The sequence below is a fragment of the Nothobranchius furzeri genome, chromosome 7, assembly GCF_043380555.1.
Source record: "Nothobranchius furzeri strain GRZ-AD chromosome 7, NfurGRZ-RIMD1, whole genome shotgun sequence".
Classification (NCBI taxonomy): Eukaryota; Metazoa; Chordata; class Actinopteri; order Cyprinodontiformes; family Nothobranchiidae; genus Nothobranchius; species Nothobranchius furzeri.
This window is the reverse complement of record NC_091747.1, coordinates 47,994,691-48,230,377: the sequence shown is the minus strand read 5'-3', so window position 1 is coordinate 48,230,377 and position 235,687 is coordinate 47,994,691. Positions and strand designations below refer to the sequence as shown.

Here is a 235,687-nt window from a genome sequence, read left to right as displayed (position 1 = left end):
CTCTTGAAATCAAGTGTTTCTGTATGACTGACAAAAATTAAGGATTCACAGCTCACAAGGTGACTTCTTAAGTCTCCATGGCTTCATCATAAACACAAAATGAATAAGCACACAGTTCAAACCGGAGTCAGTTGGGTTACATAAAATTTGAAAGTTGGACAACTTTGCATGAATACGTAAATAAGTCTCTAGAAACCCATTTTTCTCAACAACAAAAAAACAGCTAAAAATATTTTTAGCCTTGATTGTACACAGCAAGATTTATTATTTACAGTGATATAATTAATAATGCTCCTGAGTGACATGCTTAGTGACGGACTAAATAACAATGCTTCAACTTGCCCAGCATCAAAAACAATCTAACGTAAATCCTCTAATAATAGCCTGTATTTAATTAACTGCCTGGTATCATATTTTGGACGGTGTCGGAGTCGGTGGAGGTGAATAATGGCCGGTTTTTTATTGTGGCCGGGTGGAATGTGGTAACAAGCAAGTACAGGGGGCGGTTGTGTCATCCGTCTCACTTTTGATTTGCCAGTGATAGACCGCGAGGGTAACTTTAACCGTGCGGAGACGAAGAGGAGGCGAAAATTTGATATCAAGTTCAAAGAGAACGTGCTGATTATGCCGCAGAACACTGGGGAGCAGTAGCAGGGGTTGTATGAACTAGTCACTAATCGACTTCACCGCTCTATAGTGACTTTTTATGCCTGTCATCGACTAGTCGCTGTCACGTGATAATGACCGGCAAGATGCAGTCCACGGAAAAGACAGCAGCCTGCTGTCAGCAGGTGACAAGCTCCTGCGAGTCGGGAGGCAACGCGCTGTGCCAGAGCGTCGGTACTGACACCCGCCGTAAAACGGACATTTAACCAAATTGTGACGTTTACCCTCTTGCAATTTAACATTCCCCTAACCCCCATCCTAACCTTAACCAGCTTGCGCATGCAAAGCTCTGATTGTTGACACGCTCCAGACATCTGCATCCTGAGCACGGCCACAGTAACATTATCAAATCAGGTGTCGCCACCTCAAAAACTAATTTAACACGCGATCGTTCATGTCGGCTCAATTCCTTTTATGTTTTCTGTCTTTTATTCTTTTATTTGTGCCTGATGCTTTTCGCTGCTGTGGATCGGGGGCATCACCTGTTTTGTCCTCGGTGACGCACCTAACTGATGTGGCCGGCGAGCACCCCGCTGTTTTTGCCGTCGGTAGATCTTTTAGCAGTTTTTCTTTAGGATTGAGAGGAGATGCAGGAAGATAATAAACAGGCAGGACAGAAAAATTGTCAAATAAAAACAAGTTAGTTTTTGTACCTGGTGGTTGCAACAAACAAGACACCATTGAAGGTAATCAGAAGTGAGGAACAGAAAATGAAATAATTATTTTAATGTTTAGAGCAGCAGGAACTCTGAGAGGCTGCAGGAGCATCAGTGAGTTTGCGGCCGCTGCACAGGGGGAGGGGGGAGAGGGATGAAGCAGAAACTACCGTTGTCAAAAGAAATGTGTTTAACTTTGAAAATGTGGGCGCAATTTTAATTGTCAAAAACTCCAGCGAACCATTAGTTCATTTTGCTCACATAGAAATTGAGGCCTGCCTCTAATTCTGGTCCTCCTTCCAATAAAGGCCTGGAGCTTGATGGGCTTGAGTCAAATACAGGCCCGGGCCTGTATTAGAGGATTTACGGCAAACCTGGGCATTTTACGGCCCGCGGGCCACATACAGCCCTTTGGTTGACTTTGACCGGCCCGCGTAAGGTTAACTGGAATTTACGAAATAAATGTATTTTCTCATTTTACCTCATGCATGGACTAAGGCTGCATTGCTTTTATTTTGAAGTTGTTTTTTACGTACACAATGACGCAATACGTATAGATAGCAACAAGTGCCCGCGGTTGACATGGTGATTGTAGCCCCCAGAAATGTCCGCTGATGCAAAAAAAAAAAAAAAAAGAAAGATAGATAGATGCCGAATGCAGGATTTTCAACAAAAATTGGACTGCTAAGTTTTTTTTTTTTACTGAAGTCGGAGGTTAAGCCGTGTGTTTGGTTTGCGGGGAGGAGATTGCCGTGTTTAAGGACTACAATTTGAGTCGGCATCACGACAAGAAACATTCGGAAAAATACAAGAACTTGTCTGATGCTGAGAGGGTACGGACATCCGAAGCTTTGCTAGCAAAGTTGCAAAAGCAGCAAGGCTTTTTTACTAAGCTCCACACATCCAGGGATGCAGCAACAAGGACCAGCTTTGTGATTTCCCACAAAATAGCTAAAAACAGCAAGCCGTTTTCAGAGGGAGAGTTTGTCAAAGAGTGCATGGTGGACTCTGCCGCACTAATATGCCCTGGAAAAAAAAGGCGCTCTTGAGCAAATCCCGCTGTCCAGGCGAACCGTGACCAGGAGGATCGAGGACATTGCGGGGAACCTGGAGCTTCAGCTGCAACGTGAAGTGGCAAGTTTTGACTTTTTCTCATTGGCCTTAGACGAGAGCTGTGATGTCCGTGACACAGCCCAGCTGCTCGTATTTGTCCGGGGGATAGCGGACTTCAAGCTCACAGAGGAGCTGGCAGCAATGCGGTCGATGAAAGGGACAACGACAGGGAGTGATCTTTTTACAGAGGTAAATACGTGCATGGACACTGGGATTGAAATGGGAGAGACTGTCAGGTGTCACAACAGACGGTTGTCCAAATCTTACAGGGAAAAATGTCGGATGTTTGAAACGCAAGATAAAGTGACAGAAATCGATGCAGATCAAAAATGGGTGTTTTTGCATTGTATTATACACCAACATGTGTTGTGCAAGTCAGTGCTAAAAATCAACCATGTTACTGATGTTGTTACTAAAATAATAAACTTCATCAGGGCGCGGGCAATGAATCACAGACAGTTTGTCACTCTTTTGGAGGACTCCACACAGCTGTCAGATGGCTCAGCCTGGGGAAAGTGCTGAAGAGGGTTTGGGACTTGAAAACAGAGATTCGAGAGTTTTGCGAGAGGAAAGGCAAAGACATTCCAGAGCTCTGAGATGAGGATTGGATGGCAGATTTTGCATTTGCTGTTGATGTGACTGCACTGATGAATGAACTGAACACCAAACTGCAAGGCAAGGGCCTTTTTGTCCATGAAATGCACAGCCTCGTGAAGGCCTTCATGAGAAAGCTGCAGTTTCTTTCAAGTCAACTGGAGAGCAACACTCTCACTCACATGCAAACCCTGAACAAAGTCACACCATCAGCTGATCACCTCAGCAGGTACTCTTCCATGTTAGGAGTATTACATGGTGAGTTTTCAAGGCGTTTTGAAGATCTCAGAACAATCGAGGATGAAATGCACATGATTTCCTCTCCCTTTACCTGCAGTGTGGATAATGCACCCAGTGATGTGCAGCTGGAACTCATTGACCTGCAGTCTGATGCAGTACTCAGGATCTCTGCTGGATTTCTACTCTTCTCTTAAGGAGGAGAACTTTCCAAACCTGAGGAGACATGCTCAGAAGATGTTGGTTCTCTTCGGCTCTACCTACATTTGTGAACAAACATTTTCAATGATGAAGTTTACAAAATCCAGGTATAGATCCTCTCTCACTGATGATCATGTCAGCTGTGCTTCGCATCTCCACCTCAGACATTCAACCTGACTTTGATGCACTCGTTAAAGCCCAGCAGAGACTAGATTTCTCTCACTGAATAAGAAAAAAATCGCTTAAAAACACGAAATAAGGTGTTTGGACCACAAATGAAGGCAAATAGCAGTGAACTGGGACACTTTTTTTTAAACCTCTTTCTCAAGATCACAGTTCAGTGATTTTATTTTACAGACAATACTGTGTGTCTGTAGAATGCTAAGAACCTATTTCCAACAATATTTGAAACTCAAAATGTGTTTTGGAGTGAATGTGACTAAAACTGTTAGCTAATATAAGTCACAAATGTTTAACAAATACCAAATTCGCGCACTTTGTTTACCATTGCCTTGGGAAATTTGAATAAATCACATTTTTGTAAGCCAACCTCACTTTTTCCTTTTTGCTCATTTATAACATGTAGTCTACTCTTACCAGCTTGAAAACACAATGGTATTTACTGCTTTTTATAAAGAAATACCATTAATATTATGCATAATTGACTTCAGCCTTTTGGCCTGGCCCTCCACAATATTTTCTGTTTCTCATGTGGCCCCATGGAAAAAATAATTGCCCACCCCTGATTTACGGTATCAAAAGTCAGTCTGACAGTGTGATAAAATGCAACAAGATTTGTTACAAGTTCACATTTGACATTTTTCATGTTCTTTTATGAAAGACTGAAACAAGTTTGTTGCAAAACAAGAAAAGATGTTTATTATAACGATGAGTTTACATTTTCTTTAAAAAAAGTCCTCAAGATCTGGCTGTAAACTTAAAACCACTGCAGTGAGGGAAAACTGTTTCCTCTTACATGAAATTGCCAATCGTAGGAGAGCCCTTCATAACCAATCAGAAACCAATCAGAGGTGAGAAAGGCGGGACCTTTCTCGGACATCCTAGAATTCCAAATGACGCCCACTGGAGCTGTGGCTACGTACTAGCTTACCACCACAGGTAGTATGTGAATGTGTGTGTGTGAATAATCAAAGGTGCTTTGAGTGCCTCGAAAAGTGCTCTATAAATCTAATCCACTATTATTATTATTCATTATTATTATTATTATTGTTCATCCTTTTAAAACAGTTTAGTTTTTCAAGGACAATTTATTAAATAATGAATTTAGCGCGTGGATTTACTTCATCATAATTATTTTCAAAGTTGTTTTAAATCTCCTAATCTGTATAATCTGTCTACAGATGCAAGACAGGTGAGGTTGGCCAAACATGTAAATATTACGACTGATCCTCACTGACATCGCATCTATCCCTCTCTCTCAGCTGCACACTCAGCAGATCTTGTGTAGAGATTGGATTTGAGCTGACACACAATATACGCTGAAGGTAAACATGGGACGTAGTAACATCCCTGTGCAATGTCAGTTAAATGTCAGATGAATCAAAACTCAACCGGTTCTCAGAAGTTACAACATGAATATTAGAAGTTAGAAAATGGCTCTGTAAAGGATCTCAATCAGAAAATTTCAGATCAATTAAGACATTGTGTCTACGAGTTCTGGTTGTTGATATTGCACACATATTCTTATGATATGAACAGTGCAAGTAAGTATGACAAATTATGGTTCTGAGGCCTGCATTATCTCTAAATATTAAATAATGTAGCATACAGGTGAATTCATTTATCATCAAACAATTTAAGCTTGTTTAATTGAGTTTGGGTCTTAGATGCACAATATCTTGTTACTGGTGCAGTTTCTGTGTAATAAGCTAATATACCAGACCGGCAATGTAATTGGTCCCACTCTAGTGAAGATGTATAAAAATGGTTGGAAGAGAGAGACTGAAATATAGTATGTATATTTAGCAGTAAATGAGCAAATCCATGTCAATACACAACGGGAAGTCCTTTATCAGAGCACAAAGACCCATGCACATGCATGGCCACACAAACACATGAGGCTTTAGTCAGCAGGAGCAGTCAGATCTGCTGAACCAACAATAAGGTCTGGGCTGGACGAACACCGGATGGAGATAAGCATCACGCTTAACGGAGAAACAAAAGTTAAAGACACATCAGCAGACTAAGCAGAGCTTTTAAAAGGTGGACCATGTTAATGACAGGCCTGCAAAGAATGAGAGATTCAGATTTGAAGCGATGAAGGTCAAGGGTTGAGGGAGCAGTCATGTGAGATGTCAACATGCTTTAAGGGTCATGTTTCAAGCTAAAAGAAACAGATTCTTTGACTCCACTTCTCTTCATTACAACGTGCTACGGTTGAAATCCTACAGGAATAATGGCCATCTAGTTTTATGGGTACCCTCTATAGCAATAATGTGGATTAACAGGCCATTCACTGGGCTAGAAATGCCATTGACTTGAGGCTAATTGTAATAAATTACATTACAAGTGGCTCTAGGCAACTGTTGACAACACAAGCTGTTGGACACCCAGAATCAGCAATAAATGTACCGCCAAAGAAGTCTCTCTAATGCTGGAGAGAAATCCAAGTTTGATGGTTTGTTATGTCTTGCTAACAGGAGGACAAGGAGTCACTCTTTTTAGGCTGTATGAGTTCTCAACATGACTCCAAAGTGTAAGGACACAACAAACAGAGGGTCTTTGTTTGCTGGATCAAATGTGTTGCCTCAGCGTGAAAGGAAACATAACCAGAGGACTGGCACACATGTTTCTGATTGGCCTTCGCTTTCAGAGCCCAGGTCACAAGTCAGGGTCTGCCCTGGCCCCATGGCTGGCTGCTGGGTTTCACTCACACACACATACACACACACACACACACACACACACGCACGCACGCACACACACACAATCTGGTGTTTGTGAGTGGTTGACAGTGAGCCAATCTACCTTGAGTAGTTTTAGACTATCTGAATGCATGTGTGCAGACTTTAGATTGACCTGGGCCAAGGGTGGTTTCATGACTATTATGTGACCCTAACATTTAATTTAAGAAAACAGTGGAGACAGAAAAGGAAGACCTGTAAAGAAAAAGACGCAGGAATAATCATCTACTTTTAAGGAAGTCCTGTTCCTGAATCTTGCTGCCCCCATTTCTCTGAGTGAGACAGGGAGGGGAGTGTTGGGGGGGGGCTTGGCCAGAAAACCCAAGAGTCTGATCCTCATTAAGGAGCCCAATGAACATCAAAGACTAACCCCAAACCTTTATCTGTGAGGAGCAGCCACAATCCATCCCATGATATTAAAACTGGGCGCCATTCAGTGTCAAGTTCTGAGGCAGGGAAGAAGCTCGGCTGACTCAGAGGCTGGAGGACATAAAGGTCCTGAAGGTCAATAGAGAGTTTAAGCTAACTTGTGCTCTCCTTGGTCATTTCCTTCTCAGCTGTGGGTTAATAATAGTAACTATCAGTGTTGAGTACACTTTAAATATATTTTAAAACAAATACACAAGTGCTCCAGTTGTCTTAAATTAGGAGCTGAATAAATGATGCAGAACAAAAGTTCATTCAGAGTGCATTCATTACTTGTTGGGTTGTACAACTTCAGCTCGACAGCTTGTGTTATTTAGTCAATTAAACAAGGTGTCAGTTTAAAGATGGAGTTTTAATCCCGATGGTATTTTTCTGAGTCCACTAGTTCAAAAAGATCCCAAACACCCTTGAATGAAATGTAACATCAAACCATGACAGAGCCTCCTCCGTGTTTAATTGTTACCTTGACCTATAACTGCTGTCCTTCATGCTTCTATGAAACTAGGACTACATCAGACTTTTCTAATTTTTTGCTTTTATTATTAAAATCTTTTTAATTGCCATCCTTCCTTTATTATATTTCAATGAGGCCCCATCAATCAGTAGACCTTAAAGCCTCATTTACACAAAGCACGGAATGGATGAGGCATTGGCGGTTCTAGGGGCGGGGCCACAGGGGCACTGGCCCCTGCTGAAATATGATTGGCCCCTGTAGTGCCCCTGTCCTGTCACTCATCTGTCCTTTGTGCGGTGATGAGATTATAGGTGGATGCAATTCCGAGTCCAAACACTAGTGGCCGTGTGGCGCTAAGGAGCAAAATAGTGTGTGAAATCCAACAGAAGAAGATTTGAAAGATTCCAAGAAGGGAGAACTTTTCAACCGACATCGGATCTGATGAGAGTCCACGTTATGAGGAGTTTGTTGGTAAGTCACGAATCACTGTTTACTCACAGTTGCCATGTAAGTCAAGTCTGACAATAAGTCCAATGGAAAGCAATGCCGACATTAGTTAAAGGTAATGTTAAAAAGGGCTTGTGAAAAAACGTTAGCCCTTGCTAATCCATGTACTTCTTTTGTAATCTGCATTTCGTGTGTTAATAGTTGGCACTGTCTGATAGAGAACATGAAAAGAAAGGGTCAGATACAGGCGGGAATTCTGCAGTTTTTTCCCAAGAGAGTGAGTGTGTCAGCTGGTGAGAACGAGCATGGAGAAATCAGAGAGAGAGCAGCAGGAGGCAGTAGACCAGAGGCTGGAACAGGGCAAGGGACCTCCATTCCCCCTTTATCAGGTCAGAAAGAATATAATCTTTATTGTGCAACAGTCATGTCAGATAAACACGAGAGACAGCCTCTTGTAGGACATACCATGCTGGGAAATCACATAGACTGTACATATACAGCGTACGTGTAATATAAACGCGCCGTGGCGGCATGGTGTTGCGGGAATTTTGTGGCATTCGTGCTGCCACGGTTGATACTAATATCACCGCAACGCCGGACTTGTGAATGCATATTACAACTTGGCGCAACAGAAGGGGGTATCATGATCACGTGGGCAGTTACTGCCGAGCTCCGGCCGGCAACTATATTGAAAATGAAAGTAAACATGGGCCGTAAGTTTGGCTTTTCTAAACAGAATCAGCTGAGATGATGGCCGGGGAGCCTCTCCGTAAGAGTTGAAGCTCAGATCACCAGAGACTGCACGGGGACAGACACCTTCTGGAGCGGCTTGTTAAAAAAGTTTAATGAGTGTGGCTTTGATCGCAATAAAAAGCAAGTTATGTCCAAGATAAACTGAAGTCCGTGGCAGCGCAGAGACAGCCCCCAAGCTCCCTTTTCACCGCCATCGCATAATCTTTTGTAAAAAGATCATGATTGCACCACATTATCCAGCAGGACGGACTGACCACTTATAAACGACCTAATGCTGCCCAGTGTGTTCTGCTTATAATTGAGGATAACCTTTTCCCATTTTATCTTGGAGCTGATCCAGTTAATGTGGAGTCATTTTCTTGCACAGAAAATTTGCATTGAGCTTTTTATATTTATCAGTAATAATTGGGTCAGTTATTCCAAGCACCAAAAATAAAGGATTATTGTTTAAATTGATAGAAGTTGTTAATCGTGACAAATCATTAGTGGCAAAGTTGCTTCCCTTTAGTAAATGATTTTACGTTTCTCAAAGCATCTTTCCATTCATCATCAGTAATGTTGCAGTTAAGTTTCCTTTCCCACAATTCCTTCAAGGTTTCCCTAAATTGTGACATTTTGATGTATTGTAAAATGTGTGGGAAAAGTCCTTGTTTGAAACACTGAATTTTCTAATTGGTTGATTAAGTAAGGTCAAGGTTAAGTTTTCCAAAGAGATTTTGTGTTTTGGATATTCCTTTGTTAGTCCAACTTTTCCTGCCATTATTCTAGGTAAAAATAAAAAAAATCACCATTATCTCAAATTTGTTAAATGATGTTATCTTGTACTAATGGCACATATGTTTACTGAATTCTTCCGCTTCATGGTGATGTGGTTTACTATAACATTAACATAATGGATTTAAATTGTATTGGTTTCTTTGTCTACATCTACCACATCTCATCTTTATAGTCCAATCTTTGAAGTCTTCAATTTCAAATAAATAAAAATGTGGTCTCATAGAAAACAAAGTTTTGGCTGGATTTAGCTGGAGTTTGACATATATTTGTATTTTAGCTGCAAACTGGGACAAGACTCTCTCCAATTCAGACAACCAGAGTGAAGTTAATGACTCAACCTTCCATCCTGCTGGGCCACCAGAGTCACCAATCAATACGAATCCTGCAGGATCAAATGGTAAACATTGATCTTTGAAAGTAATAAATGCTTGTGTATGTATTTGGCTTATGTTAGATAATTTCTCATTTGCTGTTTTCAGACATCTTCCAGTGTGATGCACAGAATCCTGCGCAGACATCAGAACGGTGTTCTGTTCCAGTAGGACCTGGTGGTGTGCTTCTCATTTTGTAAAGGCTCTTTAAATTTAATTGAATTTTGCAGTCAGTCACTTGCAGATTCTGAATGCCATGAATGTTAAAGGTTGAGAGATATAAGCAACTGACTCAGACTTATTTAATTGACTTCCCACCAGACATTTCCCAGTCAAGAGCAGAGGGTCCTGTGATATTCTTCTGGTGTTTTTTCCACACACAAACATATTTTAACCTGATATTTGTGGCTTTGCAAAATAAATTGAATGCTAAAATTTCTCAAATGCTGTGTGTGGTTGTATTTTGTCAATGTACAGTAAAAATTGATGTCCAATTGCATTGATGTTTTTCAACATGGTGTTGGGATAAACTGTATCTACCATACAAAACTGGGAATAGTATGCAAGTATGTTGGACTGTACGTGGCCCCTCTATAAATATTGTGGCCCCTTGATGGCCCCACCCTCAGAAAAATCCTAGATCCGCCACTGGGATGAGGATCAGGATCTGGCCAAAAATCATCTAGACCAATCAGAGCATTTACACTGGCTTTGGTACGGAGCAGATGCAGAGCTGTGGAATCTTCCTGCACGGTTTCTTTTTATTCGGGCTGCGTATGGGGATTGTCATGAAGTTGAAGAAATTACGAGCCAGACAGGAAGTGAGACGTGTGGCAGCGAGGTGCGTCCGGGTTCATACGAGGCAAGGTGCATCCAGATAATTTTTTGGGTCTCCTCTCAGGTCTTTGTTGATTTTTGTGTTTGATACTATATATCCTTTCGAGGTAGCTTGTTTTGGGTTTCTCAACTGTCAGTCCACAGTGTTTCTTGCATTTTATTTATTTATTTATTACATCAAAATTGATGCTGCCTTTGAGGATAATCTCTCTTTGAGAATCATCTTACTGGTGCCACTGTGCCCATCACATCATCACTGTAAGGGTCTTAATTTTCTTAAATCAATTTGTTAACTTTTTATAATTTTCGAGACCCTGCAGATCCCCAGTATCAATGCTAAAACTGGGTCTCTACTAATGGATGGAAACAAAACTGGACTGAAAACATGTGAAAACGCAGCTGTTGTACAAAAAAGATGCAGATAAAAACAAAAGGGAAAAACTAATTAATGCAGATAAAACAGGAACTTGCAACACAAAACAGCCAACACCATTTACTCAGACACATATTAAAGATAAGATAAGTACAAAGTCCACTTTGGTGGTCCAAATCCTGCAGCTGGGCAGACTCAGATCACAGCCACAAAGAAAGACTGGTTTCTGTTGTTGATACTCTTTAAACAAGGTTTATAAAAATAAATAAAGCAAAACAAAGATTTTGTGATTCACCTTATAGAAATAAAACAGGATCCCTAGAGGGACTTTTTAAAGCACCAAATAAATCAATAAACTTTGATCTACACACATGTATAACCTGAAGATATCAAAACAACTACCGTATTTTCACGACCATAGGGCGCACCGTGTTATAGGACGCGGGCACGGTAAAACGTACCGGTAAAACATCTGTGCGGGCTCGGGACTCGGAACATATCAGTGCAAATCAGACATTGTGAAAATTATAAACAGCCAAAAGCATGCTTCACTTTACTGGTCTAGTCCTGGTTCAGACCTGGTTTAGAGCGCACGTGCACTTCCTCATTGCGTGCGCTGACGGCTCGTGCTCTTCTAATGGGCTCGACACACGGGAGGCAACTTTGCCTCTCCTCCATTCATTTTCAATGAGACATGCGCGACAAAGCGATAATCGCGGGTCTCCCTCCTACTAAAGCTAGGCGTACACCGGGAGTGCTGCAGGAGGACACACACGGATTTATGGGGGTTGGATGAGAAAAACAAAATAAAGAAAGTAAATCTGTGTTTTGTGATCAGTTTAATTTGACATGAACATGACAAGCACGCTTTCTTGACAATCTTTGTGAGTAAAAAAACGTGTAGAAATAAAAACGAACAGCATGTGTTATTAGGGAAATAGCGGGCGAGCAGTGTTGATGCGTGATTGCGCATGCGCCGTGATCGGTTCTGGTACTTTTTGGGTCGCAGCTGCTCGCAACGCCGCTTCAAGCGCTGATGCGCTGTGTTGAAGTTCAGAATGTGTTTACCGGTAGTTGTTGGATTTAAGCACATAAACTTTCCACATGAACAAAATCATATGTGTGTTATTAATAGGCCTAAGAAAATAGTGATTTGAATTGTGTTTTATTAACCCTCTGCGGTCCATGGACGCGTATCCGCGCCTTTTGAACTGGTCTGATTTGGGACCCTGTAGCAGCAAGACGCCGCCTCCCTGAGTTTCGGTTTCAATTCAGCTTTAAAAAGGAGATTGTAAACTACACCCCAGTTTTTAAATTTTGTTAATAGGCAACGTAAAAGCGGAGTTGTGGGCTCGACACACGGTAGGCGACAAACGACCGCGATCAGCGAAATTTGTCGCTGTGGCTTTTATTACCTGACACACGGGAGGCAATCCATGGCAGCGTGCATGTCTCATTGAAAATGAATGGAGGAGAGGCAATGTCGCCTCCCGTGTGTCGAGCCCATTATACTAAACTAAAAAAACAACCTATTTTTAGACAATCTGACAACTTGTCAAAACAGCATTTTACTAATCCGTGAGAGGGAATGTGCTTGTGAACATAAAAAAACCCCACAAAAACATGAGATCCTTTTGCTGTTGGTGGAAGTCTCACATATTCAATTGATAAAAAGTATCATTATGTTGCTGAGGGAGAGAGAAGAAGGCTGCACAAGTAACGAGATGTGCGCAAAAAGGAGCCGCTTCGCGGGGAAAGGAGTGGCGCGAACGGAGTAACAACAAACAGTTACACAGATATTGACGGTAAACTTCATATTTTGGAGCGATCCGGACAGATATATTGTCTCTGCAGTTTAGTAGGCTTTTATTAGGCTTTAATAAAGGATGATGAGAAGGATAAATGTTCACCAGGCAGTTCAGATAGTACGGCTGTTTTTTTAATTGGAAGCAGAGGAAGTGGACGGAGACTCACAGCTGGAGTCTGAGGCAAATAGCGAGGATACTGATGACGATGTGGCAAATCCACAAGTCTGTCTTCTCTCACGTCCGCACGTTCACACCACGCTCCTTGTCTTCTACTACGTTCGCGTCTCACAACAACACAATAGGCGCACCGCACCATAAGGCGCGGCGTACATTTTGGAGAAAATTTAAGACTTTTAGGTGCGCCTTATGGTCGTGAAAATACGGTAATCAGAAAGACATTTTGTTTTTTAAAAGCTCTGTCAACAACTTCAGATTGGATGTCTGTTTGACCTGCTATAGTGGAACCCATTTTTAAGACTTTCCAAATAATATTTTACAGAAAATATACATCACCAGTGACAAATAGCATAATATTTGACAAAACAGTAAAAATTTGAATTCACTTTAGTGAGGGGTACGCATTGGTAAGAATCTGATGATGCGATATACATCACAATCAGTGGAGGCTGAATATTTTCTATAGGGTGCATTTTTGCAAGTCAGTTTTCAGATGTGTTCTAAACACATATCACCACTAGGGAATGCCAAAGTACCATCCTTATTAGCTACAGTTTAAATCTGTAGTACCTGTCTGAATCCAGGCTTAATCTGTGCCAGGCAGTTCAAAGACAAAGCAGAAAAAACGGTGTTAGCTAGCCTGGCAAGCCAGAATAAATATGTACTATTTAGTCTGGCAAGGCTCCATTGATGGCTCTCAGTCATGGGGAGAGTTTTACCATTGTCTTTCAAACGGTCTCCACATGCTTCTGGACAATGAAAAACATAAGGTACTCACCGCAACAGATGTCGGTAAACGAGGCGGTTTGCTGTTGAAGGCAAGAGTACATACTTTTTTCTAAATAAAGAACTTAAATACATCTATCTGCTCCTGATTCTAATAAAGCCCAAGTGCAAATAGTCCAAAATTGATGTAAAAGCTGTTTCAAATGAGCTGTCGCCATCTTGTTCAACTCTATTGCTTCCTCCTCGTCATCGTCATCTTCCTCCGCTTATCCGGGTTCGGGTCGCGGGGGCAGCATCCCAACTAGGGAGCTCCAGACCGTCCTCTCCCCAGCCACCTCCACCAGCTTCTCCGGCAGGACCCCAAGGCGTTCCCGGACCAGATTGGAGATGTAACCTCTCCAACGTGTCCTGGGTCGCCCCGGGGGCCTCCTGCCGGCAGGACATGCCCGAAACACCTCCCCAGGGAGGCGTCCAAGGACCTCCTGACCAGATGCCCAAACCACCTCAACTGATTCCTTTCTATCCGGAGGAGCAGCAGTTCTACTCCAAGTCCCTCCCAAATGTCCAAGCTCCTCACCCTATCTCTAAGGCTGAGCCCGGCCACCCTACGGAGGAAACTCATTTTGGCCGCTTGTGTCCGCGGTCTTGTTCTTTCTGTCATTACCCAAAGCTCATGACCATAGGTGAGGATTGGGACGTAGATCGACCGGTAAATCGAGATCCTGGCTTTCTGGCTCAGCTCCCTCTTTACCACGACAGATCGGCTCAGCGTCCGCATCACTGCAGATGCTGAACCAATCCGCCTGTCGATCTCCCGATCCCTCCTACCCTCACTCGTGAACAAGAACCCGAGATACTTAAACTCCTCCACTTGAGGTAGGACCTCTCTCCCGACCCGGAGTTGGCAAGCCACCCTTTTCCAGTCGAGAACCATGGTCTCAGATTTGGAGGTGCTGATCCTCATCCCAGCCGCTTCACACTCGGCCGCGAACCTACCCAGCAAGAGCTGAAGGTCAGAGCTGGTTGAAGCTAGGAGGACCACATCATCTGCAAAAAGCAGAGAGGAGATTCTCCTGCCACAAAACTCGACACACTCCACACCACGGCTGCACCTAGAAATTCTGTCCGTAAAGATTATGAACAGAACCGGTGACAAAGGGCAGCCCTGGCGGAGTCCAACCCTCACCGGGAACAGGTCCGACTTACTACCGGCTATGCGGACCAAACTCACGATCCTCTGGTAAAGGGACTGAATGGCCCTTAACAGAAAGCCACCCACCCCATACTCCTGGAGCGTCCCCCACAGGGTGCCCCCGGGGACACGGTCATAAGCCTTCGCCAAATCCACAAAACACATGTGGATTGGTTGGGCAAATTCCCATGACCCCTCCATCGCCCTTGCAAGTTGTAACACACTCTCAGGTCACCCTTCTTAAAGATGGGGACCACCACCCTGGTCTGCCACTCCACAGGAACTGCCCCCGATAACCACGCAATGTTGCAGAGACGTGTCAACCAAAACAGCCCTACAACATCCATAGCCTTGAGATACCCAGGACAAATCTCATCCGCCCCCGGGGCTCCACCGCTGTGTAGTTGTTTGACTACCTCAGCAACTTCTGCCCCCGAGATTGGACAGTCCATCCCCAGGTCTCCTGGCTCTGGTTCCTCCTCGGAATGCAAGTAGGTGGGATTGACGAACTACTCAAAGTATTCCTTCCACCGTCCGACTATAGCCCCAGTTGACGTCAGCAGCTCCACATTCCCACTGTAAACAGCTCTGTGATCACGTGGGTCGGCTGCTCATTAATTATACAGAATTTTAGGCTTCTAAAAGAGTGAGAAAAAATTCACCCCCCTCAGAGTTGTCATGAGTGTAAACTAGATAATTTAAACAAAAAACATGTTTTGGTACCAGGCTGTAAACATGTTTATTTCTGCTGTGAAATTGGTATTTTTAACATGGGAGTCAATGAGGATTTGTTCGCTTCTGACACCAGCCCCCAGCGGATGAGGGTGGAACTGCAATTTTTGGTACTTCTGGGTTGAGACCAATTTTAGAGCCACATTGTGGGGGCTTGTGTAAAACCCAGTGCATTTAACATAACGCTGCATTTTTGAAAATGAGTTGAAACATAACATGTTGGTGGAGTTGGGTTCCAACTATCGGTATGGTCCCTTCCCCTCAGCGGCAGCTCGGCGCATCTCTGACTGCAGCGGCGCCTGTCTGCTGCGCGGGCTGACGGCTTGTGGAGCTCTTGGATGGAAACCGATGTTTTCCACCCAGTTCTCTCATGCGGCAGCTCGACGCATCTCTGATTGAGGCGGTGCCTGTCTGTTGCGCGGCTGCCGGCTAGTGGAGTTCCCGGGAGACCTCTGTGTTCTACCCGGTTTTACCCAGCGGTCAGCCCGGCGTATCTCTGACTCAGAAGCTCCAGTGTTGTGCACAGTTAACTCCGGTTGTAGCTAGGTAGCTACCTCTGTTAGCTTAGCTCCCACCTCCATGTTAGCTTTGGGTTAGCTTGTAGCTACATCGCTTCAGTTCGATGGGAGTCGTCATTTGATCCCAGCCTTACAGCCCCACCCTCAGCTCCACCTCTTTTCCCTTTTATGGAATTGTCTGGGCTTGATGGAACCTGTGACACGGTCAAAATGGCGGTGGTGGGAACCTCCCATTTTGGCACAAAAATGTATAATTGGAGCCTATGGACATGAATTGTCCAGTATATATGTTGATGGAAGAAAGCAGCACGATACTGACAATTTGTAAAACTGCATTTATTTGGAAAAAAGGTCAGCTATTTCCACAACACATCCAGTGTTATCGCAATATCTCATTCCATCAGAATAAAGGTGGTAAAAACTGCTGCCACCTACCAGTCGCGGTTTGAATTGGACACAAAAAAAAAGCAGCAAAAATGAAACATTGCAATGTTACAGGGTATCGATATTTTCTTACACTTCTATTTTTAGTTATTTGATCTGGGAAAAACATGAAAATTGCTAAAAAGATTTCTTTGACAGATCATATGATCGAGTGTTAGGAAGGAGGAGAGCCAAATTATTATTTAGGCTGACAAACTCAAAGTGATTTATTGAAAGTTGGAGAGTAAAAACCTTGGGTAAGCTTGCCAAAAGGATGTGATGATTACTGCCCTTCCCCTTAAAACTCCCAACCTTAAATCTCTTCCACGACTGCTGGCCTTTGCAGAGCTCCTGACAGCCAAGTCTACATCATCATCATCTTCACTGAGAAGCAGCTGATATTTACTCCTTTTGCTTGTCAAGACCGCCTGAGAGAACCGAAGCTAAATCGGTCCTCAAAAAATTCTCTGGGGAGATTTAAGCTCAGTTTTCAATTCTAATTAGTTAAATTTCCGTAAATCTTAAGAGCTCCATTCACTCTTAAAAGTACAGCGGAGAACATAATGATAGATTTAAGTGTAAAGAGTACTTCTACACAAAAGAAAAGGCTCTTAATTAAAGAAATCCTTTGTCTGTAGATTAGAAGTGGGATCAAAGGAACAGCAGTAATTTGCTGATGTAAGCAGCACACTTGTCGGTGAGCTGGGGCTTCGTAGACCTTCCAGGCACTAAAGTGGATTAGACCAACTTCATCTGAAAATTCACAGGAACTGAAAGAAAACCAAATAAATTACTGCACATTGTTTTTTCATGTCTTTACACAGAGAATATGCTGATTAATTTATGTATAGTGTTTGCTCATAAGGCAGTAGATCTGCACTTATTTTGCCGATCATTAATCTCCGTTACCAGACAACCTGCTCTGTGAGAAGATGAAACTGTGTTTTTCATCCCGTCTAGAATTTTAAAAAGTAGTCACTGCTGAACTTCTCAGCACTTTCTAAACGTATTCCTCCCACAGCAGCCCCCCTCACCATCACCGCACCCAATCACTGGCGTCCCGTCCACTTACACACACACAGCCACTTCTGTCCTCCATCTGAAACCTCCCATTTGTCACGCTGACGGGAGCGGTCTGTGGTTATTGACTGGGAGTGGATCCTTTTCAAATTCACAAGCTCGGTTATCAAATTAGATACAAAAGCTAAATGTTTGGAATGTTAAATGAGCAGTGTCAGACGACTTGTTTTTAGCCAAGGGATGTAAATTACATGCTATCAGGAAGAGACTTAAATTCAAGACGTTACCAAGGCATTTTTTCAGGCATGTGTTCAAGTTTTGGGTTTTTCTGTAGAAACAGACACCCATCCTGTCTGAGCTTTGTGTGTTATGTTGTTATGAACAATTCATATCTTATCTTTCACTGAACTTTGTTGAAACAGTGACTACTTTTGACTAGATTGATGAGCTAACGGATAGTTCAAAGGAAGCCAAGACCTAAGTGGTATCTTACAACAAGTTCGGTCTAATTGTAGTTTGTGCAAAAAACAGTTTAAAAACATTCACGCTGAGATAAATTATTCATTACATGTTCATTTCCATAAACTTTTACAGTTATTTGCAGGAGAAATTAGCACTGAGCTCTAGCTGGACTGCAGCTAGTATGGCATCTTGCTAGCTCTCCCAAAAGTGTTGCAATATCATGTTTCTGACAAAATAATCATGATGTAAAATTGACCACAGCGACAAAGTTTATAAAATAATAATATTAGCAGAGATCTTTTTTAAGTTGTCTTGCTTTGACTAGCCATTAGCTCATTAATCAGGTCAAATTCTGATCTCTTTTTTTCCAAACTGAGTTTATTCAAATGCTGCTTTACAATATAAAAAAAATCATAAATATATTTAGCTAGCATTAAAATTGCATCTTTTTTGCCAGTATTAATTACTGAGTTGTGAAATATAAGCTAGAGTTCACATTTAAAAGAGAAATAATGTACATCAGCAGGTGGCTAAAACTATAAAGGTAAACTAAAACACACACACTCATAGACACACATGTATATATTTTTTTAAAATCACACTAGAATCAAAACAGACTACTGTAAAAATGCACAAGCCTGTTTATAAATAAAACATATTTAGACTTTAGTTTAAAATACCCGGAGACCCACACTATTATTTTTTTCAGCAAATTTGACACTTAAAAATTAGAGTATGTTGTAAATGTTTTTTTTCAGTAATTCAACTTAACAGGTCAAACAAATTTATCAGATAGACTCTTCAAAACTGCCCAGCCAAAAAAAGTCACCACGTGGTGTCACGTTGTGGGGATGTTTAGGACCCAAATATGCAGATACCCAGGATGACTCGAGGCAGAAGTTGGTAAAGGTAAAAATCCTTTTATTTAGGAAGAAACAAAAAAATAAATCCAAAATGGCAGCGAGCCAAAAGTCCTGGAGCGCAGGACACCCAAAACTCACTTAGAGCACAAAAGACTGAGACACAAAGCTCAACTAGAGCACAAACAAATGTTGACAACAATACAACAGACCGACAAAACACTGAGACAAGACAGGGCTTAAATACACAGGGAGGAGTAATTAGGGAAATTGGCAGCAGGTGTGTGGAGTGAGGGCTGGAGGGAAGACAGGTCAATATAATAATCTACCTGGGAAAACAGAAACAGAGGAGGGCAAATACCTAAACAGAAAACTAAACAACAATATATAAAGACAGAGGGAAGGGCTCACACAAACTAGCTGGAGGAGGACATAACACACACACACACATACACTGAGTTGGGGAGGACACGCACACACACACTTACACTGAGTTGGGGAGGACACACACACACACACACACTTACACTGAGTTGGGGAGGACACACAAACACACACACACAAACACTGAGCTGGGGACAAATAGGCTGGAGCTGACCTGGGAGGAATGATTAAAAAGGGTAACAACACACTTAACTGAGATGCAGACAAAATACACATGAGGGCGCTATGAGACACAGAAGGGAATCTAGAGAGGGATGGAGAAACATCAGGAGACACATGAAGGAAGCCACAGACGCAGACCATGACAGTACCCCCCCCCCCTCTCTCTCTCTCTAAGGGGCGGATACCAGATGCCCAAGACGAGAACAAGACAAACCACAAACAAAAGACAAAAAACAAAACAGGCCACAAAAAACACAGGGAGGGAGAGGAGGGACCAAACAAAAACAACCCACAAGGGTGGGCGAGGAGGGAACAGGAGACTCAGAGGGACCGGCGACAAGGGACCAGGAGGCGGGACCAGGGAATTCTTGGGGGCCGGCGACAGGGACCAGGAGGGGGGACCAGGGAAGTCTCGGGGGCCGGCGACGGGGAACCAGGAGGCGGGACCAAGGAAGTCTCGGGGGCCGGCGACGGGGAACCAGGAGGCGGGACCAGGGAAGTCTCGGGGGCCGGCGACGGGGAACCAGGAGGCGGGACCAGGGAAGTCTCGGGGGCCGGCGACGGGGAACCAGAAGGCAGGACCAGAGGAGTCTAGGGGGCCGGCGACGGGGAATCAGGAGGCGGGAACAGGAAACCCTGGGGATCAGGGGCTTTGGAGGAGGAGGACGAGGAAGGGACTTCAGAGGATGAGGAAGGGTCTCTGGAGACAGGGACTGAGACTGGAACACTTGGGACTCTTGAGACTGGAACACAGGGGACTGGAACACAGGGGACTCCTGAGACTGGGACACTTGAGGCTGGAACACTTGAGGCTGGAACACTTGAGGCTGGAACACTTGAGGCTGGAACACTTGCGACTGGAACGCTTGAGACTGGAACGCTTGAGACTGGAACGCTTGAGACTGGAACAAATGAGACTGGAATGCTTGAGGCTGGAACAAATGAGACTGGAACGCTTGAGACTGGAACCCTTGTGGGGACTCTGGAGACTGGAACTCTTGTGGCTGGGACGTCGAGGCTTGAGACAGGGCCGTCAAGGCTTGAGACGGGGCCGTCGAGGCTTGAGACGGGGCCGTCGAGGCTTGAGACGGGGCAGTCGAGGCTTGAGACGGGGCTGTCGAGGCTTGAGACGGGGAGACATCGACCTCAGAGCTGGGGCTGGAGATGTTGACCTCAGAGCTGGGGCTGGAGATGTCGACCTCAGAGCTGGGGCTGGAGACGTCTACTTCAGAGCTGGAGCTGGAGATGTCTACTTCAGAGCTGGAGCTGGAGACGTCTACTTCAGAGCTGGAGCTGGAGACGTCTACTTCAGAGCTGGAGCTGGAGACGTCTACTTCAGAGCTGGAGCTGGAGACGTCTACTTCAGAGCTGGAGCTGCAGACGTCTACTTCAGAGCTGGAGCTGGAGACGTCTACTTCAGAGCTGGAGCTAGAGCTGGAGACGTCTACTTCAGAGCTGGAGCTAGAGCTGGAGACGTCTACTTCGGAGCTAGAGCTGGAGACGTCTACTTCGGAGCTGGAGCTGGAGACGTCTACTTCGGAGCTGGAGCTGGAGACGTCTACTTCGGAGCTGGAGCTGGAGACGTCTACTTCGGAGCTGGAGCTGGAGACGTCTACTTCGGAGCTGGAGCTGGAGACGTCTACTTCGGAGCTGGAGCTGGAGACGTCTACTTCGGAGCTGGAGCTGGAGACGTCTACTTCGGAGCTGGAGCTGGAGAAGTCTACTTCAGAGCTGGAGACGTCTACTTCTGTCGACTTCGAGACAGGAGGCGTCGACTTCAAGACAGGAGGCGTCGATTTCTGGCCTGGGGAAGTCGACTTCTGGCCTGGGGGTGTCAACCCTTGGCCTGGGGGCGTCGACCCTTGGACTGGAGGCGTCGACCCTTGGCCTGGAGGCGTCAACTTCTGGCCTGGAGGCGTCAACTTCTGGCCCGGAGGCGTCGACCCTTGGCCTGGAGGCGTCGACCCTTGGGCTGGAGGCGTCGACCCTTGGACAGGAGGCGTCGACCCTTGGACAGGAGGCGTCGGACTGGGCGAAGCCTCTCGGACGGGCTGGACCGGAGCCTCGTGGACGGGCTGGACCGGAACATCGTGGACAGGCTGGACCAGATGCGGTGCGTCCACCAGGACCACCGCCGAAGCAGGATGCGATGCGACCTCCGGGACCACCGCTGAAGCTGGATGTGGTGATGGCAGATGGAACTCAGATGTGGGTTGCAGAGCAGGGGGCCTCTTGGACAGGCGGTACAGCTCTGGCTTCAGGAGACTGCTGGTGATGATGACGTTTGTGACAAGTGCGTCTCCTCTGAGGTGCGGGGATGACGTTGGCAGAAACGGAGGGAGAAGAGGAGGTTTCTGGGACATCTGCTGACCAAGAGCGCAGACCTTGAGGTGAGGATTCAGCTCCCTTAGCTACCTGACCCACCAGAAGACTGGAGTTGGCGTCAGGAGGAACCGTGTCTCGCCAGCAACGCTGATCAGGAGATGAAACCCGGGCTCTTTGCTGCTGTGACGTGGAGGTTGGACTCGTCTGAGGTGGTGAGACTGCATCAACCTGTACAGTTGGGATGGAGATGAAACTGGATCTGATTGTCTGAGACGACGTAGGGCGGGACTGGAGAACAGGAGCAGATGGAGGAGGACCATGGCCAAAAGCGTGGAGCAGCACTGAGGCAAATTCCCAGAACGACACCGTCTTGAGGGATTCGACGTCGTAATGGTCTGCGACCCACCGCAAGCCTTCGCCTCTCAAACAGCAAACCATGGAGGTGATCTTGCTGAGCTCCGGGGATTCCAGGTCCAAGAATGGGCACAGTCCCGAACGAAATCCCAACAGGTATCCGGGTCACCATAGTAAAAGTTCATCGTTGGTGTATCCAGAGGTTCTGCTGGGTCCTGGTGTGGTCGGTCCATTCTGTCACGTTGTGGGGATGTTTAGGACCCAAATATGCAGATACCCAGGATGACTCGAGGCAGAAGTTGGTAAAAGTAAAAATCCTTTTATTTAGGAAGAAACAAAAAAATAGATCCAAAATGGCAGCGAGCCAAAAGTCCAAAAGTCCTGGAGCGCAGGACACCCAAAACTCACCTAGAGCACAAAAAACGGAGACACAAAGCTCAACTAGAGCAAGAACAAACGCTGACAACAATACAACAGGCCGACAAAACACTGAGACAAGACAGGGCTTAAATACACAGGGAGGAGTAATTAGGGAAATTGGCAGCAGGTGTGTGGAGTGAGGGCTGGAGGGAAGACAGGTCAATATAATAATCTACCTGGGAAAACAGAAACAGAGGAGGGCAAATACCTAAACACAAAAATAAACAACAATATCTAAAGACAGAGGGAAGGGCTCACACAAACTAGCTGGAGGAGGACATAACACACACACACACATATACACTGAGTTGGGGAGGACACGCACACACGCACACACACACACACACACACACACACACACACACACACACACACATTCACTGAGCTGGAGACAAAGAGACTGGAGCTGACCTGGGAGGAATGATTAAAAAGGGTAACAACATAAGACACTTAACTGAGATGCAGACAAAAGACACATGAGGGCGCTATGAGACACAGAAGGGAATCTAGAGAGGGATGGAGAAACATCAGGAGACACATGAAGGAAGACACAGACACAGACCATGGCACCTGGATTCAAATAAGCAAACAGGTACGAGCCTCCTATTGGATAATTACTGCATGGGTGATTATCTTTCACCTGCACCCATCATGCCTAGTGCCTGTGGGGGCAGTATTATGATCTGGGGTTGCTGCTGCAGTTGGTCAGGTTTGTGCTCAGCAACAGCATGTGCTACAAGAATGAGGTCAGCTGACTACCTGAATACACTGAATGACCAGGTTATTCCATCTTCCCTGATGGCACGGGCGTATTCCAAGATGACAATGTCAAGATTCATGGGGCTCGAATAGTGAAAGAGTAGTTCAGGGAGCATGAGACATCATTTTCACACATGGATTGGCCATCAGAGAGTCCAGACCTTTACCCCATTGAGAATCATTGGGATGTGCTGAAGGCTTTGTGCAGCGGTCAGACTCTACCATCATCAGTGCATCTTGGTGACAAATTAACTGGATGGAAATAAATCTTGTGACACTGCAGAAGCTTATCAAAACAATTCCGCTGTGAATGTGTGCCGTAATTAAAGCTAAAGGTGGTCCAATAAAATATTAGAATGTGTGACCTTTTTTCTTTTCATGGCGACATTTTTTGGGGGCCAAGCAGTGTGTTTCAAGCCTTTTTTTTGTTTTGTTATAATCATGACAATTACGGCTTATAGCTTATGGAAACCCCAAATTCAAAATCTCAGACAATTAGAATATTGTGAAAAGGTTCAATATTCTACTCAAATTCACCCAAAGCACCTACAAAGGGTTCCTGAGCCTGTAGATGTCAGTCTAAGCTGGATTACAGACATAAATGGAATTTTGCACCATATTATATTTTTTCCAGTTTCACCTGTAATGGAGGCATATTTTTTTACATGCACCATATGCTTCCAGTGTGTTTTGTCCTCATTCTGCCATCTTCACTTGCGTGAAGAACTTTAATGATAGTTAAAATCTGAAATTGCACAGACCTAGGGCATCAAAAGATTTATCTAAACTAGTTAAGAATTCAAATGTTCTTTTTGTTATATTTGCTGAAGCGTGTTTTTCTAAGATCAGACATTTTGGTTTTCATGTTAAAGCTGTGTGTAGGAGTAACTGACCTCTGTGAATGTGACTTGAATCGTCTGATCAGTTTGCAAAGTCATTAAAATATCATTTAGACAGTTAAATTCTTTAGGTAATGAGCATGAAGTGTAGCAATAACCCTGAGATGCCATGAGCGTCACAGGGTTCAAATTGAGCGACAACTGCTTTATTTTCGCTATTTTTATATTTCCCTTAAACATGACCAGGCTGCAACATTAAAGAAAAGGCAATTTCACTTCTCATCTGTGACTAAATCCTTTTTGTGCTTCTGTTGCTGCTTTGAGAAAAATCATAAGGCAGGCATCATGCATCGTTAATGGTTGGGATCTGTGTTATGTTACGAGATCATGAGTCCAAACACTGAGGCAGGTTGTCTCAGTCCACCAATAATTAAGTGCAGACATTTCACTTCCTGTGTAGAGAGCTGTGCAAACCGTCTGAGTGACATCATTCTAACAGTTTTCTTCAGTATATCATTTTATCGCTTAGGAGACATTTGTTTACCCCTCAGCTTTTCCTACAAGCATGAAAGAGGGATGAATCCATGAGTAACTTGTTGCAGCAAAGCAGATGAACTTTTCTAATTCTTTTCATCTTGAAATTTTGCACTTATGTCACATGCTTAACTGCTTCTTAAAGGGGAATTTGAGATACTTCAGAACGGCATTTTGTAGATAAAACTCATGACAGGCAGGAACACATTCTTTCTTTTTTAAAGAAGGAAAACATCTGCTCGTTCTCCATGTAGCATTAGTGTCTCACTGCTGGAGATGGTGGAGGAAGGCAGACGAGGACAGATGATTCATGCAGATTTTTATGATGCACTAAGACAATGACTCAACAAAGACTTCTAGCAACTAGAGACTCCTCTTGTGCACATTTGTCATGATTCTTCTCTATTTCTGTGGGTTTTTATTTTTTTAAACAAAAAACATCTCTCTTTAACTTTCTTTGTCCAAAGTGAACCTTTTCACAGACTCACTCACTTGATGATGGAACAAAATGTCACGAGTTGTTCATTTTTTCTACAGTAACAAAGGAGCTGGATATAGTGAATAAAATCACAGAGAATACAGTTAGTTAAGAAATTAAATCACTTTAAATTTAAAGTTTTAAACATCTTGAAATATTAAAAAAGTAAACATTTAGTCCTTATAACAACCTCAGACGGACTACTGCTCAACATTTATTTCACAATGCAAAGACAGACTAAATACGCCCTATGACCTAATTTATTTATCATTTAAACTGTAAAAAATTAAACCACAATAAGCTAAAACACCCCCTGGTGGCTGGCTCCAGTACAAGTGTTAAGCCTCGCCCCTTTTTTGTAACTAAATACAAATTTGAAATACAACTCAGAAAATATTTTCCTGGTGTTGATGTTCTATTGGTTCAAATATTATTTATGTATTTATGTAGTACATTGAGTTTTTCTACTATAACTTGCACAACAAATAAAATAAAGTTAAACTTTGAATAAATTAAACCAATCATGACATGTTGCAACTAAATTGCAACAAAAAACTGCTTAATTTTTATTGCAGTTAACTTGCCATTATACCATGTCTAAAAGTGTCTTAAGTAACAATCTATTCTAACTTCAAAAGCGATTGTTTAAAAGGGGTACTTTGCAACCTTTTTATATTTTAAATCACTTTCTTGAGACACAATGTGTTAAAATGAGCCTTTACAGGGTTAATGAAAGGCCACCAAGCCCATATCGCCCCCTGGCCAGAATATTCCACTAGCAGCGCAGAATGGCGGTCTGCTGTGCTGGGACTTATAGAAAATTTAACTGACATACCTGGTGCTGCAGTCTGCTTCCAGCACGTTTCCTGCATGTTTTAGATCATAAACACCACTGATTTGTTAAATTTAGTGATGAATCACTCCTGTAGACACAAGGGAAGGCTAGGAGACATTTCAGCTGATAGATTAAGGTGTTAAAAAGAAGAATGCACAGCGAGGAGATAGGTTTTGCTTTCGGTTCTACAAACGGACACTAGGGGGTGTTAAAGCAAGCCCAAACTACCTAATTCACCTTTAATAATCTCACAATTTTGTGTCTCTGACTAGATGGTAACACTAACTACCCAAAACGACACATTGATCTCCATTTACAGTCCTCCGTTGACTGTTTAAAAAGAGTACAGCTTATTTGAAACAGCTGTCAGGGTAACGTCATAAGTAGATGTATCAAACAGAACACAGTGTCTGGACTCTTCCTTAGAAATAGGATGAGAAGCTCAGTAATCCGGGAGGGGCTCGGAGTAGATCCGCCGCTCCTCCACATCGAGAGGGGCCAGTTGAAGTGGCTCGGGCATCTATAGGATGCCTCCAAGACGCCTCCCTGGTGAGGTTATCTAGGTACATCAAACCAGGAGGAGACCCAAAGGAAGACCAGGACACGCTGCTGGGACTATGTCTCTAATCTGGCCAGGGGACACCTTGTGATTGCCCTGGAGGAGCTGGCCCAAGTGGCTGGGGAGAGGGAAGTCTAGGCCTCTCTGCTTAGGCTGCTGCCCCTGCAACCCGACCCCGGAAAAGTGGAAGAGAATAGATGGATGAATGGATGAGTGTCAAACAGAAATAAACCTTTAAGAAGAAATAAACCCAGCAACAATTGTTCACAAGAGCACACGCCATGTCCACTTTCATCTCTTCAAGTATGATGTCATATCTGGGAAGCGGCCAATCAGCTTGCTGTGGAGTTTGCTGTGGCTTAGAAAGGCAACAGCTGCTGAGTCCCGTCGTTTGAACCCGGTCACTTCACAAAATATGTTTCCATCCTCCCTAATGTGCATTAAATCTTCTTAGAATGAGACAAAAAAAAAACAATCTTCTTCCATTTCCTGTTTCTTGTTCACATTTTCTAAACGAGAATCAAACAGCTTTTTTAAATCACTTTGAAATAAGCAACAGTGCACTATAAATCTGTAATTTGCAATAAGAGAAATGAAGAGGACTTCAGGGACATGGATTTCTATCCTAGGGAAACACAGATGTTTAGCCTCTCTGGGTATTTGCACCTTCCAAAAGTGGCTATCAAATGCCATCAGCCTACCACCAGACGTTGGCATTTCACACCTTATGAGTCGACAGCAGCTCAGTGAAACATGAGACTAATAATGGCGATCCATAAAAAACACCTAACAGCTTCATCCTTACCTTCACATTTCTATTTGATTTGTTATCACATAGAATTATAAGCAGCGGTGCCAGCATCCCTTCGTTTAGATTGATGCTGGCACAGATACCATCTGTTTTCCCGAGCTGGAAAAGAAGCATCTGTGTTTAGAATTCCAGCACAGCGCTCAACATATTCCACAAACTATCACACAGGGACAGAGGGGATGACAACAGGAGGCTGGGATTATCATTTGTTATGTGGATTTTGACAAAGAAACACTAACAAGTGGCTAGAACTCGGGAGTTCAATGAGATAAAAACAAATAATCAAAAGCAGCCTTTCCTTCATATGGATTGTGACTACAACTATACATCTATGTCCCCGGTCTCTACCGCTTTGTCTACAAGCTGTTGGACATGAGGTAGCTCAGATAGCAGCTGTCCAGAAGTCAACAAAAGAAAATGAACGACACTTTCTAAAGTCATGTTCTTCACAAGAAAATCAAAATAAAGACCAACGACCTATCACTGTAACGATGAGATCTAGAGGCTGAGACATCGAGGATAGTTAACCGCATACTGTCTGCAAAACGGAGAACATCTGCAACTGGTTCTCAAGTGGTAATGCTGAGAAACAGCTGTACTGAGGCTTTGCTTGGAAACTCTGACTCAAGCTCCCACTGCAACGATGGGGAAGGACATTCTAAGTCAAGAGAGAACAAAAAAGAAATGCTAAATTAGAAGATAGGGCTGCAACAAATGATTATTTGGATCATCGATGAATCAGAATGAGTCTCGACTCGATTAATCGGATTAAACGGGAACATTTAAAAACTGCTAGGGAAACATTTTTTCTCTCCTTCCTTTATTTAACAACAAAACCTAATGAAAAAACAGTTCAATAGCATGCAAAATAACATTCTATCACCTAAAAATACCCATAATTAAACTATGATCAGTAAAATTTGATGTATTTCATTAACATGTTCAGTAGTAAGCTACTGGGAATGCTAATAACATTTAATTTTAATATCTACTGCATAACATGTAATGGTGACATATTTATTACGAACAGGTTAGCAATGATCCAGTTTAAATTATGTTCACAGATAGATGTGTTTGTGAATTACATGCTACAGTGGCTTGCCATATTCCCGCAGCGGTGTTTAGCCAAGCAGACTCGAACCTGACTGCAGCGGTTCTGCTCCACTCGCTGCAGACATTGAAGAATAAACAGGATGGTGAGGACTTTTCTTCTGCTTGTAGAGTTTAGATGTTCTTAGTTTCACGACCATCGTGTTTTTTCGGAACTAGGGACGTCCCGATACAACTTTTTCCACTTCCGATATGATACAGAAATTGCAGCCTTCAGTACTGACCGATACCGATATCAATCCGATATGATATCAGCACAAATCATACATACTTTTACCTATTTCGTAGTGTGGAATGCAGAAAAGGCTTGATCAAGTGACTTTTTAATAACCTTTGGTTGCATAAATGTGAACAGCTGAGGGAAGAGACATAAGGAAAAAAACAATATTGTTCACTGACCAACTGCTACAAGTTGTGTCTAAAGCAGGGGTGTGCAATTCTGGGCCTGGAGATCCGGTATCCAGCACGTTTTAGTTTTAACTGTTTCAACACACCCGATTTTAAACAGCAGGTGATTAACAGGCTTCTTCAGAGCCTGATGAGCTGCTGCACAAATGAATCAAGTGTGTTGAATCAGAGAAACCACTAAAACATGCTGGATACCGGACCTCCAGGCCCAGAATTGCATACCCCTGGTCTGAAGTTTCAATTTCACACACTGCGAAAATCCTCATGTAATGTTTTGTGATCCTGCTTCAAATGCACATTGAGGGTGGATGTATAAAACTTCCCCGGTTCTGTTCAATCTTTGGAAGCTTGTGCATGACAAGTGTTGCACTGAGCCAAACTGTCTTTTTTGGACTTTAACAAAAAATACTGCCACATGGCCGACATTGCTCCTTGCTAGCAAACACTGTTCTGATCACGTGGACTTTGCACACTGGATCTGGGTGCTGCTGGATAGAATTTCTGCAATGGAATTTAAAGCAGAACGGACTGCTTATATCGGAGATTTTTCATGCTGTCCAATAGTAGGGATGCACCGATCAGGTTTTTTGCTGCCGATCACCGATACCGATATCAAAGAATGCTGATCACCGATACCGATCACGTGGATTGGCCAGAAATTTTCTACAACATTATAATGAGTGCTACAAACTACATAATCTGGGAATAAAGGAAATGTAACCTAATCTAAAATGGTCTGTGTTAGGGTTGTCACGGTGTGAAAATTTAACCTCACGGTTATTGTGACCAAAATTACCACGGTTTTCGGTATTATCGCTGTATTTTTTTTAAACGTGCTACATTTTCACATAACTAAATAAACCCTGTATATCAGGAAATGTTGTCCTCAGTTTGTGTCTAAATTTTGCCTAAAATGTGTTATTTTGTAATTATGTTGTTTATGTGTTTACATTTTTCCCTTTAGTCTTTAAAATACCAATATTTGCCCATAACTTCTTATTTTATGTCTGTTTGATGTCATCATTTTAAAAATATTAGAACAGATGATACTCAGTACTCAAGTAGCCTTCTAATCAGATACTTTTTTACCCTTACTTGAGTAATAAACCCTATAGGGAAATAGGAAATAGGAAATATTGTCCTCGGTTTGTGTCCTTCCAGTGAGCTTTGCAGATGTGGGAAAATGTCATCAGGCAGTAATCTTTGTTAAATTCATAATTATTCTCAGAGAGAGACCAACTCTTATCTGCCCCTGGGAGCCCCGTAATGCATAGCGTCATTTCAACATGGGGGTGTCCGCAACACGGTTTATATGCAGGTAGTGGTGCTGCGGCTGCTTTATATAGCGACTCGTTGCATTCTCCCTCCATCCAAATCCTCGGATCACGCATTTTAGCTAAAACGCTAACGTTAGCTTGCCTTGCGTTGACTGTAGAGTTGTGGGTGATGGTCACGCAGATGTGTCATGAGATTTGAAGCGTTGCTGCCTTTCACAGACACTTTTTCTGCACGTGCTGCAAACAGGATAGCCGTCTTCTATCAACTGTCCCTCGGCATTCTTCAAATATCCAAAAGATGCCCGTACTTCCGACTTTGTCTTCTTTGAGGGTTAATAAATGTCCTGCGCGCTGCCGTCTTCTCCTTTGGCCATTATTTCAGCTTTAGCTTCAAGAAAGTTTTGGTTGTAAACAACAAAGTGCGCATGTGCCGCCGGCAACTTCAGCAGATGATACGGTGGCTGGTAAGGGTCACTGCGCCTACACCGCAGCCACGGTAATCCACCGAGATAATATAGTTTTTTTAAAAACAAGATGGTTATTATTATTGTCAACTTTTTTACCGGGGTTTACCGCTACGCCAGTTACCGTGACAACCCTACTGCCAACTAGCAGTCGGCGTTTGAATTGCACCTAAAGAAAAGAAAATACACAAATGTTTGCATGTAAATACTTTTTAAAAAATCGATACACGGTTTTTGAATATCAATATAATATTGCAGGAAAAAAATATCACAATATTTGCCATATCGATAGTTTCTTACATCCCTAGCGTCTAATATGGTGTCTCCCAATGACACTAAACCTGCACCCTGTGTACTTTAGACCTGATTTTTATGCTCATATGGTATGAAGCTGCTAATATTTTTCAACAACTAGACATCCTTTTATTAATTTTCAACAAAGTTTCAATGTATAATGCACATTGTCTCTTTAACTCTACTAAAGATGGGAAATAACAGTTCAGCCTTTTGGCAAACTCTTTTTATTGTTGTTTAGTTAACAAGAGATGCAACAGGCTCTGCAGCAAAGTAAAGCCAAAATACAGATGGAGAAATGTGACATGTGCTGCACATTAATGAATTTTCAGAAATGTTGCAACATATTCTGTTTTGACCCATAAACTGTACAGCAGAAAACAAAGCTTGTAGCCTGTGATGCAAGTTGACAAATTTGCAGTTGTGTTTTTTTCTAAGACATAGGAACTAGCATCAGCTGAAGCAGCTTGGGAATAGATAAAGTAGATGACTAAGCTTTGCACTGCTGTCACAAACTTGCTATTTTTCATATTAAGTTAAGAGTAAAAGACTAACACGGATTGCTGATGTACACGGGAGACTCTAGAAGACTTCAGATCAAGTGCCTTTTCGTGTTTCTTGAGCCGTCGTGTGTCGTATAAACACATGCATTAGAAGCACACAGGGATAAGACACTGAAACTCAACCTCTCTGTCACCTGCAGCTGAGCAGCAGGGGAAAATGGATTGGCTGAGTCAGAATGTGCAGTTTGCTGCTGAAGCTGCTGTTGTGCCCTTCTACACATCAACCCCACATGCACTGCATACAATCTGAGCTTAACCTGCATACAACATCAGCACTTCTACCTCTGCAGCCCACGTGTATGTTCTCAATTCAAACATGAAAAACAGCTAGAAAGACCAATCTAAAGCCACTTCTTGATGATTTTGCAAGTAACTAATTCCCCATTGCATCCTGCTCACGTGCTGTGTCACTCAACCTGTCACCATGGAGAATGGCTCCGTTTTTCCATGCATACACACACTGCAGCACAAAAAATAACCTTAAAACTTTAAAAGACACCTTTAACATAACAAACTGAACTGTTATTATTCCTCCCTGTCCGGTGGTGAAGTGGTCTCTTGATGCTACTTTCTTAGGGTTTAATGGGAGTAAAAAAGATAAATTAAAATGTTTAATCTGAGAAATTTCAGATAAGCAAATGCAACTAATGACTGGTTGAACTCATCAGCCACACATAAAATCACTAGTACTCCAAGTATTGTCATGCTTGTAATTAAGTAATTTTTATAGAAAATTGGCCATTTTTTCTTTTAAAATTGTTTTCATCCAATCTGCTTAAACTTTATTGTATTTTATTAGCAAATATTATTTATTTAGAGTTTAGCTCTAATATTAACTACTGGCTGAGTATATTTGCTTCGTTCGAAGATAATTAGAACTTTAGAAAGTTATAAATCTCTAAAATAAAAAACTCCAGTCTTGTTAAGGTGGGATAAGTCGAATTCCTTACTTGGACATTTTGGGCTTCCTTTGCGGTTGCTCGGAGGAAGGTCCACGAACTGCACCCGATGTCCGGACATGTTCAGTCCCTTTCCCCGTGCTGCTTTTCAGCGGCTCGTCTTTGAAGTATCCGGTAACTTCCGAGCGCGAAGCGACCGTCCGTTCGGCGCGTGGAAGAGACTGGTCCCAGCACGCGCTGATTCTGAGCCAGAATACTGCGGTAGGAGAAGGATCCTCACCTGCCCTCCTCCTGCTCCGCCAGCTTCTTTACGGTCCCCGTTAAAAACGACGAAAACAGGGGAACCGTTTTCTTCTTCTCCCGTATTAAAAATAAAAGACGAAAACTTTCAGTCTCGTGCCGCTGACTGCAGCGTTACGTCATCTCTGTAAAGCGTTCAGATGAAACATCAATAACGACGCCATGATGAGGATTAATGAGGCATGTTCGCACGAAATTATCTTTATATAAGTTTAGGTCTTGCAAGAGGCTGATGACGTCACACACACACACGTAACTTAATAAATTAAGTGGTGCTATTTTTCATTACCTCAAAACTTTCAAAAACCATCCCCAACATTTTATCACTTTTGGAACGTCCTTAAACTTTTTTGGGAGTAACTCGGAGGAAATTCCTGAAAGAATTTCGTTTTCAGCTCTGAAAAACAAGAAAGAACATGAAAAAGAAATAAAAACGCTAATGGCAACAATAAAACAATGGTGGGGAAATATGGAGCCTACATCGCCATCTGGTGGAAACAAAACGCATTTTAGGAAAGGGCCTCCCATCGGGGGTCAATGAGCTGCCTGGAAGTCTGAAGATATGTAATTATTTAACTATGAATTAGATTTGTGTCTTCTTCCTAAAGTGGGGTGACTTATTTAGGATTTAATGTTTCAGAAGCAAAAATTCCCCTTTCCATGCATCAGGACCCCCCCCAAGTGTTCCACTTCCTGCTGAGGTGGAGATGGTTGAGCAGTGTTGGTGGTTATTCCTTGGGGTCCACGTGACAGGTGGTGAAAATCTAAAAAAAAAACAGATGGGGCCCATCAGACCCCATTAGGAATGCTTTTTCATCTTGTTTGTCATGATTTCTTCTACGTCTTTCAAATGTCCACTTGTATGAGCGTGTGTATTAACTTTAAAATTTGTATTTCACACATTTAAAATGAAATATTATTTTCAATAAAACTATTACTCCATACAGTGAACGGCAGTATGAGTTACTAACCACGTGTTGGCGTACGTGAAAGTCTACAATCAGTACTTGTCAAGAAACTTTCCTTTCAAATGGCTGCTCTCTATAGACCACTTCCTAAAATCTTTGTAGGATCAGATAAAATAGCAAAAGATCTTCTGTGTGTTCTTTAAGATGATTTTGCTTTGTTATGGCCACCAGCCTGGCCACTTTGGATGCAGGAGCCAGGATCACCCAGCCCTGCTGATCAGCCTGACACCGCCCCTCCTCCTCCTCTCTTCCAGGCTGCTGAGGAGCACAGCTGAGATGAATCCCTCTGACGACCCACACCTGGGATAAAGGCTGTGCCTTCCGCAGTGCAGGGGTTTCTGCTGTCCTCCAGGCCTCATTTTGTTTTCACCCCCTTTGTTTTGTGAGTTTAAAACAGAAATGTTGAAGCTCTATTAGACAATCCAGAGGGATCTGTTGATATTGAAAGGTTAACTTAGTTTGATGCAATTTTATTGACTCTGATTTCAAACACCTTCTGTTCGGTAAAGTTGCAACCAGGTGTTTTATGTCAATAGATTGTTTTAGAACTTTTATCAACATGGATTTTGAAACACCTTCTGTTTTGGTAAAACTTTTAGAATAAGTTTTAACCAGGTGTTTTTAAATGTTGGTAATTGGTCTTTTAATGTTAACCTTTTTGAGTTTTTTTTTTTTGTTTGGCATTATTTTAGTAATGCTTACCATCTGTTTGCACGCTTGTTTTCAAACCTTTTTGACAATCAAACCCATTTTAACCCACTATCATGTTTCTTGTGTTACCCCCTCCTTCACATTTTAACACCTCCTGTCGGGAACGTAACACGCTTCTTCTTCAAACTAAATGTTTCCAAACTTACTTGGCAGGTAAGGTTCAACTTTCAGTCCTATTTAGTTTTAAAAATCCTATTTCAGCAAAAACAGATCTAGATGCGGAGTCACTTCTAAGAATATTTTACATGTTTAAAATGTTATTTTAATTTCTCGCTTTGTAAATTTGCATAAAAATCAAACTCTCCAACATAACAGTCAAAACCAGATTAGCTGTCAGAGATCGGCCTCTGGACCTTGGTGTGAAAGAATGTGTAGGAGTAGCAGTTTGAGTCACCATGTACATGTAATAGTGTAAACAAATGAGTAACGCTGAACCAGGAGTTAAAAGTCCGATTTTTTTTCCACTTTGAGAGACCCAAATAGTAGCGAATCAGATCTTATCCGACCCACATTAGCATGCCAAACACTATCACCAGATAAGCAGTTGTAAAAAATTAAATGTAAACAAACAGCAATTCAGTTTTCCCCCAAATTGTATTTTTAAGAATCATTTTATGGATAACTCGAAGAGAACTGGAATCATTAACACGCTGAGCAATTCAAACAAGCCTTTTGTGCAAAGAGAGAAAAAAACAGATAAAACAAGATAAAATAGGAAAACTATCCTGTAAAAATATTTGGCAGCTGCCAACAAAGCAAGTCCAAAAAACAAAGGCAAATAAATACTGTACACTCCAAAAGCACGCAGACAAAAACTGTAACTTGTCAACGTAACCAAAACAAATCTGGAGAAACGGGTGTACTTTTTCAAATCATCTGGGAATCCTGGTTCATACAAAAGCCTGTGCACTGCACCTTCTCAGTAGGAATCTTATAAAAATAATGTAAAGCAGGTAGAAACTAAGCAGGACAAATAATCTCATTCTGTATAAAACAAAACACAACAGTCGACTTCAGTCACACAGATCCATTTTGTTCCAAGTACATCTTGGATAATGAGGCTGCCATGGACTTGGCTAGTTCCTCATCTCGTTTCCGTTGCAACTGCGACTGTCGACACCAGTCCTCGTACTCCGGGTTAGGGAGACACTTGTCCAAAATGACGTCATAGTGACCGTTGCTGAGCCAACTCAGCCAGATAGCCTGTTTGGACACGTCCTCTTCCCCCAGGTAGTGGACCATGGTTGAGACCGTGGGGCTCTCCAGACTCCCCCCTGTTGTCAGGTGGATGTTGATGTTCAGCATCTGGCTCATGGCGAGAAGCTCTGGATAACCAGCCCAGGCGCCATCCTGCGCCGCGTTGATCAGGAACTCCCCCACATCCCCTTCGATGATTGGGATGAAATCGTCCAGATGGTCTGCGATATGGTGGACGGTCTGCTCCCTCAGCTCTCCGTGTCCCGCCTGGTCCCCGGACGTGGCCTTGCACACAGCTCTGTACAGACAGTTGCCATCTGGAATGATGTGGTACCTGTATTTGCACCTCTCCTGGAAGTACATGTTCTGTTTCTCCACCTCAGCCAGGTGCCGAGACACCTTGGCGTTTACATTCACCTTCTCCTGGCCTCTTGGTGGAGCAGATTCCTGGAGAACGCTGAGCTCGAAGGCCTGTTTCTCATCTGGTGCAACGATAACTTCTTTCTTATCACTAAAATGTTGGTTTTCAATGTCTTTGAGGTGGGCTGAAGTGGGTGGAGCGGGCTCTGATGGTGGGGCCCATCCACTGATCTGAAAGGGGGCAGTAGAGGCGTTATCCTCACATGAACCCTCAGCTTTAATTGCATCAACCAGCGACTCGCTGCTCTTGAAAACATTCCCAACTAGTGACAAGTCTGGAAAAACCTCCTCTGTCCCGTTTGCCACGTGATCCACGAGCTCTTGAAAAACATCAGAGTCACTGCAGATATGCGAGGGCGGTTTGTTCCTCTCCACTCCGCCGGGTTTGCGGATTAATATCTCCGCGGTCGATGTGAAGTAAATCGGGCTCAATGGCGAACCTTCGTAAGACGAAAACGCAGGCATGTTTGCGGAAGAAGAAGGCGCAGTCTCGCCGCAGTTGGCTGCTGGAAGTTGTGGAAGTCCCGCTCCGCCGAGCTCGGAGGAACTTTGCGTCGTCTCGTTCCCGGGTGACAAAGTGATTGTAACTCTACGAGACGACTTCGGGTAGTGTGTCAGCACACTGTTGTACAGCTGCATTTTACAAGCGGGGGCTTTATATTGAACGCCTACTGCAGCGGGCCGTCACGAAAGATGACAACAATGGCTAAAATTACCCCCCGAGTCATCCACATCGGCCAAGTTGTAGCGAGGGTCTCCATGACCCCAGGTCCTGGTATCATTCACTCACAGAGACGACGACGGCGTCCACTTTAGGCTCCTTGCGTCACTTGCAGTTGGGGGTGCCTCCCTAATTTTAGATTTAGGACTAGAAATGTACGTTTCCGTCAATTAGAATGCAATCTTAACAGCTTCCGGTAAACATTGTTTCAAAACAAAACCCAATGCGAAATTAAAACCGTTCACTGTTTATGGAGCCGTCTTTTTAAAAACTGATTATCGTTTGTTTATTAACATAAATTAAGATGTAAAAATATAAAAACCTTGTAAAGACTAAACACAAACAAACAAGCATGTTGTTACTCCTTTATTTTGAACGTAAATAATCCCATTTCCGGTTTGGTTTTAGGGAACAGGGAAGTTGACGCAACTCCCGCTCTGTCCTCGCTGCGGTTTGTTTACTTTTTATTTATGGCCTGTGAGCATAACTGAAGCAGTGCATCACGGTCCAGAAAGAGGAGTGACAACGCGTAAAGCAATGCATGACAGTTTTACTAATCTGAATCATGTTCTCACCCTTGCTCGGCAGAGCTGTGTCGCCCCATTGGTCAAGTTCAGAGCTCGAAAAACGTTAAGCTTAGTTTAGTGAACTAGACCAAATTCTTGCTTCGCAAATATAGTCTGGCTTGGCAGGTTTAGTTAAGCTACCAATCAAATCAAAGTGGATTGACCATTTTCGATTTACACGTCAATAACAATCTAACTTCTCAACTATTAATATAACCTCCTTTCACAATCCATGTTCGCATAAACAAGTGTTTTATATGGACAACATGCAAAGGGAAAATGGTTTAAAAGTATTTTATTATACATTTCCTGATTGATAGCTGACAGACACTAAGCTATCAGACTTTGTAACAACACACTTGTTTATGAGGCTATATTTACCTCAGACTGTTGGAAGCTTCTGGAGTTTGCCAGGCATCTTGGTGCTAAAAGTCACCTCACTGCTGTTTTATATCACTCTACAACCGTCTTTAAATCCAAAGTAATAACTAGTATTGTATTTGTTAACATAAATCTATAGAACTGTAGTTTTAAAGCACCTTTGATTTATTTAAGTTTACTTCAAATGAGCCAAATTTTCTTGTAATCTTTTAATCCCAATATTTTATTTATTTAAATTTAAGATCACTCATGTAATGTGCACGGCTCTTGTATATATTGATCATGTTTGAAAGAAAAAAATAGGTCTATGATTTTTACATGTTTCACGTTACCTTTTTTATTTCTAATTTATTATATTACTCCTGATTGAACTGGTATGTGCTAATATGTGATTTTTAAAATTAAATGTCTTTAGGTTGAGTTTTTTTCTGGTTTAAATACATGACTATGATGGCAGATTGTGTGGTGTGTGCTTGAAAACGTTTTTAAAAATATTTCTAAAAGCCTCGTCTTTAAGAAAAATGGCCAAAATCGTTTTCATGTTTAAATGTTACTTCTATAAAAAGGAGAACAAATTGGGTTTTATGCTTAATTTTTATTTTGACAAGCCAGATTTCTGAAAGCTCTGGCTGCACTGTAGCATAACAACCACCAGGGGGAGCCCGGTATGCTCCATGAGCTTTATTTAATTTAAACGCAGGACTAGCTCTGACCACGAGATGACGACATTTCGCACCAAATATGGGGAAAGGGTACTTGTTTGGATCAAAATCATGCAGACTCGAAGCCACAGCAGCTGTCGCAAGGTTGTGCACGGCATACAAATTAAGGCATTAGTTTTTTTTTTTTTTTTGCTCTTGCAGGGTTGTTTTTGGTTTTAGTAGCATGGACTGCCGCGAAACTGAACGTTTATACCACCACTACGGCCAATTAGGAGGTGTTTACATGACACAGATATGCAAAAAAAAATAAAAATAATAAAAACAATTTGATTTTCAGAAGGGAATCAACAAAAAAATAATTCTTAATTTTAATCACATAAAGCTGCAACAAGATCGGTTTTGCCATCATCAAAATGTGATTTCTCACAGGATCCGCAGTGCTCCAACAGCCTGTTGTTTTGTCTTGGATAATAAATAAAACTCTTGATTTTTTTTGTTGTTAAAAACATTATTATGTATATTAGAGATCATGGAGCGGTTAAAGCTTACAAAACTGTATTTTCATCATGTCAGTGGAACAAGCCACGCTGATGTCAGAGATTTTCTCCCCTGCTCAACATGGTGGGAGGATCTTTGTGCGTTGAGTCACGCAGCTGTCAAAGATAGCTGTCACCCAGTTTCAGGATCAAACACACACACAGTCAATGAGGAAAGGGCTCGGAGCCGAAGGGACGCGCAGAGATCTCAGGTAACCCCCTCTTCCTCTTCATCCTCACCGCCGAGACTCCTAACAAGGACAAGAAGGGGAGAAATACAAAAAAACACACTAATCCAAAACGGAGGGCTTTTGATGAATAAGGATTTTCGGGAAGACGCTGGAGAAAAGAAAACACTAAAGAGATTTATCTGCTTCTACGCTCGACGAGGAATTTGTGGGCATTTTTTCGGACGGAGATGAAGACAAAAAAGGGTAAGTGGGATGTTCCTGTTGGAGATGTGATTTAAAAATACGACTTGTGTTGTTAAAGCGAACAGTTCCCCCCTCATGCGAAAACCATGCAGCCTATTGTTTCCTTTCCAGACATGACAGGGGGATTTTTGCGACCATGTGCTGGCGCGTTGTCAACCCTCGATCTGGCTCTTTTTCACCTTTCGCTTCAAAACCACCTCATTTATTATACATTTCATTCGTCTGGTAAACGCACACAGATGATTTTCATCTTTTTTCTCGGTCAAGTTGCAATTTAGCGAACTTTAAAGCGAATAAAATCGCTTCAGTGAGCAAAATATGCTCGTTTTACTTTGAAAATCCCGATTAAGGGGCACTGAATTCGTGACAAACTGACACATTTTTGCTTTACTTCAAAAGGTGGGCGACACGTTCAAGAGTTTGTGCGTTTTTTACATTTTAATGCGTCAAACGAGACTTTTCTGCATCTTTTTGGTGTTTAATACGAACGCAAACAAGCTCGGGTCGTTTAAATGCGACAGAAACCTAAAAGTAGGCTAATATTCACCCTGACCTCATTGTGTTAAGTTGCTGTTGTTCATGGACCTCGTGGTGCAGCGCGTTTACGCACACACAATAGAAACCCGCTCACAAGTTCTTTTAAACTTTCAAAGCCAGCTCCTTCGTGCTGTTCGGACACTTTTTTGCGCTTTCCGCTCACTTCCAATGTTTCAGTTGACGCAAAATTCGCTTTTTTGCGCTTGGAAACTTTTTGAAGAGCATACAAAGAAGCACGCAGCCCTGGGTTCTTTTGTTTAGTCTGGAGACGCTGATTTGCAACAGGTCTCCCCTCCCCCTTCCCCTGCCCCATACGTAATTACCTCATCCTGTTGGGAACTTTCATACTCCTTTCCCACTACATTGTTCAAGTGCACACTTCTTTTATCTGCACATAAATGTCATTTTTAGTGATTATTTTGACGCATTTAAACCGGGATGGATGATTTTTGGTCTTAAACTATAAATAACGACCAAAAAGTTGGGCCAAAGTCTCATTAAATCCAGATTTCTTAGATCACAGGGTCAAATGTTTCTGTTTTTGTATTGTTTTGGGACCAGTTTGAGCTTTTTGGTTGCCGTCATGGCAACTTGTTTGGCTATTGCTCCAAAAGAATGACTTGGAAGTTTCATTGAGCAGCCAAAAGTCTCCTAACGATCCAGATTTCTTATTAATATTTCGGATCGTGCAGCGCACATGTCCGATGACAGGAAAAAGTAGGATTAAAACAGGGTGTGTGAGCCTGTGGGGTGTCATTAGAGTTACTCTGTTTAAACCAATGCAAAGGCCTTGTTTGATCACTTTGATTAAATCCAAACCAGTTGAAGCTGCTCTTTAATCTGTTGTTCCTAAACAAAATCTCATCGGTTTTCAGTCTGGCTGAGGCAGGCTTTATAACTGACACGGCCTCAGACGAGCCTTTGTGACGTACGCCTTCCTTTCCCTCCGTTCCTTCCTCCTCCTCAGCTCCGTATATGAATCACATGGCTGAACCTGACAGCTTGCTTCTGACACCTCAGCTGCCTCCCAGACGGCCTGCGTGAGACTTTGACAACACCAAGAAGATCTTCTTAACGCGCTTTCCCCTTTACCATGCAGGTTTGACTATGCTGTCAGGGAGCGAGACCGACGACGAGGACAGCGTGGATGCCCCTCTGGATCTGTCTTCAAGTGGCGGGAGCAATGGGAAGAGGAAACGGAGAGGGAACCTGCCCAAAGAGTCGGTCCAGATCCTCCGAGACTGGCTGTACGAGCACCGCTACAACGCTTACCCCTCCGAGCAGGAGAAAGCTCTCCTCTCCAAGCAGACTCAGCTCTCCACGTTGCAGGTATGACGTTTGACACAAACATCGTGATTGCCTGAGCTTTAATCGCCAGCAAACCACAAGAATAAAAACAAACCTCTGTAAAGAAAAGAAAAACTCAAAGGGAAACAAGTGTGAGCTTGACTGAGTCATTTCCTGTCAAGACGGCAAGCAAAACACGTCAACAGTGAATTGAAGGTCATCTGAGCCAGCTCGGGTGTTGCAACGCACACAAAAGTGTATGAGACGACGTGAGTAAACTCACTCCCTGAGAGCTGTGGGTTTGGCTGAAACACTTGGACAGGAATTTCCCTCCCTCCAGCCCCGTTCCATCCCAGCTGTCTGGGAACAATGCAGAGTCATTTACATAGTTAGAGTTACAGGCCTCCCTGAGCCAGTTACGACTAGCCTGGAGGAGCAAGGAAAGAAAGATGGGAGACGACCGTCATTAGTGCTGCAACAAAGGAGATTGCTTCTTGCTCAGAGCTTTTTATTTACAGGAATGAAAGCAAAGGCTTTAAAATGCGTTCTTTTATTTTGGTGATGTGTCTGCCAACAGATTTGATGGTGTTTTAACAGCATGGGTTTTCTTTTTCCCAGGTGTGCAACTGGTTCATTAATGCCCGGCGGCGACTTCTCCCGGAGATGTTAAGAAAAGACGGCAAAGACCCCAACCAGTTCACCATCTCCAGGAAAGGTAGCAAGAGCGGGGACAGCTTCTCCGACAGCTCCCAGTCCCCGAAGCACAGCGGTGCCGCATCGGGCTCGGAGGAGAGCTGCGACAAACGGATCCTCCACCCTTCGAGTTTCGACCCCACCATGCCCGGTGTCCTGAGGAAGTCCCCCTCCCTGCCCTCTTCGACGTCCTCTTCCCCCGCTGCTGGTGTCATTCCGAATCGGCCGTCTGTCATCTGTCACACTACTGTCACCACGGCGATGCACGCCAACCCGATGGCCCCGCATGCATCGGTGCCCGGGATGAACTGTGACAGGGCAGCCGAGCTGTTGCTGTCCGTGCAGGCTCAGGCACTTCTCAGGTGCCGGGATGAAGGGCACGGCAACCAGCCGCTCACAACCACCACCATCCTCAGCAGCACCAGCATGGAGGGCAACCTGAGCCCCCGCAGTGGGCTGTTTAACACCCCTCCCCCAACTCCTCCAGACCTCACACAGGACTTCAGCGGCTTCCAGCTCCTGGTGGATGTGGCCCTGAAACGGGCTGCGGAGATGGAGCTGCAGGCCAAGCAGCTGGTCTCCTAAACAGAGGGGAGGGGTGAGACTATGGGACTTCAGTGACTCGTCTGCACGAACCAGAGAATAAATCCACACGAACGCCTGATCATTTCTATTTTTGGTATACCAGTCACTATGACGAGGATGTTTTTTAAAGAAAAAAACTGTATCGAGGTGCCTTGGCTGTAAGTTTAGTCATTTCATATACATGCGTATGTATCTACATGTGTATTTTATTTGCACACAGGGACCAAAAATGTTATCAAAGAAATGCTGCCTGTCTGTATGTTTTTCACTTTAGAAAGTTAGAGCAGTAGTGCAGACGGGTCGCGGCACCAACTTGTTTACGGTTTAACATTTCAGAGATCTGATTAGTCTGCCTCGTTCGTTTGCACAGTAAAGGCAGAGGAAGGTCATCTCAGTGTCTTAAACATACTTCAGTATCAGAAGAAATACATACTCACTACTGTAGTTAAAGTGTCTTCATGAGTTTAGCTTTGGGTTTTGTAATTAGCTGTTTTAAAAAGAAAAAGCGTTTGTTTTTACTACTTTTGTTTTTATACCAAGGGATATTTCAGATGTAGCAAGTTCGTCCCATCACTCAGTGAGAAACCCAATGGCCAGTGGACTGGAAAGCAACACTACAGATGTTCTTTGTTTTATATTTGATGTTTTGCGACCTTACAAAGATAGCCTTTTTTGAAATCACCAAAAAAAAGAAAACAAGCATTTTTATGTTTAATAGGATTTCGTGTATAGTCGATGACACGATGCCCAATGATGTGATTTCTTTTCATACTGTGCAATGTTTGTGGCAAGTAGGGGTCACATGGGATTCAAATAAAGTTTTGTTTTTTCTACATCTCATCGTGAATCACCTTTTCTATACTCCGATTACCTAAAGCAGGAATCCAGAGTTTTTTCTCAGAGGGCACCATCTAGAGACGGGAAAAATGTACTGCACCAAAAGCCCCTCTGCCAACTTGCGTGATTACAGGTGGAAACACCTTTTGTTTGCCAAAAAACTAAAACACATGGTTTTACAATTATCCTACATCATTTTTTTCATTAAATATGTCTCCTGCAAGTACGCATGCATGCCCTGTGAGTGACATCTGTACGTAAGTGAATGTTTAACGCTATTGGCTAATGCCAAGCTAGCTCGATTTATATTGCACGAGACCACGGGACGGGAAGCGGACTTGGCAAAAAAAAATTACGTATTGCCTACATTAGGGCTGGGTGATGTGGCCTCAAATCAATATCACAATATATTAATCAGTTCACCTCTAATAAAAATGGACAATAACTACCTGTACAGCGGCAGTTGGAGGGAGTGGTGGTGGTCGTAGATTTGGTCAAGAAGACGCCTGTTCCCACCGAAATCTTAACAACCCTTTGGCAACATTTTGGATTCGGTCCCTGCAACCGGCAATTTTTATCTCCAAATACCTAATATAGACATATATTTCAGAATCGTAAATTTTCGATAGGGTAAGACATTCACGGATTTCTAAAGAATCCTATGTACTTCCGGAAAGGGCGATTACTCCGTAATTGCTGTTTATAAATTTACACTTGCAGTATTTATTGCAAATCCCACAAAATTTTGAAGATTTCACACATCGGTCAGAGTGTGAATGGGTATTAATGGATGCATGATTCACTGTAGTGCAAAGAGCTTTGGAGTCTTCTGACTCTGAAAGCTGCTATACAAGTGCAGGTCATTTGTCATTTATTCTCTCAGGACTTCGAACATTTGGTAAATAAAAGAATAACCGGAATACGACAACTCTTTCAGCAAGGCATTTACACGAGGCCTTCCTGGGTGTGAGAGGTTTCTACTGCAGCTTCTGATAAATTAGCATAATCCTGCATAAATTAACACGGGCAAACAGCAGACGTCAACAGTTTTACGCTGGCAGGGGGTGATGCATCTCAATGGCTCACAGCAGAGGTTGAAGACAAAGCAGACAGATGTTTCATTCTGCTCCTGTTGCTGTTCTAAAGGTTTCCTCACCGACCACAGCAGGACCCGAGGCTTCATTTGCAAATTGTTTTTCTCGTTTTTCTCCCAAATTTAATATTTTTTTTCTTAACTAACAACAAAGTTAGTCAATAAATTATTTTGTATTATTTGAATAAATAAGCAACAATACGTTTGGGCCAGATGTGAAATTTATTACTTTTTTCTTATTCTTTTGTGTCCTAATTTTATGTTTTTTCTATTTCCTCAATTGTTAAGATTTTTTAAAAATGAGTTATATACTTTAAAATAAATGATTTTGTTCTTTTGAGTTTTTATCTTAAGTGCTATATAAAAAATGCTTCTTCTGAAAACAGCTGAAATACTCTTTTTTTATACATACAGTAGAAACTGGTATTTGTGTTGTATAACTAAGAATAAAAGAAATGAAATACCACTAGGCCAAACTATAGTGGCATAAATAGCCAACACAAATGAATATTTTAGTATTATTGTTCAAAGTAAAGAGCTGACTGATGCTTTTATTTTGAAATGTTTATTAAAAAACTTGAAGGCAAAGAAGTTGAAGTAAGAGCTCTTATGTTTTTTTGTCCAGATTTCTTTCCTAAACGTCAGTCCCTGTCAGGCATTAGCAAATGGTCACAAAAGCTTTTCACTGTCCTAATTTTCCTCCTTCCTGTCAAAAGTGACAGCTTGTGGTTTGAGGCTGAGTGATGTAATCAGTAAAAAAACAAAAAAACAGGAAGGGGTTTTAAACAGACCTTCCAGGCACACAGTAGGTAGTTGGCAGCCCACCATGGTAGACCATAAAACGAGCAGACTGACTCAGGATGAGGTTGTGCACAAACGCAACATCCATTGCATCGCCACCGCACACCCCTTTAAAACCATAATTCGACGTGCCTTCTCTCAGCATGACTCGATGTGTGAATGACAAATCACCACCAGAAGCTGTGTGTGCAGGAGAGTAGGGACTGAGCCAGGGCCAAAAAAGAGCCGTCTAATTACGGGGGACCTGCCCCTGCGGAAGGGGGACCGCCTTAAAACAGCCTACTAATCTTTTTAATTAAATTCCAATTGAAAACACATGTGAAGACAGGAAAGAAATTAACACAACAAATAAATGGCAATTTTCCTTTTTTTAATGCTGATAAGAGCTCATACACGTGCCGTAACATCAACTGTGTAATAACGTTAATTACAAAATGTATATCTGCTTAATATGCCGTCTGTGTTTCAGTTTACATTTACATAGGGAAACATTCATTTATGTACAAATATTTGAGTGTTTTTCCTCTTTAAGTGTAACTACATCACAAGCATCAGAATTCCACATTCTGGCTTCTAACTCCCTGCTATATTAGGAGTATCATATTGATATGTTAATATAATAAACATAAATAAGGAATCAATACAGACAATTGAGTGAAGTTTCAAAGTAAAAATGCACACCATCGACATAGAATGGCATCAAGTTACATAGCTTTTTATATAAATCTTCTAAAATTTCAATAAAATACAAAACGTACATCATAACTTCCCTCTTAAGCTCTTGGAAAATGTCAGTTAGCTATTTAAGGAGGACAAACAGCAGGACAATCACATCTTTGCCCATCGCATGGCACAAACTTTATCGGATTTTAACCGAGAACACAACTACGCACCAAAATTCCTGCTACTTTGTTATCGACAACTAACGTGGGCATAAATAAGATTAAATCAGGATTGTCTCCACATTCAAGCAGCTGACAGAAATACCTTGTTACACTGAAGAAAGTTAGAAAGGTGGTTTTTATCATTAATAATCATGGCCTATCCTGATGCCAGGGATTATATACAACAAGACACAAAGCTGTGGGTCTCACACACACACACACAAACACATGAAATCACACATTCTCACATAAACACACACTCAACATGCCTCTTCCCCTGAGACTGCTGTTGTGCTCGACTATCTCATTTGAAATTAAGGCTGATCACTGAAACAGACAAGATAAATCAAAGGTTGCCTGTCATGCAGAGGAACCCATAAATAAAAACACAGACACAGTTTAAGGGCCTTATTATCAGTGCATAATAATAATAATAATTATATCATAATAATAATCACAATGTCAATAAACAGTCATTTCTCTCCCAAATCAAAAATAAATAAAAATACAAAATATTAGAAAGAGGACTTTCTTTTCTGGATGACCTTCAGTAATTGCTTGATTTGGAGGCAGAAATAGTGCACACACAGTGAGGAGGAGAAATAGTTCCTTTTCTTGGTTTTGTAGTCTCAGTACTACCAAGAAACCCTTCTTGGCTAAAAAAGACATAATAAAATAGAATACAACTACGTTATTGTACCAAATATCAGTATTTTAGCTTAGTCTGTTACAGATGAATGTGAACACAACACTGGTTAGGTGTTAAAAAGCACAAAAATAAGTGTCAGCATGGGAGTCGTGTCTCTACTCTATGTCCTTTATACAAACATGTTTAAAATGAGTCGGGATGGCTGGTTTGTTTACAGTTTGTGTATACTGCTACTTTTAATGGTCAGTTACCTCCAAGACCCTTGGAGTCTCTAGAAAAATAGGAAGCACTTTTGAAATCTGGATGAAGACACACACTCTGTTCACGCTCACACACACACACACGGATTAAGTTTGTGGCTCCTTCAAACAGGGATCTGTTCAGCGATTTTCGTTCTTGGCAGAGGCCAACGTTTTCCTCTCTGCCTCACAAGAAAACCCTTCCCTGTAGGGTCGGACTCCTGAAGTTGCAACAGACAAGACTGAAACAGCAGTTTTAACCCCTTTGCTGTAACGTTTGACCTAATTTTTTATTTCGTTTAGGACTAAATCCTGATTTCCTTACATTAAGTCACTTACACCATGGTTTGTTAGCTATACTTTTAGGAGTGAAGAACCGGCGGATGTACAAAGAGAATCAGGGTTTGCTACATTAATGCTGAGAGAAGGAAATTGGGATATAAATAACTAAATAAATACTGTAGGGTACATTACTTTTTCAGACAGCATCAAGGGTGGATTATCCCACAGTGATGAGCAAAAAAGACGATTCTGTTAGCACCCTAGCCTCATAGATCAGTGCTATTACTGTGTTTATGGAGAACACGTGTTTATGTTCAGAGTCTGGTCTGTGCCTCGGGAATATAGATCTCGATACTGTCTGCATTTTCGGTAGCAGAGCTCTGCCGCACTGACGCGGCCCGTTTGGCAGCTAGCAGGCGTTTGCGAGCCTCCAGACGCTGGCGCTCAGAGCTCTCCAGAGAGCGGTCCCTAGCCAGAAGTGGGTGGCCCTTCAGGGGCTTCTTTGGGACAGGAGGGGGCATCCTTCTCTCCTGGATAGGGATGATAAATAGTCTTAAAGATGGACCACTGACTCCTCCAGCTAAACACAATGACGAGCGGCGGTGCTAATCCAGTTTGAATGGATGTTAGAGATAGCGGTTGGCGGCTAACGTGAGAGCATGCAATTTCATGAAGTTATGGTTCACAGTGGCAGCCACCTATGTGGGTAAGAGAGCACGATGGTGGCCATTGCGTGAGGTAAAAGACCATTGGAGATGGACAGGCCCCAACGGTGCATGGCAGTAGAGTAGCTTCTTTAAAGCAGCTCACTGTCAACAAGACAGAACAAAAACACACAACACAAGTAGCGGCGTCAGGCAGGCAACATGGCATATGCAACACATGTCTGCATGCTACAACGAAGCTCAGCTATGGACTTCATGGTTCAAGCTAAACCGTAATGACAGCAGAATGCATGCAGGTTATCAAAGCATTCCAAGTTAATACTAAGTAAAATTTGACATTTGAAATGAGTTTTGTGAAGTTCATTTTTGCCATGAGTGTCTGCACCTGAATCTCTGGGGGAGTCAGAGGTTTCCAGTTGTTGGCTTTGAGTTGGTGGAGTTCATCAAACTTCAGGCTAATGTTCTCGATGGACAGCTGGAGCATGTCCCAGAAACCAGCCAGGTCCTGGGAGATGGGCCGTGGGTGCGCATTTGGGTTCTGATATATGAACACAAGCATACAAACACATGTTGTTTATATGCTTAATAAATCACTTTGGGACATTTTTGATTGGTGGATTGTCTGAATTTTATGTGACACAGGGTTTAGATTTTCAAACATTAGCATTTGTTTGTTTCGTAAAGCAGCCCTCGGTCCTGCTGGTATTGATGGAAACCAACATCTCACTGGGTCGTGACTGTTCAGCCCTGTTTCCACTTTAGTTCTGAGTGAACGGGAGATACGACTGCTTGGTCCTCTCAGCTGCTGCGTCTCCATGCAAAATCGGTCTTTTCAGGACATTGATAAAACTTCAGCATATCAGCACCAAAAAGCTTCTACAAACATTAAAGCTACAATGGCAAATTTGTTGTGGACACTAAAAATAAATGGAAAAATGAATAAATTGGTTCTCTCACATTTGTCTAAAAGCCGCTGTCAATAACCTTTTTCGGACCATTTCAAAAGCAACTATTGGACCACAGGATTGTCGGTCTCGCCAAACCGCCGCACTTCCCTGAGTCCTCCACTCATTACACACTCACATATTTAGCAACCAAACACCACTGGTGTGAGAGGTTCTCCACTGAATAATACCACAGAAGGACAAACAGCCGGCTGCCACCAATGTTAGGACAAACTACCAGAGTCCCAGATGAAAAACAGCATTTGAAGTCATGGACAACAAAAGATGTTTGGACCTAGAAAATGGCGATTGGGGATTAGCACTATCTTGTTTACTCCAACATCGTAGGTTTCCGGTTCTGGTAGAAGCTTCTCAGGTAAGATATCCCAGGGGAGGAGTGAGTGTTCTGTGACCATGTTTGCATTCAAACCCTAGCTTGTTGGCAGATTCGTTGTAACAACTTTAATAACATTACCAGTTTTATTCTTTCAAAGTATGCCGTAATGGGGCTGGTAAGAGCAGCTGTTTGACGTAAAACGCAGTGTTTGATTCTCAAAAGAAGCGCCATGGTGTGTGAGAACAGAAAGTGGCGTCGTGGAGGGATTTCTGTCATATTTGTTTGGTGTTGAGAGTTTAAAGCAGTGTCAATACTGCTTATTTTCTTTCCCTTCCATTCTAGTTTACCAGCAACTCTTCCAATTTTACAAACACAGGTTGTTTGCTGATGTCATTTCCTACTGAGTTACAACCAATCAGAATAGGTTAATCCACAAGTCTGGCTCAGCAAATCTACCGGGTCATTGCCGAGTGAATACCCGAGTTTAGGTACTCCTTTGGTTCCTGAAGTGGCTTAAAAAAAGGTCCTTTCAGGCCCGCCCCAGTGAAATAGAGACATTCGCTTACCTCTAAGTTCCGGTAAAACGACTGGAACAGCCGATAGTGGAAACGGGCTGTAAGTTAAACAAAACTAGGAGAAAATATGCAAACATTCAGTCAGGATCAGTACAACACTTCTACGAAAGGTTTCGTCTATGGCCAGATCGTATGGCTCATGTTTAGCATTTAACGCTTCTTTCCAAAGAAGACACTAATATGCAAAGGATTCCAGAAGTGCACAAACACTCTGCTATTTACGAGACGATCTGTTGTTTTCAAACATGTTCACAATCCTAGTGACACAAGAGAAAAGCGAGAACCCTGATGGAGGCTGATCACATTTTGTTGCCAACAGTTGCAGCCCAGTGAGATAATGGCTTTAGCTTACTATATGGTCCATTTTCCAATAAATGTCTCAGAAAGCCTTTATTGTTATGGAACATGACTAGAATGTTGTATTTACATTTATTTATATTAGTATCTGAATTTCAAGGTCTGTAGACCACCTGCTTTCACTCAATGTGATTATTTTTGAAAGATGGCAAAAAATATGATGTCTACACTAGATGCACAGTAGATGACTGCGAGCCTGGCCTGTCAGCATGATTTGTGCAGGATGATGTCAGCGTTACGAAGGGGGGAGGGGAGGGTTGGGGGGGCGCATGCAGAGGATGAGGTGACACATACCAGATTCTCCTCACACAGCTCTCGGAACTGCTGGAACTTCTGGGACATCAGCAGCTGGGCGCTCCCCACTGCACTGCGGATCTTCCCCAGGACTGCAGAAAGACACAGACGCACATGCGTGTGCACACACACATACACACACACGCGCAAGTTCAACAATGCAATTACTCACAGAGCTGCATAATGCAGCCTTGCTGCGCCAGAGGGAGGTGCATTAGCGATGTAGCAAAAAAAAGGGGAGGCATTTCAGTTTGTTTTTAAGCAACAGAAATCACTCAAGGAAGAAGAATATTCACTGAATTTTTATTCTTTCTCTTCAAAACAGGAAATTATTGATCATGCAAAATAAAACGCCAGATTTACAGCATTTGTTTATGTGTGGCTTTTGTGAGAATGTTGCATAATTACTTCTATGGGCTGACGTTTTAGACAGGGGATGACGGAGGGTGTTACCTGATTCTACTGGTAGGAATGACTGATTTGTGTATCCCTACGGAAAACAACTGCAGACATGTGCAACACACCATGTGAAGCCTGTGGAATCAGAAACTGCGAGGGGGAGTCATGAATCTGCAGCAAGTCTTCAGCCCCCTCAGGATGTGTGTGCGTGTGTGTATGTGTCTGCGGCTGGTGGCATGGGATCTGAGAAAACATAACCTTGAGACACTCTCCTTCCTTCTCTGTGTTTTGTGTGATAATCTTTTGCCTGGAACCAAAACACTAACTGCACAAGCATGCAATCAGCTGCACAGTTGAGGACAGGTAGAAAGACATTAATCAGAAAGGACTGCTGGGGGCTTGCTTAACGTGTGGCAGATGAAAAACGCTTGTTTCAAGATCATATTGACCCTTTGTACGTGACGCCACGCCACTCATGTGACCGCCCCCTTCGCCATGATGGACGGCAAAAAGACTGTTTACATCCGTAGAAACTCCAGTGAAGGTAGTCAAAACAAGCCAGTTCGTAGCCTTTTATCGCTTTTATTTAGTTGATTTGACAGTAAAATGGTTTTAGCTTGCTGCGTGGTCGGCTGCACTAAGAGACGAGGACGTAAACTCAACTCGTTTTTTCTTTTTAATAACTTTGATGGAGACTGAGGACGAAGATGAACTGCAGCGATCAATCAATCAATCAAGCGGACTATCAGCCCTCAGATTTGCAGCGAACATGTTTAACCGGGTAAGATTAACGTTCATTTATTTCACGAGGAAGACAGGGACAGGGATAAATGTGATGTGTTTATACTAGTTATTGATAATCCTGATGGATGGGTATTTCACCACGGAGGCTGCGCTCCGTCCACTGTACTGTAAAGCGAGATAATTATTAACAATATTAAAGCTCTGATGTATGATTACGTGTGTTAAAATTACGTTATTTATTTATATGAGCGTCGGCGTTCAGAGATCTTCTAATTCCGGTGTGAGAGCAGCAGCTGAACCCGGTAACACCACCAGCAACAGAAGCTGGTAGGGATCCGGACTTTTTAACAATCAGCTTTGGTGTAAAGTGAAACGCTGTTTACAACATAAAGTTATAAATCCAGAGGGGTGAATTCAGGCAAAGCCAGCAACATGTTTACATCGGTGAACAGCTGCAGAGAGAATGTAAGCTAACGTTGGTAAGCTAGTTAACATACCGCTGTCTATGAGCCCCCGCTAGATGCGCTACTTCTTCTGATAACTGAACTGGGCATGAACTAGCTGAAGGAATGCTGGAGTTGTTTGTTTTTGTTTTGATCGCAAAAACAATTTCGAGCTCTACTTTTCCCTTTGTTTAGAACTCGTGTCGCTCACTGTTTACATGCTTTTGCCGTCCACCATGGTGGACCCGCGTGATTAGGTGACGTCGGTGCAAAGGGTCAATAGATGCTTTGAAGAAGCCCGGAGAGACGCTCGTTTCTGTGAGAGATCATTACAGACACTAGGAGACACTTGTGCGGCTGCAGCCAGCAGTGGCCTATTGATAAGTATGCACGGTATGTCTGTGGAGGCCAGAGGGCCTGAGACAGGAACAAGCAGCTATTGTGGTCCAATACCATAAATACCAGTGCTCTCTAAATTAGGAGAGGATGGACGGAGGATAAAAGTTATCTAATAATGTTGTGCAACTGTAACTTACTCTCATCAGGCAGCTCATTCTCCATCTCATCCTGCTCCATCTGTCTGCACCAGCCGTCCATGCGTTCAGTTTCAGCTTGCAGCAGCTTGAGGAACCAGCGTCCGTCACGAGGGCACACGGATCGGCTGACGGCTTCCAGAGCGTCCAACTCTGGCTCAGGTGCGCTGTCCATCCATGGGTCCGGAGGTGGTAGGATGGACGGGTCAAAGCCCACCTCTCCGAATTCGTCTCCAGCACAGGCGTGGTAGTGGTTCCCTGATCCCTGGATGCTGACCGTGGAGGTGGCGGCGTCGCGGGAGTGCTGGCGTGGCATGGTGGCATATTGGCGCGGCGGCAGCTCCGGGATGTTCGCGGGGTCGTCCAGGTCTGCCTGTACAGCTGTGGTGACACTATTGGACCGGGTCATCCTGCGGTAACTAGAGGAGGATGAAAAGAGCAAAGCTGAGTATCAATCCTTCCCTTCAGTCGGTAGAAAACACAACATGAACACAGGATTCCTGAAGGTGCTCCCTGGAGGGAAAAATAGAAATCGTGATCACAGCGATCTCTTCGCTGATAGTGATGAATGGCTTTGTAGAGTGGAAGGTCTTTTCTGTGGGTGGGTGTTTTGTCACCTGTCTCATTCAGAGGCAACAGAGTGTGCAAACATCTGTCTCACCACAAAGCCTGCTGTGGGCCTGATGTACACAATCACACAGTACAGGCATAAAGCACACACACCTTCACACACCTGGGATGCTGCCACATAGTATTTGGCTCTGGGTTGCTGTGCCATTGCCTGCCAGGCATTATTGAGTCCTCCACACTTTGCGCAACAGCAAACGCATGTGCAAAGATTAAATAAACACACAGTCAGCTGTGCTCCATGCCTCTCACCAGAGTGGTAAACGGGACGCTAGAGGGATAAAGTTATTGGTTTGAAAGGTGAAAGGTGATTGGAGGAGCTTGATTTGCAACTTTATATGTTTAATATAATTGCAGTGGAATAGTAGAAACGAAAGAATGAAAAAGAAAAAGCTCCAGTGCACCTGTTTGAGGACGTAAAGGTCAGCCAGGAGAGAAAGTGGAAGCAGACGGCAGGATTTTGAGTTTTATTTCCTGATATTGGATGTTTCATATCCGATTGGGTGACAGCAACACGACTCTACCACTGACTCGGTTTGTTTTGCAACGTGGATGTTTTATCTCCACCAATAACACAAGCCTGGAAGAGTTCTGCTGTGTGGTGGTGTTGCTAATGGTTAGCTTCTACTAGCTGAGACGTTCTCTGTGTAATGTTGAGAATGTTTGTTACTGACCTTCACACACACACCTTCACACACACTCAAGCACAAACATTCACACACATCCACACACACCTGCTCACAGTAAACTCCAGACACATTTGATGACGCACGTTTGCTTTGAGAAGAGAAAGGTTTTTGGTAAGTTTCAGTTTTTTGATTGAGTTCGTGTTGGACAACGAGAGAGAACAGACCTGAAAACCAAAGGGGGGGCAGAGCCGGCTGGCTCGTTCTTTCCCCCCTTTCACGCTGTTTCTGCCAAGCCAGGCAGAATAGCTGAATCGCAACTTCTAACGCAGACTCATTACTGAGTCTTTTGATTTCTGAGTGAATTAACTTAAGAAAGCGCGTCGACAAAACGCTTTACCATCAACGTGTACCGAGGGCAACTCTGGACCGGGTCCGCTCGACACCTCGTCTCCTGTCAGCCGTCGGTGTCATCCGGATGAACCACAACATCCTCCACGGCCCGGATCCGAAAGAGGGTCCACAAGAATTCGGTGAGACAGAACACGGTGTTTAGCGTTTTGATGCATCTTTTCCAACTAAAAGCCTAAGTTTATTCAAACCATCACTTTTCACTCAGACACCTGTTTCTTCCTGAAGCAAAATCAGATGCACGCATCCATCCCATCTCATATCACTCTCACCATCACAACATTCCCAATCTTCATAAATTCATCAGAAGGTCTATTTGAGCCAGAACAGCATATCAACTGTTAAAGAGATTGTCCCACAAAGTTACCAATGTTGATTGCATTTCCTGTTTGTCAATTTCGAAATCATTAGTTTAATTTGAAGAATTAAAACTTTTAAACGTCAAACTGGTTTCCTCATTGAACTGAAACACAGACACTCAGATATTATCTGCAGTTTATGGATGAAAACAACCTTTGAGTCTTCTGAACAATATAAAATTTGGTTATTGATTTATTAAAATTAATATTCCGAATTAATACGTAGCATGGTTTCTCTTTAATAAAAGAGCATAAATCCATAACGCTACATCTGCTAAATCAACAACAGCCTAGACGTAGATCTGCCAGGCTTTTCTGAAGCAAGCATTTTTCCGGCTATTTTCTATCAGAAGCTAATGCAGGACATAGGTGAAGAAGACTATTTTCACGTTCAGTCAGCACGTTAAACTCAGAGTGACAGATCAATTAAAAAAATAATAAGTTAAAAAACATTTTTTCAATTAACTTGCTCTTTAAATTGCAAAGATTTTGCACATAAGTACGCAGCTCTTCATTAGGTAGTTACACACATTAATCAACAGATTAAAGAGCAAATAAATGTGAGTCTCAACCAATTAGGCATCAAAAACCTGCCTTTCTCTGCAGTTAAAAACTGAATACCAGCACGCTGGATGCACTCTGACCCAAACACAACTTTCCACATGAAAACAGCCAGCTTGACCTGACTGCAGCGTGACACACTCAAACGATCACACCCCCATCACGCCCGTCTCAGCCCATCTCCGGACGCACACTTCACCTGAACCATTCATCTTCACTTCCTCTTTTCTCCCATTCATCCCTCCTCTGCTGTGAACAAGAGACCAGCACCGAGGGAGTGGCATTGGATAGATCAAACGGCATGTGTGTGTGGTTTATTGTGTGCATACCAACAGCCCCGTGTGTGTGTGTGTGTGTGCGTGGGTGCGTGTGTGTGTGAGAGTATGTGTGAAGAGCAGTTAAAGAATAACTCCTGCGAGCAGGTGTTCAGTTCTAATGACCTCAACTTGCTTTCTATCAGCCAGCTAACAACTTCCTGCAGAAATAGTGAGCAGGCAAGGCCAAACACAGCCCAGACAGACAGGCAGACATATCAAAAGGCAGGATTCAGAAAACACGAGGAAGACGACATTTAAAGAAGAAAAATAACTTTTTTGAGACAGAGGAGAAACTAAAATGAGAACGGTATGCACGGGCAAGTAAAAACAGAAATAAGTCATGTTCTGCTTTCATCCAAGCAGGAAATCATCCTTATTCTGTCACTTTTGGCATCTAGTTCAATTCTCTGGCATCTGTTTCGGAGTTGGTTTAAGTCCGAAACGAGGAAAAACTCAACATGAAAAAGTGAAAGAAAATGTGCACAGGGAAGGATAAAAGGATGACAAAATGAGTTCAAATAAACCTACTATTTCATTTTTTAAGAGCTTGTTTTAATGCCATAAGTTTTACAAAATTATTTCAGGTTTTTCAACAATAAACGCATTGTCTAAAAGAAAAAAGTAAAGAGGAGAATAAAAAAAAAAGAATGTTCATATCCTTAACGTCTTGGTTTCAATGCATCTGTTGGTACCGATAGCAAGGAGAGATTATGTCATGCAGCTGCTCTGTATTAACAGAAGGAAGTAAGGCTGGAGGGCATCGTCACAGTCTGGAAATCTAACGTAGGGAGCAGCACATCCAAAAGTCCCAGAAGCATACAAATACACATTCATGACTGAAGCACGCCAACAGGTAAACGATCAAGAACGCACCAACAAAAATACAGTCCAGCTTACTGTAAACATTAACCAGAAAGAAACACACTGGCTGTGGTGCTGTATTAATACCCACAGCCCCAGCAGACTAGAAGGTGTCTGGATGAGTTAATATTTGGCTTGGCGACTCATGAAAATCTGAGCTTGGTCAATCAGTTGAGACCTCCTCTTTGAGAAATCCCCTTCACATTCTCGGACACTGTTCAAGTGTGTGTTCTAAAGTGCTGGACTCAGCCCTCCCTGTGACCTTTGATTAAAGCTGATCTTCCTTTGAATTCCAGAAACAAACAGCACCTTGACTACAGAACAAAAAGAAACAAACTTGTTCTGCGGTGTTAAAGTTGTCAGCTTTTCTCACCGAACAGAAGGACGCTGCATTCAAAGAGTGAATGAAAAGTGGACAAAGAAGTCATAAACGCCTCTGTGTCTCATCAGAGGGTTTGCTTTATGAAACGCTGTCTAAACTAGGCTGCTTCTTCCGAAACTGTGAGCAAGTAGTTGACAGATCTCTGAGCCAAACAAGCCCAATAAAACCCACTCCTTCTCAGTCTCCCTCCTCCCTCCTAAACATACACAAACACAGCCTCAAAAGTCTGAATCACAATACGTAGAGCAACAGATGGCTGTCAACTTGCCCCCTCTCCACCTTCCTAACTATACCACATCCTCTGGCCCAGCTGTCGCTTGGGGCCCCTGGTTGAGGGGGAATCAGACGCCAACCTTTCTTGATCCGGGGACAGCTGCTAGAGGAGTCCCCAATGTGGTAAGGGGAGAGAACAGCTTCTATTGCACATTACAAACCTTTCTCTGACTCTTCCATCCCTTTAGACCTATCCAGTTTCTCTTTTTGTTTCTACTCACCTTCTCTCATCTTCCACCTGAATTCCTACGGACTGGAATTTAGACGCTTCCTCTGTTGGCTCTCCTTCCTCTGGGTCCACCTAATCCGAGGAAAGGAACTGTCAAACTCAAACCAGAGTCTAATTTAGGATTTTGATCTATCCACACACCTGAATCCCGATGGAGAGGCACTTGCGGAGCACTTCACTCTCTGCCTTGCTCTCAGGGGTGACTTGTGCGACGGTAGAGGTGGTGGCGGTGGCAGTGAAGGTGATGGTGCTGTTGGTGACATGCTGGCTGGCGGGGCCATGCACCTGAGCGTTAGCCGCCTCTATGGCCGCCGTCAGAGCCTTCATGCTGTCGATGCTTTCTGTGGAGTTGGATAGTCCTGGTTGGGAGCTGATGCCTGTTCGCTGGCCGGAGCCACCGTCCATGTAGGCATCCTGGGCGGACTCGGTACTACTTTGGGCCGTTATGGATATGAACGGTTTGGAAGGGGTGGTCCTTGGTGGGATTGGGGGTGGTGTCTTTTTGTATGTGGTGATGCATGAGGACACTGTGCAGAAAAAGCATAAAGTTTTAAAATATTTTCTTTAGGAGGCTGAAAAACATCAATGACAATCAACAAAGCATCATCAGCATACGTGATGACTAACTTCTCCAGACAATAACAACTGCTGCATGTGTGTAAATCAAATTTTCAAATGAGAGGGCACAGTTAAGCAGAAGTTTGGCTTAATTTACACAGATTTTTATAAATTTGCTATCTCCTCTAACATCTGGTGTGGCGACTATCCTCTTCGGATGTCAAAGGAGTGGTTTACTCGTTTAATAAATACATTTGCTGTGGTCTCTAGTAGAAACGAATGCCTTGAAAGTTGTTCTTAGGGGGAAAACATATACAGACGCAGGGTTTCCCCCAGAAAATGAGTTAAGCCTGGAGGCACAGGCCATCGGGGAGAGGGGGGTCATGCACTCCGTCCCGCAGCGCTCCTCTGTGAGAGCGGGGGTGGGGTGTTTGCACACGTTCCGCTGCTTTTTCTCACCAGTATCAGCTGATGGAGGGCTCTAGTTTTGTTGCGCCGTTCGTGTCAGCGGACACGGTAGGGTCTGGGAGGGGGGCGGGGCATGAAGCTTAGCCTGGCGGGTGGGCAAGCAAAGCCTGGCAGGCCGCCAGGCTTATAAAGCGCTGGGGAAACCCTGCAGACGCAACATTTCTGGGACCTAAATTTTGCCCACATCACAACTGGGCTTCAGACAGCAAGATAGGGAGTCTTGTTTCCTGATAGTTGGACATTTTGCCCCAGACTGGATAACAGCAATGTGACTCTACCACCAACTTACAACGCTGATGTTTTATCTTCATAAATAACACAAGCATGGAGGAGCTTTTGCTGTGTGGTGGTGTTGCTATTGCTAACAGTTAGCGATGGGTACCAAATTCGATACTTTTTAAGGTACTGACCGAATTCTACAGTACCGAGTGAGCACCGATTCACGTCATTTGAAACGGTGCCTCTTTTCGGTACCCGTCCTTCATAACGAGAACTTGCCTAGACAGCTGCGCATGCGCAAAAGCGTTATGTCGTCAGTCGCTGCGAGCGTGTTGTAAACAGAGCAGCATGGTAGAAAGAACGCACGCTAAAGCTTGGGTCCACTTCACTGAATGTGATGGGTAACTGGGTGATGATGAAACCAGCGACAACGATCTAAGTGAGACATCCTCATCTTAATCTGCTCCGGTAGGTAAATAAAATGTTTAAGATAACTTTAGCTTGATATGTTAGCTTCCGTTTCGCTAATGGTGCGTTAGCTTTCTCCTTGGAACTCCGAATTTCTGACTAGAAGAACATGAACGCGCTCTAAAGTTTGGCTTCACTTTACTAAATGCGACGGCTGATTGGGTGAAGATGAAACCAGTGACAATGATCTAAGTGTGAGGCATCATCGTTTTAATCTGCTCCAGCAGCTAAACTGTTTAAGATAATGCTAGCTTGATATGCTAGCTTGCCACCATTGTTATCAGCTAATGGTGCGTTTGCTTTCTCCTCGGAAATTCTAACTTCCCAGTAGGAAAAATCAATTGAAAAAGGACGGCAAAAGGAATGAAGATACACAGTAAATTTAGTTCACAGTAAAGATGTTTGCTTCAGTTTAATTATCAGCTTATAAAACTACAAGGACGATGTTAAAATACAAACAGTTGTATGTTATTTATTGTGATATTTATCAAATATTGTTATATATTGAGAAAAATATATATTTAATTATAAACGAAAATTAAAATAATAAACACTCAAAAGTATTGAAAATTGGTACCGTTAAGTACCGGTATCGATTCCTAGGTACCGGGAATTAGTACAGAATCGATTCAAATGTCAAAGGTACCCATCCCTACTAACAGTTAGTTTAAACTAGCTGACTTCCTCTGCTGATTCCCGGACGTTAAAACAACAGTCTTCCCCGTCGTGAGTCAAGATTGGAAATTTTCACCATCCATTTTCTATCAGCAGCTAATGCAGGAGATAGGTGTAGGAGACTATTTTCAGTCTGCATGAAAAACTCAGTGACCGAAAAAACAATAAACATTTTTTTCAGTCAAGCACGCCTTTAAAGCAGGGATTTACACCATGTACTGTATATGGAGGGCTCGACTCACTTCTGATGTATTTACCCAAATGGTCAACTGCATTCAACTTTATGCAATTGTTTATTATAGAGGGGAGTGTCCAGTATTATCTACCGATACTGGCATCAAAATGGATTATCAGAAATTATCTGTATCGATTTTTACTCTATTAATGACGCAAATTTTACATAGCGTCCACATATTGTTCATCAAACTCTTCAGTTACTTCTACCCTCACTCAAAATGTCAAAATATAACCGAACCAAGGTTATTTTTGTTTGTTTGGTACAACTAGCTTAACTTAAATTGAAGTACTTGTCACGTCTTTGTACAGAAAACAAATAATGTTAAAAGGTGCATGATAGGCGATATGTGATGCATGTTACCTAAAAGGATTTTTTATGAAGGGGGTACACATATTTTGATAATGGTTTATATTGGTATCAGACTATATTGGCGTATCGGATGCGGGTAAGAAAAGAACACACCTAATTAGACGGGTGTATTCACCCAGAAATGTAAAGTCCAGGCGTTAGCGTCAAATGGACAGTAGATTAGGGCCAACTTTGCCAAATCAGAGCTGCATAATAGGATTAGGATGTTAACTACTTTACATACTGATCTACATGGTTAAGAAGATCCCCGTGCACGGTGTCTAAAACAATTTGATAGTCCTGATTATGTTCATGCCCGCTTATGAGTTTTGCTTTTGTTTGCACGGGTAATTACCAGAGAAGGAAAATGATCCTATGGAAATCAGTTGAAGAGCTTAACACATTCTGAGTAAATAACCACTGAAAACAAATATCACCAGAGCTGCACTCAGGAACACACTCAAACTTTCTGTCAGCATTCTCTCCTTCTCAAGTTTCAGCCACAGGTCCTGCACAGACAATGGAGGCTCTCACACACCCCGAGTCAGGAGCCTGTCAATAGAAACACGCTAACAGACAAAAAAAACACAGCATGTCTTCAGAGAGACAAAAAAAACATCTCCTAACAACATTATGGCTTGGAATCTCCTTCCCGGGACTGGTGCTGTCATCAAAACTAGGTCACGGTCTCTAAAGCAGAACTAGGACAGCGAGCTTCCTGAACCTCTTTAATCCCTACAAAAGATAAACACCCTACAGTAGATCGTGGCAGACAACTGCTGCCAGCCACACCCAGCACCCGAGCCAAGTCTAAAACTATTAGAGCGGGAACTCGTTGGCGTTGCCACCTCACTGACAGCTACAGAGAGGCCTTAACGGTACTGGAGGTGAACAGAGGGCTGACTTCATGCTTCAGACTTGTCATCCAACCACCCTCCCACTTCCGCTCTTGATTGGATGATCCCAGAGAAGTCTTCAGTCAGGTTTTGACAAGCTGGAAAGTATTTAGAGTGGCTGCATTGAAATGAGATCACAAGATTGTTCATGTGGTACAACAAGCCACAAGAAAGGCTTACTGTATTTGCTTTAAAAAATGAATCTCATATGTTGTACCTAGAGACATAACGTGAGCAGGAAACACTGCCAAAAAGAGAAACTCAATTAAGCATGCCAATATGCACCAGGGCCTCGATTTCTCGCAGGCAACGATTGAGAGAACTTATCCCGAAGGTCAAAAAGTACAAAAACAACGAAAAGGGTGAGAAACACACATGCATCCACACAAAGGCTGAGCTACTGTCTCTTTTAACGATGGAGGATGAAATGTCAGCCACTTTCAGACGATCCATCCCCTGAAGTCATCTGAAAGTCACGTGAGCATTTCTGTGCATGTGTGTGTGTGTGTGTGTGTGTGTGTGTGTGTGCGTGTGCAACGGATGCCCACATGTGTGTGTTGATGCTCCTCTCAGGCCCAGAGAAGAGTTAAAAAGGGTTTTCATCCGCTCGATAAAGCACTATATGAAACCGGAGACGCGACGCAGTGTCCCACCTAGCTGTCAGAGCGAGAGCCGGAGACTCTAGAGAATGACAGGGGTTTCAAATGCCAGGTTAAGTAAACACACCCAAGAGTCAGAACATGCCCAAGCACACACACACACACACACACACACACACACACACACACACACACACACACACACACACACACACACACACACACACACACACACACACACACACACACACACACACACACACACACACACACACAAAACCAAGCTTAATGTTTCAACCTCCCCACATCAAAAGGACCACAGACTTACTGTCGATGATGTGCTCCCCATCTGTCAGGAGCTGCTGTCAGTGAGCCGGCCTTTGCCAGGGACACCGTGGAGTTTTATGTGAGAAACACTTCCAGTGATAAAAACAAACAGATCCTCAAATTTGTTCCTGCCTGGCTAAAGTGAGATGGAAACAACGGTTCTGATAAGACAGAGGTCAAGTGTTCAGTTTCCACACAAACGATAAGGAAACGATTTGATCCTCCTGCAGCCATGAAAGACGGCCGCACGGCCCTACACTCCCACACATCCGGTCAAGGACACAGGGAAGGAGGAATCTGATACATGAGTCCATCAAACCCTTCAGAGGGAATGTGGGAAAACGCTCTAATGTAGCCTGTGTTGCAGAATCATCTAGTACACAGCACAAAAAGATGGATGACTTCCTAAGTTAATGAAAATGTGGCTGGGGGGAGTTTTATCTGTCTCCCCGGTGGATGTAGGAGCAACCTGCTGTGAGGATTGTCATTCCAAAGAGGAGAGGAGTTTGTGAATGACAAAATCCTAGTGGCCCTCCGCCAAATCCCCTCCTTGACAAATGCTTCAAGAGTCCCATGCCGACAAGTTGGTGTGAAAAGGAGCTCTTTCTTGGCGGAGCACTCTTCCCCACCCCTGGCTTTGATAACATCAAAGAAAGCCCGCTTCCCTCCCCCGAGACGAAGCGGCCTCCATTCATTTTTCCAGTCCTCAGAACAAAAACCAGACTTGCTGCCCACCTCTTGTTTTGACAATACCGACCACTGCGTTCCACGTGTGTGTCTGTAAACGGTGCTTCCTTTATTTTGATCACCGTGTTTGTGTCGCAGTGACACGGGTTGAAAACAGACAGCTGCCTTGTAGCCTCCAATCTGTAGATCTGTGATGGGCCACTTCAAAGAGCAGATGGTTCGGTTTAAGAGGCGAGCGAACAGGAGCGAGCTCCCCCGTGCGGCGGCCGAGAGCAAAACCACTGCCATCCAAACAGGCACAAAGGCCAGGGGGGGGATCCATGAAACGCTGACAGCTGAGCCCAGCTGCACCATGTTTGGGTCCGCTCTAAGGGTGGTGGTGGGGGGGGAGCTAACAGAGAGGAAAAAGCTGAACGAGACTGAAGAAGAAAAGGAGGAGGGACGGGGATAAGTCCATTTGTCCATCAGTGTCTCTTTCTGTCACGCTCACGCACGCTCCTACGGAGAGCGCCAGCTGGAGTCCTTTGTGATAGTGTCACCATGGCGACACAGAGCAACATGAAGTTTTATCGAGAGGCCTGGCATTCTTCCAAAGCTTCCATTTGCTGTTTGTTTACCCCAACAAGTTAAACTAACGTTTGTCCAGCCAATGGGAATGCCCGGCAGGAGAGTGGGTGAAGACTCGCAGAAACACCAGGAGGAAAACAGCTGAAAAATAAATATCTAATCGTGTTTGGAGCCCTGAAGCTCTGGCTTTGTGCAGCTGACTCTACCAACCAGCTTTATGCTAGTACTATAGTATTCTGGTATTATTGTGTTGCTAGGCCAGCTCTGTGGAAAAAGGTAATTTCAAAGGCGTGACATTACTCTACTGTTGTGTACACTAACAAAACACCACAAAACAGGTTCTTCTCCAGTCAAAAAGGCTGCAATATGCAGAAAAATGTTTATCTTGAAGCAATGGTACGTCTGTTAATATTCTCCAGGAACAAAAAGCCATCCATAACTTTTACTCTAGTTCTTTAAAAGTCCTCCACACCACCTGAAAAGCCCCTCTGAGTTTCATGTCAGTCTGCAACTCCCAGCATTCTGAGGTCAGAGGTCGCCCAAGAGGGTTTCTGCTCTCCAGATGCCAGAGATCTCAGACACAATAGCTCACTGTGTGCAAGCACGAGCAGAAGAGGAAGGTGGCAGTCTGAGTGCCTTTAAAGGAGTGTATTTAGCATTGTGAGACCTTGTTGGGGAGGGGGCTGGCAGAGTGGTAAACACTCTTCATTAACTTTTACATTTTAATTGACTTCTATTTTCTTTTTAAAATAAACTCACACATGCATATCAGCACTTAGCGGTTGAGTCCTCTGACCGAGGGTGCTATCAAACAAAGCCGTGTGCTCAGGGGCTGCAGGAATCCGTGTCAACAAAAGGTAACTGCTTTAGCAAGCGCGCGTCTCCCCAATCGCTAGATAAGAGTGTGTTTACAACTGTCAGCCGCCGGGAAATCTGGCAGCCAGCTGTCTTCGGTTAAGCAATCGAGTCATTTCACTTAACCTACTTTCTTATGATCCAAGTTCAAACCGGAGGACTGATTACCTGCATTCTTCTGTTATTGCTTGATGTTGTGCACACCCTGTCAGTCGGTCAGGAAACAGCAACAGATAGGAGACAAATTTCAAACTGGGATGTGGGCGAAAACAAAACATCAAGGGATTTTTGAAAAAAAAAAAAGCTAAAAATCTACTATGCAGATAAGTATTTAATGTTCACTGAAAATGATTTCATTTGAGTGTTTCTGTGAACTTGTTTCCATTTGCTGCTTGCTGCATAGCTTCACTCGAAGGCTTTCCTTGCACGTCTGTCAAGGCCGTCTCCACTTTCTCCCTAGTAACAGCTTTACCCCAACAATCCCTGAATTTCAAAGAGACACATTAAGTTTTCTGTTTCTGCCAAAAGACCTGCCTGCAGGGGACTCGGGGAGAGCCAAGTCACTCAAAGTAGAGACGAAAAGGGGATAGGACAGAGGAGTTAGTTTGCCACGCCGTTTCCTTCACTTCCTGTACATTCCAGCTGCCTTGTGGGGCGCAAACTTGAGGATTAGCCAAAAACGCTAAAGCTAACACACCCACACATCTCACGCATGCTTTCACTGCACTCATTTAACAGAGCGTTGCTCACAGACCGACTTGATACCGTAAGAGCAGACTGGCTCACGGCGCGGAGTGACACATCAGATGTGTCGGCAGTGACGCTGAAGGCAGCTGCAGCAGGTCCAGCATAGCTCAGGACAGAGTCATGAAGCTGGGTGAGACCAGTAAGTCATTAAAAGAAACTTTATTTGTTAGAGGACTGTTTCTGGGCCGGCTTCAGTTTCTGAATATGTAACTTGTTCAATTTTGAAAAAAGGGGCGGGACTTTGATGCTGAGATTAGGGGTTTCAGAGAGTACCAGGCACAGCTGTGTGGCTAAAACACGACCAGATCTGTAGCCTGTTGCAGCTAAGTTCAGAAAAACATTACCACAAACCTCAGGAACAGGGGTAAAAATAGAAGAAGAAAAAAAGACAAGAGTCCACACATATAAACTGAGCCTGGAGGGCTGAAACACAACTCCGATGTCATGTCATTACATGAAAGATCACTGCCTGCTGCAGCTGCTATTTACATATAAATGTGGTCAAAAGTTCACTTCTTTTATCTGCTTGCAGAAAAGGAGAGAAAAACGTTTGCATGCAGCCATCTCTCCAGGAAAAGAGAGAAAAAGTAATAGTTTGATTAAAAAAAACGAACAGGCACTAAAACCCAGTCGGAAAGCTGGCTGGAAGTTTTTACAAGCGTGTGAGTTTACTCTTGGAGGAATGCAGTGAAACATCAGTGCCGGGTGTTGTTTCACAGTCCTGAGTTTTCTTTCATTCCCCCCTCTCACATTCCTTCCTGCTTTCCCCCGTTTGACGTTCTTTGTCCTGACCGCTCGCACACGGAGGGGGAAAGGAGACACTGGCTGCCTAATCCGCTGCCAGAGGCACACTTAAGCCATCTGGGCCCAAAACCAAACGTCAGGCCTTCCGCGTCTAACCCATCGACATATATACCCCAACCCGAGAGAGGAGGGATAAGAAGCAGACGGGGGAGGAGATGGAAAGTACGGAAAAAGAGGGGAGGAGGAAAATGGAAGTAAAGTGAGGGGGAGAAGGAGAAGCTTGGAGGCAGATTTGAAACAGAACCAGGCAATGGTGGTGCACGTAGTTTTTCGTGGTTTCCAGTCCTGACCCTCTGACCTTACACATCCTGTTAAAGGAGGGGGGGGGGGGGGGAGATCAGACGGCAGCTATAGGCTCGGACTGTGTGCATGTGCGAAGGAATGTGCAGCGAGGAAAACTCAAACTGGGAGAAATATGGATTTGTGTTAAGATGGTCAAGCTCAAACCGTCTCTCAGGTGTGACTTTTCTTACCCTTCTCTCCCCCCTCGGTCTCCCTGTGTGTTTACATCCCTGCAGAACCGTGCAGGGGGAGGGGGGGAGGGACAATGGCTCCATCCGATATTCCCACTCTCCTGCCGAGAGCCCTCGTTTGTCTCCTGCATTCCTTTCCCCATTCATTTCTTTCTGTCTCCGCACTCCTGAGCAACTCTTTACACGGGGGAGGGGTGACTTAAAAAAAAACCCTAGTCCTCTTGAACCAAACCTCACCCCCCTCACCCTCTTTGCCCTTCCATCCTCTCGGTTTTACTTGGTTAGTGAAGCAGCAAAGCGTTAAGAAGGGGAGGAGAAAGAGCAGATGCATTCTTTTGCTTGTTTTCTATCTCAGAGCGTATCACGGGGCGAGTTTGCGGCTTATTTTTAATGACTGGTTTATGAAAAAAATGAAAAAAGGGAACGGGGAGGACCGGGTCTCTTCCCCGCCAGCCGCTCGCTACACAGACTTTGCTCCAGTCACACACATTTACTGTAGCTGAGTCTGGGACTTTCACAGAGAAGTCTTTAATTTGCGCCGGGGCCTGGCCTCCCACACCGCACGGCCCAAACCACCCACTTACAGCCGCCCACCATTCCTCCCAGCTCCTCCAACATAATCTCTCCCCTCAAGATCAGCGAAAGCAACGTCAGCTCCCAACCACACCATTTTAACTGTCAACATTCAATATGTGTAAAGAGAGAGAGGGGGAAAACAGGGTAGCGTGGAATAGAAACACGTTTTCTCTCCTTTCTTCCTCCTTTAGGAGGTTTAACTTTATATTCCCTCTCTTTATGTTTTTCATTCCCCGGGGCTTTTGAGTTTGCAGGCCCTGCCCTGCCCGGCTTTAGCATGCAGGAGCCACGAGGATCATCCACAGTCGACACCGAGGAAATCCTTTCAGGGCTTTGCTTTTCCTTTGCTCTCTCTGATGCCAAAACACCGGCAGGAAGCGAGGAAGCACAGGAACGGGAGGAGAGGGGGAGCCCCTACCTGATGCACCAGTCGGCCTGCTCACCACTCTGAAAGTAAACCACCAACCTCCATATTTTAACAGGAAGCTGCAGTGTGTTTTTGTACTTGCAGGATCCAGCTCCTCCCTGTGCCCCCCTTCTCTATCTCTCTCTCCTAACTTTTCCTTCAGAAACAGAGAGCAGGACGAGATGAATTAATGACGCTCTTCATTGCACTTCCTGTGTCAAAAGATATCCAAACGCCGCTCTTCCTCCCTGAATGGCCATAATCAAAGCATTCCAGGCCCTAACAAGCAGGGGCCAATTAAGTCGTAAGCAAACAAACACCCAGCAGCCACTAAAAGACGAAGGGGAAAACGGGGGGGTTCTTTACTTTGTTTCTGTTTGTGAGCGTGCACAGGCAGGACGTTACTCCAAGTCATGGAAAAATAAAATATTTACACATGACTGATGGCGTGCTCTCTGCAGAAGCATGAAGCAAGTGCCTGCATGTAAAAGTCGACCTTTGTAGGGTTTTGATGGAGGTGTGGTTCTGGTGACATCTAGTGAAACGAGTCATACTGCAAGTCAGCAAACGACAAATGTGCTTCAAAAATGTTTCAGCAGATATGAGCAGGAGATGGGCTTTGTCCTGGTTCTACTTATCTGGTGACGAACATCCTACGCTGAGCAGCATCAGAAGAGATGCCGAGTGTTTTCCCCCCCCTTCTCTCTCTTGTGTCAATGAGAGAGCGACAGTGCAAGTTCCCACTGGCTCACATTCTCAGACAGTCGTGACAGGACGGAGTAATTACTGACACACCAGCATGGCGAGGATTTATCTCCTGCAGGAAGAGAGATAGCCAAATCACAGTTTACCCACATCGAACTCCCAGTTCGGGCTTGATCCCGCAGCTGCAAATGGAGACGCCACACACAAACGCTTTGACACCATCCCATGAGCATTCACACACCCTAAAAAAAGAAGCAAGAACAGAAGCAAACCACAACTGAGACTGCCGTCTTCGTTTATTTTATTCCACATGTGAGCATGCAGCCGATGTGTCACCACATGCCATGACCCGACCCCTTGTTTCCTGTCAAACGCACCTCTGCTTGCACCTTCAAAGCACCAGGAATGACAGCATTACACAGGTGTGTGTGTGAAAGAGAATCCCAGAAGCAGATGACACGAGAGCGGTGTTTAATTTATATCCCTTAGATGATGGCAGCTTTGATCCACTGACACACAGGTGTAGTTCACATGCAGAGGCAGATGCAGCTAACACCGAGCTTTAGCTGCCCCTGTAATTAACACTGCAGCAGGAAGGAGAGTGCTTTAGGTGTGTCTGAGTGTAACCATGGAGCAGACGCGGCAGGAGGGATCGATGGATTCCTCTGCAACATCCTCACCGACTGAATGCTGCTCAATCTTCAGGTCTCCGAGGCAAACTCACATCAGATAAAGCACGGCTGTCAGTCCTGACTCATGGCTTTAATATCTAACAATCTCCCCCTCCATCTTTATCTGTTGCACACACGGATGCAGCTGATAAACGGTAATAATATCTGTCAGAGATTAAAGTTGTGAGTTGCTTTATTTTCAGGGATCCACGGATTAGTACAAACGTAGCTCCCTCTAGTGGTAACGACCGAGAACTGCAACACAAGATCTGCTTCATTGTGAAAATTAAGTTTGATATTGGCAACATTTAATATTCTTAATTATATCAATTAATAATAAAAAAATAATGTTTAATTATTTCATAAAATATACATTTAATACTACAGTGTTTATGAATAGAGGTTGACCGATAGAGATTTTTCTGTTGCTGATACCGATACGTAGGAGACGTGGTGTGTTGATGGCCGATATAAGTAATGCCGATTTTTATAAGCTGTTTTTCATGGCTGATCGTGACATTTTTCACCTTATTTTCATGGTAAGACATTACTAATAACATCAGTTGATGCACAAAATTTCTGAAGCTGAATCAGTTTTTAAACTCTGAATTTAAGTAACTGTTAAATCTTTACTTTGTGCACTGCTCAGTGTTAAATATAAATAAAGTTTATTTAGAGTATTTATTATTCTGATGTTATTAGTGAACGTAAAAATGCATTTAAATTAAATTCTGCAACAACATCGGGCTGCCTGAGGATGTGCCCGACTTTAAATCGCATTACCGAGGATAAATATCGGCCGATATATCGTCTATGAATAAACTAAATTTGGAAGAAAAAAATAGTTTGAGTGAGCGCTAATAAAAGAGGACTTTTGTTAGTCTTGTTAAAATATGAAGTTAAATTCTCTAAACATCTAAAAATAAATTCCAAAGAATAATTTGAAATCTCGCAAATAAACATACAACTGAGCCCACCAAGATTGTCTGCATCACAGCGTTTCAGCTAAGATCATTTAAGTTTTTTTAGAAAATAGATATTTTCCCTTTCTCTGCTCTAAAACATTTTACAACGCATATTTTTTTGCATTTGGAGGGTTTATTTTTGTGTTTATTCTTGTCAAGCTAGCTCTCTGTCGTTAGATTAATTTATTTATTGGTGACAAAGTTGCTTTAAAAATAAACAGTATAAAGCGGCTTTCTGGAATTATTTTCACAAATTTTATGAGAGATTTATTACTAAATAGTTAAAACTAAACTTGATGGAATAGTAAGAAGAAAATGATCTCATTTATGCTACTCTGACAGTAATTATCCAGCATTTTTTTTTTGTCTTTTGGTATATAAACTCTTCTGAATCCAGTAAACCTTATCTTGAAATTCTGAAATTCATAAGTCTAAATTTTTCCACCCAGAAAACAAATTTAAGACCAAATACGAGCTGAATTAAGTCAAACTAATGATCCTTTAGGTGAATAAATAAAAGTGTAAATGCACAAAGCTTAAATTTTTTTTAAGTTTGACTACATTTTAAACACTTTGAGTTTAATTTTGACAGCTAAATCTGCAGATTATTATTATTTTTATAAAAGGCCGTCAAACTCCCTGATAAACCTTTTCTGTTTTTATCTATGAGCTGATTAAGTTTCACCATTATAATTCCAACATGTGAGGCACTGAATTTCCATTCATTTTCAGGATGCTCAGTCTTTCACATGGCAGAAAAATAATACCACATGGCTGTGGCCTAGTTGGATCATAAGGGCTGTGTGTGTGTGTGTGTGTGTGTGTGTGTGTGTGTGTGTGTGTGTGTGTGTGTGCGCGCGCGCCTGCAAGACAGTCCATGGCATGCTGTGCTCAGCTATGGTTCCTGAGCCTCTTCTTAAAATAGAGGGCAGAGATGATAGTTGAGCGAGCAAACGCCATCGCTGGCAAGCTTACTCATCATGACTCAGTCAAAGGCAGATGGTTGAATGGAAACTAGGACTGCTCATCTGTCAGGCTGCAGGGTTAAAGCATCTCTGCGTTGACCCTCTCAAGTCTTGGACTGGTAAGTGGCACCACTTATCTTTTCCTTGGAGCTTTTACATTGTGCATTTTCTCTAAAAGGCACAAAAGTGTGAGATGAACCCCTGAAGCCACATTCCAGAGGGACATTTGGTGTATCCTAAATATCTAGAAGATGCCAAGGCTTATGGGTGCACTTCTGTCACCCCCCCAACAGAAATGTTCCAAAATAAACCTGGAGCTGGAAGGTGATCAACAATTCCTGACAACCAGGAGAGGGAGCAGAAATCATGAAGCTAATCCAGTCAGAAACTTATAGCATAAACCAGATAGAAAGCTCTTAATTTAAAAGGCTTATTACAAAAAGTAAAATAAAAATATATTCCACTTAGGTCAACACGTTTGCTGCCAAACCAAAAGCTTTAAGCATGAATTTGTGAATAGTTAAAATCCAAACATTAATACTGAACTCTACATAATCTATAAATTGTATTTTATTAATTCTGATGATTTCCTGTTATTGATTTTTATTAATATTAATTTGGTTTTAAAACATAATTTTAGTATTTTAAAGCACGAATAAGAAAAAGACATGGGATCAAGATGATCAAACTTAATGACAACTTCCGCTTCATCCTTTCAAAATGCAACTAAACAACTTGTTAAAGCCGTGTCTTTAGTAGAAACGCGGCTTTTCTTCAATTTCCAACACCAAAACGAGCCTTTAATAATACTATCACGAATAAAATATAAAACTTTAAAATTCTGCAAAGTTTTTGCTTTTACTGAAGTTGTTTAACATTTTAAGTAAAATGCGCCTTTATTTTGAAAGGGGGGATACCCAAACATCCGGCCTGTGCCCCCCCATGGCGCAGCTCGAAATTTCTCGCGCTTCACTTACAAACAGATTAAAACAGCAGCTTTTACTCACGCAGACAGATCCAGTAGTCATACATGTTGACCAGCGCGCTGTAAAAACGCTGAAGTAACGACATGAAACCGGTGAAACTTCCACTTCCGTTCTGAGCTCAAAGAACGACTCCTCTCGATTCACGTTCACGAGCTTGTGTCAGGATGTGGCACGCGCTAGACCCCCACCTCCTCCAGGGTGGGGCATTCGCAAAAAATTCCTTATAATACAAGATTTTCCCTTCAACTCAAAGAAAACAAATTATCTTAAATGAAGGTGTAAAAAACACGTTCACAATAATAATAATAATAATAATTATAATAATAATAATAATAATAACTTTCAGATATCCAGTTTTTATGAAAACTTATGTTCTATATATTCAGACATTAAAAATGAACGACAGATAAAAATTCCAGAGAACAGCTTTTCCTCACAAAATATCAGTTTCTTGATCTTGAGAAGATAAAATGCGGTAATTTGATCAATTACAGTTATAAAATATATGTTTTTACATATGACTCATTCAAGTTATAGAGTGTAATTGATTGAAAGTTCTCTGAAAACAAATAAGTAACTCCTGAAACATGCAAATGTCTATATATCAGGCAATATTTATCATTTTTTATATATCGGCATCACAGGTATGCCTCTTTAGTACAGTTCATTTAAAGTCAGGCACAAATGCAGCCCAGTGCTGCTGCAGAATTTTACTTAAATGTAAATTTAAATTCATGAAAAATAGTTGCTTAGCAAATATGCTGTAAAACATTATTGTCATTTGATATTTCTTTTTATTTACCTGTTTTGTTAGTTCATTGATTTAAAAAACTATTTAAATGTTTGATTTTAATACTGAGCAGAGCAGAAAATTAACATTTAAGAGGTTTTTGAACTCAAAGTTCAACAACTGATTCAGGTCAATAAATGTTGTGTGCCTCCTGTTGTTATCAGTGACATTAAAGCGTGCAAATAAAGCATAAAATGTCAATATCAGTCAAAAAAATTAGCATTGGTATAAGCAATAGAATAAACCCAAATCAGTTGATCTCTCCTTATAAATAATAAAATCTTTTTATGGAAATACTATTCTGGTCAGTGAATTAACAGGATCATGCACCCATCCAAACAAGTATCATGTAACAAAACAAGTCCACCTCATGCGTTGAATTTTAGGAACGGATTTGAATTAAACCATATTATTTGCATGATTTGATAACTTGCTCTGGAACTGACACTATTATCAGATATTCGTTTCATATTTTTACTTGTGAATTTTTTGAATGGATGCGGAAACTTCAGTGATTTTTAAAGGGGAGCTAGGCAGATTTAGCTAGCTTTTTGCAACCCCTAGTGTCCGTTAAATGTCTGTAACCAAAGCAAAAGTGAAACTAAAGCCTGAGTCATGCTTCTGCGTCAGTGCGGAGACACGCAACGCCATTATCTGTCCTTGCGGGCCTGCTGGAGAGCCCCGCAAGGATGGACGGAGTCGAGCTCTCTTTTCTAGACATCCGTCCGTCAAGACGGAGAACACAAGCGTGTGATTGGTCAGGGCACCACTGCCGTATACACCGCCACCATTGCGCCCTCAAAAACATAAAGAGAGCCGAGGATAACTAGAGGCAGACACGGAGAAGCTTGAAGAATACCTCGCGAAAAAACGTAATTCCCCCGTGACTGGAGGAGTAAAAAGATGCGCAGCAAGTGTTTCATTTGTGGACGGAAATCACAGGAAACGTGGGTTCAGAGGTGGCGAGCGCATGAAGAGGTGGAGGAGAATGAGAGACAAATGTGTCAGTTAAAAAGTCTCTTATATACAAAAAAACCCGCAATATAAACACACTATCTTGGACCGGATACATGACAGGATACCACAGAACAACACTACGCCCTCTGTTGTCTTGGCGGGGAATTGCTTTGCAACACTTCCCAGGAGACTAAGTATGAGGGCAAAATGTCTCCGTCTGTGCGTGCGTGTCTCTTCCTTTTGGAGCTGACGGAGAAGCATGACTCAGGCTTAACTCCTCGCTGTGCGCTCATCTCTTTAACACCTTAATCCACATGTGTCAGATACAAGGCGCGAGACGCGAGAGATTCAAGTGTCTTAAAATAAGGATGCCGCTTCAAAGCGCACATTGGCTAGAAACTACATTATGCATGGCGATTGCGCTCCCAGTGCAGTGACTCGCCTCTAGGTCGTGTTTAATTAATGCAATAAGTGAAAATAACTGTCCACACATTATCCTAAAATGTCCAGGTAGAGAAAGTTTGATGCAGAAGGAAGGGTGTTTCAACAGATGGAACATGTTGATGCTTATTTTTTCTCTAAGTGTTTTTCTCCACAGAAGAAGCTACAGTGATGTTCTGCTGAGCTGTGGTAGCCTCATGGAGGGGGCATCGTCTTGAACACTGTTGCTAACCATTTAATCATTCTCCCTCTCCTGATGATAACACTTTACTTTCCTTGACATTGAATGTGCTACTGCTAGTTTACCTGTTTAATTATAGATTCACTAGGATAAATACAATAAAGTTTATCTCTCACCAAATAGAATATTTACTAAGAAATCACAATGTAACCATAGAAACATTGGTGTGTGTGTGTGTGTGTGTTCTGTCTTCTCGATCCCCAGTGAGTCGTGGAGGATGGCTGCTTATACTGAGCCAGAATTCTCTGGAGGTTTCTTCCTGTTAAAAGGGAGTTTTCCTCTCCACTGTCGCTGCATGCTTGCTTAGTATGAGGACTGTTGTAAAGTCACTGACACTAGTCAGTGACTTGATGCAATTTGCTGGGTTCCTTATACAGGAAACTTTTTTCTGATTGGCTTAATGAATTGACCTGGATTGGAAAGTTTATTATGTGAAGTGCCTTGAGACGACTCTTGTCGTGATTTGGCGCAATATAAATAAACTTGAATTGAAGGAGAAAAACGGTATGTCTTTACAGTCTTTAGCGTCCATGCTACTAGCATCAGCATCTGCAGCGTTACCTCCTCTGTCTCGGATAAACTAAAAACACTTATCCTGCTCAGTGCCGAGTTTACTAAGCAATTAGCTGACTTTGAAGTCCAGAAATGGATTTTAACAGCTCAGTAATCTGTTTGCTGCTGACATAGAAAGCACACCGACCAACTTCCTGACCGAGATGATTTAACTCCAGTTTAGCAAGGTCAGTTTGACTCTGTGGCTGCTGCACCTTTTATCCCCCTCCCCGACACAACCGCGTGGTCCAGATGCTTTCCATGTCCAGCAGCACAAACCTGTGTGAGCAACTGTTTCTCAATGATGAACTCCTTCCTCAGCTCAGAGACAAACCCCACAGATGCAGGTCTGGCTGGAACAGGTGAGCATCACAGGAAATCAGAGTGGAGAAAACTGGTATTGAATTATTTTGGTTTTATTAACCTTTTCTGCTCCAAAGCATGAAAGTTAATAGGTGAGAAATATTTCACCTACTTTAAAACAGAAAAGATTACAGATAGAAGAATAGAAATAGAAATAAAATAGAAAATCCCTTTATTGTCCGTCAGTAGGGAAAGCTTGGTGTCACACATTCATTACAGGAGCAACAAAGACGAGTAAAAATTAAAGAATAAACAAGAAAACACAAAATAGAAACACTTAAAAGATTAAAAAGATAAAAAATAAGAAATGCTGAATATATGCAGATTTTAAGGAATAAAATATTTAAACACTGATGTGTGCTTTATTTAAAATGGACTAGCTCATGTGTGATTTGGTTATTCCACATTCAGTGTTACTGCAAAAATAAGTTTGTTTCCAAATGAAAAGGTTCAACCATTCAGATCTGTACATAAAGGAAAATGTGCATATTTAGCCTCACTTTAAAAAAAATATTGAGTTTGGCCCGCAACTTCGTCCCAGTTTTTCATTTTGGCCCAGTGTGAATTTGAGTTCGACACCCCTGATCTAACACATGCAGGAAACGTCCAGGAACCAGACTGCAGCAACAGGCTCAACTATCCCAACAGAGCGACCAGTCTGAAGTTGCAAGTGGAATACTCAGGCCACAGGGTGCGAGAGGTGTTGGGTGGCCTTTCATCAATCAGGATTACATTTTGCTTGGTTGATGATCTAATGTAGCTTAGTGAAGAGCAGTGCAGTTTTGTAATATGCAAGTACTCATAAAACTATATTTTATGTCATTTTTATGGTGTATAAACAATGACTTCCAGAACCAACTCGCAGCCAGATTTCATGGCAGCAGCTCGGTGATAACTTAGTTTCACTTTTGTCAAACAAACCTTGAGGTTACATGTTTACATTTAGTCTGATCTTTGCCCTGCACACATCCCTTCATGCCAAAAGACATGACAGGGAGATGGTTTCTTCTCAGTGATCCTAACACTTACTGACACCAGCAGCATGGTGCAGAGAAACACTACTCACAGGTCAGATTTTCACAACACTTAAAGCTGTGCTAAACCCTCTGTCAAGAGAGTTTTTCACCTGTAATCCTGCTCTGAATCCACCTTGGACGTCTTTCTTCATCTTTACAGCATTTGAACCCCCCGACACATGACAAACAGATTTCCCATGCCATGTCACAACTGGCTCTTGGATATTTGCGTGGGACGGTGGTGACACGAGGTGGAAAAAAGGGGAAGAGAGATTTGGTTGAATGCTCCGCTTGATCCTGATTCCATCAGACTTTATCGGTCTGTATCCCTGCCACTTATATTTAGCACGCTGGGAAATCCGATGATGCTAATTCTCACAGGCTCTCTCTGAGAGAAAAGGACTCATGGAAAAGTGCCAGCGATGGCAGCGATTGCTGTTAATTGGGTCAAGCTGTCTGGTAGCGTCTCCATCCACCCACTCATGCTGCTACTGTAGGAAAGGGCAGAGGTGCAGCGCTGTGTTATACTCAGCCCCTGGGGGCAGTGTTGTACAGTTTTTCGTTCAGCTTTTTGCACAGGCCTGTAAAAATAGAGTGGGGGAATACAGACCAGTGCAGGGTTATTTCAGTACAGAAATGCCTGAAGACCTTGCAGGAAGATCGTTCTTGTAAGGTTAATGTTGCATTTTATACACGCCATCTTTCTAAACCACAATATACTGACTTTGGGAGAACACTAAATAGATACAAATATGCTAAATCTGTCTAAAAATGTATGTTTTAAATGATTAAACCTTCACTATTCTAAGTAATGGTTAAATATGTTCAATGTGAAACATTTTTACAGTTAGATGAATACACTCTGATGTTTAACACCATCAGCAGCATCGTCTCTCCTGCCTCTCCTACAGCCTCCATCCACTCTGTTGCAGACTGTGAGAACTTTCTGTCTTTCTTTGTGGACAAAGTCAGTAAGGTTAGATCTAGCATCTCTCCTTCAGCCTCATCGTGCCTCTCCCGACTCCAACCAGGCCCATCATCCTAGATAGCTTTGCTCCTGTTTCTTTGCCTGAGTTAACCAAACTAGTTAACTCTATGAAGACCTCTGCATGCCCCCTCGACATCTTACCCTCACCTTTGTTTAAAAGTGCTTTTCAGTCCATCGGTCCAAGTGTGCTCTCTATAATTAATGCTTCTCTGGTTTCTGGTCAGGTCCCTGCTTACTTTAAGAACGCTGTAATCCACCCGCTTCTTAAAAAACCGAGTCTTGGTGCCTTTCTTCATAGCAGCTTCAGACCCATCTCTAAACTTCAGTTCATCTCCAAGATCTTGGAAAAGGTTGTGGCTAAACAACTCACAGCTGCTCTTGACATCTATGATAGCTTCCAGTCAGGTTTTCGCAGAGCTCATTCTACTGAAACAGCTCTTTTTAGGGTCTCTAATGACCTTCAAACCCAGTGATGCAGGGGACTGTTCTGTTCTGGTCCTCTGGACCTGACTGCAGCCTTGGACACTGTTGACCATCACCTGCTACTGGAGAGGCTGAGAGACTGGGTAGGCCTATCAGGATCTGCTCTGGAGTGGTTCTCCTCTTATCTCTCTGAGCACTCCTTTTCTGTGGCCGTCTCCAAGTTTAGGTCCTCAACCACCTCCCTTACCCATGGTGTCCCACAAGGTTCTGTGCTGGGGTCTCTGCTCTTCCCCCTCTATCTGCTTCCTCTTCAGCACATCCTGAGCTCCTTCAAAGGAATCTCCTACCATCTTTATGCAGATGACATCCAACTGTACATCTCCTTTAATCCCCATGAGATGTCTAAGCTGCAGCTGTTACACACCTGCTTAGACTCTATCAAAACCTGGATGGTTGGGAGCTTTCTACAGCTGAATGAAGATAAGACTGAGATCCTCATCTGTGCCCCAGACAAGCTGGTTCCCAAAGTCAGAGACTCTCTTGGTCAGCTTGCTTCTCACACCAAAGCCTCAGTCAGGAATCTTGGTGTGACCTTTGACTCAGCTCTCACCCTGGATTCTCATGTCAGTTCTCTTGTTCACTCTTCCTTCTTCCATCTCAGGAACATTGCAAAGCTGAGTCTCATTCTGTCCTGCTCTGAACTTGAGACAGTTATCCACACCTTCATCTCCTCACGCTTAGACTACTGTAACTCTCTTTTCACGTGTCTGAGCAGAACCTCCCTGACCCGTCTGCAGGTGGTTCAGAATGCCTGTGCTCGGCTTCTGACCAAGTCCTCCAAACACACCCACATCACCCCGCTTCTCCTCCAGCTTCACTGGCTGCCAGTCAACTTCAGGGTTCATTTCAAGATCCTGGTTCTGGTCTATAGGGCCTTACATGGACAAGCACCATCTTACATTGGTGATCTTCTTAGTCCCTACACCCCCAGAAGGTCCCTGAGGTCCAGTGATCAAAGCCTACTGGTTGTGCAGCGCACCAGGCTTAAGACCAAAGGTGACAGATATTTTGCTGCTGTGGCCCCCAGACTCTGGAACTCTCTCCTCCTGAGCCTGAGATCAGTGGACTCAGTGATCTCCTTTAAAAAGCAGCTGAAGACTCACTTGTTCAAGCTGGCTTTTGTATGACCTTCTTCACCACTCTCTATTCTGCTCTCCCCACCTATTCCACCTTCCTCAGGATCCACTGATTTCCCTCTCATCTATTCACTCTCTCTATTTCTTTAAATTTTTTAATCACAATTGTCTATTTTTTTTGCCAATTTTAAATATAATTTAACCATATTCTAAATTCTTTTTGATATTTTTACATTTTTTGTTTTTGTGAAGCGCCTCGTGATTTTCATCTTGAGAGGCGCTATAGAAAAGATATTTTCTTCTTCTTCTCTAATTACAAAATGAGTTGTTTTTTCTCATATTAAGTTTTTTCAATCCTTAAATCTGGGAAATTCAGTCGAATCTTAAGAATTTCTCGTATATATATATGTTTTTTGTTTAAATTCTTTGTTTTTCATTCTTTTTTACTGCCGTGACACCAACTTTTCCCTAGTGTGGGACAATAAAGGCATTTTCTATTCTATTCTATTTTTTAAGAGTTGCAGAAGGTCTGTTTAATGATCTGCTGATTTTTAGCACTTTAGAACGCAGTAAGTCAAAAACTTCCAGTGGATTCTTCTTCGTTGGTACTCAGCGGCTTGTTTTTTCTTCTGGTCGGCAGACTGGGTATCGAAACCAAGAATTGGAACTAAAACATTTGAACGATTCAGGGAAAAAATGAAAATTAGTTCCAGTTCCAATTGATGTTTGATGCTGAACTCTAACACCAAATCTTTATATAAAGAGGGTTGAGCTTTTTAAAGTAAAAATAGATAGTTTTTTAAGTTAGAACTTTAACATTGAGTGACTGTTGAGTTAGAAACTTGACCAGTTTCATATTTGACACCACTCTGCAGCCCTCTGTTAACTAAACATTGCACTTAATAGCTTTGTGGAGTGGGTAGGCGTCCTAAGGGGGCACCCTTTATGTGCTTTACGGCTGTTGCTTACATTAGTTGTAACGCTAGCAGTTAGCATTTTCAATTAGCCATTTGTCAATAAAAAACACAAAAAGAAGAAAAAATTAGTTTTCTTCTGTTGGCATCATGGTGGAGCCTGGAAGTAAAAGTAAGAGAGTAATGTCTTTGGAGGTGAAGCAAAGAGCTAAAACCAGAGTGAGCATTGATGTGAGGGAGCTAACGGAGGCTACAGAATCACGGACTGATGGTGATCTGGATTTGTTGCTACTGGACTTTTAAGTAAAATCATTTTTTGTCCAACAGTGTGAATCTTTTTACATTGTGGTTATTTTAGTATTGGTTGGCTAATGTTAGCTCGTTGTTAGCACTAGCTATAGCAGGCTGCAGCAGGGTCGTTTACTGTTGTAATGTCACTTTCAACCAGTAGGGCAGAGGAGCAGGAAACTGCTTAATGTTACTTTGTTAAAAAAAACACATCTGGTACACAAAGTAAATTCTTGATGTTAATATTTTCTCTTGGGTGTTCTGTTCTCTTAATTTAGATTTTTAAAAATAATTTATTAACTTTATTTTTATTTATTTAGACAGCAGGCAATTAGTCTTTATTTAGCTGCTCTAAAAGAAGAAATGCAAGCAGATAAAGTACACCCAGACCTGAATGGGCAAACTAAATGAAGAGGTTGTACTCCACCGAGTGTTTGACAAGACCGTCAGCAATTTGAATCATGAGCATGCTTCAAATGCTTAACCATTAAGAAATGCTTTACTCAGCACAACACCTCTCTGCCGAGGGGAAAAACATCATAGCCATTTAACTAAACACAATAGAGACGAGATGGAGGGGCAAAAAGCCACACTTTTCAGTTAGCACCTGTGATCGGACGATGAATAAAAGCTATTTATGAGCAGAGGGTCGGTCGATGAGGGTTGGGGAGTGTGAGAGAAATTACAAGGTTTTTTTTTCCAGATCTCTTTGTGTGCTTCTTCTTATTGAAAGTCAAGCAAATAACTGTGGAAAAGCAGCTAGGATGAAGAAGTTTCCTTAGCTGTAGCAGGGTGAAAAGGTGATTAATACGTTAAATGAAGACGATATGAGGTGGAGGAGCCGCGGCTTAGTGGCAGTAAAGTCGTCGCGTTAACTGATTACTATGGATTTTCTCCAGCATTACAAAGAGGATCTGCAGCAGATTTTGTTAAACCGATCCAATGGAGCTGACGTCTCAGCCGAACCTGTCTGTATGGTGCTGCAGTAACGTGTGTGTGACTGAGCAGGAGTGGGTGTGCCAGTTTGAGCAAGCAACAGTAGCCACTTCGTGTTCAAAGAGAAGAGATCAAAGAACTTTGGTCCCCTTCCTTTGGATTAAACAGATCATCAATAATAATGGGCAGGAGTGGCATGGCAGCGAGGAGTGTGAGCGGATGCTGATGGGTTTCTCATGCTGTGTGTGTGTGTGTGTGTGTGTGTATATAATATTTTGGCAGTTTGCCACGGGGACAAATGGTAGCAGACACCATAAGTGTTCTTTTTTTTCGTTTTCTGGAACTGGTGCTTGAAAACAGCCCTCAGAAGTGTTATGCAATATTTACCACAACAACATCTTCCCTTCTCACTCCGCGCTCCCAGCTGATTTGGAGAATTCTGTGTGTTTAGAGGTGCGACCTGCCTCTCCTGAAACGTGGAACAACAGCAATCAGCAGAACCGTAAAAGCTGTGAAGGAGTTTCTGTGAAGAAATTAATTATGGCGCTTCCAGTTAATGTAATGTTATGACATTTTTGGGACTCTGGTAATTTGTCCTAAAGTTGAAGTGGTAGCAGCCGGCTATTTCTCCTTCTCTGACGTTACTGAGTGCGTTTACATGCAGCCAGTAACCCTTTTAAAACCCGAATATTCACAATAACCCGGTTCCGCAGGTCCATGTAAACACCACCAATAACCCGGATATGCTCATAACCGGGATTTAAAAAACCCGGTTACTACACCTGGGGTAACCCTTTTCTAACCCGAATGTTTGGTCGTGTAAACGCATACCGGGATATCCCCATCAAAGCGTGTGTTCTGCGCATGCTCTGTTTGCAAGGAATCTTGGTCTTTTGAGTAGCGAGACGTCTTGTATGCGCCAGAACACCGGAAGTAAACAACAAGTTGGGAGCAACATGGCGAGTCGCGGCACAGCACCACACTTTTGGAGTGACGAGGAAACTAAAGCACAAACAAAAGTGGTCGCTATCTCTTCCGAACTGGGAAACATGTTGTTGTTTTCACGGATACCGGAACAAGAAGAGCCGGAAATGACGCGTAGTCCATACGTCCTGACGCTACCCCAACATTTAAATCGGGTTATGCAAGTTAGGGGTAACTCTTTCTATTTCTGCTTGTAAACGGGTTATTCTGATCAACTAAGAAACCCGAATACCGACCTTAACCCGATCATAACCCGGATATTGGCTGCATGTAAATGTAGTCATTGAGAGGAGAACCTCTCACACCAGTGGTGCTCCATTGCTAAATATGTGAGCGCATAATGAATGGAGGACCCAGGAAAGTGAGGAAGTGTGGTGATTCAGCAAGACCGACAACCGGGTGGTCCAATGGTAGCTTTCGGTCTGGAAGGTGCTATTGGCTGAGGTATTTAGACAAATGCAAGAACTACTTTATTATTATTTTTGTTTGCTTTTTTAAAATCTCCACAATACATTTAGAATAGAATAGAATAGAATAAAATAGAATAGACTTCTATTGTCATTGCACGGGGTACAATGAAATTGAGGGCTGCTCCCATCGAGCCATAAACACATTCAACATCAATAAAAGTAAAAAAAAAGGAAGTTTAACTATATTATATATGTTAGAATGCTGTTAAGAAGCATGAAAAATGTTTTAAGCAAATGTAATATCCAAACTTGCCACTGTAGCTTTAAAAGGCAAGACAAGTGCCAGGAATACCAGATATCAGACGCATTGTCGCTCCAGCAGATGACAGCCGTGAAGAAGGCTTCAGGCAAGAAGGTGAAACTGTTGCAGGTAGAAGAAACATCTTTTTACCAAAGTCTCTTGCCTAAGAAGAACTATGTTTGTATGTAATCGGTAGTTCACTGGTTTGATCCCCTATTAGGAATAAAGCTCCAGTTTTCAACACTTGTCATTACACTGCAGTATATATTGTAATAAAACATAAAGCGGACAAACACTTTAAACAAACTGATATTCTAGCTCAGGGGTAGGGTACCCTGGTTCTGGAGAGCCACTATCCAGCATGTCTTAGTTGTTTCCCTGCTTAACACATTCTCACACCCGAAGCATTGAAAGATGACGGTGGGTGACCAAGCGTTTGTTTCCGATGCGTTGGGTGCCCCAGCGCGTCGTTTTCCGACACCCGCGGTAAAACGCACATTTAACCGACATTTAACCTCTAACCTCTTGCTATTTAACCTTCCCCTAACGCACATCCTAACATTAACCCAGTTTCTCGTTCTAAACTTCTCGTTCACCGTATTTGAGATGTACGTTACAACTAGAAACAAAGTTTTGCATGCGCAAGAGGGTTAAGGTTAGAATGGGAGTGAGGGAAAGGTTAAATAGCAAGAGAGTAAAGGTCATAATTCGGTGAAATCGCCGTTTTACCACAGCAGTCAGAAAACGACGGTCGGGCACAGCATGTCGCCTCCCGACGCGCTGGGGCTCCCAACGCATCAGAAACAAATGCCATTTTGGACGCTTTGGGTGTGAGAATGTGTTGTGTTTAAACACAGGTCAGCAGCTCATCAGAGTCTGTTGAAGCCTTTTAATCACCTGCTGATTAAAATCAGGTGTGTTGGAGCAGGGAAATCTCTAAAACGTGCTGGAAAGCAGCTCTCTAGGACTGGAGTGTCCTACCTGCCCTAGATGCAGCATTAATTGGACCCTTGTAGATGTAAAATGACCAATTTTTTAAAGATAGCTCTGTTCGTCCAGTGATACAAGTTTTCGAACTGCGAGTTGAACATTATTTTGCTTTTTCAAACGATTTTACATCGATAAGATTGTCAACAAGACGCAGGAGTGCTGCAAAACCTAAAGAGCCATTCAGGTCATCTGTTGAAAATTCCTGTATTTACACTCACTCACTTTCACAAGCTCAGTTACTGCGCTATGCAGCAGACCACAAGCAAAGCACGTTAAGGACGGTTACTGTCCACCACCTAGTTATTGCACGTCCAAAAAAACGTTTTTTTGGAACACTGCCGCCTTCCAGTTTGGCATGTCTTGGCGGGAAGTTCATTAATTACAGTGACTGATGACTCTGACGTGAAGTTTTAAGGAAGTGATGAATTGGGCAGCAGTACAACTATGACAGTAATATGAAGCAGAGCTCTATCTCCAGAGTGGTGAACTGCTCCAGACATCACCCTGTGAAGCATCGCTCAGCCAAATCCCCGACGTCTCGTTTGGTTGTGTTTTGGTTCCAACTGATTAGAAGTCTCGGTTTCAATTTAAAAACCCTGCAGGAATTCAATGGTAAATCTCTTTTAGCGCTAAAAACCAGGAGACCGTCTTCAATTGCAAGAAACAGCAGTGTAATGACACCCAGCACACTAGCAGCATGTCTTAATCTGTCCATCATGTAACAAATTAAGGCATCTGAAATGGACGCTCACTTAGGTACTCTGCAGCTGACAGCGGCACTTTTTATCTGACATGTTTTGAAAATGTCGTCTTCATGCTACGGTAGACAAAATATATATTTAAAGGGAACAAGAGGCAATAAAGAGAGTATTCCAGTGTTGTGTAGCTTGAAAACCTGCTTTTATTTCTCACACTTCCCCTGATAGATGGTCTTCATTAACTCTTGCTTCCCCCGAGGTGGAGCTACGAAGGTCTGGGATCTTTATTTTATCAGTCTCCAATAGATCAATATCTACCTCCACTCAGCGGAACAATCAACCAAATTATCTGTTAGCTTTAATTGCATTGTGAACCCACACTGCTAATTATATGTGATGATAAAAATACAGATTTTGTTCAGTTTCTTCAAGTGAAATAAGGAAAATATAAGTAATGAAAGAGATCATTTCGATTAAATAAAAACAGCAAAGGAAGCAATTTTTAAAAGTGAAAAAAGTATGGCACAAACTGCAGTGAATGCATTCAACTGGAAGTCCTCTAGGTTTGGGCAAACGCTGTCGCCTAATTGGTATAATTAAACGAGAGCTGAAGGGAAAGCCGGAGTGCACGAGGCAGTGGAGGCTCAACACGCGTGGTGTAACGGAACGACGCTTGGATTTTGCAGCGTAGCACTCAGTCCTGTTTGCCAGCACCACTCAGCATCAATACTGCATGGAGTCGGTGCAAAGTCAAGCTCTCCAGACCATGAGACCCACGAGGGGGCTAAAATAAGATCCAGCCATCACTAAGCTTTAGAATTCAGATAAGCTCTCTGTGTGGGAAAAAAGTGGTTTTGGATTCATCTAATAAATGAGGAAACTGGGTCATACGAATAATAAGAGTTATGGAAGTTATAACATGTAAAACAGTTTCAGCACTCACTGACAATCAATAGGAACAGCTTCCTAAATGCAGCTTGGTTTCCATTCTATACATTTGATGCATAATTAAAAAAATCACAACACACCTTCTGCACACAGATGAATTCCTAACGAGATATAGAATATGTTTGTTCATGCACAGTCACGAGCACATCAGCCTGCATGTGTTGAGCACGTTTCCACCAACCTGTGTTGCTCTGGATGGTTCGGACGGTGGTGGCAGTGCGCGGGGGAGAGTCGCTCCTCCTGATGCCCGCTGTGACGCCACCCTCCTCCTCTTCCTGTGAGCAGCCTTTCTCTATAGCACGTACGTAGCTGTGGCTGCGCATGCGGAAGCAGCCCGACATGGGCAGGTCCAGGGCATCCACCACCTGGGACTCCATCTCACTGAAGACAGACTCGCACACCGCCTCAATCTGTCCATTTACCTCCACCTCGCTCACCTGCAAAAACAAAACATCCACACAAGCATTTTCACAAACAAATACATATTTACAAAGATTAAAATATATATGATTTTTTTAAATACACTTTAAAAATGTGTTTTCATTTAATCAGTTTTTTCCTTTTAATAGCAGCAATTATTTCTGTTTTATGTTGTTGAAAATCATTACAACTTAAACACACAGAGCTAAACTTGTGGGTTGCAGTCCAAAAAAAAAGGTGAATTTCACACCAAGAGTTAATTTAATCTGGTTAAATTCAGTCCACATACAGAGATGCAAACGTTTGAGCAGCCTTGTTAGTCTTCAAGATTTTCCTGTATAAATTGTTGGTTGTTACGATAAAAATGTCAGTCAAATATGTGTTATAGGAGACACACACAGTGATGTTTGAGAAGTAAAGCAAAGTTTATAGGATTTACAGAAAGTGTGCAATAATTGTTTAAGCTAAATTAGGCAGGTGCATAAATTTAGACACTGTTGTCATTTTATTTATTCCAAAACCTTTAGAACTAATTATTGGAACTCAAAAGGGGTTTGGTAAGCTCAGTGACCCTTGACCTCCGTACGCAGGTGAATCCATCATGAGAAAGAGTATTTAAGTGGGCCAATTGTATTTTTCCCTCCTCTTTGAATATTCTCTGAAGAGCAGCAACATGGGGTCTCAAAACAACTCTCACATGAGCTGAAAACAAAGATTGTTCCCCATCATGGTTTAGGGAAAGAATACAGAAAGCTATGACAGAGATTTCAGCTGTTTCCACAGTTAGGAACATGTTGAGGAGATGGACGGCCACAGGAACAGTTCAAGTTAAGGCTTAAAGCGGCAGACCAAAAAAAATCTCAGATAAATGGAAGCGAAGAATGGTGAGAAGAGTCAGAGTCCGCCCACAGACCAGCGCCAGAGACCTACAACATCATCTTCTACAGATGGAGTCACTGTGCATCGTTCAACCATTAGACGCACTTTACACAAGGAGATGCTGCACGCTAGAGTGATACAGAGGAAGCCTTTACACCGCCCACAGCACAAACAGAGCTGCTTGAGCTATGCTAAAGCACATGTGGACAAGCCAGCTTCATTTTAGAATAAGGTGTTGGACAGACCAATCTATAATTGAGATACTTGGGCATAACAAGGGGCGCTATGCATGGAGGAAAAAGAACACATCATTCCAAGAACAACACCTGCTACCTACAGTAAAACATGGCGGTGGTTCTATCATGCTGCGGGCTGTGTGGCCAGTGCAAGGACTGGGAATCGTGTTAAATTTGAGGGACACATGGAGTCCACTCTATATCAGCAGATTCTGGAGACCATTGTCCAGCAATCAGTGACAAAGCTGAAGCTGTGCCGGGACTGGATCATCTTTGCATGGTATTGCACACTTGGGAAAAATAATTGAATGAATGAATGAAAATAAAAAGCATTAGAAGGGTGTAGATTATTGTTTGATAAAACTTCAAAGAGCTCTTTTTTTCACAGATGACAAAAGAAAGTGTAAAAAAAAGAACTACTGGGATTAGCATTATAGCCCGAGGATATCCAGCTACATCATTAGCACACGTGGTTTTGGTTTGACTAAAAGTTTTTATATGTAAAGAAAAACCCTCTGGAAGCTTGCCACAGATTTGTGGGATTTAAGGAACGGGGTTATGTGAGGCTAGACGAGCTCCATACATGTACTTGAAGAGCTTAAGCGGAGCAATAAGACTTTGGGTTTGTGTGTTTGTTGTGGAGGGGGACTATAATCAGAGAAATCAGTGGAAAAGTTGAGATTTTTCCATTTTCTGTGACAACACACATGTAAATGAGCGCGAGTTAAAAAACAGCAACACCTCTGTTCTTTTAATAAATGCCAGCTCCACGGTGACATTCTCCTGTAAGGACCGGCCTCCGACAGAACTTGAAGGGGTGTCCCAAGGGTCCGTCACTCAGATGGTGAAGCAAAGTGTTGCCTCTGGGCTTTGGATTGAAGTACACATCCAAATTACCCCAGGCAAAAGCTTCCCTGTCACTGCAAACAGTGCAAAGAATGATCCAAATCCCAAGTGTCTACCTTATTTTACAGCAACCATGACAGAAGCAGGCTGCTGCTAGCTCACTTTCTCTATTTATGATTGAACAGTTTCACTGAATCAGAAAATAATCCCATCTCTCAGATTGAGGTGACACTTTCATTTTTGCTTTATAAACTATGCTGAGGCAGAAAAAGCAAACCAGCAGGAGGGGAATTTGCACGTGCTCCTGTTTAATTAGCCAATCTAAATATCAATGTCTCCGCTGCAGAAAACCACAAACATATACACTAATTAGGAGACAAGGGGTTTGCGTAGTATTCTGTCTTCACAAAAATGGTGACCTAGTTGATGATTTGAGCCCAAGAATAACCACAGATCTCGTTTTCACCGCTGCAAGACAACACTCAATACAATCTTTCAGTTTATGGTGAGGAACACTCATTTTTGCCGATACAATTGCAGTGGTCTCTAAATGGTAAACAGCCTGTATTTGTATAGCGCCTTCTTAGGGTTCTACAACCCCCCAAGGCACTTCACATCACAATCAGTCATTCACCCATTCGCACACTGGTGGTGATGAGCTACGATGTAGCCACAGCTGCCCTGGGGTGCACTGACAGAGGCGAGGCCTGCCAAACACAGGCGCCACCGGTCCCTCTGACCACCACCAGCAGGCAAGGCAGGTAAGTGTCTTGCCTAAGGACACAACAGCAGCATTCTCTGGCGGGAGCCGGGATTGAACCTACAACCTTCTGAATGCTAGACAACCCGATCTACCTCCTGAGCTACTGCTGTCCCTAGTAGGAAAGAATGCCTTGAAGTTTGTACTTGGGAAGGGGGGAAATTCCACGAACTAGAAGGGAGCCACATCAGAGCTGAGCTTCAGACGGCAGGGTTTGGAGTCTTATTTCCTGACATTTGCACATCTCACCCCAAATTGAATAACATCAACAAATTCTACCACTGAATATCAACATAGATTTTTTTATCTCCACAAATAATAAAAGCCTGGAGGAGTTCTGCTGTGTGGTGAAGTTGCTTATGCTATTTGTTAGCTTAAACTAGCCGAGATGCCCTTTGCTGAGTCCCGGACGTTAAAATAACAACAGCCTTCCCCGTCATCACTCAAGATCGGTGAGTCCATGAACGCTAATTCACGGTGTGACACAACTGTGAGGATTTTCAAATCCTAGCATTTCAATGTCTATTTTCTATCAGACACTAATGCAGGAGATAGGTGTAGGAGACTAGTTTCATGTTTAGCCTGCATGAAATACTCAGAGTGACCGATTATAGTCAGAAATAAGATTTTAAAAATAGTATTTCCGTGTTCCACACCTTGAAGGATGGATAAAGGGCTTTGGACCTATAGATGTCCACAAACCTGGCTGATGGTGCTCATAGCTCTCATGTAGCTCTCGTTTCGGGAGCGGAATTTAGGCGAGGCCAGCAACCCCACCGGGTCCAAGCTGTCCAGACTCCTATTGATGGAAACCTCGCTCACCGCCCGCAGGTAGCTGTGACTTCGGATCTGCAGCTTGGGCGAGTGCTCTGCGGAGATCCTGCCGCAGGAGAAGAGGAGAAACACGGATAGGGAAAAAGGGAAGATGGAAAAAGAAGAAAAATGAGATACAGAAGGTAAAAAAAATTAAAGCAAATCTTTATGAAAAACTCAAACAGATTAATCCATAACTGCTTGAGGAGATATTCTTATCTAATCAACAAGCTACAGAGAAACCTTCACAGTAGCTTTGGTGTGTCCTTGAAGCATCTTGTAGGCACTTTACATAAGAACACTTGCATACGTGTCAGGAAATAACTAGTATTGCTCTAAAACAGATAACAGGCTCAAAGAAAAGACCTGCAGATTGACACACGTCCCGTCTCCAAGGAGGACGAATAGGTGTCTCATTAGCTCCAGTTTGATAGCTCAGCATGCTTCTCCCAAGTGTGAGTCCACGTGTTTAAGTGTGAAGGCCCGAGTGTGTGTGTTTGGGTTACACAGCAGCAGGATGCACCCCATCACTCAGGGTAAACATCACTCGATTTCCTTCAGATAAACCAAGAAAGCTTACAGAAATCAAATAGAAGTGAGTTATTGAATCAGCTGAATAAAATCTAAATTTTCTATCATATTGATCCTAATTGTTATATAAAAATATCCCAGTGTATCACGCAGAAATGCGCTGTACGGCTCCTGCTCTCTGCCTTCAGGTCAGATCTCTTTAATTATGCATTTCCTCCTTAAAATAGAGCTCGGTTGCCACAGCAAAGCGAACCAGATTAGTCATCCCAGGATGAAACAGGATGGAAAATAAAGGTGAACTGGAGGGACGAGCTATTATCATGGGAGTAAGGATGTCAAAAAAAATAAACAAAAAAGCATCTGTGTAACTCAGTGCAGAGAAAAATCTACAGCATTTAAGCTTTTAAAGGCTATTTTTATAACTAGCTTGTTTAATTTGTAAATTTCTTTCAAATTTGATGTTTCAGTTGAGATTTTCTAATAATTGGACTCTGCTTTTCAAACATGTCAGGATGAGATGGAAGGTAGATGTCAGGTTAAAGAGGACGTGGGTGCTTTGTTACAGGCTTGCAATGAAACTTCAACAGAACAGCAATTTATTCTGGAAGATAAAACCTTGTCCCGACAACAGGAAGTTAAAATTATCATGAGAGAAATCTGGAGACAAAGGATAAAAACTGAAATTTGTTCAAATTGATTTCTGGAAAGTTGCATTTCTGAACCCTTGATGCTAAGATCCATAACCCTCTTTGATTTAAATATCTTCTATACCTTTCTTCTGTTCTCCTAAGTTCATAATAAAGTTTTAAATAGAAAACAACTGGAATAAAAGTAATTCAAGTTTAGCTTTATTTGAAAGTCGTCCTTTCTCTGTAGTTATGCTCCATTTCTGTCTTCATCGTTTTTAAAAAGCACTTTAAAACATATTTTATTTATTTTCAATTTATTTCCTAATTTATGATCTCAAATTGTGAAAACTGTTATATCAAATGCATTAAAATGGTTTTTATAAATACATTTAAGTGTTATTATTTCTTGACATTTATTGTTGCAGACACATTTTTGTTGACCTTGAAGTGCTTTGTATTTTCTGAGATGGGAAATCATTTCACACAAAAGCATTTAGCATGAAAATTGGACTCCAGCACCAAGAGATGATTAAAGAACGCCGTTTTTCAGCACTTGGTCCTGCTTTACTTCCGTGGGTTTAGGTGACTAGATTTTTTTCCCAGCCAAAATGTGTCATGCTGTAAAGGCTAAGGAGATTTCTGTGAATCACTCATATTAACTCCTTGGATTCAACATGAGTGTGTGGGTGATGCACAGAGAGATCAAGTCAAAAATAGGAACCTAACTACATAATTTTTCCACTTAAAGAAAAAAAAAATCCCCATAAACTGGTTTTTAAACCCAACAAATTCTTCTTTGGCATTTTAAAGAGTAAAGATCCAGCCCTACAATCACCTGAAAATGGGTAGTCAGTGTATCTTGAGTCTATTTGTATGCAATAAATGACATTAACAAGCCCGCTGCATTTCCACACTTGGTTGCATTTGCAGATTTTTCTTTTCTAACAAATCTTTTTTGTCAACTCTTTATTTAGCCTTTCCTTTTCCCAAATAATTTTCTTTTTTTTTCTCCCAATAGTTTTCAAACTTTTCCTCAAGTCTTGTTCAAGTCATTTAGAACAGATGAAAGAGCCGCAGCGAACTCCGCTTCAGACGCCATCTTTATTGTTAATGAGAAACTGAGCATCGCGGTATGTGACGTACGCTGCTCAGCGCTGATTGGCTTGGTTAGAATTCTCAGGAGGAGGGGCTATTTGAATGGGAGCGTTACCGGGCCCTTTGCTTCCCATAAGAAAGCATTGGCATGGCTGGCCAGCCTGATATACATCGGTAACAGTTGAACAATTTATGTCTAAAAGGAAAAAATGTCCTCAGCTGGGAGGAAAAGCGTTAGACGTGACCAGTATTAGTGTTTGTTAGAGTACACATCCAGGGTCTCTCCTGGTTTTAAAAGGTACAGTAGTAGCAGCGAGCAGGAGCGGAGCGTCTGGTTGTTTTATTGTTTTTGTGGTGCTACTATGGCTGTAATATAATCAGCGTTCGGTGTTATTGCGTAGTTTTTTTTTTTTGTGAGAAAAACATTCAGGTAGCCCATAAAAGCGTTCAGGCAACTCACTTTAGTTAGAAAAAACTAATAAACACACCTGAAAACAATTCTTACCTTAGCGGCATTTTGCATGCTATTCTTTTACAGCTCGTTGAGAAAGGTGTGAAAATGCTAGTGGCAGTCAGAGAAAAGTGTATGAAGTGTGTAAGGAGGGTTTTTACTACCTTAAAACTAGGGATGTAAGAAAATATCTATATGGCAATATATGGTGATATTGTTTACAGCAATATTATATTTCTTTTGGTGCAATTCAAACGCCAACCGCTAGTTGGCAGCAGTGTGCACTGGGTTATGTTTCAACCAATGAAATGTAAATCCTTCTGTTATGGTTCAGATACCTAGTGTTAAACATGTTAAGTATCAGTTTGGCCTATTTATTGAATATTTCTACAATAAATTCAGTCTAAAAAAATTGCTAATAACGTCTGACTGAATGTATTGCAATCGTGATACATTGTATTGTCCCCAGTATCGTGAAACGTATCATATCGCCAAAATTTTACCAATACACATCCCTAATTAAAACATTTATAATAATTGTAAAAATAAAGCTGGCTACTTTGTGGATCCCACCTTTTGCAGGTTATTTTTAGAGCGTAACCCTGAGATAAACGAGGGGCCACTGCAGTGGGCAAAATAAACAAAATTTGTGCCTAAATGATCCAAACAGTTAAAAAATTTTAGGCCAATTACTTCCGGATAATTTTATCGGACCGTCACGGCATGAGCATGTCTCCATTTCATCAGGCTAGCCCAAAAGGACCACTTTCCGGGGAATTTCAGGGACATACCGAGTACCTGAACTGTACTTGGAAATGACCTGAGTTACTGTTTGAGACTTGTGGTTAACTCGTGCTGCTTGATCATAACTAAGTGGGAAATTACATCGGCAGACGTCGCCAAACAATTGGTGTATGTAGAATTGGAAGCATTTCTGGTGATGCAGAACAGAAAGAAAATAAAATTAACCGCATCCACGCTGTTTTAACATCGCTGCTTCCAAACTCCCAATGCCCAAAATGTAGCTGAAATCCCTCCACAACGCTGAAATTTATGTCGCTTTGTGGTTTCTTACAGAGGGCAGAAAAAAAAACGTTTCTAGTCATTGAACGCCACTTCTTTACGTCACACAGCCGCTGTCTCAGAGGGATCTAATATCCTTATTGCGCACTTTGACAATGTAAAATGTCCACAGATGCCTTTTAGTGCCGATCAGTAACGTCCTCCCTCTCAGAAATTCCCCAGAAACCCTACAACCATGCTGTCAGCGGTACAAATCGAAGCGTATAGTGGTTGAAATTAAACAAATTTTTTCGGAGAAATTCCAGGCCAGTCAAGGACAAAATTGATTGTTTTCTGACCCATAAAGAACAAAAAAAAGCTGATTATTTAATCATCACAGCATGTGACAGACTCAAGCGAGCTCCCTTAAAACACTCCATAAAAACAAATTGTCAGTGGCTCCCAACTCATTCCCTATCTCCAACATGCAGCTCTGCAGTTTGGTTTGTTTCACTGAGTTCTATCAAACGATGATGGCGTTTCCCCGAGCCTCACTCAAGTCATTAGCAGGCCCCAAGCTGTGCTGCATGTTCTTATGTAAGATTGTGTATTTGTGCACTTGTGTTTGTGGTACCAGTAACAATGACTGGGCATACACTTGTGTTTTCCTCATCTCTGTGTGTTACACAGCTAATCAGTCACGGCCCCGTGCTTCAATAAGACTCGTGTCCTCAGTTCTTCCACTGCTTGTTTGATGTTTAATGTAAATTATCTTCACTTAAATGAAAACCCAATGCGAAGGACTTTTAAAAATACAAATAACTGTATTACGAGAAAAAAAACCTGACAAATAATACAAAGCGTTGCGCCATCGAATTGGCAGATGGTGCCGATCTGTGACTAACTAATTTGATATTTGTTAGTCATCAGCATAGACAAACATGACATGTGACAAAAGCAACTGTCTCTTCCAAGATTTAAAACTTTTCGAACAGTTCCATTATCAGTGAACATAGCCAGTCTCCTGTTTACTTTGAAGTGCACAGCAAGAATTTTAATGTCTCTATGCTCACAAAACATTTTATCACTTCACGCCTATTTTCAGTGAGATGGCAGCAGAGCAGAGTTGACAGGGAACAGAGCAGGATGAAACGAAAAGTTACTTTTCTATAATTACTAGGAATGCTCGATATTGTCTTTTTTACAGATATCCAATAGCAGATATGTCTAACTCTTAATTTCTGATACCGATATAAACTGATAACGACATATGCGTGGTCCCCCTAAAAAAAGGGGGAAAAATAAATCATGTAGGTTGCCAACATCACATATTTCCTAACATAAATGCTTAAGCATTAACCCTCCCACTGTCCTAATGGGTGTGACCTCGCGAGGAAAGTTGACCATTGAGCAGGGTTAATGGTTTATCCCTTGGGTCCATGTGGCAGGGGTGAGGAGTGAGCACCACCTCACCCCTGCCACGTGGACCTCAAGGGATAAACCATCAATCCTGCTCAGTGGTCAACTTTCCTCACGGGGTCACCCAAAAAGACAGTGGGAGGGCTAAACATTATTGGTGCAAAATTGCAACTACTTCAATTAAAGATAATTATTAAATCCGTGATGGGACAAATGTAATAAAACATTTATAAAGATCTTTATTTAAGAAAAGCAAGCCTTGGATGAAGATTATGGTGTATGTTTTAGTTGTATTGTTAGCTGGCTGGTTACACAGAGCTACGTCTAAGGACAGCAGATCTTTTATCCGTTCCTAATTCCTAATTCTTCACAAGTTGTGCCAAATAAAACTAAAATATCTCAAACCTCAGATCTGTCCTATTTTTTCATTTTGAGAGAAGAGGAGATGAAGACGAAGAGTCTGATGTATAATGTATGCGTGGTATGTAAAAGTTGGGTCATTAAGGATTAAAAACTGATACCAATATTTCCCGATATTGCATTTAAAGATGAATATCAGCTGACAATATTGGTAGACCAATAATAAAGGACATCCCCAATAATTGCACATAATCATATATAAAAGAAATAAAAAAGGGGGGCACCACAACACAGCCATGTGGAGTGCCAGTTTTTGCATGACTGTAGCACAAAAGCATTTACCTCCATTGCAGCTTCACATTAATTTATTTCACATATAACCTGGTCTATTTTACTCTTAATTTGAAATTTTCCCATTTAGAAACTTTCTACTCCATCAGAAATAATTACAGTTGAGGTGAGTTTATTATCAAGGATAAGAGTGCAGACCTGTGGACTTTCATAAATTTGTGCTGTGAAAAGAAAAAAATTCTGCAGAAGCAGTAAACAAGCTCATGAAAATGTTCCAATGTAAACACCTCAAATCCTCAGATAAAGTACCTGATTATACTCTCAGCATGTAGCACTTTTCAGGACATTAATGTTAATTTACTGAAGTGATTTTAATGCAGAAACATTTTTTTTAAATTAAGGCCCAGCCTGTTTGATGTATTCTAAAACTACAGCGAGGATGCATAAAGACTGATGCATGTCTGTGTTGTGCTGAGCAGGTATTTAATCTTTAACTATGGGCCAAACTGGTGAATACAACAATGTTTACTCTCGACTTTCATTCCTTTTGTGTGTCCTGTTTGCTACACTCACACTGAGCTGTTTGACTCTCTGCAAACAGGCATTCAGTTACAGCATCAAACTCAATCTAAAGACTTGAAGGATGACAGACATATTGTTGACATGACTCGCTGCAGAATGTCACTTTTTCAACTAAATGGCTGAAAAATGTGGGGGTTTATTTCTGCCTCACACTCACTTGAGTGTAGTCATCTCCGTGAGCGACGGCTGCGTGGCCTTCAGGTAGCTGGCCCGTCGCGCTTGGACCTTGGGCGAGGGTTTGGGACTGCAATCTGAGTCGCCACTATCTTCCTCTGCCATGGCCTTGATGTAGCTGCCACTTCGCATTCGCCGGCACGGGATCTCATCATCTTTCCCCAGTGGAGAGAAACTGCTCCAGTCATCCTGAGGTACCTGAAGAGAAGAAGGTAGGACCTAAAGCTTTAACAGGTCCACATTCAAATAAAGCTACAACAAATGTCCTGTGCATTAAAGCTTTCTCTAAGCTTCTGTAATATTTACATAATCAGTGCAATGTTTTCTGGATCGTACCGTAAGCCTTATAGAGCCGATTGCCTTCTTTTGTGTGTCATGTGATACATGCAGCATATCAAATCGAAGGGGTTTAATTGTTTTGACAAAATATAGCAGTAGCCTGACTTCTGTCTGCTCTACCAGCTCTTCACACTCACTAATGAAGGTTAAAAAAGGGCAACGCCATATCTGAGCCCTAATCTAAGAGAGAGAGAGAGAGAGAGAGAGAGAGAGAGAGAGAGAGAGAGAGAGAGAGAGAGAGAGAGAGAGAGAGAGAGAGAGAGAGAGAGAGAGAGAGAGAGAGAGAGAGAGAGAGAGAGAGAGAGAGAGAGAGAGAGAGAGAGAGAGAGAGAGAGAGAGAGAGAGAGAGAGAGAGAGAGAGAGAAAATGAAAGACAGCAGTCACGGAGAGGGAGGGGAAAACAAAGCGGGTTTTGTGCAGCCGCTGCATTCCCAGTGCAAGTGACTGTCAGGGCACCGGCTCTGAAGTGAAAGAAATGACATACAGAGTGGGGAAACAGTGGAAGAGAGTTATTCAATGGACCTACTGGGTAGCTAGGAAACCAGCTGACCTTAAAGTCAGGGCCGACTACAGACCCTGTTAGCATGTTGAATAAGTCAAAGAAAATGTGTTAAGGCTTCACTTTCTTACATGACATATGTACTGTTGCTATTTGAGGGACTCGCCACATTGAAGAGGAAAATCTTTGGCCCAACAGGAATTTCTTTGCCTTTCATTTTAATCTACTTCTATAGCGTAGAAATCTCGAAAAACAATACCCGAAGGAAAAAGATGTTGGTCTAGCCACGCTCCATAGGAGCCTCAGCAGACCCAAACAGTCTTGTGCGTTGCCAATCACAGCGCTCTATCGGTTTGACGGGCGGGATGATGCGACAGACTGGGACAACAAAGATAACGGCGGCTTGTTTGAAACAGCTTTTTGTTTCGCTGCTCTTGAGTGTCTTTGACTTGCACTTTGATGCAAGAGCAGTGAAACAAGAAGCAGAAAGTACTATAAAGAAATCTGCCACAACAGACCACTGTACAAGGGGAAAATCATAGAATGGACTGAGACAGAACAAGGGTCATGAACATAGACGCTGCCAACAGCGGCGAGCTCTGATGAAGACTGCAGGAATAGTCAAAATGTTAGCAAAAACTAAGGTAAAACAACCGTTTTCGGTGTTAAAAAAAGAATAGAGTAATACAGTTAGAAGAAACACACAGAATGAACGCACAAAGCTGACTATACCAGCTGTTTTCGCACCATCTACTCCTCGTATTCATTCTCTCGGTAAGCCTCTACTTTAGTCTTTCTACTTCTTGCCTCAGGTTCGTACTTCTTTACTCACCCTAATCTGAGGAAACACACGTAATCTGAACAACTTTCCAAAGTTAAAAAAAGGGGTATGCGTGACCCAGTGTGTTGATGTGTCAGAATGCATGTGTCTCCCTGTTGCTGTAGGTGTGTGTGAGTGTGTGTGACCACTGAGTTTGCGGACTGGGGCGGTTTTATTTCAGTTTTGTCTGCTGAAATCACTCTGATCTCATTGCGGCACCACAATGACTGTCCGTGACCAAGATGTACTTACAATCGGTCAAGCCACTGTTGCTACGACCACAATCCTGACAGCTGGTTAAATGCAGTTCAGTGTGACAGGAACAGATCAGATTTGATGTTTAAATCTTCTTTCCTGTACTATATACTGTAAAAATAAGAATTGTGGGATGCCCCCTGCTTTAGACAATCGAAGCTTACTGCATAAATACTGACCATGCCATCCAGTTGTCACATCATAAACATATACACATGCACATATAATTTATATTTCAATTATGGTGGACACAAAAAAAGCTGATGCCGTGAGATGATTGTGGAAAAACAAAAGGTTTTATGACGGTACAAAGGATAAAATCAACACAGGCACATGATGAAATGAAAGACAAAATGGTTTTCAGGGGAACCGTGTCACTGATCCTTGACTCACACAGACAAACATGCACATATTCACAAAGGGAAAAAAGGATGCACGAAGCAGCAGCCGGACCCAGATGATATATGAAGAATGACATGCGAGAGGTGGGGCTGTCGCAGAGGTCCTACCTGTAGGAAATGGCAAGTTCGTCCCTGCTCGGCTTTGACGAGAGCTTTATCTAGGTTGACAGAGGCCTTTTGGTAGACCTCCCTCGCTCTGCTCACTGTCAGAGTTGAAGACCACGAGCTCTTCTTAAGCTGAACTTGCCCGTCGTGTGCACCCATCAGCGGCAGAGTCCCACTGCTGCTGCCGGAGCATGTCGAACACTTCACATCGTTGTTGCTGCGCGACGTCTTGAGCGACTGGGCGCTGATGGTATTGTATGACTCCATGAAGTATTGTGACTGGGATTTATCTGGGTGGCGGCCAATAGTCATGACTCCAGAAGGCATAGTTCCACTGCTGACCCCCTGGTTGTGATGGTAGAGACACACCTCTCGGTCCAGCGTGTCGTCTGAACTCCAGTACCCTGATATGGCAGTGCGCATCTTGGGCTCGGACTTAGAGCGGTCTTTGCTCTTAGTTCGCTTGCTGTACTTTAGGGTGCCGGAGCAGGAGGGAGGATCATCAGTACTGGATTTACTGCCGTTCATCTTCCCGCTCCCTCCTCCACCTGACCCCGAGGGCCCCTCCAGAGAGTGGGATTTGGTGAAAAGCTTCTGGACAGAATGAACGAGGTGGCGTATTCGACCCGGGCTGTCGCTGCGTTGGTGTTCCACGGCGGTGTGTTTGTACTGCAGCGTATGGTAGCCCTCACGCCGCAGCGGCGCTTGGGTCTCAAATTGCTCCAGCAAGTTGGACGGGATGCGGTTGTTGTTGTTTCCTCCGCTTCCCTTACAGCTCCCTGTTGGCCCGGTGTAAGGCACCACGGCGCCACACTCCCCCTTCAGCTCATGATGAGAGTTGTAATATCTCCGAGGGAAGGTGCAGCTGGTCAGATCAGGATAGGCACTGCACTCAGTCTGAAAGGCGTTCCGTTGGGTGTAGCAGGGTTGGTCGGCGGGATGAGACTCCCCCGGATTCACAAAGTAGGATCGGCGATCCGGGTGTCCCAGAGTCATGGAGTCATAGGAGGGGTCGCAGGTCACTGTGTGGTGACTGCGGCTGCTGGACAGGCCTTTCATGGTCATCATGGGCGAGCCAACTTGCACATCCAACTGTTGCAGCAGAAATTCTGCCCAAATCTAGCTTTAAGACTAAACACACAGCCATGAAATAAAACAAACAGAAAGAGAAGAAAAGGGAATTATAAATAGAACACATTCAAATAACATTACAATATCACCTGCTTTAATCTGAAAAAAAAGGGTTCTTTGTGGCACTCCTCCACGGATGAGAAATCTTGATGATGTTGACAACACTCGAACCTCTTCTTCACTCTCCAGTCTTTTATCTCTGTCCTTCAAAACTTCAGAAAGGAATATTTCTAAATATAGATGTCACACGCTATGATGCCCCTGACGAACACATTTGTCCTCAAGCTTCCTCGTACATTTTAGTGTTTGGTCTGGAGGAATTCAATAAAGAAGTGACAGCTGGATCAAGCAGAGAGAAGAAAACAAAGTTTGTGCTATATTTATTCAAGCATAACATAAAACGAAGCATCAAAAAAGCTCCAAGGAAACACTAACTTATGCCGAGTCTGTACTTATTCAGATCAGCACAATGTCTCAGACTTTTTTGCTAGTATTTTTACAAAACAGTGAATATAGGAATAAAAGTGCATGCATGCACACTTTCATATTCAGTTTTATAGAAGAAAAACTACCTGAACGCTAAACCCTAGGGACAGCTTCTGGGTTTGGAGAGGCTACTGGAATAAATGACCTTTCTCTCACAAGGTGTCAAGAAAACAACTGCATCCATCAGCACCCTTAAAACTGTTGCCTTTAATCATCTGAGGCCAAGGCTGGCTAACTGCTGAATCCACACTGTTTTCAATAGACTCAGCGTGAAATGAACAGTGGAAAAAATAAGTGTCCATTGTGGCACTGTGACAGCAATGTGGCTGAACCTCAGCGTGCAACTCATTACCACAATTTATAATACACCTCCAAAAGCCAAGGTTGGAGATAAAAAAAAATGTAAGAGTAAATAATGAGTTAGCTAGAGTAGAACGTAAAGTCTTTACTGAATTAGATGACAAAGTAGAGGTCAAATGCAAGATTTGTTTGCATAAAGTGAGAAGCATTTATTTTCTTGCTCCAAAAACCAGAAAATGGGCACTTATTCATGCAATTTTTTTGACAGTACCAGGGCAAAGGATTAAATCACTGGGGAGAGAATTAAGCCAATGTATTAAGCTACTCCTTAAAGCTGGGGTACATAGTTTAAAATATTTAAAGCAACTTTTAAAATGCTTACATTTGAATATGAGACCCTGTTCTATGATATAAAGTAGGTACTTTTTCATAATTTATCATTTTCAAATTACCTCCTTTGGTCTCTAAAGCAAAACCAAGAGGGAGCTGTCAATCAAGGAGAAGCACTCCAGTTCCCAGCATGCACTATGGGGTGACGCAGTCAGCTTAGCACACTAACCTAGCTTGAAGGCTAACTCAACTGCATTCAATTAAAGTGAGTCTGTCCTATTTAAATAACAGAACATTATCTGTATGTGTAAACAAGATTAGGTCTGAAGTCATATCTTTGCTTCACAGTGTTCCCCAGGGCTCAGTCCTTGGTCCAAGTTTGTTTCTTTTATATATTTGCCCTCTTAGGGAGATTATTAAAAGCTTTACTAATGTATCCTACCATTTATATGCGGATGACATTCAACTGTACTGCTCTTTCAAGGACACAGAGTTTAACAAGTTAGCTGATCTACTAGACTGCATTAAGTGTATTAAGGACTGGCTAGCTCGTAACTGTCTTCAGTTGAACTCAAGCAAGACTGAAACACTGATCAATGCTCCTGAACAGAAAGTGATTTTAATTAAACAACACCTCGGTTCCCTGAGCTCCTCAGTCCAGACCAGTCTCAGAAACCTTGGTGTTCTTTTTGACCAATTCATGTCTTTGAGCCGCCACTCAAAACATTTAGTAAAGAACTGCTTTTATCATTTGCGAAACATTTCCAAATTGAGAGCTTTTACTTCAAAATCGGACTTGGAGATGATTATCCATGCTTTAATTTCTTCTCGTTTAGATTATTGTAATTCTATCTTTATTTGTTTTAACAAATAAGATGTCAGTCATCTCCAGTTGGTCCAGAACGCTCAGCAAGGCTTTTAACAGGAACCAATAGAAGGGCTCACCTAACACCGGTTTTATCTTCTTTACATTGGCTACCGGTCAAGTTCAGAATTGATTTTAAAATTTTAGTTTGGACTTTTAGAGCTCTTAATGGACAAGCTCCACAATATTTATCAGACCTTTTAATCCCTCACTCTTCTGGCCGTACTCTACAGTCCTCGGGTGAAAACCTACTGAAGGTCCCCAAGACCAGATTTAAAACTAGAGGGGACCTGACCTTTCAAGCTGTAGCTCCCAGACTTTAGAACACCCTGCCCTTGTTTCTTCATGTGGCTGACTCGGTTGATTCTTTTAAAAAGCAGCTGGAGACACTTTTATTTAGACAAGCTTTTATGTAAGTTGACCTTGTGCTCCTGTCCTGTTTTGCCTTTTCATGTATGTTGTGAAGCACTTTGTGATTTTATCTGTGCAAAGTGCTATATAAAGAAAGTTTTACTTACTTACTTACTTTATCCTGGCAATAGGAGGCAGCACATGCCTAAATCTGTGCAAGCAATCTGTATTTTTGTTCACGACTAAGACCTTCCCAACAGATGGCCATTAGGGCCATTAGATCATTCAACCTCGAGCAAAATGACAAGTACATCAGACTGCCTTTCATCACTGGCAACGAGCGAAGAGGTAAATGTGTAAAACTAAGTTTATGAATGGAGAAAATTTAGTAACCACTTGTTACAAATGTGTTTTGCCCTCACAGGCTCCCGTAGAAGGAAACATGACATCTAATATGGCATTGCCCAGAGACTTGAGGCGTTTTTCAATGCCAAGGAACCTCGCCTTGATGTCCTGGTCTCGTCCCGGTTGCCTAAGAGATACGTCATCAGGAACCGCCAAGGCATGTTCCAATGTTCATGTGCTACCATGGAGTCTGTCCTCCATTTGTCTGCAGTTTCGCTAGCTGTCTTGTTGCCTTCTCTCAGTCAAAAATGTTCAAATACAGCACGGTATTTTCAAAAGGATGGCGGATCAGGAGCCAGCAGCTACTTCAGGGGCAAATTTCCCTTTTTAAATGTAAGTTAACTAATTGTTGCTATCGTCTAAAAATACATAAAAATACATAAATAAATAAATACAAAAAACACACACATATATATGTATGTATGTGTGTATATATATATATATATATATATATACATATATATATATGTATATATACATATATATATATGTATATATACATATATATATATGTATATATACATATATATATACATATATATATATACATATATATATATATATATATATATATATATATATATATATATATATATATATATATATATATATATATATATATATATATATATATATATACACACAGTTGTGGTCAGAAGTTTACATACACTTGTAAAAAATATAATATAATGGCTCTACTGAGTGTCCCGTTATTTCTAAAGCTCTGATTTTTCTCTGTTAGAGCGATTGGAACAGATACTTCTTAGTCACAAAAAACATTCATGAAGTTTGGTTCTTTAATGTCTTTATTATGGGTTAACAGAGAAAAGTGATCACATAGTTTTAGCCTGTTGTAGTGTTAGCAGGGGTGTGCTAGCATCACAAAAGCTGGATTCCTGCTCCTGCAAAACCCGATGACAGCTGAGGAGGTATTAATTTGGTGTGTCTGAGCAGGAAACTGAAAACAGGCAACCAGAGCGGCACTCTGTTAGCGCTAGGCTACAAGGCTAATTGTGTATTTGTGGGGCGACGGTGGCACAGGAGTTAAGTGCTCGCCCCGTAATCGGAAGGTTGCAGGTTCGAGTCCCGCTCAGTCTGTCACTGTCGTTGTGTCCTTGGGCAAGACACTTAACCCAGCTTGCCTGCTGGTGGTGGTCGGAGGGACTGGTGGCACCAGTGCTCGGCAGCCTCGCCTCTGTCAGTGCGCCCCAGGGCAGCTGTGGCTACATTGTAGCTCATCCCCACCAGAGTGTGAATGTGTGTGTGAATGGGTGAATGACTGTGTTGTAAAGCGCCTTGGGGGGTTCCAGGACTCTAGAAGGCGCTATATCAAATACAGGCCATCAGGGGCGTAGCACCAAATTCTGGGCCCTAGGTACAAGTCTTCTAGGTGGGCCCCCATGCTCTACTTAATATCTCTCTTACACATTTTTTGTCATGCTATAAGACAAGATAATAAATATGATCTTAGTTTAACCTCTATATTGAGCAAATACAAATGCCAGCATAATAAAAGTGAAATGCCCAGACTTCACATATAATTATTGCCAACAATGTGTTCAAACAAAAATCCTGGAATTTATTTTCCAGTAAATGCCCACTGATGGGTCTTCATGTTAGCAAAATCACTTATGAGATCTTTAAAGTCCAATCCTTTGGCTAATTGGCTTTCAATAGAAAGAAGAGCTAGGCTGTTCAGTCTATCCTGGGACATTGTTGATCTCAAATAATTTTTCACCAGTTTCAGTTTGCTAAAAGCCCGTTCACCCCCAGCAACAGTCACAGGTAGTGTGCAAAATATCCTCAGTTTAATACAAACTTCTCTAAAAATGCTCTGTAATTGCATCCTGTAGATGGCATTAAGCAGCTCAAGAGGAGACCAAATGTGTGGGAATGTGGCACCATATATTGTTCTCAGGTGTAGCATCTCATTCTCAAATTCAGCTGTGAGATCCTTGTAATGTTTTCTCATCAGTGCCTGGCATGATATCTTCATCTGCTCTTCAGTCATGTCTGTCATGGTTCATGATGTTAAGCTTTGCTGATACAGTGTGGCAAAAAAGTATTTAGTCAGCCACCGATTGTGCAAGTTCACCCACTTAAAATGATGACAGAGGTCAGTAATTTACATCATAGGTACACTTCGACTGTGAGAGACAGAATGTGAAAAAAAATCCATGAATTCACATGGCAGGATTTTTAAAGAATTTATTTGTAAATCAGGGTGGAAAATAAGTATTTGGTCACTTCAAACAAGGAAAATCTCTGGCTCTCACAGACCTGTAACGTCTTCTTTAAGAAGCTTTTGTGTCCTCCACTCGTTACCTGTATTAATGGCACCTGTTTGAACTCATTATCTGTATAAAAGACACCTGTCCACAGCCTCAAACAGTCAGACTCCAAACTCCACTATGGCCAAGACCAAAGAGCTTTCGAAGGACACCAGGAAAAGAATTGTAGACCTGCACCAGACTGGGAAGAGTGAATCTACAATAGGCAAGCAGCTTGGTGTGAAAAAATCAACTGTGGGAGCAATTATCAGAAAATGGAAGACATACAAGACCACTGATAATCTCCCTCGATCTGGGGCTCCATGCAAGATCTCATCCCGTGGGGTCAAAATGATCATGAGAACGGTGAGCAAGAATCCCAGAACCACACGGGGGGACCTGGTGAATGACCTGCAGAGAGCTGGGACCACAGCAACAAAGGTCACCATCAGTAACACACTACAACGGCAGGGAATCAAATCCTTCAGTGCCAGACGTGTTCCGCTGCTGAAGCCAGTGTATGTCCAGGCCCGTCTGAAGTTTGCCAGAGAGCACATGGATGATACAGCAGAGGATTGGGAGAATGTCATGTGGTCAGATGAAACCAAAGTAGAACTTTTTGGTATAAACTCAACTCGTCGTGTTTGGAGGAAGAAGAATACTGAGTTGCATCCCAAGAACACCATACCTACTGTGAAGCATGGGGGTGGAAACATCATGCTTTGGGGCTGTTTTTCTGCTAAGGGGACAGGACGACTGATCCGTGTTAAGGAAGGAATGAATGGGGCCATGTATCGTGAGATTCTGAGCCAAAACCTCCTTCCATCAGTGAGAGCTTTGAAGATGAAACGTGGCTGGGTCTTCCAACACGACAATGATCCCAAACACACCACCCGGGCAACAAAGGAGTGGCTCCGTAAGAAGCATTTGAAAGTCCTGGAGTGGCCTAGCCAGTCTCCAGACCTCAACCCCATAGAAAATCTGTGGAGGGAGTTGAAAGTCCGTGTTGCTCGGCGACAGCCCCAAAACATCACTGCTCTCGAGAAGATCTGCATGGAGGAATGGGCCAAAATACCAGCTACTGTGTGTGCAAACCTGGTAAAGACCTATAGTAATCGTTTGACCTCTGTTATTGCCAACAAAGGTTATGTTACAAAGTATTGAGTTAATTTTTGTTATTGACCAAATACTTATTTTCCACCCTGATTTACAAATAAATTCTTTAAAAATCCTGCCATGTGAATTCATGGATTTTTTTTCACATTCTGTCTCTCACAGTTGAAGTGTACCTATGATGTAAATAACTGACCTCTGTCATCATTTTAAGTGGGAGAACTTGCACAATCGGTGGCTGACTAAATACTTTTTTGCCCCACTGTATGTATTGATATATTAAATACATATGACATGAAATAAACCAGGTTCTCTCTGTGAATGTAATGTACTCTAAATTTTATAATCCCTGCATTATCAGCCAAATTATAAGATTGTCCGTTTTCAAGATCAAATATAAAGAAAATTAAAATAGGCTTAAAATATCTAACCAAGTCAATAACAATCCTCTAACACCCGTGTCATCATGCTAAAAGAAAAACAATGGCAACTTCACATTCCTGAGATTACCACGAATCCATCGATACCAAGTTTGTCCTGGTCCATGACTGGGAAGGAGCTGAAATATCCACACAGACTGAACCTGTTTTTACTGCGAGGTCCGCGAATTAATTGGCGGCGGCCGCCCGCGATAATAATTCAGATTTTATATATATATATATATATATATATATATATATATATATATATATATATATATACATATATATATATATATACATACATATATATATATATATATATATATATATATATATACATATATATATATATATATATATATATATATATATATATATATATATGTATATTTGTATATATATTAGTGTTTTCACTGATAACACTAATTAATTTATATTTGATCTTGATGGTGAAACTAAAGGCGTTTAACACTGAACACCTAACATGAATTCAGCTTCTGAGAGCTAGCTAATAGCTAAAACTGTGTTCTGCTGCTCTCCTTGCTCTCCTTCCTTCTACTTGCTTCTGTTCAATTAACTTTTTCTACTTCTCCTTCTTTTCTTTTCTTTTCTGGAAGCCAGATTTCCCTTTCTTGGGAAAAGACATGACTGACTCTCCTGCCTCCAGCTCTGGCTGTCAGCATCTGCGATGTCTCATAGCTGTACATGCAGCCGTGCAGCCCCTGGCCGCTGGTGTGGACTAAACCACTTTGCACATTTTTAAGGGGTGATAGATGCCTCAGAGGTTATTCAGTTATTATTTTTAAGGCGAAATTCTGTTTCTTAACCTCTTTATCCAGGTAAAGGGAAGTTTATTAAGACATTAAGTAAGTTGGGGGGAAAAACAACAACAATAAAACATTTTATTCAAAGCTGTCTCAGGGCCCCTCCCTGCAGTGGGCCCTGGGTAAACGGTACCCTTTCCCCCCCAGTCCGACGCCCCTGCAGGCCATTTACCATTTACCATATGAGGCATGACTTTCAGCCCCTTGCAGAAGGAGATATATAGGAGCTATAGTTTTCAACTTAAAATAACCTCCTCCTCCTCTCCTTGATGACATCCCACAATGTACCCCAGCTTTAATCGTGGGATCAAAAATAAAAAACAAAGTGGTCACCCCCCAACAAACACGGAAAAATGAGCCCAAAAACCCTACGTATCACCAGGACATGCATTTCTTGCAGAGCTAAGTCCAACTAAAGACAGTAGATGGAGATCACTTCTGTTGGTTGCTGAAGCAGAATGTGACCTAAATAAAAGGCCCTCACAGTGATCCACGGCCATGTGTTAGTGGCACAGCTGTCTGCAGCGCGGCACTAAAGCTGAAAAGCTGAAGTTGGGTCATGTGGGCCATATTTCTGCGAGCCACACAAACACTCACCACACACAAGCATGTGCGTACAGTGCACCTGACTAGCAGCACGCTGATTCTGAGTGCTGCTAGCTTACAAAGCAGAGCTTCTAACAGCTATTGTGTCTGCCAGGTATGGCCTACTGTGACAAGTACTCATAAAGCTGTAGTTATGGATTATGACCATTGCAGCTGACTGACCCATTTGTGTCTCTACCCGTCTGGTCAAACCTCATCATGCTGCATCAGCCAACTGGACTGGCTTTGATGAAGAAGCTAATCTTTTAATCAGTTATTTTATTTTTCTATGCAGGGAGCTAATTAACCATCCATTACACAGCATCACCTTTTTCTTTTTACACATTAATGGCTCTAGGTTTTATTAGTGAGCTGGTTTAATAATTTAAAGTTAGTGCCAGGAGTTAATTGAAGTGTCACCAGCTTACTTTTTATTGTGAGTTTCTTTGATTACAAAAGTCTTATAATTGGCATCCTAACACCTAAAGCATATCCATGGACTGGATACTGATTAACAGAGTATAAAGCCACAGTGTGAATTTTAATGCACCATTAATGCCTGCGCTGAATTAAAAAGTAGGATACATTTTTCTAGACGCATTTTTTTAAATTATTCTTAACCTTTGCACCTTCTTTGGACATGAGACAGCTTTACATGTTGCTGCATTTTAAATCTAACTGGACGATGTAGAAAACTTTTATTGTCTCTTCTAATGTGATAAATGAAGGATAGATTTTTCCTTTCTCACTCAACCAACTATATGCAGCCTTGCAGTGCTCCAATCCATCTTTAATGTTCTCTACGTCACCTTGAGCTTTGTGGCTGATGAAAGCAAGTAAACAAACGTGGCGTTAAATGCAAAGTAACATTGACTTATTGCACCAAAGTTTTAAAGCAAGCAGGAGAATCGATGTGTCCCAGTGCAAGAAGACTGTCGCTGCTGGGTTGCTGCCAGAAGGAAGAGTCTAGTAAGGGATGAAAGTGGTATGTTTGAGATTTTCTATATAATGATCAAGGTCAGAGGTTTAGCAAAGTTCCAAAGGTTTATAATCAACCAGCATTAAATGATAGAAAATTATTTAATATTCCATATCCAACCTGGTGGATATGAGCTGTTTTAGACCAGAGTGTGTTCCAGCGTGAAAGAATAAAAGAACCACACTTTGCCTATTTTTCCATCCATCCATTTTCATCCGCTTATCCGGAGTCGGGTCGCGGGGGCAGTAGCCTAAAGCTAGGCAGACACTGTGCGACTTTTTCACTCGTAGCACTCAGCTTCAGCTCAAACTGTACGACTTCCTCGCAGGGCAGATCTCACGAGTCATGTGCTCACATACGACCCAGTTCTCGGATGCGACCCGACTGCTCACACTGTACGTCTGGTAGCAACACGTCAGACCTACAAATATGCTAAAAATAGCAGTTTTTACACAACACGTCAGACTTTTTTGTCTTGCCTGTTGTCCTTCGGGAGTGCTGCAGGGGGACACACACAGGGATTTATGGGGCTTGGATGAGGAAAACAAAATAAAGAAAGTAAATCTGTGTTTTGTGATCAGTTTAATTTGACATGAACACGACAAACACACTTTCTTGACAATCCTTGTCACTGTGTGTAAAAAAAAAAGTTTAGAAATAAAAACGAACAACGTGTGTTATTAGGGAAATAGCGGGTGAGCGGTGTTGATGCATGATTGCGCATGCACCGTGAGCGGTTCTGGTACATTTTGGGTCGCAGCTGCTCGCTGCGCCGCTTCAAACTTCACGAGGAATGAGCAAAATATCAAACACTCCAGAAGCCCGTGCGAGCTCACGATTGCTGATCAGTAGCTGGTCACGTGGTGTTAATCGCCTCTCGTAACCCCCTGTGTACTATACGACGCTCAGCGCAAAACTCACCCCGATCTTGTGGATTCTCGCACAAGTGGAAAATCGGCTCAAAAAAGTGAAAAAGTCACACAGTGTACGCCCGGCTTAAGGCGAGAGGCCCAGAATTCCCTCTCCCCAGCCACTTGGGCCAGCTCCTCCGGGGGAATCCCAAGGCGTTCCCTGGCCAGGTGAGAGACATAGTCCCTCCACAGTGTCCTGGGTCTACCTTTAGGTCTCCTCTTGGTTGGACGTGCCCGGAAAACCTCACCAGGGAGGCGTCCAGGAGGCATCCTGACCAGATGCCCGAGCCACCTCAACTGGCTCCTCTCGATGTGGAGGAGCAGCGGGTCTATTCGGAGCCCCTCCCGAATGACTGAGCTTCTCACCCTATCTCTAAGGGAGAGCCCAGCCACTCTTCACAGAAAACTCATTTCGGCTGCTTGTATCCGCAATGTCGTTCTTTCGGTCACTATCCAAAGCTCGTGGCCATAGGTGAGGGTAGGAACGTAGATCGACTGGTACATCGAGAGCGTCACCTTCTAACTCAGCTCTCTCTTCACCACGACAGACCGGTACAATGCCCGCATCATTAGCTATTGTGAAAATTTCAGGTTTTCACACAAATTAGTTTTTGAATTTGATACAACTTTTTTTTATTATTATTTTCTGTTCTTTAAGTAAAACATATCCACCTTCTTCTGTTTCTCAGATGTTTATGGAGGTAACAGGTTCAGAGGGAAAGCCCAAAGACCTCACTCTCTAGCAATGCTCTTCCTGAGGGATCCCCATGCATTTCCTGGTTAGAGAAAAAATATCCCTCCAGCAAGTTCTAGGACTGCTTCAGGGTCTCCACCCAGAGGGACAAGCCCGGAAAACATCCTAAGGAAGGTGACAAATCTCAGCTGGCTCTGTATGATTTGGAGGAGCAGTGACTTTACTTCTAACTGATGGAGCTCCTTTTCTTCTCAATCTCCAAATTCACTTACAGAGATCAGCCTATATCAGCTGATATATCAGCTTTCAGTCACTTCCTTTAGTCATTATATAAATTTTATAAACATAGGTGATGACTGGAATAAAAAAAGACAATGTAGCTTCTCTCTTCACCACAATAAACTGGTGTAACACTCACATTACTGCAGATGGAGCCCTCATCTCTCACTCTGGCCTATCACAAGTGGACAAGATATCAAGTTACTTGAACTTCTTTGCTTGAGGCAAAATCTCCCTCCCAACCAAGAGTGAGCATTCCACTGTTCTTCAGTTGAGACCTGTGGCTTTGCATGAGGCAAATGAAGGTCAAGGCTCCTCTAACAAGGTCATACTTCCCAAACAAAACCTAAGCTATTTAGAGATTAAAAAAAATCCCTAGTTTCTCTTAAAACACAGAAAAAATTATTTTATATAAAATAAAACCTGAATAAACTTCATCATTCACTGAGGATATATTATGCTTTTTTGAAAAGTTGTAATAATTCTATAGTTCATACAAAACATGTTTATGAAGTTTTTTGCATTAAACCCCTCTCACATAAAGCAGTTTTAGTTTTGACTGTTTCAGTTGGACCTGGTCAAGCCCACCCATCCATACCCATCTCATGCTGATGTAGGCTGAGACACTCAGATATCTGGAATGGGCTCATAGTAGAGCTGCTCCTCCTCCGGCAGCAGCATGAGAGAGGTGGTTCTATTCTAATTTCCTCATTTGTGACATCACAACAGGGATTTTTTTTAAACGGCTTGTTTCAGGCACATAATTCCAAACACCAAACACTGACGTAAAACGGATTAAAGTTTTATTTTTTTTCATGTTTGGACTGCTTAAAGAGGCAGTAAAGACTTGCATGAGGATGCAAAAGGTGACCTTTGCATAGTATGTCTCCTTTACGATGATGAACAAGCTGGGAGCAAATGTGCAGAAACAAACTGACACAAAATGGTCTAAAACTGGAAGTAAAGAAGAGTAATGATGAGAAAATGCATTCTGACTGTCTGGTGAGAAAGATATTCTGCAAGATGAATGATGGAGTGAGACATTTTTATCAAAGCCATTAAGGAAGATGACATTTTTTATGTTTCCAGACTCCACAGAAGTCATTTTAGGGATGTCAGAAGGCTAAGAACCTTTAATGCACCTCTGTTAAAATAATGAAACGATAAAGGTTTGTGTGATACTTTTCAAAATATATTACATATGCATATCAAACTGTTGTCTCCAAATCTAGTGACTGGGACACTTTTAGTTTCATGCACAGACACAAAAAGAGTAAAATGAGAAGCAAGCACACGTTTACTCTTTCCTAACGTGCTTTCACTGATTCTGCAGGCTTGGTTTAAAGCACAGAATAAAATATCAGTGATGTTATCGAAACATTCTACATTATGCAACAAACTCATGTTTGCAAAGATGCTTTAAAATTGTTGGTTTTCCAAAAGGACGGGATAGAGTTTGACACCAAGGTAGCACGTTGTGACTATGCTTTCGTGGACGGATTGATGTTCCTGGGTTTTTTCAGACAGCTCTTTTGTCACGACCAGGATAATTATGCTGACTGTCAGGGTTCTTTCTGAGAAATGGAGTGACCCAGTTGAGTTACTGCTCAGAGACAAATTCCTCTAGTGATGAGGTCTATTTGTGCAAAGTAAACAAATGAACAAAGGCATTAAATCTAGGCAAGGCAGTGTGTTGTCACGAAGGCGGAAAAGCATCGACGACTAAAAGAAAAAGAAAATCAAAAGAAGCAACTCTATTATTATGTTGTCTGGACTCTTAAGTATATTTGATGTATTTTAATGCATCTGTTGTTAAATATTTATATTTAAATTCCTTTTTGTTGCTCCAAGTGCAGTAAAACGTGCCACGGAAAAAAAAATCTCTGCTAAAAATGTATCACTTCCGTTTCTCGTAGAAATGAATGTATTCATTCAGGAAATCTCTTGATCTTTAAAAGGAATAAAAAAGATTAAACTGAGCAGCTCTGACACTCGGCTTTGAGTCCACAACAAAAGGCCGTGACTCCAGCGAGATTGCTTTTGTGCGGTTTAGGCTGAATCCATCACGGACATATAGTTGGAATCAAGGAGGAAAATGGAAGCTCAGATCTCTGCTTTTTGTTTAAAAAGTTACATTCTTTTAATTTGAAAGTTGTTTTATTAATTATGGTAGTCTTGTGGACTCTCAGAACAATTACCTCATATTTTATAAGAAATGTCATCATTTAGGGAAGCATTAGACAAAATATCCTAAAACTCATTTAAATTTAAGGTTTTCAAGGGAAAAAATATATTCAAATTTGCTGATTAATAAATATCAGAAAATACTAGAAAGCTATACTGAGCATGAAATAAAGCCTTCTTGTAAGAAAAAATAATGCAATTTCCACCATTTTTCCAATTACACTCATTAGGGATGTCCGATATTATTGATCAACAGATATAATCGACTGATATTATCATTAAATTGTAATATTGGTAATGATCTGTATCAGTTTTTACTCTTTCATTGACATGACTTTTACAGACCTTTTCAGTTTATTATCAAACTATATCTCCTCTCACTAAAAAGGCCAAAATATAAAAGGTCTGAAGTCTAGCCTTTGAAAAACGTCTGTTTCTTTGACACAAATGGTTCAACTAGACAGAAGCAGCTGTCATATTTTGCACAGATGTTTAAAGTTTATAGTAATACTAGCAGTTTTTCTCGGTTTTAGCACCCCCTAGTGTCCGTTTTTAATTTTCTGTGGTCAATGTAAAAGAGAAACTTATCTCCTCACCATGAAGTCGTCTTTTTAACACCTTAATATAACTGCTAAAATGTCTCCTCAGCCTTCATCAGTTTCTAGAGATGTGATACATCAATAACTCAAACAAATCAGCTGTTTTCATGATCTAAAACATGCAGGAAATGGGCTGGAGGCAGACTGCAGTGCTAGGTATGTCCAACAGACCGGCCCGGCACTCTGAAGATGCAAAGGCGGTATTCTGGCAACAGACGGCAGTGAGGGTCTGAGTGACATTTCATTAGCGCAGTAAAGCAGGGGTCCTCAACTAAATTGGTTCAAGGGCCGGAGTTTTTATAGCCGATGTCGTGACGGCCAGATGCTCTTCTACAATAAAGTTCAAGTATTATTGTATCTTAATTTATTAATATTTAAAATAGCTTTGTTTTCTATCTGAACTGTTTTGAACGTAGTTTAGTTGTGTTTCGAGAATGTCAACAATTATTAATATTTGGGACAAGAAATTTGCTGCTAAACTCCAAAGTCCCCCAATTGAGGGAATTAGGGTCCAAAGGGGTTAGAGGGCTGGGTGGAAAGGTCTGATCATTTGAGGTTCGCTGCTGTAAAGGGTAATTTTAGCACCGGCTCAAAAAATGATTTAACAAAATGAAAAATTTACATATCCGTTTAAGTTTGCATGACAGGAGAAATATGATGCTATGTATCTAAAATGAATATTTTCCCCACATATATTGGTATCGGTATTGGAAATTAAGATTAAAGCCTAATTTATACTTCTCCGCCAGCGTCGGGACGGACGCACACAACGCTATTATCCATCCTTGTGAGCCTGCTGGAGAGCCCTCGCAAAGACGGACGGAGTCGAGCTCTCTTTTCTAAACATTCGTCCGTCGAGACAGAGAACACAAGCTTGTGATTGGTCAGGATGCTGCTGTCGTCTACAGTGCCGCTATTGCGCCCTCAGAAACAAAAGAGAGCCGAGGATATCTAGGGGCAGAAACGGAGAAGCTTGAAGAATACTTCACGGAAATATGAACATTTTATTCACCCGTTACTGGAGGAGTGAAAAGATGAGCAGGAAGTGTTTTATTGGTGGACGGAAATGACGGGAAACATGGGTTTAGAGGTGGCGAGTGCATGAAGAGGTGGAGGAGGATGAGAGAGAAATTTGTCAGTGTTAAAAAGTCTCTTAAATATAGAAAAACATAATATAAACACACTATCTTGGACCACATACATGACAGGATACCACAGAACAGTGCTACGCCCTTTGCTGTCCTGGCGGGGAATTGTTTTTTGTATCTAAGATACTTTTTAACACGGACAAATTTATCCCTCACCACCTCTAAACCCACGTTTCCCGTCATTTCCGTCCACGAAGAAAACTTTTGCTGTGTATCTTTTCACTCCTCCAGTCACGGGTAAAATAAATTGTTCATATTTTTAGAGTTTTTCTGCGAGGAATTCTTCAAGCTGCTCCGTGTCTGCTGCTAGATATCCTCTACTCTATTTATGTTTCTGAGGGCACAATGGCAGCGCTGTAGACGACAGCGGCGTCCTGACCAATCACAAGCTTGCGTTCTCCGTCTCGACGGACGGATGTTTAGAAAAGAGAGCTCGACTCCATCTGTCCTTGCGAGGGCTCTCCAGCAGGCTCGCCAGGACGGATATTGGCGTTCAGTGCGTCCGTCCTGACGCAGACGAAGTATAAATTAGGCTTTAGACTACATCTGTATATTGGATATCAGTAAAAAAGTCAATTTCAAACATCCCTAGTTACAAAATAAGTGTATCTTGGTTTAGCTCTAAATATGTCCACAATTATGTATTTTTCCTGGTTTTTAGTTTAACTTTTCTTTTATTTCCTTTTCCAGTTGTAGGTCAAAACAAATGGGATAAAAAGCAACAAGAGAGACACACACAAAATGACTAACTGATTTTAGATGTTGCCCAAGAGCAATTTCCGAGGATAATAATGCCATGTGAATAAAAGGTCACGTTACACCTTTCAAACTCATCTATTTTCACCAACCTTGATATTGCGGAGTGTGACAGATTACATTTTCTTTCTCGTTTCTCTCATGTTTTTTTTCTTCTTCATTATAACATTCAATAAAGCCATCCATAAAAGCAAGTCAAGGAAATTGAAGAAGGAAAGAAAACATCACCATAGAAATAAAATGGATTTTTCCAGTGGAAACAATGTGTTTTTACTCCAGATAATGAGAACTCGCATCCACCAACAGCTATGGGATCACACGCGTGGACAGCAACAGACGTTGGCATTTTCTAGTGCTTTTTATCTTCATGCATCCACAGAACAGGTTGTTAAAAAGGGTATCAAACTGCAATCATAGCATATCAAGTTAATAAAAATTAGCTACATAAAAATGACTAATTTAGAAAATAAATAATACAGTCTAGTTATTTCAATTCATGTCAATACATTATCAAGTTTTCCAACAAGTGAAAATAAACTACTAAGAAACAGTTTTCATATTTTTCAGATTTCTGGGGATTGTCTCAAAAATTTTAGGTACACACCCCAAAGTATAAGTCCTGACCTAAACTTTGTGAGCTGCTGCAGGAGATGATCTGTTGAAGTGTGCTTTCTATTTATTGTTTATTAACAAATGATAAATTATTTTAAGATCTGAAACTTCACCAACTGTCGACTCTCCTTGCTGTCATGCTAAAGCAAAATCCTGGACTATCCAGGCCTTTCCACCTGACACGTAAGGGTTGCGTGACATTCACGAACCATGGTATGCAGCCATTAGGCGCCGTTATAGTCTATGGGTGCGTTTCCACCAGAATGCAAAGCTGAGATCTGAGAATCAACATTTCATTCATTATGTAATCGGTCGATAGCCTGGCAAGCCATTCTATATATGTGAATATAGTCTGGCCACAGTCCATTGACGACTCTCAGTCATCAGGCAGCGTCTATTGTTGTCTTTCAGACTGTCTCCACATGCTATTGGACAACAATCAATGCGATGTACTCACCGCTATGGATGTCAGTCAATGAGGCAGTCTGCCACACCCTATCAAAGAAGATGAAAATAAATCCTTTTTCTAAATAAATGTAAGGACCTCTATCTGCTCTTGACTCAAAGAAAAGCCCAAGTCTAAATAGTCCAAAGTTGATGCCAAAGAAGTTTCAAATGTGCCGTCCCCATATTTCTTTCATCCCGCCCAGCAACAGAGTGCTGTGACTGGCCTACCAACTCAATAGAGAGCTGTGATTGGATTGCTATGGATGTCAGTCAATGGGGCAGTCCACCATTAAATAGTGGAAGAGCTACACGAAACATTAAAACAACATTAAATAATACATAGTTTTTCTAAATAAACACACTGTGAATGGCCAGCCACAATACTGGCTGGAGCTGTGAGGTTCCAATGGAGCGTTGCTAGACCATCATTTGCCAAAGCAACATTGACGGTCTAGATTCTACTAATGAGCAATTGACAATAATCAATCTATCCATCCATCGTTCCGTCCATCCGTCTGTCGATCCATCCATCATTCCACCCATCCAGTGTTCAATTATCCATCCATCCATCTATCCATCCATTGTTCCACCCATCCAACGTTCCATCATCCATCCATCCATCCATCATTCCACCATCCATCCATATATCCAGCCATAGTTCCACCCCTCCATTTATCCATCGTTCCATCCATCCATGCATCCATCTAGCCAACAAATTGGATGAACATTTTGGATAATATACGCGGTTACCTTGGAGGGTGGGTTCCTATGTGGTTTTGTTTGAACTCTTGTATCACTTTAAAAGTGCATTAATCTTTTTATTGTTTTTTATTACTAAAGTAGCTTTCCAGACTTTTCTACTTTAAGAAATTATGTATGGTTTTTCAGAAGTCCATAAAAGCGATTATCTTATCATGTACCATGATACACTGTAAGCAATACGGCTATTTATATATTTATTTATTTTTGCTAAGTACGCCCCCTGCCCTGCAGAGCTCCGTGCAATAGGAAACTGAGCACCAACCAGTACTAACCAATGGCGTTAGACTACCATTTAGCTGTTTCAAATTTAAGGAATACCTCAGCTGAAGCAGAGAGATGATAAAAAAAACGTTTCACGGACAAGAAAGTCTTTAAAATACAAATATATGAAAACACAGCATTACATGAGAATAATACTTGTAAAACAATGTGTTTTAGCTCTGTTTGTCGGCTACAGAAGCACATTTATAAACAGAAACGTGAAGTTGCCATCTAAAAAAAAAACAAAAGGAGAAATTATTTGTGTGAAATGCTTATCAGCCACTAGATGGTGCCATCGGATAAGAGAAATACTCCGGAAAGACACCTTAATCTGCTTTCACTGCCAATTTGTGTCTGAAATGCACCTGGTGGGAAGGCTTAGCTAGCGGGAAAACACATCTATTACGGCATGTGCTGCTAACGCACCTGGTAGAAAGCCAGGCAGAGTGTAAAATATGCCAAAGTCTTTTAAAACATCTACATAAAGAAAGGCTGATTCCTTAGAATTCATTAGGGGCACCATTGTTTATATCTCAGCCTCCATAACTATAAATTACTGAGAAATCACAACTCCTTTAGAATGGGACACTACAGCATTTATAGAGCTATTTGGAGCTTGTCAACAAACAAGCTTAAGAAGTGCACCATTTCCACCTGTCCTCAAAGATAAGTCACATTATATTACCCTTAAAAAAATGTGAAATCTGGGACACCAAATTCTGCACTATTGTGATGCAGCTCTGCTGTGGTGATGAGTAAATCAAATCCAATGCTCCCTCATCCATCAACTGCAGCCATGACCCACAAAATGCTGCTAATGCTGGTAATTTCAGTGTAAGGGTTGCATCAAATTCCCATTTGTGACATTTCTGCTGTCAGCGAACACTTGCTGATGCATACACATGTGTGAAAGCAGCACAAAATAAAATAAAACCAGATAATCACTATTTACATACAAAAACATTAATTTCTCATTATTTTTCATTAACTGTCCACCAAATTAGGATGTCATAACATTTTCTTGCAGAGCCACATACCTGCATTCACTACATTAGAAATTAGGTTATGTGGATGCTCTGTGACTGTACAGTAAGCACAGTATAGTCACTGGCCAGTGTCAGCTAACATTAGGATCAAGATACTGCCACAGGCAGACACAGAGTCAGGTGATTTCAAGCCACTGACTGCACAGTTAATTACATGCTGGGAAACAGAGTCGACCATAAGTGCACGCAGCTAATGTGTTATTATGCTTTTAGCAAATGCAGTCTAAATTTCTACTAAAGGTCCTTTGCTGTAGAATTTATTAGTTTTAATTAGATGTTATGTGCAGAATATAGATTAAATATTTTATTAATAGTGTGCCAGCAGAACCCAATACCAATTAAGATTTGCATAATACTGTAAATGTAATGAAAACAGGAAGAGGTAGAAATGTAAAAACATATATTTAATTTTTACTTATTCAGATTATGAAGTTAAAGTTGTTTAGCTCATGGGGCAGAGGTCAGAGTTTGTTAACAGGAGGCACTTTGGTGCAAAGATGAGGGAGAGCTTGATGGTTTGTGTGTCTTCGAAGCCGTGGGTGGCATGTCACGTTGAGGGCACATCAACAGACGCTTGACAGATCTGGGAAGGAGATCCAGCTGAACAAGAGGAGGGGGGGATTCGTCAAAGTCTCTGTCTTCGTGCGTGAGCGCTGGTGGATTCATATCAACGGCGAAACTTACAATCACGAGGCAAACAATCAAACACAAATTCAACCCCCGCGGTCACAGACTGGACACACAGAGAGAGGCTAGGAGGCATTATTTCAGCTTCCCGTGCACATGCACTGAGGGGATCTCCTCCCAAACAAAGCATGCAGCCTGGACAGAGAGCCAGTGCTGGAGCAGGTGAGCGCTAACGGCATGTAGCTTGCTGGTCTCACATGGAGAATTTGGTAATATAAAGAGGATGTGTAAACTCCCACAATGGACACTATGTTTCATGTCAACTCCAGCTCAGCCAAAGCCTATCAAAAACTCAAGCCTATAGTTTTGCTACCCAAGAGAGATGGAGCACCCTTTTATAATAAAAAAGGAATAAAAGAAAAGAAGAAAGTCACCTTCAACAACGATTTCTAATTCTGTCTTGTTTATTATTTGCCATGTTTGGCTGCTTGAAATTGGACTAGCCAGCACAGAACTTTAATTCCTCGCATCTGATTTGGCCATCTGAGCGTAATTAAATCAATATTCCTGTGTATTAAAATCTCCTTGCTCAAACTGGAAATGAGCATCTGCAAAAACACAAACCACCAATTCCTCTGGGTCACGCCCGATTCAAAGCATCCTTACTCAAACTTTCAGAACGTCCTGTTCTTTTCTTTTATGGTAGGTCCACGCTTAACGGCGTTTCCAGACGTTGACGTTCACCTGAGTGTTCTTTAGGTAAATGTTATATTTTACGCAGTTGGTTAAAACGTTCCACCCAAACAGCTGAGCTGTTTCCTAATACCATGGTTCTCATAATCCAACAGCATTACTTCTGCTGCTTTTGTGGGTTTTAAACAAGGCATTGGAGGTGGTTTGTTGCTCCGTGTTTTATGAGCAGCCAAATGAACTGAAATGTGCCACTCATTGAGAAAGTTAAATTAGCTTCTCATTTCATAATTTGCCCAGGTACACACAGATAACACCTTCCAATTTATAGCCATAGCGGGGTGACACACACCACATTAAAGAACATTAACTTCCTGCTTATTAGATGTTATCCCGGACATTAAGACCTCCAGTTAAGGAGTCTCATTTCTGAACAGGAGATTTAATCTTAAATTAAAAAGGAGAAATAAAGGATTTCATTTAAGTCCACAAATGTGTTAATATGAATTAATGAACCTTGGATGTTATAAGGAACGATTACAAGTGAATGTTTTCCAGCGCTCACAAATAAAAAAGGCTTCTTTAAACCTAAAACATATTAATGTAACACAGAGCAGTTTAATGCTTCTCTACTCTACTGGTGTAAAGTGGAATTACAACTACTGCAAACAACCCTGCAGCTGTCATGGTGAGAGCAGGAGGTTAGGACCCAAGATGCAGAATCCCCAGAACGACTCAAGGCAGGAGAGGGATGAGAGAATACTTCCTTTATTTTAAAGGCGGATATGCCAAAGTCCACAAAACAAACCTGACTTAATACCAAACTCGCAGAACAAACACACAGAAGCTCACTCGTGAGCACGAACTAGGGTAACTAGAGGAGGACAGAACACGCTAACAATTACAATGAACCAACACAATACTAAGATGCAGACAGGGTTATATACACAGAAGGGAGCAATCAGGGAAACAGGCAGCAGGTGTGTGGGGAGTGAGGTGAAGGGATCAGGTGAGACTAATTAGCTGAGTGGGGAAAACTGACTAGGTAAAATAAATCTACATAGAAACTACATAAGTGAACTCCTATAACCTGAAAACAGACAACCATAAGAAAAACAGAGACGGGATTTCTAAATCTGAAAACACTACGGGGAAACCTGGAGTGGGCTGGGGAACACAATGGGACACAAGAGGAGAACCTGGAGTGTGAACAGGAGGAGGCTGGGGACAGAGGGACACAGAACATGACAGAAGCAGCCTGCTGCAGCTAGCACTACCAACAATCTAACACTAACCCCTACTTCACACTGGAGGCATCAGTGGCGTGGAACGGCAGCAGAACATTGCTGCTTCAAATCAGAAGCCCTTATAGTCTATGAGGTCAGGTTCTAACCAGCAGCGACGTGGACATTTTCAGACACGTCCCATGAAGCAGCACACTAAATATAGGATTGAGTTCTATTTTTGCTGCAAGCCGCTTCTGGGACAAAACAATTTCTGCAGTTCATATAGGGCTAGACAGGAAATCACACACGGGTTCAATGTAAACCCCCCAGTAATTTTCAAAATAAAAGACTATTGCAGAGATGTGATTGCATATCTACGTAAATGACGTTAATATGTGTGACCTAACTCCTAGCATCGTTTGAGAATTGCAGCAGTGTGTTTTTCATGGCTTTAATCCTGGCAGTGGAGAGGAACAACATCATAAATGACATAAAACTGCAATATCAAACAAGACTTCCTTTGTATTGGATTAATGGCAGGTGGAATACATGCGAGGGATTTTGTGATCTTGTGAGTTAAGTGAGGAGGATAGCGGAAGTCTCGAGGGATTTTGTGTTCCCAAAAGTTACGAGTAACCCGTTCCGCTGATGCTTCCAGTGTGACATAAATAAGCTACAAATCAAAAAAGATCCACACTATTGGACAAACAATATTATTACTTCCAAGTCCAGTAGCAACAATGCCAGGTCATCATCAGCCCGTGATTTCAGCTTCCTCAAACTAGTATAGGCCACGCCGATGTTTACTCTTACATTTACTTCCAGGCTCTGCCATGATGCCAACAGAGAAGCAAAGTTATTCTTTTTCGTCTTCTTGTACTTTTTAATGACGATCGATGAACAGAAGAAGCTAACTGCACAGAAAATCGCTAACAGCCGTAATGCATGTATAAGAGCGTCACATAGAACACCTGCCTGCTCCACAAATTTGTTTGTCTTCACCCTATTGCCCGCTGTTAGGGGTTTGGGTGTGTTTCAACAGATTTCTCTGAATGACTTAACTAAGATAATGATCGAGAAAAGGCCAAGCTGTTCTCCAGATGACGTCATCCCTCCATGCTTGTTCAAAGAAGCTTTTCAGCGATTGCTTCAATAATTTTGCAGATAATTCATCATAGAATAGCTTCTAGAGTTCTAGATTAAGTTAAAAATGCGGATATCCAGCCTCTTTTGAAAAAACCTGGAGTAGATGCTTCCCTTCCAGCTAACTACAGACCTATTTCTAAGCTTCCTTTTTTGAGTAAAATACTATAAAAATGTGCCTATATAAAATTATTCGACTTTCTGAGTGACAATGATGGAAATGTTCAAATCTGGCTTTATAATGCTGCATAGTACTGAGACAGCACTGGTGAGAGTCTTAAATGACATTTTGCTTGCTACTGATCGCAGCAATTTTGTTCTGCTCATTTTGCTCAATCTTACGGCAGCATTTGACACAGTGGTTGCACAACCACCATAGGCAATATGTGGGGATCTCTGGTTGGGCATTACAGTAGTTTAGATCATACATAGCCAACAGAACAATTAGTGTTAGGGTTTTTCATCTGCCTTCTCCAATCTTCCCTGGGGTGTCCCACAGGGTTCTGTGCTCGGACCTGTACTGTTTTTGATTTACATCCATCTTCTGGGAAATATTTTTTTGTAGGCTTGGCATTAGCTTTCACTTTTTTGCTGATGATTGTCAGCTTTGTCTACCCTTGGATTCAGAAAAAAATTCCTCAATTAACAATCTGGTAGACCGTTTGTGTGTGGTTAAGAGGTGGATGCTGAGAAATATTTTGTGCCTCAGTGATGAAAAGATGGACGCCACTTCGCACAACTGTGGACCGTTTAAATTCCCAGGTTAAGACACCAGTTGTTAACCTTGGAGTAAAGCTTGACAATGCGTTGGGTTTTGATGCACATGTAAATGGAGTTGTCTCCTCCTCTTTTCATTCATCATTTACAGTTTGGCAAAAGTGAAACAGTTCCTGACACAACATGATCTAGAGGCAGTTCATGCTTTTATTACAACGAGCATTGACTATTGCATTTCAGTATTATTTGGGCTGAGCAAGGGCACCATAGCGAGGCCACAACTGGTGCAAAACGTGGCAGTTAAATTCCTAGTAGTAAAAGCATGTTTGATCATGTTACTCCAATCTTGGCTGAATTACATTAACTGCCCCTTATTCGTTTTAAGATTCATTCTCCTTTAATTGGTTTTGAAATCATTGAATGGGTTAGCTCCATCCTACTTGCAGACTCCGTTACAACTATATACCCCTGGTATGAGCTTTTTGTTCAAAGAATCGTATCCTGCTCTCAGTGCCAAGAACATCTCTAAAGATACAAGTAGACAGGGCTTTCTCTGTGGCAGGCCCAAAGCTCTGGAATGAGCTACCAATTGCTGTAAGGCCTTCTACTTCGGTGGCAGTTTTTAAAGTTAGGCGGAAAACGTTTTTCTCTGATTTGGCCTTTCCTTCCCACCATTTCTAAAAAGTTTGTTGTCTTTTTTATTGTGTATTAGTTTATTTTAATTCTGTTTTTATAGCTCTTAATTTTCGGTGCAGCGCTATGGTGGCACTTTGTACCTGTAAATCGCTATACAAATAAAACTTGACTTGACTTGACTTTAAGTCTAAAAGTTGCAGAACGCTTAAAAAAATCAAAACTTCCACCGAAAGCTTTAACCCTCCCACTGTCCTAATGGGTGTGACCCTGCAAGGAAACTGGACCATTGAGCAGGGTTGATGGTTTATCCCTTGGGTCCATGTGGCAGGGGTGAGGAGTGAGCATCACCCCTGCCACATGGACCTCAAGGGATAAATCATCAATCCTGCTCAGTGGTCAACTTTCCTCGCAGGGTCACCCATGAAGACAGTGGGAGGGTTAAACATGTGCAGAAAGATGAAAATAATTAGTCAAAAGAGTTTATGCAATACTTCATTGTTGCATCACAGCACCAAGAGAATCGTAGAAACAATGACCTACTTATAGCAATGAGTGTTTTCAACCTCTTCTTTTCATACAGTGCAAAAAATAATCATAAAATCTTGCACTGAGGCTCCGTAGCTGAACCAGTATGTCATTTCTATATTAGACTATCTCCTTCTGTGCCATATACTTAATCTGAGAGTATAAAAGATGAGTACCATTGAGTGCATCTGTGAAAAAGATCTGACACTTCCATTCTGTCAGTGTATTTAATAGCCATCAGCCGATCCTGTCATTTACCCCCAAACACCTCCCTTTATAACATATGTTTGTGGGGCGACGGTGGCACAGGAGTTAAGTGCTCGCCCCGTAATCGGAAGGTTGCTGGTTCGAGTCCCGCTCAGTCTGTCGCTGTCGTTGTGTCCTTGGGCAAGACAAGACACTTAACCCACGTTGCCTGCTGGTGGTGGTCGGAGGGACCGGTGGCGCCAGTGCTCGGCAGCCTCGCCTCTGTCAGTGCGCCCCAGGGCAGCTGTGGCTACATTGTAGCTCATCCCCACCAGTGTGTGAATGTGTGTGTGAATGGGTGAATGACTGATTGTGTTGTAAACAGCCTTGGGGGGTTCTAGGACTCTAGAAGGCGCTATATCAAATACAGGCCATTTACCATTTACCATATCCTCCATCACTGTCTCACCTACTTCCATTACTTCAAGATTCATCCTCAATTGCTGCTCAATTTCTAGCTGCTGGGTGTCTGATGTGTTCTGCTGTGATCACCGGCATCGACCTCGTGTCTTTCCACAACGGCCAAGATTTACCTCTGCTGATAGTCCCTAATTACACACTCATTTGCTCCCTAATCTCCATAAACACACCCCAGAAAGCAGCTTGATGTTATAAACTAACACTGCAGCTTCAGTGGTTTAACATAAATAGTACTCTATTTTTTTTAAAGGTTGGACCATCGACACACATATATGGACAATGGGTTTCCATAGACTCCAATAACACGTTTTTGTGCTAAAATGGGAGGTGGCCACCACCGCCATTTTGACCGTGTCACAGGTTCCGTCAAGCCCAGACAATTCCATAAAAGGGAAGAGAGGAGGAGCTGAGGGTGGGGCTGTAAGGCTGGGATCAACTGACGACACCCGGTCTAACTAGCTACAAGCTAACCTGAAGCTAACCCAAAGCTAATGCGGAGGTGGGAGCTAAGCTAACGGAGGTAGCAACCTAGCTACAACCGGAATTAACTGTGCACAACACCAGAGCTTCTGAGTCAGAGGTACGCCGGGCTGACCGCTGGGTAAAACCGGGTGGAACACAGAGGTCTCCGAGACCTCCACAAGCCAGCAGCCGCACAGCAGACAAGCGCCGCTGTGATCTGAGATGCGCAGAGCTGCCGCTGGGGAGAACCGGGTGGAAAGGTTTCCATCCCAGCCTGCGCAGCACACAGAAGCCGCGATCAGACAGAGATGTGCCGAGCTGTGGGGAGACCCAGCCGTCAGTCCACGCAGCACACAGAAGCTGCGATCAGACAGAGATGCGCCGGGCTGCAGGGAGGGGAGAAACGGGTGGAAAACATCGGTCTCCCGAGAGCTCCACAAGCCGATAGTCGGAACCCAGCCCCACCAATATATTATATTATATTTCAACCCATTTTCTAAAGTGCAGCATTATGTTAAATGCACTGGGTTTTACCCTATTACATTATCTTACCATCTATTCTCCAACAGTCGGATGCTGGTTTGACCATGAAGTAGAAAAGGTTAGCTAGTTGAGACATTTTATGTGATTTAATGTAGTTTAGCCTAACCCCTTCTTTCCACCGGAGCCGTCAGCAGCACGTTACTGCATCAGCACGTCTTGCTCGCGTATGCTGCTGCTTGGCCCTTCCCACGAAACACGAAGCAGCAGGGGAGCAGCTGTCACCGACAGAGCACGAAGTCACACGAGTGACGTCGTCAGTAAACACAACAACAAGCAGGAGAAAATTACAACATGGCTCCAAAAGGTTTGTGTTTTATGTTCTGTCCGTTTTATAATCGCCAATACGGACCTGAACAAAGGAGACCGCTAGCTAGATGATAACTTCTCACGGGGCCGCACAGTTAGTAACTTTTTTTAAAGTAAAGCAACCAGAAGGCAGTACGTTTCTTTATTCTGAAAATCTCTGGAGTATTGCTCCATTTCCGCGTCCGATTTCCTGTCTTTCCTTCCCCAAAAATGTCGAACTTGACCCGTTTCAGAGGCGTCGCGCGTAGAAAATAGAGCCGGCGCGTAAGGGCCGCGACATGCTGCTCCTGAGATGCGGCCGACTCGCACTGCTGACGGCTCCGGTGGAAAAGGTTCTGTTGACCACAGCGGTTCCTATCAGCAGCTATGACGTGCTGCTGCAGTAACGTGCTGCTGACGGCTCCGGTGGAAAGAAGGGGTTAGTGTAGGCTAATTTTGGCATATGTTGAAATAAAATATAACAAAGTTTGAACCAATTCACAATGAGCTCCATAAGACTGGATGATATACAGGGGTATTCTCAATTTAAAAGATTAAACTTCACTGTTTCATCTTTGTTCTTCCATTCTAATGAGCGAGTGAAGGATGAGGACTTTTAGTCTTCATTTTAAAGCAGTGGAGTGCACACGGAGATTTCATTCTGCATCTAAGCTTTAAAAAAGAAGTGGAGAGGAGTCATGACTAAAAAACAAAACAAAAAGACAAGAGTATTGAGTGTGTGAGTAATGTTACTGGAAAGATGGCTGGTTCTCGACAAAGGTAATTTGATTTCTCACAATCAGCCATAAAGTGATGAAATCTCTCTGTAGACTGCAAGGACTTTAAATTTTACACACTGACGGCTGTCTTTAAAGTGCAAACAAAGACCCATTTGAAACAGATATACAATCACAGCATGCTGTAATTCCTCATCCCTGACGAGTTAGTCTGGACAGTGAAAGCCAGTTGACACTTAAGCCCCCTTTCAGACGTGCTTCGCTTTCCATTCGTCTGGCGACAGCAGAACATGTTGGTGTGGTGTCTGAATGAGCAGCTGGACGGTTGAAATGTTTGGGATGAAAAATTTAGAAAGAATAAAAACAAAAGCCTTTGTGCTAATTTGGTTTTACTCAGTCGTAAAAGTCACACATTATATCTCATTATAAAATAAATAACAGTGTTTTCTAAAGTCTCTGCATGCTGCACCACATCCTAATTACCTATTATAACGTAAAACTGTTCTTTATAGTAACACAATTAAGCAGCCACTGAGTGCTGAAATCCTAATGTGAAAACTTTGGTGTTTTATCTTGTTTGTATGTGTTGTCCTAGCCCACAAACTTTCTAACCCACTCTTTCTATCAACATTGTTGGTAGATGTGAAGGAAATTGGACTGAATATGTCTTTGAGGACCAATAAAGTCCTTTTTATTTTCATATGTATAGAAGAAATAGAGTCCCTAGAATAACACTTTTTTTAGACTTAAAATTTTATGTTTTTGAAATTTTATTCTGTGAAATTACATATTTGAACTTTGAATTTAACTGCAGAATTTCATTTTCAAAAATCAACAACTGCGGGGACCTCCTGTTGACCCAGGCCAAAGTAATTGCCACTTGACCAAGTCGAGTGGCTTTTAGCCAAACCAAATTATGTTTCCCTGATCACGTGACAACAGTGAAGTGTCACTTGATCGAGTGATGATTGTTTTGGCTTGTTTCACCAGGAAGGCCCCTCATTTGTTGTTGAATTTTTGCTGTTTCCTGCTCCTCCGTCCTACTGGTTGAAAATGGAATTACTAGTGCTAACAAAATGTTAAAACTAACAAGAGCCAACTAATACTAAAATGAACCACAATGTAAAAAATCCACACAATTGGACAAAAATATCTTTACCTTCAAGTCCAGCAGCAACAAAGCCAGGTCACTATCAGTCTGTGATTTTGTAGCCTCCTTTAGCTCCCTCAAACTAGTGTAGACCTTTTCTTCAGCACTAAAGACATTACTCTCTTGCTTTCATTTCCAGGCCCCACCATGATGCCAACATGTGATTTTCATTGATGATCAGTGAACTGGAAAAGCTAACTGCTAGCATAACAGCTAACAGCCATAAAGCAAGTAAAGAACTCCCCCTATAAGGCGCCTACCAGCTCCACAAAACTGGTATGTGCAGCATCTGTCTAGTAGAGGGCTGCAGAGTGGTGTTAAATATAAAACTGGTCAAGTTTCTAACTCAACAATCACTGAGTTAAAAACCTAGCTAAAAGTTTAAAAACTATTTAGTGTCACTTTAAGGAACACAAAAATCAAATACAAATTTTTTTGAATGAAAATGCGATGTCTAAAAAAAAGTCAAATTCTGGTGAGACTGCATTTCTTCCATACATGTATCCTTTCAACTCCTTTAGTACTCGTAGAACATTTTTGGCAGCATTATAAGGGTGTGTATTGGCAAGAATATGATTTTTATCACAATACAGAGGAAAACCTCAATTAAATATGTCACTGACCTTTACAATGCTTTTTTTCTACTGATTCTCTGGCTTTCAGAATTATTTTATGTCAACATCATGGTTTATCATCTTGACTCATGACTGCAGTTGCTTCTTCTGTTTCATGGTGTGTCCAGCTGACCTAGAAGAATTTGAAGGAAAATAATACAAATACATTTAAAGTAGGATCACAAATCACAAAACAGGTGCTTTAATAATCCTTACATTCCACATAAAAAATTTGCTTTTCCTAAATCAAAGTCTTTGATCTACTGATTGGATATTTAGAGGAAATAAGATGTTTAACCTGTAATTTTTGAAATATAATAAATCAAATGCAGCATTTAATTTTATTTTAACTTTCTTTTTAAATCCACATTTTCAGACACAATCAGTGAACTGGATGGATCATTTAAGCACCCATCAGCAAGTCTAAGCAGCAATGATTATAGTGTCAGATTATGCAAGTATTAATGTTTTTATTACCGTCCCACTAAATCCTTTCTGTGTCACACTGCAAGAGCGCTAAAGCTCATATCTGTTGGAGGAAACATGTCCAGCACTGTTACGCACTATTGAGCATGTGTGTGCCCTTTTTTAAGTGTAAATCCCACCACCGCCATCTGCTCTGTCATCGAGTATCATCAAACAAACATCATCTCCCCTTTTTCATCTCATTCCTGAATCTTTTCCATTATCCTCCTCTCCCATTCAGTCCTCCCTTGGTGATAACTTAGTGTCTCTCGGTCTCGTTTCTCCTGGTGCTGATGGCCGCCTATCAACCTTGACGGATGTGTTCCCATGACGGCATGCTGTGAGTTTATGACGCCACAAGAGGCTCCTCTCTAAAGGTCAGAGTTGAATCACGAGCGCAGGAACTTAACAGAAGTGACGTCATACGTGTCACGGTGCTCTTTAACACTACGCAGTTTATTACCACAGATTTCTGCATGAATAAAGTTGCAGTTGAAGGTGTTTTGAGACTCACCCGTTTTATTGTTTCATCTTTGGCATCCTTTTTTCTCCCATTCTCAATTCCACCGTCGTGTTCGTGTGCGTGTGCACATTTCTCCACCTGGAATCAAATAAAAACATATTCAGCGATCGAGAATTCATCACAGCACATCAAAACACTCCTATGGTCCCCCGGTGGCTAATGTGCTGGTCCTGGCGCCATGTGCTCATGCTGTGCTGTTGCTCTCCGCTATTTATTTATTTTTTTCTTCTTTCCCGCACTCACTTTAGAGTACACTGTGTGTTTCATTACTACTGAAATGCTTGGGGACGGTGCAGGGCATAAATCTTCAAAAGAGAGAGCGAGAAAGAGAGAGAGTGATTTAAAACAGTTTCTGCTTTTAAGTTGACCCAAGAAGAAAACCCCGTCCAGACTGGTTGGATTAAAGACATTAAAATGTGTGTGCATAATCAGCTAAGCCCCGTTTTGTTTTGCTGTGAAAATCACAGCATCAACATGTTGGTTTTGATCCGCAAAACCCCGCCTTCTGGGAAGCTGCAAACAGAACGAAAGGGAGGGGAGGGGATGTGCAGAATTCATTTTAAGCCTGTTTGTGCTTACTTTAATCTAGCATGTCAAGTCCTTGAGGTGTTTCGGGGGGGGGGGGGGGGGGACATTTTCATCTCATTGAAGTGATGACAAACAGAGTGAACAGATCATCTTCACCCGTCTCTTTCTACCGAAAGCTAAATCATTGACCTTCTGAACACACACCGTCATCCTTCATGGCAGATAAAATTAATCCGAACAACAAACCAATCAAAACACCGGAATGATTATTAGGCTTTTAGCGAATCTGAAAAGCGTCTATTTCCTGGTGTCCCATGAAGGTGATGAGGAAGGTGGCGTGTAGGGGCACAAAGCAGATGCTGGTCTGTCCAACTCACGCCAGGTGGAAGTAGAACGGTTGCATGAAAATGGGTCTCACATAGAAACAAGTACAGCCACATCATTTTTTTTATTTAATTTGCAAATATTTTTATTTCATGTAAATGTAAAAGAAAATGATCCATGTTTTTAATAGGCAGTAAATAATTAAAAAAATTCTAAGTAACATGAAAATTTGGAACTCCCAAGAAAATGGGATTTTATCATTTATCACCAGAGTCAATCTCCAGTTTTGTCTCAGGAAATTTGGGCAATAAAAGCTTTGCGTAGCAATGATACCTAAGCTAAAGAAGATATTAGTGGTTTGAATTATTTGCCTCTTATTGCAGACGCTGTTATTAAATTACAGGAAAATCCCTTAAATCATATTGATGCGCTTGGTGTTTAGTGTGTGCGCATAGCATGTGTGTTCGCAAGTTTTTAAACTTTCAAATTAATAATAAAAAAAAACTGTTAATAAGCAAATAGACTTTGTCATAGTTAATGAATGAATGTGTTAACATGATAATAACACGTTAACTTTGACAACTCTATTTTTATTTTGCATTAAGACTTTTTTTTGACACTAATTATATATTTTTTCTCATATCCCCAAGTACACCACAGACTATTTATATACTACAGATTTGAGCTGGGCGATATGGCCTCAAATCAATATCACTATATATTGAGGATTTCACCTCGATAACGATAAATGGACGATAACTACAGGTATGCGCAGAAACAAAAGTTGTCCACTAGATGGAGCTGTCACTTGTACTACGGTATGTTGAGTCACATTTTCATGTGACTCAAGGTGGTACAGCTTCTTAAAGGAACATGAAACTTGCTAGCCTACACACACCTTTTCATTTTTTTAATTATAAAATTTATTTAAATGGGAAAAATTATCTCGATAAGAGTCCGAAATTTTTATAACGATACATTTTCGATTTATAGCCCAGCCCTGCTATGGATACAAAAAGTTTTTTTAAATCTCTTAAAGCTCCAGTGTGTAAACATTTGATTCTTTAGCGCCATGCAGTTCAGAGTAGGTATTACACCTACGGTAGCCTACATGCATCAAAAAGGCAAGTGTCATTCTAGCGGTGCTCGCACGGCTACGGGGAAGAGGGAGACACTGTAGCACTGACAGCTACTTTGAGGGTCACACACAAAAAACAATAAACACACACTTTCAATTATCTGTGCATAGTATGTACTGTTTCTGTTGCTTACTACAGGAAGTGTCCCTCTGTCCATGCCCTGTGAATATATGTAGAACGGGTCTAATCAGTCGTTTGTAACAGTTGCGTCTTCTCGTTGCAGTGCTGCCGCGCATCTGCCACATCTCTTCTACCACATCTGCTGCATTACTTTCCCTCTCCCCGACTCCGTGCACTCACTGCCACAGTTATAAATGACTTCCAGCTTTCAAGCTAGCAATCCCATGCGGTTAGAGCAGGGTAAGCAACTCAAGGGGAAGCAGCAGATTTTCCCCAAACCACCAAGGATCCCCTGCACAATAGAGGGAAGGGAATTTCATGTCAAAGTGCAAATGCGAAGCTATGGTATTTCAAGATGGCGCATGACTATGTAGTGTCGATCACATATTATGTAAATTTTCAAGCTAATATTTGGAATGGACGTTGGTGAGAAAGTAAAAATATTATAAACTGTGCCTTAAAGTCGGGTGTCAAAATGTCCATGACAGGCCTCAAGCATTTAATAAAAAATCTATTTATAGTGATTTTTTAAATCTGTATAGCTGAAAACAGACCTCATGCCGGTTCAAGTCTGAACATAAATGATGTAGATCATCTCCTTTTTCAAGTGATAACAATGAGTTGCATCTGCACATCTGTGATGCACTTTTAAAAACATTCTCATCTGTGGAATACACGTTTATTCTGTAATAATTATGGTCTTTAGTGATAATACACGTTCAACTGTAATAAGGAAAAAGACAATACTTCAGATAGAAGCTTGTAACATTTCCTCTTCATCAATCACGACTTCTTGAGGGGGAAATTTCAATTTCACACTTTGCTGGGGACCAAAACATACACACTTAAACACATCACTTAAACACAGGCACAGAAAGATGAGATACGAGGACCAGCTTGTTACAAAATAAATCAACATGTGTATTCATGAATTATGAAATAATCGAGGGATGAGCATAAATTAGGCCTTGCTGTGTTGTCATGCTGATACAACTTTCGTGTAACAATTTAAATAACATTTTTTTAAAGTCTGCAGCTCAAAAAGCCCCTAAAGGAATAAAAAAAAAAGATTATATTTTTAAATTAATTTAGAGGATTCAAGTGAAGAAGTGTCCTGTGAACTGCAGCTGTGAATTCATTATAATTGTTTCATGCTTTTTCAATTATTCATCTATGCCCGATTAATATTCTAGAGGGAATGAGTGATCCATTCAAAATGAGCAGAAGTCAGAAGAGTGATAAAGCGAGAAGAAAGGACAGAGAAATGGTAACAGAAACCAAACTAAATGGGAGGAAATTAATGGTAAACTGATCACATAAGAGGAAATAATCCTTTCAGTCAGGAGGAGCCTTCACAGTGACAGTGTGACAGAAATACCCATGAATGTGGTAGCTGAAACATAAAAGACGAGGGTTTCTTTGACCTGTGAAGAGGGGCAGGGGGAGGGAAAGTTATCTGCAGAGGCTGGACCTAAGGAGATGATGATTTAGACTCTATCGGGGGATCCTTTGAAGTTTTGGCAGATGAAGCTGTGGATCAGCTAAAGTGGCCCTGCTGCATTAACCCCTCCATGGCCCAGCTATGAGCGCTCTAAAGTCAGCAGCAGCACCAGCTGGCTGCCTGCCTGTCCACCAATGATGCATAATCTCCACCCTTGTGTAGCACAACTCAGTCGCATAAAACCATTATTCTAATACCAGCAGTAATTATCTCCATGCTTTATTACATTTTAACAGCAACATTATCAAACGTTGCTGCTTCATTAGGAGAAAGGTAAAGTCAGAATGCAAAGTCACACTCGCAGATATGCACACGGCAGATTGTGTGTTTTGTCCTGATTGTTGCAGAAGCATGCAGACACAGGTGAAAAACGTGGGAAAGAGGATTAAAAGCGCTGTGAAAAGCTGAGAATTAGTGGCAGAGCAGAGGGGAATTTCGATTTATCCCCGCCAGTTTGTCAAACCTCTAAACTCTCCCTGTTCCCATGAGTGAGATGCAATAGCATGAAAGCTATGTCAAATTGTTTTACATAAGAAAGACAATGAGGACTCTAAAGCACTTTACACCAGTAATTTAGTCACTCATTCACACACTGGTGGTGATGAGCTACACTGTAGCCACAGCTGCCCTGGGGCACAACGACAGGACACACGGTCCAAGTGACCACCACCAGTAGATAAAGGGGGTCAAGTGTCTTGCCAAACGACAGATTCTTGGTTTGATCCGGCAACCCACCGGTTACAGGGCAAACTCTTAACCCCTGTCACACCGTTGCCTCAGGCTGTACCAAACCCAACACACTGCCCAGCTCCTGGAGTTGTCTGTGGTCACCTATCCCCTTGACTACTGCAATGGCCTGCTAAATGGTGTCCCATTCGGAGCTGCGAAACCTCTACAAATGGTCCAGAATATGCACACATCACAAGCCTAGTTTACATTTCTCCATCAGTAAGTTTGCACTCTCACTCACGCGTGTTGATAGAGACGGGGGTCCTCATACTTTTTGTTTGTCTGTCAGCATTGTGAAGCAATTCTCAACCAGGACAACAGAGGGCGCAGCGTCTCTCTAATGGTATCCTGCCTTCAATGCAGTCACGTCTCTTGTGTTTACATTGTGTTTATGTATTTCAGAGAAATCAGGCAGTCACTACCTCCAAACCCACATTTCCCATAATTACTCGACATGAATAAAATCTTTGTTGTGTATCTTTGTACTTGGACTCCTTCCGTCGTTGCAAGCCTGTTGGAGAGTGCATGCAATGATGGATAACAGCGTTTTACGTCTCCACACCTCTGCAGGCACACAAGTATAGACTAGGCTTGAGTCTTAGCTACATCAAATTCACGTCATCCCTATGTAGCACTAAATGAAATGGCTCCCATGGACTTGAATTCTCTTGCAAGGGCTTATGTCATGACTCGGTCACTCCGATTGTGAAAGGATTGCTGGCTAACATGATCTCTTTGTGCACTTCCTTTATGCACGCAACATGAGATGATCTTCGAGGTAAATATCTTAAAATTCTGACATGATGTCTAATCACCCACAGTGGTGGGTGAAAACTTCAAGGAATGTTAGGTTTATGATTCTATCAGGGAATACCCTGCAAGTTATTCAACATCTCTCAGATTACTGAATCCATACTGATTTATTACAAAATGCAAGAAAAGAAATGAATGGGCATCGTGATAAATATGAACTTTTATAATCTCATCTGGTTGCAGAAAAAAACAACAACTTTAATCCGATTCAACATACAACCAAATCTCTGTGTGATTAAAGTAACAGACTCATCTGCTGCTACAATCACTGTCTTATGTTTTTGCTCTTCAAAAAAAAAATCTATGGTCTGCAAAAGTGCATCTCTAGACATAAAATGTATAAAAATATATATATTTATCCACCCAATTAGACAGGACTGTGCATGGATGGGTGGGCTTAATTGTTTAATGTGTGGTGCTTCTACAAGGGCGATGAGATGAGTGCAGCATTTGCAATTAAAATGTTGGGTGTGATTCCAAGGCCAGAGGAGGTTGATGGCACCCCACCTGCTTGCTTAGACCTCCAAAGGGCACACTTAATGACTTCACGGTGCTGCAAGTGACAGCCACACACTGATGACAGTCGTTGGCTTAGATGCAGGTGCTTGTTTTTGTGTGTGTGTGTGTGTGTGTGTGTGTGTGTGTGTGTGTGTGTGTGTGTGTGTGTGTGTGTGTGTGATCCGTGGAGAACAGGATGAAAAACATATTTTCATTTTATGAAGACAAGCACATCCTTACATGATAGTTCGGCTATCTTCAGAGCATAAAAGTATTAAGAACAATGAAATCTGCTTCATTTTATGTTTGGTTGCATGGAATGACCAACAACAGTTCTGTTGCAAGACCTGTTTAAGTTGTGGTTCAGAACATTTTATTTGAGGTTCTGTCAAAAGCTTCTGAAGAATCAATATCAGTGGTTTTGTAAGCTTTGTTTGGTGAATTAGGAGTTTTTCTCTGATCGAATTGTTAAGCTAACCGCAGATTTCTGCAGTTTTTTCAAATCTCTAAAGTTTCACAGTAGTTTTTGTAAAAAAATGTTTGGTACATTTTTACTTTTAAGACAACAGTATGCTATGTTTGCCTAGGGCCTAGAATTAAAAAGGATTTCCTCAAACCAAGGCTGTTCAAGATGTAACATGTGGTTCAAAGCTTTCTACACCATTTCAAAAAATTCTGAATTACATCATTCATCCATTCATTGCTCTCTGCCTATCCAATGGCAGGGTAATAGTTGTTATAATGGATGAATGCATTTCCACCGGCCACAAAACAGTGCGTTTTTTATGCTTCCACTTTAGACTTCCACGCTACGCCTTCAGAATCCATCAAGCTCAGCAGTAAAAAAAAAAAAGCCAGACAGGAAGTTAAACTTGAGGACAGTGTAAAACATCAGACAACTTTCAAAATAAAAGACACACAGAGACTTCCTATTGCTTAAGTAGTAAAGAAGTAAGTATAATAACCGTGACAACTCTGTAGCCGAGATAAAAGAACAGAAAAGAAACCTTTTGAATATGTGCTGCCATCTCTCACCTAGACTTTTATTGCGTGAACTGTCAAAATTATGGACGATCTTGCATTTCTACACTGATTTCATGAACGCACAGGAATAGCTGCGTTGAGTGCTTGGATGCTGATTTCAATCTGAGACGCTAGTGGGAGGGGTCACGTTGCTGAGCTCACGGGGACAAAGCATCTATTACGTTATTCACTACTTATGCATCTGGTGGAAAACACGAGTAAGACCTTTCCAGACAACCTTGATCAATCTAACTTGTGTTGATGAGGGAAGGCAGCCTGTCCATGGAGGAAACTCAATTTTGTTGCCATGATCTAAGTCTCATAGATAAGTGTTAATGTGATGGATCAGTAAATCACGTCTTTCAGCTTACCTCTTTATCCTACTACATACCCAAAGTATTTAATATTTAGTATGTCTCTCTGCTGGTGCAACAAAGGATTTTTTTATTTGAAGAAAATATGCTCAAGACTTCTTCCTTTCACATGTTTTACTCTAATACCTAATCTGTCAGCTGACTGCAAAAATAAACAACAACAACAAGCCCAGAAAGGTTTATGCTGATACTGATGAAACTAAGAAGAGACACAAATTAAATGTGACCATTTAAATAAAAAGTTTTTGTTGCAAATTTGGATTTCTGACATAGCTGCCAGACTTTAAAAGATCACATCGTGGCCTTCTAAAAAATACTCTCAAATAGAAGTCAAAAGAATCAGATGTGAGCAGAAAACTTGGCAGGAACGATAAATGCCTGTAGTGTGAATGCAGTGACAGAAAAAATGAAACATATGGTGAATTATTTCTGACTTGTGACTGCTGGTGAGTGGAGAAGTGAAACAAATAGCAATGTGATGTTTACGGAATCATAAAAGGCAAAACAATAATCATTCTATGTATTTGTCCATGTTACAGATTGTGTTGTCACTATTGGTGTTCACTAAGGTTTGTGCAGCTCACATGGATGGACTTAGTGACTTGAAGGAAAAATGAGCCATTTTGCACCAATAGCAGATCTGCAGATATCTTTCCTACACATTTTCACAAACTGACTCATTTACAATATTGAAGGCAGATTTGCTAGGAATAAAGATGGATTAGAATGACCTTTTTTTATTCAAAATAGAGAGTAATAGTTCCCAAACAGTTTTCTGCACCACTCTGCTGGCTGACTAGTTTTTACTAATTCAGTTTATACCCAAGAAAATGGAGCTTAGATCTGGGAACGACATCCCAGAAAACACAAGCATCCTCTGGCAGGGCTTGCCTGTTGTTGTGACCGTTGCATGAATGTTAGAATAAGTCCAAAAGATTGTAGACAGTTGAGACATGTTCGCTAATATGAAGTGTAAACAAATGATTTAATAAAATGAAAACTGACCAAAAAATAAATATTACGTTTCTTTTGCATGTGCCAAGCGGCCATATTGGATTTCAAGGCCAGGGTTGGTGACCAAGTCAGATTTAAGACTTTGAAGGAAGTTGTGGACATGAAATACACGTCTTACTCTCCGGATGATGAGATTCAAGCCTAGTTTATGCTTCTGCGTCAGCTCCACAAGGGAGAGACGCACACGCACCGACAGAGGCGTTTTACTCCGACTTCTTCGTCTCCTGAGAGTGTTGCAAAGCAATTCCCCGCCAGGACAACAGAGGGCGTAGCACTTTTTCTGGGGTATCGTGTCATGTCTCCGGTCCAAGATAGTGCATTTACTATTGTGTTTATATTGTTTATTGTATATTCAGATACTTTTTAACACAAACAAATGTGTCCCTTATTCTCCTCCACCCCTTCATGAACTTGCCACCTCTAAAACCACATTTCACACCATTTTCATCCACAAATGAAACGCTTGCTACGTATCTTTCAAGCCTGCCGCTAGACATCTTCGGCTTTCTTAGTGTTTTTGAGGGCACAATGGCAATGCTGTTGAATAAAGCAGCGACCTGACCAATCACAAGCTTGCGTTCTCCGTCTCGTTTGACTGATGTTTAGAAAAGTGGACTCGACACTGTCCATCGTCGCAAGCCTGCTGGAGAGCCCTCACAAGGACAGATGATGGTGTTGCATGTCTCTGCACCAAAGCAGAAGCATAAACTAGGTTTTAGACCCATAAACGTTAAGGGACAGTTTTTAGTAATGTCGCAGTTAAAAAAACAGTAATATAATCTAATTATTAATTTGTGAAAAAACTACAATAATCTGTGAAAGAAAGAAAGAAAGAAAGAAAGAAAGAAAGAAAGAAAGAAAGAAAGAAAGAAAGAAAGAAAGAAAGAAAGAAAGAAAGAAAGAAAGAAAGAAAATATAAAAAAACCAGATGCATTTTTTACATTTGTGAACTTTCAACATCCTTACTTAAAATATTTTCAAGGGAACATATTGTACCAAACGCAACGTTTGCATCCTGTTGTGTTGTCTCGACTGCATCTATAAACACTCTAAATATGAAATAAAAAAAATGAAATAAAAACCATGTTCATCAATTTTCTGTCTGTGTTCCATTAAGGAAAACAAGCAGTTTCAAAAAGTCCTTGTTTGTCATGTCACAAATGAGGAAATTAGCATAGAAGCACCTCTCACCTGTCTAGCATGAAGGAGCAGCAGCTCTACTCTGAGTCCCTCACAGATATCAGAGTGTCTCAGCTTATAGCAGCCTGAGTGGAGGAGGGATGAGATTGGCCCGCAACAGCTTGTTTTCTCAAAGTGACAGAGCCCTGAAATGGCTCATTCTGGAAGCTACTGAAAATGTTAAGAAGCAAACTGCTAAAATCAGTTTATGTGAGAGGGTTCTAGTGTAGAGAACTTCCTAAACATGTTTTATATTGAACATAGAACTATTGAAACTTAAAATGTCCCCCTCAAAATTATATAATAAATGTAATAAAAGCCATGAAAGGAAATTATGCTGTTGCACATTAATCAACAAAATCTGGTTTAATAAGAATGTCCAGACAAAAACTGCTGGATGGCAATATGTCAGCTCCAGATAAGAAGCTCTAACTGGAACTCTGCTGAAACTCAGTAACTGTTAAAAAAAACAGTCCATCTCCACCTCCATTCATATCTGTCTTCCTTATCTTCTTCCCACTGCTCTCTTTTCAAGACAATCGCTCAAGGAACCTTATTTGTGATCTTTCCCCCCCCCCCCCCCACACTTTTACTCTTTTTGTTCTCCTTCATGCATAATTGCTGTTTCTTCCTGTCCTCACTTTATTTCCTCTGGAGACAACCTCCCTCCATCTTTCTCCATGCCTCCTTCTCTGACTTCATCGCTCTCCTCTGCTCAGAATAACAGTGGCGATCTATCAAAACATTATAGGTAACCAGAGGGCAACTTTCTGGACCTTGCAGGGCGTTTTTATACAGCGGCGAGACCGAGCCAGGAAAATAACAGCGCAGAAACATCTGATTAATGTGGAGTAGTATGGCAAGTGATTTCATGCAAATTTGCAAAGTTGCCGTGGGCTGCAAATGATTGGCATGAGCCGGGTAGAAGGGAGGATGCAAGCAGTGGCTGAAGAAAAGGCTGTGCTCAGTGATTAAGTGGAAACACAAACTAGGGACTTTAATCAAACCAAATCAATGTGAACTAATCCTGTACCAATTAAGAGACTGTGGTTGAATGCTCAGGACATAATTCAATTTCTTTTTAAAGTCTTGGTGTGAAAGGATTGACTGAAACCTCCGGACAGAAGCCAGCAGGAAAAAACAGAGCAGCTTATTTGTTCTTCTACGCCTTGCTCTTTAGCTCAAAGTTCTGCTGTTCTGTGGAGTGATGAGATGCAGACAGGAAAAAGGGACGAACGATGATGAGTGAGATGGTGACAAAGTGATAAGACTCCTTCCTCATCCTGAAAAGCCTCTCTGTCATCTTTGCTTAAATTTCTCTGGCTTGCCTCTTTTTATTCAAAACCTTTAACTGCATATTAAGAAATCGGTGGACTTCTCTGCTGGCGCAAAGACGACAACAAGGCTCAGCTTTGCAAAGAAGAAGATACAAAAAAAAAAAAAGTCGGAGATTAGGTATGATAGTGTACCTTTCCAGAATATAAACTTCATTATTAAAGTCTTCTTAAACAGTTTCGGGTGTTTAAATATAGCTGCTGGTAGAACGAGGCGAGGAGTTCCACATCACAATGAACACACACAATAGAAACTTTTAAATAATTGGTTTCTGTGAAATATTTAAAGTGAACAAAAATACTGGTGACTATTATTAAGAGATTCTATGGAGCGAATGGAGTTTTCTTATCAAGTCATTTTTATGCTTCTGCTAAGAATTTATGTGTTTCAAATTAAACATCGACTTAAGAACTGGAGCAAATTAGTGCTGTTTGGCCAATGCAGGTGGTCTGATAAAGGGTGTATTTTCAGCAGCGTACAGTATGCTCCTGGAAAGGGTCGTTCAGGAACTATTTAATATTCCTCATAACCACCGAGGTGAAAACACACAGCTTTATCGTTCAACTCAGAAACTGCAGGCAATTGAAATACTAAAATCATTATTTTATGAGTCCGTTTTTTATTTCCTACCTCTGGGTAACCCATTTTCAAAGCGAAATGGGTGTAAAATGAGAATAACACACAAAACTCTTGAAACAAGTGTAATTTTTTTGAAAAGTTCAGGGCTATTATTGGTCTCCCATTAAATTTATATGCATGATTCATACAGCAATTCCTGGGTGGGCTAAACAAAAAGTCACTTTAACCATACTGAAATAAGAAAACCCTTAAAGGTGAGTGGTTCCTGGGTTGTCCTTATTCTACCGAGGGAATACGGTTTGGTCTGAAAATTCTAGGCAATTATACATAATAAAAAAATAATCCAAAGTGCAAGGACTCTTCCTGAGCCTCTTGCTCGCTTGTGTTAACGTACTCTCTGGTCTTGTAGGTTGGTTTGAAAAAAAAAAGGCAGCTAAATAATAAGAGTTTATGTCTGAAAAACTCAATTCTCTTTCTGATTCTGATTTAAGCAGTCCAAGAATTAATAGCCACATTTACCATGTTGTTGAATGTGCCACAGAGAAACGATTTGCTCTGAGAAAAGCTGGTTTACCTTGTGTTAAACTTAAGCCTGGTTTATGCTTCTCTGTCTGCGTCAGTGCGGAGACACGCAACGTCCTTGCGTAGGGCTCCGGCAGGCACGCAAGTACGTACGGAGTCGAGTCCACTTTTTTAAACATCCGTCGAACGAGACGGTTTAGGCAAGCTTGTGATAGGTCAGGATGCTGCTGTTGTTTACAACGCTGTTACGTCCCCTATTCAGTGGGGCCTGTAAGTGCTTGTGGTTATTATTGTATTTCATTTTTTTTATGGCATACTCCTTGTGGAGCGGCATAGCGGAAGAAACCTGTCGGCGCGTGAGAACCAGGAAGAGCGTCTCGTCTCCATGGCGACGTCGGGGATTCCCTCAAAATGAACTTGTGGCAGTGTCGTCATCCAGGAACCCTGGTCGAAGCGCGGAGAGTCCAGCTGCATGAGATGAGGACTGATTATGTCAGCTGTGCCGGAGAGGATAAAGATGACGCGGGATCAGCTGTTCGGGGAGCAACTCTTACCCATGGGTTGTCTCCCTGCTCCTCACTCCCGTTGAGTTCCGTGTCCGATTGTAATCGAATAGTGTGCGTGTTTTAGAGGTCCTACGCTAGACAGACGGTGGTTATAGTTTCGTTTATTTGATTTGTTTATCTAGATCCAGAGGTGTAGAACACCAGCCTTTAATTTGTAAAGTTTTAGAGGTTCCAGCTAAACCAGAAAGCTTGGTATATTTTGTTGTATTTTATTCCTGGGGCTGGTTCCCCAGCCCTTTTTCCCTTTGTGTAACTGGTATTATCCTGTGAGGCGGTTATAGTCCCTCCTTTTATGTTATTAAAAGATATTGTTATTTAACAGCCCTATGACTCCTCCCACTCCTTTTACCTTCATTTAATTACCTGTGCCCGGATCCTAAACTGGAGCCGTAACAAAGTGGGGGCTCGTCCGGGATCTGTCGGTTACATATAACAGTTACCCTCAGTAACAAAGTGGGGTTTCGTTGTGGGGTTGTTTGTAATAATTTCTTTTTTGTGATCATGTCTAGCTTCGACGTGGAAACCTTCATGAGGGCGCCTTCACGTGGACAACTGGAAGAGTGTCGTAAGCAAGATTTATTAGAAGTAGCTGCTTACTTGGGTCTCACTGGGGTTCAGCACATGCTGAAGAACGCCCTGAAGGAGGAGGTTCTGTCTGTGATGGAGCGGAGGAAGCTGCTGTCACCCCTGAGTGATCTTGCTGTCTTGCCTTTTCAGAGTGAGGACTATGTTGAAGGTAAAGAGGAGGACATTGCTGAGGCGTGTGGTGCGACAGAGGATGCGGCCGATGGGATGAGGGCCCCTGAAAGGGGTGAGGACCGTCACTCTCCTCCACCAACTCTCCCACGATTTGACCTGGATTCTCCAGGTTCGAGGAGCGATTCTCTTGACCACGCCCGCTTTCAATTTCGTTTGGCTCGCCTGAAGCAGGAGGCAGAGAATAAACAACGTGAAAGAGACTTCGAAATGAGGAAATTGGAACTTGAGGCAGACACCAGAATAAAGCTGAAACGACTGGAGCTGGAGGTTCAGGCGCAGCTGCCGAGCAGAAGAGCTGATCAGACGACTAAAGGGCTGACGACTGCTGCAGACCAGATTGACGTCGGGAAGTGCATGATGCTGATGCCACCTTTCCGTGACGCCGAAGTGGACAGCTACTTCGCCGCATTTGAGCGCATTGCTACTTCACTCAGTTGGCCGCAGGAAGTGTGGACTCTGCTGTTACAATGCAAACTGACAGGCAAGGCTCAAGAGGTAATGTCAGCTTTGTCTGTGCATGATTTTTCTGACTATGACCGTGTAAAAGAAGCAGTTTTGCAGGCATATGAGCTGGTTCCTGAAGCCTATCGGCAAAAGTTCAGATCTCTTAGGAAACGGGACGAGGAGCAGACATATGTAGAATTTTCCAGAGAGAAAAGCATTTTGTTTGATAAATGGGTTATGGCGTCAAAAGTGATTAGTCTGACTGAGTTACGAGAGCTTGTTTTACTGGAAGAGTTCAAAAGGTGTCTTCCAGAGAAGATTGTTCTGTATTTAAACGAACAAAAGGTACATACCTTATCTGCTGCTGCATTTTTGGCAGATGAGTTTATGCTGACTCATCGTATAAAGATTGAGAACAGGCCTACCAATGTAAAACCCCAGGACGTCAGACAGAGGACGCCCGGAGTGAGCAGTGGAAATTCACAGCCACGATGTTTCTATTGTCATAAGTTGGGTCACATTGTGAAGAACTGTCTAATCTTAAAGAGTAAGAAAGATGTATCCCAGAGAGAAGTTGGTTTTATTGCAGAAACTGCATTCAAGGGGCATGTGCAAAGCAGAGATAGGGGATTTGATCCGTTTGTGTTCAAAGGCACAGTCCATGTGGGTGAGAATGACTCAGACTCAGTGCAAATTGAAATACTGAGGGACACAGGAGCCTCGCAGACACTGATTTTAGAGTCTGTGCTTCCTTTTAATGTTTCCAGTTGTACAAATGTTTCAGTACTTTTGAGAGGTTTGTCCTCTGATGTTATTTCGTGTCCTGTGCATGAGGTCAATTTGAAGAGTGAACTGGTCACAGGAAAGTTTAAAGTGGCTGTATGCAAGACGTTGCCTGTGGCCAGGGTCCACATGTTGCTAGGAAATGACATTGCAGGGGGCGCTGTAATTCCTGTCCCACAAGTCATAACCCAACCTCAGACCTTAACTTGTGTAAATCCACCCCCGGTATCTCCCCCTCATGTGTTGTCACAAGAGCAGGGGCAGTTAAAAGTGGTGATGATCTCATGAATGTATCCTCTTTGTTTGAAGAAGCAGACTTCAGTTCTCCCCTACATGAACTGTCTGAAGAAAGCAGTTCAGTAGAAACCGAAGTACAAGACATTAAAGATAGTCCAACCAAACGTGTAGTTTCTCGCTCGACCTTGAGATTGGAGCAGAAAAATGACAAAACACTAAGCAAATGTTTTGAGGCTGTGGCTAACACAGATGACACGTCCTCTGGTTACTATGTGGAGAACGATCTCTTAATGAGACGGTGGGTAAATCCAAAACAGTTAACTTCCCCAAGTGTTAGTGTTAACCAGATTGTAATTCCGGAATGTTACAGACATCAAGTTCTTGCTCTAGCGCATGAAAGCCGTTGGTCGGGTCATTTGGGGATACGTAAAACTTATCAGGCTCTCCTTGATCACTTCTTTTGGCCTGGTATGAAGAAGGATGTTGCTCGATTTTGTATGACATGTCATACATGTCAAATGGTGGGAAAGCCAAACCAACCTTTAAAGCCAATCCCTTTAACTCCAATTCCCGTAATAGGGAACCCGTTTGACCACATAATAGTTGACTGTGTTGGTCCGTTGCCTCGTACCAAGTCTGGAAAAAAGTACTTGTTAACTATAATGTGTACCGCTAGCCGATTCCCTGAAGCAATACCGCTGGCCTCCATTACAACTAAATCAGTTATCAGAGCTCTAACTAATTTCTTTTCACTCTTTGGCCTTCCGAGAGTGTTACAGACAGACCAAGGCTCTAACTTTAAATCTGAGCTATTTAAAAAGGTGACCCAAACATTAGGGATCCAGCATGTAATGTCTTCAGCCTACCATCCAGAGTCGCAGGGAGCGTTAGAAAGGTGGCACCAAACCTTAAAGAGCATGTTGCGAAAGTACTGTTACAGTTCAAAAGAACAGTGGGATGAAGGTTTACCTTTCCTACTGTTTGCGTCAAGAGAAGCCTCACAAGAATCATTGGGATTCAGTCCGTCTCAGCTGGTTTTTGGTCACTCACCTAGAGGTCCGTTGCAAGCGTTGAAGGAAAATTTCTTGCAAACCGAGAATGCAAAGAAGGTGAATGTCAACAAATATGTTAAGTCCTTCAGATCACGACTGCATTTGGCCAATGAAGTGGCTCGTAAACACTTGCAGGAGGCACAGGTAAACATGAAAGCTCACTTTGATAAAAAGGCAAGTTTGCGGGAGTTTCAACCAGGTGACCAGGTATTAATGTTAAAGCCTGTCACTGGAGACTCATTGTCGGTACGTTTTGACGGTCCATTTGTGGTTAGTGGTAAAGTAAGCGAGAACACTTACAAGATAAATACTCCTGGTAGAAAGCACTCTGTTAGGGTTTGTCATGGCAACCTCTTGAAACCTTATCTTTCTCCAACTCAGGAGGTGTCCGGAGAGTTACCAGTGTGCGCAGCTGTTTCCCCCCCGGCCATCGAACCTCAGGAAGAGTTAAGACAAAGTTCCATTGGGGTCGTGAGTCCCCGATTGAAGAACTCACAGGCGTTGCTTGCTCTAGATGATAAGTTATCGCATTTACCACCGGAACAGCGGGGTGATATACTAGCGTTAATAAATGCTAATTTGGATTTATTTTTGGACACTCCAACAGTAACTAATGTATGCCAAAATGAAATTACACTATTAACGAACACCCCTATTAAACAGCATCCGTACAGGGCCAGTCCTGAGAAACGTGCCTTAATGAAACAAGAAACTGATTACCTGTTGCAAAATGAATTAGCTGTCCCCAGTTATAGTCCATGGAGTTCGCCTTGTTTGATTGAGAAAAAACCTGACGGCTCACCTAGACTTATTACAGATTACAGGAAAATAAATGCTGTAACAGTTGCCGATTCTTATCCGCTCCCACGTATTGATGACTGTATCGACAGAGTGGGTATGTCTAGTTTTGTGACCAAGATTGACCTGTTAAAAGGCTACTGGCAAGTCCCGTTAAGTAAAAGGGCTTCGGATGTCTCTGCGTTTGTTACCCCTGATGAGTTCCTCCAATACAATGTCATGCCATTTGGGATGAAGAATGCGCCTGCGACCTTCCAAAGGTTAATTAACATGATAACTTCTAACCTTGTGAACTGTAGTGCTTATTTGGATGACATTGTTGTCCATGCGGCATCATGGACTGAACATGTCACAACCCTTACAGAGTTGTTCAACCGCTTGAAAGCTGCACGTTTAACCATTAACCTTTCTAAATGTGAGTTTGTAAAGGCGACGATCTCATATTTAGGTAAAGAAGTCGGGCACGGTAGGGTTTGTATGCTGAAGGACAAAACCCAGGCTATCATGGATTTCCCTGACCCTAGAAACAGAAGAGAGTTGAGACGTTTTTTAGGAATGGTTGGTTATTACCGCTGTTTTTGTCAGAACTTTGCATCTGTGGTAGCCCCGTTAACAGATCTATTGAGTACCAAGGTCCCTTTTATGTGGAGCAAAGAGGCCCAGCATGCATTCACGTCCTGTAAGTCATTATTAACCAGTGCACCCATTCTAAAAGCTCCCGACTTGTCTAAACCTTTCTCTCTAGAAGTTGATGCCAGCCAGGTTGGAGCCGGAGCTGTTCTTCTCCAGGCTGATGATGACTTAATAGATCATCCAGTCGCCTATTTCTCAAAGAAGTTCAGTTCATGCCAAAGCCGTTATTCCACCATTGAAAAAGAAACCCTTGCTTTGATCATGGCATTGCGCCATTTTCATGTCTATGTTGGTTCCAGTGCAAAACTGTTAAGAGTTTATACTGATCATAACCCCTTGACGTTTTTAGATCGCATGTTTAACCAAAATCACAAGCTGATGAGATGGGCTTTGTTGTTGCAGGAGTTTAACCTAGAAATCAACCATAAGGTGGGCGCTGAGAACGTTATTGCTGACTGCTTATCTAGGAGTTGAACGTTCAACAGATAAGTGTGGATGGTGTGAGTAAGTTGTTCTAGGAACAACTTTGTTTGACAGGGGGAAGTGTTACGTCCCCTATTCAGTGGGGCCTGTAAGTGCTTGTGGTTATTATTGTATTTCATTTTTTTTTATGGCATACTCCTTGTGGAGCGGCATAGCGGAAGAAACCTGTCGGCGCGTGAGAACCAGGAAGAGCGTCTCGTCTCCATGGCGACGTCGGGGATTCCCTCAAAATGAACTTGTGGCAGTGTCGTCATCCAGGAACCCTGGTCGAAGCGCGGAGAGTCCAGCTGCATGAGATGAGGACTGATTATGTCAGCTGTGCCGGAGAGGATAAAGATGACGCGGGATCAGCTGTTCGGGGAGCAACTCTTACCCATGGGTTGTCTCCCTGCTCCTCACTCCCGTTGAGTTCCGTGTCCGATTGTAATCGAATAGTGTGCGTGTTTTAGAGGTCCTACGCTAGACAGACGGTGGTTATAGTTTCGTTTATTTGATTTGTTTATCTAGATCCAGAGGTGTAGAACACCAGCCTTTAATTTGTAAAGTTTTAGAGGTTCCAGCTAAACCAGAAAGCTTGGTATATTTTGTTGTATTTTATTCCTGGGGCTGGTTCCCCAGCCCTTTTTCCCTTTGTGTAACTGGTATTATCCTGTGAGGCGGTTATAGTCCCTCCTTTTATGTTATTAAAAGATATTGTTATTTAACAGCCCTATGACTCCTCCCACTCCTTTTACCTTCATTTAATTACCTGTGCCCGGATCCTAAACTGGAGCCGTAACAAACGCCGCCATTGCAAAGAGAGCCGAGGATAACTAGCGGCAGACACGGAGAAGCTTGAAGAATACCTCGCGAAAAAACTCTAAAAATATGAACGTTTCATCCTCCCGTGACTGGAGGAGTGAAAAGATGCGCAGCAAGCATTTTATTTGTGGACGGAAATGACAGGAAATATGGGTTTAGAGGTGGGGAGCACATGAAGCGGTGGGAGAATGAGAGACAAATATGTCCGTGTTAAAAGTCTCTTATATACACAAAAAACACAATTTAAACACACCATCTTGGACCGGATACACGACAGGATACCACAGAACAGCGCTATGCCCTCTGTTGTCCTGCCGGGCAATTGCTTTGCAACACTCTCCAGGAGACGGAGAAGTAAAAGAGCAAAACCCTTCCGTCAATCCGTGCGTGTCTGTCCCTTGCGGAGCTGACGGAGAAGCATAAACCAGGCTTTAGACAAACCTCTTTAAACCTACATTTCCCAACCCACCTCAGCAACAATTTATAAATGTTGGTAAGAGTATACCCGCAGAACAACATTAGTATTAGCTTCTGCTAATACTAGCCTGAGCTACTGCTAACCTAGCCTGAGTTACCAACACTAGCCTGAGCTACTGCTAATGCTAGCATGAGCTACTGCTAACGTCCTTGTTTGACAAGAGGAAACCAACAAAGAAGAATGTTGGGGCATATCATTTCCTTGTTTCTTCTTGGCGGAACAAACGATTCATCATTCCAGCCTCGCTAAGCCACAACCACGCTTTCAAAAGACACACCTTGGTGGCAGTATTACCCTGATTAGCCGCCATAGTGTGTCTTTTAGAAGTGGCTTTTGTGTCTTTATTTTTACTATTTTTATTGTGTTTTTATGTTTTGCTTTGACTCATTTTTAATGAGGTGAGGAATTTGGCAAAATCTCATCCTGTTGTTTTACTTCTTTAATCTTTCATGTTTTTATCTGTTTTGATCTGTTCTACTGTTTTTAGTGTACAGCACTTGGGCCACCTTGACTGGTGGTATGAAGGTGCTCTATTAATGAATTAATTATGATGATAATGAGTTTGTAAATTGATTTAATGAAATTGTAAATTGGGGGAGCTGGCCATTGGGGTAAACACACCAATCAGCATTCAGCTAATTTTGTATTAACTTCCTGGCTCAGTGGGCAGGGCAAAGCAGTCCATCACAGGACTTTATGGGGCTGCAGTAGCTCAGGTGGTAGAGCGGGTTGCCTCGTGGTCGGACGGTCATGGGTTCGATTCCAGCTCCCATCAGAGGTATTCTGCTGTTCTGTCCTTGGGCAAGACATGCCTGTGTTGGTGGTAGTCAGAGGGGCCAAAGGCGCCAAATGGCAGCCTCGCCTCGGTCAGACCGCTCCAGGGAGTCTGTGGATACATAGTAGCTTACCATCACTGGCAGTGTGTGAATGTAAGAGTTCCCGCAAGCTTCTTTGAGGGTCCTTATAAAGCGCTATATAAGTTCGATGATTATTATTATTATTACTATGAGGTGTTGTTTGGCCATTTATCAGATCTCCTAGGCCATCGTGAGCCCCAACAATTTGTCATATGCTAGAGAGACTCAAAAAACAGTTTCCAATTGTGAAAAAATAACTAGCTTTAGTACACATTTAAGGGTTAATGTTGTGCTTGTTGTAGTTACACTTTTATTTTTGTGACTTTAATGGGGGATAGGCTTAAAAAATGAATATATTTAAGAAAAGGTAATTTATTTAACAGATGAAAGTGGAGGATGAAGTGCTTGAAAGCTTTCCGATTTCTCAGATAAATAAAAAAATAAAAGATCACCATCATGGTATCAATATCTGTAGTAAGAATATTGTTACAGGCCGTTTGGATGACAATAATTTTTTTGAGGATAATAAAGTTTTGAGGATAGTAACCAAAAACAAATAGCAGAGTTTGTGAGATTTGGGATGAAGAAGAAGAAAATGAAATGAGGTCCTCATAAAATTGAACAATGGAATCGTTAGGTTTTTTGTTTTTGTTTTTGCTAGCATCCTCCTCACTTGGACTTCCTGGTTTCTACCTGGCAGATTTAAACCAAAGAAGGTGCACGTTTGCGACTTTCTCCAACATTTTTCAAAACAAATTCCAGGGAAAGGTTTCAAACCTTTCATGAAGATAAAAGGAATTCATTGTAAAGGAAAGGAGCATCTTCTTTGGTATCCAGTGTGCTGAAAGCAAATATGTCCCATTGAAGTTGAAGAAAGGATGGTTGGAATGGAGAAATTAATCCAAGTCCAGTTTAAATCAGCCAGTGTTATAAACGTTGATCCCTGTGTGGGGATCTGGGCGGGGCCTTGGGGGTCGGGTCATGACATGTATGCTGCCGGGAGGAAGGCGGGAACATGCGGCAGTGCCTAGCCCGGGCTCAGGGGCCTCAGGTAGACCTTGGCTCCTCTGCTGTCCCATCACGGGGGAGGGGGGGGGGGGGGGGGGGGGATGTCCAGGAGGGGGAGGAACATACCTTACCTGGATGTCCTATGTCTTATATATTCTGGAAGCTGTGCAAATGCAGGGATGGGAGTAGATTTTCTGCTGGGATGAGGCTGTGTTGGATTCCTCGGACTCCGTGGAGCTCTGCGATGCTGCTGCTTTGGGCCCTGGCAAGATGGCCTGGGGTCTCCATGCCCTGGGTGGCATTTTAGCAACGGAGGTACCTATTGGGGCCAGTGGGGGAGCTGGCTCCCTGGAGGGCTTAGGCCATTCCTCCCCATCCCCACACACATTTTTCTCCACCTGCTCCCTCACATCATCACACAAACATGCACATAGGACCTTGGGGGGTGGACAAGTCAGGGGGTGTGGGTATGGACCCCATTTTCGCATTCCTGTGGCAACCTGCCCCCCAATTTTATTTGCACATTAAACACTTCCACCAATGACATTCCATGCAAACACACACTTAGGGCCTTGGGAGTGAGCACATTCAACTGCATTTGGCAAGGGGTCTTTCAGCCTCATCCCAAGTGCCGGTGCCCACTTCCAATTTTAAACTGCACTTAGACACAGAAGGCTGTGGGGGGAAGAGGGGTGGTGTGGTGGCATCAGCTGGCGTAGACCAGACGATGCCTGCACTGCCCGCTAACCACAGCCACGAATGCACCTCATCAATACGCACCAACACTGTACTGGAGCAGGGGGAGGGAGACTAGGGGTCTTAGCACACCTCTGTTATCGCTTGGCTTCCTGGGGCTGGAGGCTAGGAGGGGGATCTGGCCATCTGGCTGGGGCCTGGGGCGGTGGGTCGCTTTGCTCGGCGTTGGGCGGGGGAGCCTGCTCATCAGCACCCCAGCAGGAAGGGTTGAACTCTGGGAACAGGTGATGGTTGTACCCTTTGTGCAGCAGTACCAGGACCAGAGTGAATAGGGTGTGTATGGGGAGCATGAGTGGGTGTGTGGCTTGCATTTTTGTGAGTCGTAGGTTATATGTGTATGTTTGAGCATGAGGAAGGGTGTGTGTGACTGTGTTTGTGTATGACTGTATATGTCAGGTGGGGCCTTTGACTCCTCTCCTCTCCTGGGACTTTTTTTGCTGCTACACATCTTCGCCTCCCCTCCCCCTGCCACACATGGTGTGGAGGGCGGTGCCTTGGTCTGCCTGAGTGTTTCCATCTCCTGGGTCAGGGGGTTTAAGATTTTTGGCGTCTGATTGATCCCGGTGGCTGCCTGGTGGGATCTGAGTCTCTGGGCTCTGTTGGGTCCCCGGCGGGCTGGTCGCCCCTGGGTCCCAAGTCGCTGGGTTCTGGGCTCGGCCGGCTTGGCGGTAGGAGGCTGCGGGCGGGCCTGTGGGCTTGCCGCCGACATCCCCCGGGACTCTGCCGGCTGCTGGTTGTGGCCCCCCAGGCGATCCTCTGCGCCTCTCGAGGGGGCCAGGGGCTTTTCTGGTCACAGTCTCCCTGGGGTCCCTGCACTCTGGGGCAGCTCCAGGATCTCTGAGACTTGGAGCTCCCTCCATCTCCTACACATATTCGGGGGGGCAGATCCGTGGCCCCTCACACTCTCTATTGGATGCTCCTATAGAGAAGCCTTACGTAAACAAGCGCGTGTACGCACATAGGTGCTTACATGGTGCTCTCATAAGTATGGAATTGGACACGTTCAACGCATGTCTTAAGGCTGTGGTTGACACTTAATGCACTGTGATTTATTATCATGATTGTTCAGTAAAACAATGTTGATTTTATATTTCCTCATCAGGTTGACACAGCGATAGTTTGATCTTTTTTCCGGTGACCGTTTCTCCGCTTCTGGTCGGCAACAAGATGGCACCTGTGCGTGGCTTAGCCGCAGTCACCGGCCACTTTCTCAAACTTTTCTCCACTAACCTCCTATTTTCCACCTTAATCCTGTCTGCGATCCTCTTCAGTAGTGTCCCTGCTACCATATCCTATGATTGCCAGACTAATTTGTCCTTCCGTTCGTTCACGTTCACCCAAGATGCACCGAGGACATACCATCCTGTTTGTTTACCCGAGTGCCGCACTGGCCCGGAGCCAAACGACGGTCCCGAGCTGCGCGCCTCCAGCGGTGTTTATCCGGTCCCGGGAAAACATCGGAGGAAAAGAGGTAAACGAGCAGGAATACAGGTGAGAATAAGACTTCTCGTAAAGCGTGGTTTATCTAGTAAACATCTGCGTGATCTTCTAGCTTCTCTTCCTTTGTTTGGTAGCGCCACTTCCGCATTCCCGCCAGGCCACGTTGCACCGCGGTTCATCCGTCCAAGTTTTTTAAGGTCGGTTTATCCTCATTCCTCAGTAGTTTCTCCTCCTGTTCCCTCCATAAGTGGTTTTTATAAACACTGTGGATCTAACCCTGCTAATTTATGTCCACTAACCCCAGCTGTTTCTGTAGTTTCGGATTCCTCCTCCTCACTCAGCATGGCTCTATTAAATGCCCGCTCTGTTAACAATAAGTCCTTCCTGCTCAATTATCTAATTCTCTCTAAAAACCTGGATTTTCTGTTTCTGACTGAAGTTTGGCAGCAAACATCTGATTATTCTGGTCTGATTGAACTCTGCCTGAGGGGTTATTCTTTTCTAAGCCAGCCCCGGGGTTCTGGTCGTGGTGGAGGCCTATCTGTTGTTTTCAGAGAACATCTTCCATGTAGCTCTACAACCTCTGGTCACTTTGCTTCCTTTGAACTGCAGCTGATTAAAGTCGGGTATAAGGACCCGTTCTACTGTGCTGTGGTCTATCGTCCACCTGGTCCAAACAGTTCTTTCCTTCAGGAGTTTAGTGACTGTGAAGCTGTCCAGACTGGTGATTGTTGGTGACTTTAACATCCATGTTGACGATCCCTCTGATCACTTTGCCATGAATTTCTCCAGCCTTATGGACACCTTCAGCTTTACCCAGCATGTTTCTGGCCCACACACACCAGGGAGCACACTCTAGACCTTGTTTTTACCCTGAGTCTAAATGCTGACAATGTTTGTCCTGAGGACGTTTATATTTCAGATCACCATTGCATTTTCTTTAACTTGTCAGTTTCTGCATCCCCACCTCCTGCTCGCCGTATGGTTAGTTCTCGTTCTGATAACGACCCAGATTCCTTAACTTCTCAGTTCAACGAGCACTGCCTCTCCATTCTGAACAACATCTGTCCTGTCAGAACCAGATCAGTTCCTTCAGTGAACTTCAGTGAAGGGTCTCTAATGACCTTCTGACTCACAGTGATGCAGGGGACTGTTCTGTTCTGGTCCTGCTGGACCTGACTGCAGCTTTTGACACTGTTGACCATCACCTGCTACTGGAGAGGCTGAGAGGCTGGGTAGGCCTATCAGGATCTGCTCTGGAGTGGTTCTCCTCTTATCTCTCTGAGCGCTCCTTTTCTGTGGCCGTCTCCAAGTTTAGGTCCTCCACCACCTCTCTTACCTGTGGTGTCGCACAAGGTTCTGTGCTGGGGCCTCTGCTCTTCCTCCTCTATTTGCTTCCTCTTCAGCACATCCTGAGCTCCTTCACAGGAATCTCCTACCATCTTTATGCAGATGACATCCAACTGTACATCTCCTTTAAGCCCCATGAGATGTCTAAACTGCAGCTGTTACACATCTGCTTAGACTATCAAAACCTGAATGGCTGGGAGCTTTCTTCAGCTGAATGAAGATAAGACTGAGATCATCATCTGTGCCCCAGACAAGCTGGTTCTCAAAGTCAGAGACTCTCTTGGTCTGCTTGCTTCCCACACCAAACCTTCTGTCAGGAATCTTGGCGTGACCTTTGACCCAGCTCTCACCCTGTATTCTCATGTCAGTTCTCTTGTTCGCTCTTCCTTCTTCCATCTCAGGAACATTGCTAAGCTGAGTCCCATTCTGTCCCGCTCTGAACTTGAGACAGTTAACCACACCTTCATGTCCTCATGCTCAGACTACCGTAACCCTCTTTTCATGTGTCTGAGCAGAACCTCCCTGAACCGTCTGCAGGTGGTTCATAATGCCTGTGCTCGGCTTCTGACCAAGTCCTCCAAACACACCACATCACCCCGCTTCTCCTCCAGCTTCATTGGCTGCCAGTCAACTTCAGGGTTCATTTCAAGATCCTGGTTCTGGTCTATAGGGCCTTACATGGACAAGCACCATCTTACATTGGTGATCTTCTTAGTCCCTACACCCCCAGCAGGTCCCTGAGGTCCAGTGATCAAAGCCTACTGGTTGTGCAGCGCACCAGGCTAAAGACCAAAGGTGACATATCATTTGCTGCTGTGGCCCCCAGACTCTGGAACTCTCTCCCCCTGAGCCTGAGATCAGTGGACTCAGTGGTCTCCTTTAAAAAGCAGCTGAATACTCACTTGTTCAAGCTGGCTTTTGTATGACCTTCTTCACCACTCCTTCTTTATTCTGCTCCCCCCACCTATTCTACCTTCCTCAGGATCCACCGATTTCCCTCTTTCCTGTTCACCTTCTCTCTTTCTTAACATTTTTTAAATCACAATTGCCTATTTTTGCTCATTTTAAATATATTTTCAAACATTTTCTAAATGCTTTTTTATATTTTTACATTTTTTGTTTTTGTGAAGCGCCTCGTGATTTTTATCTTTAGAGGCGCTAAAGAAATGATACTTTCTTCTTCTTCTTCTTCTTGTATTGTTGAGTGTTTTTTTTTCTCCTTCTGCAGGTCTAGAAGCAGACTCTTGTTCATCACTGAGTGTTTATTTTTGTCTCTTCCTTTTTCTTTCACCTCTGTCTCCACATCCAGTCGGAATAACAAGCATTCAAAAAACAATAACTATAAAGTTTTAAGTATCAGGCGTGATATTAAAAGCAGAAGCTTTGATGCTCCACCTGAGAGTAAATCTGTAAAGCTTGTCACCAGCATTCAGACATTTATTCTGTTTGCTTCACAGACAGGACACGGGGGGGGGGGGGAAACGTTGATCTAAAATGGTACACGATAGCAGCCGAGTCTTTCACAACACATATTCCAAGAAATGCTTTTCCACTAGACTCCTTATTTTAGATAGAGGAGAAAAAACGCCTTTGATGTGAAACCACCTGCACGAAACATCATCATCTAGAAGAAATTCATTCATTTTTAGGTTTTCATAGAAAATTTCCTCAACCAGAGGTGTTGCGCAACCGTTGATGGACATAAGAGGAAAAAAGCAGACAGTCAAGTGTCATAAAACAACCTACCAATCTGTAGGAAGCAGATCATTGAGTTCTTAGCTAGAAAGTGAGCCCTGCTCAGTGAAAACCCGATCAACTCAGATGGAGAATGAGAAACACAATTTTTTGTCTCATCAACAGCAGTCAAATTGGAATACTGCTGAGAGACAGATGTGTCGTAAAACTCAGAGGACCAACAAAGGCAACAGATTAGGCGAAAACACCAAAAAGACAAATGAAAGAAAAATGTTGGACACAAAACAAGGTCTGTTTGAAATGCACCAGACAGATGTAGTCCAGATGTCGTGAAAGCTCGTCTTCATGTGACAAATGAGAAAAGAAGTTTTTCACAGAGGAATACAAGTCTGGCTCAAGTACTCAACACCATGTGATCAGACTGTTAGGTTTTTGTGAGAGAACGCTGCCTGAATAAATATGCTCTAACAAAGCAGATTTAATCAAATTTGTCTTTTATACAATAAATATCCCACGTTGGTGTGTATTTGTTTAGTCATGTGAACAGTAAATTAAATCATCTCAGAACTGTAGATGTGTGTGTTGTGTGTACATAATAATGTAAATTCAGCTTTAATAATTTTCATCCTAAACAAAATTTGCTGATTTTAGAAGCATTAATGCCAGTATATCGGTATCTGCAAATATCGGCTATCGTCCATAACAGTGATGTTAATAACGGATATCGGTATCAGCCCAAAAATTTTAAATCAGTGCATCACTAGTGGTCACGGATGGAGACAACTCCTTTCGTTCGTGAAAGCGCACCTCCAGCCAACCAACAGAGCTAAAATACATTGTTTTACTATTATTCACAGGTTATGTTGTTTGTTGGTTTAGCCTGACAAGTCATTCTACATACATACATACAGGTGCTGGCCAGTAAATTAGAATATCATCAAAAGGTTGAAAATATTTCAGTAATTCCATTCAAAACGTGAAACTTGTACATTATATTCATGCAATGCACACAGACCAATGTATTTCCGATGTTTATTACGTTTAATTTTGATATTTATAGGTGACAACCAATGAAAACATCAAATCTGGTATCTCAGAAAATTAGAATATTCTAAAGGCCAATGAAAAAATGTTTGTTTCTCTAATGTTGGCCAACTGAAAAGAATGAACATGAAAAGAATGTGCATGTATAGCACTCAATACTTAGTCGGGGCTCCTTTTGCCTCAATAACTGCAGTAATGCGGCGTGGCATGGACTCGATCAGTCTGTGGCACTGCTCAGGTGTTATGAGAGCCCAGGTTGCTCTGATAGTCGTCTTCAGCTCCTCTGCATTGTTGGGTCTAGCGTATTGCATCCTCCGCTTCACAATACCCCATAGATTTTCTATGGGGTTAAGGTCAGGCGAGTTTGCTGGCCAATCAAGGACAGGGATACCATGGTCCTTGAACCAGGTGCTGGTGGTTTTGGCACTGTGTGCAGGTGCCAAGTCCTGTTGAAAGGTGAAGTCTGCATCCCCATAAAGTTGGTCAGCAGCAGGAAGCATGAAGTGCTCTAAAACTTCCTGGTAGACGGCTGCATTGACCCTGGACCTCAGGAAACAGAGTGGGCCAACACCGGCAGATGACATGGCACCCCACACCATCACTGACGGTGGAAACTTTACACTGGACCTCATGCAACGTGGATTCTGTGCTTCTCCGCTCTTCCTCCAGACTCTGGGTCCTTGATTTCCAAAGGAAATGCAGAACTTGCTTTCATCAGAAAACATAACTTTGGACCACTCAGCATCAGTCCAGTCCTTTTTGTCCTTGGCCCAGGCGAGACGCTTCTTGCACTGTTTCTTGTTCAAGAGTGGCTTGACACACGGAATGCGACACCTGAATCCCATGTCTTTCATGAGTCTCCTCGTGGTGGTTCTTGAAGCGCTGACTCCAGCTGCAGTCCACTCTTTGTGGATCTCCCCCACATTTTTGAATGGGTTTGTCGTCACAATTCTCTGCAGGGTGCGGTTATCCCTAGAGCTTGTACACTTTTTTCTACCACATTTTTTCCGTCCCTTCGCCTGTCTGTTAATGTGCTTGGACACAGAGCTCTGCGAACAGCCAGCTTCTTTAGCAATCACCTTTTGTGTCTTGCCCTCCTTGTGCAAGGTGTCAATGATTGTCTTTTGGACAGCTGTTAAGTCAGAAGTCTTCCCCATGATTGTGGTGCCTTCAAAACAAGACTGAGGGACCTTTTAAAGGCCTTTGCAGGTGTTTTGAGTAAATCAGCTGATTAGAGTGGCAGCAGGTGTCTTCTATATTCAGCCTTTTCAGAATATTCTAATTTTTTGAGATACCAAATTTGGAGTTTTCATTAGTTGTCACTTATGAATATCAAATTTAAATGTAATGAACATTGGAAATACATTGGTCTGTGTGCATTGCATGAATATAATGTACAAGTTTCACGTTTTGAATGGAATTACTGAAATATTTTCAACCTTTTGATGATATTCTAATTTACTGGCCAGCACCTGTATATTGTTTGGCCACGACCCATAGAGAGAACTCGGTTGAGGTGCTGAATCTATTAGGGCTGTAGCGAAGCCTCGACGAAGTCGACGGCTCGATTCTAAAAATTTGTCGACGTCAGATCCGGAAGTCGACGCACCGCGCCCACTTGTTGCATCCCCAGGAGTTTGTAAATAGAGGAGGAATCTGCCCGTTTTTCCTCTAGTTCGCCCTCTTCTCCGCCTTCACTAAAATCTCCGCCAAATACCGAAGACCCGGAACAACGTCCGTCCACTACTAGATTATTTTCCTGTTTTGCCCCTTCGTCTCCCGGCAACGGACAACAACTTCCGGGGTCAGATGCGCTGCTTCGTGTCTATCGCAGATGTAGAAAATCACCGGGAGCGCTTCTCCCTTCATTAAGGAGCTTCTTTCAGACATGAGGAGAGCTGTTTTGGTGGTAGCAGTCTCTCCTCTGTGCTGGTCTGTTTGCTGCTGGGTGTTTTTGGTTTATTTAAACTTGGTAACTTGAACTTAACGTTGGTAAAGCTACTGTTAGCATCTTCGCTAACAGCTTCTTGCGTTGGGATAAGCTGTTACGTTTTGGTTTAGAGTTCATCTTTTTTGTGGTGTAGATCTCCCTTTTATTACATTTAGAGTGTTGTGGGTTTTCGGTTTAGTGTAAAATATCACCTGAGTTTGGTTTAACCCGTAAGACCACTCGCCTCACGCACATAAGTGACCAAAACAAAGCAGCATGGAGACACTCCATCTTCTACCACCTCTCAGGCAGCAGCCTGCACTCCCAAGTTCTACACGTCACCAGAACATAACCAACCGCAACACAATAAAAGCAGTGTTATACAAAATGGAAGGCCTGTAGTGTTTATTCTCTTACAGTAAGAATTTATCAATTTTTTTGAGGAATTTATTTGAGATTTTCTGGTTTTTGTTAATTGTGCAATAGAAAAATAATCATTAGATTAATTTTCTAAATAGTCATTAGAATAGTCGACTATTCGATAAAATAATCGTCAGAATAATCGTTTTAAAAATAATCGTTTACCCCCAGCCCTAGAATCTATAGTTGACTTTCAGAACGTCTCTGCATGCTGCTGGACAATAAACAACGTGACACTGCAGCCGCACCGGCAGCTTCAGTGTATTTTGGATACAACTGACGGCTTTATCGCAATATATAAAAGCCATGGTTACATCGTACATCATAGTTTACCTGCTACGTCCTTGTTTTTCGAGGCAAATTTAACACACCATCAGTGTCTTTTAGTGTTTTTTATTCCGGATCCCAGGCACGCAGCTGCAGTTAGAAAAACAGACCACTGTCAGACTTATTAAAAGACGAGCTTCCTCTTTTAACTCACCAAAATAAAATAAACTTCCTCAACACCACAAACTGCAGACTGTTGACAATTTGCACACATGAAGTCCGTGACACAGTCTCTGACCTCTGCAGCAGCATTTAACCGATCTGCACACCGGAAGCATTAAGTGAGGTCATTTAAAACTATTTCTTATTATTAAAATATTTGTGCAGAACCTAAAAACACCAGGCAGAATGACATTTTGCCCTTAACTGTGGTTTATCGAAGAAGTCCAACAAAAAGCTAAATTGTCTACGTTATATCACAGTACAGAAATCACACGTAATTCTGGGAAAACTCTGGATTACTGCTTTAGCATTTTAGCTTTGATAAATACATAGACTTTAGAAAGTTTTAAAAAAATCACATTTTATTTTAAATGTTTTAAATTATACCACAAATAACATTTCTAAACATCTGAATATGGCTAACTTGATTTAAAGTGTCTAGCACACAGGGCAGGTTAATAAGGCATCTAGGTCTGCTCTTTTCTTAAGATTAACTGTCATAATTATGCAAGCTGTTTGCATAATGTTACCTTGCACACGTCCTTGTACACTAACTCATGTTGCTTCAGGCGTCGTGTTCTTTCTCTTGCTTTAGAATAACACTCATCTTACATTCAGCTCTCTAGAAACCTGAATATTCTTCTGCCTCAATGCACCACCAGAGACTCACTCTGCAGCTGCACTGTGGATTGCACAGTTTTGTTTAAATAAACATACGTTTCTTTTTGTGCCTTTTTTTTAGGTTCAGGTCAGGTTCTAAATTTATTTTTTTTAAATAGATTTTTTTCCTCTCAGCAGCAGAACACGTTAATCCTCAACAACTGATAATAATGTCCACATGCCACTTGCAGCAATAATCTACCTCAAAATATTAGAACAAATTCAACAAGAAGCAACATTTAACATGTTGTGTCCTTTCAAAAAGTGCAAAACCCACAAAAATAAGGATAAAAAATGTTGACGTGAGCTGTAATTTATTTTTCAAGACACAGAAACAGTATCAGGTAAAAAAAAAATGTCCTTAAGCAAAAAATAAATAAATAAAATAAACATGTAGGTCAGGTCACTTTTAAGTTGCGTTGGATAAAAGCACCTGCTAAATCTCAAAAGTATAAGAAAAAACTTGCAACATACAACTTTTACTAATCGTCAGAGCTCTAAAAATCAGTATTTTTGCACTTTAAAAGGTTAAATTAACCTAGTTTGAAAAGAAACCTGAAAAAAGTATTTTCCTTTGAAAGTAAACACATTACTGAGCCACCTTCAAATGCTGCCTTAATCAATTTAACCGTTCGATTTAAAGAAATTAAGAAAATAATAATTAAACATGTAAACCGTTCCATCTATCAAAGTCATACAATTACATAGTATCCTTCAATCTATGTTACCTTGAGAGTAACTGTATTCAATTAATCCAGCGTGGCATTACGCTGACTTAAAATGAATACCTAATAAACAAAACATGTCTCATTATAAAAAAGACCTCTTAAAGAGACAGGCCCATGTTTAGAAGGTTTCTATGGCTATAAAAATAAAAAAATACATTTAAATCAATCACTTTAAAATGACATCATGCATGAACGTAAAGCAGATGCTAGTAAAACATGTAGGATGGGATTATAAATGTAGGCTTTTTGGTTGATGCAGATACTTTCATTTGAATAAAATCCAAACCCTTATCAAAGCCCATTTCATTACCCAGAATGCACCTCTTCTGTGTTGTAGCACACACCGCTAAAAGAGCATTTCTTGATCTCTGCCTCAGCTAATCTGAAGTGAAGGTAGTTGGGCTATCAGAGGGGGAATTTCAGGGGATTACACATGCTGAATAAAATAATGCTCAGGCAGAAAACACAATCTAGCATGTGCATGAGTGCACGCGTTACACAAAATGAGCGGATACAACTTCGGTGCTTCAGGTGATACCTGTAGTTTGAAACAGCAGATGAGTGATGTTAATGTAGAGGAGTTTGACCTGAGATGAGTTCATTGATCGGAGTGGAGATGTGAATTGAGAGCATAGACCGGTTTCACAGGAGACATTCTCACTTGAAACTGCAGAATAAGGATAAGGCTGCAGTTCACTTAGAGGATGTTCAGCTTTTGCTCGTGTTCTTTTCATTCAGAAAAGGAATGCAGAAACTGATAATATGCCTCAATTTGTCTTTCAAAACTAAATATTTGCAGTAAAATAGGCAAATGAGAATTCAGCGAGGGTTAAGACCTGGAATATACTTGCTTTTTACCTCGGGCGAACACTGAAAAAAAATTGCGTCAATAGAAGACGACGGTAATGGGTTAATTTTGAGATCACGAAAGGAAAAAATGACAGCAGCAGTATCGTAGCAGGAAAGACCTCTAAACTAGAAGGAGTGACCGTGGTGAGTGAGTCTCGCTCATTTTGTCAACTCTATCTACTGGATACTCGTACACTGCAGCATGCAATTGTGTTGCAACACGTTATGTGAGGCCGCCCTTTTAAACATGCATATGTGTCGTTAAACAGCATATATAATCCAGGCCTAAAACGTGAGGTCCTAATCCTCCTACACTGTAAGAAATAAATGTTGAATTAACCAAACTAAAGCTAGTTGATCAAATGTAAACACTTATAGCAACTTACTTTTACCTAACATATAACATTGTATATTACTCTTTAAATTTAATGTGGCAGTGTGTAGTTTCCTGGCGCTAGGGGGCAGTACATACATTTCAGGGTAGTTTTACACCCTATCGTCATGACTGTCATTACGGTAAATGTTATTACCTAAGAAGCAGAATGTACATGACCTCGGCGTGACTCCTCATATTTTGATAGTCCTTCAGTTATTTCCGTCGAGAGAATGCAATGCTGATTGTAGTTTTATGGTACTGAACTTTCCAGATCTGTTCGAGGTCCAGCGCCTGCTGATGACGTCATCATACTACAGCAACACTGCTCGGACAAAATATAGTGCATCTCTTCTTTGATTCTGTTCTTTCACATAGGTTTCAGAAAGTGCTTAGAAGTTTTATAATTAAATTTGTGTTTCTTAACCAACAAAATGTTTCTGAACAAGATTTTTGTGAGTCGTACATCCAGCCGATCATCTACTGTGACGTCATCGACAGACGCAGGACCTCGAGCTGGCCAGAAGGAAACATGAGGTGTTACTCAATGTCAAGGCACCTGGCCTTGCGAGGCGATGTCTTGCAAGGCAAGGCGCCTTGCTTACGAGGACACTGTCCTGCCTTGGTCAAAGAAAACGGTTAACCCCCAGAGACCCACGGTTGTAATATTACAACATCAGATTTAAGTCTACAAAAATAAACCTTCCCCATTTTTTTTCTTTTTAAAACCACATTTACATTGCTAATAGGTCCTATTGTTCAGTTCTGCAAAACTATTGGCTGTTAAAATGTGTAAATAGGCCAGTTTATCTGGCCTCCTAGAACAACATGTGAAAGGTTAAAAAAAGATTTTGCAGTTGTTTTCTAAATTTGGGTCTCTGGGGGTTAAATGGAACAGACTTGCATCACATGCCCGCGGCTTCCACGGCGGTCACGTAATGTCACATGACACTGAGACAACATTATATTTTATTCGCATTGGTTTCAATATAACTATACAATGAGCCTTTAACTTTTTTAATTGTGTATATGTTTAGTAAATAAAAAATATAAGTGAGTTACTACCCGCTAGCCACTGAAGCTGCAACTACTAAGCTACTAACCAACAATAGATAACCTCTTTGAATCTAAAAAAACATTTTTAGATTAGCTGACTTACTTTTGAATTAGAAAATTGTCCCCGAAGTAGCTGCCGGCTTCTGATCCGCTGTCCTTTTGAAAATACTGCAGTGTAATCTGGGTAATTTTTGACCAAGGCTAGGCTACAAGACACCTCCCGTGTGTCCTTGCTCAGCTAGCTAAACGGCTAACAAACAGAGAACATGCTTCGGTAGAACATGAACATTGGAACATGTCTTGGTGGCTCCCGATGATGTATCTCCTAGGCAACCGGGGCGGGGACAAGACATCAAGGCAAGGTGGCATTGAGGAACACCCATGGCATCTAATATAGCACTCCCTAAGAGGCTAGACCCGTGCCCTATGTACTTTAGACCCCATTTTTATGGTTAAATGTTACAAAGCCGCCAATACTTTTCAACTACTAGACATCATTTTATTCTTTTTCAACAATGTTTCGATGGATATTTCCAGCGATTAAATGTAAAAACTACGCACTGTCTCTTAATATAACTGTTGATTTAACTTGGTCAAGTAAACATTTCCTTTCTTAAAGTGTAATATATATTATTTGTACATTTTCCCCTCACTTATACACATCTAAGAATATCACACAATATAAAGTCTTATCCAAGAACATTTTGACAAAGTTCATAACTTAGAGTGAAATTATTGACAATGAAATAATCTAATTTACATGTAGATATCAAGTGTGGGTCAAGAAAAACCAAAGCAGGAGACTGAAAATGATCTCCAGAAAATTAAGTAGATTTAAAAATGACCTCTAAGAGAGCATTACTGCCATGACAGGTGCAATACATAAAAGGTGGAAGGATAAATGAAAAATAAATGCCACGGTAATTGTTGAGACTCTTTATGGTGTCATTAGAACCTAGATTATTGGTAACTTTACCAATAATATACTTTATGTGCTTTAACCAGGGGCAAGTTTCTGTCATTGTTTGGAAGCTTTGAACTGTCTTAATACATTAAACAGTGAATATATCTACATTTTACAAACACAATTGACTACTTTTTCTGGTAAAAAAAAATGAAATTTTTAAGCTCTAGTTGAATTAGAAATTTAGAAACAGCATTTTTATAAGTCTTAGCTGCCTTTTTATGCTTACCCAATATAGATGCACTCAAATTCTGATGACTCTGTACCATCCTCTCTGCACAGCTGAGCCAAAGCACTTGAGAGTGGAGTCAGGACAGGTTGGGAGCAGGTTATAGTTGGCAGCGAGTGCAGTGTTTATATCATTAAACAGTACCAATAGTTAAGTGTCATCACCTGAGGACAATCTGGTGGGAGAAGACTGCAGTGGTGATGCACTGAATATACTTTTGTGTGCAACCAGCACTCTACAGCATATGAGCGAAAACGCACAGCCACAGGAACATATGGGTTGGTCTAAAGCCTGGCTTAGGAGGCAGTCATGCATGCATGGTAGAGGACTTGTGTAAACATGCAAACAATTGTGCTAGACATGGACATAAATCCTAATGAGATGTATAAACATAAACAAGATCTTTGTCATTGTGCATTTTTAAAGGGGACATATTATGCATAAATCACCTGTTGCATCCTTTTTTTCTGCCATGTGGGTCTACTCTGCTTCTATAAACAATCCAAATGTGAAGAAAACATCCATTTGTTTTCTGTCACTATTTGGTTTTAGGAAATGTGGTTCTATAACAAGCCATTTCAAGGAATCCCCGTTTGTGATGTCACAAATGAGAAATTAAAATAGAACCACCTGGAGTGAGTTGCTGCTGGAGGAGCAGTGACTACTGAAAGCCCCTCTCAGATATATGAGCTTTTCAGCCTATAACAGCTGAGCAGGGGATAGGTGGGCGTGGCCAGCTTCAACTTGTTTTCTTAAAGTCATTTGCACATCAGAAAACCAAACTTTTGCCCTAAATAGACAAACGTTGTTTTTTTCTAATGCATGTAAATGCGTTAGTCCTGCTGAAGGCTAACTCGTTCCAATTGTGTTAAAGCACCCAAATAATGTAGTAGGAAACGGACTGCATCTGCATGTAAACAAGTCAGTCAAGCTGATGCCAGTAACCTCAGGAAGTGTAAGTAACATCATCAAACAGGACAGTACGTATCAAATAAGCTGTGCTGCAGCATAGTTGTTGCCCATTCCTTCTGCCATTGTGCTTATCCTGGTTTAACTCTGTCTGCCTCACTCCTGCCAGCATTTGTTTACTATTTGTGTTGCTATAAGCTAACCGGAAGAATGGCGAAACAAAAAGGTGCATGTCGGCACCTACTGTACCTGAGAAGAATGAACTTCTGTTGAGGTTTCGGTTACCTACCGCACATGTAAACTAGTATAAAGGCTCCCAGGTTATTACTTCAGATTGATCTGGATCAACATAGATGCAAAGGTAAATGCAGTGACAGAGCCCTAAAATGGCTCATTCTGGAAGGTACTGAAACTGTCAAGAATAAAACAGCTGAAATCGTTTTATGGGAGATAGACTTAGTGCAAAAAAACCTCATGAACATGTTTTGTAGCGACTACAAAACTATTGTTAACTTAAGAAAAAAGTTGTAATAAGGCTCTTTAAATAGAAGCATAATGTTTTAGTTATTTGAAGGAATAAAAAGCTTTTCCATCGGAAGAAATTGAAATAGAAACATTACTATTAACTGATATCTAATTTTTAAGTCATGATTTTACTAATAATGCTTTAAAAGAAGATTTCAAATTATTGCAATTACAGAAACATGGCTAAAAGAAGGTGATAATGAAGAAGTACAGAGGGCTATGAGATGTAATTACTAAATTGGAAAAATAAAAGAGGAGGTGGTGTAGCACTATATAATTGTAATAATCTGAGGAGCAAAGTAATTTATAACATGTCAACAGCCATCAATGATGTAATGGAAATAATTACTATAGAAATAATTTCTGAGAAGACAAAAAAACATAATAATAAGTTGTACATACAGAGCACCAGGATCCTGTGTAGAATCATTTACAAATACAATTACTGAAATGTTGAGTGGAATCTGCAACAAGGATATATTTCTATGAGGAGACTTTAATGAACATGGTAAAAACTGTAAACAGGGTATATACAGCAATCCTTAAGTAAAATTTACTACTTTTTAATACTTTTTTTTACTACCTTCAGAATTTTTTTTAAAACCATCACAACACTAAATTGCAAGTGTTAATCAGTGACCTATTTACACATATTTTAACATATATAACATACAAAAAGAATAGACTTAGAGACTCACTGATGTTGACAACGTATTGCACGTATTTATTTTACTTAGAAAATAAGCCAGGCACTTCTGTTCAGCGGTTCAGACAGTTGACCACGAGGCCTGAAATGATGCACAACGACCACTGAATATGACGTCATCATTATGTGACCGGATATGCTAAAGTAGGGCTGCTCGATTATGGCAAAAACAATAATCATGATTATTTTGACTGAAATTGAGATCTCGATTATTTAAGACGATTTTTCAATTTATGTAGATTTTTTTTTATTCAGTCATAAAACTGCTCAGGGAACAATCAGGGCAAAAATAAACAAGAAACAAGATGATCACTAAAATAACTCCTGATTTCCAGTATAAAAAGACCAATATACTTATAGCTCATAGTTTATGACCCAAGGGCTATAGACCTTGGTTTAACTCATTTAAGTCTAACCAGTACAGACCCAAATACCAACATCTTGCAAATACTGACAGCAAGAATTATACAGTGGCATTTATAACAAATACATGCAAATTGATGTTCACTAAATGTTGCGTAGCATTTATTTAGTCATGTCAAGGTGCTGTAGGAGAGTGCACTAGCACCGTGTCCTCAGAGAGATTAGTTATTATTTATCAGCGTGAGGAACTTATTTCTACCTTATTTATAAACTATTTATTTACAAGTCCATCCGTTAATGTAATAATTGCCCCAACCACAGCTGCACCCCCACCCCCAACCCGGTCTCACAGCAATCAGGAGCAAGCTGCACGTGTTTAGCACGCCGCACGCGCACATTTAGCCGTTTTTAGCGGCTCAGGAGTCCGCAGGTGCGTTGTGTGTGTCACTCACTCTGGTTAATCCAACAGGGAGTCGGCTCCGAGAGCTGTCTTTAGCGACTGACACATCACTACATCATTCCCTTTCCTATAATGTCCTGAAGAACGGTCCGGAGTGCAGGCGGAGTGTTTAGCTAACCTGCAGGAAATGTTGACGACAGTTATCCAGAAAGAAGCTAAGGGTTACCAGAGATGTTTCTGAGGTGTTCGCCAGGTACTTTTAAGATTTAAAAAGTCAAGAAGCGGGTCTGAGAAGCTGTTAGAAATAGCGTCAAAGTAGCTAAGTTAACTTGGCAACACTGGGAGGAGCGCTTCATTTGCAACTCAAGGCAGCGCAAGTGGGAGGAGCAAATAATCGGCTTGTTTTGTTTTTATAATCGTTCAAAACATTTCATTCGGAATATATTTCAATGTCGATGTTCAGAATACGACATCTGATAGTCTGAAAAAAATAATACCTAATTTGGAAAAAATAATACCTCTGAGACCAAATTTAACACTTTTAATGGCCTTAAATTTGACTATTTTTATTCATCACTTTTTAATACTTTTTAAAACCCCGCGGACACCCTGTGTAAAATCAAAATTCAAACAAAAAGACAAGGAATGAAAAATCCATGGATAACAAAAGGGCTGCAGAATGCCTATAAGAAAAAAAAATACCTTATATAGATGCTTATGCTTTTTAAAGCAAAGAACAAGTGAAGCAGAAAATAGGTACAAAAAATACAAGAATAAATTTGTTACTATAATAAGAAAACAAAAAAGGATTATTATAGCAATTTATTAGACAAAAATAAAAATAATATCAGAGCAACTTGGGGAATACTAAATAGTGTAACAAAAAGAAATAAAACAGCACCAACTGTTCCACAATACTTTGTAAATGGACAGTCGGAAATTAGTGAAACGCACAATAGTAAACAAATTTAACAATTACGTTACTAATGTGGGACCAAACTTAGCGAACAACATTCCTAAAAGAACTAATTATAACATCAGTGGAAAAATAACAAGTAATAAAAATAGTATAATTCTGAGTCCAGTAACTAGCGATGAAATACGAATCATTGTAAATAAATGCATCAATAAAAGAACTACTGACTGTAATGATCTAGACATAACATTTATAAAAAAATATAATAGAAAATATCATCCATGCCTTCACTTCCATATGTAATTTATCTTTCACAACAGGGACATTTCCAGATAACATGAAAATAGCAAAAGTCATACCAATATACAAAAGTGGTGAAAAACACACTTTTTCCAATTACAGACCAATATCCTTAATATCGCAATTTTCAAAAATATTAGAAAAACTATTTATTACTAGGCTAGATGAATTCCTGACGAAAGAAAATATATTAAACGACAGTCAATATGGTTTTAGAACTAATCATTCAACTTCCATGGCACTAATGGAACTAACAGAAGAAATATCAGAAGCCATTGACAAAAAGAACCATTCCATAAGTATTTTTTATTGATTTAAAAAAAGCGTTTGATACAGTAATTTATGAAATTCTTCTTAAAAAACTTAGTGAATATGGTATCAAAGCAATGGCTCTAAAATGGTTAACAAGTTATTTGAATGATAGGAAATATGTACAAATAAATGACATTAAATCAAATCTACGTGATATTACTTGTGGGGTACCACAAGGGTCAGTACTGGGTCCGAAACGATTTATTATGTATATAAATGATATTGCCTCTATATCAAATATATTAGCAATATCAAATATATTAAAATGTATTCTAATTGCAGATGACACTACCTTTTATTATGCAGGAGATAATATCAAACAGATGATAGAAACAGTACAAACTGAGATGAAAATAATAAAATTATGGCTTGATGAGAATAAACTCTCATTAAACACTGACAAATCATGTTTCATGATATTTAGTAAAAGTAACTCAAATGATACAAGTCTATTAAATATAGATGATATTAAGAGTAAAAGAAGTCAAGTTTTTGGGAGTTATAATCAATGTATCTTGGAAGCCACATATAAACAATGTGAAAACTAAAACAATTGCAATGTTACATAGAGTAAAATGGTCACTGGATGATAATGCCCTATATTTATTATATAATTCACTTTTTGCACCATATTTGAGCTATTGAATAGAAATCTGGGGCACAACATGTAAAACTTATACAAATTCTATTGCAAAAAAAAGCAATAAGAATCATTACAAGGAGTAATTACAGAGATCCATCTAACCTGATATTTAAAAAAACAAAATCATTGAAATTCTATGACCTACTGGACTACAATATTTCTAAATGTATGTTTAATGCAAACAAAAAAAAACTTCCTAAAAATTTTCTTAGAAGATTTATAAAAAGACAGAGTAAATATGCACTAAAAGGACATGAATTATTTAAGCATAGAATAATTATAATGGAGCACTGTATCTCTACATATGGAGTTAAAATACGGAATAAGCTAGGTAATGTAATCAAGGATGCAAAAACAATATTTACTTTCAAAAAACTAATTAAAAATGAAATACTGGAATCATACACATGCAAATCAATTATATAAAAAACAATAATAATAATAATAATAAAGTTGTAGAGATGTGCGTAGGTATATTCATGTGTGTATGTATAAATATGTATGCATGTGTGTGTATGTGTATATGTAGTGGATATGTGTGTGTGTCTATATGGATATATGTATAGATGAAGTATGTGCGAGCATATGGGCATGCGATGCACTTTATTGTATATATTAGGGCTGGGACTTGATTAAAAATTTTAATCTAATTAATTACAGGCTTTGTAATTAATTAATCTCAATTAATCACATTTTAATCATTCAGGAAAATGTGCTCTCAAAGTAAAACTTTTAATTAAAATTATGAGACAGAGAATCAAACATTAGACATGGTTATTACTGTAAACTAAAGCTTTTAATAAAAAAATGCATTTTAATTATTCAAATGTCACTGTGTGATATGAAACAAAACCCAAATCAACTCAAATTTATAATTACAAATAGAAAACACCTGCAAAGGGTTCCTGAGCCTTTAAATAGTCTCTCTGCCTAGTTGAATGACTGAAATAAATTTGATTTTGCACCAGATTCTAATTTTTCCAGTTTCACTTGTTTGTATAATTGGGAGTTTTTATTAGCATTTCTACTCATAATGTAGTAAAAACTCACATAAATAATAACCCTTCAAAATGACAGTAGAACAGGCACAAATATTATCTAGGACTTAAATGTTCTATCTTTTAACACCAGAGCAGGCATGGCATATTCTGAGAATGATCAGGAACACTAACTGGTTCCAGTTGGATGACTGGAGGATGATGGGATGATAAAAGATCATGGCGAGGAAATAATGATCTGACGAACAGGTGAGCGGACCTTCCTTACATGGGAAGTCTTGATGTCACGTTAATAAGGGGATGCTGCAGACCCGCCGCAGATTTACACCTGCAGCAGCGAATCTGGTGTGATCTCCAGCCTGATCACAACTTTCTCGTTCCTCGCTGCCCCGATACACTTAAGCATTCGCCCCTTAGCTGATCACAGCTTCAACACAACTCGCTGCTTAATGAACACAGAGCGTTCTCCCAGCGGCAGCCAGGTGCCTCTCGTTTGTCTGACTACTTTCATAAACTACTGTTAGGGCACAGAATTATTCTGTCTGGTGCTTTCAGCGCTGCACAGATGTTACGTAAATGTTAAAAATATAGCTTACCACAACTTTTGTAAAGTTCCCGTTGCCAGCAGGCAGCTGCAGCAGAGACAATCTCTGAAAAATGTCCGCGACATGGACTCTGTTGTTGTCTGGAAGTTTTTTTTTTCCAAGTTAAGAAAAGAGGCGGACGGGTTTCCTAAATCCTGCATCAGTCCAAGCAAGGCAACTTCTTTCTGTTTTTATTCCGTTTTAATAGCCATTAGCACTGTGCATTGTTGTGTGCGTCAGTGATATTCAGCCTAGGAGGAAGTCGTGAATGCGTCCTTTAGTGCAAAATGAGTCCGGTCGTGGATCGCTGCAGAGGGAGAGGCGCTGGATGTCTTGTTTTAATTCTGAGTTTTTAATTTTTTTTTTAATGTCGGAGAATTTGACCAGGAAATAACCGGAGCAACTTCCGGTTCGCATAACCTTGAAAAACAGTCCTGTATGCTTATCGGTGCGTTCCAGCCCACTTAAAACGATGTTTTGGGCTTAATATTAATGAAAATAATTTGTATCTATTATGAACATGACACGGAAAACAATCATGACTTTTTTAACCGAACATGTCTAGCGCGAGCTCTGAATAATCTGATTCATTTATGAGTTTAATTATGACTATGGCACCACGCCTGGTCCACATCCAGTCAGAATATTCTGATATTCTCTTGATTAGCAGCTGGGATGTTTTATGTTTACGACCACAAGGTATTGTTGTTTTTTCAACATGCACTTTCAAGTGAAGATTACTGACGTGTTCTTTCAGCCAGCTCCATGCACCTCAGCGCAGATGCTGCTGGTGTCGATCCCTGCGCGAAGGTGCACGGAGGCGGATAAATCGGCTCTGTATTTCTTTCCACATGCCAGATGGAAGTGCAGCACGCGTGGAGCGCCTCCCGGTAATGGTGCGCCTTTTGCGCAAAACGCGGTCCCTTGAGGAGCGCGGGTCCGGCGTTCCAGGAGTGGATGCGCTGCAGAGTAACCTACTGGATGGCTGTTGTTCGAGGCAGATATTTGTATCTGAGACTGCGACTAATAAATTAATGGAATGAATCCAAATTAGACGTGGCGGTGCCCGAAACACACCTACCGGTCCTGCAGCACACACCGGAAAAAACTAAACTAATTGTGTGTGTGTGTGTGTGTGTGTGTGTGTGTGTGTGTGTGTGTGTGTGTGTATTTAATACAATATAATACATATATAATATATATGTACAATTTTATACAAATAGTGTATATATTTGTTAATTTTTTATATAATAAAAAATATATAATAAATATATATGTTTTATTGTATATGTATATGTTGTATTAAAAATATATAATACAATAGAAAATATAAAAATATGTATATATTTACAACAAAAATACATATATATTTTACATATTAAAGGAAGCTAGAGTGAAAATATGCTTTAATGATATAAAGATTTTTAGAATGTCACATTTAAACCAGTGCACTCACACGGAGAAGCAGAAGGTCGCACCAGAAGCACCAAAGCTGCAGCTACACCTCATTAGTACTAAAGTAAACGAAGACGTTCTAGAACCTAGAGCTCTGTTGTTGTTGTTGTTGCTAAGCAACACTCCTTTGGAGCCAGCGTAGTTCACGTTATAACCACACCCCTTTGTGACGTCATATAGTGACCAACCCAACAGTCCTCTGCCACTCATCGGATCTTCAGATCTCAGTGAGACACTTGGAGACAGAGGTGTTCAATCGTCAGTCAACAGGTTTTCAACCTACTATTGAAGCATTGTTTACCACTATGGATCATTATTCTGCCCACAGTTCTGCACACGCTGCAGCTCTGGAAACAGATTCAGAGAAATATCTGGGCATGGCACCATGGACAGTGTCAAATTTGCTTAAATCAACCAAACGGAAAGCTGTTTCTGATTATGAAGTTCCCAGGAAAAGAATTAGGATTTCTGAAGAAGAGATCCATCTTAGCCACGATCAGAAAAAAAGACTGAACGCGTTAAAGAGGCGTCTACGTGACGGGTCTGAGAAAGCCTCGTCTCCAGAAATAGGGAACGTCTTTTCTGACAATAAACCTCCCAGGAAAAGAAGTAGGATTTCTGAAGAAGAGATCCATCTTAGGTACGATCAAATCAAAAGATCGAACGAGTTAAAAAGGCATCTACGTGATGAATCTGAGAAAGCCTTGTTTCCAGAAATAGGGAACATCTTTTCTGACGATAAACCTCCCAGGAAACGAACTAGGATTTCTGAAGAAGAGACTCTTCCTACAAAACACCAGATTCAGGTCAAATTAGACGGATTCCCTAAAAGAGAATCGAAAAGCCTTTTCTCTCCTCACTTTGCCTGGGCTTTAGCTAAAAGTCTATTTAAAACCAAATATAAACAGCAGGATCAGCTTGGTGAAGGAGGCTGTGGATCTGTGTACGCTGGATACCGGAGGTTTGACAAGTTACCAGTAGCAATCAAACACGTACCGAAGAAAAACGTTGTCTGGACAGACGCAGATGAGAATGGATGGCAGCTCTCCACAGAAGTCGCTGCTATGTTAAAACTGGAGACAGAAAGAGACCGTTCAATAGGAAGGTCAGCACCAATTTCCCTCCTGGACTGGTACAATCTGAAGAAGGAACTTATTCTGGTGTTGGAGAGGCCAGTGCCCGCAGTGGACCTCTTAAAATACATTGAAAAGAACAAAAAGCCTCTGGATGAAAATCAAGCTAAGATCATTATAAAACAGCTGGTTCATGCTGCTAAACATCTGGAGGACAACAAGATTTTCCACAGAGACATCAAACCAGAAAACATCCTGATTGAAACTGGATCAGAAATGCCACGACTTCGCCTTATTGACTTTGGGCTGAGTTGCTTTACCGACCAAACATCAGACGGCTGCTTCTACGGCACAGAGAGATTTGTTCCGGCTGAGTGGCTGTCCGAAGGCGTTTACGACGCCGGACCAGCAACCGTGTGGCAGGTTGGAGCGGTTCTGTACGAAACACTCCACAAGAAAGAGTTCAACTCTGTTAAGTTTGTCAAAAACAAACAAACAATTAGCAAGAGGCTCTCCAGAGACTGTAGGAGTTTCCTACAGAAATGTCTGACAAAGAACTCGGGGCGTCGTCCCACCTTAGAGGAGCTCCAGCATCACCCTTGGATCTGTGAAAACACAGGAAGCGTCCAGTAGCTTCAGTACACACGTCCTCTTTATTCACGGTTCAAGAACCGTTTAAAACAAAACTCAAAAAAACTCAAAACATCTTCAAACACAGAACAAAACCCATCTGATCTGAGATCCCTTAGCAAACGCAGATATGAACAGCTTCCGAGTTACAGACGACTTTCCTTTGCAGACACGTTAAGAAAATATGTCTTGAGTTTTAATCTGGAAAGCCGTCACGTCAGTTTAAGCCCCTTAGATAAGACCCTTGCAGATCTATGAACGCCAGCGGTGCGATGGAATAAAACAGGACAAAGCGTTCTTTAATCGGGTCAAGCGTGTGACAGAGAGTGGCTCTGGGATCTTTAACTGCAGGAACAAACGAACACTCATTTAGCACGAGTCAAGTTAGCCATCTATTCATAATCTGTGGCGGACGAGTGTCTATTAGAGAAACTTTGGCCCCACGCTTGCTTAAAGTAAGCAGGGACCTGACCAGAGACCAGAGAAGCATTAATTATAGAGAGCACGCTGGGACCGATGGACTGAAAAGCACTTTTAAACAAAGATGAGGGTAAGATGTCGAGGGGGCATGCAGACGTCTTCATAGAGTTAACTAGTTTGGTTAACTCACGCAAAGAAACAGGAGCAAAGCTTTCTAGGATGATGGGCCTGGTTGGAGTCGGGAGAGGCGGCGATAAGGCTGAAGGAGAGCTTATTGACTTTGTCCACAAAGAAAGACAGAAAGTTCTCACAGTCTGCAACAGAGTGGATGGAGGCTGTAGGAGAGGCAGGAGAGACGATGCTGCTGATGGTGTTAAACAGCACCTTGGGGTTCCCTTTGCTCTGGGACACCTGGTTGGAGAAATAGGAAACCCTAGCGTCTCTGACTGCAGAGTTAAAGGATGTCAGAAGATCTTTTAGGAGCAGCAGATGGACGTGGAGATGGGTTATCTTCCACAAACGCTCAATTTTTCTGCATTGGCGCTTCAGGCGTCATTAAACCAGGGAGTAGGGTTCACTGCAGGAACTGATCTGGTTCTGACAGGACAGATGTTGTCCAGAATGGAGAGGCAGTGCTGGTTGCTGGTCTCTTCAGTTCACTGCATGGTAAGAGAAGTATCGGAGCGGCCATCCGGACATCCTTTTTCAGCAAAGAACCAACAAGCTGGATAACATCTGTTGCATTTTACCAACCAAGCAACGGTTCCTTTCAGAATAAAAGCTGAACTCACTGACCCAAGGGGGGTCCCTTTTGACGCTGTGAACCATCTGTCACTTTTTACCTGGAGACAATCCAAAGACTAGTCTGTCGTACTGCTGACGCTGTTTCACCGGCTCCGGTACCGAAAGGGGGGTTCGAGGACCTGGCATTCTGGATCTGTACGGAGGACAACATGGCGTCTCATCTGTTTATGAAACTCCGATCAAACTCTGATCATAGCTAAAAGCAAAACATCTCAACATCATTCAGACTTGCTTCTCCGGATACGAGAGTTCTGATTACATCACTCACACATACACCATTCATCTCACATCTCATTCACTTACCAGATCCATTCATCATCAGTTAGAGTTAGTCTTGTTAAAATTGTTTAAATTGTTTAGAAATAAATCTTCTTAAACGTTTTAAAGGTGACTCTCTCTTCTATTGCCTCTCACTTAATACAAGTGTTACATAATCCCTGCAATAAAAAGTTCCAATCTTCTGGTTAAAATAACCCAACGGTCCGTAAGGTTGATTTCATATTTAATATGGAATCTTACGTCTTACGGGTCCTTAATTAGATGTAAAGTAACTTCTTTTACATAGATATTTCGTCTACAAACTCTTCACTGTTATCATCATCAGTCTTCTTGAATTCTGTCTCCAACATTATTTTTGCAACAAGAATCTCATTGGAAAGTTTGTCACTTCCTGTCATTTTTTGCAGAGGACTTAACATGTCAGGATCCAGAAGAGAGGGAGACTGAGGTTGAAGGCAGTTAACTGCTTTCATGAAATCAAGATTGCTTTTGGAGAATCTTGTCTCCATCTCTACAACGACTATGTCCAAAATGTTGAGAAGAGCTCTCTTCAGAGCCTGGCTAGGAGTTGTGGAGTCTTCTGCGTGACCCACAGTGGACATTACAACACTACCTGTTAGCAGTGAGCTTGTTTTTTTTTTGTCTTTTAGCGGCTGGTGCAGGTGTGCTGGTTAATGCCTCACTTTCCTCCTCTCTCATCTGCTTCAAAGCCTGCAGAGATGCACTGACTACTTCTGAAGCACATCACAGGTCAACAGAAAGAAACTGCAGCATGGTGGCGCAGTTGTTAGCACTGTTGCCTCGCAGCACGAAGGTTGCAGGTTCGAAACTCGGCTGTGGCCTTTCTGCGTGGAGTTGCGTGTTCTCCCCAGGCATGAGTGGGTTTCCTCCGGGTACTCCGGTTTCCCCCACAGATCGCAACATGCCCTATAGGTTATAAATTGTAAGTCGCTTTGGATAAAAGCGTCTGCCAAATAAATAAACATAAACATAAACATCATGGTGGCTTGTCCACCTGATCTCCAACAGTCATTTCAGGGAGGGAACATCATAGTTCTGTGAAACATAATGACAGTGAAAAAATGAGTGTAGAGATCCTGAAAGATCAAAAAAGGTTTTTGCACATGGCTCTGCCTGCATTGCATGGACCACTGCCAAGTGCAGCTGGTGGTTGTAGCAGTGGATGTAGGGAAAATCCTTCCCTACCTTCTTCTGCAGTAAGGCCTGAACCCCACCCCTGAGCCCACTCATGACAGAAGCTCCATCATAGCACTGACTGATCATTTCAGCTGCTCTATAGCCTGAGTCAGAGAGATGCTCAAGAATTTGGGTGGTAATGAATTCAGCATTTAACTGACTGAGGTCAAGCAGACCGATCAGGTGTTCCTCTGGAATGCCATTACAGACTAATCTAACCATGACTGACTGATTCTCCACATCTGTCCCTAGTTCCATCACTTTTAATAAAAAAACCCAACCTAATCTGCTTTGTCATAATTATCTTTGATCTTTTTAATACCATTTTTGCCAGTGTTGCAATAATTTTGTATGTTGTGAGATGTGTATTTTGCATTTTCTGGGATGTGTTTGTTTATTTCATTAAATTTGGAGTCTTTGGCCAGTGTGTGGTCGACCATTTTTAACAACAGTCCTGCAGAGAAATCATCACCACTGGAGCTTTCCACACTGCCGTGAAGTGGCAGTTCATTTACTGATAGGAGCTGAACTACTTCTCCAATAGTTTTTACGTAGTATCTTTATTTTTTTGTGTGTGGGACTTATTACCGTAAATCCTCTAATACAGGCCTGGGCCTGTATTTGACTCAAGCTCATCAAGCTCCAGGCCTTTATTTGGAAGGAGGACCAGAATTAGAGGCAGGCCTCAATTTCTATTTGAGCAAAATGATCTAATGGTGCGCTGGAGTTTTTGACAATTAAAATTGCGCCCACATTTTCAAAGTTATACTCATTTCTTTTAACAACGGTAGTTTCTGCTTCAGCCCTCTCCCCCCTCCCCCTGCACAGTGACCGCAAACTCACTGAAGCGCCTGCAGCCTCTCAGAGTTCCTGCTGCTCTAAACATTAAAATAATTATTTCATTTTCTGTTCCTCACTTCTGATTACCTTCAATGGTGTCTGTTTGTTGCAACCACCAGGTACAAAAACTAACTTGTTTTTATTTGACTATTTTTCTGTCCTGCCTGTTTATTATCTTCCTGCATCTCCTCTCAATCCTAAAGAAAAACTGCTACCTGGGTTCATATATATTCACCTTATGAGTTACCTTTGAACTGCAGTTCTAAAAGATCTACCGACCGCAAAAACAGCGGAGTGCTCGCCGGCCACATCAGTTAGGTGCGTCACCGAGGACAAAACAGGTGCATGTGCCCTGATCCACAACACCGAAACGCATCAGGCACAAAGAAAAGAATAAAAGACAGAAAACATAAAAGGAAATGAGCCGACATGAACGATCGCGTGTTAAATTAGTTTTTGAGGTGGCGACACCTGATTTGATAATGTTACTGTGGTCGTGCTCTGGACGCAGATGTCTGGAGCGTGTCAACAATCAGAGCTCGCGGAAACTGGTTAAGGTCAGGATGGGGGTGAGGGGAATGTTAAATTGCAAGAGGGTAAACGTCACAGTTTGGTTAAATGTCCGTTTTACGGCGGGTGTCAGTACCGACGCTCTGGCACAGCGCGTTGCCTCCCGACGCGCAGGAGCTTGTCACCTGCTGACAGCAGGCTGCTGTCTTTTCCGTGGGCTGCATCTTGCCGGTCATTATCACGTGACAGCGACTAGTCGATGACAGGCATAAAAAGTCACTTTAGAGCGGTTAAGTCGACTAGTGACTAGTTCATACAACCTCTACTGCTCCCCAGTGTTCTGCAGCATAATCAGCACGTTCTCTTTGAACTTCATATCAAATTTTCGCCTCCTCTTCGTCTCCGCACTGTTAAAGGCCCCGTGTGTGAAATTCACAGAAATCATAGTAAAAAGATCCGACTCTTTAGCACCACGCAGTTTAGAGTCGGTATTGCAGCTATTGGAGCCCCCGAGGATCAAAAAGGTTTTTTTTAATCATTATTTAAAACTTTATTAACAAATATAACAAATACAATACAAAATCGTGTTGCTGTAAACGGCAGCATGTCATCATCTAATTCCAGCTTTCAAGTCAGCGAACAGGTTAGTTGTTTTCATCTAACTTATTTTATTAATTTAATCTAAATAGGTTTTGAATAAGAAAAACTTTTTTATGTCAGTTATGTTTGCTAATAGCAAACGGCAGCTAGTTAGTGATGACTTCTGAGTTCTGACTACAAAAAATGACAATATTTTGTTCATTTTATTTGAGAAATGTTATATTTCTATTTGCCATTTTGGAAATATACAAGGTAGTGTAGTCTGTAATTGTTTTCTCTCCGTAAACAGAGTCAGATATCATCCGATGGTTCATCAGTGGAGACAGACAGAGGACGAGGGAGAGGAAGAGGGCGAGGAAGAGGGAGAGGAAGAGGGAGAGGACAGACGTGTGCCAGCGCACAGAGAGGCAGAGGTGTTAGACATGCGACAGAAGCAGGGCAAGCATCCCAAGATGAAGGAGCCGAATTTGCTCAAACCAGCCGCAACGTCCCACGCACAAGAGGAAGAGGCAGAGCTGCAATAAAGTCTAGAAGATCGGCGCTTTCAAGAGCTGATGAGGAGAGAGTCGAGGAGCTTCAAAGGGAAAGAAGAGCAGAAATTGAGGTTTGTGTAAGATAATGAGCAAATTAATAATTATCTGGGTCAATATATGCTGTCCTGTCACTCATTTCATTCATATAAGTACATACGGTAATTCTATTTAACCGTATAGCAAGTGTTTGGAATTATATGTAGTTTTGTAAAACATTCAGTGTCCTACTTCTTTCCTAATACATATTATTTGTTTTTGATAGTACCTTTATTTTAGGAATTAGCCATTTAATATATATATTATTAATCAGCTACTCTTATAAACTTGTTAAAACATTTACAAAACATTGCTTTTTACTGTAATTCAATTAAAATAATCTTACAAAAATTCTAATCCTACTTTTCCCCCCAGCGCCTTGTACAGGGCATGAGCCTGGAGGACCACCGTCATCTCACCTCTCAACTTTTGGAAAGACAGCCAGGTCTGGTTTTTGATGTTTTGTTGAACAACCAACGCCGAGAAAGGCACACCACACCCGTGCAGGCCCCTGCGTTAACATGGTGTACTTGTGGCAATTGCACAGATATGCCAACAGATGCAGAGCGCAAATGCTGTGGACAAGACTCTGTAAACTGTATAAGCCTTCTGCCCCATTTTAGACTTTACTGTTTGGATGAAGGTGTCCTGAGGATCCATCGTCAGTACAGAGCAGACCTCACTGTATTAGGACAGATTAGGGAACCAGGCGATGACAACAGGGAATACAGGTATGCTGCCTACCGGCACTTCATTTTCTGGCAGCATGGGTCACTTGGACATGGAAATAGAAGAGTCATCCCAAGTTGCTGTGTGGTCAAAATTAGGGAGAAATTTCCAGACCCTCATGGACAGTATACTGGTTTTCTTCCGGGAGTGTAACTGGTCAAAAGTTTACATGGGTTGTTGAAGTGTTTCTGATATTTTGTACACCTTTATATTGTAATTTATTATGTTGAATAAGTATTTTAAATAAATATTTTTTGAAACCCCAATGTTAGTGTTGTACAATAATGACAAATTTAGAGGTGGCTACTCTTCAGCCATGTATACTCTTGTAATGTGAAAAAAAAACACATCTTTACAACTCCATAGTTTTGCATTACATTAGTGAGCTATTAATTTACACTCTTACAGGGTCAAGTCATGAAACAAAAAATATGTAATTTTCTGAAAGACATAAGAAATAAAGAAATTAGTACAGATGCACTTTTATTTGAATTAACCTTATTCAGAGTTTGAACAGACAAATTTGGAACACATTTTAATCTTGAAACATGATTTTACACACTTTAGGATAATAAAGAATAGATCTAACGTAAAAGACTGTGCAGAATTTATGTGCTACTTCAAGTAAAAAGAACAACATGTTAGCACAGTAGGAAAGACATCAAAGTGCAATATCTACATTTTTATGTACATTACGTTAGTAACACGCAGCAGGTATAGAATACTCCATGTAAATGTAGACAAGATCGTCACTGGAGGCCTGTAGCTGTGTTGAGTTCTGATACTGTGAAAAAAGTATTGTAAGACAAGTGTAGGTAAAGAACTGAGCTGTAGTCAAAGGATGCTAAAATGACACATACCAAGACCTCGGCTGACTTGGATCTGCACTAGCTCCGAAATAGGTGGTGGAGCGATGGGTGGCACAAGACCGAGCCGTCTGGGGTCATCATCCCTCATTGATCTGGTACGAGGCATCCCGATTCCTCTCGCCAACCTCTCGTTGATTATTTTTGATTGGAGTACTGGAATGTATTCGTAGCCCTTTTCTGATTTTAGTGAATACACACTGTACCTTCTGGCATTCTTATTGTACTTCCGTTTGAATCTAAAAAATAGGACAATTGCATAATGAATTTCTGTCACGACAATGGGACAAACTTAAATAACGTGTAGTAACGTTTTAAGATAGTGTGCTACATTTTTGGCACTAGTTAGCATGAGCTTTCCCAAACTCTAGCTTACTCCACACAAACTTTGTGTCACAAAGCACACAACTACTACAATGAAGAAATTAAACACACATTTTTAACTTACCTGTCTAAAAGGAAGGTAGCAAGCTCAGCGTGTCTACTGAATCCCTTTTGTAACATGAGGTCTCTCCATCTTGGGAAGGCAACTCCTATATTTACTCTGGTTTTCTCATGACGCCAGTCTTGTTCACTTTTCAAAATCCTTTTTCTTTTACTTGGATGAGACAAACTATCCCGTTTCTCAAGTTTGCTTGAAGAATATGTGTGATCCTCCATCGCTAGAAGTACGGTGTGGCTAATTTCTTCTTCTTCTTAGTTACTTTGTCAGACTGCATGCTTACAAGGCGCACTTCTGCCCCCTGCTGTTTCTTTGAGGTTACATCATTTAAAAACGCAAACATCAAATGCGAAGCTTAATATGTTGTATGTCCCTAAAAGGTCACTGTATTTTAAGATGGCGCATGCCATATGGAGCACCGGTCTGCTTCTTTTGTCTAAAATATTAAAATATAAAGCTAATAATAATGTTTAGAATAAATGCTTGTTTGAATTATCATTAAAAAAACAAATTTGAGAATGTGATACAAGAAATTTGATAACTTATAAGATGAAATATCACACATTGGGCCTTTAAAGTTACCCTCGCGGTCTATCACTGGCAAATCAAAAGTGAGACGGATGACACGCAAATCAAAAGTGAGATGGATGACACAACCGCTCCCCCTGTGGTACTTGCTTGTTACCACATTCCACCCGGCCACAATAACAAAACGGCCATTATTCACCTCCGCCTACTCCGACACCGGCCAAAATATGATACCCGGCAGTTGATTAAATACAGGCTAATATTAGAGGATTTACGGTAAATTACCTATTGTTTCCCCTGTGGCCACTCTTTGGGACATTTCAGACCAGCTTTTTCCTTTTTCATGTGGCATTGACTTGATGCATGCTTTGTGAATCCCTTGTCCTTTTCCAGTGCTGTTTTCCAGTTATTAAACCCTTGTTTTGTGAAAACCAAATCCCTATCATTGTTCTTCCCCCCAAACTTACAACATGGGAAACAAAAGCACGCATCCAGATTTACTGAATATTCCAGCCACGGTCTCTCACGATACCAGGTAGGGCAAAATAAGCGCATGTTCTTCCCAAAATGGCGCTTGGGGAAAACAAGAGCGGTGGGTTGGGATGGTGCGATACTGTTCAGGCCTGTGTCAATCACAACGACGGCTGGGTTGGTAGCGACGGGGACAGCAGGAGGGACTGCGGTGCTTGTGCAACTGGTTGTTCCAGTACTGCCCTGGACATGGAGGGTTGTGGCGAGTTGAGAAGCAGCACCCGACGAGCCGGCTTCTGCCACTAGTGCCTTAGCACTGTTGCTAGGTTTAGAAACCAGAAACCTGAGCATTTTGACTCGGTTCACTTCAAAAACAAATGAAAGAAGAGAACGAGGCAAACTAAAACCATGAGAAAGAGTAACCAAATTATTCCAGTGACCGACAGGAGAAGAAAACTTCAACCAGTGGCCGCTGAGCTCAGATAACAATGGTGCGTCTCTGTGTTCTGCTGCTGACTGACTGGGAGCATATGAACTGTGAACTTTGAATGAGAGAGAGAGAGAAAGAGAGAAAGAGAGAGAGAGAGAGAGAGAGAGAGAGAGAGAGAGAGAGAGAGAGAGAGAGAGAGAGAGAGAGAGAGAGAGCACTCTGACCCTTTTTCATCAAATCTTTTCAAATTTGGGATTTCTACATGTCATCGCATTTGGGGGGGGGGGGGGGGGGCATTGCCCGTCCTTGCCCATGCCTACATCCGGGCCGCATGAGACTCAATGAGGATTTGCTCGCTTCTGACACCAGCCCCTAGTGGATGAGGGTGGAACTGCAATTTTTGTCACTTCCTGTTTTGCTTCATATCTAGACCCGAATTATGGGGGCTTGGTTTCTTCACAAGATTATCTATATGGGGCTTGAAGGAGAGGAAGTCATCAAACCAGACACCAAGGTATTTGTATGTATGGACCACCTCAATGATATTTTCCTTGAATTTTCCAACAACGTAACTATTGATAACAACAATAAACAACAACTCTGTGCTGTTAAATAGCAAAAAGAAAGCAAACAGACCGTATAAATGAAAAAAAAAAAATAAAGACCATAACTACTTCATGGTAGCACTGGGTGCAGCCATCTTTAAATTTGGGATCTCGGGGGTCCTCTGAAACCTATGAACTGGCAGCTCGAGATTCATCTCATTGCATCTTCTCCGGCTAACTTATCAGAAAATCGAGTTCTGAGGACAACTGGAACGCGCCATACAAATAGGGGATAAAGTAGTGGGAAAATACCGAACCGTGCCCTCGGGAACAGTGGTCGGGCTGAGCTGCAGCGGTCCGAGTTGCTCCTGGAAAATTTCCTCAACTGATCCATTCCAAAAAAAAAAAGTCACATCATTCACACGAAGTAGATTTGCTGTTCATTATCTGAAAGTATCTAATTAGTTAATAAACAAAAGTTTAATTTTGTTTGATTTTCAGATTGTCACTATTTTCTTTGCAATTGTAAATACAATGCATGTTAAAATAGTAAGTATAGCATTTTTTCTACATAGTAAGCATATTCACACACAGAAAGTATTAAAGTGAATGAATCATATGGTAGTAGCTCTTCTGTACTTGTGGAAAAATAGCTCACAGGTCAAGAAAGGTTGGAGACCCCTGGCGTCGCTTTTGCACTCTTGATGTACACTTCACCCAAGTCCGCATTGATGTGGACTTCAGCGGAGGGTGTTACCCACAATCCGTTGCTCCAGGAGCAAAGGCTCAAGTGCCTTTTCTGACAATATGTATTTTCAAATGTTCATTTTAGGGTGATTAATTGATGCTCCTATTGTTTTAGACAAAGCTTTCATGTGGACAGCAATGAATGTACATTTTGTCAAATAATTGTTTGTTTGTTTTATTTGTTTGAAAGTTGTTAGTAAAATGTTTTTTAAAAAGTATCACAGTGACCAGCATACTGGCATGCATCCAGGGGCAGAGCTTGATATGTGCAACATGTGCAGCCGAACAGGGTGGCAGTCTGCAGGGGGCGGCATTTAATTTTTTTTTCCCTAAAAAAAACATTTTTTTAGCATCAACCAATACATAAACAAAACATAGAAATCACATGTTCTTAATAATAATAGTGATGATAATAATAATATTTCTGTAATAAAAGCACAACAAAGTGTAACCCATATCAACTACTCCCTGTCACATGACCCACGTCAGCTGATGTGAGGTCCCTCTCCTGATTGGCTCCTTCCACGTTGCGGCAACCATGAAAGCTGGCTGTGGGGGAATACTTCCGGGCTCGACTCCTGCTGTGGCTGTAAGCTTGTTGCTTGTAGAACGGCGTTGGAAAACAAAGCGTTTTTCTCCCCTCAATTCATTTATACTCTCATTTTACCTCAGCGGTAAGTGTTCTTAACATCTACCAATAACACCCTTTTACTTGTCAGTGACCAGTCGATCGTTTTCGCTATAAACAAATGACCTTGTTCGGCGGAGTTCCCAACGTGAGCAGAACTCCGGTTCAAAAACGCTGTTTTTGAAACACTTTTATTTACTTAAGCACTTTAATGGGCTTAACTTGAAACCAAGAGTAATCGAATGATTATTGTTATGTGTTGCCTTGAATTCGGCTATGCTGTCTGTCAGACAGTTGTTTTCCTTTATTGTTGTTTTTGTATTTGTTTGTAGCAAACGCTACTGGAATGTATAGATTGAGCTACGTAGCCAAGATGATTAATAATTGACCTGTTGTACATTCCTGATATGTTTACCGATAAACTGAATCGAACTTGATGTGCTAATGAACGTTTCTCTGGCCTACAGGTCAGGTTTTTTTCCCCATGTTAAACTGATCTTCTTCATATTGAAGTGGCGAGCTGGTAGGACCATTGTTTCTTTTTGGAATTTTTAATGACATATTCTTAGCTACTGATGCTGGGGACTGTGTTGTTCTTGTGCTTTTAGATTTGACAGCTGCTTTTGATACTGTGGATCATGCTGTTTTATTCTCTCGTTTAGAGCACTGGGTGGGCATTAGCGGCACAGCTCTGGAGTGGTTCAGGTCCTATTTGGCGGGGCGAACATTTTGTGTCAGTCTCAGTGACTATGTGTCGTCCTCCGCTCCGCTCTTGTGTGGTGTCCCGCAGGGCTCAGTTCTAGGCCCCTTCCTCTTCTCTCTGTATCTTCTTCCTCTAGGTTCTATATTGAGAAAGCATGGCATTGCCTTCCATTTGTATGCTGACGACTGTCAGATCTATGTCCCTCTAAAGAAAAAAGGCAGAAACCTCATACAGCCATACAGTGTCTTGACGACAAAGGCTTGGATGTCTGTGAATTTTTTAAAATTCAATGATAAAAAGACTGAGGTGATGATTTTTGGTAGTCCTACTGAGACCCCCAATGTGTTTGTAGATTCCTTGGCCCAGTTTGTTAAACCAACTGTCACCAACCTGGGGGTCAAAGTGGACTGTGATCTGAAGTTTGAACATCAGATTAAGGCGGTGGTAAAATCTGGCTTCTTTCACCTCAGGCAGCTGGCAAAAATAAAGCCAATTCTTTCACGGCAGCACTTTGAGACAGTGATACACGCCTTTATAACCACTCGGCTGGATTACTGTAACGCACTCTACATTGGGGTCAGTGCATCATGTATTAGTCAGCTACAGAGAGTGCAAAATGCCGCAGCTCGTCTTTTAACTGGCACTCGAAAGTTTGAGCACATTTCCCCTGTTTTAGCTTCACTTCACTGGCTGCCCATTTCTTTTAGGATTCATTTTAAAATTCTTTTATTTGCTTTTAAAGGTCTTCATGGCCTCGCCCCCTCTTATCTCTCGGATCTGATACAGCCTTACACTACCTCCCGCTCTCTCAGGTCTGCTGATCAGCTGCTCCTGATTGTACCCAGGACTGAGCATAAATTTAGAGGAGATCGTGCTTTTGCTGTTGCAGCTCCAAAACTGTGGAACGAACTTCCTTTAGAGATAAGACAGGCCAGTTCCTTATCTGTTTTTAAGGCACTCCTGAAAACATACCTCTTTACCCTGGCTTTTAATACCTTGTGAGATGTTGGTTTCTATTTTTTGTTTTATTTTAGCTGTTTTAGGTGATTCAAATGCGGTTTTATCAAGTTTTATCAAGTTTTTATTTTTTAAATAGGGCTAGTTTAATTTTATGTATCATGTGTTTTATTTATCTTTGCTGTTTTCTGTCTAGTCAATTGTTTTAATGTACTTTCTGTACAGCACTTTGTTCCTGTGCTGGGTCTTTTAAAGTGCTTTAGAAATAAACTGGATTGGATTTCTTTTTGGAATCGGGAAATGAGCTTTCTTCAGACCCAGCCAAGTGGTCATCACCAATTACCGACAGCATACGCACAGAGTTAGTTCGAAGAAGACCTACTAAGGTGCGAACTACTTTCATATTTCCCAGGAATGAAGGCGATGGCAGATGTTGTCATCATCACTATTTCAGTAGAACTTTGACAAGTGGTGAGAAGGTGGCCAGGAGCTGGATGTTGTATTTAGTTAGCAAACGTTGTTATATATACACTCCACGCAATTTGAAACAAAGTTGTAGGTGTAATGTTTTTTCTTGTGTGTGTGTGTGTGTGTGTGTGGGGGGGGGGGGGGGGGGGGGGGTGTCACAGGGGGATCTCGCACAGGGCGCCATTTAGGCCAGCTCCGCCTCTGCGTGCAATGACAACGGTTCCGCCGTGCTTGAAATGCAAGCTGCGATTAAATTTATGTTGATGGATTAAATGCGTTAATTTTTTAACGCGTTATTTTTTCTAATTAATTAATCGTAATTAACGTGTTAAAGTCCCGGCCCTAGTATATATGTATGAATAGGTATATGTGCAAAAATCCTTTTGCTTTTTGAATTGTTATTATTACTATTAATTTTTTCTTTCTTTACAAATTGAACTCAAGTTAGCTAACCAATCGAGCAATTGCTTTGTATAGGCTTATTTATAATTATTATTTCATTGTAAAAATGTCATTTTAGTTAAAAAGGGGCAGATAACATAAGTTTTCTTCTTTCTGTTCCCTTTTCATTTTCTTGGTGTGAGAAACCTCAATTTATTTGTCAGTATTGTTTTTTTTTCTATTTTAATAATAAATGAAATAAATTTAAAATAAAAAATAAAAAAATTAAAACATAAATAAAAATCTACCCATTGCTTGGACTTATGCACAGCACTGATTTAAATATTTCCACTGACATTTGCCACAGGCGCTCAGACGATATTTGACACATCAGTATGGTTCGGTGTAGTTCGTGTTGAGCCTGAAGAGAAATCAATGGACACACATTGATCGTTGGATAATTGTATTGCTGTGGGCTGACTTTTTCCACACATTACTGTAAAAACATTAGCGTTTTTAAAAAATGCAGTGTTTGTTTCTCGTTAACAGACATCACATCAGTTTCCCTGTTTTGTGTTAAAAACCACTTTATTGTTAAGAGAGTTAAACTATCATAATTCATCTTTGGCACTGAGCAACAGCTTAATTAGTGTGTCTGGGTGCCTGGTGTGCTTTTTAACATGATTGTTTCCAAAAAAATACTTTGTGGCTTGTGACCAAATGCTAAAATGTTTTTGCATCAGACTGTTTAATGATGACGACGCCTAAAATCATCTGGCATCTGATTATACAAGTGACTCCCAAATTAGAGAGACAGAGTTTAGTGTAACTGGTATTTGTGAATTCATTTAAGGTTGAAAAGGTCATTTGCAGACCTAAGTTTCAACACTGATAAAATTAAAATACTTTCTTGATTTAACCCTTTGATGCATGAATTATGAAATCTTCAACCATGATTTTTTAACAAGTTTTTCATTCATCTTCAGGAGTGAATGAAACAAATCTTTCAACAAATATTTTTTGTAAAAATTAATAATTTACAAATAATTTATTACATGCCCACCTCGTCCGCTGTAGTGACCATTATGCATCAAAGGGTTAAAAATAATCTTTTTCATCTATTTTACTCACTTAAACTGATTCTACAAAGCACAAAATGCACAAATGTTTAGTTTTAGGATGAAAAACTGCTAAAATTATAAATATTAAGACATCACATCATATTAAGTACATCACTACATATTCTGCAACTTGCATAAAATGCAAAAAAAATATGTTGATTATAAAAAAATGTATCTCAATAGAAAGACGCACACAAAGACCCCTGTTTTCCATCAGCCTCCGTCCTTCGACACACAGAGTCATTATGACAGTGACTGCTCATCCCTCAGGCTGCCTCATCGTCAAAGCTGGCCCAGATTCTGTCAGATTATGAAAATGACATCATCAAGTGTGTTTTTTGTGTGTGCTCATGCACACATGGATCTGTTGTAATCTGTCAGCATAATGTTTACTGCACTGAAAGTGTGTGTGCAGGTGTGTGTGCGTGCGTGTCTGTGCGTTTCAAAGCTCTGAAAATGTGCTAATGAGATTGCTGCTAACAGTAACAGATGTGTACCGACACCGTGTTTCGGCACGTAGTGCTCAAACAGAATAAATTATAAAGCACAGAAGCTTTAAAGGTGTGATAAATGCAGCCCTCTCACAAACTATTCTGCTTACTAGTGTAATGCAGACTTTTCTGATTCTAAGTGGTACTGATCAACATCTCTTGATGCTTTCTGGAGCTCTTTCAGTTATTTATTTATTTTTGGTATTTCGGCTGCTTATCAATAGGAACTGATGCAGGTGGGTTTCTGTGTGGCATTCACAGACTTCAATTCACACCGCTCATGTAATTTATTTGTTTTATGAAAATCTGCATGCATCGTCTAGAACAAATAAGCCGTATGGAGTCCGGACCGCATCCGTATCCAGTGTGAATCAGACGCATGAGTTTACATAAGGTCAAGTAGGACCTTACCCTAACCCCAACCCTAATTGCAAACAACAGTCATGCAAATGCTGTTTTAAATTTGATCAAAAATTGGGTAGGCATGGAAAGGCAGCTTTATGTGTATATATAACATTTCATACACAGAGGCCATTCAATGTGCTTTCCATTAGCAAGATTGCATGGATATTAAAATCAAAGTGATTTAAAATCCACAAATGAATTTAGACCAAATTAAATACACAAATTATTTTCAGATTTAAGAATAAAAAAAGGTAAAGTTAAAGGTGCAGATGGTTCAGCATAAGAAACGTTCAATCAAAGGCTGACATGTACATAAAAGTTTTGATTTTGGTTTAAAAATTACTAGAGTTGGGGCACATTGGATGTCATAAAGAAGCTGATTACATCTGTGTGCAGCATAGTAGCACTAATGGCGCTTTCACATCGGGGTCAGAACAGACCGGACTGGGTGGCGTAGGTCCGGGTCCCGCACCGGTAAATTTTGTTCACACACACTTCTCAGTAACAGGGACATTTCCAAGCATGTGGGCGGGACAAAAGATGCGCAGAAGTCCATGGTGTCTACCTTAAATGACGGCAGCTCAGGGCCGTCTCTATGTGTGTGTGTGTGTGTGTGTTCCTCACGGCGGTGAGAAGGAGAGACAGACAGAGAGAGTTGCAGCTTCAGTCTGTTTCTGTGTGTGTGTGTGTGTGTGTGTGTGTGTGTGTGTGTGTGTGTGTGTGTGTGTGTGTGTGTGGAGACGTAGCTTCAGTCAGAGGCGACGTTGACTTCTTAGCATCCAGAATGATAATGAATCACATATGCGGGAAGCTCCCGGTGCTTCATTCTATCCACCAATCAGAGATTGCCTCTAACGGTAGGTGTGTATTTGAGTTGGCCAATCAGTTGGTAGTGGGTGTGTTGGACCTGTTCAACCTAACGCAGATCTCCTTGGTATGTGGACCAAAAAACCGACTGGTTGAGCACGAAAAAATATAAGACCACCTAGATATGAACTTTAAAAGCAAACCAAACCAGCCCGTGCTGGCCCAGATGTGGAAGTGTCATCACACACTAGCTCCACTCCACTCCACTCCGTGCAGCCCGCCCCAGCCTGGCCACGTACGTTCCACACTGCCTTAGCAACTGCCTTATGCTGTTTTGTTCTGACCAGGAGTTCTACCAGCTGACTGCTTCCTAAGTGTATGAGCCCTGCTGGGTGTATATACTGGAAGGAGATCCGACATGTATTTTGGCCCCATTCCACTGAGTGATTTATAAACTAGTAGTAGCACTTTGAAATCGATTCTGTAGTTTACTGGTGACTAGTGTAGAGATTTAAGAACAGGAGTGATGTGCTTGGTTCTGTTGGTTCTTTTTAAGACTCTAGTAGCAGCATTACGAATAAACTGCAGTTGCTTCACAGCTTTATTTGGGAAGAGCAATGAAAAGACCATTGCAATTAGGGATGTAAGAAAAAATCTATATGGCAATATATCATGATATTTTTTCCAGCGATATTATATCTATATTCAAAAACCATGTATCTAGTTTTTGAAAAATTTACATGCAAGCATTTGTGTATTTTCTTTCTTTTGGTGCAATTCAAACACTGTTGGCTAGTTGGCAGGAGTGTGCTTTGGGTTTTGTTTCCACCATTGAAATGTAAACCCCTCGATTATGGTTCAGATACCTCTTGTTAAACAGGTTAAGTATTAGTTTGGACGGTTTATTGAATTTTCCTACAATAAATTCTAGTCTAAAAAATTGCTAATAACGTCTAACTGAATGCATCGCAATATATCGTGACATATTGTGTCGTCTCCCCTGTATTGTGATATGTATCGTATCGCCATATTTTCACCAATACACATCCCTAATTGCAATAATTGAATGCTGGAGATGAACCATGAATGAGTTTCTCAAGGTCCTGTCTGGACATGATAAATGATGAAATGATAAATGACCCGCACTTGTATAGCGCCTCTCAGAGTAAGGACTCCAAAGCGCTTTACACTACAGTGTATCATTCATCCATTCACACACACATTCACACACTGATGGTAATGAGCTACAATGTAGCCACAGCTGCCCTGGGGCGCACTGACAGAGGCGAGGCTGCCGAGCACAGGCGCCACCAGTTCCTCCGACCACCACCAGCAGGCAAGGTGGGTTAAGTGTCTTGACCAAGGACACAACAGCAGAATTCTCTATCCGGAGCCGGGATCGAACCTGCAACCTTCTGATTACTGGACAACCCGCTCAACCTGTTGAGCTACTGCTGCCCCTGAGACCTCTGAATCGTGCTATTTGATGAAGATGATAAAATGATGATCTAGTTATAGTGTGAATGTGGCCAGTGAGCCTCAGGTCTGAATCAGTTATGACACCAATATTTCTAAATAGGGTATAAAATACTTCCTTGAATTGTTTACAATTTGCTTGCCATACATTCTCTGCCAAATTTACTAACTACAGCTCTGTCGTTTTTCTGCTATGGAGGGATTTGTTGCACGAATTTTCAGAACATGTTAAAAATTCCAGTAGAACAACAGCAAGGCCTCAAGATTAATGTGTGGAAATGGAGAACCCTCTCCAGAGTTACGTGACATTTCAGTAACACACTCATGAGGGTCGCTTTGCCAGCTTTTCTCTGCCCAACAAGACACCGGATTAACTGACCATTTTAAGACACAATTACTTGTTTGTTCAGCTGCTGTAGACAATAATTTAGGCTGGATGCATCCAAGAGGACTGGACAGAAAATGGCTGGAATTCAGGTATTCTGAGATATGTCTGTCCTGCTGCAGCTGCTTAAAAATAACCAAAACACACACACAATTGATTGATTTTACTTACAGTAATTAGATTTTTATCTTGTGGAAGCAAGCGACACACACACACACACACACACACACACACACACACACACACACACACACACACACACACACATCAATAGAAACAGCTAGAAAACTAAAATGTCTAAAATTTTTTATTCAGATTATCTGAGCATAAATTGTTTAATGCAAACACTACAATCTCAAATGTCTGAGAATTACAGCTGGCGCAGAGTGTGAGAAGCGCTGCAACATCTATTCTTATTTAGTTTACTGAAGCCTGAGAAAATGCCCTGGCTCGTCACTGCGATCCACAGCAATTGGCTGGCGATGACCCTGACTAAGCCATTTTCTGCTGCCTGTGCACTTGTTTCTCTCTCTGGCTCAACCACCGAGGAGATTTGCGTGCTCTCACAAATGCCAGTATTTCATGCTTTTGACATGCAGGCTTTCACTGTCTTCTTGGAAACCTGGAATGCATTTAAGGAGAAAAAATAAATAAATTTAGCTAATCAGGCTACAAAAGCTTTCGCGCCTTCCATAATGCACTGGGTATGTCCAGGAAAAAAAAAACATGGATTGATTTGCTCCCCTGCTTTTTGATGGACCAAACAAGAAGGAAACTTACAGTTACATAAAGACTTATACAGTGAAAGACAGTGAGACATCAGACAGAACCAGCTCTACGCAGAGACTGAGCTTTGCATAAACTCAACTAGACATATTTTCAACGTAAATGGGTTGACAAAAAAATACAGAAAAGCAACGATACAATAGAAATTTTAAAAGGGATGAACACGGCCATGTTAGGAAACCAGAAATGTCCAGAATAAAAGTGAGTGCTCAGAAAAATGTTCACAGATTACATCAATTTAGAATCTGTAAATAATATTTGACATTAAATAACTTGCAGGAAATTAAACAGAAAATGAACCGTGGATTTACGGTGATTTCTCTAAGACGAGCACTCACAAGTAAGATAAGCATGACACAAAAGTCCCTAAACCATAAAGTGGTTGCTAAGATCAGACCTCATTAAGATGATCATGATAAATTAATGGTAAAAATCAGTTAAATCAGAATGGTGTTTTGATGATTAGATCACTACCATAAATCGGTATCTGGCAATTGTTTAGTCATTTCTCCCTCCCTGAACTTCCCTCATGTAACACCCTTTTCATCTAACTATTAAGGTAGCGCGACTCATGTTGCGAATGACCGCAGTCACCAATTCTTGTTATGTGTCTTACCCACGTATGTCTGATCTTTGAATTGTGTGTGCTGAAACTGAATTTCATTTCTCTGTATGTCCTGCACATGTAGTAGAAAATGACAATAAATGACTTTGATTTTGACTGATGGGAATCATCTTAGAAGAGTAAATGTGTGTAGTGTGTGTGTGTGTGTGTGTGTGTGTATGTATGTATTAGGGTTGGGCGATATGGCCAAAAATCAATATCACGATATGTTGAGGATTTCACCTTGTTATGGAAAAATGTATGTTTATTAATTCTTGATCATGGACTCAGTTTTATGCTGTGTTGTGTTGGGGCAGGAGCCTCACTGCTGAGGACAAAAACAGGATCAACAAAATGATTAAGAAATCTGGCTCAGTGGTTGGGCAAAGCTTGGACTCATTTGACATGATCCTCGACAAAAGGATGAAGAGTAAACTTAAGACAGTTAAGTCTCTGGAGGATCACCCCCTTCACCAGATTATGAAGGATCTCAGGAGCTCTTTTAGTGGGCGAACGTTAATGCCCCGTTGTTCCACTGAACGTTTTAGGAACTCTTTTATTCCTGCTGCAGTGCATTTTTACAACGAGCATTATGTATGATTGTATATTTGGTATTTCTATCATGGTTGTGGCTTATAGCAGTGTCCAGTGAATGTTTTGTTGCATGTACGTGCATGTTGTTGTTGTTGTTTTTTTACTTGTCCAAGGCAATTCAATTTCCCCCTTGGGGATTAATAAAGACAACCTTGAATCTTGAACCAACTGAATGTAATATGTATTGCCCTATGCCTCTCTGCATGCCCACTAGTTCAGAACTCATTCATGACCTCTCTCTCTCTCTCTCTCTCTCTCTCTCTCTCTCTCTCTCTCTCTCTCTCTCTCTCTCTCTCTCTCTCTCTCTCTCTCTCTCTCTCTCTCTCTCTCTCTCTCTCTCTCTCTCTCTCTCTCTCTCTCTCTCTCTCTCTCTCTCTCTCTCTCTCTCTCTCTCTCTCTCTCTCTCTCTCTCTCTCTCTCTCTCTCTCTATATATATATATATATATATATATATAAATAAACTCTGTGACCGGATGTTCGGGGCATTTTGCCTCCTGCATTTTGCCACAGTTATAACTGTTTGACTTGTCTGCTCATTGTCACCTTCTCTCTTCACTATAGGAAATGGGTTATTGATAAACATATTGATAAAATCCATGACTCACCTCAATAACGATAAATGGACGATAAGTACAGATATGCGCAGAAACAAAGGCTGTGCACTAAATGGGGCTTTCACGTGTATTCAATGAGTTACGTTTTTACATGGCTCAAGTTGGTACAGCTTCTTAAACAGACACGAATGTTGCCAACCTACACACATAGTTTAATTTTATTTTATTATCAAATGTATTGACATGGGTAAAATTATATCGATAAGTGTCAGAAATTTCGATAACAATACATTTTCAATTTATTGCCCAGCACTATATATACATATATATATATATATATACATATATATATACATATATATATATATATATATATATATATATATATATATATGTATGTATATATATACTCAAATGAAGGATTATTAGGAACACCTGTTCAACTTCTTACACCAATTATCTAATCAACCAATCACATGGCAGTTGCTTAAATGCATTTAGGGGTGTGGTCTTGGTCAAGACAATCTCCTGAACTCCAAACTGAATGTCAGAATGGGAAAGAAGGGTGATTTAAGCTGTTTTGAGCGTGGCATGGTTGTTGGTGCCAGACGGGCCAGTCTGAGTATTTCACAATCTGCTCAGTTACTGGGATTTTCACGCACAACCATTTCTAGGGTTTACAAAGAATGGTGTGAAAAGGGAAAAAATTCCAGTATGGCTACTTCCAGCAGGATAACGCACCATGTCATAAAGCTCCAATCATTTCAAATTGGTTTCTTGAACATGACAATGAGTTCACTGTACTACAACGGCCCCCACAGTCACCAGATCTCAACCCGATAGAGCATCTTTGGGATGTGGTGGAACGGGAGCTCCGTGCCCTGGATGTGCTTCCCATAAATCTCCATCAACTGCAAGATGCTATCCTATCAATATGGGCCAATATTTCTTTATTTTTTATTTATTATTTTTTTTGGGCCAACATTTCTAAAGAATGCTTTCAGCATGTTGTTGAATCAATGCCATGTAGAATTAAGGAAGTTCTGAAGGCGAATATCTGCCATATTGACTATCAGTATCGGCCCCAAATTTCATATTGGTGCATCCCTTCACCGGTGTTTTTATTTTCTCTTTTACAAAATGAGAAGGAGTCCATTGTACTGAAACTTACCCTTTATGAATTTGTGCTGTTTGAGGGTGAAAAGCATGTTGTTAAAAGCATGAATCGTTGGAACTCCGTTTCTATCTGCTTTGTATGTGTGCATGTCGGTTTAGGGATGGTAATATCCAAAGAGAATTAAAGAACTATCCACAAATTCAAACAGCATTTTTTGTTCATTCCTATTTATTTATTTATTTAAATGGTTGGAAAAGGCATAGACCCCGTTTATCGCATTTGTCACAGGAAATCAGCCCTCAAATTCTGCAGCAATGCAGTTTTTATCTGGAAATTTACATTTACAATTCAGTGTGTGTGTGTGTGTGTGTGTGTGTGTGTGTGTGTGTGTGTGTGTGTGTGTGTGTGTGTGTGTGTGTGTGTATACTAGCACTACAGATGAAAGCATTGTGTCCTGTGAAGCACCAACGCTGTCCATGGTGCTGAAGTCATTAATACAAGCTTCTAGCTTACTCTGTCAGGGACCTTCATTCATCTTTCATTCTCCCTCCCCTCCCTCTCTCTCGTTCAAACACTCTCAGACATCATCACTAAGTTTCAGCCAAAAAAAAGGATCTCCCTGCAAATCTGCTTTCACAAATTCAACCCAAAAGCACTTTTATAATGCATTTCTATAATTATCCACACTAAAATTGGCATCCCCCTTGAAAGAGGCTCAACAAGAGTGGTGACCTGAAAAAAGCGGGGACCAATAACAGGACGAGAAACCGGCTAATTCTACAGCAGACCCGTCATCTAGCCCACAGGGCCAAGCTGATGTCTGGCCTCCAGCTGTCTGTTCATTTGTGCTCTGTTAGCAAATAACTCTCACTATCGCACATGTGCAAAGATCTGTTGTGCATGTGACCTGCTCATGAAATTACTAATAAATATCAATAAAAGTCTCTGTCATAAACAGGCAGGAGTGGATTTCGAAAGAGGCCATCCAAAATAAACAACAATGATTCTGTTTCATTCTAGCCCAGCTGCTGGTAGAAAACTGGGATTTGATCTATTTGTGGGCACTCTATTGCCAGATAAGTTTTGCGTTTTCCAAAATCAATGATGTAAAGCTGCAGGATTATACATGTTATTAAATAATTACACCTTTAGTCAGAAAATGAGTGATTGCAAACTAGGGTTGTCACGGTAACCGGTGTAGTGGTAAACCCCGGTAAAAAAGTTGACAATAATAATAACCGTCTTGTTTTTAAAAAATATATATTATCTTGGTGGATTACCGTGGCTGCGGTGTAGACACGGTGACCCTTACCAGCCACCGTATCATCTGCTGAAGTTGCCGGCGGCACATGCGCGCTTTGTTTTTTACAACCAAAACTTTCTTGAAGCTAAAGCTGAAATAATGGCCAAAGGAGGAGACGGCAGCGCGCAGGACATTTATTATCCCTCAAAGAAGACAAAGTCGGAAGTACATTTTTAGGTATTTGAAGAATGCCGAGGGACAGTTGATAGAAGACAGCTATCCTGTTTGCAGCACGTGCAGAAAAAGTGTCTGTGAAAGTCAGCAACGCTTCAAATCTCATGACACATCTGCGTGACCATCACCCACAACTCTACAGTCAACGCAAGGCAAGCTAACATTAGCGTTTTAGCTAAAATGCATGATCCGAGGATTTGGGTTGAGGGGGAATGAAACGAGTCGCTATATAAAATGGCCGCAGCGCCCGCTACCTGCATATAAACCGTGTCGTGGACACCCCCATATTGAAATGACTCTGTGCATTACGGGGCTCCCAGGGGCAGATAAGAGTTGGTCTCTCTCCGAGGATAATTATGAATTTAACAATGATTACTGCCTGATGACATTTTCCCACATCTGCAAAGCTCACTGGAAGGACACAAACCGAGGACAATATTTTCCTGATATAGGGTTTATTACTCAAGTAAGGGTAAAAAAGTATCTGATTAGAAGGCTACTTGAGTACTGAGTATCATCTGATCTAAAATTTTTTAAATGATGACATCAAACAGGCAAAAAACAAGAAGTTATGGGCAAATATTGGTATTTTAAAGACTAAAGGGGAAAATGTAAACAAATAAACAACATAATTACAAAATAACACATTTTAGGCAAAATTTAGACACAAACTGAGGACAATATTTTCCTCATATACAGGGTTTATTTAGTTGTCTCAAAATGTAACACGTTTAAAAAAAATACCGCGATAATTCCGAAAACGTGACAACCCTATTGCAAACTAAAAGGATTTGAAAAGGTGAAATAAACAGAATTTCTAGTAATTTACCTTGCATGACTTCACATTCAGCTGTTATTTTTAGCCCTGTTTAACAGCACAATAATTATTAAAATGTTAGACCAGCCCACCTCTTTCGACGAGCTCAAATTTGCGCATGATTACCACAGCCGCTCTAAAGATAATCTTATCAGATAATACTACCATGTATGGCGTGTGAGGAGCGCTCTGTCCTCTCAGAAGGATGTTGGGAGGGCTCCGATCAAAAATCCGGGCTTACTCACATGTTGGATTGTCTTGGTCTGATTTTCAGGGACAAACAAGCATCTAGTCAATCAGAATGCAAGATGCCAGACGTGCCTAGAACACTCCTCTGTCGCCATGTTTGTTTACTTCTAAATCATGTTTCATCTCACAAGATTACCCATGTGGGAAATGTCCGTGAGTGAAAGCGGTTTTAGTGTGGCGTGTAGTTTTTGCTGATTTACTGCACAGTGCACACGGCTGACAATTTAAAATCCTGCCGTGTGATCCGAGACACGCAAAGGCAACACAAAACTTAAGTGCTGTCTCCTTCCTCTGATTGGGAAATGACTACCAGTGAATCCAAATGATCAAAACCTCCTCTATTTGTCTTGGTAAATAGTTGGGAGGGGTAACGCAATCTAAATGATTGCCCTAAATAGGACACTGTCCTTCAGCATCCATCATGGGTGCTAACTAGATTCAGAAAAGGGACTGTCTATTCTCCACACCGCAACATTGGCATTACTCGTGTTTTGGCTTTGCACATTTTCATAACCGCCTTCTCAACTCTGTTCTGTCACTTATTTACCCATTTCAGCAAAACATAAAACACATTTTAAGTTTGAAAAAAGAACTATGGTTCCTTAAAGGTCTGTAATACTCATTTAATTAATGCATTTACAGTGGTCTCTAGTAGGAATGAATGCTGTGTAAGTTGTTCTCTGAGGAAACAAATCACCAGAGGCGCTGAAAAAAAATCGATTCAAGTCTGAATCGGGATTCTTATTCATAAAGATTCAGAATCGATTCCAAGAACTGAAATGTTTGACATGTTACAGGTTTGAGATGCACTTTTGTCTGACTTTTTTGTCTTTGTTGGGAGAGTTAGTGCTCCGTTTACTTTTGTGGTCCCATAAATTGAGATGATTTATTTTTGAATCTGCTGATAAGCGGGCACTTGAATGTAATTTTTTCCATGCTCAGAAATTTGAGATATTCTCATATTTATTTCCTACGTTGATAAGTGAGTACTCAGGATTACTCATGTATTTATTTTAAGTTCTTGACAAATGTGAGAACACATTTTTCTTTGTAAGAAATCTGAGGCACAGGTTGAGGACTCAAATGTTAAACTTGTTTCCACACATACTTGAAAAGTATTTGACTGTATTACTTTCAAAGCTACTGTTAGGTAACTAAAGATTAGTTATAACTGACACTCTTTGGTAATATTGATAGTGAAACAATGTAAATCAAAAATCGATTCTGAATCGAATCGGCACCCTGAGATTCGGAATTGAATCAAATCGTGAGTTGCTCTAAGATTCACATCCCTACAAAGCACTGGTGCATTATTTTCAGGAACTAGAAGTGAGCCAGATCACAGCTGAGCTTCAGATGACAGGAATCTGATTTCCAGATATTTGGACATCTTGTCTCATCTAGGATTGGCTAACAGCAACGTGATGCTAGCAGTGCCTGGTGTGGTGGAGCTGCTAATGCTAATGGTTAGCTTCTACTAGCCAAGATGTTCTCTGCTGTTTCCTGGACTCTAAACTAACAGCCTTCCCCGTTGTGAGTCAAGTTGGGTGAATCTATGAATGTTGACAGTGCGACATAGATCTGTCAGGATTTTTAACTTTCTTCCGGCTCTTGGAGAGTACAGACCCTTGTTGTGATTAGAAGTTTGTATATTTATATACTGTAATTAGATAATTTAATTACCTGATTACAATCTAAGTAATCAATCAGAAGAGGTTGTTTTTATCATCAGGGAGTTTACTTAAACACTTTGTATTCACTGAGAGACAAGAAAGAGAGAGAGTTGGGATCGTTTAAGAATCTTTAATTTCTATGATTATAAATTCTTACAATCTACCAGGACTATCTCAATGATGAATGCATATGGATGTAGATGTTTCGTGTGGGTGTGTGTGTGTGTGTGTGTGTGTTTTGTTCAGAATCTCTAGGCTGACGTAGCGAATCCGGTTGTTTTGACTAGGCTACCACGAGGCTTCAGAAGCTGATGACATGAGCCGCCATTTGCCGTACCTTAGAGGGAGTCTCCCGTGTAGATCAGGAATTGCAAGGTTCCAAGACCTCAGTTGTACTGGAGCTGGTTGAAACAGCCGTCACAGCACACAACGCCCGTCTGAGGATAACTCCGTTAGTGGTTGGCAGGCGTCAGCAAGTTCACTCTTATTTTGAAGGACCGCCGTCTCGTTGGTATAAACGACGGAAAATCTCCAGCTTGACAGATTTCAGCTCAAAGTAGGAAGTACAGCTGGACAGTCTGAACTTCTTAATGATGACGATGGAAATCCTTAGGAACTCGGATGTCCTGGAGCTGAGTTTAACATGTAACTGCTTAACATGAAACTGACGTGGAGCTGACTTAAAATGGCGTTGCCTTCTTTTTATATCTCCCATTTGTTTAAGAATCTTAGTAAACCGGATTGGACTACTTTCATAAACAAACCAGATTCTGCTCTACGACAGACGAAAGTTCTGATTGGTTGAAAACAATGTGTCATGTGTTTCCATGGTAATGCATATCAGTGTGACTGGTGCAGCCCTGTTTATTCATTTAAACACATAACTCATGACATCTTTATTTCACAGATCATTCACCTGATTATTAATGATCAACAAATGCTTTGATTAGCTTATCACAAATAAAGTACTTTGATTAATCAATGGAAAGCGTTCTTCTTCTGTTCTTCTGTCTCTTCTCCTGGAATGTAAACATACTGAACCAAGCGTCCGACCTTGGCGGAGTTACTGTGTGAGGGGGCAGCTGTTAAGGCAGACCATTATCAACTTCCTAACGCTACACCCTTTTTTCCTCCTCTCCTCCCCATCTTATCCCCAAGGCTCTTTGTCTGTCTTTGGGTGTACGGCGCTTCTACATTTTTTTCTGGAAACTGGAAATTATTAAAAATGGATCTGGTCAGTTGGTCTCTCAATGCGATTGACAAAATTTTCTCAACGATGACAACGGGAGAAGGGGCTCTCGGGTGCCCCTCTGGGACAGATCCAGTTGGGTATATCATGGACTCCTGGAAACAGTGGAACCTGATCTTCTTATCTCAACTGTCTGTAGAGGATTCTGAAGATGTCTGGATATTCGTGGTGTTGGTGTCAGGTTTCCTGCTTTTTGGCCTGGGAGGTTATCTGGCTTACCAGAAAATTAATGAGCTGTCGAGGAATATTGGCTCAATCCCGGAGCTCAGGGATGGATTACACTGCGCTGTGAACGCACAAACTCATATAATTGTCGAGATGAGTCGTAAGCTTGGAACTTTGGCTGAAATTCATGCATTGGCACAAAAGATGGATGTGATCAAGGAGCGAGTGGACGAATCAGCACGGATTGGGATAGATTAATTTACACCTTTATTGGATTTTGTGAGGTTGAGGACCCACGGAACTTTAAGACAGAGAGGAAATCATCTCTGTCTGGCCCCTAAACAATTTCTTATCTGAATCTGGTGCCCTTGAGCCTGTGAGGCTGAAATGACCCCCCCCCGAAGAAATGTGGAATGCTGCCGTCGCCATGGCAACTCTGTCTCCCTATCCCAGCCTGGGCAGGACTGCAAGCTGTGAAGGCTGCTGAATCGTTCCAGGAGTCACTGTGCCCTCTAAACCCAACAACCTCCTCCCCCGTCCAAACGGAGGTGACGAGCGCTGCTTATCGTGGCTGCATTCACTGATGTGTGGAGAGTCCCAAACCCTACCACCCCACCTAGTGGACAGTTATGTTGTGTGTTGTCTGAAGTCTGTTGCATTTCTGTCTGAGGTGTTTTTTGCATAGCAAAGCTGCCCTCCCTGTGGAGGGTAACTCTGAAGTACCTTTTTTTCCCTCAACCTGAACCAATCCTCATGTAACCCCTCTGATCTCTATTAAGGTAGCGCGACTCGGGTTGCGAATGACCACAGTCACCAATTCTGGTCACGTGTCTTTGCCCATGTATGTCTGATCTCAGAATTGTGTGTACTGAAACTCTAATTTCCCTCTGGGATTAATAAAGTATGTTTGAATTTGAATTGAATTTGAAATCCTAAAATGTCATTGTCTATTTTCTATCAGGTGTAGGAGACTATTTTGATTTAAAATGTCTTCCTGAAATTCCTGGAAAAAATCTTGAAGACAGCCAGCTTGTTTGTGAGCTTTGGTAAGCACAAACGTAACACACAAAGAGATAAACTGGGAATTAATGAAACATAACATTTGGTGTCGATCCATATCTTAACATTAGTGCCAAATGAAAATAACACCAACTGGCTGAATATATATAATCATAAACATATACTGAAAATGCTTAAAATAATTCCGTAAAAGATAAAGAACATATTAAGATAGCAGACGTTTATGCTAAACAAATAAACACCTAAAACAACGTTCTAATCTGTATCAAGCCTGAAGTCACGCTGCTGTCAAACCTGCTCCTCCTAATGAATCATACCAGCATGAAGCCGAACTTCATCGTGTCAAAGACTGGCTGCCGTCGATGTCACCAACTCAATCCCATATTTGGTTCTCCTCTCACTTGTTTTGTTCAAAAACAACCCTGAGCAGAAGCACTGAGCGTTCACACACTGACACACATATACGATCACCATCTGTCACGCTGTAACCTCCCGAGCTCGCCTTCCCCCGCTGCTCCACCGGGACACATGCTCACTAACGATTCCTTAACTTTGTTACCACCTCATTATGGCAGTTAGTATGCGCCAAAGCTAGATTTACCACTTTGTAATGGACCAGCACCGTCCACTCATCTGCTTCACAGTTGTAGTGATTCACTGCTCCGTGACGTAGAGACCAGTAAGAATCTGTGACAGCGATACCGACATCCACCTGCTCTCCAGTTCCTCTCATCATTACGCCCATCTGCCTCTTCCTCTTTTACAAGACCACCGTTCAAATGATCATCCTTCAGAAGTAAAATATGCTTTAACTTTCATTTTTGATACAACAGCTCGCTGAGCTGAACAGACTCAAGTCATGCTGACAGATGATGTATAATTGTGTCCCACATGGGAAAAAAATACAGCAGATGCCAGGGAGCAAAGACAAAAGAACACAGTGCTGTGCTAAAGTCTTGGTTCATTCCTCATGCCAGAATCTTCAGGAATCTTTTAAAGTGGTCTTTATCTTTTTCCCTTGGTTTTCTGAGAGTTCTGCTGAGAAATAATGGAGTTAGATCTGGAATTTAAGGTCATATACACATGAAACTGGTGTTGACACCTATAAAACCAAGAGAGAGAGAGAGCTGTTTAAATAACCACAAAGTCAGAAAAGGAGATGCAAAACTCATATTTTGCATAATTTTATGCTGCCATGTGGGTCTCTACTGCCTCTGTAAACACTCCAAACTTGACAAAAACTCATCCATTCATTTTCTGTCAGTGTTTGGTTTAACGAATTATGTGTCTAAAGCAAGCCATTTAACAAAAATCCCTGTTTGTGACGTCACAAATGGAAAAGTAAGCATAGAACCATCTCTCAGCACAAAAGATAGCAGCTGCTGGAGAAGCTGCGACTCTGCTCCGAGCCCCTCCTAGATACCTGAGTTTCTCAGCTTATAGCAGCCTGGGCAGGCTAGGAGTGGACGTGGCCAGCCCCAACTTGTTTTCTTAAAGCGACAGAGACCTGAAATGGCTCATTTTGGATGGGGACTGAAAATATCAAGAACAAAAACGCTGAAATCTCTTTATGTGAGAGGGATTTAGTGCAAAGAACTTCATATCAGCCATAAAACTATTATGATTTAAGAAATAAAGTCACAGTTTGTCTCCTTTAACATTTTTGTAATTATATTAAAAAAACATTCGACACAATCCCTCTATTTCCAAAGATTTAGTATGACAACTTGGGTTCCTTGTTATCATTATAAAAAAAGGCAAAGCTGCTTTGTCTTTATACAAAGCCAGGAGATTAGAGCTGTAAACATAGTCAGCAAATATTTCGTTCTGTGACTGAAGCCATGTTTTTCAGTGTTTGCAACTGTTTTTGCACACCTAAAATGATCTATAGTTAAAAGGTCTCAAAAGAGGGTGCATGGACATGTAAAAACAAACCAAGGTGCATCTCTGCCTGATCTCCACCATGACAAGCTGGGGTGAGGCACCAAGTAGTCAGAGGTGGGGAGAAGATTAGATTTGCGAGCAGGTTCACCGGTGCTGACATTACAATGACCTTTAGACCAACAGATGAGCAGTTGGTCTTTTCAGTAGGTAATCCTCAGAAAAGCTGGACTTAAGAGACTTGGCTACATGTTCCTCTCAACTCACTCATTCATGGTGCAGATATGATACTATTTATGTGCATGACACCTTTTACCTAAATGAAAACTATAAATTGTTGTGATTTTTTTTTTATTTACAACTGAGTAACTGTGGTGCAATGCTGTTCTATCAACAAAGTCTTCTCGTTTGGCTCTTAAGGGTAGCGCATTAGCCGGCTCCTCCTTGTTCTCCCACTCGCGCTGCCTCCTCAGTCATTGGCCCTTGTGCCTGATTTAGCCAGCGCCTTGGGCCAGCAGCATCTAGTATAGAGGGCCATGTAAATGTCACCATCTCAGAAGCTGTGCTCTGCAGAGCGTGAAATGAAATCTGGCAGACTTTTAGGGCTCTGCCTCTCCTTCACATGGACATTCAGCTCATAGGTCCTTATATATGAAACTCCAGCCTTGGCTATGATTACATCTCCATGCAGGTCCTCTTTCGTTATCAATTATTGAAATGTCATTTGGGAATAAAAAAGAAATCCCAACATGATTGCTGTCATAGTATCATTTCAAAGTGGACAAGCAATTGCACATGTGAGCATGCCTAAGCTTGAAGCCCAACCACTGTAATCATATTTCTTTAATTCTAAACATAAATTGGCTGATGCTCTAAACACCAGAAGGAGGAAGAAAAGCTCCAATTTGTGTATGCTGGCAGAGAAAGACGATGGGCAGCTCAACGTTTTACTGCAGGAAACTCTCCCTGAAGAGTTTATTCTACTGGCATGCGTGAGGGGAGCTCTCTAAATTAAAATCAGGAACACAAGAGGGCTTTCAGACTCCAATGAGGCCATCTTGAATGGAAGACAGTATAGTGTCAAACTTTTCCTGTCTGAACCAGTGTGTGTGTGTGTGTGTGTGTGTGTGTGTGTGTGTGACGTCATCCATCTAGCTGGTGCTGTCAAGTCAACCTCATCCCATAGTGATCTGGTTAATCTAAGGATGTCAAAACATATCTAAACTATAAAATCTGCACTCTGGTATCTGTAAGTAAACATAATTAATGTCATCCACGTTGTTGTACAGTTTATAGGCTCTTGAATAAATCTTGCATTAGGGGTTTTCTTTAAGACTTGGACTAGTGAAAGTCTGGATATTCTGCAGAGACCTGGACTGACAAAATACATTTCATGAAGTCTCAAAATGTCTCCCTCATCATGCGAAACCCAGATGAAATATAATTTTTGGTCCAACGGAAGTGCTAAAAAGGTTGGCGCAACCACACTTGGCCCATGGGCTTTAAAATAAACCCAACTGTGATCACACTCTCGCTGCGCGACAATGCCCAACGAGTCAGAGAGCAGTCAGTGCCGGCGAGATCTTTGTCATGCTTCTGAATCATCATCATTCGCCCCTCTTCTGTCACAGCAAGTGAGAGGCGGTTAGCCCAGATGCTACAGGGCACTGCAGAGGGCTGTGGAACCAGGGGAGAGGGGGTGCCGGCAGGCCAAGAAAAGCCTCTTTACAGCTCCAATGAGCCAGAACTCAGTGCTCTGGAACACAGTGAAAAGAGGTGACTTTTAAACTTACTGGAGGAGTTGTTACCCAGTAGCAAAGAGTGACCGAGCGTCCTCAATACTTGACAGTCAACTGTTAGCATAGCATTAGCCAGCGAGCCACCATACCACCAAATGGATGGCAAGTTTGCAAAAATGATGGCCATTGCTTTTAAATTTGACAACAAGCCATCTCAATTTCCTGTAATATTTAATCAAGAATTAGCATCTTGGTGCTCTTTTTGCCCGATTTATCAGATGGAATTTCTTTGACGATGTTGCATCTTTTCCAATATCTTACAAAGGGAGCATGCCCCTTGGATCAAAGGGAGATCAAAGGGGGGCATCCACTTTTTCTGTAGAACATCCACTTTCTGGATAATACCCTGACTAAGTAACTTTTTTGGAGAAAACTCTTTCAAAAAAAGCTTATGCTGGTGAATAAAAAAAACATATGTATTAAAAGTTAAATACATATAAAATCCTTATTAGCTAGATGATGTTCAAGGGATAATAAGCAGTTTTGCTAGCCTTTAGCACCCCCTAGTGTCTGTTATTATCTGTGACCAAAGCAAAAGTGAAACTCACTCCTCGCTGTGCGCTCATCTCCTCTTTAACACCGTAATCCACATGTCCATCATTTTATCCGACCTGCGAGAGATTGAAGTGTCTTAAAATAAGTCTATGCTGCTTCAAAGCGCACATTGACTATGCATACTGATGTGTGCTTTATTTAAAATGGACTTGCTCATGTGTAATTTGGTTATTCCCAGTGTTGGGAGTAACGCCGTTTAAGTATAACGGCGTTTCTAACGGCGTTCTTTTATAGGTAACGGAATAATCTAATTAATTACTTTTCCCGCCGTTACAACGCCGTTACCGTTACTGGGGACGGAAGGTTGTGCGTTACTATAGGCTTGTCGAACGTTGAGCAACAGGCTTTCTGACCGCCACACTTCAGCTGCAGCCAGGGAGAGAGAGGTGTCGGCGCGCTAGGATGATGTTGACGCTAAAACAACCAAAACAAAGTGGAGACTCACCTCTCACATCAGGAAGAATTTGCGTGTTTCGAGCGTTATCCGTTCTTTCATAATCCGTTGTTGAATTGTGATCGGCAGAAGCTTTTCCGGTTCGCGCCTCACTTTTTTTACAGCAGCGGCCCACGTCTTCTTTTATCAAAACGTCGTTTCTGTTACTGATAAGGAAATGCGTGCGTTAAGCAGCGCGGTGTGTAGAAGCTGTCATCAGCTGATCAGGAGCTAAAGAGGTAGATGTTTTCATCCAAGAGCATCACGGCCGTGAAGAACGAGGAAGACGTGATGAATATCTACGGCTGCAGACCCCCGCAGATTCGCTGCTGCAGGTGGGAATCTGCAGCAGCGAATCTGCGGGTCTGCAGCCGTGCCCTTCTTGGCGTGACAGCGGGACGTCCCGAAGGTCCGCTCACCTGTTCACCACTCAGACGTCCTGATCTTCTACCTTCCTAGATCATCCAGCTGTAACCTGTTCCTGATCATGTCTTTAGTCCCGCTGTAACACTGATGCATCAGTCTCAAACGACATGGAGCTCAGGTGTTATTAGAACTACCTGTGTGTGTGTTTACCACCCAGCTTCAGCTCTTCTGTGGTTGGGTCTGACCCACGTTAGTACATTTAAGTCCTCCATCAGATTTGTGCCTCTTCTAGTGTCATTTTAAAGGATTTTATTTATTTATTTATTTAACCGTTACTAGATTACCAGCAACAGAAATGCTGCTAAAAACACACAATTATGTGAAGCTGGAAAAATTAGAATACTGTGCAAAATTACATTTATTTCTGTAATTTAACTAGACTGAGAGACCGTTTAAAGGCTCAGGAACCTTTACAGGTGTTTCTATTTGCAATTTTAAATGTTAGCTGATTGGGGTCTTGTTAAATATCACACAGTGACCTTTTAATAGTCTAGATTAGTGTAATGTTCCTATTAGTAGTTCCTCCTGTTAAGTGCTTATTTATTGAAATTATTCATGTTTATAAAAAACATTTGGACATACATTTTATTATGTTCCAGTCAATAGTCATTTATATTTCACTATTGTAGTAATTCTTGCATTCTTTAATGAAAAAAGTAACTAAGTAGTTATTTTTGTTGGTAATTAGTTACTTTTATGATCTTGTAACTCAGTTAGTAACTGAGTTACTTTTTTGATAAAGTAATCAGTAACTATAACTAATTACTTTTTTAAAGTAACGTTCCCAACACTGGTTATTCCACATTCAGTTTTACTTCAAAAATAAGTTTGTTTCCAAATGAAAAGTTTCAACCATTCATATCTGTAAATAAAGGCAAATGTACACATTTGCCATTACTTTTAAAAAAATGTTGAGTTTGGCCCGTGACTTCATCCCAATTTTTCCATTTTGGCCCAGTGTGAATTTGAGTTCAACAGCCCTGCCTTATCTAACAGCTGAAATGTCTCCTCAGCCTCCATTAGTGTCTACAGGAGTGATTCGTCACTAAATTAAATAAATCTGCTGTGTTCATGACCTAAAACATGCAGGTAAACATGCAGGAAGCACCAGGTATAGAGGCTCAATTTATTCTAAATCTAACAGGTGGTAGCCCGGCACTCTGAAGTTGCAAATGCGGTATCTTGGCCACAGAGGGCGGTGGGAGTCTAAGTGATATTTCATTAACCCAGTAAAGGGTCATTTTAGCACATACTGGCTCATAAAATGATTTAAAAACTTGAAAATGTTGCAAAGCATCCCTAAAAAGTTGACCACAATCAGAATTACATCATCCAAAATGACAATCTTTTGTAAAGGTGTACCTTTGTGTGTGTGTGTGTGTGTGTGTGTGTGTGTGTGTGTGTGTGTGTGTGTGTGTGCGTGCGTGCGTGCGTGCAACCTGAGCCTCCACAGCAGACAAATGACTGAACTAATTAGATTACAGGGAATCCAATACTGAAGCAGAAGTTCATAAAAAAGCCACTGTGAGCCACACAAACCATAAAGCTGTTTCTTACAGACGTATTGTTGTTGGCATCAGTTCTGCAGGTGACCATAGGCCTCACAATTCATTATAATCATCCTCAAACCGTTATCTCAGGAAGGACTTTTCCTAGGAGTTACTTGTAGATGTACGTCTGCTTGCTGCTGAAAGAAAAAAAATCTGTCAGCATCATTAAAATTGCCTCTTCAAGCCTGGGAGCGCAAAGAGATTTTGTTCTGAATTACAACAGTGTGTGTGTGTGTGTGTGTGTGTGTGTGTGTGTGTGTGTGTGTGTGTGTGTGTGTGTGTGTGTGTGTGTGTGTGTGTGTGCCATCACACCACACACAGGCTCTGTAACAGCAAAAAATTTGCTTAGCATTCAGCAGCTGATTCCACCACTGAGAGATCTGCATCTGTACTGAGAGCCTGAGAGAAAGTGTGTGTAGGCACTTCTCCCCAGTGCCCAGCTTAAGGCCTCCCTGGTGGATTATGTTACCCAACAATGGCAGTGGCCTTTCTCAGTTGGAGCATACTCTGGTAGCGAGGAGGCACACAAACACATCTCTTTAACCCTGTTTTCCCTATTTCTTCTACTGGAGTTGAAAGCATCTCTGATACATGTATGTCTGGGGTGTGCTATATTAACAAATGTGTGTCCTATGTACTGCTACAAGAAAAGTCACAGGACAACCTCATGCACCAGATTACAAAAGAGTGTTATAAACGAAAATAAAGGAGCTGCATGTTTGTGAAGACAATTTTGTAAGAGGTTTATGATTTGTTTTGATCACATGGAGCGTGTCATTTAAATGAGAACAAATCGCAACATGTGTGCTACTGTCGAGCACATTTTGTGTTGCAATTTAGTCACAAAGTATCTTATAGCCGTTTTCCACCAGTACTTACTGAGCAACTCCACTCTGCTCTACACAGTTTGAGTGGTTTTCCACTACAACTGAGAAACGGCTCTAGTGGGTGGGCTCGTCAGAGTTTGAAAAGTAGCATGAGGTCATCTGTACCAGAATAAAATGCAAAAATGGCAAAAACCTTGCATTAGCGCTGGCAGCAGGCTGCATCTCTGTTCACTTTGTAACGATTCGTTAGTTACATCTTACGTAATGAACCATAAAATGTGAGATTCCATAGAAAATATGAAATCAATTTGATGGATCTTTGAATATTACTTTAACTAGAACATCTGGACTTTTTATTGCAGGGATTAGGTAACACTTTGTATTAACCCAGAGACGAGAGAGAGAGAAAGAGAGAGAGAGAGAGAGAGAGAGAGAGAGAGAGAGAGAGAGAGAGAGAGAGAGAAATTTTAAAGTTTAAGAAGATTTATTTCTAAACAATTTAAAACAAGGCTAACTAACTCTAAACACTCTGTGTGATGAATGGATCTAGGTGTGAATGAGGCAAGATGGATGGTGTGATGTGGAATGTTGTTATCAGAACTCTCGTTTTCGGAGAAGCGCTAGTTCTGTGTGGGAGCAAATGTTTTGCTCTAAACTACAGTTGGAGTTTCAAAACCACATTCAGACGCCATATTGCCACTCTACATACCCTTGTCGGAGACCTCCGTTTAGATCCAGAATACCAGGTCCTCGGACCCCCCTTTGGTACCGGAGCCGAAGAAACAGCGTACGGTACGACAGACTAGTCTTGGATTGCCTCCGGGTAAGCGACAGGTGGTTGACAGCGTCCGCGGGACCCTGAAGGGTCAGTGAGTTCAGCTTTTACTCTGAAAGAGCGTTGCATTCAGGTGTAGCTTGCAACAGGTTTTATTATCCAGCTTGTCAAGGTTCTTTGTGGTTAAAAAGTTACGAGTGGCTGGCTCGAAACTCTAGAACGTTTGAACTGAACTAAGGGGTGACGTGGGGATTAGTTTTATAATCCAGATGTTTTGATTTATGGTCGAATCAGGATTTGACAACAAAATAAACACTGCACAGACCACGCCACGTGTCAGAAAGGAAAGCTCTGATTGGAGAGACAAAAGGAATGTGTCATGTGATTTTAAGTGTCTAGTGCTTCTGTACCAAGTTAATTCTTATACAAAACTACTGATTACAGCATTATAATTCAAGTAATTAACATTGTCATTTCACAGATTGATTTACATTGGGCTCACATTATTATTGGGACTAACAGACGTTATTTAATTATTATTCAATATAGTTCTTCAGATTTCTAAAAGAGTTCTTCTTGGTCTTCTCTTGAGCTGTAGGGGGAGGCAAATAGCTAGTTAAAACAGTTTAGATGCAGAGGCATCAAAGGCCTTGAGCAATATCTCAAGGAGATTAGTTCTTTATGAGAAGAGAGGGGAAATGACCTTTAGGTGGAAAACAGTTCCTTCGTGATGATACAACTTACTTGCTGCTGCACGACACTGTACTGAATGTAGTACTAGATGATTCCACTAGGGGTCACAGTGGCGCACTCAGATTGGAAAAAGAGCCAGATTTGTGCGTTACAACAAAAACAAATATGGCATCAACAGAAGCGATCAGTTACCCCAAAATTCCACTATCTCCGCTCCAGCACGAACTCCACAGCAAAAACGGTCCCATTGTAGTCAATCAAAGCTGTTCCACTACTGCGGCCGTGCAGCGCAGTGCGCCGCCTACCGTTCCGCCATCCGGCAAAAATAGGATTGATTCTATTTTTGCCGGACGCCGGAGCACCTCCGCAGTCAATGGACAGAAATCACAACCGCCCAACAGAAAAGGGAGCAAGCACAGCTTCCGTTATTTCACAATAAATCGATAAACAAAAAGCGTTTTTTGTTTCATATGCACAGCTTTAACAACTTTTAACAACTATCAATGGCGGTTGAACTTTAAATGCACAAAAAAAAGGTGCACAAGCCTGTGTGTTTTCATTTGTTTTTGTATGTTCTTGTATGTTATAAAAAATTTGAAAATAATAAAAACTTTAATTATTAAAAAAAAAGATTTTAAACAAGTTTGGGACCAGAAGTTCTGGTCAAAGCTGACTGATAGAACCACCTCCCATTTTTCAATAGGGATTGCTATTCTATCGTCTATTTTGGACAGTGTCTTATATACTTTAGACAGTAGTTTGGGGGCTTTGAGATTATAGAAGTCTAATACCCTTGGTGGTGTTTGTAATTCTATTTTATTTAGCTTAAATTTTTGTTTGACTACAGATTAAATTTGGTGGTATTCTAAAAAGCTATTCTTATCCATTCCAAATTGGGAGACTATTCTATTAAATGGGATGAAGTCCAATCCTTCATATATGTGCTCCAGGTATAGGATTCCTTTATTTTTCCAGTCCAGAAGGTTCATCATTTTATTATTTTGCAAAATGTCAGGATTATTCCATATAGGTGTGCGTCTGCATGGTACTAGTGAAGACTCTGTCATTTTAAGATACTCCCACCATGCTGTCAGAGAGGTGCTGATACTAACACTTTTGAAGCCTTCATGTTTTCTTATGCTTGAGCTAATAAATGGTAAGTCTTGTATTGCAAAGTGTCTGTTCTATGTCTAACCAGGACTCATCTAGTGGGTTATCTTGCAACCATCTTGGTATATATTGCAGCCTGTTGGCTAAGAAATAATAATAAAAGTTGGGTAGATCCAGTCTTCCTTTGTCTTTGGTCTTCTGAAGCGTTTTAAGCCAATTCGTGGAGGTTTATCCTGCCAAAGGAATTTGGTAATAGAGGAGTCCAGAGATCTAAACCAGTCAGCTGGTGGTTTGTTTGGGATAATTGAAAATAAGTAAATAATAAGCAGTGCCTTGGTCTGCCTGGGTCATGGCTCCCGGGTCATGGAGTTTAAGATTTTTGGCGTCTGCCTGACCAATCCCGGTGGCTGCCTGGTGGGGTCTGGGTCCCTGGGCTCTGCTGGGCTCCCGGCGGGGGTGGTCGCCCCTGGGTCCGGGGGTCATTGGGTCCCGGGCTCGGCTGGCTAGGGGGTGGGAGGCTGCGGGCGGGCCTGTGGACTTGCCGCCGATATCTCCCGGGACTCTGCCGGCTGCTAGTTGTGGCCCCACGGGGCGATCCTCTGCGCCTCTCGAGAGGGGCGGGGGCTTTTCTGGTCGCAGTCTCCCTGGGGTTCCTGTGCTCTGGGGCAGCTCCTGGATCTCTGGGACTTGGAGCTCCATCCGTCTCCTGCACATCTTTAGGGGGCAGATATGTGGCCCCCCACACTCTCTATTGGACGCTCCTATAGAGAAACCTTACATAAACAAGCGCGTGTACACACACAGGTGCTCACATGGTGCTCTCATAAGTATGGACTTGGGCACGTTCAACACATGTCTTAAGACTATGGAGGGCACTTAATGCACTGTGATTTATTATTGTGCGATTGTTCAGTTAAACAATGTTGATTATATATTTCTTCATCAAGTTGACGCAGTGATAGCTTGATCTTGTTGTATTGTTGTTGTGTCCCTTTTTTTCCTTCTCTCTTTCTGCAGGTCTAGAAGCAGACTCTTGTTCATGATTGTGTGTTTTGTGGAGCCCCCCCCGGTCTCTTCCTTTCTCTTTCACCTCTGTCTCCGTGTCTGGTCTGAATTAAAAAGCATTCAAAAACAATAACAATAAAGTTTTAAGTATCAGGCGTGACATTAAAAGCAGACGTGTTGATGCTCCACCTGAGAGTAAATCTGTAAGGCTTGTCACCAGCATTCAGACATCAATTCTGTTTGCTTCACAGCCAGACAGGACACAAAAAAATGCGAAACACCCTCTGGCTCAATCAGTGACTCCACCCCCAAAGTTGCAAGTGACTCCACCCACTATCTAATCAACAATCCAGTCTCAGCCGTCACATTTTTGGTCCAGCTCTGTACGCATGGAACCAATTGGAAGCAGGTATTGAGAAAGGGGTAACGATCTGGTAGCCTCTACCAGTGGAAATACCTTGGAACCAGGCCTAACCAAGGCAAGTTGCACTGAGAAGGTACTGGTGGAAAAGGGTGATTAATTATCCCTCCATTTTCTTGCATTTTGCCCAACTTTATTTCTTAATCTGGCTGCCAAATTGCAGAGCACAACTTACAAGGCATTCATTCCTACTAGAGACCACTGCAAATGTATTGATTAAACTAGTTAACCATACCTTCAATTTAGTTAAGTAAATTCACAATTTTATTTTTTACAGTGTAGATGTGCTGGGTTCAAAAAGTGTGTAGAGATCCTCGCTTTTAACAGAGAACGAGAGCTGGAGGATTAAATTATAGTATGTCCTGCCGGCACGAGCAGACATTAAAAGGAAGCTGAAGCTGTAACCAATTCATCAGACTTTTAATTGCTACTAGTTCCGAAACACAACATATAATACGAAGTGACATCAATAGGTACGTCTGATCTACGCTGACTTGTGCTTGAAAAAAAGTTTGAATTAATTCAATCAAATGGGGGGGGGGGGGGGGGGGGATGACACCAGGGGTGTTACTCCCTTTAAATACAAACAGGAAGTGGCATCTGAATCTAGAAAAGAGAACAGGAATATTTTTTACAGTGTAGTATTTTATAACATCAATTCTATGAGCATGAGCAGATTTGTCCAGGGAGGCACATATATTTCCCATGAGGCCTTGTGCTTGGTCTTCAGTGATTACAAGCTTTTGAAAGCTGAACTCTGTTTAACAAAAAAATAAATAAAAAAAATAAAATCCAGCACAGGCGGGAAGTAAAAAAAAAAATTAGCTTGGCACAGTGACAGCTTCCATACAGTGCACAAGCTGAGATTACAGGAGCGCTTGAAGACTTCCCTCAAGCTAAAATTGTGAGCCTTCTCATTGTGAGACTGACGCCTTCGGAAATAGAAGGTGTCCTGTTCTCGTGAGTGAATCAAAAGGAAAACAGGGAGACATGGTGGGACCTGACAGTGCTGGCTGGGCGCCGTAACGGCACAGCGTAATTAAAATTCACCAAAGAAAAGAACACAGGCTGGATTTACAGCACATCGGAGAGCACGGCGATAGCTGACTCATCATTGCTGTCATCCACAACCATCGTTACGTTGCAGCTGAGACTCCTGGCCTTCCTTAATAAAACCTGTTGGGGGGGGGGGGGGGGGGGGGGGGGGGGGGGCAAGTTAAAAATAACAGCTTTTGTGAAATCATCTTGTGAATAGGGGTGTGCCGTCCTACCTCACGATTCGATCACCACAATGTTTGATGAATTTCTTTTACAGTTTCGATGTTTGTTTTCTGCATCATAGCTTTTTCATACTTTCAAATTAATTCAGCCCACATGAAGTTACCAAATACCTTTTACTCCACTATCTAACTCATGCAAGACTGAAAACGCACCCAACATACTTTTGCATGAAATCTCCAAGAAAAAGTAATGAAAATTAAAGTAACGGGCGGTCAGAATCGCTTTTGTAAACAGAATCAGCTGAGATGGCAAACTGGGGCGATGCGGAGATGCTTCTGGATGAAGCTCAGATCACTAGACAGTTCATGGAGGCTATAAATGACAAACGCCTTTTAGAGCAGCTCGTGGAAAGTCTTAAGGATTGTTGCTTCAATCAGCATAAAAAACAAGTTATGTCCAAGTTAAAGAGAAGTGTGTGACAGCGCAGAGACAGACCCTACACCCACTCTACCGCCATCATGTAATCTTTAGTGAAAACCACATGATCGCACCACATTATTGCCACAGTCTGATCACTTATGAGTGACGAAAGGCTTGTAGCAAAGTGGTGCCCTTGTTTTATAATAAAAGCCGGAGTTGCGGGCACATTCCTTCCTCGATTGTTGGCTGGTTAAGAGGAAAAACCACCAGCTTCTTTTCTTCATCTAATTCGGGATGGAAACATTTAAGCATGGATGTAGTTTAGACTTTAGAAAGAAGGGGCACAACCGGCATGATGACCGAGGGGGGGGGGGGGGGGGGGGTCTTTACAGTAAGTATACAACACATATGTATAAAACTACAGGCTAGAGGCTCTTTCATGCAATGTCAGGAATGCAGAACTGCATGCAGAAAAGTGAGCACGTCCTGTTTACAACATGGAGTGACAGCAGAAACGGCCAATCACACGTTAGCATCAGCAGAGCCAATAGATGAGCTTATGGACGGTTCTAATGGGAAACAGGCTTCAACACAAGCGGTTGTTTTCCGCCTGGTCCTAGTGCTCAACCAGTGTCTATTTATTATAGAGTAGTATTGTTTTTGGATGGTAAAAAGTGTAGGGGACAAAAATTGACTTTGGAAAAAGTGTGTGTGTGTGTGTGTGTGTGTGTGTGGGGGGGGGGGGTATGTCAAAAAACACTATGTCCATACATATAAGGTTAGTTGTATACAACTTTTCTTTAATCCTGAGGAGTAAATCCCACAGTCAGTGCCTGAAACTGAGAAACATGCTTCCGCCATTGCAGTTTTTTGTTATTTCCTCTGGTCCGTCCCTTAAAGTGTCCGGGCAACACGTTTAACTTTTGCGGTTGTTTTTTGGCATTTATTTATAATCATTTATGAACGTTTACATATTCATTTTGAATCCGCACGTGTCACAATGCGGCGCATTGATAAAATGGTGAATCGGCACACCCCTACTTGTGAACTGTTAACCCGGGTCCACACTGGGGGCATCAGCGACATGGAAAAACAGCAGAGCAATGCTGCTGGTCTATGGGGTTGATCCAACCAGCTGTGGTGTGAATTGGGTTCGATTTTTGCTGCAATCCGCTTCTGGGGTGTGTCCATTTCAGCAATTAACATAGGGCTAGACAAGAAATCACACATGGTATCAGTGTAAAACCAGCAATTGACAATTTCATAATAAAACTCTATCGCAGCGATGCAACATCTTATCTACCGGTATGTAGCTAACGTCTAATCATGTGACCTGGCGGCTTATTTACTATCAGTACCTTTCGGGAAGTGCAACGATGGAATTTTCTTAACGGGACGTGATCTCTTTTTCGTTGGACTTTCCAACGTTCCGTGCCGCTAATGCTCCCAGTGTGGACCCGGCATTTGGGTGCTGGAAAGCAGTAAACGTGCCAGTGCCTGTCACACCCTCTGGGTTATTTTTTTAATCTGATGGCCTTTTAATGCTTTCAATGGATTTCACGGTTCTGTGAATTTCAAAGTCAGTCTTAAACAGATACAGTATGTCTGCAATGACGCATTTTCATCTGGACAGCTTTATCTGCATAACTAAGTATGGAAAACGTGTGAAAAAACCTCAGTGATCTTAAAACATTAAATAGCACTTATCTCCTCCAAAAGCATTCTTAATTTTCCACTGGCAGCACTTGAAAAGCAGCAGCAAAGTCTGTGTTTGCAGGATTATTTTGTGATAGAGCAGGTTTTATTATCTTTAACTAAATCGATGATGTTCTGCAAAGAAATAAAAGCCCTTTACTACTCACGAAGAGATTCAAATGCCTGATTCCTTTAATTTATCAACAAAAATGAAGTGAAACAACAAAAAAGACCAAACTGTGTCTTCACACAACTATGAACAGCCAACAGAGGGTCTCTGATTGATGGGGTGGGAGAAGGAGCAGATGCTTTGGCCTTCTGAATAATAAGGAAAGCAGCAACGAGAAGTCACAAAGGCAGCAGGCGAAGATTAACAGACTGTCGGATCGCTCGTTGCATCTTTGAAATAAATAAAAAAAATGTCTGCCTGCACCTTTTATTAAGAGTTTGAGAAGAAAAACATCATTAAAGCTTGATTTCTTCTTGTTATGTAAGAAGTCAGCTTGAGCCTGTAACATATAAGTGTCTAAATCTGACGGATCTGGAAACTTCTGGCTTTGTCATATTTCTCTGACCCCTCATTGGTTTCTGAATCGGCTACTGGAGTCAGGAAAAACACTAATTACCCCTTTTCTACACACATGGGTGACTTTTGCCACACACACATTCACATAATTATTGCTTTGTCAATCATAATAGCATCGATTTTCTAATAATACTCTATCCCATATTTAATGTTCATGCATTTGCCTGAGAGAAGTGATCCTTTCACATCTGAGCTAGATTTGATCAAGAGAGTCACTTAGAACAATGTTTATGAAGTCATCATGCACTGTTATGGCTATAAGGAGATGGAGCAAGCAAATGAGCCTAAATAACATACTGATATCAATCTAAACATGATATATGCAATCTGTGGTACTAAAGGATGCTGTAAGGTATCAGCTTTTGTTAGATAGGGTCAAATTTACATCTCAAAGCCCCTGAACATGTAAGAGAGACGTTCTGGCTATAACTGAATCCACTTCCCACAAAGGGGCAGCAGATTTGGATTTTTAAATTTTTAATCTTGATGTGAAGACTGAGGGATGAATAAATAGCAAAACATGTCAACTTCGCTAAGGAAAAAGAGGGGGGAAATTCTGCAGATTACTCTCCTATTAAGATGCCAAATACGCAACTGCAGACGCGTTTGTTCCGTCAAAGCGCGCGGATGGGTGATTGGATATCATCATGACTTAGATGGCAAGTATTAGAAACGGCTGTCAGCGTGCCAAAAATGATACTGCTGTCTAGAAACTTTGAGAAACAGATCATAATTTTATGTGTTTCTCTTCATAGGAAAGTCAAAATAAGGAATCAAGAATTACGCGTAAAATCTGAACATAAACGGCGCGTTAAGGCGTTTGTCCCCCAAAAGGGAACTAAATTCACGCTGTGATGAATAAAATATGAACACTTTAACTGATGACAAACCGGTACTCTGCTGAATGAATGAAACGAGGGAACATTTTGCGCATTTTGCTCCTTACCTTCTCAGCAGACACCACTCCGACAGTCACAGAGATTAATCCTGGGAATTCCGCTGGAAACGCTCCTTTCCTATGGGATAATTTCGAGTCGGTATTGATCACAGGACGTCACTTGACTGATAAGGTCCCACAGACAGACTGTAGTATCTTCCTGAATCGCTCTGTCTGTGGGCTGCAGAGGCATCACTGAACGTATGAAACGGCGCTTCATATAAATGGAGAGACGGAAAATCCGACATGGAGCCCGTGGATGTCTGGATTCGTCCAAAAGTCCAAACAGTCCCATAAATTGTGTTAAAAGTTGAGCAAGAAATAAATTTGGAATTCTACAATAAGTACAACGTGTTAAAATAGAAATATAAAATATATAACATTTTAATACAAAAATCACTTTATATGATCTACTGTTGCATGAATCAGATCACAAAAAAAAACAACTCAAAACCCATGAAGCCCATATTAATCATAATTGTTTATCATCCAAATAATGAAATATTCATTAAATGAAACCCATTTTTAAGTATTATTTCTGATTAAAATCGATCACTCTGAGTTTGTTGCAGGCTGCTGAACATGAAAATAGTCTCCTACCTATCTCCTGCATTAGCCTCTGAGAAAAAACAGACGGTGAAACTCTAGGATTAGAAAATCCTGACAGATCTACGTCACACTGTCACTTAACATTCATGGACTCACCCTTCTTGACTCACAACGACAACGACTGTCGTTTTAGTCTCCATGAAACTGCAGAGAACGTCTCAACAAGCAGGAAATAAGACTCCAAATCTTGTTGTGTTCGGCCACCGTCTCCTCCAGCTGACTTCTACATCCTGAAACAAGTGCACCAGAGCTCTTTTTCCCCAAAGTATGACGTGTTCATTCCTACTATAGACCACTGCAGATGGCCTTAAGCTAACAATAATCAACTGCCTATGCAGAAGTGAATTGAAATTCAAGAAAAAAAATATTAAGAGAAGAATCTGTTTAAAATACAAAAGGTTCAGGACTTAAATATTAAACCAGTAAGTGGGACTTGTGTGAATTAATTATTGTTAGGGCTTAAAACTGTGTGGTTCAATATTTATATTTGTATAAAAATCATCTAATAAGCAAATACAACAAGGTTCAATCATCACTGTTTATTTTTACTAATTTTCTCTGAGTTTGTCTATAGCGTTCGTCGTCGAGATACAGGTGCTGGCCAGTAAATTAGAATATCATCAAAAGGTTGAAAATATTTCAGTAATTCCATTCAAAACGTGAAACTTGTACATTATATTCATGCAATGCACACAGACCAATGTATTTCCAATGTTCATTACATTTAAATTTGATATTCATAAGTGACAACTAATGAAAACTCCAAATTTGGTATCTCAAAAAATTAGAATATTCTGAAAAGGCTGAATATAGAAGACACCTGCTGCCACTCTAATCAGCTGATTTACTCAAAACACCTGCAAAGGCCTTTAAAAGGTCCCTCAGTCTTGTTTTGAAGGCACCACAATCATGGGGAAGACTTCTGACTTAACAGCTGTCCAAAAGACAATCATTGACACCTTGCACAAGGAGGGCAAGACACAAAAGGTGATTGCTAAAGAAGCTGGCTGTTCGCAGAGCTCTGTGTCCAAGCACATTAACAGACAGGCGAAGGGACGGAAAAAATGTGGTAGAAAAAAGTGTACAAGCTCTAGGGATAACCGCACCCTGCAGAGAATTGTGACGACAAACCCATTCAAAAATGTGGGGGAGATCCACAAAGAGTGGACTGCAGCTGGAGTCAGCGCTTCAAGAACCACCACGAGGAGACTCATGAAAGACATGGGATTCAGGTGTCGCATTCCGTGTGTCAAGCCACTCTTGAACATGAAACAGCGCAAGAAGCGTCTCACCTGGGCCAAGGACAAAAAGGACTGGACTGATGCTGAGTGGTCCAAAGTTATGTTTTCTGATGAAAGCAAGTTCTGCATTTCCTTTGGAAATCAAGGACCCAGAGTCTGGAGGAAGAGCGGAGAAGCACAGAATCCACGTTGCATGAGGTCCAGTGTAAAGTTTCCACCGTCAGTGATGGTGTGGGGTGCCATGTCATCTGCCGGTGTTGGCCCACTCTGTTTCCTGAGGTCCAGGGTCAATGCAGCCGTCTACCAGGAAGTTTTAGAGCACTTCATGCTTCCTGCTGCTGACCAACTTTATGGGGATGCAGACTTCACCTTTCAACAGGACTTGGCACCTGCACACAGTGCCAAAACCACCAGCACCTGGTTCAAGGACCATGGTATCCCTGTCCTTGATTGGCCAGCAAACTCGCCTGACCTTAACCCCATAGAAAATCTATGGGGTATTGTGAAGCGGAGGATGCAATACGCTAGACCCAACAATGCAGAGGAGCTGAAGACGACTATCAGAGCAACCTGGGCTCTCATAACACCTGAGCAGTGCCACAGACTGATCGAGTCCATGCCACGCCGCATTACTGCAGTTATTGAGGCAAAAGGAGCCCCGACTAAGTATTGAGTGCTATACATGCACATTCTTTTCATGTTCATTCTTTTCAGTTGGCCAACATTAGAGAAACAAACATTTTTTCATTGGCCTTTAGAATATTCTAATTTTCTGAGATACCAGATTTGATGTTTTCATTGGTTGTCACCTATAAATATCAAAATTAAACGTAATAAACATCGGAAATACATTGGTCTGTGTGCATTGCATGAATATAATGTACAAGTTTCACGTTTTGAATGGAATTACTGAAATATTTTCAACCTTTTGATGATATTCTAATTTACTGGCCAGCACCTGTATATGGTAATCAGTAATGTTTCATATGACAAGGCAATCGTCACCCGCACTCAGACACAAGGACAAATTAAAGTTAAGTTAAACTCATGACACACAGATATTTCTTTACCCCAGATCAGAGCATCCGGTGTCTCAAGAAGGCGTGTTGTCTGAGGCTTTCTTGGTAATATCCCTGAACATGGCACGCTCCGATTGGCCAAGTAAATCATAATATGAGAATATTAAAACTGAATCACTGTAAGTGATTCAGCAGTCGCATTCCAGCTTCCCATCATTCAGCATTCAGTTCTAGAGAGCGCTTCGGAACGGCCGTCCAGAGGGACACCTCTTTAACCCTAAGTATTTTTGGCCAGCTGCCAAAACCCTGCTAAAAGCTGCCTACTGCTGACACAGCAAACGGTTCCTGCAGAACAAAGCTGATATTGTTCCGACTCCCTAAGAGTCCTCCGAGATGCAAGCTAGTTACAACCTGTCGTGACCCGGAGATGATTCTGGACTGACGTGGTCGTACTGCGGTTTTCCTATGGACTTTGGTAACTTGGGGTCACCCGACCCCCTGACAACTCGGATCCAAAAGAGAGTCTCCACTTGGGGTACATGACAGATTGCGTCTGATGCCTTTTGATAAGAATAAACTTCGTAGCTTAACGCAAACCAAATTCTTCCCTTTTACACCCAGAACTCAGTTCTTCTAGATATGAAAGTTCTGATAACACCATATTCACACATAGGCACCATACATCACATTTCAGCCACCTAGATCCATCCATCTCAGTAAATATTAGTTAACTTGTCATGTTTTAATTGTTTGGAAAATAAATTCTTACTTTTTATAAACCTGACTCTTTCCTTGACTCAAGACGAGGTGTTCTACAATCCCTGAATAAACAAAGAATCCTAGAATCTTCTGATTAAACATCCAAAGACCAGGCAGGTTGACATTCTATATAGAGTATCACTGCTTATTAGTCATAAGTAGAGGTAATATATTAAGCTCTAAAAGCACTACATTTACCAACTCTTACATTGGGGGGTTTCAGAGGCAGCCAAAATTTAAACAAAAGATGGTATTTTGATTTTGATGTGGATATTGCTGCATGTTGTAAAATTGAAGGTATAAAATGTTTAGGTGTTATTGCTATTAAAGGTGTGGAACATGCAGTGATCACTAGTAGGAATGAATGCCTTGTTAGTCGTACTCTGGGGGAAAAAACACTGGTGCACCATGTCCAGGAACTAGAAGTGAACCACATCAGTGCTGAGCTGCAGTAGGCAGGTTTTGGTGTCTGATAGCTGAACATCTCACCCCGGATTGGAGAACAGCAACATGGCACTACCTCTGCGTGCAACGCTGATGTTTTATCCCAACATTGGTACAGGAGTTAAGTGCTCGCCCCGTAATCGGAAGGTTGCAGGGTCGAGCCCCACTGAGTTTGTCACTGTTGTTGCATCCTTGGGCAAGACACTTAACCCACCTTGCCTGCTGGTGGTGTTCGGATGGACCGGTGGTGCCTGTGTACTGCAGACTCACCTCTGTCAGTGTTCCCCAGGGCAGCTGTGGCTACAATGTAGCTCATCACCACCAGAGTGTGAATGGGTGAATTACTGATTGTGTTGTAAAGCACCTTGGGGGGTTCCAAGACTCTAGAACAGTGCTCCTCCATAGGCAGCCCCTCTGGCCCCCTCTTTGTGGCCCCCAAACCCGGCGCGCCTCCCATATTTTAAAAACAAAGTAAAAATAAATGTATTTCTGCAATGAGAAATTAGTAAATCAATCTTACAGAACATTTGTATAAAATAAAATGTCTTTAAAGAATTATTTGTGAATCCGTCTTACTCTAATTAGTATATTTTATTTTTTCATATTGGTTTACATTTACAAATAATCTCTAATAGTAATTTAGTTTAAAGATTATTTCATTTCTGGTTCTGTAAACACAAAAAAAGTAATAGAAATTGAGTTGAGACGTCTGAGACTGCATAGACACATGATGCAAGAACAAATCTTTCTGTTTTGAACATCGGTTCTGTTAAATGCCTAGAGGATGCCCCGATGGGAGAAATCAAGCACTAACTGAACACTGAACAGCTCTGGCTGCTTCTTTTTGCCTGTCAGGCAGTAAGGATCTAACAACCAGGCTGCACACTTCAATGCGTCAACCCTGACAACAGCAGGGGCAGCAGCAGTGGCACCAAAGCCTGAACTTGCAGCAGGCTGCCTCTCTCTGTTAGAGTGAACTTTGATTGATCGGGGTTTAACAGAATCAATGCTATGCATGCAAAATGCAAAACATGGCTGGACTTAGGAAACGGAAATGTTTGTGCGCTGAGACTTATTTCGGACAGTTTACTAGAAGCCCAAAGCTTTTCCATCAACTGGCTATCAGCTGTTTATCAGTGGCTGTCAGTCAATAATCCATGAAAGTGTCGATATTTCCTGTGTGACGCAACAACCAACCCAAAAAGAGAAAAAAAACTCCCTTGCTTTGTATGTAGATGAGATTGATTGTTACCTTTTCTAAATGTATTGAGCTGAAATAAATTTGTAGAAATATCTGATTATAACAAACTGTTATTTTAGCTGGAATATTTGCTGCCACTTTACTCTCTTTGACATTAATTGTCAGTGTAATGATTTAATTCCTCTTAATCTCAGTGTGGGCGCTGATTTAGAGGGGGAAACAAAACTCCTTCCCATGGAAGTCTGCAGTAAATCACCGTGAGCTTCCTTTTAAGATCAGCTGCAACGCTCAGGCTTCAACACGGAAGGAGTGCAGAGTTTTTGGAAATATTTCAAGACGGTGTGTGGCGTCAGCTTTTGTTGATTCCCTCAAGGGGGGCTTGTGTGATCTCATTTGTGTCACAGAATCTTGTAATTACAGTACATCAGCGGCAGCCTACGCTTCAGTGTGCCATGTGCCGTGGCTTCAGAAATGCACAAATTCATCCTACAGGAATCCTAAAAGTCTTGTTTACACAACAGAAATTAATTAAAACATCTGATGACACATGTGTCCAGAAACCACTAGGTGCTTGGAGCTGACAAGTGACCTGCATTTTAAAATAAACAATCCTGATCCTATTTGTGTCAGAATCCAGTGCAGGTTTGACCTCTTTCTTTGGCTCAGCATGCAACAGCCAGCTATTTATCAATAATTCATACCAAAGGAGGTTTGCAAATGAATGAAAAATGACAGAAAGCTCAAGGTAACTGTTAAATCACCTTTAAATCAAAATCTAACATCAACATTAAAGAACACTTTGATGGGCTTTTAAAAGAAATCCTTGAATTTTGAGACTGAGAAGTGAAAATGATGTATTTAATTACAGCAGGTGTCTCAAATTCACTGTACAAACACATTTTGCTGATGGTTTAGTTATTATTAACTCACTAATCAGGTTATTTTGAATCACTATTTAATTTGCAGAGTTAGATTATTCCAGTTAATGACGGCAAATGAAGCACAAGCCACATAGTGCTTTTAATTATTAATAGTTTCTGTTATTAAATATTCTGCTGATGGTGCAATTTCACTGACAGCCAATTAGCAATGAAAATCTTAATGAATCTTGTTAGAAATCAAACATAAACAAACCAATAAAACTAAAAAAATCTGCTTCACTTGCAGTGAGGATGTTAGAAGAGTGTTAAACTGTGGAGGTGATTCAAATGAAAAGTTTTCTAGAAAAAAACTGCATTTTTTTACAACTTGAAAATATTCCTTGAGCCTCGTTATAGATTATGAAACTTTTTTGGGGCTCACAATGGCCCAGGAGCCCTAAGAAATAGCCAAACACAATCCCATTATAAAGCCCTACAATCAGGGTCTGAAATTAACACTCGCCACTCGCCAAATGCGAGTAAATTGCTCCATTTGGCGAGTAAATTTTTGAGCTCTACCTGCCACCTGGCGAGTAAATGTTTGCACCAAATTAGTTATGTTTATCAGTCATCTTCCACGGATTTCTGATACTCCTCCCGCCTGCATGCAACTTACACAAACTTACGCGAAACGTGAACGCCGCATCCAACGTCATTTCCACCTATCCCATTCAATCAGTTTATCAAGTTAGCAGTTAGCTTCGTGTTAAAACTAGCGGTGAAATGTGGTGGTTTTTAACTGGAGTCAGCCAGCCTTCCAAAAGAAAACTCGTCGAACTGGAAGAAAAACCACCAGGACCAGTGGCAACCAGAAGATTTTGTGAAAAGTGGCGAACTGGAGACGGCGGAGTCGTGAGACAATGGCTACATTACGATGGCCACGTAGCGGTACTGCCTTTCACAGACAACTGTCCCTCGGCATTCTTCAAATATCCCAAAAATGCCCATACTTCCGACTTTGTCTTCTTTGAGGGATAATAAATGTCCCAAGTGCTGCCGTCTCCTCCTCTGGCCATTATTTCAGCTTTAGCTTAAAGAAAGTTTTGGTCGTAAACAACAAAGCGTGCATGTGCCGCCGGCAACTTCCAGCAGATGATACGGTGGCTGGTAAGGGTCATCGCGCCTACACCGCAGCCACGGTAATCCACCGAGATAATATATTTATATTTTTTTAAACAAGACTGTTATTATTTATTGTCAACTTTTTTACTGGGGTTTACTGCTACACCAGTTACCGTGACAACCCTAGCCCTGACACACTTTCAGATATTCTCATGCTGCAGCTGTGTTCTCCAGAGATCAAGGACTATAGGACCCAAATGAGGCTGTAATGCTTTGGCACAAAGACGGTGTCAGAAGCAGGAGGCCAGACTTCATGGACAGAGAAAACAAGGAGTCTGACTAGATTTCAATGAAAGAGTTCATAAAAACATCTCTAAAAATAAATAAATAGTAAAAATGACAAAAGAGTTGTTTTCCTTATTAATTGAAGTTTTAATTATTTTGTCACTCTGTTTGGAATCAACATAATATAGAATTACATGCTTTAGGCGGATCTAAATCATTTAGAATTTTGGCCGGTAAAAAATATGCTTGGCCGGTAGATTTTCATCATCTACCGGCCAACTTGGCCGGTGAGTAAAAAATTTAATTTCGGACCCTGCCTACAATGGAAAGACTGGTTTGCCCCGCCCACTTCGCCAGGAGATGAATATTAAATGAGCTGCTACGAGGAAGGGGATGACGAAAAGGAACGCAAGTTGTAGATTTATATGTGGCATTCATTTAAAGTCTGAATGTTGCCAGTAAATGTGAGTGCTGCTCCAACAATCTTCTCTGTGTTTTCCTCTCGTCCAACAAGGATGTTAGCAGTATGCTAGCATTATCAATAGCTAGGCTAGAATTAGCAGTAGCTCAGGCTGGTGTTGTTCTGTGGTTAGCATAACCACAGTAGCGTTTATAAATTGCAGATACTGAAGTAGGCTGGGGCTAATTTAAGAAGATATGTTTAAGCTTATAATATGCTCGACCCAAAATCGGAAGGCTTCAGGTTCGAGTCCCGCTCAGTCTGTCGCTGTCGTCGTGTCCTTGTGCAAGACACTTACCAACGTTGCCTGCTGGTGGTGGTCGGAGGGACCGGTGGCGCCTGTGCTCGGCAGCCTCGCCTCTGTCAGTGGACCCCAGGGCAGCTGTGGCTACATCGTATCTCATCCCCACCAGTGTGTGAAAGTGTGTGTGAATGGGTGAATGACTGATTGTGTTGTAAAGCGCCTTGAGGGGTTCTATGACTCTAGAAGGCACTATATCAAATACAGGCCAGGCCATTTATATGTTAAACCAGATTTCCTCAGAATAAATAATTTCTCCGTGGACATTCCAACATTTGTAATTTACATAGGAAAGCAGATTGGAGACATTTCAGACTTTTTGCTACATTAGACGCACCAAGCTGCCTATATTTAACAACAAGATCAATTTGGCTTAGAATTTTAGGACACCTTTAAAACAAAATTAGTCATAATTTATGGGTCAGCTACAGAAGACATCCCCAAGTCTTTATTTCACCGACCCTTCCTTTGCTGCCACTCACCTTCCTCTTTTTTCTGTTCGTCTTTGAAGAACTATTACAGACTTGAGAGATTAGCAGATCTAAGCTCTGAGCATGGCTGGATGGAAAAATAAATAAATAAAAAGTTCAGCGGATAGCAGGCTGTAAGCACATTCCCACCCAGCTCTTTCAATCGATGCTGGTGAAAAAGGCCCAGATGGGCATTTGCAAACCTTTAATGTTTCCTTGAAGACTGTTGCTTGCCAGTTTCATTTGTTACAGATGTCTTTGTTTCGAACCATTTTATTCTGTCCTGAAAAGAGACACGTAAACATCAGCATTTAATCAGAACTTTGGTTTATTGTAACCCATTGTTGCAGACATTTCAGCACTTACATAACACAACATATATAAACTAATAAAACAACATGAAAGTAAAGGTGAACTAGAAAGTCTCTATATATCAGATGAAACTTTGTTGGGACTGAAAATGGCTCAGGAGCCCTGAAGAATGGTCAAATCCAACACCATAATAAAGCCCTGCAATATAAAGACCAGGATATGACTGTTAAATGAGCTGCATGCTGATTGGCTGGTTTACGCCAATGGCTCAATGACAGCCTGAAGCTAGAGGCTAGTAACTCTGTGTATGGAACTATTTAGCATTCAGTCATTGCATTGTCTGTAAATCCCGGAACGTTACATGTATGCTTCTATATTCTTCTAGTTGTTTCCCTCGGGTCTAACTAGGATGCTAGATGCTGCTAGCATTAGCAATACCTTGGGATAGTGTTGGCAGTAGCGCGAGTTAGCATTAGCGATAGCTCGGCTTAGAGTTAGCAGCACTTTGGGCTATTGCTAGCAGTAGCTCATGCTGGTGTAGTTCTGTGGTTACCACTAAAGTGACCAATGTTTGTGCACTGCCCACATTGAAGTGGGTTAATTTAAAGGGATATTTTGCAACTTTTTCATAATTGAAATCATTTCTTGAGCCACTATGTGCTAAAATGACCCTTTACAGAGTTAATGAAAGGCCACCCAGCCCCCATCGCCCCCTGCGGCCAGAATATTCCACTTGTTACTTCAGATTGGCGGACTGCTCTGTTGAGACTTAAAAACACTTGAGCTGACATACCTGGTGCTGCAGTCTTCTTTCAGCACGTTTCTGGCATGTTTAGATTATGAACACAGCTGATTTGCTCAATTTAGTAATTAATCACTCCTGTAGACACTAAGGAAGGCTGGGGAGACATTTCAGCTGTTAGATTAAGATGTTAATAAGTTTAGCTTTCAGTACAAACGGACACAAAGGGGTGCTAAAAGCAAGCCAAAACTGTCTATTAAGGTGGTATGTCTACTCTTATGATGAGTAAATCCTTCTTTTATCAGAATGAACCATTTTTCCGTGGCCTTTACAACATTACTAAAGGAAAGCATATCGGAGATGGTAGACTTTTTGATATGGTACATTAGACACCACAAACAACAACAAGGTAGATGTGGCTTTAAATTCTAGGACCACTTTAAAGATCTGAGCTGTCAAATGCTATGATGTTTTTATTTATATATTTTTTTCATCCATGTTTTGGTCTTATCTGCAGCTGTTCAGGCACTAGTAAAGACATAAGAGGACACTGAATTATTCAGACGTGGAACACACAAACCCTAAACACACGGACATCTTAGCAGCAAATTACTTAAAACAGGGCTTGTTCTTGTTTAAATGCTATATGTTTTTAGTGCTTTTACACAAAAAATGTCCAATGCTTTGCTACTTTTTATGTTTCAGACACATGAGGAAACCCACATGGATCAAGCAGGCCAGAAAAGATTGACACAATTCTGCTCACATTTCTGAAACATCCTCTACCTCTTCCTCGTACCGATGGGAACACACTTCTCCTATCTGTTCAACTGTGGTCTTCCAGTCATCCTCCCCCAGATGGGACGCAAGCTTTTCACACTTCTCTAAGCTTTACAAAAGAAATTCATTGGGGTTTATTAAATATTGAAGTGCATTAAATTGTATGTCGAAGTGGTCTTTTGACGTAGAGGATGAGCATGACAGAGCAATTATGGAATAACCCTTGTTCAAGACTCAGGCCTGTTTTTGAGAGAATTAAATTTAAATTTTAAATATTAAAGAATAAAGTCCATTAAGGACTTGAATGATTAAAACAGATGGAGCATGGTCTGTGCTGTTTTGTGCTACAGCCATAGATTAAGCAAGCAAACTATAGCAAAAATAACTGTTGTTTTACTTTGTTATTAACTTACAATTTATTACAGTTTTTATTTGCCCAAATTAATAAAAAAAAAGCAAAAATAAAATTTTTCCATTTCTATTTTGGGGTCAGCTGTGCGTACTTCCACAGAAGATCAGCACATCATTTGACTCTTCTACGTAGATGGTGATCCCAGTTAGTTTTTTAAGGACAGCCATAAAGACAAAAAGTGGAAAAAAAAAAGTTCATACAAATGCTTTCAAAGATTTGCTTTCAAATTAAAATTTCAAGCATGAAATGATTTTTACCTATTGCTTTTTGCAGATGATGTGGTTCTTTTGGCTTTATCAGAAAGTGATTTCTGGCTTTAGCTGGAGCAGTTTGCAGCTGAGTGTAAAGACATTTTTTGTACGATATGATCCTTTCACCCACCAGCCATCCATCCATCCAGGCCAGGGATGAGGTCCTGCCCCAAGTGGACGGGTTCAAGAATCACGGAGTCTTGTTTATGAGTGAGGGAAAGTGGAGTGTGAGATCGACAGGCGGACTGGTGCTGCGTCTGCAGTGATGCGGGCGTTGTACCGGCCTGTTGTGGTGAAGAGAGAGCTGAGCTGGAAGGCAAAGCTCTTGATTTACTGGTTGATCTACGTTCCTACCCTCACCTATGGTCACAAGCTTTGGGTAGTGACTGAAAGAACGAGATCGATACAAGCGGCCAAAATGAGTTTTCTCCGCAGGTTGTCTGGGTTCTCCCTTGGAGATAGGGTCAAAAGCTCAGTCATCTGGGAGGGGCTTGGAGTAGACCTGTTGCTCCTCCTTATCTTAGCCAGTTGATGTGGTTTGGGCATCTGGTTAGGATGCCTCCTGGATGCTTTCATAGTGAGGTTTTCCAGGCACATTCAACCAGGAGGGACTATATCTCTTGGCTGGCTAGGGAAGGCCTTGGGATTCCCGTGGAGGAGCTGGCCCAAGTGGCTGGGGAGAGGGAAGTCAGGGCATCCTGCTTTGGCTGTTGCCCCCAACCCCGGATAAAATGGATAGGTGGACTATTTTGCATCGTCCCATCACAACACATCCAAAACACAATCAATCATCGGGCTTAGCTATTTTAATATTCATAAGGTTTGAATTCTAAAATAATTTCTTTGACTGGGGGTCTGTACTGGTCTCACAGAGTTAAGAGGACAGTGGGACATGAATGCCTCCAACACACAAGCTGGAGCACAATTTGACCCCTCCATTATGAGGAAACCTTAGTGTCCATGACGACCAGCATGCAGCTTTGACAGTGCATGCTTCATCGATCCCGCGGGGCTTTTGCCACAGCGGAACTTCAGATCTTTCTTGCTCCTGGGACCACGTTTAGTACTGAAGCTGCGACTCAGTGTTGGTACCTTCTGTCATCACGCAGCTGCTAAGTCCTTCAGGTGGAGACAGACAGCAGCAATTCCTGCTTGAGTTGTTCACTGACAGTTAGAAGGTGCTGAGCGAACCAAACAGACTGCATTATCTTCGCTTCACTGCACCGCTGACTCTTCCCGTCTCCTGCTCTTTGCCCTCTTCATCTCTTTTTCCTATTTTCTCCAAATCCGTGGCTAACCTGAATCAGCTTGTGTCAGAGGGGGTTCTATCACCTTCAGTAAAGACTTTGACCTAGGTAAAGAGTTAGACTATGAGGAAAAACCCGTCAATATAATAAAAAAATATTCAAGTGTAAAGGTTCAACAGTTTGCATTAAAACTTTGAGCTTAACTTAGTTTTAATTTGGTAGTTATCTGTTTCTCCAAACTGAAGTTGATCAAAGAGCTGCCTAGAAGGAGAATAACAACTGTGCTTAACCTTTCCACAGAAGCCTGCTTCAAATAGTGACGTTTTTTTTTGTTGCCCTGAATGAACCCCCACTTGATTCAGCGGTTGAATAACCTGTGCAGCAGCTCATCAAGCTCTGCAGAAGCCTGTTAATCACCCGAGGCCTCGTTTATGAAGCTTGCTTACGCACAAAACGGGGTCGGAAAACTGCGTGAGCAACTTTCCACGCAAACTTTGGGATTTATGAAAGAATACTTAGCGGAAAAATGTGCGCAACTTTAAGATGACTAAGGACCTGGCTTACGCACATTTTGGACATGGAGAGCACCTGCAGTGCTGCTGCTGAGAAGGATAAAATTATGACATCCTGCAGCATTATCACTTGTACTGCTACGTTTTCACGCAGAACAAGACCCCACACACGCGCGCGTACACACACACATGCACGCGCACACTCACACACACACATGCGCGCGCGTACACACACACACACACAGCCTGAAGCGCAGAATACGGAATGCAGAAAATCAGCAGGGGGACAGATTGAAACAGAATGTCATGCGTCTGTGACAGTGTGAGCGTCCTGTCACTGTGACCTGATTGATCATGCACCCTGCCTACCTGGATAAGGGAGATCTAAGTTTGAGTGACTGATTAGCGCGCGTGACTTTCACCCAAGAGTCTGGGGATCAAATCCCGAGTGGACCATTTTTTTAATATCCGCCACAGATCTCTCTGAAGAATTCACAACATTGACAGCTTCAGCAAAGCTGTGCCACTCCGTGGATTTTCTCTTATTTGTTTTGCAAAAGCACTTCCTTTCATTTCTCCACCTCACCCACAAGTACCTCAATTTCTGCTTCTGTGAAATAGGGCTTCCTTGATCTGCCTTGATCTTTGGTTGCCATGTCATTGGCGGAGCGCTGCAACAGCCAGATTATGTAAATGCATGAGATCCACAAGGCTCTTTGCATTGACTATTTATGGCAGTAAGTGGGCGTGGTGAGGGCGGGATGTGACTAAAAAGCAGCTGAGAACCTTTCTAGATAGTTTCTGATTTATGAAGTGGAGATTGCGTGCAGCTGTGCGTACTCCATGTTTGAAAGATCACAAACCTAATTGGCATAAGTACATTTATTTTGCTGGGCTTAGGTGAGGTTTTAGTAAGGATTCTACGCAATGTTTTATAAATGAGACCCCTGCTGAATGAAATCAGGTGAGTTGAAGCAGGGTTAAAACTAAAACATGCAGGATACCGGCCCTCCAGGCCTGGAATTGAATAGCCCTGCCATAGGTCATTATGAGTAAGGGCACTGAGAATTGAGATTCAGGTGTTTCAGAGAAATAAAAATGTTATTTTTTTTAACCAAACCAAGCAGCCTTCCTTGGAATCAAGCTGTTCCACATTTGAGACTCTAAAATGTCACTAAATCACCGTGTATCCTGGGAGTTTAGAACTCTGACAGTATTGGATTCTGAGAAGGAAGAGCGGGGGTGGGTGGATATGAAAGTAAATCATGGAGAATTGGAAAAGAAAGCCAGCGAATGAAAGACAAGCTGCTGCAGGCAGACACATGTTAAATGTTAGTTTGTAAAAGGAAAACTTTGATGTCAGGGTATCAGGATAGGATCACAACTCAACAGCAACCTTTAATCTGTCCTTATGAGGTTTGTGCTGCACAGCGGTACAATTAAACAGACCCGAGGAACCGGGCTGCTGCTGCATGTCCACTTCACTCAACTGCTTACGTGTCATTTGTGAAGCCGCCAATTTGTTTCCTGCATAATAAGGATCTAATTCACCTTCTTTGAGCTTTTTAACTTGTTAAGTTTGGTTTAATTTGCAGCACAAAACTGAAGCAATTAAATAAGGGATTTTCTGATTTCCACTCCAAATTCACATTGACAGGATTCCTGTGAATATGGAGTGTTTTAGCAAAAGCGCAAGTGGCTTCACGCGTACAAAAATGTGACAAGTTGAAGGTTAAGTCAACAGGAAGTGTCTCAGAGAACTGGAACCAGAGAAAGCTGATTCAACACCCTTTAGCAGAGTCTCAGAAAATCTCCTGGTGAGAGGAAATGATAGAAAGACATTTGCTAATTGGACGATTTGATGATTTATTCAGTTAATTTGATCCTTTCTCTTCTTAAATCAAAGCCTGAAGCTCCTCACCAGGTGACGGACGCTAATTGAGATCAGCTGAGTTATGGTGATTTTTTTTCTCTTTTGTTAGAAATTATCATCAACATGAACAAAAATGCTAACATTTAGCTGTTTTTTTGGTCATAAACTCCCAAATCATTGCCACATGTTTTGTGTTTTCCTGTTTCTATGTTGCATGAGACTGAACATTTTTTAATCTTTCATTTTCATTTATTGACATTAAAATAAAAATACAGAACTAAATTCCTGCAAGCCAAAATGAAAAAGGGGACAGAAAGAAGAAAAACTTATGTTGTCTGCCCCTTTTAACTAAAATAACATTAGTACAAATGAAATAATCATATGATTCTTAAATAAATTGAACAATATAGTTCCTGGACTTGTTGGCCGACATAATCTCAACCCATGAATTTGAAAAAAAAGAAAAAAGAAAACAATTTACACAGAAAGAACCATTAAGTTATAGATCTATATACATACATATATACACATATGAATACATACTAGTTTTTTTTCATAGAGGCTTGGCTCTAAAAGGGAACGCAGAACTTGTTCAATAACTATAAATTCAAATTTTAAAGAAGTAGCATGCAACATGATGTTCTGATGTGTTCTAAGGGATTATTTTAGCTTAATTTAGTTCACAGGTCACAATCCCTGAGGGGGGCTTTCTCTGATGTGTCAAAGGGATATTTTGAGTAATATGAAGTTTGTTTTAGTAAACATGAGGAATAATGGCCAGCCTACCTTATGGATAGCTTCCTGATCAGTCTCTGTTCAGAAAAAACGGAATTTATGTCCAAATGGACTGATAAGCTAACGGCCAGTTCAATCACAGCTCAAGTCAAAGTGCACGTCTCGGTGAGGAGAAGCTCACCGTTAGCATTAACTCCACAACATGGCAAAACTCCTTCAGGCGTATTTGTTGAGATCAAACATCATTGTTGCAGAAAGAATGAAGGCAATGGAAGAGGATAATTGCTGTTAGCCAATCAGAGGCAAGATGTCTGAATATCATGAAAATTATTGAGTAAGACTCCAAATCCTGTCGTTTTCTTCTCCCACACACACACTCCTCCAGCTATCTTGCACTTCCTGAAAGAGAAACACAAGAGCTTTTTTGCCCTACAGAGAACAACTTCCAATGCATTCATTTAAACCAGAGACCACAACAAATATATGAAAAAGCAAACAAGTGAATGAGAGCTTTAAGATATACGTAAGTTTAAATTTAGGGATTGTTTAGTTGGATTTTCCCTGGCTTGAGTTTAAATATGAGAATGCATTTTGAGAGACCAGTGAGTGACCAGATGATTTCCACAGTATTCTTACTGAAATAATCCGTCTCTCATCATTTCTGTAAACTCACGGCGTTAATGTCTAAATGCTGAGCTCTTTCAGAAGGACGTTAAACCAGGCTGCTGTCATCTCCGATTTGACACTCACGAACCGGATTGTCGACGTGACCGGTCAACTCTTGCATCTGTAATCCCACGCTGCTGTTTTGGCTCTAAAAAGCATTTGTTTTCCTAAGACTAGCCTCTCATCTTATTTATCTTGTAAGCTTGCTAGCACGTGGGTCTGACGCTCATTAATTAGTCAGAATGTTAGGCATTTAATACACTTAAACAGAAGAGTGAGAAAAAAATTCACCCCCCTCAGAGTTGTCATGAGTGTAAACTAGATCAATTAAACCTAAAACATGTTCTGGAACCAGGCTGTAAACATGTTTATTTCTGCTGTGAAATTGGTATTTTTAACATGGGAGTCAATGAAGAATTGCCCCACATTGTGGGGTCTTGGTCAGAGACGGAAACTAAGGAGCAGGATTTGGTGGAGGACAAGAAAACATTTTTTATAAGTTGTATTCATTTTCATTCTAGCAACAGGTTGGGATTCTGCACTGTAAAAATCCCACTCTTCTAGCAGAATCCAGAGTTCAGTATCAACAGGAAAACCAGTGAAGTAAAGAACAGTTATAGCTTTTAGCACATCCTGAGGAATAAGTTGGGTCTGGCCTGATGAGAACCACCGATGCAGAAAGCAGTTATCAAGGTGTTTTGGTGGAGAGAACAGATTATTCTGACTCTCCTCTTGTAGACCAGAGTGGCTTCAAATGTTAGGATTTATCTCATGTGATGGCTTGGTTTTTGTCACATAGGTGAGGATTTGTGGGAAGAAGATTGTAATCCCTGTGAGACCTCCATCAAAACTGAAACGATCGTGTCTAAGGGTGGTTTTAAATCGGTCCTCCGATGTTTCAGCTCACGTTTCCATGGAATCCGCAGAGATGCAAACACAAGATGGAGCATATAGAGCCAAAGCTATTTTTGATTATTTAAAAAAAGATTTCACACATAAAATGACTATTACCATTCATGAAACAAAAAACAACAACTTTGAAGTGTGGAGCAAAAGCCAACACAACTTTTGGACAAACTCGTCAGTTAAGTAGAAAAAAACTTTAACTTGATTAAGAAGCAGTTCAGCAGTTCAGGTATTTAACATTATTTGCTTTCTGTAACGATAAATGAACTGAAGAATGTCAGTTACTTTTAACATTTCAGGATTGAATGTCACATACGTATACACGCACCCAAATGAGAAAACAAAGAAATAATTTGAAATAATAAAATGTTTCACATTTACTAAACATCCGAGTCTGAGAAATCTATAAACAGCTATTATTCCAGCAGGCATGTATAAATAAAACCCAGCTGTGCGCCAACGCTTCCTCACATGGGGCGACGGTGGCACAGGAGTTAGGTGCTCGCCCTGAAATCGGAAGGTTGCAGGTTCGAGCCCTGCTCAGTCTGTCGCTGTCATTGTGTCCTTGGGCAAGACACTTAACCCAAGTTGCCTGCTGGTGGTGGTCGGAGGGACCGGTGGTGCCTGTGCTAAGCAGCCTCGCCTCTGTCAGTGCGCCCCAGGGCAGCTGTGGCTACATTGTAGCTCATCCCCACCAGTGTGTGAATGTGTGTGTGAATGGGTGAATGACTGATTGTGTTGTAAAGCGCCTTGGGGGGTTCCAGGACTCTAGAAGGCGCTATATCAAATACAGACCATTTACCATTTACCATTTAATTGGTAAAATTATATTCTTCTGCAATCAAATGCACAGCAGGTGAAAACAATGTCAACAAGATCTCAGCAAAGAATATAATAGCATGTCTATTAAAATAAAATAACATAAAAGCTGAATAAACATGAAATATCTTGATTCTTCTCCACATTCCTTTTAGATGGAGACATGAGGCCGATTTAGCAACCACTTATCTAACGTAAGCCTCAGATCCCTTTGAAAACAGCTACAGGAACACTTGAGATGTTTTCTTTTGATGTTCTCTCTCAGATGACATCAAATCACCTTGATACTATCATGGAGAAAATACATTTAACAGAAGAATAAGATCTGCTTTTGAGATTACATAAAACAAAAAGAAACCTTTAAGGTTTACTTCATCCATTTAGCCGATATGGCTCAGTTTAGTTATTTTCAGTTACTAAGGTAATTATTTATGAACTAAATATCAACTAAAGTAGAAGTTACAAAACATCAAATGGATATATAGACAATATAATAAATTATATTTATTATGTGAATTACGGTATGTTCACTTTATACACCCAGTTTACCTTTTACTTATAAATTTTATTTTCACCATATTTTCTACGCCT

The 235,687-nt window shown here is 41.7% G+C and overlaps 5 protein-coding genes across 10 annotated transcripts; 2 read left to right on the top strand and 3 right to left on the bottom strand.

The window, feature by feature from the left end:
* Positions 1–18,986: 18,986 nt before the first annotated feature.
* On the bottom strand, positions 18,987–32,363 carry LOC139070710 (uncharacterized). The gene is made up of 4 exons (XM_070553438.1): positions 32,334–32,363; positions 19,841–22,440; positions 19,647–19,720; positions 18,987–19,076 (listed from the first exon to the last, which is right to left on the bottom strand). Exons 2-4 carry the CDS (start codon positions 21,714–21,716, stop codon positions 18,987–18,989), a joined length of 2,040 nt encoding a protein of 679 aa, XP_070409539.1. The 5' UTR covers positions 21,717–22,440; positions 32,334–32,363.
* A 2,473-nt stretch (positions 32,364–34,836) lies between these two features.
* Positions 34,837–36,877, bottom strand: LOC107382470 (OTU domain-containing protein 1). Its single transcript, XM_015954611.3, has one exon. The coding sequence runs from the start codon at positions 36,515–36,517 to the stop codon at positions 35,279–35,281; it is 1,239 nt and encodes a 412-aa protein (XP_015810097.3). The 5' UTR covers positions 36,518–36,877; the 3' UTR covers positions 34,837–35,278.
* A 1,541-nt stretch (positions 36,878–38,418) lies between these two features.
* On the top strand, positions 38,419–43,115 carry tgif1 (TGFB-induced factor homeobox 1). Its single transcript, XM_015954612.3, has 3 exons — positions 38,419–39,178; positions 40,815–41,044; positions 41,621–43,115. The coding sequence occupies exons 1-3, from the start codon at positions 39,163–39,165 to the stop codon at positions 42,278–42,280; spliced, it is 906 nt and encodes a 301-aa protein (XP_015810098.1). The 5' UTR covers positions 38,419–39,162; the 3' UTR covers positions 42,281–43,115.
* A 2,249-nt stretch (positions 43,116–45,364) lies between these two features.
* dlgap1b (discs, large (Drosophila) homolog-associated protein 1b) lies at positions 45,365–217,269 on the bottom strand. Of its 6 annotated transcripts, XM_070553153.1 has the most exons (14): positions 217,080–217,269; positions 141,099–141,422; positions 128,249–128,335; positions 127,279–127,402; positions 97,492–98,619; positions 95,053–95,267; positions 88,425–88,602; positions 84,763–85,018; positions 57,144–57,529; positions 56,995–57,074; positions 52,360–52,775; positions 50,238–50,329; positions 48,116–48,268; positions 45,365–47,595 (listed from the first exon to the last, which is right to left on the bottom strand). In XM_070553153.1, exons 5-14 carry the CDS (start codon positions 98,554–98,556, stop codon positions 47,380–47,382), a joined length of 3,057 nt encoding a protein of 1,018 aa, XP_070409254.1. In that variant the 5' UTR covers positions 98,557–98,619; positions 127,279–127,402; positions 128,249–128,335; positions 141,099–141,422; positions 217,080–217,269; the 3' UTR covers positions 45,365–47,379. The 6 variants fall into 6 exon arrangements, with proteins under 6 accessions (XP_070409254.1, XP_070409252.1, XP_070409255.1 ...); XM_070553151.1 differs by lacking the exon at positions 141,099–141,422; XM_070553154.1 differs by lacking the exons at positions 141,099–141,422; positions 217,080–217,269 and adding an exon at positions 173,894–173,934.
* LOC129155885 (serine/threonine-protein kinase pim-1-like) lies at positions 170,841–179,436 on the top strand. The gene is made up of 2 exons (XM_054735629.2): positions 170,841–177,885; positions 178,226–179,436. The coding sequence occupies exon 1, from the start codon at positions 171,234–171,236 to the stop codon at positions 172,632–172,634; it is 1,401 nt and encodes a 466-aa protein (XP_054591604.2). The 5' UTR covers positions 170,841–171,233; the 3' UTR covers positions 172,635–177,885; positions 178,226–179,436.
* Positions 217,270–235,687: the final 18,418 nt, after the last annotated feature.

What these genes read in the sequence shown, in the direction of transcription:
- LOC139070710 (XM_070553438.1), bottom strand. Translation starts at nt 21,716, where the DNA reads ATGTCCCAGAAACCTCCTCTTCTCCCTCCGTTTCTGCCAACGTCATCC. An exon ending in CCCGAGACTTCCCTGGTCCC is followed by an intron (nt 19,721 to 19,840) that starts GCCTCCTGGTTC and finishes CCGGCCCCCAAG; the next exon opens with AATTCCCTGGTCCCGCCTCC. An exon ending in TTCCCTCCTCGCCCACCCTT is followed by an intron (nt 19,077 to 19,646) that starts GTGGGTTGTTTT and finishes CTGTTTTCCCAG; the next exon opens with GTAGATTATTATATTGACCT.
- LOC107382470 (XM_015954611.3), bottom strand. Translation starts at nt 36,517, where the DNA reads ATGCAGCTGTACAACAGTGTGCTGACACACTACCCGAAGTCGTCTCGT.
- tgif1 (XM_015954612.3), top strand. An exon ending in CTCAGCTCTCCACGTTGCAG is followed by an intron (nt 41,045 to 41,620) that starts GTATGACGTTTG and finishes TCTTTTTCCCAG; the next exon opens with GTGTGCAACTGGTTCATTAA.
- dlgap1b (XM_070553153.1), bottom strand. Translation starts at nt 98,556, where the DNA reads ATGATGACCATGAAAGGCCTGTCCAGCAGCCGCAGTCACCACACAGTG. An exon ending in GCCTCTCCATCGGGATTCAG is followed by an intron (nt 57,075 to 57,143) that starts GTGTGTGGATAG and finishes TCCTCGGATTAG; the next exon opens with GTGGACCCAGAGGAAGGAGA. An exon ending in CAGGTGGAAGATGAGAGAAG is followed by an intron (nt 52,776 to 56,994) that starts GTGAGTAGAAAC and finishes ATCCTCCTCTAG; the next exon opens with TTACCGCAGGATGACCCGGT.
- LOC129155885 (XM_054735629.2), top strand. Translation starts at nt 171,234, where the DNA reads ATGGATCATTATTCTGCCCACAGTTCTGCACACGCTGCAGCTCTGGAA.